General features: G+C 50.5%; 11 protein-coding genes and 1 long non-coding RNA gene across 45 annotated transcripts in view; 6 read left to right on the forward strand and 6 right to left on the reverse strand.

The window, feature by feature from the left end:
• Positions 1 to 4,021, forward strand: part of LOC122363551 — a 16,658-nt gene extending 12,637 nt beyond the window's left edge. For both annotated transcript variants that reach the window (XM_043332974.1, XM_043332973.1), the window contains exons 5-6: positions 2,394 to 2,648; positions 3,019 to 4,021. In XM_043332974.1, the coding sequence (XP_043188909.1) occupies positions 2,394 to 2,648; positions 3,019 to 3,243 (480 nt within the window). In that variant the 3' untranslated portion in view covers positions 3,244 to 4,021. The remainder of the gene's footprint in view (positions 1 to 2,393; positions 2,649 to 3,018) is intronic.
• A 2,739-nt stretch (positions 4,022 to 6,760) lies between these two features.
• LOC122363550 (UDP-glucose 4-epimerase-like) lies at positions 6,761 to 15,209 on the forward strand. Of its 4 annotated transcripts, none has more exons than XM_043332968.1 (8): positions 6,761 to 6,867; positions 12,074 to 12,212; positions 12,477 to 12,589; positions 12,844 to 12,957; positions 13,248 to 13,427; positions 13,735 to 13,915; positions 14,128 to 14,300; positions 14,620 to 15,209. In XM_043332968.1, the coding sequence occupies exons 1-8, from the start codon at positions 6,817 to 6,819 to the stop codon at positions 14,806 to 14,808; spliced, it is 1,140 nt and encodes a 379-aa protein (XP_043188903.1). In that variant the 5' UTR covers positions 6,761 to 6,816; the 3' UTR covers positions 14,809 to 15,209. The 4 variants fall into 4 exon arrangements, with proteins under 4 accessions (XP_043188903.1, XP_043188907.1, XP_043188906.1 ...); XM_043332972.1 differs by lacking the exon at positions 6,761 to 6,867 and adding an exon at positions 10,366 to 10,489; XM_043332971.1 differs by lacking the exon at positions 6,761 to 6,867 and adding an exon at positions 10,916 to 11,073.
• A 1,526-nt stretch (positions 15,210 to 16,735) lies between these two features.
• LOC122363553 (protein FAM210B, mitochondrial-like) lies at positions 16,736 to 19,896 on the reverse strand. 3 transcript variants are annotated; one of them, XM_043332977.1, is made up of 5 exons: positions 19,815 to 19,896; positions 18,860 to 18,962; positions 18,346 to 18,715; positions 17,828 to 18,107; positions 16,736 to 17,359 (listed from the first exon to the last, which is right to left on the reverse strand). In XM_043332977.1, exons 2-4 carry the CDS (start codon positions 18,924 to 18,926, stop codon positions 17,888 to 17,890), a joined length of 657 nt encoding a protein of 218 aa, XP_043188912.1. In that variant the 5' UTR covers positions 18,927 to 18,962; positions 19,815 to 19,896; the 3' UTR covers positions 16,736 to 17,359; positions 17,828 to 17,887. The 3 variants fall into 3 exon arrangements, with proteins under 3 accessions (XP_043188912.1, XP_043188911.1, XP_043188913.1); XM_043332976.1 differs by having other exon boundaries at positions 19,802 to 19,895; XM_043332978.1 differs by lacking the exon at positions 19,815 to 19,896 and adding an exon at positions 19,746 to 19,794.
• A 957-nt stretch (positions 19,897 to 20,853) lies between these two features.
• On the forward strand, positions 20,854 to 22,119 carry LOC122363568 (amyloid-beta-like protein). Its single transcript, XM_043333021.1, has one exon. It carries the CDS (start codon positions 20,854 to 20,856, stop codon positions 22,117 to 22,119), a length of 1,266 nt encoding a protein of 421 aa, XP_043188956.1.
• Positions 22,120 to 22,895: 776 nt separating this feature from the next.
• LOC122363555 (zinc finger CCCH domain-containing protein 3-like) lies at positions 22,896 to 31,866 on the forward strand. The gene is made up of 7 exons (XM_043332982.1): positions 22,896 to 22,908; positions 25,650 to 25,904; positions 26,220 to 26,363; positions 26,705 to 26,863; positions 27,280 to 27,481; positions 30,037 to 30,391; positions 31,010 to 31,866. The coding sequence occupies exons 1-7, from the start codon at positions 22,896 to 22,898 to the stop codon at positions 31,346 to 31,348; spliced, it is 1,467 nt and encodes a 488-aa protein (XP_043188917.1). The 3' UTR covers positions 31,349 to 31,866.
• Positions 31,867 to 40,910: 9,044 nt separating this feature from the next.
• LOC122363559 lies at positions 40,911 to 124,704 on the reverse strand. 3 transcript variants are annotated; one of them, XM_043332986.1, is made up of 15 exons: positions 124,651 to 124,703; positions 122,008 to 122,403; positions 119,560 to 119,688; positions 104,944 to 105,099; positions 93,224 to 93,328; positions 92,754 to 92,915; positions 53,609 to 53,733; positions 53,146 to 53,243; positions 51,467 to 51,606; positions 50,998 to 51,100; positions 50,344 to 50,394; positions 45,167 to 45,369; positions 44,609 to 44,775; positions 44,033 to 44,141; positions 40,911 to 43,737 (listed from the first exon to the last, which is right to left on the reverse strand). In XM_043332986.1, the coding sequence occupies exons 2-15, from the start codon at positions 122,240 to 122,242 to the stop codon at positions 41,432 to 41,434; spliced, it is 4,089 nt and encodes a 1,362-aa protein (XP_043188921.1). In that variant the 5' UTR covers positions 122,243 to 122,403; positions 124,651 to 124,703; the 3' UTR covers positions 40,911 to 41,431. The 3 variants fall into 3 exon arrangements, with proteins under 3 accessions (XP_043188921.1, XP_043188922.1, XP_043188923.1); XM_043332987.1 differs by having other exon boundaries at positions 124,549 to 124,668; XM_043332988.1 differs by lacking the exon at positions 50,344 to 50,394 and having other exon boundaries at positions 124,651 to 124,704.
• On the reverse strand, positions 74,441 to 75,166 carry LOC122363562. Its single transcript, XR_006253388.1, has 2 exons — positions 74,760 to 75,166; positions 74,441 to 74,576 (listed from the first exon to the last, which is right to left on the reverse strand). It is a non-coding gene; the product is annotated as an uncharacterized LOC122363562 (long non-coding RNA).
• LOC122363561 lies at positions 110,713 to 118,542 on the forward strand. Its single transcript, XM_043332989.1, has 3 exons — positions 110,713 to 111,326; positions 115,491 to 115,739; positions 116,389 to 118,542. Exons 1-3 carry the CDS (start codon positions 111,294 to 111,296, stop codon positions 117,013 to 117,015), a joined length of 909 nt encoding a protein of 302 aa, XP_043188924.1. The 5' UTR covers positions 110,713 to 111,293; the 3' UTR covers positions 117,016 to 118,542.
• Positions 124,705 to 129,049: 4,345 nt separating the features above from the next.
• Positions 129,050 to 170,986, reverse strand: LOC122363563 (arf-GAP with coiled-coil, ANK repeat and PH domain-containing protein 2-like). Of its 4 annotated transcripts, none has more exons than XM_043332992.1 (16): positions 170,964 to 170,986; positions 162,593 to 162,697; positions 162,277 to 162,393; positions 161,908 to 162,081; positions 158,014 to 158,122; positions 157,050 to 157,169; positions 155,990 to 156,085; positions 155,368 to 155,599; positions 154,795 to 154,958; positions 154,275 to 154,533; positions 153,594 to 153,774; positions 152,746 to 153,131; positions 147,006 to 147,169; positions 144,980 to 145,079; positions 140,647 to 140,767; positions 129,050 to 131,227 (listed from the first exon to the last, which is right to left on the reverse strand). In XM_043332992.1, exons 2-16 carry the CDS (start codon positions 162,646 to 162,648, stop codon positions 130,969 to 130,971), a joined length of 2,538 nt encoding a protein of 845 aa, XP_043188927.1. In that variant the 5' UTR covers positions 162,649 to 162,697; positions 170,964 to 170,986; the 3' UTR covers positions 129,050 to 130,968. The 4 variants fall into 4 exon arrangements, with proteins under 4 accessions (XP_043188927.1, XP_043188929.1, XP_043188926.1 ...); XM_043332994.1 differs by lacking the exon at positions 170,964 to 170,986 and adding an exon at positions 170,486 to 170,539; XM_043332991.1 differs by lacking the exon at positions 170,964 to 170,986 and adding an exon at positions 170,446 to 170,535.
• A 3,396-nt stretch (positions 170,987 to 174,382) lies between these two features.
• LOC122363564 (beta-1-syntrophin-like) lies at positions 174,383 to 188,408 on the reverse strand. 22 transcript variants are annotated; one of them, XM_043332997.1, is made up of 11 exons: positions 188,355 to 188,408; positions 184,725 to 184,856; positions 184,250 to 184,501; positions 183,748 to 183,886; positions 182,508 to 182,729; positions 181,960 to 182,087; positions 181,380 to 181,472; positions 177,360 to 177,499; positions 176,634 to 176,836; positions 176,002 to 176,192; positions 174,383 to 175,604 (listed from the first exon to the last, which is right to left on the reverse strand). In XM_043332997.1, the coding sequence occupies exons 1-11, from the start codon at positions 188,388 to 188,390 to the stop codon at positions 175,512 to 175,514; spliced, it is 1,629 nt and encodes a 542-aa protein (XP_043188932.1). In that variant the 5' UTR covers positions 188,391 to 188,408; the 3' UTR covers positions 174,383 to 175,511. The 22 variants fall into 22 exon arrangements, with proteins under 22 accessions (XP_043188932.1, XP_043188942.1, XP_043188939.1 ...); XM_043333007.1 differs by having other exon boundaries at positions 182,508 to 182,705; positions 188,355 to 188,386; XM_043333004.1 differs by having other exon boundaries at positions 182,508 to 182,705; positions 188,321 to 188,376.
• A 251-nt stretch (positions 188,409 to 188,659) lies between these two features.
• On the forward strand, positions 188,660 to 206,331 carry LOC122363567. 2 transcript variants are annotated; one of them, XM_043333018.1, is made up of 10 exons: positions 188,660 to 188,805; positions 197,201 to 197,482; positions 197,788 to 197,868; positions 198,669 to 198,795; positions 199,300 to 199,396; positions 199,723 to 199,904; positions 200,449 to 200,600; positions 202,882 to 203,003; positions 203,760 to 203,953; positions 205,308 to 206,331. In XM_043333018.1, the coding sequence occupies exons 2-10, from the start codon at positions 197,246 to 197,248 to the stop codon at positions 205,922 to 205,924; spliced, it is 1,809 nt and encodes a 602-aa protein (XP_043188953.1). In that variant the 5' UTR covers positions 188,660 to 188,805; positions 197,201 to 197,245; the 3' UTR covers positions 205,925 to 206,331. The 2 variants fall into 2 exon arrangements, with proteins under 2 accessions (XP_043188953.1, XP_043188954.1); XM_043333019.1 differs by lacking the exon at positions 188,660 to 188,805 and adding an exon at positions 190,615 to 190,637.
• Positions 206,332 to 209,748: 3,417 nt separating this feature from the next.
• LOC122363556 (transmembrane protease serine 9-like) lies at positions 209,749 to 212,757 on the reverse strand. Its single transcript, XM_043332983.1, has one exon. It carries the CDS (start codon positions 212,755 to 212,757, stop codon positions 209,749 to 209,751), a length of 3,009 nt encoding a protein of 1,002 aa, XP_043188918.1.
• Positions 212,758 to 287,376: the final 74,619 nt, after the last annotated feature.

Raw genomic sequence — 287,376 nt, forward strand, 5'->3', positions numbered from 1 at the left:
GAGGTGCAGACCTAGTAACTCTGACTACATGGGTTTGAAGCTATTATCTATTCTGTTTTTACTGGCCTGGTGAATGGCGACTGATGTTGTCCGTGGATGGCACTGAAACAAATTTTGAGTGTCAACTGCCATGTACAGTGTTTTAATACAATGCTGAGGGCTGAAAGTTGTCTTGTTTAGAGTGGTGAAAGTTCAGGATATGCCAGCTACCATGGTGGGTCAGAGTTAATGTGTTGCAGTCAGTTCGGCTTCGGCAAGCACACGGATGGGCATACGCATCAAGACCTGCTCTGCCATACTTTCAGCCAATTTTACCTAGGCAAGTCTTTTCTTTTTTTCTGCCAAAAGCTATGACATTGTGAATTTCAGTGCTGTGGCCTGTGTGTAGCTTTCAGGAAAGCAATTCTAAATAAAGCTCTGATAAAGTGCATGAAATCAGCAATGCAGCCCTCTATTACATTTTCTACAACATCTTACTTGTTCCTTGCATGGAGAGAAAAATGCAATGTTATGAATTCGTTTATTCACATAATTTGACAAGCATGCAGTTACCTGCTACTATCACTGCACAAAACAGAGCAGAAAACATCAGTTGATCAAACACAAGACACAACAGAAGTTTACAACATAGGCCTGCCGAACCTGCTTCCTCCCACCACAGTTGATGCCATTTCCTAGCCTGGCTTGATGTGAGCACTGAATAGCTGCTTTGTCTAATTACAGCTCACTACCATTCAACTTAAACTACTCTCTTTAAAGTAAGAGTGAGAGCGTTCAGTGTTCATAGCAGCTCGACAGACGACAGACAACAAACATCTTGACAAACCAACCAGTATTTGATTTGGCTAATGATTTATGTGCCTGTTGTATCATGGCCAAACTACTTTAACAGCAATAATCCCTGTTTCATCTTGATCTTGCTTTTAATTCCATTTGAACTCTCAGATCTTGAAACAATCATCTGAAGTGATATCAGATACTGGCTTCTGTTTCTCTTGAAAGCAAGTTAAAACAATGATAAACTAAGGCAGGAGATGTGAGTTGTAGCAGTAGATTTTTGATTCAACATATGTCAACCTTATATTGCTTGAGACCTCTGTGACAGACAAACAAATATTTATAGTTTTTTGATAGTTTGGATTCTTGGCTTGATTTAGCAGATCAGCTGTGAACCTTGACTTTGAAATCACATAAATGTCATGGTACCCGAACGAATCCTCGCATGACATTTCTTCGTCCGCATTTCTTCGTCTACAAATCTTCGTCGGTGCATTTATTTGTCCATCAATGCTTACTCTTGCATATATTTGCGTTGAAGAAGAAATGCGAGCCGATTTTCATATACCCTGATGCGAGACAAAGTAATGCGATACGAATAAATGCCCTGACGAAGATTTGCAGACGAAGAATTGCGATACGAAACAATGCCATAAGAAGAATTGTCCTGGAATCCTTTGTTGGCCATCATATATTGACCTTGATAAGATAAACGCATCATTCGCGCTATATTTGTCGCACTTTGATACCAAATTATTGCTTCCAAATCCCGACGTAAAGAAAACCTTTATGTGACGTCATAGAAACAGCGGAGTTCCCAAAAAGTAAACAAAAATAAAAGTCTTATATCTCGAAAACGGTTGAATATTTTCCGGTAAAATTTGGTAGATGTTCATTTTCGCTCTTTGTGATTCACGCTACATCACTTTTATGCCAATTCATTAACTTTTTTGAAGGTGGGAGGGTCCCTTTAAAGGAAATAGTTCACTTTTAACATGGGGTTTTGAGCTGGAATAGCAGTTTCGTAGCTTGAGCTGAGACTAGCACAAATCAGAAGCTTTTACGGCTCAACGATCACCCTAGACGAAGATATTCCATTTCTCGTTCCGAAAAGAGTGCCTTGTAGAGGAATGCGTGCCTTGCACAGGAATGCAGCCACGTCATCGTCAGCCAATCAGCGTGCTGCTTACAGCCAATGCAGTATGCGTAGGTTTGAGCTACGCAATATGATTGGTCAATGCGTAATAAGCTTCCGCGTCAAACATTATTTTACATAGAATGTAGTTCGTCCTATATTAAAATATAGAAAATAATTGTTTTTACAAAAAGGTTTTATTTTATTTCATGATTATTTTGAGCATAAAAAATCATAAATCAATAGCAAAATACTGATTTCAGGAAAGTGGACTGTTTCCTTTAAGGGACGGAGCTAGATGGGTAAAAGCGATGGGAGGAAAGGGGAGTGTGGATTTTAAGTCTTAAATTGTACCCTGGTTTATAAATTGCTGCCTTTCTGATGTCTACGGCAATATGCCTCTTTGCTGCTTCCTATAACCATGCTCAAAACCTGTCTTTGATCAAACCCTAACCTACCCTAACCTGACCTGTGTTTACAGACGGTTTTTCACATGACTTCACGCGGTGAATCGGGTACTGTCGAAGACGGTCTCACAGCTGACCGTCTACGAAGCCAGGAACAGAACGTAGTCAACACTGCTCGTCCACCGCGCCAGCACCGCGCCACCTGCGTACCAATCGCCGCCGTGCTGCGAGCGCTCAACCGCACGTCAGTGGACTTTTTCAGCCTGGACATCGAGGGCCCCGAGATGGGCGTGCTAGCTCACATTCCCTGGAACGAGCTGGACATCAAGGTGAGGGAGATGAACATGAGCAAATGATCCCGGAAATCGAACAGTGGCGCTCACTTTATTGACACATATTTCTAGTTATTTTGGGGGGCTGTGAGCGACGGAAACTTTGGCACCCGGCTGGTGTATAAAAAAAGTTTTTTATTGGGGTTTTAGGACTACAAACGGCATAGCAGAATAGCTGTCCATTTCTTCTACTTTTCATGACGTTGCCCCGTGTTAAGCTCAGCGGCTCATTGGCATTTATTGGAATAAGATCGTACATATTAGCGCTGTATATATTAGCGCTGAATAAGCCGGCACAGTTCAGCACCGTTTCCGCTGTTCCTGCTAAATGCCTAACTCAACGTGTAACATTTGGTCGTTTTCGCAGATATTACTAGTGGAGAACCTGCTGCTCTTCTCGTACAATCCGCAAATGGACCAGATGCGTGATCTGATGGAGTCGCAGGGCTACATCGCCATGCGACTGGCAATCGACTGGGTCTTCGTAAAGCGCAACAGCGAGTACAGCAAGAATGCTGAGGAGATAATCAGACAAACTCGTCGGGAAATATTGCGTAAAACTGAAAATATTTATTTTCCATTTAACGATTGAAGTATTTTCAGTAAAAGTGCTTTCCAACTTCCCAAGCTGTATGCGTATGCGTATGTGAGAGAGAGAGAGAGAGAGAGAGAGAGAGAGAGAGAGAGAGAGAGAGAGAGAGAGAGAGAGAGAGAGAGAGAGAGAGAGAGAGAGAGAGAGAGAGAGAGAGAGAGAGAGAGAGGAGAGAGAGAAGACAGAGATAAGCAGGGATAAGACAGGAGAGAAGAGAAAGACAGCCAGATACAGACAGAGGCAGCCACTCAGGGAGACGGACGCAAGACCGATGAGGTATCTGGTTGTTGCAATACGCTGTTTTAGAGAGAAATTTATAAGCTTCTTTCTTTCGGAAAATGTCAGTTGTGCTATGCTCAATGGCGATAATCGGTTATGCTTACCTATGCTGACTGTTAAGGTACCTATTAGTTATGATATTGTTTGTTGTTCAGGGACATATTGTGTTTTTTTTTTTAACACACGACTTGTTGGTGTGCGCAGCGATCATCTAAAGTGAATCAAAATACAACTGTCCAGTGCGCATTTTTTTATACAACTGATAGCTTTTATCAATATTACAGTGTGGTCCGTCATCCTCATGATAGATTTCGAACTTAAGGACGGAAGCTGTTATACAGAAGTGATTACTGATAGTCAAATTTTTACGAGCACAATGGGCATTGTTAAATAAAATTAGACAAAATAGCAGCCTGCTAAATATGTGGAATCCATGGTTGGCTGTGCCAAGCTGTATTGTATTGTATTGTATTGACAATTAAAACACTCTCCGATACAATACCGGCTATTCTGAGCGTCGCGTCACTTGTGTTAATAAAAGGGAGAGAACATGTTAAAATCGACGCATGAAACAATCACATCTCAACCACACAAAAACTAATCAAAATCACATAAAACTACCTATCCACCGCATAGATAGATCATGATACCTGTAAAAATGACGCTTTAAAGGGACTATCCCACCTTCTAAAATGTTGTTAAAACCAGTTAAATTGTGCCCGACTTTATAGATTGGATGACCAGGAACACGGTTCTGGCATTTATTTTTCATTAAACATCTTAGGCTTCCCATATTCCAAACACAAACTTTCAAATATGTGACGTCACAGCCCAAAATTATCTCCTTCCCCAGGCCACATTACTGTCATAAAGCTGATTCTTTTTACTCTGTAGGCACCACAACAAAGTTCAGACCAAGTTTTAAGCGATTTTTCAACGAACAAACCCATTTAAATCAGAATGACTAAACGAGGTGACGTCACACTAACGGTCGCTCCATGTTGAAGATAGGGCCTTGTACAAGGCCCATTTTCAAATGAAGGGAACGAATTTCTTCAACACCAAGAGGCCGCGGGGGTTGCAACCTAGATAGATAGTGGTTTCTGAACCTCGCCGCAAACTTGGCTATCTCAACTCAAACCCCATGTTAAAGGTGGGATAGTCCCTTTAAACGTGGCGTTTAAAAGCAGATACAGACATGTCGCGGAGATCAGGTGACAGAGTTGTAGAGGCGGACTACATGAAACAGGAAGCGGCGCTTGCCTGCGTTAGTTCTCATGCGCGGGAGGGCCAGGGCAGCGTCCTGTCGGGTGGATCTAGAGCGGAGCTCATGGTTTGCTGAAAGGTGGGAAGCGATATCCTGAGGTTCTGCGGTATGACGAATATTGTGAAGTATATTGAGACATTGTGATTCATACAGCTGACGGGCCGTGAGCCAGCCTAGTTCCTCTCACACGTCCGATATGTGCTTAAATTTACGCCGACCTGAAACAGCGCGCAGACAAAAATTCAAAACTTTATGGAGGCGCTGCATGTTGGTTTCAGAGCCGTTTCCAAAGACCGCCAGACAGTAACGGACGTGCGAGAGAACCAGGGCGTCGACTATGATGGGGAGAAGTGACGAGGGGATCTGATGGCGCACGTGAGACAGGGCGATGAGGATGCCGTTGCACTTTTTGACGCGGACAGATACATGCGAGTCCCACGTGAGATACTTGTCGAACACGACGCCAAGGTTGCTCACAGTGGGGCTCTCATGCAATATGTCCTCGCGGAACCGAATGGTGATCGGGGGCCGGGGCCATGCCGCGACAATTTTGACGGGAACCACAGACCATGAACTCTGTTTTTCCGGTGTTTACTTTCAGACCATGGGAGAGGAACCAAGCATCCAGAGAAGATAGGGTCTGTTCCATAATAGTAATGAGCTGTGGGAGGGAGTGTTTTTGCCTGAGACCAAAATTTGGGTATCGTCAGCGTACTGTAGGTACCACGTGCGCCTGAGGTGCATGCACGGATAAGTCATTGGAAAAGATCTGGAACAGGAGTGGGCCGAGCGAGGATCCCTGAAAAATGCCGATAGGATTGGGAAGGGATCGGGATAGGTGGTGGTTACCGCGCCCGTCAGCTGTAAGAACAGATTGAGTGTGGCCAAAAAGGTAGGCAGAAAACCAAGTAGGATCAATGGAGTAGGTTTGAAGCTTTGAGAGGAGCTTGACGTGACTGATTACGTCGAAGCACTTAGAAAGGTCCAGGAGACAGAGGAGAGTGATGTCTTGACAGTCGGTAGCGGAAAGGATGTGGTCGGATACGATACGATGAGAAGCGCGGTTTTGGTGGAATGGTTTGAGCGAAAACCGTGCTGGGAAGAGGAAAACAAATGATTGTCGCTCATGTAAGAGCAGAGTTGCCGTTGAACAACTTTCTCTACAAGTTTGGGAACAATTTACTACCCCACCTCACAATTTATTAAACATTTTATAAAATGGCCAACGTCACCGAAATACTGAAAACTATTGGCAATGGACAAAATGCATGAAGCTTGTGTGCATTTGCGCTTTTTCCCTCTTCAATTCTTACTATACCTAACAATTGCAGTTCCTATATAGGTACATGTAAATTGTAGTCAAGCACTGTAGTCAAGCTGGACCATTTCACACATCTCTCGGTATCCTGGGTTCCCCCACGGAACGTTGCGCCATCCCCGTTCGTCCTGCGTCAGTTTCGTCTATTTCCAATGTCGGTGCCACCCTACCCTCCGACTGCGGTCTCTGGGCGACCCCGGAGGTGTTTGTTCCATCTCTTCCATCTCCTTCCCCTCGGCAGGTGATCCGGTTCCACGGGATCTCCGCCTGATCCGCCCCGAGAAGACGAGTCGCTGAGAATAGCCCCGCGTCATGTTCACCCTTCCTGGGAGCGGGCCCGGCGGTACGGGTCAGTGCGGCGGCCCTGGCAGTTCTGTCGAACACCGAGACGAACATCAGGGGGAGGGATCATGACCAGCGTTCCTTCGGCGTGAACAAGATGCCTGCGAGGACCACGAGCTGATGAGTGATGGACATGTTTTCGGTGCCGAGCGGATGAAGTTCACGGTTCTCGACGAGAGGAGCGGCCGCCCCTGCAGGGTAGGGGAGCCACCCAGGGCGGAGCGAGGTGCTCTGAGGTCGCCCCTGGGGAAGGGGAGCCACCCGGGGGGAGGGGTGCTCTGGGAGGCGAGGAGGGAGCCCTCCCGGGGACACTCCGCGGTCAGCTTCCATCGAGGACGGACAGCAGCGGGACGGAGCAGTGGCAGCCATGGTCGCCACTGCAGCCGAGTGCTTCTCCGAGTACCCAGCAGTCCCTCAGGTCAGTCAGCCAAAGGAGCGTCACTGCATCACCAGATCGCTGTTGAATAATTAAATCAACTTATCGGTCTTTATCACAAGTTCTTAATATTCCGTTGCATAACCCTGTCACGAACCTATGTTTCATTTAGCATTAGTGGCTGATGTATGCAGTGCTTGACTAAAATTTACATGTACCCATAGGAACTGCAATTGCTAGGTACCTATAGTGTAAATTGAAGAGGAAAAAAGCGCAAATGCACACAAGCTTCATGCATTTTGTTCATTGCCAATAGTTTTCAGTATTTTGGTAACGTTGGCCTTTTTATAAAATGTTTAGTTAATTGTGGGGTATTTCCTACATATCAAGCTTTCATTGTTCCTCGTATTGCTACTTTTCGTATTAAAAGGTTTTTAAAATAAATTACAGACACAGTATGTATTCAAATAAATCTAATCACATTCCGTGAACCGTTGTTAACTATAGTCAGTACGCAGCGTATCCTGAATTCAAAAATTTTGGTTAATTATTAGACGTAACTTGCATTTAGTAATAATGAAACAAGCACCCTTACAAATCAGTATATATTTTTTTGCCCTGTTTTTTTTTTTTTTATCTACAATCGGACATACCTCAGACATGAATGAGGTAACACATCCATTTTCTCATCCATGCCTCAGATATAGGTACTTGATGGAGTTAGGCATGCTAGAAAAATAAAATGAAGCAATGGCCTTTCATGAAACGTTGGGCTTAACTCGCTATAAGAACGTAAATCGTGAGTCGGTGGTAATTGAAACGTTCCTTGTTTTAAATGGTTAATTCGTCAGCCACTAAATCCTAAGACGTTAAATCGTTAGGTCGTTCAATTTTGCGACATATGGGTGCTTGAGCATAACGATCAAATGACGAACGATTTACGATTAATAAATTAAGAAACGATAAAAGAAGTGTTATTGCTGCATTGACTTTTCTAGCCTTAGATAGATATTCCTTTTAGTTTTTGAGCAGATGGTAAGTTTTCCTCTAACCTACCTAAAGAAAAAACTGATATTCATTAATCAATCTGTTTTTGCTTTTAAATAGCTATTTTTATGCATACCTATAGATAGAGTTGATATACATGCCCTATATTTAACTATTATAATTTTTTTACCTTATTTTTCAACCTTTTCAACGTTAAAAGTTATAATCATCGCTTTTCTGTGGCTTTTTTCTTCTTTTACACATTTTTGCTTATATAGCCAATTTAGGACCTTGGACCTATTGAGATTAGGTCCAAGAACTCGATGGCGACCTCATATCAGTTGTCCGTCCAGTATTCTGGCCTCATTTTGTAGTGCCCATGCTTCTAAAGCGTGAGAACATCGCTCTGCAAACTGAAAACTGTGTCAGACTATCTGTGCCGAAATACCAATGTGATCATTCACTTGACCCACGCGCGGTGCTAAAAGTGATCGACTTTCTGACGAAAAACGTAGATACCCATCGGCCGCCTCTCACCGTCTGGCCTAAAAACTGCCTCTCTGGCCTTCTGTCTCATTACGTCTGTGCCAGGAAAGTCGAGTAGTTGTTCGCACCAACTTTAAAGAACACGAGATATTCTCACAAAACACTAGGAAGACGCATAATGGGATGAAAGCTCGTAACTAAATCGAAGTGGAATCCAACTCGAGGCTAATTTCATGAGCATTGAGCATATCACCGTGAACGTAGCCTTCAACTTGAAATCAATGAGCCATTCACAAAACTTAACCCGCGCCCGACTGGGGTCTGCGCATAACGCGCCCGGCTACTGGGGGGGGGGGGGGGCTATCCCCCCTCTTAACTCCGAAACTACTGGGCCGATCGTCAAAATTCAAACGGCGTCTGATAGCCCCGGAAAAACTGTCGAGCGAGCGAAAATTAATTTCATTGACCTCGAGGTCACCGATGACGTCACAGGTCAGGTTCAGGTAAAAATTATCGATAATTGGCTTGTTCACATTTTGGGCTCTGGCCGCCGTCTTACAAGTCAGATCGGGCTCATTTTTTGTTTACACACTCGTGAATAGATGCTTGAGATACCCTAAGGGTACCAAAATTGTACTTTGATTTTCAGGTCAGGGTCAGGTCATCACAGGTCACGCCTCAAGGAAATCTTATGTCATGCCATGCATCGGTCACGTGACACATGTTTTATGCTCCATTTAGACCATATATTTCGAATTCGATGTCGTTTATGTCATTCAAGGCCATTTTGAGTTGAATTTAGCTTAGGTCGTAGTCACTTTCACGTCAAAAAGGTCAAATTTTAAAGTTGATTTTTTAAACAAAAAAAGTGTCTATCGGATGCAGCTTGAGCTCAGGAACACGATGGCGCTATTTATATTGGTTTATAATGTCAAATACGTACTGAAAAAATGATTTGAAAAAGTTATAGTCGTGAATTTTTTCCTATGATGCGTATAACTTGGCACTTTTTGAAGATGTCCGGTTAAAACTGGATGGAGTAAATTATAAGCATGTGTCCTATCACATATATTCCGTTTTTTTTTTAAAGTCAAAAACGTAAAAAAAGATAAAATATAAATTTTGAATTTCAATATAAATACTTTTCAAAATTTTCAACATTTTCAAAATCCGAGATAGCAGTTTGACAGCGCAGTCTATTCTGACTCCTATCATGCAAAGAAATTGGATCTAGCTTAAAAACTGAGCTCTTGGGAGCGATTGCCGTGGTTCAATGTTAAGCGTCGAAATCGGTCGAACATGACGTCACTCTGGCGTTATTTCCGGCCGACCTATGGAAGCTACTAAGTTCATATTTTGACACAAGGTGTCAAATTGATGCAGCCGAAGGTACTGGAAGTTTGGCGTCGATACGTCAAGCGCTTTAGCAGTTATTGCAGAAAAACGAGATTGGGCTATGAAAAGCCCCCCCCCCCCAGTGGGGCGCGGGTCAACATAAGTGAGCAGTCTTTCCCATTTCAGTGCCATCTCCCTTGCCAAGCCGTCATTGCATCCCGATCCCATCCAAATCTGACACCGGCACCGTCCCAATTCGACACCGGCGTCCAACCCCACTACCCCACTCCCCCATCCCTCCCGTCATGGACCCCCTCTGGGCAGCCTGATCCTCCTCACGTGACCAGCTCTATTGATAGCCAACTGAACCCTTCACCCCTCCCCCCTGACCTCTGGCCAAACTACCACCGTGAGGAGTTACTCGCTTCCCTCCTGTCTCGGTGGAACAGCTGGTTTTCTGTCGGCCAAAACGCTCGCCACGGACCACATCGGATCCCAAGTACACAGTGTCCGACGTGGTGTCCACTATCCACTGCGGTATCCAGTATCGATCCCAGACACGAGTCGCGCTTGCGCCGACGATCGAGAGGGGAGGGGGGAGGGGGAGGAGGCTGCGTCGGCGCGCTGCCGCCCGGTCAGGTGGCTCGGGGAGGAGGAGGGGGAGGAGGTCGCGTCGGCGCCCTAGGTCGGCCGACGATCACAGGACCGGCGGCCAAGTCGTGGGTTTCAGCCAGTGAGGGGGTCGTGTGAGCCCCGCCGTGCAGGGAAGGGGGCGTATCAGCGCAGCCACCGGTGACACAGTGCGAGTTTAGTGTCATCAGACGACTGAGACACACATTCTCGCCCGGTCACTCAGGTCAGTTTGGTATCGGGTCAGCAGAGCCGCAGAGGTTAAGTGTTCATATTTAGATTGGGTAAGAGTTTTCATAGTCCACTGCGGTTGAATAAAATGGTTAACATAATACAAGTAGCAAGGCTGTGAATGGATGCATGACCTTTCCAGACTTGCTTTGCATGATTCAAACATATTTTTTATTATAACCTAAATAGCTCTTTACCTATGCAAAAACAAAGGCCATGCACTCTTTTCCGCACCGTTTTATCAGGTCTGAATTCAGTCAACACCGTAAAACGCAATAGGACACTCCTTCCATGAAGCAGTGTCCGTATCAGCAGATAGCTGACCTGGCCACCCAGTTCACAGCTCAAGTGGTGTTGCGATGACCACTGGTCACCTGACCCCCCCTCCTCCCCCATGGCCCCAATACCCCTGATAGGCGCGGCAATCGGTCGTTCAAAAAGCGTCCGCCCCTTGACAGCGGGCCACTGTGAGAGCAGTTCTAACGACGGTCTCAGTATCTGTGGGGACCCGGTCACCAAACACTAAGCGACCTCGTCGGGGCAGTCAGGCACCCGCTTTTGTCCAAGTACGTTATCATTGTAAGTACATTTTTACCGTTTTCCGCGGCAAATCAACACCATTTTACGCCTTTCGTAGCATATACTCATAAATAATCGGGATTTCGTATTTTACTTAATTCTTTACCAGCGCACATTAATTCAATCGTATATTTGTAATTGGTGAATGAACCAATCAGCTCTGACACCAGGTGTTCAGTCAGTTCAGTAAATGATTGACATACAGAACTGCTGAGCCTCGATAACCGTATACACCTGTCGCGCCCTTCCGAGCGGCGGAAATTGACGTCAGGAGGACCACAGGTGTTTTGTGTCAGCCGAGTCGAGATCGTCGGGCCACCTTGTGGCGCCCGTCATCGTACGACAGCTTGAGCTACCTGTCCCTTAGAGGTCACAGGGTGCACAGTTTGATCGTGATGGCACGACTCAAGTACGACTGTTCAGGGACTAGGGCAATGCCCGGGCAATGTTGCATACATGTATTGACTTCCAATCTGAACGAACGTGAGCAATGACATTAAGGAAGGGCACAGGGAAATATAATGGCCCGTTACTCAATTATCAACAAGTTCTGACGAGTGATGTAATATTAGAATGGATATTGCATGCCCTCACAATTATTTATTTGGTTGTCTGATAACGATTGATTCTGGTGTAAGAAATGTAGATACCTAAATCGGAATCGGACAAGTCCGACTTCGGACGAATACGGCCGTACGAAGTCACATGCTGACCGATCCTCTATCTCTAATTTTGCTGTTGAACATAATCGATTTTGCAAAGTACCACACCACGAATCATTTGCATCATTTTCAGCACGAATCAATCATCCACAACTTATCGCAATTTCATTTGCAAAATAATGCCTTTATTTTAAAACGATTAATCGTCTTCATTCTATCTCTCTCCAACAATCAAAACGGCACTAGGACATAGGAATCACCTCGTCCCTGCCGCCACCTCCCCCGCCTCCGGCGTGACCCTGACCTTTGTGACCTGACCCGAGCCGACCTGGCGGCAGACTGCGGCCATGCCGGCAGTAGCGGGCACCGTCCTGGTGACGGGCGGAGCTGGCTTCATCGGCTCGCACACGGTGCTAGAGCTACTAAACCTGAACCGGGAGGTGGTCGTCGTGGACAACCTGGTCAACGCTGCTCAGGGTGAGGTTTCAGGTTACTCGATGCTCTCCGAATGACCAGCGGAACCCCGCACCTCGTTATTTTCTGGATCCCAAAAACGATGCAACTGTTCGTGCAGCATTGGTATTGCAATGTCTTGTGTTGATAATCGTGGAACTTACTACCTAACGCTTCAATCGCTTGACTATTCGTAGCTGAAAATATAATGCAATTTCTAGAAAATCCAAAAGAACGAAACGTTTCTTCAAGATGTGCACCTATGCATTGTCCGTGATTGTTTGGCAGGCGTAGGCAAGCCGGCTAGTCTGGAGCGAGTGGAGCGTCTGACTGGGAAAACGGTCACCTTCTACTCCCTGGACGTCCTGGACAAGCCGGCCCTCGCCAAGGTCTTCAAACAGGTAATCACGAACACAATGCCGAGAGGATTAATTGATTTGAATTAAAGTATAGACATGCTACTTAGTGGAGTGTTGACTTGATTCGTTCGAACGACACACGAAAGCGCCGAATTAAGAGTGATCACTTCCAAGCCCATATCTATAGGTACCGATCCTATCATTGTATAAACTGATAGTGTGACTGATTGGAGTGTAAACCGATAAGGGTATAGCCGGCAGAAAGGTGACTCATCCCACTTACGACTCTGTTTCAGCACGAAATAGCCACCGTAATCCATTTTGCGGCCCTAAAGGCCGTTGGAGAGTCGGTGGAAAAGCCCTTGGCGTATTACCGAAACAACGTCAACGGGACCATCGCCCTGCTGGACGTAAGTTTCATGGAGAGATCGATAATGATTGAACACGAACCACCTAAAATGATGGAAGTCTTTTCTAAAGCAGTTCTGACAGATGTCAGCTACGTTGTACGTCAACTACGACAGCAAAATGTCGACTGTCGTTTTATATTGTTGCTTGCAAGAAATGTCCGTCTTGCGTATGCAGATCTCATTAGATTATCCGTGTTATTTGTTGGAGCGGAGGCCAAAAACGACTCCACTACCCCGTGCCATCCATGCCGAGGTGCGCAACACGATGACCTGCACCCTCCCCCCCCCAGGTGATGGAGGAGTGCGGCTGCAAGTCCCTCATTTTCTCCTCGTCGGCCACCGTGTACGGGTCACCGCAGTCCCTTCCCGTGGACGAATCGCACCCGACTGGAGTGGCCATCACAAACCCGTACGGACGGACCAAGTTCGTCATCGAAGAGATCCTCAAGGACCTCTGCGTGGCCGACAAGGTCAGGCGGCAGCAGCAGAGGGCGGATATAGGTCGGACACCTGGAAAGCGAAACGAATACAGAGATGTATAATAGGAATCCTAATTGGCTATAACATAAAAATGTCAATCTTGATGGGAGAATTCAAATGAGAACGAACTTTAACATCATGTGTAACACCTTCTTCGCGGACTGCAGTGCACATTTCACTGCCACAATGCCCAGCTTTTCTTTTCAAGATAGATGAAACCAATATTCTAATATCAAACTGTGGATAGATCCAAGTATGACCGATGGACACCCGACCTCCATCCTCTCCGTCCCCCAGGAGTTCAGCGCGGTGCTGCTGCGCTACTTCAACCCTGTCGGCGCGCACGCCTCTGGAGACATCGGGGAGGACCCGAACGGTCCGCCGAACAACCTGATGCCCTACGTGTCGCAGGTGGCCGTGGGCCGGCGACCCAAGCTGCAGGTGTTCGGCGGCGACTACGATACGCCGGACGGCACCGGTAGGTGGGGGAACGGGGTGAGGTGGAGGGCAGAGGTGACAAAGCTGCAATCTCTTACTGGGCCTTCTACCTCACTATTTATCAATCTCTTTAGCTGTACGAACTCAAACCAGAAACCTTGTGCAGATTAGCGAAACTGAGCGTTGGAACCCACGATCACTGTACCTCAAAGGCTGGCCTAGCCTCACTGACCTAACCCCCGCACCCCACAGGCGTGCGGGACTACCTGCACGTGGTGGACCTGGCCAAGGGTCACCTGGCAGCGCTGCCCAAGTCGGCAGAGCCCGGATGCCACATCTACAACCTGGGCACCGGCTCCGGGTTCTCTGTGCTGCAGGTGATAGAGGCCTTCAAAAAGGCCTCCGGACGAGACATCCCCTACGAGGTGAGCAGGCGACTTGGTCTACTATTGATAGGGCATACATACGCTGTGATTTTTCTTTTCTTTTTACATGCACTGTTACTTGCTGTGGTGTTTTAAATTTTTCGGTAAAACTATGCTTGACGTCAGGTGGGTAAAAGCGTAGGCATAAGACCCGCTTCGCTCTGGAGACGAGTCTTGCCAGTTATGGCACTCACCATGTGAAAAGTCTCCCTTTTTAAAAAATCGATGTTGTAAAAGAACCACCAGCCCTCGTCACCTCCGCCGGTCCGCCATCCCCCTGGCCTCCCCACCTCTCTCCAACCCTACTACCCTCCCTCAGGTGGTGGCCCGCCGAGCCGGAGACGTGGCCTCCCTCTACGCCGACAGCTCCAAGGCGGAGCGCGAGCTCGGGTGGCGCGCGGAGCTCACCATAGACGATATGTGCGCCTCCGCCTGGCGGTGGCAGAGCCGGAACAAGTACGGTTTCTCTGCACCGCCGGCGGAGGGCGACACCAATGGTCGGGCCTAATCGCAGCGACATCTGCTGGCGGCAAAAGAACTAGTGTCTCAGGAGGGTGGGAATGTGTATGGGAGGGATGGGGTCTTGTGCTGCTTCTGTATGTGTGTGTGTGTGTTATGCGTGCTGTAAATATGTATGTCGAACCGAGCGAAATGTTACGTCCGGCTTTTGTAAATATTTTGCTTTTGTTAATGTTACTCGTGTTACGCGCTGTAAATTTTAATCACAATGTGTATATATTTTGTGTCAAATTTGTAAATATCGAAACAATATTTAGTTCGTTGAGTGATTCGTGTTGTACTTAATTACGGGTAAAATTAAAGAGCACTGGGATGATCAATTAGTCAAGCGACGAATCGTGATAGCATACGAGTATTTTGTACAAAAATACATATATGTACTTGAGGTGCCGAGGTCTGTGATGCAAGAAACGAGCCGCTGAACGACGGAGTCGAATGCAGGCAGAGGCGTGCCATGCAGAGTCCTGAATAGGAATGGAAACGGAACAACGAACGACACTCGGACTGATCAAGGAGCGACGACTTTTCCAAATCAGCAAATAACGAAAAACACAAGGTGAGAATAATCGGTGCGCACAAACGATAAATCCAACCATGCCGAACTACTTACAGCTTCTCGGCACCGCCAGCGGAGGGCAACACTATTGGCAGAGCCTGACTTTAGGGACATCTGTTGGTGGCAAAAAGAACTAGTGCCTCAGGAGGGTGGAAGTGCGTGAGGGGCAGGGTCATTATTCAACTATGGCCCAACTCTTCAGAGTCCTCGAAGGCCTAACATAAAGAGAACTTCTAACATTATTAGATCGAGGCCAACTACCAGTAAACAGCGGAAAACACAAGATACGAGAGAATAAGCTGTCATGTACAAACGATAAACCTAACCATGGGCGACACCAATGGTAGAGCCTGATCGCAGGGACATCTGTCCGTGACAAAAGACCTACTGCCTCGGGAGGGAGGAAGTGCCTGTGTGAGGGGTGGGGTCATTGTTCCACTATGACTCAACTACTGAGTCTTCATCAGGCCTTGAGATTACCTCTTGCGTAGAGACAATGGAAGGCCTATTCCATACACTGTTCAATGTTTCCATAATGGCCCGACCCTAAAATGCCAGCGAGGAAATCCAACCAGGTGAGTAAACCAGGTGAGCCAGCCGCAAAACGAGATACCATGACACAGAGGTCATTAATCCTATTCCTGGGAACGGAGCGCAGACGGGTTGAACGACCGAAGAAGCTTCGGAGCGCCACAGCCACTAACAGACATAAAGCGCGATTTGAGATGAAGAATCCAAACCAAAATCTGAAATCCAAGCCACGAAACTAAATTCCCTATATGACCGACCTTCCAGTGAGTCTATAACGGAACCTTTGACGGGACCAGACCTATGACCAAAGCTACGAGCGAAACAAACGGGAGGCTGAATGCCAAGACCAACAGCGAACGAAAAACGAACCAAAGTTCTGGCTGACGGGAGTCATAGTGAATAAACGGGAGCGGAGCGAAAAGCGGGCGAACACCGCGAGCGCCCGACGTCAAATGAGCGCGGGCGCCGCGCGGTGACCCACCCTCGCTTCTTGTCCACGTGACACCGGAGAGGTTAAAATCGTACTTTCAAAGGTCACCACCAGATGGCCAGGCGGGACTGCTCCACCCCAAAGTCACCTTCAGCCACGCACGTGTCAGGCAGCGCGCCTGGGCCAGGTCGCTGACGCGCTTTTACAATCCTCAACAAAATGGAAGGGCTTGCATTACGATTGGAGCACAAGAACTAGCGGCGAAACAAACTGGAGGTAACTCAGTCCGACCACCAACAAAGATATCGTATCGGAAGAAAGTGTCGAGGAAATCACCCATACATCGACCAAAGAAAATGTATAGCATTCATTTTTCAGCACTCACCAATAGACCGCCAGTAAGCTTCATTGTAGTATATTACAACGATATCAAAACGATCACAAGCTACACATCCACCACTCGAATCGCCAGTGATAACTCTAGCATATTTAGTCAAGGTGTTCCTCCAAATGCTACTGCAGCCAATACTGCGAATGGCATATCGATAAAAAGCTGAAAATCCAAAACAAACCGAAGTACTAAGGACACTCGAGCACACAAATCACCATAAAGAGCCATATTCATCTTTGGCCATACTTCTGCTCCACTATGTTAAACGGAGATATCGTATCGGAAGAAAGTGTCAAGGAAATCACCCATAAATCGATGTTGATACTATAGGTGGATATGACAACTGAATCAACCAGATATGAATAACAATATAAACCCCACCGCCACCGTCGCCGTCACTTATCGTTCCGATCTTGCAGTTGAACATGTATAAAATAGCTGTGGCACCCCCACAGTACGTCTTCAATCGTGTCTCTCCAGCACCCAACGCAACGAGCCTGGATATGATAGCCAGTCTTACCAGCGCGCAGGCCGTGCAACCATACGGGAGAGTGCCGCATTCACCACCGGTTCCGAGCTCACTAGAGCAGCGAGCTGTGACGGTGATACCGGCTTCTGCGGCCTCAAAGGCTCTGAAACAGCGAACGAGAAAGGTGCGTCATTCTCCAGTTGGTAGAACGAAACATACTGGCCTTCGTTCCTCACCCAAAAACCTCTCACATATCACATGTTAACGGAATCTGCTAATCGAGTCGACCTACGCAGGCAATCTGCCACTCGCTATTGGACTTCCTCTGGCCTCTGCCTTCTGAAATAATGCACGGTACAAGCCGTTCAGGGCGAACACTTATACGATGCCCGTTTATACGTGAGTGACTAACGGGGCAAAGCTATGTACTATGTAGGCATAACAAAATCACCAAAGACATGAGCTCCATCATCCCCAACCAAACCCATATCCACTCACTGCATCATCAGCCTCCGACTGAGGACAGGAGCTGGTGTTTTTTTTTTGGGGGGGGGCACTCTTACTTAATCCACACACCCTCCTTTGAGACATCCCCCACCGACCAGCAACAGAGTAATCTTGTCATCCTCACCGGTAGAGGAGAGCGGCGAGACGACGGGCAGCGGCCAGTCCACTCCACGCTCGCTGTCGCTCAATCGACTCGCGGCGGCGGCGAGCGCAGCAGACCTCTCCGTCGCAGATAGCGCACGATGAACGGCGTGCACCCGAGAGTGGTGGCGATCCGCGCCGGGGCGAACACCTTGTGAACGGCGTAGGCGAGCACGAACGTGCTGCCGCCGGTGACGATCTTGCTCTGGGCGATACTGTCGCCGAGGCCGAGCCAGCGCAGCATGGCCACCACGTCAAGACCGCTGTCGGTGCGGGGGGGGGGGGGGTCAGTGGGGGATGGGAGCATCGGGGCAATGGACATCGACAGTCAATTCGAATATGTGCCACTGAAATTAAATAACAAAGCAACTGTGCCTAATAGCAACATCTATCTACCACATATCTACCGAGTGAATTTAGTGAATTTATCACCATTAAGTAAAAGGCCTCTTTATACTGAGGTCTATACAGGTATCTATGAGGTAACACTTTTCTGCTCACCTTTTCACGGCCACATAGAAGAACCCGAGCGAGGCCAGTGAGATGGTGACGTGAAACACGACCACGGTGGCGCCGTAGTCGCGGACGGCCAGCCGCAGCCGCTGCCGCTGGTTCAGCTGCGCCGGCGGGGGCTCGCGGTCGTCGTCGAGCCGCGCCCGGGAGGCGTGCAGACCGCGGGTCCACACGGTCGGGGGAGGCTGGGAGGAGGGTAGGGGGAGAGTGGCGAGGGTACCACTAAATGCTGCACTGTGGCTGGTCTGGTGGAGCTTGACAAGGGAATTTCTATGGCCATGGGAGGTCCTCAGTGTGGCTAGTGCAGGTGTGAAGGTACACAGATGCCGAGCTGATGATAGCTGCAGAGATTCTGTGCCTGAAACATGGGGAGATGGGCAAAGTTTTGTAAATTGCACATTGCTAACAGAAGTAAGTGAAAATTATTGGTCATTGCAGTCACATAACGGATGATCTCACTTATTTGTAAAAAAATGAAATGGCTCTTGAAATTGGCACCAACCTTGAACAGCAAGTTCCTTTCCAATTCTCCCAAACATCACCATCCTGCATTTTATAATGTTTGTCATCCTGATTGTTATGCTCTTCTTCTGTGTTCCCAGGACCTGAGAAAAAAATTGTGATGAAGCATACTGCAATGAGGTACCTACGTAGTATGCATTAAGCAAAAATTATTAAAGGGACCCTCCCACCTTAACATTAGTTTTGAGTTGAGATAGCCAAGTTTGCGGCCAGGCTCAGAAACCACCATTTATCCTGGTCGCAACCCCCGCAGCTTTATGGTGTTCAAGAAATTTCTTCCCTTTACTTGCAGGGTGGGACCAGCGTGGTCCCTATCTCTTAACCATTACGGGAATCTGATGACGTCATCAGGCTTTCGAACTTCCGTTAACTGTTTGACTAAAACGTTTTGTAGCACGCGGTGGTATATGCTGCTTTGCGCGCAACAAATGCCGCACTTTCAAATAAAGTCGCTAGGAACAGCGGAGATCCCAAAAAGTAAACAAAAGTAAAAGTCTAATATCTTGAAAACCGGTGAATATTTTTCGATGAAATTTGGTAGATATTCGTTTTTGCTCTTTCTGAACCGAGCGACATCACTTTCATGCCAATTCATTAACTTTTTTGAAGGTGGGAGGGTCCCTTTAATGGGCTTGAAGCACATCGACGAGGAGCCCACAGCCCAAATGTGTGGCAAACACCAATAAAAACAATGGCTGCTCAGATAGAAAAATAACCAAATAAATGCAGTCAAATTTCGAATTTTGACCCAAACACCTGAGACAGAGAGAAAACAAAATTCTTCCACTATACCTAACTTTCAAACGTTTTGATCTGTTTCAGTAATTGTTTTGAAACTTATCAATCATTACAAAAGAATAACCAACAAACAATCATGCAATGAATGCAATGAATAAAATATTCGCATCTCACAAGTCACTACCTTTATTTTGTACCTAATTTGTATCCTAAGCGAGTTTTGTTGATTTTTGCGTGCAAAATTGGTCGAAGCATCACTACTAATGATGAAGGCAATAAAGTTTGATGACGTATCTCAATCCATGATTTTGATTCGAGAATCGCTCAAATCCTGATAGCTCAATTTGATGGCTATGGATAGAATTTGAATTGCAAGGGTTTTGTAATTTAGAAATTTTTTTAAATTTTTCATTTATCAATTTACAACAATTACTTTTCAAGTAATACATGAAAAATCTGGGAACGAACTTTGCAGTTTATTACGTCATAGGCTTTAAATCAGCTGCAGAAAGTCATCAATCTCATCTACTTCGGTAACCTTGATTAAAACCAGTTCTCTGGGTGTTTCCGCTTGCAGTGAGAGGCCAGTGGTTTGTGCTAAATTTGTGCACAATGGATTGGAGAAACCTCTCATTTATTGCTATATTGTGTTGTTTGAAGGTTCAGTGCAGTGATGGCTACATTGAAGCGGTTGGTGCAAGCCTAGATGCCACGCAGGTGGGATGGGAAAAACAGGTGGCTATGATGTGTGACAAAAACGGCGCAAAGTATCACAACCAATATATGGATGAATCAGGGCGCTGGGTCACTGATTTAGAGCACAACAAAGGGTGTATGAAAAGCAAGAGTGATATTTTGGATTATTGCAAGATGGTTTATCCAGGATTTGACTTCCTGAACGTGGTTCAGTCAACACATTCCCATCTGATCGAAGACTGGTGCAAGGTTGGTCACAAGAAGTGCCAGGGATCATTTTGGGTGCAGCCATTCCAATGTTTGCAAGGGAATTCTGAAGCTCCATCTCTTTCTGTGCCTGACACATGCCTGTTCGATCAGCTAAAGAATGTATCACTTTGCAAGAACTTCCATAGCTGGAGCAAGGCAGCCAACAAAACTTGCAAGAATCATGGCATGGGACTATACAGCATTCTGACCCAATATCCCTGTGGCTCAGAAGTGTTCAATGGTGCTGAGTTTGTATGCTGCCCAAGGGGTGACAGGAAAACCGTGAAGCCAATGCTGACTGATGCCGACGTGGAGCAGGAGACTCAGAGTGCTACATCAGAACCAGAAATGGAAGAGAGGAGCACGAGAGATCCATATTACACAAAGTTTGACCCTCGCATTGAGCATGATGCATTCAAGGCAGCTGAGAGGAGATTGGAAACGTCATACCACAAGAAAATCACCAAGATTATGAAGGAGTGGACAGAGCTTGAGGAAAGGTACCAGAAGATCAAGTACAAAAACCCACTGAAGGCTGACAAGTTCAAACTGAAGATGACTGAGAGATTCAACAGGATGATGAATGCCCTCAAAGATCAGGGCTATGCTGAGAAGCATCAGCTGGTTAATCTGCACCAGCAAAGGATCATTGCTCACATTAATGAGAGGAAGAAGGATGGCATGAAGTGTTTTGTCAAGTCACTAAATGAGAAACCTCAGTCCACTGCTGCTGTGCGGAAGTGCCTGACCCACCTGATCAGGGCTCTGCACAAAGACCGTCACCACACCATCTCCCACTACAACCATCTGCTGCTGAGCAGCGGGCTCTCTGCTGGAAACCAGAGGGATGCCACCATTGAGCACCTCCAGGACGTTGACCGCATGATCAATGAAAGTCTCCAGATGCTGGACCACTACCCTGACCTGAAGGATGCTCTCCTGGTGGACATGACGCGGCTGTCGGCCGAGCTGAGGAGCATGCTGCCCCTGCCGGAAGAACTGCAGCCCAGAACCACTTCAACCTCCACTTCATCCACATCTTCGGACGAGGCCGATGATGCCGACGATGAGGACTACGATGATGAGGATGACGACGATGACGAAGACTACATCGACGCTGACGACACAGCGTCGCGTGGGGAGACACTGCCGGCCGCCTCAGACCCCATCTGGAACTCGGAGGACGCCAACCGGATCGACATCGACGTGGAGGTAGAGCGGCGACCGGCGGCGCTGCCCGAACACCGCCTGGAGCCCATCGTGGCGCACGTGCGCACCCACGAGCATGTGCAGGGCGAGGCGACGTTCCGCGTGGTGGGCGAGGTGCCCTCGCCGAGCGGCGGCCGCGGCCTCTACCTGACGGTGGCGCTGGCCAGTCTGGCGCTGACCGTGGCACTGGTGGCGGCCGCGTGGGCGGTGCGCCGCCGCCAGCGCGCGCCGCAACGCCAGGGCTTCATCGAAGTCGACCAGACGGTGACGCCCGAAGAACGACACCTGGCGCAGATGCAGGTCAACGGATACGAGAATCCGACGTACCGCTATTTCGAAAGCAAGTAGGCGCCGTGCGTTGGCAGTTCCCTCGTCTAGGGAGGAGGAGGGATGAAGTCGAAGATCCAGGTGATCCGAAGAAGCGGATGGCACAGCAGGAAGGAGCTGTCTCGAGCTACAGATAGCTGCCGCGCGCGCCGTTCTGGGCGCCGCCGGAGTGTGGCTGACGTTACCGAGTTTGTGGCAGCGCCAGCAGCGGCACCACGCGCGGTCCGGCCATCGGTGTTTTGTCCGCAGATTCCATGGTGCGCTTTGTGTCGTCCTTTGTCTAGCAGTCGGTGGCGGAGAGGCGAACCAGCCGCCTACGCCTGTCCGGCGCACTCATTGTTCATATGTGCTTGTTTTGTGTATACGCTTTCGATGTAGGCGACGATGTAGTGAGATAGGTATCTTTAGGCTTTAGCAGTACGAGAAGCAGCTAATTGTGTCGTAGTTTTACGAGTTGAATCTACCATTTTCCATCTCGACTAATCACTTTCACCAATAAGGCGTGCCATATCGCAGTACGCTGATTTATCTTTGTGTCGACTTTGTGATTAGATAATTGAGATTGATGTCGCTGGAGTAGCGATGCTTTAACCCATTCGACCTTATGTATAAACTTTGGTAGCTATTTTGACATTCCTTTTGAGCGTGTCGTCTCCTGCCGAGATCTCTGGTTGTTTGTACCGTCGCGACTCCCAAGCACCACAGAGTGCATGCACACATTTACTTGAGCTCTTTCTCAAATAGTACGAGGCGCGGCGCGGTTTTGTTTCCTGTATTGTCTAGTATGGGGAGCTGCGATGGCCGCCGGCTGTCAGTCACGCCTCCAGCGACGCCCGTCGCTGGGGACCGTGTCCGGCACGTCGGCACGTCGTCCCGCGCCGCACCATGTTTCGAGTCGGTAATAAACGAGACTGGCCCAACGGCGCGTGTTGAGTGGCCGGAGCGGGGACGGGCGGGGCGTTACTGCGGGCCGCGGGGATATCGACCGGGCGGGGTCCGGGGACGGCGCCGCTGCGCTGCAGCCGGCCGGAGCGGCCACCAGGTGCAGGGCAGCGGGCCGCTCCAACCGGGTCGTCGTAATGCGATCAGGACAGCTTACATTACATCAGGCTGGCCGTTCTCAGAATGCTGGCGCTCGGTTGGGATATCACGTGATCCGGATGCATATCGGTCTGGATAACGGGAGATGGCACGGCCCGCAACTGACATCGTAGGGCATTGGACATCAGCGCAATGAGAGGAGTGACAGTTAATCGGCACTCAATGCATGTTTGCTTATAAGGTACCTACTACCTACTACTACCATGATGGAGAAACACTTGTTTTAAAGTTATTAGTTACCTATTCCAGCTCAAAGTTCCAGTTCAGTTCGGCTAGGTCAAGGTCGGTCTTTTGGATACCTGCAAGGTACGAAACAATCGGGAGCTTAGTGATCTGCGTTCCGAATCGGGACGCAGATCTCTGGTGTGGTGACAGTGAATGGCAGGGTATATTGAGTGAAGGTGAATGGTGCGAATAGCGATGAGTTGTGTCAAAGGAATCAAGGAATCAAGACTTCATTGTGTCTAGTCCTGATGTCAAAGCCAATTGTCCTCTTGATTGTCCTTCTTAGTTCTTGGAGCCTCATTCAATTAGGTATGCTCTAGCTAAAACCTATCAAGTAGGTAATTTAGGAATCTTGGATGAAACCGTTGAAACCTCCTCGGAACTGATGTCGCAAAATGCCCGGCACGGTATGTTGCCCGGCGGTGTTCGTGTCGCAACGCAACCCAAGGCCGTGTCGCAATCGACGGTAGTAGGTGGTGACCTTGACCTTGATCAGCGTATACTTGTCCTCAAGTCGTACCTATGTGTTTGCAGAAATGATGAAAAATTGCAGACAAAATTCAAAAATACAATTGGCTCAAATAAATCGCTAGCTCTCAATAATCTGTAACACGCGCCGCTGATTGAGTAATGTCAATATGACGTCATTAGAACAAAGTCTTGAGTCAAACATATTTCTTTGTCATATTCGTAAAACCTTGCTAGATTGTGATTCGTTTCCTTTGTGTCACGCGGCACGCCAGCACGGGGAGATTGGTGGATGTTTTTTGTTGTATTTTTCCATTTGGCTTATGAACGGTTTTACGATGGCTTCAAGCAATGAAAAAGTACTTTTAAAGCAAATAACAGACCTAACACGTAAGTACCTGCTTTTGATTGTAGACTAGTATACCTATCAAATTTAAGGGCAGCTAAATGATGAGGTACCTATGCTGGTTGTCATAATTTATATAGGTACCATATTTGGTGTTACTCATGCTTTGTCATCACTCATCAGTACTGGCTGTGAGTACTGAGATATTCATGTGGTGAGCAGTGTGACACAGATTTTGTTAGTGAATAGTGTTTGCAGAATTTGCATCATGCATGGAATGGTGCAGGCCTTGAGTGGCACCTAGCTAGGTACCTACGTTGCCAAACTTGGAGTGCTGTGCTGGAGGAGTTGTCTAAAAAATATGCACATGATTCACAGTTTGCATTATTGACCTTTAATTGAAATTGTTTTCTCATTAGCTTGGATTTGTAGGTATTTTTAAGCCCAAGTTTTAGGTTTTGTTTGCAGCTCGGTACATTCCAGTGCAGAATTCCAGCCTGGCACCAGGCTAGGTAGTGCCAGTTGTTGTATTGGGAAACTGGAAGGGAAACTTGGTGATAATACTGTGAGTGTGGGCTGCAGAGTTGGAATTATTCAGCTGAAGTGGTCAGTGGATATGCCTTGTGTGTTTATCAGATGTGATGTGTAATTTTCCAGTGAAATATTTGATGGACCCTAGTCTACTTTTTGAGCTGTCATATCATTGCCTTTGTTCACTACTGCCTTAGGTTCAGATATTTTAGTTATTTATGTAATGGTTTTGAGGACCTGACCAATAACTGATTGGACTCTGACTGATTTTCAGGACAAATAGAAAATCAGAAAAGAGGGTTTGACAGATATCAACACAAGTCAAAATCAAAGAACTTCACCAAGCCATGGGCAAAGAAGTCATCAACCACATTCTACTCAAATCATGTGCATGTCAATAAGGCAGCAAGAAGCTGGCAAAAACCAACAGTGTTCAATAAAGTGGCAGACCAGTCAGAGAAATTGAACCACTCAAAATTGGTATTAAAAGTTTCTAAAACAAAACAGCAACATCCATTGGAAGGTTCTTCATCAGTGAGTGGCAATGCTGTGCAAAAGCCTAGCCAGGAGCCTAGCCAGGTTTTTGTCAACCCCAACTTTGTGCCTGCAAAAGTGGGAGTTACAGTCCACATCAACCCCAAGTTTCAGTCACAGACTCCAGCTGTGACTGTGAAGGTGGGGAGCTCGGGGTCACTGGCTGGCCCCTCCTCAGCTGGTCCAGTTTCAGCAGCCATCCACACCCCTCTCCCAGGAGTGGTGCTCTCCTCAGTGCCTGGCGCGGTGCCTCCAATCACTACCTCTTCCGTCCCCTCCGCGGGCCCCTCTGCCCCGTCCCTGGGTCCCTCTGTCCCCTCTGTGGGCCCCTCTGCCCCCTTTGCAGGCCCCTCTGCCGTCCCGGCGCCGGGCGGCCGCACCCGCCGGCGCTCCCTCTCCCGCTACCGGCTGCTCACGGCAAGGAAACTGGTGCGCCGCCGCTCCAGAGAGGCGGCCCCGCACCCCACCGGTCACCGTGCCGCCGTCTCGCCACGGCCGCTGTCCGCCAGGAAACTGGTCAGCACGCGTCACAAGCTGGTGCGTGTGGTCAGTACTCCGCGCACGCAGCAGCTCGTCGGCAGACACACAGCTAATGGAGCAGGTAAGAATACAGTCACTCGCAGCAAGAGTGTCATAAGTGCGGTGACTGCTATGTCTGAAGGCCTTGTGAGCACTGTGTGCTGTTTACTGCCTTACTTACGAAGTTACTTAGGTAGGAAGTGCTCGTCCAGCATTCTTGAAGCATTGATACTTAATTTGTTTTGCTTACGTTGTCACTTGCTTTATTTATTGCATAGCACTAATGGAAACTGCAGGCATTGAACAATCGCGGGAGCAATCACTTATCAGTCGGCCGGAACCATAAACCAAAATTACTTTACTATAACTACCATCAACCCCGTCTTCTTCGCAGCAGGTACTCGCTCGTGGTCGCCCTCTGTGCCGTCCGGCCGTCCGGCCGTCTCCAGCCGATACCGCCTGGTCCGCTCCACACCAGCGGCGGCGGCGGCGATGGCAGTCAGGCCGGTCCTGTCCCAGCACCGCACGTGGAGGAGGAAGAGTATCACTGCAACTCCTACCGCCCGGTTGACGTGAGTATAGGTAGCGAGGACAGGCCGGCTGGGGGACAGGCACATACAGGCATATGTATGTTTTCAAGAGGCGCGTATATAGTCGTGCACGGTCTGGAAATACATGTTGGAAATCCAGAATGGTTGAAGCTTACCAGACTGAAAATTTTTCCTTTGAATACGGTGTCGTGTCGTCTTGCCGTTTGAAGCATATAACGCGCTAGGTATTTAAGTAGGTATTAGGTAAATGGTGACATTCACATAGGTCAACTGTAACGTGGCCGAACAAGTACTCAGCACATGTCACGTTTGTCCCGGTTATCCTAACGAGTACTGAATGTGCCGACCCTACTCTGCAGGAGTGCCGGCAGTCTCCGTCTGGGCTCCACACGGTTCGTTAACATCGGAGGCCTTCTCTACAAAACTACGGCGAGAAAACTGCAGCGTGCCGTGCCGAAGTCGACGCAGAAGAACGGGGCTGCTGCCACAGGTATGCTTTTTGCGGGTGCTTTTATAAATGGGCATTTGGTAGTATTCTGAAGTTCGGTATCCAGTATCCACGTTTGGAGGGGGATTATTGAGAACGGAAGCAATTGAATCGTTTTCCAATTCGTTGCATTAGCATTGTTGAGCCATAATCCGGGTTTCTTGTTTAGTATGTACCTCAGCTATAGCTGAGGTACTCTCAGCATGATATGCATATCAAAATTAAAACATAGATGTTTTAATTTTGATATGCATATCATGCTGAGAGTGAGACAAAAGCTTGTTATGCCGCCGTCCTCAGGGATGAATCAGTGAATCATTGAACCTCCCGACTCCCTCTTCCCCGACGGGGTCGTTCGTGTGTTCTCCGGGCTGTATCAGCGGATCATTGAAGTTTGACCCCCCCCCCCCCCACGGCAGGATCGTCCGCCCGCTCCCCGGGTTGGATCAGTGTCCGCGGCGCCCGGTTCCGTGTCGAGGCCGGCGGCCGCAGCCTCCGCCGCGTGGACCGCGGTACGCCGGCGCCCCCGCGACTGGATATCGGGGGTGTGACCTTCCGACCGGCGGCAGACGGCACACTGACGGCGGACAGTCGCCGCCAGACGAGTCGCACGGTCATCAGGTCAGTGAGGGTGCAGGGATGGCGCTGGGATAATGGAACGAGTGACGCGAATGGTCTGGGAAGGTGCGAGATTGTATTGTTATGTGCAGCAGATGTAACTACTGTGTAGGTTTCAGATACTGTAGTGAATTGGAAACGCTGACAATATTTACCAATATTGACCTGAAATGCCTTAAAGAACAAATGCAGTTCATATATTCATTACTGATCTCGGTAGGCTGTTAACGTTATCATGCTGGCTCGCATCTGTCACCGCTTGGTGTCGTCTATTCGCCTCGTGACTCAGAAGTGGCTGACATCTGGTGGCCGTTTCCTGAACTACTATAGGTAGGATCCGGCGGCCGCTCCGTAGGCAGACCGGCCGGTCTAATCTCACGAGACCTCGGATTTCGAATACTTTTTCTTTCAAAATTGGAATGCAATGCACATAATTCGACGACAAATTCCTCATAGATCACGAATAATGATTCTCATAGCCCATCATACATCCTTTCACAGTCAAAAGGGCCCTGAACAAAGCGTCCCGTGGCACTTCGTAAGCAGTATTGCCTATTGGTGATTACAACAAATGTTAGGGCGGTAAGGGCGGCCGATAAGGATATTGCAATCCGCCGAAAGAGCAAGGTTCCTGGCACATTGTCTGAACCCTCGCCGTAACGGTTTTCTACGTAGGTAGGTACCGCCCGATGCTTTGGAACCGCCCTGAGATCTTAAGAGCATTCATATGCCGGCATAAGACATTCACCTTTTATAGCCCGTCACAGGCCGACGTGGGGCCCTCAGAAATAGGCATGGAGTTCTCGGAAACCTGCATAAAGTCCTCATTGACTACCGTCGGAACTTAAATCTGCGATGGGCCCCAAAACGCCACCGTGGAGCCCTCAAAGACCTGTAGATTGCAGCCTTCAGAAACCAGCGTGGACGCTCGGGTGCCGATGTAGAATGATCAGGGATTGGTGCGGGCCAACGGTGAGTTCAGTGCGGGTTCGCTCAACCTTTCAAATGACCTGTTGACCAGTGGGATGGAATGGAACAGACTTACAAAACCAGCTGCTCGAACGGCGCCCCGGAAGGCGAAGGGACATGTTCATTTCACATTGCTTTTTGCTAATGATATCTGCATGTCAGGGCCAAAAGGCAGTAGCTACTAGCCTGAGCACTGAGCAGGGAATGAGGGAAGTATTCGGTTCAGAAGGGGCTGATTCTGCTCCCAATGATAGGGGGGATAGGGGGATATGTTATCTATGTAATTCAAACTCAGTTCTGAGTTATCACTTCAGATTCATAAGGCTTCAGAGGGTGGAGCCTTATGACCAGTGACACCAAAAATTTGTGACTTCTACATTCTTCCATTCAGTTATCAGTTACATATGTGAAAGATAAATGGCCCTGGCAATGAATATAACTTTAAGGGTACCCCAGGCTTGTTGAAGGGAAGGTATGAATGAACACCCGAGGACATCAGATTGCTTCCCTCTCCCAGGTAGTATTCTCACACCATTGATCATATGATGTTGATATAGTTCAGGAAACAAAAGAGATATATGTGCAAATTCAGGCCAGCTGTGAACGTATATCATTGATTACAATGCCTCTAATGCCACCAATACTGCACCAACTTCTAAAGCACTGAGCAGAGGTTGTAACTAATAAAGCAGACCATTTGTCGATTCAATGCTGAGTAAGGGGGTGACTGAGGTGAGGTGCAATGAGCTAAATATGTTCTGTGCTCTGCTGGACACATGTGCAGAACACATGTAACATATTGTGCTGCACCACACATGCCAGCAACAGACTTAATGGTAGCTCTAATCTCTTCAGCTACCTCCTTGAAACAAACAGCCATCTGCAGCAAGTGGGTTTTGAGGGTTGGCAGCAAGACTCCTCAGTTCCTTCCTTCCAGGGCTGCAGCCTGCTGCTGGAAGCTGCCTCAGAAACCCTAGCATAGTGGAACAGCTGCTGTTAGCAGTGGAATCGGGTTGGCAGCCATCACTTCTGACTTCCGATTTCAGTCAAATGCCACTAGTAGTTGTAGTCTGAGTCCTGTCTTTTGTACTTGTGTGGTCATGTCATTGTCATACCATGCTATTGCTAGAACATGAAAGATTGCATATGCACCTTATTGCCTGAAATATATCCATTCTAATAATGGAAACAAGATCATTTAACGAATTGCCATGCGTCTTTGTAAGCTGCTTCAGACTGAGATTAAAAGTCAAAGGTCATAGCGATTTCTGCAGCCAAATGCTGTATGATATTCACTAGCGATAGCAGGGTAATTTACTCCAAAGGTCAAAAACCCAAAACGTTACATAAAAGAGATCAAAATCGATAATAATCAGCTTCCCCCAACTGCCCCAACCCCAATTTCCACTGAAGCTGATACAGAAATACACGTTTACCGGTATTCGTAACTCGTGCGCCACATTCGCTATCCTATCTATACGGTTCTACGGTGCTGCCACCTAGCGAGGTGTCACGAGGCGAATCGCAATTCGTAACTAGCTGCCCCTTTCCCGCCCCGCTACTAACAACCCCTTCCTCTCCGCCCCCAGCCGCGCCAAGTCGCGCAGTCTGGCGGTGCTGCGCGGCCCGCTGCGCCTCAGTCGCCAGCCGTGCCGCTTCTTCTGCCGCCTGGGCCGGTGTCGGCGTTACGAGCGCGACCAGTGTCCTCACGTGCACGACCCGGCTCTGCGACCCGTGTGCACCCGTCACCTACAGGAGGGCGGCTGCCGGCGGCCCGGCTGCGCCTACAACCACGCGCCGCGGCCGGAGAAGGTGCCGCACTGTCTACACTTCCTGACGTCCGAGTGTCGCAGGGAGAACTGTCCGTATCAGCATGTTAATGTGGATGCTGACGCGCCGCTCTGCACCAAGTTTCTGGCCGGTTTCTGCGCCCGAGGACAGCTGGTGAGTGGGGACGTGGGGCGGAAGGATGGTGGAGAATTACGGGTAGCAGTTTGTTTGTTTGTTTTGTTTGTTTCGTTGAGTTAGGCCCTTTCGGTCGACAAGACCATTGCAGAGCCGGAAGGATGATAGGAATTAGGGGGAGACATTGGTCTGGGCAGGCATCCTAGTGAGTCGCCGGGGCTGAGCCCGTCCAAAAGGACAGGCCACCCAGCCCCAAGGCACTCACTGCACCCGGCTACGGGGTGCGCTCCCTCAGGAGCAGCGGTGCCGCTCCAAGGGAGCAGCCCGCATGAGATAACGTTGCCTGTCCAGCCCGGAGGGGGGTTGCGGCGTGGAGGAGAAGGATTTCAGTATCCTGAGGATAGAAGCACGGATAGGTGACGGGTAGCAGTGGTTGGGCGACTGTGATAAGGCGGTTAGCGCTGGTGTTCGATACACCCCTAGCAACTGTGTCTCATGTGAAAAGTGGGTACGGGTGCAGCGTTTTGTGTGTGTGTGTTTCTTTTTTTTTAATTCCTGATATTCCTCATTGGAGGATGCTATAGTACAGAGTGCGCCAGCCACACAGTACCCTTCTCTCGCTTATCCCTTCTAACCGTCTGCTGTATTCCGTTTCAGTGCACCGACAAGCACCTGTACATCTGCCCCGAGTTCGGTGAGAAGGGCGAGTGTCCGCGCGGCACCTCCTGTCCGCTAGCACACCGCGCGCGTCGTCACCGGCGACGGAGTCAGTCCGCTAGTACCGCACCCGCCCGGCCGCTGCCCGAGACCACGCCGGTGGCGCCGCCACGCGGCCGCGGCCGGTACTACCTGGGCGACCGGCCGCAGCCGTCAGCGGCAGAGAGCGACTCGGAGACAGAGGAGGAAGAGGAGGTAGAGGGAGAGAGGAGGCCTCGGCCGCCCATGGCCGAAATGCCCTCGTTTATCGCCATCGCAGATAGCAGTGACGAGGAGTAGTGAGGGAGTTACTCCCCCGGTGAGGGCGTTACTCCCCAAGTGAGGGGAGTTACTCCCTTATGTCCGTTCCCCAGTGGCAAACTGGTGTCGAAGCTGGACGAATATCACGGAAGATCCCTAGTAGTAACTAAATAGCTTAGCGAACTAGCTAGTACGTGGCATAACATGCCTCTGAAAACCTAGGTAGTCTTGGGTCTTGGACCAACGACATGGACGCAAACTAGAGTAGTTAAGTTTATAGTGAAAGACCCATGAGTCGGGAGCCTTGGAGGTGTGCGCAGACCTCAAGTAGTTTGTGCGATATGTTTAGTACAATGCATGCTAAATCCTTGGTGCTATTGTTTAGAATTTGACCCGGTGCCGATGTGTCCAAGGCTCGAAGTACAACGTGTGACTCTGTGCGGCTGCTTTGGGTGACGTGTGTTTGTGTGTGTGTGTGGGGGGGGGGGCTTCAGATGTGATTTGTGTAGTGTGATCTGTATTATTGTATATCAATACAATTTTCATACGACCGAGAAGTGCCGTGGTGTATGCGCTGCGGTTTGAAAGAGAACAAAAGCGATTGGCTTTATAACTACACGGTGCCGGATTCACCAGATATGCAATTTTAGACACAGTACGTCTTAATATTTCATAATAATGCGTCTCTTATACTCACTAGGTAGAACGGGGACGTTGCGCAGAATCTGCCAGCACGTAACTTTTGTGACCATTCTGTCCAAACGCCGCACGTTTCACTACCAAACTCCAATCCACTCACAGAGACAATACTGCTGACATCCATATGTATGTATTTCATCACCATCAATACCAGTACATTCAACATCGGGTGTACACTGTACCGTACACCATACAATCAACACGACACTAATAAAATAGACCACTCCCTGCCGGCGGTGGGGGGCGTCTACGTCCACTGCAGCACGGCGAGCTCCGTCACCGGACCACAACACTGACAGAACATGGCACACTGACGATATGTGGCGTCATCACCAACGTCACCACACTGATATGACGTCTCAACAGTCACGGAAGTACGTCATTGGCGCAGGGGCGTATCGCGGCACATCAATAAATATGACAGCACACAGTCGCCGGTAACAGGAATTACAGCAATACGCGTTATTTCGGCGGCAGTTGATATTTGACAGTTTCTGTGATGTTGTAAGTCTGAGGATCGACCCCTTTTCTCGCTTGGCTCGGTATCTACTATCTACGGTAATACACGGACTTCCATCGTTGGCAGTTAACATTGTGCGAGAAATTAAAATTGGGCGGTTGATGCATATTGTTTTGATTAAAATGCTAAACGAAAAGCACTGCGTTGTTGTAGTTGCATACGAACGGTCGCGACCGTGAACAATATAAATCAATGCACACAGTCGACATGATTCAAAGCCGAACGCAGGAAAAGGTGGTCTATAGATCTCAACTCAAGGGGACATTGCAGAAGACAAATAAAATACTGCGAGATTCTGCCGCGCCAACACATCACAACTGGCATGGCGCTGGAATATAAAAATAATACTTCAATTAACCACTACTTCAGTCATCCTATGACCCAGCAAACGGGCCAGCGGCCCCGTCGTAGCAAATGGTTGGGTTGGATCACAACACAGAAGTTCATAACCCGTCACACAGCAACATGTTCTGATTAGCCCAATGCAGGTGTGTGTGCCGTGTGCGTTACAGCATACCCAGAAATATCTTCCGAGACGGGCATGAAATGGATAGAATAGACGCGAAAAGTTCCCACTAACTGCTCAGTATAAACCTTTGTGCGAACAACCAGCAAACTCCAATTAAAATAAATATCGATCCCAACGAATAAGTAACATAGTCATGCATCGCACATTTAAATCATAAGTACCATCACAAATTATAAATACAATCACAGTTGATGAAGTAGCGACTGAGACCTTCCCTGCCTAGCCTTCTCCGCGGAGGTGCTCGTGGTAGCGGCCACCCAGTGGTGGCGCGCGGGGGGCGCGCTCGGGAGAGGGGCCAGGGACAGACACACACTCTAAGATGTGACGCTGACGAACGCCACCCACGGCGCCTCTGGAGGCGGAGGGTCGTGGAGAGCGAGGTGTGCTCCGCACGCCTGGACCCCCGCCCACTATCCTTCCCAAGCTCAACACCCAGCAGTAGCGGGGTGGGCACGCCACGAGAGGGCCGCTGCCAGCCTCCAGATGGTGTCAAAACTCCGCCAGTGTAATATCGAAGCATCAATAAAACTGGCGTCGACCGCTCAGTATCAAGAGGGCAAGCTACACAAACGTGAAAACTAAATGGCATAAAAATACAAACACGCAAGACTAAACCAGACATAAGACGATATGCTTTATATAAATCTTCATAGCATTTATAAAGCATACGATATATTTGTTCTAGACTGATCCCTGGATTTAACCCGTCACATCTAGGACGCTTGTATATACGCTGTAGCGCTTACATTTCAAAATTTGATACTCCTATTTTACATCTAGCTGGTGTGTGCTGTCCTACCATGAATTTTACCGATTGTCTCCCTGTGGGGAAACGACAGGGCCCTATCGTCTTTGGCACCGACTGCCGATTTCTACGTCCTTTCCTGTGTCATAACTGCCTCCTCCGCAAGCTCTGCTTTACAGTGGCCTCTTCTCGCCTAACTTCATATCTCCTCCCACACACTTCCTCACCCCTTCTTATCACGTGAGACCACCACCCTACGCTCCCGAACTCCTCAGCACTTCCACTCCCTCCTTCAACCATCCATCTCCTCCTCACCCCTTCCTATCGCGAACTTCTACTGCCAATTCCCTAAACTCCCCACCCCTTCCATTCCTCCTTCTACCGGTCTGCGTCGATGAGTCGATGCCGCTCGGAGCCTCCCGACTGATCTGACGATGTGTCTGAGTAGGGTGGCAGCTGGTCCAGGGCCGTGGTCTCAGCCGCCGCCCGCCGGCCGGCCACCGCGTGGTGCACGCCGTAGCCAAAGTACATGGTCAGCCCTGTGGGACGGAGAGGGACGTCAGATAGATAGGGGGAATGAAATACAGGGCACGATGAAGATTGCTAACGGGGAAAATATGTTAGTACCAAGCATTCAAAGGGGTACGGTAAATTTAGACGCGTTAAAGAATAAACAGAGATAGAGCCATACAAGTTGGTAAATTTGTGCATACCGCTTAACATGAAAATGGGAAGTGAGGACAGTGCCCAACGAAACAGGATTTTCGCTAAAAAGGCGGTGTAGAGAAACGGAAAGAGGAGCTTATTAATTGCGCCACATTAAACAAACATTGACCGAAAAAGCACAACTAACACATGTTCCAAACACGTAGCAAATGACGAAAAGCAGGAACGTTTTGAATGAAGGTTACCAGGGATCATTAATGACAAAGTTCAAGTAGGGCATGACCGAGTCACCGCACGGACATGGGCATGAAAAGAAAGGATGGCCAATTTTACTTCGTTTAAAACGGGAAACAGATAAACCGGATCGATAACTATAGAAGAAATTATATAAACATAATAACGTTTGAATTTTCAAGAATTTCTGAAAGGGCTTCCATGATCTTCTGGTCTAATTTAGCACGATCGGCCAGGCACAAATGTTCCATGGTTAAGGTATCTCGATAAACGAAGGTTACTGAACTGTTATCTGTACAATGTTACGTATTAAAACTGTTACCGCCGTAGGCCAACAATAACAAAAAGAACATCTGAAATGAAAACGCAATATATTTGGATACTGGTTTTAATAGTAACAGAAGTCGCCTAGACGGGTAACAAAAGTCAAATCAATTCAAAAAACGACCATATCTATCGAACAAGTAAAAGCAAATAAAAACATGAAACAAATTTTGAATTATCTGAACTCTCATTCACGTGACCATTTCTCGGTGATATTTCCAGAGTTGAAAACGTTTTGAAAACCGTTCAATGACATATTCAGTTTATGTTCGATCCTTCGTACGAATTCGGTATTTCAATTCGATGGGAAGCTCGATCGTTTCCGTTCGTTTTCTTCGTTTTTCGTTCGGAATTTCCAAAGCTCAGCTTCTCAAACGTTATCCCGTCAATTTTTATTAAGAATATGCAGTGGCAGCATGGCCCGCAATTCCTCTGGGAGACGAGAGATCTACCAAAACAGAACTGCGTTGATAGTTATCTACCAGATGACGACCCAGAGGTGAAAAAGGTCACGACGGCCGCGTGCATGTTACAAAATAATGCTGCAGACAACGTCCATCCTATACGTAGATGCATAAATTATTTTTCGTCGTGGAAACGTCTGACACGAGCGGTCGCCTGGTTACTCCGCATACGCTCTTACCTTAGGAAGAAAACCAGTGATAATCGTCGCCTTGCGCCAGAGGACATTTTAGAAGCTGAGCATGTCATTCTCAAACACGAGCAGCATACAACGTTCCAGCAAGAACTGACTGATTTAAGCTCCGAATTTTTGCGTAGAACAAGCAGCATTTACCGACTGGACCCCTATATCCACGACGGCCTCCTCCACGTAGGAGGCAGGTTGCGGCACTCCTCTTCCCAGCACACCACTAAACACCCTGTTATTCTTCCGGCAAAAGGGAGGGTCGTCGACATGTTGATACAAAAGGTACATGAAGATGTAGGGCATGGAGGTAGAGAGCATGTCCTCTCAGAAATACGAAGGACGTATTGGATTCTAAAAGGAAATAGCGCGGTAAGACGGGTCCTCGGAAACTGTGTCCGGTGTAGAAGAATGAAGCGCAAGCCGGAAACACAAAAGATGGCCGACTTACCTCCTGACCGCATTTGTGCTCTGGAGCCGCCATTTTCAAGTACTGGAACTGACCTCTTCGGTCCGTTTTTCGTAGCCCGGGGGCGAAGTCAAGTGAAAAAATACGGTATCATCTTTTCTTGTTTGAGCACTCGTGCTGTACACATTGAAGTTGCCAGCAGCCTTTCAACCGACTCCTTCATTTGTGCATTTCGCAGGTTCCTTGCGAGGAGAGGACAAATAAGAACCATCAGATCTGATCGTGGTACGAACCTCGTAGGTGCCAAGCGAGAGCTAAGTAGAGAGTTGGACCTTTTGGCTGACAGTGACGCAATCCATTCGGCAATGTTAGAAAAGCAGGTTAAGTGGATTTTCAACCCCCCGCAAGCATCAACTTTTGGTGGCGCTTGGGAGCGCATGATTAGAAGCGTGAAAAAAAATTCTTGATTTTATACTGCATCTGCAAAAGTTGACTGACGAAAGCTTGCAAACGTTTTTATGTGAAGTGGAGTACATACTCAACAGTCGCCCCTTAACAGCGGTGTCTGCGGATCCAAAAGACCCCGATCCCCTGACGCCCAACGATATCTTACTGCTGAGATCTTCTTCGATTCCAGCTGGCCTATTTGATAAAAATGACGCAGTTGGGAAAAAAAATTGTGGCGACAAGCGCAATATATGGCAGACCAGTTTTGGATACGATGGCGAAAAGAATACATCCCTTTGTTACAAGAAAGAACTGCAGATCAGCGCCTTCGATCAAATGTAGCAGTAGGCGATATTGTCGTTGTCGTTGATGCCTCCGTTCCCCGGGGGCAATTGCCGTTTGGTCTGGTGAAGGTGGTGCGAAGGAGCGAAGATGGTCTCGTGCGCTCGGCCACGGTGCTAACTGGGGGTAAGCTGATACAGCGCCCTGTGCGCAAGATAGTGGTTGTGCTTCCACCTAGAGAAGGTAGAGAAGGTTAAAACCTATGAGTAGTTTTAAAGGCGGAAGTGTTAGCGCTGCTAGCACAGCATTACAACTTACAACGTTTGAGAAGCTGAGCTTTGGAAATTCCGAACGAAAAACGAAGAAAACGAACGGAAACGATCGAGCTTCCCATCGAATTGAAATCAGTGCTGCCAGATTTGGAGGATTTCCGCAAATCTGGAGGATTTTGAACTCTATTTGCGGACAAATTTCGCTTTTGGAGGATTTTTGATTCTGGAGGAAAATCTGGAGGATTTGTCGCCCGATGATTATATTCAATTTATGGAAAAATATAACACATTCAAGACTAAAAAGGCATTTTCCTGCCCAGCGTCACCCTACCCGTTAGGATATATCACGTCCTTTATCACCGTGAGACTGCAGAATGTCTCAGTCTGTAGCTATATCTACGAGGGTACCAAACTACTGGCGGATCTAAGGGGGACATTTGGAGCAAATGCCCCCGGTTCCCCTGCAGCGCCCGAAATCGACGAAAATTTTCGTTTCTTTTTGGAGGATAAAACGAAAACTAAACAATTTTTATAAGAAAAAGTATCTTTTAAACTGCACAGCAGTGCGAAAGGATTCGAAATCCGATGGTTTTTAGAATTTGGTGAAACTTTTTGGGGGGTATAGCCCCCCGCAGCGTCCAAGACCGCCTTGCTATATCTACCAATAGGATTTGGAGGAATCTGGAGGATTTTTGTAACTGATCTGGAGGATTACAGCATTCCCCATCTGGCAGCACTGATTGAAATACCGAATTCGTACGAAGGATCGAACATAAACTGAATAGTGAATATGTCATTGAACGGTTTTCAAAACGTTTTCAACTCTGGAAATATCACCGAGAAATGGTCACGTGAATGAGAGTTCAGATAATTCAAAATTTGTTTCATGTTTTTATTTGCTTTTACTTGTTCGATAGATTTGGTCGTTTTTTGAATTGATTTGACTTTGTTTTAGTTCATGTTACCCGTCGAGGCGACTTCTGTTACTATTAAAACCAGTATCCAAATATATTGCGTTTTCATTTCAGATGTTCTTTTTGTTATTGTTGGCCTACGGCGGTAACAAAGCATAATTCCAGGTGCTTAAAACGATGGAACCGAGATGAATTGAATCCAATTTTCGATAAAAATACCACATGATATCAGACTTTCTCAACACTCCCCCATACAACCATAAGATGAGGCGGTAGGACGTAAAAAGAAAACTGAAGGCCAGGGTTACCAACGGGAATTTTTCTAAATCCCAAGATCGCCGCGCGAATTTCCCAAAATCGAGCTCCATATCCCAAGGTCGACAGGATCAAAGCCCAGTGTGCATCCCAAGGCCTATAGAAACCAAATATAGAGCAAATAAAGTGTATTTGACGTATTTTCAAATCTTTGGTTGACTAAATAAATCAATATCGTTAACATAACTTGCATTCGGCACAGTTACACACGCAGGCATAGGTACAGAGACACAGCAAGTTACCTGTCTGGGTTTTACGAGTTGAAGCATGATCCGTCGCAGTGGCGGATCAAAGGGGGGGGGGGCAAAATGGGCATTTGCCCCCCCCCCCCAAACGGCATAATTTTAACATTACGCCTATGGACGATGCATGGAAAGAATCGATAAATTTTATGGTTTGCCCCCCCAGAACTCTGAGCTGGATCCGCCTCCGATCCGTCGGGCGTCACAATTCGCAAACAGGCGGCCAGGCCGGGTGTTAATCGACGCGGAAGCCACTGGGTATTTCGCTAAATGCCTCACTTGAGAGCTGAGACGGGAGAAACAAAGTGAAGACGCGTCAAATAAGGATAACTTATTCGTGCTTCGTTGGTTGCTTGGTAAGGTACAGTGAAACCAAACGAAAGAACGCTCGGTTGTGTTCGTCCAAAAAGGACGGTTTACAAAAAACAAACAATTAAGTTGTGTTAGATGTGTTCCTGATTCCTTTGTTTGGTCTTTATTAATACTTTAAACTTTTCCTTTTTCCAATGATTAAAAAAATGTGCTAAAATTAGCGGGAGTCGTAAGCTCGGGACAAATCCCAAGGTTTGCTGTTGAATCCCAAGGTCCCAAGGTCGGGTTCAATATCCCAAGATCTTGGGACAAATCCCAAGCTTTGGTAACCCTGCTGAAGGCAGGAAATGAGATCCGTCGACACCAAGCCTCAAAGCGGGAGAAATTGGCACCAGTCGTTAGCATGCAGGCTTCAGGCAGCACCAATTAATGCAGAGAAGAGACTTCATAAATACATGAGAAGTACACTGCACAAAACAACAGATGATCGTAGGGGGACATCACATTCTCCGGATTCCGGAAGCTGACAAGGGACGACGGGACGTAAAGATAGCAGACATGGCGGCCACATACAGGGTGTTTCACAATAAATGTTACTTTTGAATAGCTTAAATGAAGATCTTACTTGTTCGTAAGCGCGTAAATTTTATATGCATTTTGCTGCAAATTTGTAGCGGTTTTTAGTCCTTACATTTTTTTTTACAAACCGTCAACGGTTCCATCAGTATGGAGTATGGACGTGCAATGCTAACACCGTCAAAACGGGGCCCTGTTCAAGTGTCTGCGGCCGCCGCGGCTCCCGCGGCCAAAAAGGCGGAGCTTAGCTGGCGGCCAATCAGGCGAGAGCAGCATTCTGGGTAATGCGTAGCTCTTCCTGCGGCTCCCGCGGTCGCTCGGGAGCGACCGCAGGGAAACTTCGACATAAACTGCGCGCGTGAGACAAAACATTGCGGATTTCGCTCTTTGTTTCGGTTGATTTTATCATGTTGTTAAGGAATACTTGCTTCAAAAAGGTAGTAATTGATGTAATAAAGCCATTATAAAGCCATTACACACAAAATTTTGATCAGCATCTCCTTTCAAAACAACCGTGCCATTCTCGTCGCCGGCCGCAGCGGCCGCAGCCGCGAGGGTGTTCAACCTAACCGAAATTAGGCTCCGCCTCCCGGCCGCGGGAGCCGCGGCGGCCGCAGAGCACTTGAACAGGGCTCGGGTCAATTCGCCGTGTACAGATGATGAGGCGGTATGGGTGGTCATGCATTACGGCGCTTTGCGGAGTCTGACCGCAGTGCGACGGAGTTTCGGTAGCCATTTAAAAGGAGGAAGGATATTCCGTCAAAAATGTCTTTCAAACGGGTAGTAGAAAGGTTCCAGAAAACTGGAAACACGAGACCAGCCCCGACTCCTGACCGGACGGCGATCCCAGAGAATCTGGTTGAAAAAGTCAGACGGAAGGGTGGCATAGTGGAGAACCCGTGAAGGGTGCTGAGCTGAAAGTTATATGTTCATCAGTCCTACTGTTCTGCTGTCTCATGGGGTCACTCATGAGCCATATTGTAATACATGTCACTGAAACATCGTCGTTTGAAAAGCAACATTCATTGTGAAGGACCCTGAAGCTTAACAGCGAATTGACCTGTTTTGATTGTGTGGACATTGCACGTACATAAAAAGAATGCAGTTGATGATTCGTCATAGTTTTTGTAAGGATAAAAAACCCGAAAGAATTTGCAACAAAATGAATATGGAATTTATGGGCATACGAATAGCTGAGGTCATTTTAAAAGCTTATCAAAAGTAACGTGTATTGTGAAACACCCTGTAGAGTACATACAGTTTGACACTATGTCAACGGTACCACAGCGCGTGGACAAAGCATGGGACGCGCACGCACCAAAACCAACGGCCAGTACGTACTTCAAGCAGTCGCAGTCGCTGTAATTTCTCCATTAGACGAAACTGCTGCTGCACTGTGACTTAGAGAACAAGGTGCACTTTTCATCCATACATGCAGTACCTACTGACGTTGCCAATCAAAACATCCATACTTTGGGTCAATTTTATTTTCGATTCATATCACGGTTGAATGGAAGACTAGGACACTAGCATTGCATCTACTTCAGTACACAAATCATTGTAAATTCCTGAGATCACATTGTAGGGAATCGATCAATAAATTACCCGTACTATACAATCAAACGGCGTAATAAACAATAAAGTGATCAACAACTGCAGACTACCGTTCAGCACTATTCCTTCGAACAACACAGCAATATCGGATCGAAATAGTTAGTAGCCAGTAGCCACTCAACAGTCGTTTCGCAAACGGAAGACTCCTGTTTCGAAGCGTTATGAAAGCTGAAACTGGTGATCAGCTTTGAATGTTACACGGTATCTTTAGTTTAACATGGGCATCTGCAATAACAAACACATGTCTGAGGGAGCTCCCACCCTATCAGCTCGCTGCTCCACACCACTCTCGTTAACCCGACTGAAAACCACTCCCGAACGGTCATCTAGCTGAATACATCACACATATGGCACCTCTACCTCCTCTATCAACATACTACGTGTTCCTCTTCTCGAACCGGGCCATGAGTTCGTTCATGTCAAACGTAGCCGCTGGCTTGTGTTTCCGACTGCGGATCCGATGCATCCCGTCCCCAATATTCTCCAGAGGCGGCGGCGACTCCGGGCCGGCGCCCTCCTCCTCTCCAGTCGGCGGCACCTCGGAGACGCGTTTGGCCGCCTTCTGAACGGCCTGTTTGATGATCAGGTCCAGCTGTTCCTTCATGTTGGGCTCCGGAGGAGCGGCCACCTGGTTCGGTTTGTCGTGACCGCCGACGCGCGGCCCGTCGTCACCGCTCGTCGATGGGTCGTCGGTCGGCTTTGGCCCGTCGACCGGCGGCGGATCGTCGGTCCGCGCCGCCGCCGCCGTGGTCATCTCGCTAAGTACCGAGTTCATGGCCCGCCGCACCTCTGGGGTCGGCTGGGCGGAGTGCTCGTCACCCGACACGTTCCCCGAGCTGCCGCCCGAGCTGACGGCCACCTCGGCCGGCTCGTCAGAGCTCACTGAGAAGCGGTCCTCCTCGGGAGCGGAGGGAGAATGGGGAGAGGCGGGGGAGGCGGGGGAGGAGGCGGCCAGCACCTCGCCGAGCACCGCGTCCATCGCGCGCCGCACCTCCGCCGGCGGCTCGGTTGCAGGCGGCTTGGACTCCACTGTCGTCTCAGCGGGCTGGTTGGCTCCGAGTGAGCTGCCCTGCTCCACTTCCCTCTCTTTCTCCTTCTTCTTCTGCTCTTCCTCATCCTCTCCCTCGCTCTCGCCCTCCCCCGCGGCGGCTGCGGCGCGTGCCATGGCCGTCTGCACCTCATCTCGAACGGCTCGGATGGCTCGCTGCACCTCTGGTTGCTCTGTGGGCTCATCCTCTCGCTCTGAATCTTCATCACCGCTCACCGGAATAATAACAAACTTGTCGCCGACGCGGCGCGCCAGCGGACTTTGCGGACTCTGCGGCGGGATGTTCTGGAAGCTCGAGTTTGAGATGACACGCTGTAGCGGTCGGTGGCCGGGACCGATTGGCAGAGGGGTGAGCGGCGGTCGAGAGCCTCCCCCGCCCGTGGGAGAGTTGGGAGGGGTGCGTACTGCCGACAGACACTCACTGATGGCCGCGTGCAGTCGCTCCAGGTGTTGTTTCTCCTCCGCTGTGAGAGGATCCACTCTGGAGGTCGGAGGAGGAGCAGGGGTGACGGGAGGCGGTGGAGGGCCCCGCGCCGCCTCGGCAGCTTTCTGTCGGTCGGCCAGCGCCGCCCCGCGTCCCAGGTCCACCCAGCCGCGGTTGAAACAATCACAGATGGACGCATGAAGCGCAGCCAGTGCCGCCGCCGGGTCCGCCTCCTGCTGCAGTGCCGGTTCGGCTGCCATCTGTTCAACCACTGCCTCGTGAGTCCTCTGTACTTCTTCCGTAAATCCTTCGGGCAGAGACGGCGGCGGGTCGCGCGGGGCCTCGGCCGCCTCTGGGGGCGCCGGAGACGGAGTCGCCTCACTGGCCGCAGCCTCGTGTCTCCTCCAGTGCTCAGCCAGGAGCTGATCCTTGCGGCGCGAGTCGGGCTCTCCGCCGGCCAGAAGTGCCGCCACCCGCTCCGTCGTCTCGTGCAGCTCGCTGTCAGGAGGGGCCTCAGAGTGAACCTCAACACTGACCCTGATCGGCACAGGCGCACCGGCCGCCGGAGCCCCCAGACAACGCGCCACGGCCGCGTGTAGAGCCGCCTGCCGCTCAGCAGTGCGCTTCTCCTCCTCCGACTGTTCAGCGATGACGGGCGCGGCGGCCGGCCGGGGCGGCGGCGGCGGCTCATAGCCCTGCTCCAGTCGGTCCGTCTCGATCTGCCGCTGTACGAGCGCCAGCTGCCGGCTGCGGCTGGGGTCGCCACCGTCCGGCCGCAGCGTGGCCTCGATCACGGCGTGGAGGCCCCGCTGGCGCTGCACCGTCTGAGTGAACATCACCAGAGTCCGCTCCTGATCCAGGGAGTCGGCCGCCTCCTTCGCCTCCCCTCCCTCCTTCTTCCCCTCTCCATCACCAGCCTCCTCTTCCTTTTCCTTCTCTCCGGCTCCGACGGCCGTCTCATTAGCCCTCCTCTCCTCCCCATCGTCCGGGGCCGTCTCCACAATCAGCTCTGTGGGCTCGGAGCCAACTGAGCTTCTCCCGGCAGCCAGATGCGGTGAGCTAGCCGCCGACCGCTGCAACGGAGTCGCAGGCTCGATCACAATCGTCGGCGGCACGAGGTTCGTCATCTGCACGTGTTCGCGCTTCCGCTTGCCGCTGCCTGAGGCGGCCGAGCTGTTCCTTATCCCGTAGCCGAAGTACATCGCCAGTCCTAGGGTGGTCAGGGTGGAGAAGTTAGTAAGTGAGAGTGTGGGTTAGGCCAGGTAGAGCATGCAAGATTATCGGCTCAGCTCGGAGATGTTAGTGCAGCAGAGAGCTGGGTAACCAGAGTGCGAGTAAAATAAGCATGAAAGTGAAATCATGCAGATTAGAAAAAAAAAGAAAATGCAAAAGATGCAAAAGGAACCGCAAACTAAAGAAAATAAAACGTGTTAGAAAGTATGCGTGCTAGATACAGTTTATCATGCAGTGCATTCAGTCCGGCCAAACATGGCGACTGCTCTCACCGAGAATCATCCAGATAGCGAACCGGATCCAGGTGGCTGGTCCGAGCTTCATCATCAGGTACACGTTAGCGAACACGCTAAGCATCGGTAGGAACGGCACTAGTGGCACCTGGCGGCCGCGGCGGGAAACACGAGCGGTCAGAGCGGGTACACGGGAAACGAGTGAGCCATGGGGTGAGGAGTCGGGCACCTAGGGGGCCGACGCTCGAATATTGTGAGCTTTAACCATTATTGGAGCGGCTAAAGAAAACTTCAGTGCTCGGAATCGGCGGTGTAAATTGTGAAATGATTTGATAGCATGAACAGCAATTTCAGATCTACAAATAAGTTGAGCAAGAGCGATATAAGGACTGTGATGTCCGAATAAGACAGTCGATAAAGGCTTTCTTTCGTTTGACTTCACAGGAGAATGTTAAGTCGGAATGTACGTAGGCTACCCTGCTGTAAGCCGAAATTTCCATTCCACTGCCACGACAAATTTGTAAAATAAGAAGAGGATCTCGCTTGTCTAGAATAAGAAAACTCTCGCCGAGTTGGACGATCCTCTTCCCATTGGGCCGCCCAAACTCTGCTCACCTTGAAGAAGAGGTGCGCCTTGGACTCGGGCTGCAGCTTGACGATGAGCACACAGAGCAGCATGGCCGTGCCGAGTAGCGCGGCCAGTGCGATGGCCCACGGCTCGGCGTCTGAGAGCTCCTCGGCAGCGAACACCAGTACGGCACAGAACCCCACCGTGATGACGCCTGGGAAACAACACATCACAGCTGTAACGACACTGATATACAGGTGTAACGACACCAGCACGGCACAGAATTCCACCGTGATGACGCCTGGAAAACAACAACGAAACCAATATAAAACAGCAGCGACGGCAGCACGGCCCAGAACCCCACCGTAATGATGCCTGGAAAACGACACATCACAGCTGTAGCGACGCTGATATACAGGTGTAACGACACGGAGAATAGCAGTAGATTGGAAAAAAATATGTCATCAAATATCATATCCCACGTCACACACCACAATTGCAACAGCACCACCATCTCCCTCCGTCAACATACATTATCCCTTTACGCCGACTGACATATACACTGACGTTCTATTGACATCATTGACCGACATCACCTCCCATACCGTAAGCGATGGTGATGTGGTTGACCAGCCGCGCCGACTCATGAGACGGGTTCTGCTGCCGGCCCAGGTTGAACACGCGCGATACCAGGGTGGTGTTCTTGCCGGAGCCGATGAGCAGTTCGGTGCTGGCGGTGGCCGGCAGGGTCGGTCCGTCCGCCAGATCCGCCTCGTGGTCGACCAGGCCCAGAGTCTCGTCCCGGTACCTGAGGGGAGGAGGGACGGAGTGAATACCGACTTTTGCAAATGGCACGTCGGACACGTCGGACAAAGAAGTCATAATCTCAAAAACAAGAAAACGACAAAGATCTTATTTAAAACTTGATTAGGTTAGCTTCAATTTTTTATATTGTTCGAATTTACATAAAAATGACTAACCGGCACGTTGAGCTAACTATGCAGACAACACACAAGTAAGAAACACTTTCTCATTTGAAGCACGCTGTTCCAGCCGGCCAGCGCCAATGTTAGTTACGGGGGTCGGGAGCGAGGAAGGGCAGTACCACGTAACGGCTCAGAGACCCTAAACCGGTACCCTCTACCGCCACCGTACGGCCTCGCCGGCACCAGTGCGACCTAGTGCTCACTTCAGGTTAGTAGGGATCCGTGCTCATCCAGTGTTCTACACAGTGCGAAGCTTCTGCCAACCAGCAATGCCTCTGGGTTACCGTGGAAGCGTGCATCAGCGACGGCCCAAGACGACACAACTAGCGGCCATACGCTGCTAATAGGCCACGAATCTTGGACGAACCGGCAGGAGCCAGAAGCCACTCGATATCAACCCGGTCTGGGCGCCTCAGTAGAAGATAGACGGTAGAAAGACGTCGCCATTCAGCAGTCCAATGCCATTATTTGTGTAGCCGATAGGGTAACTGGGGCTCGGGTACTCTCATTCACCAGGCGGTAGCTGGACAGTCAGTAGTGGTGCCGCTTTGTAGACATTAGCCGCCAGCCAGCAATGTCTGCCAGTACGTTCACATCTGCTGCTATTAGGAACCAGTCAGCTGGTATGTGTGTTTAGTCTTTACCAGAGAGAAGCGGGGACGAAACGTTTGGATATTTCGCCCACCCCTCTCTGGCTGAGGTGGTGTGTTGGTGATACGCCGGAATCTGGAACTGTCTTGTTAGGCGGTCTTGTTAGGCGGTACGGGATCAGGAATCCTTCATTTGTCACTACCTGAATGTCTTTTTTCAGGTACCTTGCGGCTGTTCTGACTGACGGGGGATAGAATCGCATGATGTTGCAAGAAAACCATGTAGCTGATAATACCCTAGACTCCGTGTTACAAGAGATTACAGCCCCTCGATGTGAGAACGTCATCACGAGCGTCTTAGAGGTTCTTCTGCTGCCCGGCCGTCACCCAGCCTGTGACATTCCAAGAGCGACACACAGCTAACGACACAGTGATCATCTCCCAACCGGATCGAGCCACGGTCACCGTTGTTTCTGATCGTGCCACCCCGGCTCCATTGTGCCACCGATGGCTATCGCGATAGGTCGGCACCGCAAAAAGGGTCGTTTTTGTCCCGCTGAGACCAGAATAATCGGAATTCCGGTAAACGAATTATCTGGAAACTAATTTGGAAACTTCATCTGATCAGGCTAGACCCTAAATGGACCAAATCCACACCAGTGTAATAGGAAAACGACTGACAAAGTCCCGATCTGGGGCCGATACTGGACAGGTCTTTCGCTACATCTCATTCTTAGAAGAGGCAGCTGCAAAGTATATTGGTAATTAGTATCCCTATTTGTGGAGCGGGATTTGCGGTCGGATAAGAACATGAGGTACCATCAGTGTGAGCGATGGTCTGCAAGGCTGCAGATGCGGTGGCTTAGGCGATGTAAAAACACAAAAACCCAAAGAATATTAATTGCCAAGTTTATCACAAGTGTCTTCACTAGGTAAACTGAAGCTTATTTTGAAAAATACGAGCCTCCGTATCACTCGCAAATAGGAAATATATCAGATTCAGGTAAAACGCCATTGACACATTCAAAAATACGGTGCGTTGACGCATTGGTTGGTTCTCAATTCTCGTGATTGTCAAACATTATCTGCTGAAAGGAAAAGGCCCAACTGGCAAGTATTTTGGAACCAAAACGCGCAAGCAAAACCCCTTTTGGCTAATACTGACCGCTAAGTCTCAGGCAAACAGCCCCTTCACGGCCCGACTCCAGTCCCAACGCCAATCCTGATCCATGACGCCCCGTCAGAGTAATTGTTCTCAGATTCATTTATGTAGGAAAGTCACTCAAAAGTAACATCAGGGAGTCGACAGAAGCTGTCTCTTCGACTAAACGCATGAGCTAAAAATTTGTGTGGATGAACGTGTGACTACCACAGTTGCTGGTGTGGGAACAAAAGCCAGGCGTAGCCAAGTTCGCCACTTCAAGTCACTGTCTCTTCTGCTTCTTACTTCAGCTTGAAATTATGAAGGACTGATTTCATCTTCATCTTCATCTTCATCTTCGTGTTATCGGGGCAAGAGGCACGATGTCCTGTAGGGCCCGTTCTCGCCGATTTCCATAACTTCACTTAGTACTCAGTCTGTTACAGGAGTGGAGTACCAGATCGACTCCCAGTGTGCATCCAGCCTGTTCTTAAAGACCTTGACTGAGGGCGAATGTACAATTTCTGCTGGAAGCCCGTTCCAATCGTTAATACACCGCACAGAAAATGAATTCAGTCTGGCACGGCAGGTTGCACGAGGCTTCCGTAGTTTAAGTGTGTGACCCCGAGTTCGCCTTTCAGGATTCGTTGCCAGAAGCTCTGAAGGATCAGTATCAACGTGGCCGTGCAGCATCTTGTATGCGTGAATCATATCCATGCGTCTACGCCGATAGTACAGTGACGGGAGCTTCAGTCTCTTCAGCCTTTCAGGATATGGAAGGTGGCGGATGCTCACCACTAACCGGGTGGCTCTTCTTTGAACCCTTTCGACTGCCTTCTGATCAGCTCTATTGAACGGACCCCAAACAAGACTGCTGAACTCCAGGTGAGGCCGCACGAGAGATTTGAACAGAAGAGGCAGGGTAAATTCATCTAAAAAGGCGAAGGACCGGCGGATGACCGCAAGAACTTGAGACGCTTTGAAGACCGCCGTAGACGCTTGCTGTCGAAACTTCAAGATTGAGTCGACCTGCACACCCAGGTCTCTCTCGACTGACGTGTTTGTCAGTCTGTCCGACCCCATTTGAAATGAGTGGTGGTCCTTGGCTGCACCAACATGAAGCACTTTGCACTTATTCTCGTTAAATGGCAGCTGCCAAGTTCTAGACCATTCCACGAGGGCGTTCAGGTCTGCCTGCAATGTCCGCACATCATGTTCAGAAGAGATGCCTGAGAACAGCTTTGTGTCATCTGCGAACATTCGCACATTTGAAGTGACAGCATCTGGCAAGTCATTGACATAGAGCAAGAAGAGCAATGGGCCCAACACTGAGCCTTGGGGCACACCACTGCGCACAGGGACCAAATCTGACAGGTTTCCATATAGGGACACTTGCTGCATTCTGTCTTCCAGGAATGATTCAATCCAAGACAACACTCGGTCACCAATACCATAACAGCGCAGCTTGCCTATCAGTCTCTTGTGTGGGACGGAGTCGAACGCCTTTCGGAAGTCAAGGTAAATCACTTCGACCTCCGTCTTGTCCTCCAACAGGCGGCTCCATGAGTCTATAGAGTCAAGCAGTTGCGTATCACAAGATCGCTTCGGGCGGAAGCCATGTTGGTCCTTGGACAGCAGGTCATTTGACAGCAAATGGTCCATTAAACAATCACGAATGAGCGACTCGAGAATCTTACAGGGAACAGATGTGAGGCTGACAGGTCTATAGTTTCTTGGGTCTTCCTTTTCACCTTTCTTAAAGATGGGTATGACTTTACCGTGCTTCCAGTCTGCAGGAATAGACCCAGTTTCAAGCGATTTTCGGAACAGTAAGGTCAAGGGAAGGGAGAGAGGACCACTCAATTCCCTTAAAACGCGGGGGTGAATGTCATCAGCTCCTGGGGCACTATTGGGGTTCAGTGCTTTAAGCTTTTGCTTCACTGTGAAAAGGTTGACTGGTATATCGATCAGCGGCGGCCCTGTGTAACGGTTTGCTAGTTGTGGCACGACATCCGTTTTTTCAATAGTGAATGCGCCTGAGAAGACGTCATTCAGGAGCGAGGCCTTCTCTTTTTCCTCGCTAACAAGCTGGCCCTGGTCGTTTCTTAGATCACCAATACTTGATTTAACTTTACGGCGGCTGTTCACATATTTCCAAAAAGCCTTCGGGTTTTCTTTCATGTTTGCTGATATCTTAGCTTCAAAATCTTTCCTTAACTGGCGAGTCAATGTCCTAAGCTTATTTCTGCAAATCTTATATCTGCTATAGTCGATGGGGTCTTGCGTTCTCATGTACACTGACCACAGTACCTTCTTCTTCTTCTTGAGGTTTAGTGAACGGCTATTCATGTAAACGTTCTTTTTAGACTTGACGTTTCTTGCTTTGGGTATGCACTCACTCATCAGCGATTCAAGTTTGCTCCTAAACCACTTGTAACCCGCGTCTACACTCATGGTTGACAAACAGCTCCAGTCAACTGCATGTAGTTTTACACGCAAGGCCGTGAAGTCAGCGCGGTGAAAATTCCATTTCAAGCCGGCAGAAGAACATTTTTTGTTGTAACAGGCAATATCGCATTTCAGTAGCACATGATCACTCCTTCCTAATCCAGGACAATATTTGATCTTTGTTATCATATTCTCATCATTTGTAAACACCAAATCCAGTATACTAGGCCTACAACCCTCTCTAAATGAATGAAATATGACTTCATAATGAAGTCATATTTCATATGACTTCATTATGAAGGACTGAGTTAGTGATTAGTATTTAGTGCTGCAAACTACAAGATCCCACACTCCCTCCACCAGAAATCTACCGTTAATAATCGTTCTATGATTACCGTGCCTATAGTTAGTGGCTAGTGCACTAGCGCGCTGGACTTCAAACTCCATGGCCGCGCACTGCGCAGTCTAACTCAATCTCCGCACAAGCTATTTTCACTGCGAGTGCACGCGCGTGTATGCATCACACGTGCATGCGCTGTGCATGCGTGCGTACGTGTGTATGTGTCGCCCTTCACCACCTGTGGCCGCGAGTGGTGTGCGTTGACACGGTGCCTTACACAGCGGCAGACAGTCGCAGTAGCCGTCCCTCGGCTGGTGACGGTTCGTACCTGTAACACTGGCCTCCGTCAGAGGAGGGACGGGACGCCACCCGACGGACCTACAACGACGGACGGATGGACGGACGGGCAGAAAACGGAGAACAAACTTAGCACAACCAAAGCAATAATCGTGCTGGAAACTAGCCCTGATAGAAGACATACACATTAAATAAGGAAATGAAGAGCTCCACGAACTGTACATATAAAAAGAAAACCTTGGAACAAATGGTATAAAAAACAAACAAATAATAGCGGCAAACAAGCAAGACATAAATAAACGAAGGTTGAGATAACAGAAAAAATGGTAAAAACACAAAAACATTGCAAGCATACCATATGAGCACCAAAGAAGCATATTCGTGACAACGATGACTACTTTGGAGAGCAACAAAAACAAAACGCGTATATATTAAAGTGAACCCGATATAACAACATTCACAATTTCGCTCAGCCTCCCTCTCGAAGACCAGAGTGCGTCCCAACATTCCCAAACACCCATTATCCAGAAAACATACCATGAATGAATGAACGACAAGACAGCCAACAGACAAACAACCAGCCAGTCGGCCGTCTAGCCAGCGGTCCCGACATCCATTCATCCCACCAGCTTACCGTAGAACCAGTACGCAGACGGCCACCAGCGAGTAGGCCAGCAGCGTGCCGATCGACATCATGTCCACCAGCTGCTCCAGGTCGAAAAACGACGCCATCGCGGCTGAAGTGAGGTCACAACATGACTTCAGGCACCAGCACCCTGCATCATGCATGACTTATTTAGGCTAGACTTCTGTATTACTGTATAAGGCACGAACTGCTATAAAGTGGTCTATGCTTCAGGTGTTACAGGTGGTTAGGAAAAGACAACAAAGTGCAATGAAACCAAAACCTCTCACACAAGAGTCGCACTGTGCGTCAGCCCCTCATACAGGGGACTTCTAAAGCAATAAATACGTTGCATACGACACCTTATACATTTCTATCATCTCAGCCCACCAGCGACCATGTTGCTCCGTGACTTTCCGTGACCTTCGATGACCTTCGTTGACATCCCGTGATCTCCCATGACCTCCCGTGACCTCACCAGCGAACACGCCGGCCAGCAGGGTGGACCAGAAGGGCGTCTGGAAGCGCGGGTGGATGTCGGCCATCCAGCGGAAGATGAGCCCGTCGTTGGCCATGGCGTACAGGATCCTCGGCAGCGGAAACAGCGCGCCCAGAAGACTGGCGACGACCGGGCGGGTGGGGTTACAACAAGGGTCAGGTGGGGTTACAACAAGGGTCAAATGGGGTCAAACGAGGGTCAGGTAGGGTCAAACGAGGGTCAGGTGGGGTCACAACGGAGCTTTGGTGGAGGAAGGTAGAGTCAAACGACGGGCAAAAGGGGTCAGGTGAACTCAAACAGGAGTCAGTTGAGGTAGGTGGGCCAACCGGTTTTATCCGATCATATAGAGATAACAGGCATTGGAACTCACTACTGTTAACGCCAGACCTCTTGAGACCCTAATTTTTCGCGATCATTTTTGAATGCGTGGATGAATTTCGACCAAGCTCAGAACATGACCGTTTCAAGACCTGCCGAAACTTTTACAATTTAGATATTTTATCGCCATTTCAATATTTCAGGCACTTCTCATTGACTCGTAATGTTAAATTTCGAGCAAAATTTTCACCCGGTGTGTAGAGGCTATCACCAGTCAGTCTGTGATACGTTATGACATCACTGCTAAGCCCCGCCTCTGTGGTCTTGGCCTGCGGCGGTTTCGGGCCGGCGCGCGGTCACTCGCGCTGTGGCGGGGAGCGGGGACGGTCGAGCGGTGCCGAAAGCCGGCGGAGTTGTGCGTAACGTCTTGTCTGACATTGCCCAAAGAGCGACATGATGACTGAGGAGCCATAAATGTTCAATGCGCATTGCTTTTACAATGCTGATATGTTCGCTGATATTTTTTTTTTTGTATAAGCTGTAAATGACGGGCAGATGGCATATATCCGGCATAAGTTTAGGAAATATTCACCTGTATTTAAGCCTATGGCGTTGCAGATAATGCGATAATGGGATGTCAGATGTCATCAAGTAGCTGCTGATTTGTACATCGCTATGCACCCATCGACCAACGCAATAATTAGTTAATTGCCTTCGCTTCACAACATAAGGCTCGCTCGTATTTCACCAAACAGATATCCTCCATCGAAAATCGTATTTGTGTATCGTTAACGTTTGTTCGAAGCATGTGTGAGAAGTATGTCGAGGAATGATGGTCCTCTTGGTCCTGTATATAAGATTCAACAAGAACCTACCATTTACTTGACCGTTTGCTGCAATCGATTCACAGCACGTGAAGCGTCAGCGAAATTCATAGTCCTTTACAGATGGCACGAGTGTCGTTTGTACAGAGGTCGCTGATGGGCACGGGTCAATGCCGCAGTCGTGGGCGGAGCCTAATGTCATATGACGTATGAAAGCCTCTATCCAGGATGGAAAAACAGTTAACATTACGAGTCAATGACAAGTGCCACAAATACTTAAATGACAACAAAATGTATTTGAAGAAAAAGTTTCGGCAGGTCTTGAAACGGCTATTTCCTAAATATGGTTGAAAGTATTCCACGCATTTAAAAATAATCGCGAAAAAATAGGGTCTCAAGGTGTCTGGCGTTAATAGTAGTAAAAAAATATGACTCCCCCTTATTAGAAAGGATTGATGTCTTATAGAGTAGAATATGAACAGGACTCTGACTCACTCTAGCTCGACACTGACTCACCTGGATGAGAGTCCAAATAGAGCTCCGATGGTGACGATCCAGCGGGCAGACTCCCAGCCCAGGTGGTCAAATACGGCCGGAATGGGCGCGTCCTCGTCCTGTGAACAGGTCACAGGCAGAGGTCCATGAATAGAGGTCAGACGACAGCGGGAAGACATATCAGGGGTCAGAGGCCACAGGTCGTAGGACAATGGTCAGTGACTGCTGGTCAGACGACCGAGAAGGTAATTCCGAGATCAGGAGTCACATGTCAGGGGCAGTATCACAGTCTCCGAGCCGGGAGGGTGGTAAGAGGCCACATGGCAGCGGGCCTCGGAAGTAGAGCCTCATCCAGACAAAAGGGATCCCCTCATATGCAGTGCCGCTACACAGTAGAGCCACGGACGGGCGAGGCTCTTGAACATGGGTCCGCCAGTAAAGCCCCAGAAAGAGAGGGCCCGGGGCGACCCCTCGGGGCTCTCACCTGGAGGTAATAGGGCCACATGAGGGTCAGCACCGCAGACACTCCAAAGTAGGAGAGGAAGATGACGGTCAGACCGATGATGATGGCCAGGGGGATGGAGCGCTGCGGGTTCTTCGCCTCCTCGCCTGAAACACAAACACAACACACGTAAGGTGAGAGTAAAATAACGTGTAAATAAGCGCATGACACAATACAGGTGAAACTGGACCAAAGGTGAAAAGGCGATTCCATTTGCATGCCAATGACTACGGGTATCCGCAAACGCTGCACAAGAAACAATGTAGGTCAGCTCAGGTATCGTTGAAACACAGCTCAATCCATGTGTGGGCAGTGGGTATACATATTAGAAGCCTGCGGCAATGATTATGATGATTTTATTGTGTGACATATCGCATATTATGTACACTGTAAATACAGCACATTGCATATGTCTTAGAGTACATAGTAAGTTGGCCAGTTGTCCTTCCACCATCGAATGTCAGTTGTCGCGTCGCGTCTGATGACCGCTTGGTGGTATTGTCTAGAAGGCCCAATACCGGTCCCGAACTCGATTCAACATGCAGTTCTCAGCTGCAGAGCCAATCAAATAAAAAGGCCGGATAACAAGGTGTTGGGGCGGACCGGAGTCGCCTCTAATAATCCCTGCAGCAGCAAGAGAAAAATGTAATAATATACCAAAAATGAACAGGATGCCACAGTGACTGATGAAAGGCCAAAGATCACTAACGTATAATCCCAGCAATAGACATCGGTAAAACGTAAAAATGGAGTCACATCTTCAAGCCAACATAACGGAAATATCCTGTGACATTGCGCTCGGCGAAAGTTTCTCCCGTGTGAGCCGGTCTGGCGATTCCTGCACACCTCAGTTGGTAAGACCGGTCTCAGCCAGCCTGCCGGTATGTTCCGGGTATGTGTTGTAGACTGGATCAAGAGAGGGCACTAGTGAGCGCCTCGGGAGGGAGTAGGGAGCCCAGGTGCCACCAGTGATCTCCAGACTGACGACCGAGAGGCACCAGACACACGGCCGGCTCAGAACGCTGACGGCTCTGCTTGGGATGTGTGGAAGGACGTGGGGAGGACGCCAGTTCCAACAGCCGGCAGAGACCGTCAGCGCAAATTGTCAGGAAGGACTGCCAGCAACAGCACGGAACGTGGCCGAGCCACATGGTGTAGTGATTAGTACCCGATATGTGGAAGAGTCGTCGATTAGTTGTATCGTCTAATTGTTGTCTCGAAGGCTTAAAAACGTTCTAGGATCAAACACCAGCAAGATTATATAGGAACATTTTCATGTGTAGGCATCATAGGCGGCGGAACTGGGAGGGCACCGGGGCACCGCCCCCTTTGATTTTGGCATTTTAACATTAGCCCTAAGGGCGTTGCATGGAAAGAATGGGACCAAAAGTCGGTAGTACCCCCCTCCCCCCTTAATTGAAGGTGTTCCGCCGCTACTGGTAGGCATATGAGACATGTATGAGACAGCTAACGCGGCAAATAACTGACGTCAAGCGCTGATAAGATGTGATATGAAGCTAAATAAAAATAGTTTGTTACGATGAGGCGGTAGCTCGTGGCACTATACCTCACGACTCGGCCACAGACTGGGCTACCGCAACCGCAAAACTGGACCGCAAACGACCGGAGCGTGTGCTAAACCAAAGCCAGCGACGGTATCACAGCAGTTGGAGGATTATAGTCAGGGAACGATAATAATAATCCCATCAAAATAATGTCAAATTGAATGGAGTTAATTCCAAAGAGGATGGACGATATTCCCCGAAATTCATGATGGAAGATAAACTGTCGACATACCACGTACGATGGTTGACAGATACTGCTACCCGCTATCCATGGTCACAAGTCACAACTGAACAAACTGTCGCTGCTGATACCTAACCGATCAGTCATTGACTTATGACTACCGTTCCAGTCCCAGCCTAGTACCTACCTAGGCGCATCGGCTGATTATATGTAGTCGTGTTGGGATATTGTGACCGCGCACCGGCCGTGTGGGGCCGTGGAACAGGGCGGGGTCGGCGGCCCGGCCGTCCGGCCGGCGAGCCGCCTGACCGCCGCGCGGTCATCGCGCATGCGCTCTGTGCCGTGGTTATATACCTAAGGGCGCGACCGTGACCAGACTGGGTCAGTCGGCGGGTCGCCGTGTCCGTGCTTGGTCTTCGGTCGCTGGAAGCACAATACACCGTGTCGTGGTATATGCAGCTTTACTTGGCCCTAACATATTTTGGCGCGGTCGGTAGGACCAATAACGTAAATGGGCTGCATATGAGTTTTTAAGAAAGAAGATTGCGGTGAGAGTTCTGTGACGGCCTACGCAAGCTCACGGTGGAAAAGGTGGACGGAGCCGGTGAGTAGAGACTTTGGGTGGTGAGAGGCTCTCTCCAGTAGAGTTCAGTATAACAAACTATGGATTTATCTACCATTTTCCTTTCAAGAGCTTCGAAATTTAGTGGAGAGTCGGGGGAAGTGTGGCAGAAATGGTTCTGCCGATTCGAAGCTCAGACGGCGAGCATGAAAGCCGGGGACCGGCTGGCGGCTATGGTGGGTCTTTTGGACGGAGTCGCACTGGACACATTCGCGTCACTCACCGAAGAGTCACGGAAGGACTACGGCAGGGTGGTTGAAGCACTGAAAAGTCGATTCGGTCGGCAAATAAGCACGTTGCAGGCTCATGCCGAACTCAACCGAGTTTGCCAATCACCTTCGGAGTCTGTTGAAGACTTCTCAGCCAGGATCAGAGAGCTGAGTGGGCTAGCCCAGCCGGCTCTGCCCAGCGACCACAGCGCTATGGAGGGATTCCAGTGCGGCCGATTCATCTGTGGCCTCCGTGACACGCAATTGCAAGAGAGGTTTATCAGCCAAAACGTATCCACACTGACTGACGCGGTACGCGTTAGTAAAGAATTCGAGGAGACGAGGAAGACGATCAAGGCCGTGCGAAATCATGAGATCGACGTCATCGGGGCGGTCCACCCGGTCGGGGGTGAAGCAACCGCGGGTCAAGCAGAAAAGACTGTGACGGACAACAACCGGCTCACAGCCATCGAAGATCATATTCGCGGGCTACACGAGTCGATATCGGCCATCACAATGGCGCCGAAGACGACAACTGATGCGAGTAAGTCTCGCCGACTTCCCCGGTGCTACCGCTGCGAGCAGCCGGGTCATTTTCAGCGAGACTGCCCCGAGCGTAGCCGTGGTTCACCTAGCGTCAGATGCTTCGGCTGTGGAGAATTGGGTCACCTCAAGCGACACTGCCCCATTTCATTGCCGTCGACAAGGGATGGGCGCGCGCTGCCGCTCTGCTTATGTTGCGGGCAGCAGGGCCACTGGATGGCGGGGTGCCAATACTTCCAGGGTGGCAGCACTGGCGGAGGCCACTTCGAGACAAGAGCTGCTGATCCCCGGCGGGGCGCCGGTGCGCATCAGGAAAACTGAACCGGACTGGAGCCGTGGGACAGGTCCCAGTCCTCTCGAAACCGTCCCCACTCACGGCGTCGGCCGTTCGGGTCGTCATTCACGGCGCTCCGACATGGGCGCTGGTGGACACTGGTGCCGACTTCACCATGATGCGAAGAGGATTTTATGAGGGGAACCCAGCACTCAGAGCAATCCGGCTCAGCCCGAGCGCGCGCAATGCTATCGGAGCGGGAGGTACCTCCCTCCAGGTAGTTGGTGAGTTGGAAAACCTCTCATTATGCATTGATGGAGTCAGCTTCCGATGCCCGGTAGTGACCGTGGCAGATGACCTCGTGTACGACGTGATACTAGGTCGCGACTTCACGTGCATGCATCGCACGGTCATCGACGACGACGCTGGCTCATTCAAGATTGGAACCATGAGCGTTCCCCTGCCGAGCCGGGAGCAGGTTCGACCAAGACGTGCGCGAGTGCGATTACTGTCGAACGTCGTCATTCCAGCACGGTCAGAGAGCGTGGTAGCCGGTAAGCTGGAGAGAGTGGACGGCGTGCAGAGTGATGAAATGGGTGCAGCCGGGATATTCGAGCCATCAACCGTAGCGGAGCGGGAGGGACTCCTGACTCCAAGGGCTCTGGTCGTTGCAGACGACGACGGGTGCGTCTCGATCATTTTGACAAATGTTGGGTCTGAAGAAGTCCGTGTTCTCAGAGGCAGTGACCTAGGGACATTTTATGATGCTACAAACGAGAAGGACTGCGAGTACAAGTTGTGCCTGGCTGCAGACGGAGGCGTTGAGGACAGTGATGATGATGACGTTGATGATGTGAGCTGCAGAACAGAAAGGCGTCAGAATACGACGGTGACAGAAGTACTTGATGTGGACGGATCTGACTTCTCAGCGGAAGGAAAGGAGAAGCTCAGAACCATTCTCAGCGAATATGCAGACATCTTCAGTCAGTATGCGGGTGATATCGGCAAGACAGATTTGCTCGAACACCACATCGACACAGGGGAGGAGGCTCCCGTGAAGCAGAGACCACGGCGGGTACCAGTTAAACTCCGCGAGCAAGTCGAGATGCAGAAGACGCAGATGATGAAAGATGGAATAATTGAAGAGAGTACAAGTCCTTGGTGCTCCCCAGTCGTCCTGGCCAGAAAGAAAGATGGAAGTTTCCGCTTCTGCGTCGATCTCCGCGCGATCAACAGCCGAACTCGCGGATGTGCACATCCTCTGCCGAGGGTCGACGAGGCGTTGGATACCCTAGCGGGGGCGACGTGGTACACGACGCTCGACATGGCGACCGGTTACTGGCAGGTCCCGCTGGCCACAGAGGACCGAGAAAAGACGGCGTTCTCCACGGGCAAAGGACTCCATCAGTTCAGGGTGATGGCCATGGGTCTCAAAAATGCTGGAGCCACATTCCAGCGACTCATGGAACTGGTGCTTGCAGGTCTGGACTCGAAACGCTGTTTAGTCTACCTTGATGACATCATCATATCAAGCAGATCCGAGGACGAGCACATCGCAACGCTCCGTGATGTCTTCAAGCGAGTGAGGTCGGCGAAGCTGAAGCTCAAACCAGAAAAGTGCCGCCTCGCAAAGCGCGAAGTTACGTTCCTCGGTCACCGGGTCGCAAAGGAGGGACTCCTACCGGACCCACATAACATCCAAAAGATACTCGACTGGGCTCCACCGAAGACGGAAGAGGGCATGAAGAGCTTCCTCGGATTGTGCGGATATTACAGCCGTTTTGTCCCACAATACATGGATCTCACGAAGCCGCTGAGGGAAGCCAAGGTGGTGGGTGACCACCTGACGTGGACGCCGGAAGCTGAAGCAGCTTTTGAGAGTCTGAAGCAGGCGCTGACTGCACCTCCAGTGTTAGCCCTCCCTACGTTCCGTGGTACATTCGTCTTGTACACGGATGCATCCGACTCTGCAGTCGGTTCGGTGCTCGCGGAGCGAGTGGGTGACACGGAGAGAGTCATCGCCTACGACAGTAAGGTGCTGACAAAGCAACAGCACAGATGGCCAACATATGATAAAGAACTCTGGGCCATCGTTCACGCCATCCGGCGATTCAACCAGTACACAATTGGAGCAGAATTCGAAGTCGTGACCGATCACAAACCACTCACGGGTGTACCGGAGTCCATCAATGTGGAACGTGACGGGACGGGAAGACGTGGCCGGTGGGCCATCGAGCTGAGCTCTTACCAGTTCCGGGTGGTTGTCCGGCCGGGCCGTGATCACGGCAATGCCGATGCGATGTCCCGGCAGCGACCAGTCAACGGCAATATCTGGACGGGCAAGCGCAGCAAGTCTTATCCCGCCGAAGCCGGTCAAGCACCCGTGCATACCGCAGCTACAAGAGCCCAAGAACCTGCTTCTGGTGGAGAGGAGGAATGTGTGGGGAAGACTCGAGGCGCAGCAGAACTTGACCAAGTCTGCGCACTGCCTACTGCGCCACCTAGTGCGAAGGGTGACCAGGCGGGACGCCTTATCACTGAAGCACCAGGACAATCGGAGTTGCAGACGGCGCAACAAGAGGACGAGGTCCTCAGCGTCATGCGGAACGCCTGTCTGGGCAGTCGGGAACCACCGCCCGATCAACCTCTCGCCGAGTGGGAGCTACTGCGTGGGAGCTGGACGCAGCTCGAAGTGCGGGAGGGCGTCCTCGGCATGAGGACGAAGTGGGGCTTCCGGGCCCTGGTCCCCGATTCGATGCGATCAAGGATCATGACGCTCGCCCATGACCATCCGACGTCCGCACACTTGGGACGGAGTCGAACAACGGAAAGAGTGCGACAGCGCTTCCTCTGGCCCGGCATGTTCGCGGACATCCGTCGGTACTGCAGCACGTGTGACCTTTGCCAACGGCGCCATCGCCCTGCACCGAAGAAACGGGCTCCTCTGGTGACGGAGGTCACGAGTCAGCCGTTCCGCAGAATTGCGATTGACATCACTGAGATGCCGGTGTCGGAGAATGGCAACCGATATGCAGTAGTCATCATGGACTACTTTTCTAAATACGTCCGAGTGTACCCAGTCAGACGGCAGGATGCCGAAACCGTAACCACGGTGCTGTTGGATTGGGTTTACGACATGGGGGTGCCAGACAGGATTCACTCGGACCAAGGAGGCCAATTTGAGTCTGCGTTGTTCCAGTGCATGTGCAAGCGACTGGGCATCCAGAAAACGCGTACAACGCCCTATCACCCCGAGAGTGATGGTATGGTAGAGCGTTTTATGAGAACACTCAAGGACATGGTCGCCAAATACGTTGACCCTCAGGGAACGAACTGGGACGCTGACATCAAGGCGTACTGCATGGCTTACAACACCTCGGTGCACAGCGTCACCGGATATTCCCCGTTCTTTCTGCTGCATGGATTCCACCCGAAAACGCCACTCGATGCGGTCATCAACCCTCCGGATCGGGCGGTAAATATCCGGTGCTACCTTGAAGACCGTCTAAAGGCCATTTCAGAGGCTTATCAGACGACTATCAGGAAAACCCGGGCCAGTGCTACGGAGGCTGCGACCCGATTCAACCAGCGCGCGAGCGGAAAAGGGTTCGAGGCTGGTGACCGGGTATGGATTCGGGATAATAGGGTCTCGGTCGGCGGGAAGCCGAAGCTGGGACTGTACTACAAAGGCCCGGGCACCATCATCGGCCGCCTCGGAGGAGAGAGAGGAGTAACGTACCTCGTCCGTGACGACAAGGGCAAGGAAAAGGCTCTGCACTTCAACCAGCTAAAGCCAGCTGTGGAACGGGAGTCCCACAAACAGGAAACGTCTGGAAGCACCCGGAGGGACGACGCATCGGACACAGCCACAGAAACGCGTCCCAGGAAGCAGACGGGGTCCGAGGAGACTGGACCGGATCCGCTGGCGTTGTACTACCTCTGCCGGCGGGCCCGAGATCAGGTGGGGGATGGGGGTACATCTGTGCGGGGCGCGTATGTGACCAGGTCTGGCAGAGTGTCGCTCCCCCCAGATCGTTTTCAATCCTAGGTCTCGGATGCTCTCGATGTGCATCACCAGTGTCTGAATCAGTTTGTATTTCCGGTCGCGTTCCGGTCGCGTAGTGTGTCGCGTTTCTTTGTTACTTGACCAAGTGGAAACGTTTCTTTTATGGGGGGAGGAGTGTTGGGATATTGTGACCGCGCACCGGCCGTGTGGGGCCGTGGAACAGGGCGGGGTCGGCGGCCCGGCCGTCCGGCCGGCGAGCCGCCTGACCGCCGCGCGGTCATCGCGCATGCGCTCTGTGCCGTGGTTATATACCTAAGGGCGCGACCGTGACCAGACTGGGTCAGTCGGCGGGTCGCCGTGTCCGTGCTTGGTCTTCGGTCGCTGGAAGCACAATACACCGTGTCGTGCTATATGCAGCTACTAGTTATCTCAGATCTCCCAAAATCTCGTAGAATATTGTTTCTCTGCTTTGAAGACTGACAGCCAGCAGTGAAAACATCCGATTTCCTACCTGGCGGACTGTGTGGCAAGCGCCGTCCTGCAGCCGGAAACCAATGACATGTATTTTCATGTAGCAATCGAGCTGTTCAGCGCCCTCGGCTGTGGCTTGACAAGTTGCAAAGGTATGCCATGCGATTTGGCATTTACTGCGGTGAAAAGTTGACGTTCGATACTTCTAAGAACAAGTCCGTCGTAATGATCCCATTGAAACCTTGTAATTGCTGACGGCACCGTTACACCAGTGTTTGCATTATCGAAATATATGAGAATGTCAAGCATTTAAAGACTCTTGATCAGCATCTGCAAAAGCACTGACTTTGACCGAGAGAGCAAATCATGAATGTCATGTAGGTACAAAAGCAAGCTTTGGGTCAGGACACCCGTCCAAGGAAACTTGCGTTGTTTTCTACAGGCACGGAGATAGGACACCCCATCCGACCGCATTTGCATACAAAGGGCTCAACAAGATAGTCCCAAATCCATACGCGAAACGTTGCATTGAGGAAGTGATGCGTCGCAAATGGAAACACGACGGAACTGTCGAGGGCTGGCACTAGCTTCTGGTACACGTAACCAGATAGTTAAAATTAGAAATCCGTATCTACCGGTATTGGTTACAGGACAATAAGCATGCCAGCACTGCCCACCCTTAAGCCATGTAATTCTATTGACAGGACATCATATCCCTGCACCGCGGGAATGTTCATTTCGTAATCGTGATTTGGACCCAATGACCTGGGCGAAACCGGCCATAAAATCATGGACTTTCTGCTTCAAATGGCTCAGGCATAATGAATCATGTCAAAGCTAACGACGAATGTTAATCAAGGCAGCCCCTTATCGGTCTATATGCACCCAGCTATCGTGCAATATAGGTACCTAAATCTAGTAGGAGACAAGAGTTTGACAAGGATTTGTTGGTTTAAGTCATGCGATGTACGTAGGGTGAATGAAAAGTTTTGAGCCTAACATAGTTACAGGAGACGCAGATTAATGAAACTTTGGTCACATATTTTGCCACTATTGATATGGGTGGACACCAAATTGTGAAGTCCTAGCACTTTTTTCCTCACTTTTTTTAGCGCCTTGAATCATGCTATTTTGGGTAAGTGCTCGCGGTGTCAATGACGTCATTATTTTTTGTGAAGCGTCACCCAGTCAGTTTTTTCTTTAGGCTTAGAAAGAAATAGACACCCTAAGGATGTCAATGATGGTTAAGAGATTCAATTTGGGATACATTAGAAGGCTTAGTAATTGATTGTTTACATTGCAACCAGTGAAAAATACCCCGATTTATTGTCCTGGTGAAACACGACCAATTTTGTCAGCATTGCCCTTCTGATCTTCCTGATTTTCTAACATAAGTGCATCAGTGGGTCATCCTAGTAATGCGCAATTACAGTAAGACCCTTTGAAAAAAAGTGCACTTGCAAGACACCTCATTTATTTTCCCAATTACGGAACAGTTTCCTCTTTGTTGTGACTCTGACATTTATTTTTTCAGATTAGAGTAGAGACGTTCTTTCACTGACTCCACTGTTCTTCCCATGCTGGATTGAAGTGAAACACCCACAGTTTATCATCGGTAGCGAAAAGTGACTTTAAATTCTCAGAATCTGCTTCAACTAGCGCCAAATGTCATTACACATCTCTCGCCGTGCTCTGCAGCAAAAAGCCGAGAGGCCCAATGGGCAGAGACCTTTCTCAAGTCATGCCCATTGGTAAGAATGTCGCCAGCTTGCTCCTGGGAGATGTCCATTCGTACCGCTATCTGATGAGCTCACAGTCTTGGATCCAGCATCCACACCCCAAGAGCAGGGTCAATGTTTTCGGATTTTCTCACATTCTACGGCGTTTTTTATATTTGTTCATTTTGGACGCTGTTCCTGCCCTGCTTGAAATTAGCAGCTCAAACCTTAACAGTGTCGTATGATGGGCCACAACCAGTAAGTTTAATTTCAGGTCCTTTTTAATTTCAGATGAAGGCATGGCTTTGAAATCGCAATACTTTATAAAAGCTCGGTTCTCGATTTTCTTCCTTTTCACCGAACGCGTAATCTTCTTCACTTTAACGGGCTCTAAAAACGAAACGGAAAGGACTAGGACTTCAAAACTTGGTGTACACACCTAAAAATAGTGGCAAAATGTGTGACCAAATTTTCATTAACCTGCGTCACCTGTAACTGTGTTAGGCTCAAAACTTTTCATTCACCCCACGTAGTTACACCCGGTGCGATGTAGTTATTTATATACACTGTGGTTACACATATCTCAGATAGGACTTAGGAATAAGCAGTGTGCAAACGAAACCTCCGTCAGAAGCAATAGGTGGGACGCTCGATCACACAACTGCCGGACGATTAGGGCATATTAGGCATGAAAAGGTAATTTTATTGACAGCTGTCGCAACTCGCTGCGCTTAACGAAACTAATCCGTTTTTAGTAAGACTGATTGCATGGAAACCGGCAAGAGCACGGGCGGGACTTCTTGCATTTCCTGTCGCTGGCTGGTTTGGCACGTTCCGGTGACAGCTCGTTAGCCAGGAGATATTGATGAGATTGCGAAAATATTCAAGCCCTAGTCAGCAAGTGTCCTTACATGCTTGGCAATAGCATGCACGACCTGCCTTGCTGGCTTGGGCCAACACACCTCACCTTTGTATTTATATTTTTTTTTGCGAGATATTGCAACACTTATGTACTTTATAGCGACTAGTATGTAAGAGTCTAATTTACCTTTAAATATTTGAAATCAAACCAATTAAACCCATTGAAAACAACCCACACATCCCGAATCGTGATTGCTTTGCTACCGCACTTTTAAATTTCAACATCCCTGACAAGTAAACGACTTCAACAGATAGGGTAGGGTGGGGTAATTTGAACATGTGGGGCAATTTGAACATAGTGTGAAAAACACAAAATTACGGAAAATCCATAAGTGGCATGACAATATGACCAATGAGGGAAATTATCGTAACTAAAAGGGCTATCATATGAACGGGGTTTAAAGGAAGACTGCCACCTTCAAAAAGTTTTCTCAGATCGGCCTATGATTTATTCCCTGGACAAAACAAAATTTTAGAATTCACCTGACAAAGTATCATCACGTGAATCGCGAAAAAATTATCGATTATCATACAATTATCAATCGGTTAATGTCTAGCGACAATGTTTACACATCACTAGACTTCAAGGTCATAATATTATTACATTTTATTTGAAAAAGTAAGGTATTTTATGATTTACTAATATATGATTTCATAAGAAATTGGCCATGTTTAATTTATTTTGCATTTAACTTCGTAAAACATTTAAAAATCATGGCTTTATTTGGAATGGGTCTGGCCCATGTTAAACCCCATTTCCCACACTTTTTTGAAAAAATGAACTACTGAATATATAAGTTCAACTTTTATTTTGACACTCCAAAATTCTTCTCTGATCTCGAAACAATCAAAGTTTTGACATATATTTGCCAAAAGATAAGAAAATTCATGTTTCAAAGTTATCGATAAACAGTAGAGATGTCGGTTTTCTTGGACTAAAAAAATGGCATCAAACTGAACTTTGGTCTCCGATTTCTCGCAAACGGGTTCGAATTTCGGAAAACCGACTTCAGTCTGGGACATAGGTGGCTCAGCTCTAGTGAAAACCGTTTTGTGAAAAAAAGGTGGCAGTCTACCTTTAAGTTTCATGGAATGAAAATGCTGACGCACACTGTAAAAAATCATTTTCGCAAGTAAAAACGCCTAAAAACACGTCATTGCAACTTCATTGCAGCGCAAAATCTTGCATTGCTAGCGCCTAATACGCAACGGCTTTTGTTGTACAATGACCTAATCAGTGCCTTCAATCCAAGAAATTTGCTTTTGAAACCTGTTTTTAAATATGGCAAAATAACTTTTAGCGTGGGGTAATTTGAACATAGTGTGGGAATTTCAATGAAGACAGGGAAGGCTCCGAAAAAACAACGCTCCCAGTTTTTTTTTGCCAATATTTTCGACCCAAAGCAGTAGTGATGCCAGTTTTATAATATTTACGTCTAATATCCGTCTAATGTCCGGCATTTTTGTTGATTTCCGTTCAAAAATGTTAGTCAGCCATTTGTCCAAATATGTCCGAAAATTACGCATTGATTAACACTCAAAACTGTCATTTAAATTGCTTATAATGTACTTTTACCAGCCGAAAAGTGTTCATTATATTGAGAGCTTAACAAGCTTTCCATTCGCCAATCAATGCTATGCACGATTACTTTATAAAAAGCGCTGAAGTGTAGCAAGCCATTGTCCAATGTTGTCCAGTCTGCTACCTTTGTCCTACCAATTCCGAATTGGACATTGGACAAAATCAGAACTCCAAATGTCCAGGTTTCGATTGGCACCACTATAACAGATGCAGTAAGGATGGGAGAGTTTTTATCGAACAAAAATGATAGACGTTCTGTTAATTGAAGACAGGCGAATTCTGTCAACTGACCGGTGTGCAGCGTGCAGATATTGATACTCTGCAACTGCTATTTTTGTTGTGTTGATTTTTCAAGTGAAGGTATGTTTAGAATTGTTCTGCCTATTTGTTTATGGGTTAAACAACATCGGCGTTGGCGAGACTATCGTTTTTATGACAGGTAAATGCAGTATGTTCAAATTACCCCACGGTGGGGCCATTTGAACACACCGTGACTTGGTGTAGAAGTGAGGCTATGCTTTTCAATGCATGCTAGGCTCGTCCAAAAATGAGGCTTGCATGGTGAAAGCAAGTGACACTTGCGCTACTGAAACAGTTTTTCTTCATCCAGGGTTAAGCTGGAATTTGGTACAAAGGAGAAGACGTAAAAATATGTTCAAATTACCCCACACTACCCTACCGAATGCATCAATACCTATCACTGAACAAAATTTATAATTTGTCTATATTTCGAGTTCGTTTGAGTAAAAAAAAAAAAATACTTGACCTAATAAACAATATTTTCCGCTTCCCCTTCGAGCTGCCAGCAAACAGACAATTAGCTATGCTATGCGTAACCAACCTCAGTGCAAACCTCACACCAAGTCCGTCCAGGAAAAACACTGTAGCTGTACAAAAAGGGGCTATTGGTATATTCAGCCCAATGAACACGACACAGACATACTAGCAAGTATACATGTCTCAACCGAGACTGCCCTGCCAACGGGCCGCCACCCCTCCCCCCGCGCGGCGCAATGGTGTCACCACCCAAACTAGAAACCCTGTCGTGTGTGTCCTCCCCCGGAAAAAGTCCTAACTAGAAAAAAACCGGGGGACCTAGCTGGGGAAAAAACCACTTTTTGTGGAAAAACCCATCTTTATTTAAGAGTGTGGTGCGTGTAAAAAAAAGAAAACCCTAAAATGGTGGTGGGTGGGTGGGAAACGCAAAAAAAATTTCAGAGCGAGAACACTGCTGACTTGCGTCAGACCGGGCGGCCTAGAACAGAGTGACCGCGCATATACACTCAAACCCCGCGCCGCCACCGTCACGTGACACGAGTCGCTCCACCAATCAGAGGAGGCCGCCGCCTCAGCGGCCTTGCCGCCCGGGGCGCGGGCGGCCGCCCGCCTGCCGCCGAACGCTGCTCGCCGAGGCCGGCCCGGCTCCGGGGCCGCCCCAGAGAAGACGCTCGTAGTGTCGCGGAAAAACCGGTTATATCTTGTTATATATAACCGGGCGTATTTTCCGCTTCCCCTTCGAGCTGCCAGCAAACAGACAATTAGCTATGCTATGCGTAACCAACCTCAGTGCAAACCTCACACCAAGTCCGTCCAGGAAAAACACTGTAGCTGTACAAAAAGGGGCTATTGGTATATTCAGCCCAATGAACACGACACAGACATACTAGCAAGTATACATGTCTCAACCGAGACTGCCCTGCCAACGGGCCGCCACCCCTCCCCCCGCGCGGCGCAATGGTGTCACCACCCATTCAATACATCCACCCAGACACCAATGCGCCATAACAAAACACCCCTTTCCCGAGACCAGCAGACCGAATGGGGGATACAAATAAACAACAAAAGACCTTAAGTCGCCGCCAGTGTCGAGACCAGTGGCAGAACCCACCCAAATACGTGCTTGGTAGTTGGTTGAAGGTAAGTAATTATTTCCTCAACCTGGCCCGGAGCTTACCAGAAACGCCACGATCCCTAAAACCTGCCAACATGAATGTGAACGACACAGCGGTCACCAATGAAGAACAATATTACATTTATACCAAAGCCCTTACAGCAAGACTAACAAGTAACAACCATTAGCATTAGCCACTACTGCGATGATAGCCTCCACAAACTAAAGACCCTCGATATACCCGACGAAAAACAACCATCCATGAGTTCTGAGGCAGTTAACAAAAGCTGTATTTTCCTTTACCTTGAACCCTATACACATACCTATCAGCGCGACCATGCATTTTCCCAAAACTTTGGAAGGGGTTAGGACAGTATCAACGAAGGTCGTTGACAGCCGCCCAGCAAAAAAGGGGAGCGCTCTCAGCCCACTCCAGGAATCAGCGCTCCAAGCCGCCGTAATGACGCCCGCGCTATACCGGGCGTCCTAGCGGCAGCCACCTACGGGTAGACTAGCGAGCCGCCCCGCGGCCGTTGTAGAAGGTGGAAGAAGGGAGCATCCCGAGCAGCACCAGGGGCCGTGAGAAACGGCTTCCCCGGGCAGACTAGCGAGCTGCTTTTTTATTATTGCTAATGTTAATTATTATTGTTATTATTGTTATTATTGTTATTATTATTGTCATTATTATTGTCATTATTATTATTATTATTGTTATTATTTTAGTGCCGTCCCCCCCCCAAAAAAAAACATGGTAACCCAATGGTTGTTAGGCAACTGACAACAGAGGCCACAGCTACTGTTACGTGTACCTTAATCCCTGTGATATGCGTGGCAATGATAACGACCATGAATGTTACCTAAAGCTTTGCAAAGGTTCAAACAGTGACCACGAAACTATAGGTAATCAGGTCATAGATAGCCGACCAGCAAAAGGGGAGAGCTCACAGCGCCCGCCGGCATCCACATTCAAAGCCGCCGGAATGACGCCTGCGCTACCGGCGTCCTGGCGGCAGCCACCAACGAGCAGACGAGCAAGCCGCCCCGAGGCCGTTGTAGAAAAGCACATCCCCGGCAAACTAGAAAGCTGCCCAGAGGCCGTTGAAGAAGGGGACTACCACGGGCAGACTTGCGACTAGCGAGCTACACCCGAGGCTGTTGTAGGAGGGGACGCCCGCGGGCAGACTAGTGAGCCGCCCCGAGGCTGTTGTAGAAGGGGACACCCCCGGGTAGACTAGCGAGCTGTCCCGGGTTCGTAGAAGGGGACACCCCCGGGCAGACTAACGAGCTGCCCCGAGGCCGTTGTAGGAGAGGATATCCCCGGGCAGACTAGCGAGCTGCCCAGAGGCTGTTGTAGAAGGGGACATCCCGGGAAGACTAGCGAGCTGCCCCGATGCCGTTGTGAAGGACACCCCCAGGCAGACTAGCGAGCTGCCCCGGGGTCGTTGTAGAAGGGGACACCCCCGGGCAGACTAGCGAGCTGCCCAGATGCCTTTGTAGAAGGGACACCCCCGGGCAGACTAGCGAGCTGCCCCGAGGCCGTTGTGAAGGGGACACCCCCGGGCAGACTAGCGAGCTGTCCCGGGTTCGTAGAAGGGGACACCCCCGGGCAGACTAACGAGCTGCCCCGAGGCCGTTGTAGGAGAGGATATCCCCGGGCAGACTAGCGAGCTGCCTCGGGGTCGTTGTAGAAGGGGATACCCCCGGGCAGACTAGCGAGCTTCACCCGGGACTTGTAGAATTGGGCATCCCAAGATTCCCCAAATGTTTAGGGCAATTACAAGACCTGAATACCAAAATACCCGCTGTTGAAATCTGATAGTATCCGCATCCCCCCGCCACGGGCAACAAGCTTGCCTTCCCACTAAGCTCCGGATTGATCAGGGACCAAAAGACCGGCATACAGACAGCCCCTACGCTGTAAACAGGCCAATATGGGTAAAAATTGCCGTAGCTACCTAGCTCGACACGTTTTGAAAGTGTTTACTGCCTCCAAACGCCGAGCTGCCTCAATGTCACCCATAGAAGGTACGGTAACTCACCCACCAACCAATCATAGGCAGGTCCTGAGTGACAAAAGTACACAACCTGAGTACACACAACCAGGTTGCTATCATAAAAATGTTAGAAATTACTCGTAACATCGTATGGTAAAATTAAAATTCCAACCACTCAATGACCCCCGGTGACGCCGACAGCGCGAGCAGCAACCGCGCGCGACCCCTGACAGCGCGCCTCCGAATAAATTAATAAAAAAATATATAACGCTTGGAAAAAGGCCATACATCACAAAAACAGCTCACCTCCCAAGGGGTACGCTCACTACGCCAACCCTTACGCCAGTATCAGTTGTCCTGTATGGGAACCACGTTTCAACCATAGCCAGGCATAACCAACGACAACTCTACAAACTCAACTCCCAACCCTCAACACCAACACCACCGGTTAACACCGGCCCACCTCAGTGGCCACTCAACACCTAAGCCGGCCAGGTCGCGCGCTTGGAGCTGCTACCCCTTGGAAGAATGAGCTGAATCCATTTAAACGGAGTGTAGAATGCCAATGTCCAGCGTTCTAAGCAAAAGCAAAAAGGTATGACGAATTCCATCTAAAGTGATCAAGTACCTACCTACCGGAGCAATACGTAAACCCCCCAGTTACTTGAATATCCTGGGCAACATTTGGTGTTGACCAGTGAAGCGTCATCAATAAATTGTTTTTTATATTGTTTGTTTGTTTTTATTTTTACTTTATAATTCTTTTAGTTTTTTTCATATACCTACATTTTTTATACCTAACCCCCATTTACCCAAATAACCTAAGCGCAATTGGCGTTGATCAGTGAAGCGCCATAAACTACTATCAAAACTCATCGCTCCGACAGCGCCACGCCACTATAGCTGAGCCCGCCATTCACGGGGTGCGCTCACCATGGCAAACCTTATGCCAGTAGCCGTTTACCTGCATGGGAACCAAGGTTCAACCATAGCCAGGCATAACCGGACGACTCTACAAATGCAACCACCGCTCACAACACCATCACCACCTCGTTGGTGAACCGCACTGGCCCACATCAGTGGCCACCCAACACGAAACCCGGCCAGGTTCTGCACTTGGAGCCGCTATCCCGTGAAAAAGTGAGCTGAATTCACCCATACAGAGTGTGGAACGGCTAAGTCCAGCGATCTAAGAGAAGAAAACAATAAGACCCCTAGTTTGTAAATGATGAGTTGTAACCGATGAGGTTTTTTTTAACCTACCCCCCCCCAAAACAAATTAATATTTTAACTGGAAATAAACCATACCCAGCCATAAACCACTCCAAATATCTCCGCAACTAGCCCACTTTCCACCTCTTACTAACCATACACCCGGACCAGTTAGGCATCCCACCAACCCCTCCATTATTAACCAATTGCATACGAACTATATCAGCCATCAAAGTATAAAAAACAATCAACGTCCTTGCAAAAGCAATATTGCATACAGAAAACACAATACACATTAATAATTGAAAAATACTTCTTAGCGAAAGAACCCACAAAAAAAAAACTGAATTTCATACTCCCTTTGCTCTGCGACGGTTGCACTAGATCACCAAAAAACACGCCCAAGGCGGCCACAACCGAGCTGCGACCGTCCGACAGCTCAACACTCAGTTAGTACTGAGTGAGTGACGTCAACCCTGATGCTGGCGAGGGGTACCAGTGCCCAAAAATTTGAATTAGGTGGGAAACGTCACCCAAATGAAAATCACTGTTCACTCGCCTCCAATTTTTAATAGCCCATTTTCCACTCCCATTTTTACCCAGAAAAAGCATTTGCATGGATGGATAGCCATTTTACTTCCCACATTATACCAGCCTTTTATGAAATTTTGCCGCGCATCCTTTTTCACTCTTGTTAGGCCTTATTTGACCATCAATTTTCCACTCTTATCCCTTTTTGGCGAGAAATTTTCATAGACCCGGGAACAGGGGGGGGCAGCGGGGGTGCTTGCCCCCCCCCCCAACTTGAGAGCCGTGGGGGCGTCGCCCCCTCAACATTGAGGCAGCGAGAAAGGACCTTTCCTCCCTTTTCCGGACTTCTTTCCTTCTTGTTTCCTTTATATATCTTATCAGGACACGGCCTTTCCTTGCCATCTGAAGGGTTTCTGCCGATACAGTATCGATTTGATATCTGCTATTGTCATCCCACTTTGGTTTGGGCCTGACCCCGGCCATAGTTTGGCAGGCCAGCTTTTACATACATATACTGGACCATTTTGAGCCAACCTTGAGAAATAGGTACATAACGTACAACGGTGGTAAAATCGTTGCTATAGGTATAACACAGTTTACCCGCCCCGGGTGTGAGGGAGGGGTGTGGGGCAACGAGTGCACTGACGTGGCACCCACGGAAGGCCGGTATGGGATTATGTAAAGCTCAGCGACACCTTGGGCCTGTATGGTGCCCCCGGTTATCGGTAGCATCCTCAGAATCACCGGCGTAGGGCCCTTAGAGCCGCCGGTAAGGGGCCCGTAGAGGCACCGGTGTGGGACTGTCATGCAGGTGCCGGTGCGGGCGCTCAGAGGCACCAGTGTGACTCTGTCAGAGGCGCCGGTGAGGGTCCTATAGGCGTTGCTGTGGGCCCTCATAGACGCTGGTGTGGAGCAGTTACAGACTGGTGTGGGGCCTGAGCTGCTGACGCGAACCCTCTACAAGCCGGCAGGGGGTTCTCAGTGACCGGCAAGAGGCCCCTGTCACCGGTGTGGGGCCCTCAGAAGTCACTAGTGGGTGGTCCCTAGATGCGCACTGCGCAGGTGTTGGGTAGGGATTCGAGTCCTCACTCTCAGAGCCGCCGATATAGGGTTTTAATAGGTACTGGTGTAGGCACTCAGAGTTGGAGGCGTGAAACCCTCAGAGACACCGGTGTGGGTCCTCATAAGCGCCGATGAGGGCCCCCACAGTTGCCGTTATTGGGCCCTCAGAAAAATAATTGTGGGACCATGACTCAGAAGCCGGCGTGGGGCTTTAAGGAGATCTTAGTGTGGCAATTCAGGGCCCATGAGGTGCTCTAACGAGCCTAATGGGGCCCTCCCGAGTCGAAATATGGCCATCGTTAAGCCTCAGGTCAAATGGTGCCGCAGGGTCCCCCGGACCCGAGGGTCCCTGTGAACCCGATTGGGGGGGGGGGGAGTGCGTGTTCCCTTAGACCCCTAGCTACGCCACTGTTTCATATGCATAAAGTCAGGTATTTTAGGCTCGCCTCCCCCCCCCCCCCAACTTGAAAATCGTTCCCGGGCCCCCAGGAATTTTCCTCCGACACCCCAGCCAAAATACAATTTTGGGACACCGAGGGGTACCCCAGCCCTAACAACGTATACTGACTAAATCCTTGTAACTATTATTGATAGCACCTGACCTGTATTGTTCATTTGCTGTTTGCAGGAGAAAGGTCATCCCAAATCCTATAGCGACAAGTAGAAAAAAAGAAACAGACTGCTTTGAATATAGTTATAGACGATTTAACAAGCCTCAGCAGCAGCAGCAAACCAAGGTTGAAAACACGTTGAACTTAGAGTTGACTAGATTTCATTTTTTCTTTTAAATACCTTCAGGCCTCTGAACGATTTTATCAGAATTTTATTACTATCTTACTTTCCACCAGCATTGCCCCTCATGTTCCTATTGGTGGAACCAAATATCCCCACAAAAATGCCGATATCGCCCATGCCCAAGCGTTCACTATCTACCCTATCGGGTCCCCCTAGAACCTTCATTAACAGATATGTACCGCGCCCGGCATACATGGAACAACGTACCTTTCAAAACCCCGGCCACCTTGGCCTATACCTGACGATGTCCCGTAAGACCTGCTAGGCAGCACCACTGAAGCAAGATGAGCTGGGAGGTGTCGGAACTCCCTCAGCTGACGCGGGAGCTGTGAAGAAATCCTCCAGCGGCCAGAGAAGACTCTGGCCCAGCGGGCCGGCCCCGCCGAGTGTGCCGATCCGTCGCCGTTCAGAGTCGGATGCCAACCACCCACCAAGCCATGGAAGAAGAAGAAAAAAACGGATTGTGTCACATAACCATTTTTAGCCGAAAGCTCGTATCAAAGGGGGGTATCAAGAGGGGTTATACATACTGGAGCCATTTATCTGACAATGCGCGCGATGACACATCGGCAGGATATGCATATTGCATACTAACATTACCATGATGATTGATGTCGCTTATGCATGCCTAGGCAATGCTCTGTTTATTGACCACGACAAAAAGGCACCTTACTCTGGCAAAAAAAAAAAAAAACGATTCACAAACGCCACTACCATAAAAAACTGAAAACAGTTAACTCGCACCTCAATGTAGAGTGAGAGCAAAACAATCACGGGCTACCATAAAACTGCATCGTTATAGAAAATGGCATACCTAATGCAGTCTTTAAATATGAGGGTGAAAACTTCCTTTGGGTACTATCCTGTAACTTACTATATTATCGCCAGTGCATCCAAACTACCTAACATAATTTCCCATCTAATCTAAAATATCCTAGTCCCGACTCCCGAGACTTACCCCACAAGTGGTTTCCACTATCACCTCTGCACCTCCGTACCTATATCACCCACTTAACCTTCACTCCAACCTAACCAGGTAACAATACCATTTTAGACCAATACCATTGCATTGGGTATCATTAGCATGAACTCCATTTACCCTCTCAAGTCTCACCTGGTAGTTGGTACCCTTATTATCAACAATCCCTAACCCACTAATGAAAACCCCGCTCGGACACGCTCGGACACGCTCGGACAGAGCCAAACATCACCAGCAGCTCATTCTCCACGGGGTACGCCCACCTGGCACACCTTACGCCAGTAACCGTTCACCTGTATGGGAACCACAGTTCAACCAATACCAGGCACCACCAAACGGCAATTCTACCAACTCTCTGCACAACCACCGGCCAACACCACGTGGCCACCAAACCCTACGCCGGCCAGGCCCACCTGGCCCCCCTGGGCGTACCTCCACGGGGTACGCCCACCTGGCACAACTTACGCCTGTAACCGTGCACGTGTATGGGAACCACAGTTCAACCAACACCAGGCACCACAAAACGGCAATTCTGCCAACTCCAACCACCGGCCAACACCACGTGGCCACCAAAAACCCCACGCCGGCCAGGCCGTGCACTCTGAGCTGCTACACCGAGAAGCATGAGCTGATTTCACTCACACTGAGTGTAGGATGGCAAAGTCCGGCGTTCCGTTCCAGGGAAGATGAAAAAAAAACAGTTTCAGCTATGTTACACACAGCAAGAACCTACACCCAATCTCCCAAAATCTGAAAAATACCACCAAGCAAATTTCTACCAGCAGTCCATGTTTCATTCTTTTATCCAACCTTCAAAGAACCTATAATACAGGCATTTGCCGACCCATTACTCATCGACCCCTTTCTTACCTCGATAGCATAACATAAGCACAAAAATAACCAAACCTCATGCCGAAAATAAAAACAAACAACTAACAAACAACAAACCAGTAAAAATAAACATAAAAAACCGAAAGGAAAAACATCCTCGTCAATCAATATAACATTGATATAAAACCGAACTTATACTCCCCTTGATGTCTTCCAGTTTCCACTGAACACGACCGCAGTAAACGCAAAAACATTTCAGAGCGAGAACACTGCTGACTTGCGTCAGACCGGGCGGCCTAGAACAGAGTGACCGCGCATATACACTCAAACCCCGCGCCGCCACCGTCACGTGACACGAGTCGCTCCACCAATCAGAGGAGGCCGCCGCCTCAGCGGCCTTGCCGCCCGGGGCGCGGGCGGCCGCCCGCCTGCCGCCGAACGCTGCTCGCCGAGGCCGGCCCGGCTCCGGGGCCGCCCCAGAGAAGACGCTCGTAGTGTCGCGGAAAAACCGGTTATATCTTGTTATATATAACCGGGCGTATTTGTCGTTGAAAGTTGTTTCTATCGCACGTTTATCACGGGTAATTCAATTTTATGCATGGCATACCATTAATTTCCCTGTTGACTAGCCGAAAACGAAACGGAGGTCTAAGCCAATCTGGGCTTTTTTATTTTCGGCTCGATCCGTAGTTTTTTTTTCAATTAATCAAGTTTTCGCCTCTTAGGCCCGCACCTGCTCCCCAGTGTTTTCTGGAAAACGAAACATTTCCGAGACTAAAACAGCATGAGATCATTAAACATTCCCGATCCGTGTGAAGATGTTCATGCAACTGTACATACAAGTATTGCAGCTCACGAAATACGCACTACGCAGCCCATGAAATACGATGAAAAGAAAACACAAAATATGTGGTTCTGTTGCAACTTCTACTGGGTGAAAACGAACCACAAATTTTAAGTGAGTGCAAGTGGGTGGTAAGCTTAATGACACTCGCAAATACAAGCGAAACACCAGCGCAGCATAAAAAACATAAACTGCTTTCTGCGTATTGTATAGTATCTATGCCTACCTTCACAAAAACTCAGAATATAGTCAGATGTAATGCAAATCATCCAGCAATAAGAACCACAATCAATCATGAAGCTGAAGTACTTGTGTCATATAATCCGAACCATATAATCCAAAACCAGATCTGAAGCATTCATGACATGTGACTTGGCTTCGCCAAAAATTCCTGACAAGGCAGCACGGCTAAAAGAGGATGCCTGCCAGCGCTCTCGACCTAGTGATGACCATAAGCGCACACCTCAAACCACAAATTTAGGAGAATCCCGATGTCCTATTCGCCACTGACTACGTGTTCTAATTTTCAAATACCACTGTCTACCAGGGTTGTATACGACTCAATCAATAGCAATCAATTCAATCACGACAAATTTGGGAAACCAATCAAATCAATCAAGTCAGAGCAGTTTTCGGGAATTGATTCAATCGACTCAAACGCGACAATGAAAGGAATCAATCAACTCAATCAAACGACTCAAACCAACACATACATTAGGTTTTTTGCCCCACCAACTTGGAAAAGTGTCCATAGCAGTCTGGTGTACCTACCTACCTACCTTCCTACCTACCCACAGAAGAAACATAAAAATATTGTCATTTAAAATTATAAATTGCCATGCCATTCAAAGTTTCTATGTAATAAGGATGGATACCTAGTGATGGACAGGTGGATCATGATATTGAGGTTCAATGGGTAGAATTGGAGCAGAAGTTTCATTTAATGGGTGCAAAATAACCCAGTAGTTGACTCGCCCCTTAACCCAAATCACCACCTTTCACCTAAAGGTTGTCAATTTAATTTTGGCCATATTCCAACATGTCCATTTACACTAAATATCAGATATTCCGGTTGAAAGTTGGCTGCTCGGATTTTGGCATTGTTCATGATTTGGACAATTTACCCTACACCACGTCTATTTTAATGGATAATATGCATCAATAACATATTAACCATAGGGAAATGGAAATAAATATCTTACCTGCATGTGACGGTTTCAGTTGGACAGAGACTAACGGGCAACCTGAAAAATCTTTCCACACAATGTGCATTTGAGGCGTGGGATGTTGTCAGATTGGGAAGGAAGAGATTTGAAGTATTTAGCGGTCCGCGACTCTGGACGTGGCATGTCAATGTTAGGTACCTATGTGAAGAATTCAAAACATTTAATTGCAATACAATTTGAAACTGTTAGGACTGGGGGATAAGGATGAGGATTAAAAATATATTTAAAAGGAAATGGAGATGACAGGGACTCTGGAACCACAGGATAAGATAAGGACAAAGGAAGTAGGAATAAAGAAAATTAAAACGCGAAAACGGCACGGTGCGACTGTGAATAAAAGAAAACGTTTTGCCAATAAGTATGCTAAGCTTTTATAAATCCTTATTCTACGTGTTTTGATTTTTTTGTAAGATGACGTCATTGATTATCATGTTCTATGGTAGATCATCATAAAATAAATCGGTTGTACAACACCAATTTCGTTTTAATTATCATTTCATTTGAAATGAAACCACTTAATAATATTCGGTAGAATATTTAAAGGAAAATGAAATATATTAAATATGTTATGCTTAGGCTCTCAGGAGAAAAGGATCAACAAACGTTCTGCTGCAATTTAAACAATGCAGCAAATTAGCTATTAATTGGTATACGTAAACGTAATTAGCGAGACGAAAACGGCGCTTTTGTTTCAGTTATTTTTGTAGGGGTTTCAGATATTTATAGAGTTCAGTGGGTTGTTTCTGAGGAGATGTGGAGATGTGAATTATTAATTAATCACACTTTATTAGTATATAGGGCCTTGCACTTTATCATCTGGATTAAAAAAAAAAACGTTTCCTGCTGAGTGCAGAAAGGTAGGTAGGTGCATCGCTAGGTTCTATCACCAGGATTGGAGCAGTTATGAGTTATTGCAGTTGAAAGTCAAAGTTGGCCGTTCATGTTTAGGCCCTGTTCTTTATTTGGCCATCTACCTCATATTGCAGTTGTGATGACAATTGACAAGCAGTTTTCAGTGTAGTTTTGTGATCTTTGATGTCATCAGTTGGTGTCATTATTTTTCATCAACTAAAACTTATTTGAACTTTCCATTCAATCGACTCAATCATACGAGTCACTCTAATTTTCGGGAATCAAATCAGTCAGCCAGTCGCTAAAGTCAAACGAGTCAGTCAACCAGTCATCTCGAAAAGTCAATCGACTCAATCCAATCAACTCAAAATACGCGTTGAAACAAATCAATCAATTCAATCGACTTGATTGGTATACAACCCTGCTGTCTACGAGAGGAGTCGTAACGCTGCGTTCGAGCTACATCAGCGCATCAATTAAACAAAGGAAAACTACCAGTTTTGTTTTCGGCTTTCAGTTTGCACAAGTATTAACATAAAAACTGACAAGCTAATATGAGACGATAGCTATGTAAAGAGCTCCCGGAATTCATTTGTAAACGGATGCTATGCGGAAGTCATGCAGCCTAATGACTACCGTGGCTGGTCGGTGCTTCCATCCGAGTCGCTGTGTCATAAACCGGCAAATCCCACTAATGATCATCAGGGAAAGCTATATAACTGGTGAACAACTCTGCGGCGACACGCAAACACTCTCCCGAACAGAATAATGGCTATCACTGAACAATGCATTTCATAAAAGTGTTACCCCTAAAGAAGGCTGGATATGGCATATAGACAATTGGCATACTTCCTAGTTCCTACACACACGGCTCACGCCGGATGAATGCACTGCATGAGCGATGAATGCATGATTGGCAATAGCTTAAAAGTTAGATGAAATTTAGCACATACAGGGTGTCCGGAAATTATTTGCCCGCCCCCTCCCCCCCCCATCAACTCGCCGCCATAACTAATTAACAAAGAGCCCCCGGGGTCATGGTTTCTTTACCGATTTATCCCCTGCCCCGTCCTACGCATTGGCATTCCATAGATCAAGATGTCCAGAGTATCCGCGCTGATCTTCAGTCATTCCTTTCACAGGTTCCTCTAAAGTCTGTTTTGTGTGGGAGCTGGTTCAATCTTGCTGAGCTCCTCCCTCATGATTTCCCATTGGTTTTCGATTGGGATAAGGACAGAGGATTCGATTTGACTTCCCACTTCATTCCAGTCTTCACCATAACTTCAGCGCGATGACGCGTTGTCAAAGAGTTCCTTTCATCCTAGTGGAACTGGACACCACGTTCAAGTGCGAGTTACGCCTGCCTAACACTGGCCCCTGGCACCTCGCAAGTGTCAGAGCCAGGTGACCAGGTTAGGTCATGTGACTAACGGACAGCTGTGGATAGCCTGAGGCACGGTCTAAGCAAATTTTAAACAGTTCTTAAAGCGCACGGTGGGATTATAGCTGAATGAACAAGGGGGACATAATTTCTGGACACCCTTTATGACATAACCATATTCATTCATATTTATTTTGCACCAAACATTGGCAAATTCCCAACAGCTGATAACAAACAATCATCAGAAATCACAAAACCGTCATGTGTCAGCACGGAGCTTAGGTCACAGGGGTCACGGCCCCCGGTGGGACGTAGCATGTCAGCAGTCGAAGTAGGCGACGCGAAGCTTGGCTGTTGTCCCTCATCAAGAAGCGGATGCTATCTGCCAGTCCGTCTGGGGCGCGCGATGGCGTCACCCTGTGACTGCACGACCGTCCGGCAGCTGCCTCGAGCACGGCAGAGAAGTCGTTTCCGCACATGCGGGACAGTTGGAGAAGAAGAGAGTCGCCAAGCAAGTCGGGGCACATGGCCAACTTCGTCAGGCCCGAGAGGAATGCCTGCTGGAGACGGTGCTCGGACCGCAGAGCACCACTTGCAGCCCGGAAGCATGCCGACCGAATCAGCTCATGTGCTGGGGCTATACCGGCAGCAGCGAGGAGCGCTGAGTGGTGGGCGCGGCGAGGCAGCCCCAGCGCCGTCTTGAGGGTCGCTGTCTGAGTGGCGTGCAGCTCTTCGATGTCAGCTGAGTTGAGTGGAGCGGACGAACAGCCGTACGTCAGTGCTGGCTGAACCACAGTCTTCCAGAGAAAACATTTATCTGCTGGACAGAGCCCAGATGCCAGCATGCCGGCAGGCGCAAGGCTGTACAGGCTAGCCCGCGCTCTTGCCGTGCGGTGTCGGACATGCGGTGCGGCCGACAGGCTGCCGTCCAGTAAGACGCCGAGGTGTTCAGACTGTTGGTGGTTTCTCAGCCTCTGACCCGACAGACTCCATCTGGGCTCTTGGGCTAGTAGCTCTTGACCGAAGATAATGCAGTGGCTCTTAGTTTTGGCTGGCTCTGGGTGGACGAACTCTAGTCTCCAGCGCTGAGCAAAGTCGCCAACCAGCTTCAGCATGGTATCAAGGTTTTTAGCATTTGTAGCTAAGAGGAGCAGGTCATCAGCGTAGCATACAGCCGGCGCATGATGACCATATATGTCCGCGCCGAGGTCGCTCGCGTCCAGTGCTGTCACAAGAGGACGCAGGAAAGCGTTCGCGAACATTGGTGACAGGATAGCGCCCTGCCTGGTGCCGCGGCAGACACGGAAGGCTCTGGACGTGGAGCCAGCAAATGTCACGCGGGCTGTGAGTTGACGATACCAAGTCAGCATCAGCAGCCATGAGCTGGGGCTGAGGTACGAGGCTAAGCGCATAAAAAGCCCGTCGTGCCAGATCTTATCGAAACATTTCCTGGCGTCCAGGTTCGCAGCATAGACAGGTAAGCCGTGATGCCGGTTCCATTGGATGGTCTCACTGACAAGAAGTGAGGCCTCGCAGGTGCCGCGCTGCGTGGCGAACCCGAGTTGAAGCCCATGGGGCCTGAAGCTGCCGTCTAGCTCGTCCAGTACCAGCATCTCCAGCAGCTTGGAGGTACACGTCGTCAGGCTGATGGGCCGGTAATTGTCCAAGTTGTTTGGATCGAGCTGCGATTTTTTCAGCAGAGGTATAATGACGCTCTCGGAGAACGCGACCGGAACGTCACATGTAGTAAAACAGGCCGACATAAGGCGAGCCAGGGCGGTCAGCAACGCAGGTGAGCAGCCGTGAATCAGGTGCTCCCCTGTCACTCCATCCGCGCCCGGCGCCTTACCGGGCAGAAGGCGTCGGAGCAGGCCGGCGACTTGGTCGGGAGTGACGGTGGGAGGACGAGCCGCCGACAGGCAAAGCTGTGCTCTTTCTTCAACTGCAGCGGCAATCCGAGACTGATCGGCATCTAGCAGTGTGAAGTCGTCCCTGTGAACCGCCTCAAAATGAGTAGCAAATTCTGAGGCCGTGCGCGTTGTCCCACTGGATACCTCGCCTCGGCGGACTCTCTTGACACGGCGCCAGAATCCGCTGACGTTGCCATCTTTTCGAAGTTGATGAAGCAGCCGGGCCTCTTTCTGAACAGGGGCCAGAGCTGCTGCGCGACGCGCCCTCCGGTATTCCCGCCGTGCAGTCCGATAGCAGCAGTGGACGGTGGAACCGAGCGGCCGTCCAGATGTGGAGCCAAAAACGGACGCGGTTGCGCGCGGCCGCTGTGTCCGGAGTCCACCAGGGCTTGGGTCGGTGCTGTTTCTTGGTGCAACCGGCCGCTCTAGCAGCTGTAAGTATGCAGTGAGTTATTGTCGCATTCAGAGCATCCAGAGACTCGCCGCATACAGAAAGATTCCTATCGAGCAGGTCACCCAGCGTTCGTCTATAAGTTTCTATTCTGTCGGCGCGGTCCCAACAGATAACTTCTGTGTCAAGGGCTGCAGTGCTGCGGGTGGTGTCGGCGGTACCTGATGTCTCCTGTGGTGCTGCAGCGGACACCAAAACACGGCAGACGAGAGGCTGGTGCGGACTGAGATTCTCAGCGTGCAGAGGCAGAATTTGGCAGTCAGTAATGCCCGGGAGCAGATCACACGGCACGGCTATATGATCTATGTGACTCTGGCAGCCAGCACGCGAGTAAGTGAAGTCCATCGGCTGGGGAAATAGAAACTCTGCTACAACAAGCTCGTTATGGTCCAGTAGGTCCTGCATAGCGACGCTGTGTCGAGTGAAGCCCTTGAGCCGATGCCACTGTGATGGGCGTTGCGCTGCTGTCATTCTCGGTAGTGCACAGTTGAAATCTCCAACTAAGACTACGGGGGCAGAGGGGCGCTGCGCAGCAATCAAGGCGTCCAACTTGGCTGTGACAATATCGTACTCATCAGAGTTGCCGCCGGACCCGTCCCAAAACGGCAAGTAGCAGCCGATGACATTCAGCACGGGCTGCCTGTTGAACGGTGCCGTTATGCCACACAGGCGTGGATCGTCGCAATCAAGTGACCTGAAGGTCAGTCCCGGTCGGCGGCGGCAGATAACAATCAGACCGCCGCGTCTTCTGCCTTCTCCCGGCCCGGGCGGGGCTTCCATTGAAAATGATTGGAACACCTGGAGAGCGTCATATCCTGCGGCGACAATAATTCTGTCCGCGTACGCCTCCTCCGCACGCGACAACCAGCTTTCTGATAGGGCCAATATGTCACAAAATGGCAGAAGCTGATCATCAATATACTTGAAGGCGGACAGAAAACCCTCACAATTATAGGTGCCGACGGAGAGCAGACAGTCCTTAGGCGAGTGAAGACTAGCGGCGTGCTGGTGGGGCCGCGTCGTCGTCGTGCCATCGCCAGCCGCTGTCGCTGGTGCCCCAGGGGTCGGAGACGGTGCGGTTGTTCTGCCGATCCCGTCCACGGCGTCGCGCCGTTGTCCACTCGCCGTGCTCGTGGGAGTACCCAGTAGTTGCGCCTGAGCTCCGCTGCGAGTGGGTGGCGGCGCTCGGCTGGGTGGACTGGTGCTGTCTGGTGCCGCTGAACCGGGTGATATTGATTGGGGCGTGTCGCTCCCTTTGTACCGACTGATTTGTGGCCTGAAAGCGCCTCCGTCGGTGACCCTTGTCAGCCTTCGGCCGAACGCTGAGGCCTGTCGGCCAGCGTCCAGGGTCCATGATTACTGCAGAGCGAGCCTCGGCAACCTCAAACATATATGCCCTTCCTGGTGACTGTCCGTTGAAAGGCAGGCGATGGAAGCCGTACAAGTTTCCGGCTACTGACTGTATCAAGTCGTGTACGGCGTGGTGTGGCGCATCTGGGCGGAAACCACTGACAATGAACTTCTTTGTGTCTGGCTGCGGAGCATCTGCAGTAGTCAGTACCAGATCAGAAGCGGCTCCCGACCCAGTCATGGCAGTCCGCTCAGCAGCGAGACTGAAGTTGTCAGGTCGGGTCGTGACCTCCTGACGGGTCGAGCCGGTGCCTTGGTACGAGCGCGGTGGGGACAGAGGTCGCGCCGATGGTACGGGATTCTGTCGATCTGCAGGCACAGGCGCACCGCCACCCTGGTGCTGGACAGGTCGTTGGCCCACTTCGTAGCTGCTCTCCGAGTCTGAGTCGCCGGTTTGCCAATGGATTGCATCCGCAATTGCCTTCCCAAGCGCTCGTAGATCTATCGCGGCGGCGATATCTTTGGCGGAGGTAACCGGGCGGGCTCCGGCAGGCTGCGTCTCATTGTCGCCTCTGCTGGCGGCAGGTAAGCGTGCCTGGTTTAACTGGGCGGCCGTGCCTTCGCCTGCTGGTGACTGGTTCGCAGCCTCACGGCCTAGAGAACTGCGCAGCTGATCCTCAAGCTCGTCGATTCTAGCGTCACGGGCGGCGCAGGCTCGCTGCAGCTCGTACAGCTGCTCCTCAAGACGTTGCAGCCGAGCTCCCTGAGATTCAGCAGCAGCTGCGCGCCGCCGTAGCTCCTCCAGTTCTCTGTCCATCCGCAGCTGCGATTCAATGACGGAGCGCAGGGAGGTCTCCACGGTAGCAGCGCTGACCAAACCGGGGGGTGGTTCGTTTACCGAACTCGACGACGGCGGCGGCGTTCTACCGGCCGGCTTAAGTACGTGGTTGTCGGTGCGGCGGGTAAGCTGGCACTGAGCGGCAGAGTATCCCAGCTCCCAGCAGTCGTCGGCGAGGGCGTTAATGTTCCCTGACTGCCGGCTACGTAGTGGCCGCCCAGCGGTGGCGGGGATCGCTGTCGCTAGGCTGTCGTGCAGCTTCTCACGAAGACGGCGCAAGTCAGTCTCTTCCAAGGTCGCCAGAAGACAACGTACCTCCACCGGACTGCACTGGCCGGAAAACACAGTACCACCGTTCGCGAAAAGTTCTCGCTTCTCAGCGGAGGAGGCGTCAGCCGGAACCAGTTCTTGTAGTCTGACACGTTGGCTTGGGGGAACGGACGGCTGCTCCAATATCTGACTGAGCTCCGACTGTGTCAGTTCTGGCGGTGTGTCCGGTAAGACGGCATCGGTTTCCATGACTAAACCTACTCTTCGTGACGTTGTAGGCACTACTATATATTCCGAGAGAGAAGTGTCAAAAATTAGCACGAGAGTCACAGAGAAAAATCAAGAGCAAAGTCGCTGAGGCGGAAATTCGAAAGTTCGGTAACTGGGTCAAAAATTATCAAACTTTACAAACTTATAATAGGATGTTTGTTCAATTAAATTAGAAGCGGGTGGACCACACTTATTCTACGTTAAATTAGGAACCGTATGGTATTAAGCACATATCACAAGGCGGAATAGGACCGCAAAAAATATGCGAAACCATAGAGCACTTTTAAACACGTCCGACCCGAACCAAAAACGCATTGCTCATTGCTGACCTATATGCCTCTCTATAATTAATTCACTCAGTCTAGTGCATAATTCAAATAATAGAGCCTGATGAATGCAAACATTCAAACATGGACGGTTTGGTTGCAAGGATTTTTTTTTTGAAATTGTGTATTATTTTTGATAAATGAGTACCTACAACTTTTAAGCGCACCATATCTGGCTGTGGTCGCCGAGGTACCGGTAAAGGAAAAAACTATTTCCCAAAAACAAAGACAAGCTCAGGTTGAGATCCGGCAGAGACCACCATATCACAGCACGCCTGCTGAAATATGTCTGTCGCGAATTACTTTGACATTTCCGATGATACGAACGAGTACGTTACGTTAGATCGTTTAAATCGATGTGTTAAAACGAGCGAATCGAAACGTATTTACCGGATCACTTCATAATGTATTCACACTCGCCAAATTCTATCGACCTCATTTTTGAAAACTATCATTTTTACGCACATTCGTTGACCTCGGCACGTGACCTATAACAAATTCTGGTATAGGCTCGTGCGCCCATTTTCGGGGAGCCACAGAGTCGGCGACATCCTCCCCCCTCACTGCGGAAACGGTCGTTAACTACACGCGCGCCGGCTACAAAATACAAAACATAGCACTAATCGCATGAACGCATTCTACTAACACTGCGTTCGAACGTTGAACTTTGGACATCCTATTCCTCATCCGAGGCATCCAATACGCACAGTTTGACTACCGGTCGCACGTATGTGCCGCTCTTAGTCTTCAGCTCCACCGTTCTAACGCGACCGTCGGAACCGGGGAAGACCTTCACCACTCGTGCTAGCGGCCATCTTCCACGCGGCAAGTTGTTGTCGGTGACTAGCACAACGTCGCCCACCTGAACTCGTCGGCTCTCTCGCGACCATTTGGTCCTCTTCATCAGGGTTGGCAGATACTCTTTGTGCCAGCGTTTCCAAAAGTGCTCTGCAAGCTGCTGAGCATGACGCCATCGTCTCCGGAAACTCAGCTGTTCCCCAGAAAACATGCCTGGAGCGAGACTGGGAGAGTCGCGACCGAGAATCAAATGGTTCGGAGTCAAGGCCTCTGGATCATCTGCATCGGTGCTCACATACGTGAGCGGCCGACTGTTCAACATGAACTCGACCTCCATGAGAACAGTGCTGAGAACTTCATCTGTGACGAGCTGGTTGCCCAGGACGACGCGTAGTGCTCTTTTCACTGAAGACACCAGTCTCTCCCAGCATCCACCCATGTGAGGACTGCCAGGCGGGTTGAAGCTCCACTTGATGTTCTTCTGTGCCATCGTGTTGCTTATTTGTTCGTTGTTCCAGTTTCTGAGAGCATCACGAAGCTCCTTATCGGCTCTCTTGAAACTTTTCCAGTTGTCACTGAATATCTGAGCTGGTTTCCCGCGCCGAGCGATAAAACGGCGGAGTGCTAGCAGGAAACTATCAGTGTCGAGAGACGGGGTGGTCTCCAAATGTAGCGCTCTTGACGCCAGACAGGTGATAAGCAAGACGTACCGACGCTCCGTCCTGCGGCCTACACGCACTTGGAGAGGACCGAAAAAATCCAGTCCGACTGAGCTGAAAGCGTGCTGAGAATCAAATCTCGCTTCAGGCAGGTCTCCCATCAGAGGGGCCTGGGGGCGGCTGCGCAGTTTCTTGCATACGGCGCATCCTCGTAGGTATGACTTGATGGTGCTCCTCGCCTTCGGAATCCAATACACCTGCCGAAGCTCATTCAGCGTGTGGTCGACCCCCGAGTGAAGCACTTGACGGTGAACTGAAGTCACTATGAGCCGAGTAACCTCGTGTCGTCTTGGTAGGAGAGCCGGGTGCTTGGCTGAGAATGGAAGTTGACTTGCTTGCAGCCGTCCTCCAGCTCGAATGACTCCGCTTGAATCCAGCAGCGGCGTAAGCTGAAGCAGAGTGCTACTGACAGACACCGACTTCCCACGAGAGAGCAGGTCGATTTCCGACTTGAATGCGTCCTGCTGAGTTGCTTTGAGGATGTGGATTTCAGCGAGTCGCAGCTCCTCTGCAGACAGTGGTCCGTTGTTGCCACAGTCTCGATACTGAGCTGAGTGTCTGGCGATGAAGTTGCAGGCGAAGCGCAATACCCAGGCGGTAACACGCCTATAGCGGGTCCACGACGAGTGGCGAGCCGGGTCGACCAGCAGTGTCGGAACTGACTGTCCAACGGTCACGGAGCCCAGTGTTTTGACTTCAGGATCGCTAGCACTTGGTTGGGCCGTTTTGGGAGCAGAAGGCCATTCAATTTCCGGTCTGTAGAGAAAGTTTGGACCCCGGAACCACCGGCTGTCAGAGTCGATCTCGGAAAGCGGCTGGCCTCTGGAGCATTCGTCTGCTGGGTTCAGGGAACCAGGGACATGCCTCCACTGATATGGTTCCGATCGGCTTCTGATCTCGGCTACTCTGTTTGCGACGAAGGTCTGGAACCGTCGAGCCTCATTGTTGATATAGCCGAGAACTACTTCACTGTCGGTCCAGTAGAACGTCTGGTTCACTTGAATCGTGAGGGCCGACTGTATGCTGTCATGCAGTCGTGTGGCCAAAACCGCGCCCTGCAGCTCTAACCGCACAATGGTCAGCATTTTCAGCGGTGCCACTCTTGTCCGACTCATCACCAGCGAGCAGGCGATTGTGCCGGTCGAGTCGATCTGCCTGAGGTAGCCGACGGCACCGAATGCCGCTTCCGACGCGTCGCTGAAGATATGGAGCTCTCTTCGAACGACTTCACTCTCCGGCGTAGCAAAACAGCGGGGGATCCTCAGTCGGGAGAGCTGCTCAGCTTCCATCTTCCATGCCGTCCATCGATGTGTATCGTTTTCATTCAGCTCAGAGTCCCATGACAGCTGCTGTTTCCAGAGATCTTGCATGAGAAGTTTCGCTCGAAGGGTGAACGGTGCGACCAGGCCGAGTGGGTCAAAGATCGATGCCGTGGTGGCTAGAACTCCGCGTTTGGTAGGCGGGGCAGTGCGTTTTTCTGGTCGATGAACACCGATCATGTCTGTCTCTGGATCCCAGGCTATACCAAGGACACGCTCGGACGGCAGCGGCATGGACATATCTGTTTTGGCATGAGCCCTGTCTTCAGGTGCTACTGATTCCATCACCTCTCGTGAATTGCTGACCCACTTCCGAAGCTTGAATCCACCTTCAGCGACCAGTTTGACGACAGTATGGAGCATCACTTTAGCCGTCTCCACGGAGTTCTCTGATGTAACGAAATCGTCCATATAGAACTGTCTTGCCACTGCAGCGGCCTCATCACGAGAGAGCGTAAGCTCAGAGCCGTTCTTGATGACTAGTTGCAGTGCAAAACTGGCGATTGCTGGTGAGCATTTGGCTCCGAATATCGCTTTGTTCATTTCATACGTGTCAGGAGGTCTGTTCCGCTCCATGTCCCTCCACAAGAAGCTGAGGGCTGGTCGGTCACACTGTAGAATTTGCACCTCGTGGAACATCTGGTCGATGTCTCCAGCGATTGCGACTGGCCGCTCACGAAACCGAATGAGCAGCCCAGGTAGGTCCTGCAGGAGATCGGGTCCAGTCAACAGGTGATCGTTCAGGGACGTGCCACTGAACTTGGCGGCCGCGTCGAATACGACCCGTATTTTGTCCGGCTTGTTTGGATTGCGAACCGCATGATGCGGCAGGTACCAGCGTTTTGAGCTCGGTTTCAACACTTCCGATTCTTCGAGCTTTCGGGCGTGACCGAGTTGCACGTAGCTTTCGATAGTTTCTTGGTATTTCTTTCTTGTCTCTGGACTTCTATGGAGAGATTTCTCGGTTAGCTCGAGTCGACGGAGCGCACCGAGACGGTTATCCGGCAGCGAGACGTCATCGTCTTTCCACAGCAGTGGGGCTTCAAGACGCCCGTCCACCAGCTCGACCGTTTCTTCAAGGATTTTCAGAGCTCTTTGGTCTTCATACGATGTAGGCTTCACCTTGGAGTGTGTTGTTCCAAAAGTCTCCATGTCCCACCACTTCTGAACCAGGTTGGTCAGATCGAGGTCCTGTGCTGGGCTCCGATGAACATGCATCACGTGATGTTCTGACGATGGAACGAGGTTTGTTATCGTTCCGGTCAAAGCCCATCCAAAGTGCGTCTTTATGGCCACAGGCTGGCCAGGCTCTCCGATTCGAACCTCGCGCTGGATGATTCCTTCGATAATGTTTGCTCCAAGAAGGACCTCCACCTGCTCTGGCCTCGGAAGCGCGACGTCAAGCCCCTCCACATGACGCCACTGCGAACGTGCTGAGCTGCTGATGTATGGCACGGGAATATTCAGCCTCGGTACTGTCCACACTTCATTTGCCATGACTTCTGTTTCTTCCGATTCCCGAGCCAGGGGGGTGATTTTCATGGACGTTCTCAGAGCGATTCTCTGTGGCCCGGCTCCTTCGATGCTGTTAAGACGGAGCGACTCCGATTCACCCGTCAGTTTGAGCTTTTTCGCCAGATTTTCCGTGCACAGCGAGGTCTGTGCACCGGAATCGAGAGCGGCGAATGTGTCGATGTAGCTGTGTTCGCCATGTACACGCACAGGTACTATTTGTAGCAGTGTCGTCCCTCCGAGACCTGAGGCTGCTGCCACTGTTCTGTTTGAACGTTCCTCAGTGCCGGCTGCACGAGAGAAGATTCTTTCGCTGCCGTGGAGCAGGTGATGGTGCCTTCCCTGGCACCTGTTCTCTCCGCATTTTTGCGTGGATCGGCACTGTCGAGACCGATGATCGGGCTGAAGACAGAGGAAGCAGCGCCCGCTTTCAGCGACAAACTTAGCGCGGTCATTTGGCGATTTTTGCAGGAAGGACGGACAAACGGCGAGATCGTGTCGCTCCCCACAGCAGCAGGGCTGCTCGTTGTGACTGACTTGCTGTCGACGTGTTGCGCTCTTGTCGCTGACCTCAGGAGTCGTCGTTACAGCAACCGATGTCGAGTGAGTGCGGGGCGCGCGCCTGAAGTCAGAACTGGGGCGTGCCATGTTGCGATCTTGCGGCTGAGCAGGAACGGCCATTGCGATTCGAACTTGCAGTCCCAGCCAGCTATCAAAGTGTGTCATGTTTGGGCGCTCCGGCTCCATTTTGATGACCTCACGTCCCCACTCTCTTTTCAAGTCATTCGGAAGTTTGAAAATGATGCGACGTAGGTTCTCAGTACTGTTAAGGTCTCCGTGGAAACCCATGGCGTTCAGCACTGTGACCGCGGAGTGAACGGCGGCGTGTAGCTTTTCCAGCATGACCGGGTCCACATTTTTCATTGGAGACGTGTTGAAGACGGCACTGAGGCTTGCGCTCACGATATCGTCTTCTCTCCCGAATCGTTTCATCAGAGCTTGTAGAGCGGAAGGATACAGCGCTGCATCGAACATCATTCCTTCAACAGCCTGCTTAGCCAGACCAGTTACGGATGCCTGGAGATGGGCGAGTTTTTCAGCGTCCGATAGGCCTGGCTGGTCGTGGATGAGCGATTTAAAAAGGCCAATCCACTGGGGCCACTCAGTGGCCTTACCGCTAAACTTTGGGAGCTGAATCTGCGGGACACTCCGATAGCCCGAGTGACCATTTCTCGGCGGTTCTGTGTCTTGTGGCCTGTTCGCAGCTTCCAATATCCATGATGTAGCTGTCTGACCCCGAGTCAGCTCCGGCGCCGGCCGATTACCAGTTTCCGTTTGAGACTTATCAGCCACAGGGGTGTCAGCTTCGATTGCAAGTCCTTCTTCTGCTGTTCCAACTCGTTCTTGTTCTTGAGAAGGTCCAGCGAGTTCGTTTTCGCCGTCAAAATTGTGCCGCCGTTCCCACTGAAGTTCATTTTCTGCTGCCTTACGCAGCTCCGCTTCTCTTGCTGCGAGATGTGCAGCATCTCTGGCTTCGGCGATTCGTGCCTCTCGATCTATCTCTCGTCTCTGCCTCTCTAAGTTCTCTTTCAGCTCGTCTCTTTTTCTTTCTTCTTCTATCCGTAGTTCGAGCTGACTGAGCTCCATTCGTTTCAGGGATGCTCCGATTTCGGCTTCCTTTGCGGCCGCAGATCGACTTGACCGACTGGAGACAGCAGACTGTGACTTCGAAGTTGTTTTGCTTGTTCCTGACTCTGACGACGCTAATTCCCCACGGGATCTTAAGTGTTCGCGAATGCGTTCACAAATCTTCTGATGTGCTTCTTCGACGTCTGTCATGTATTCTTCGGTCTGATCCTTTTCACGGTCGTCATCTTTCAGGCTGTCCGTGTAGCTGTCATTCACTTCACTTACAGCGTCTAGAGCCTCATCAAGCTCTTTAAGTAAGCCTTCGATTTGGCTTCGGCTTCCCGATGTGTCGACCAAAGTATCAGCCCGTTTACACAGTCTTGTAAACTGAGCCTTCTTTCGACTTCTCAGTTTTCTTAACGAAGCACTATCCATTGTCGGAAAGACAATTACAAAAACAGACTGTGTAAAAGGCTTACGTTACAGCTCGAGAAGGGCATGCCTCATGCTCATTACGTTAAACGTCAGACATGCAAAATCGAGCGCAAGTACTTCACGATATCGAACGTTAAGCGATCCGGCCCGGAGGACCAAAAAATGTCGCGAATTACTTTGACATTTCCGATGATACGAACGAGTACGTTACGTTAGATCGTTTAAATCGATGTGTTAAAACGAGCGAATCGAAACGTATTTACCGGATCACTTCATAATGTATTCACACTCGCCAAATTCTATCGACCTCATTTTTGAAAACTATCATTTTTACGCACATTCGTTGACCTCGGCACGTGACCTATAACAAATTCTGGCATAGGCTCGTGCGCCCATTTTCGGGGAGCCACAGAGTCGGCGACATATGTCTTCCCAGGGCTAAATAAACACATGGTCCTGCCTGGCCATCAATCCTGTTACTAACGAGGTAAATCCACCGGGTTTCACGCCTTTAGAGAAACGTGTCAGCTGTAATAAATACAGGACGTCAGTTTGTTACCTGATAGCGTGAAAACTTGTTCTTTTGTCCCTAAGACGTTGCTACATCAACTAAGAGACACTAATCACGTCAGTAATTGGTCGGAAATATCAACTGAGCAGGCTGCTGATCTTGCGAGCCCAGAACCTACTCCATGGAACCGACAAGACTATTATATAAATAACACGCACCGATCCTTGTGTATTCCCGTTATAAGGCAGCTGCAAGCTGCGTCGCTGGTCGATATAATCCTGTGGTGAAGCGTGAGACGATACAGACCAAGTACTGCCCACTTTGCCACGTGTTTTTGCTATTCTAGCCTAACCAAATCTGAAGCGACCCATGCACGCATATTTTGCCGATATTTGTGTAATTTCGCTTAGTTTTCTATATTCGTTATGGTATATAATTGGCTCTAGTCCATTACAAAGACACGTCCACAGAGCTAGGTAGGCGGCTCATTGACGCAGCTTCTGAGCAAGACCACCACTTATCCTTCCACCACAGTCACGCAGAAGGCACTCGTCCCCAGCCCCTGCCATCCTGAGCGCCGCCGGTGCACCGTCGCTCCGCCGCGCCCGGCCCGTCCCGTCCCGTTCGGCTGCACAGCCCGCCATTCAGGAATTCAACAATGAACGTAATTGGCTTCTCCAGAAAAGTGAAGCCAATATTAGCATAATTTTAGGAATTCATGCCACGTGGACAATGCCAGTATAGAAAGTTAATCGACGGAATTATTGTGACGTCACCACCATTTGACAGTTGGAGCCGCCTGAGACATTCCTGAATTGTAATCATTTCTTCCTATCAAACCCTCGCATTTTTGTGTGGGCATGGAATGCGTAGAATATAATTGCAAAGTAAATTTCTCCAAAACCGATATATCAGGATGCCAGCGAAATCCTCATCAACCTTCAACCGTGTAGTCACCACACTTGAACATCCTTTCACAAATGCACCGAACAGCGCATCTGTCGAATCCTTCCTATTATCACCCATCCTATTATATATATCCTATCTCTCAAGAAACCTTCGTCATGTTTACCAACCAGCTACCCCTAACACCACTCACCAGTAGTGGCCACGGCGTCGAAGCCGACGAATCCGTAGAAGCAGCGCGCCGCGCCGGCCATGACGCCGCTGATGCCGAACGGCATGAAGCCGCCGCTGCCGTACGTCTCGTAGTCCCAGTTGGGTACCTCCTCCGGGTTGATGCGCCAGTTGGCACCGTCAGCTGATAACAGGAGGGGGAGGGGGTGGCTAGGTAGCTGCCCGACACAAGGACGGTGGCCAATGGCAGGGCTAGAGAGCAGATGGTGGGGTTTATTTTGCTGGTGTAGCGTGGGGATGAACTAATTAGTTGAGAAAATAAGTCCTGACTTCTACTACAGACTAGAAAGCAAATGAAATATTTAAACGTTTGTAGAAAGGCGCAACGCGAAGTTTCGACATGTGCAGTAGCGAGCAAAACAAAACTCCAGCAGACCTTGGGTAAGACAGCTCAGGGGTATTCTCGCGATGAGTGCGCAGGTCGGGACGCACCTTTGAAGCTGCCCGTGATGATGACGTACAGCACGACCACCAGGTTGGCAAAGGTGAAGACATTGTTGAAGCGCGTCGACTCGCGCACTCCAATGGCCAGCAGCACTGGAGCAGAACACAAGATTTTGCAGTCAGAGATGTTGTCAACCGACATTTCCACATTCGACAATGCATACGGATTACGGATGATGTGTGGCGATAAATAAGAGACTACCAACGGCTAAGGCTAAGGCGTGGTAGATAAAAGAAGAGCCGGGGAACATCGTGCTACTGCTAACAGATGCTCATACTTCAACCTACTGACGACTGGACGACTGAGCATCAGAAAGATGAACCGAGCAGAACGACAGAGTGAGGCGCACCCAGTTCCGGGTGGGCGGGAAATGCGCCCCGCGCCGAGCCTCTCCCATCACTACGGCTGCATCTTTGTCCCCAGTCAGCCGGAGTCGGCCCTGACTGTCAGTACGGCCGGCGAACAGTACAGCGGGGCGGTAAATCTGACAGGTCGGCAGCGTCTGCAGACCAACAAAATCTCACAGTGCGAGAGAGTCTGACAGGGCGGCATTATCTGAAAGGCCGGCAGAGTCCGACAGAGCAGCATTATCTGTAAGGCCGGAGAAGTCCGACAGGCCGACAGAGGCTGAAAGGCCGGAGACCTCCGACAGAGCGGCATTATCTGAAAGGCCGGCAGAGTTCGACAGGCAGGCAGAGTTTGAAAGGCCGGCCCTCTTCGCCCAACGAGCCGCCGCCAATGGCTACTCGTCGGGCCCACTTTCACAACGTTGGTACTGACGACCAATAAATCACGTGCACCGGAACGGGGCTCTGACATGACAATCAACTAGCCCGCCTCGTGCTGCATAAGCCAGAGAACGGGGAAAAGTTTTCAGCGGAATAAAAATGGCATGTTCATATGATGCAGATGAAAGATAGCGAATGCAACGGACATAAATCAATCAGGCCGCCGACCAGTTCTGAAAATATTGTCACAAAATATCGAAAATGTAATAAATTAAATAAGGTAGTAAAAATTGGGAACTATGTAAACATGTCCATAAAGTTGTAATGAAGCAACTATCTTTAGTTCAAGAGCGAATACGCCTACACATGAGATAAATTGTACAAGAATTACCATATGCCAATGGGTGGACCTTATCCATGCCTGGCGAAAGTGGCGATCACCTGCAATCGAGCTGATCACCGTCAGCTATCCACAAAAAGTGTGTTAAGCGGGCCCACATCCACACCGCCCAAACGTTTAGCCTCGGAGAGGGACACCGGAAAGCGTGGCCAGAGGCACGCTTCCCGCCGACAACGTGACAGGCGATACGCGACACACACACGTTTACCACATTCCAGCTAGACTCAGTTGCATTCCCACGTCGCGGATGGGTACCGGCGGCAGCACATTTAGCAAGAGAGGGCCCGCCACACGGAGAGGCGTGGTGTTCCGACGGGGAGCGACTTCAGAGAAGGGCGTTCTGATGGGAAGAAACGTGAGAGCGGATCCGCCCAGTGATAAGTGTGATAAGTGGTCCATCCCACTTATCAGTGTCATTCAAATGGAATCTGTGTTATTCAAAGCACATCTCTCAAGCTGTGCAACCACGAGTCATCTGTCGTATGTGCAGTGTGCACACCTGCTTATTAGTAATTGACCTTGGTGCACCACACGCGACTGCACAGCTCTCCCACCGGGGCCACCCACACCGCGCTGGCAAACACGATAGCAGACTTTATCATTGCTGATGATAGAGCGACGTTAACGTGAGAATATTGAGCGCTGCAGATAACGGAGAGCACTCTCTGGTGATCGGCTGCTTGCCACCATTGACCGTGGAAGTGCCCGACACGAGCTATCGGGCTTTTCCATGTATGCCATGTTGATACGTCTGTAAATATTTGCATCAACTGATGACCGATTCCATTTCAGACTAATACGTCATGCCAACAATCCATGCGTGAACCCCCCCCCCCCCCACCGCTCAGCAACTAAGTACCACGCACTTACTAATTTAGACTAACAGTTAACGACTTAATAGAAGCAGCAACGCCATGCATAACAAATCCGTGTCAGTGGCATGTGCAATGTTCAATGTGCGTGCACAGTACACTGTTCACACATTTCAGCATGGCCGAGGCACTCGTTCAATGAAGCAGCATTCGCACTGAAGACCTTGAAGATCTCTCAAACATTTAACGTAACGTCTCAGACATGCTTTCCGAGGAGTGTCACGCCAGAATAAGCTGCTTCAGAGCCTCTTATGGTGATCGTATATTAACAACGATGGTTATGTAACAGTACTCAGACAAAGAAAAAATGACGGCTTAGCGCCGTTGTTGGTTAGTTCCAGAGCAGCTAAGAGCTTTTAGTTATATAATATAAGCGCATTGTCGCTTACTTATCACTGTCTACCGCAAAACTAATATACTACAGCTTTCCAAAGTATGCTATAGAGTTGGTACACTTGTATTATACCACCAGAAAAAAATTGCCACTAGCCTGCACATTGCACTTCTGCACGGGTAGATTTTACACATGTCCGTAGCACAATTGACTAAATGACATATAACTACACGTGTTCATACATATGTAAGCCCTTCACACTGCTACTATGGCCAGCGTTTACATGGCACCCGTAGATGTTCAACATATTTGCCACGATAGCTTACATAAAAAACGCAAAAAAGCTGAATGCACACTACCACATCGATAGAACATGGGTTTGGTCACGATTACGATGCTGATGCTGATCACGATGCTGAATCCCCATTCACGTGTTCTCCCATCCAACCAGATAAAGATCCTCTGCCGGCTCATATCTTTGCACTTGCTGGCCAGGCCGGGCGTGGTTCTTGCCAAAATGATCACAGTGTCTCAGTGAGACTTTAAGAAAGTTAACCCGCGCCCTGGTGGGGTCTGTTTATAACGCGACCTGGTGGGGGGGGGGCTATTTTTTGCCCCCCCCCCCCCCTCGTATCTCCGAAACTACTGGACGGATCCGCAAAATTCAAACGGCGTTCGAAAGGCCTGTCAAATTTGTTGAGGGAAACCAAATTTCATTGACCTCGGGGTCACCGATGACGTCACAGGTCAGGTCAAAGATAAAATGTTTCACCGTTCACGGGTCTTCTAGGGAATGCGCTATAACACCGAGGAAAACGCATTTTGTCGAGAATCAGCGGTAGGGCGTCAGTTGCCTAGTAGATGTGTTGCCATTAGAGGTCACTGGCAATACCAGGTCAGGTCACAGGTCAGGTCACCAAGGGTCACAGGTCAGGTCACATGAGCCCAACTTTACTAAGGTTGTGTGATGCATGTTTTATGGCCAATTTTTCATTTCCAACTCAATGGTGTTGGTTATAAGACTATCAGGTACGGCTTAGGTCACTTTCTGGTAAAGTTCAGGTCAAGGTCAGGTCAAGGTCAGGCCAAAAAAGGTCAAATTTTAAAGTTAATAGTTTTGCATAAAATGGGTATTGATTCGATGCAGCTCGTCACGGGGAGTCTAATGGTGGTCTTTGTTTTGCGATACGGGTTCTAGAATGGCTAAAAATTGAGTTTGAAAATTTGACGTCATCAATTTTGAACAGTTTTTTCGCTATAACTTCGCCAAAAAAAGAGGCATCAATCTCAAATTTGGTATGTGGATGGAAGGCGGTAAGGACTATCACATATATTCCGGTTTTTGCAAAATTCAAAAAACTTTTTGGATTTTTCGATTATTATATCCAAAAAATCTATTTTTTGATTTTTGGGGGTCAAAATCCAAAAAATTCAAAAATCCGAGATAGCAGTTTTGTAGCCCTATCCAATCTACAGCTTTTATGTCTTTATCATTTTTCTGTATTTGCAAAGCTATAGGCCTGACAGCTCTTCCCGCGAAACCCTTTTTTGGGTCGAAAACGGCAGAACATGACGTCACTCTGACGTCATTTCCGGCCAACCTATCCAAGCCTTTGGAAAAATTTTTGGTCACAATGTGTAAAATTGATGTCCGGGAGGGTACTGAAAGTTTGGTGACGATCAGCGCAGTGGTTCTGGAGATATATCGAAAAGTCTGGAGGGGGGGGGGCAAAAAATAGCCCCCCCCCACCAGGTCGCGGGTTAAATGCTATAGTAAAGCATGCGCGACGCCGCTCACGTCAATTAGCACTTTACAATACAATGTTTCGTAAGCGCAGGCGGTGGCGTGAGTTCTCGGCGATCATGATCCAAACATGTCTAGATTAACCAATCCATGCATGACAACTTTCAACTGATCATGGGCTAGTGCCGGAGATGATGGCAATGCTACTACTATTGTGTTTGGTCTATGAGGGCCATTGGCCTACAGTTTCTTGGTGAGGGCCATACGGGCGGGCATACAGTCACTCCTCCTCTCTCAATCACACAATAATTTATTAGTGGAAGGGACGATCACAAAACGCGCGAGCTATGATGATAAAGTAGGTACTTTTACAAATGTGCTTTTTGCGTTTCTCAAGTCAACCTGACAGTGAAAGATACCGCATTGCCTTTATAGAGCTTACCAGCGGTCAGCCGGCATAATATTTCAAAAAATACTAGCCACTCTGGTGACAGTCGCTTGCGAAATCGCCAAGTGGCATTAGTGGTCACTGGTCATCCACGAAGATAATAACCACAGAGCTGTTAGCAAACGCATAAAGTCCCCGCAAGACTACGGATCCGATTTTCTGCGCCGACGCCAGCGAAGCCTCGGATCACTGCGACACCAGCGGCTCAAAACACCCCCTCAGCACCTGTCGAGTGAATTAACACCTGCAGAGACTACTTGACGACTCGCTAGCTTTCAAGGCACCTGTGGAGTGTGGGGGTCGAAGACGCCTCACACACCGACGTCTTAGGGGGGTATGGAGGGAGACAGAGTGGTGCGTCCGTGTCACCGTGTCACAAGCAGAGCAGACATGTCTCGGCGATCTCCAGGAAGCCAAGAAGACGCGATAGAGACAGACCGAGCGGACAGTCGGAACAGTGGTGTGCATTCAGCCTTGCACTGTCCGTCAATCCAGGGTGTCTTTTCCATTAGACGCACGGCCCTGCGGCTGGGAACGACCTCAGCAGCCTGGCAACCACCAGCTTTGTGCGCCGCGACACACCTCTCCGAACTGACCGATACAAAGGGACGACGCAGCAGGCACAGAGACCATGGAGACCCGACAGGAAATCGGTCCCGCTCTTGACACTCGGGAGGTGGCAACTGAGCATAGGGAGGGAGGTAACTGAGGCGAGAGTCTACCGAGAACGTCCGACGGGAAGACGAACTGGGAACGAACGGATGCAGTGATACAGGCGGGTACTGGGGAGGACCAGACACACATTCAGGTCCACAGGTTAAAAAATGGCCGTTCCACGCGGCAGAGACCATGCCAGCACGAGAGCAACGCTGCATTGAGCCGTCTTCTCACACACGCGTCACGGAAAATCACGAGGTTCGTAGTTCGTACGGTCGGTCGGGTCAGGTCACCGGGTCAGCACGCGGTCTCTCTCCAGGACAGGGCGCCGTATGACGCACCACCGGCCGCGCAGCTTTCTCTGCAGCCAGGATAGCCGACTTCCTGCGACAGCCTCTCTCAGAGAGGTCGTCCAGCCGGCTCCGAGCCACCAGCGGCGGATACAGCTCTCCACTCACGTGGAGGGACGTCATTAATAAACGACCACCATACGCCGCGTGGCTGCCAGCCCACAAAACCGGACACTCGGTTACCAAAACAATGGCGAGAGTGGCTGCCTCGAATACCGACAGGCTGAGCACTGCGCTGTCATCAGGACAGGGGGCCCCCGGAGAAGGGTTGAGGCGCGGCACGCAGAGGACCACAATCGCCGATCACTGGACGCTAATACCCCGCAAACAGAAGAGATCGCTTAGTGGCCAAATGAAGACCACATCCAGCTATCGAGAGGATCGGCTTCTCGCCGAGGAAAAAGTCTCCACCGCAAAGCGACTTAACGACAGCGGCTGCAGCTTTGTGCAGTGAAACATACTGTCGGGAGTAGCGCACGTCAGTGAATTCAAGAAATCTACCGTGGCTTCGTCACCTCCATTGAGTTTGTAAATTAACCGTTCAACCTGCAAAAGGATGGTCACGAAGAGCCCACCGCATTGTTGCCATTAGATTGCTTAAAACATTCATCTTCATTTATTTAGCTATTGAAAACGGTGACAGGCAGAAAAATAGCAATGACTAATTGACCCGGCAGTTGTAGGAGAGGCCCCTCAAATCAACACGGAGACAAACAATGCTTGTATGCTCGTGCTCACTGGTCAAACGTTTCGTATGGGTATCTTGGGTCAAACTAAGACCTTATGATAAAATATAAAGAAGTTCAAGTCAATTGCGATGGAGAAGATAGCTTGTCAGCTCCCGATAGCATTACATCGAGGTCAACACGAGACAGCACCGCTCAGGACTGAGATAGCGCCAGCTGTGCTCGGTTGCCAATTGAGCAATGTGGCGCCAGGTGTACTCGATGCACCGCCACACGAGTTCATTGTGGCGCTGTATTTACATAGGCAATCAGGTTGTATCACCTGTGTACTTGATGCTGGCGACCTAGACAATCGGTTTGTCCTTTCAGCACGGGAAACGCAGGATTGCTCTCGGAGTTAATGGACAAACATCCCAATAAACCTTAGTCGCGAAGTGACCTTTCGAACTAAAATACAAATACTTGAAAATCGAGAGTCTGCCCAATACTGTCAATACGATAATGAGATAGCAGCTTCCACATAACGCAGCAATGGAGTCATCAGCAGCGTGACAGCGATGGAGTCATCACCAGCGTGACGAGTCATCACTCATCTGACGTGTCAGGACCCGGGTGCAGCTTGGTTCCGGGGGGACCGGAGCGACCTTGCGGCACCCATGGTCGCCCGCATCAGGACATCGCTACCGACAGCTCTGTGACAGAGGGGACACTGATCCCTGCTGCACCGGAACAGCACAGCGGAAACCGAGCACGCGGCCAGCGTCGGCTCCCCACGCCACCACAGGAAGTATCCATGGAAGCGCAGCGTTGCAACAGTGCAACAGAGTGCAGCCCTGTCGCACATACCGGAAGGCGGGCCTTGACTGAGTGAGGTCTGAGCTTCCACTGGCCCTGTCGGTCTCTTTAAATAGAGCACCTGGCGCTGGCAGTGGTGTCAGTTCACACCGTGCCATCATCAGCTCACACCATGAGCTTACTGTCGGCAGTCCTGCTCTCGGCATTAGCCATTCTACTGCCATCACCGTGTGCCGGTGACGGCGACTCGCTGAGTCTCGCTGGCGTGCCGTGTGGCGAGCGTCACGCTTCTCCCGGTCACCAGACCCGCATCAAGGGCGGTCAGGAGGCGTACCGCGGCCAGTTTCCGTGGTCAGTGTCCGTGCGCCACCAGGGCGCCCACCTCTGCATGGGAGCTCTCCTCTCCGAACGGTACGTGCTCACGGCGGCACACTGCTTCGGCGGCCGACCGGCCAGCCAGTTTTCCGTGCTCGTCGGCGGTCAAGACCTCACCTCCGACGCAGACGCCGAGCCGGGTCGACGCGTTGTTACCGTCGAGAGAAAAATCATCCACGAGGATTACGTGGAGGGTCGTTTTGATGACGACATCGCGCTGCTCAGACTTTCCGAGCCGGTGACCTGGGGCGATTTTGTTCAGCCGGTGTGTGTGCCACCGGCCAGCGCTGACGCCAAGCGGTACACGGGTGCGCGAGGCCTGCTGGCCGGCTGGGGGTACCTGGACGAATGGCGCACCGGAGGAGAACGCTCCGACACACTGCAGTGGACGGCGCTGCCGTTGCTCTCCCGGCAAACCTGCCAACAGTGGTTCACCGATGCCGGCAAGGTGATCAAAGTTCGGCCGGGTAAGGTGTGCGCCGGGTTTCGGGAGGGAGGCACGGACAGCTGCCAGGCGGACAGCGGCGGGTCGCTAACAGTGGCAGACCAGGACGGTGACCAAGAGCGAGCCGTCGTGGTCGGGGTGGTGTCGGCAGGCATCGGCTGCGGCCGGCCAGGACTGCCCGGTATCTACACGGACGTCACACACTACCACAAGTGGATTGTTGATCACGTGGAACCGTGAAACTCGGGAACCAACACCGGAGCGAGATAAACTCCAAGGGCAGTCGGCAGTGATTTGAGAAAAATGTCGACTGGTCCCAGTGGCAAGGTGCAATGGAACTAGTTCTAATCAAGCCCGAACAAGCTGCGACTGTAAAATCGGGCCTTCGAGAAATCCAGCTAGCAAGAGTATCTTAATCTGTACCGTGTACAAGTGCACCTTACGATGACTAGTCATGTTTAAAGACCGTCAGATGGGACTAGAAGCGAAAACTTAACAGTAGCACACGCATCTACTTACAGGATCGTCTGAATGGTCTAATTGTTTTCGCGGACGAAGCCGTCGTCGGTACCAACTATCTAGTAGCTACCGAATGACTTAGTCATTTCCATTGACCATTATCGATCTCCATAATTGATGGAAGGCGATTATTGCGGACAGGTGTCGATTGCTATCTGTAACGTATATGTCTGCTACACGGCCCACATCATGCTGCAGTATTTATAGACTGATAGTTAAAATCGATGCGAGTGAAGCACAATACATAATACGGAATAAGATTTATCTATAATTTCTCATTACATCTCCAGAATTGGCATCCCCATCAGTTTCGGGCGTATCTCACCATGTGGAAGCCTAGAACTCTAAAAATAGCTAACGCACTGCAAACGGTGCGTGAGACAGCAATATCACCCAGAGAAGTTGTCTAATCGGGTCTCAGTCCAACATCTGTCAAATTAACCGGGCCAGATCGGGACGCATCTAGCGAGGTGATGACATTGCTATGACGATACCGAACTATCTGTATATAACTGGGAACACCACTGGCACGGACGGCAGGTGCTCGAAATAGAACACATTAGAGCGGCCAGGACAGGCGAGCAATGCGCACGGCGAGTTAACAGGGTGTAATGTGATTCAGTGAGATGTGATACTAGCCATCTCGGGATAGAAGTGGACCACACGGCACGCTCTGCAAATGATGCCTTTTGATAGATGCGATGACCCCCCCCCCCACCACACACACACAAACACACACAAAAACACCACTAAGGAATGTTACTAAACTGTGCGGGATGTTTCATGGTACTCTCAACAATGCCTTAGTACACAAGCCATCAAAATAAATAAATAAATAAACAACTAAATAAATAAATAAATAAATAAATAAATAAATAAATAAATAAATAAACAAATAAATAAATAAATAAGTCAGAACTAAATGACAGAAAAACAAACAGGGCGTTGGGTTAAAACGGGTCTTGGGTAAGGATAACCTACCGTAACTCAGAAAAAAATTTCAGATCTCTTTAGATTCAGAGGAGCCGTACTGTATCATTTCAAAAGAATGCAGAAAACGAGAATGACCATTCCTGCGTCGGCACTGTAGGTAGTCTGGTGCCGAGGACACGCAGCCAGTTGCGACTACCGCCACCAGACACGCGCGGATCGACAGCCAAAGCGGATTCCGCATGTCCGTCGGGCGCAGATAACGATACTGGGACGCTGTCCGGCGATCGCAATCTGGCGTGGACATCGCCGTAACGTGGAATTACCGCCGTCAGAGTGCATTTCAGTGCCGCGCACCGGCCGGCCGGCGCCGCGTGCCGGGTGCCGGGCCCGGACCGGGCTCTGAACGGAGTCCGATGGGCACGGCCGGACGACGGTGAATTCCACCGCCGCCGCCGGACGGGCCAGCCGCTCACAGAGCCCAAACGAGCTATCAGAACGGAGCGGCTTATGCATAGGTCAGCTGATTAAGTACAACATGAAACATGAAAAATGCTGCGATTATCCGCTCAAATACCGGCGTACACGACTGCTACCCCGCTGATGGGAGATATTTCTGACAACTCGCGACGGTGAGGATGTTCCGAACGAGTCCTTCTCCACTCCCAAAACAGGTTGGTACACGACAATGACTGTTCAGTTCTTCATTTGGCGTGTGTAATAAGAGAATACGGAGGTGAATTGGCGTGGGAAATATTGGCTTGGGAAAGAGCAGGGCTGTATGAGACATCGGTCATCTGCCAGCAATAAGCGGGACGGCCACGAGCCACGGCGGCACCGGTCCTAACACGGCCGACCTCACGTGCGGCGACAAATTGATTTTTTATAGCTTATCGCTGCAGCTTATACCACTGTAGTCTCGATATTACGCATATGGTGGTAGAAATTAGAAACCTTTAAGAGAAAACCCCAGAAGGTCACCAAAACGAGTGTCGTTTTATATAGACCTGGCATAGGGCCCGAGCCCTACCAACAATTGCATCATTTCATCCTTAATCGATATTCAACATTACGCCAATTGTAAGAATGGCTTTGGTATCCAAAAGAAACCATTACACTTTACACCCCGACCATAGACGTCTTGTAGGTACACCGTACATACAGAGGTCTATAGCCCAGCCAATAAATTTCAGACAGTGACACCCGTGGTCGCCAATACGAGGCATAAAGAAAGGCCACAACACCACAACTCATACAAACGGGGTTAGTGAGCGTAACTATACAAGGAAAGGTGCGTTTTGGGCGACGATCGCGGAGATCTTCTCGCGCAATGTTGAAACAAAATTTCAAATAAGTAGTTCTGCCCGTTAGCTAAAATAGGTAACTGCAAACTACATAGATAAGGCCATGGTGTCTGGGGTTAGTTACTAGTTGACTGAAGCAACAGTGAAACTTAAAACCACGCGAGTCGGCATTTCAAATGATGATATTTCTGAAAAGACCATAAAGTCATAATTACCTACCTATTCGCAATTCGCATCCCCAAAACCTGTTTCAGACCATCATGGCCCTCGAGATAAATTCCTCATTCAATAAGAAATTAATTTCATTTCGAATTCACTTCTCTGAACACATTTGTTTCTTGGAGAAGCTAAAAATAGCTCCGTGTACTAAGAGCCCCGGCAGATTATATAAGCAGTGACAGCCAGTACCGATTTCTGATTCCGCCGCACGTGGATCCCGCCGCACGCCACGCAAAATACCTACTCGACTGCGGTTGAATGGCATATGAGACTCCGCTGATGCATTTCGAAACCCAAAGAGCATCTCCGCTATCTGCCTTTCTGCCGGCTGCATCTTTTCAAAAACGCCACCATGGTATCAGGGATTACACGATGGCCACAGCGTTCGTGGCATTGAAGGCCGTCGTCATATGTGTGACGGCTATGATTCGTATTCGAGGGTAAAGCAGTTGCAATACCACGGCAAAACGTCTTGAATAGCTATATCGCACACAAGAGTGCGTCATTTTTCGCGGTGTTCCCCATTCTCCACTCCAAAATATAGACCGCTAAATGCGACACGATGCTGCTGAGCCGTTGATCAGATCATCTCACCCTGGCTGTTCGCAATCCACCGATGGAGTCGAGCGGTTCAAGAGCCAATACTACAATACTACAATGTGCAATACTACAACGCCACAATGCAGTCCTAAATTCACCAGATACTATTTCATTCACCGCTATGCTCGATACTCTATGCGCCTGTCTCCACCTCCCGTCCCCCTACTCGTCAGCCCATCCCTCGCCGCGTTCCCTTGCAATCTTATCTAACTCACATGTCAGCACCATGACCATGAAAAGGGTAAAGAAACGCCCCCCCCCCCCTTCCCCTTCTCCCCCCAGCCCGCGATCTTATACTTACATGTCAGCACCATGACCAGGAAGAGGGCGAAGAAGTCGGGGTAGGCCGACAGGAAGTCGACGTCCATGCCGCAGCACTCGGTGAAGGCCTTCTGCATGGCCTGGTCAAAGATGGAGTCTACGTAGGTGCTGTAGCCTCTCGCCACGCTCGCAGTTCCTGAGACAGAAGGCATAAATGGTTGGTAACTAGGGTTACCCGCGTGCTCCGCAACGCTAAGGGGGGATTTTTTGACCCGTGGGTTGGTCTGTGTCGATTTGGTTGGTAAATATCCATTTCGTTCGATTGCTTTTTGACGGCCAAGCATTTTGTAAGAAAACAAAAAGATACATCGCATCGAGGTGCCCGTGTCGTATTATCATGCGTTCTACTTTAGAATGATTCGAAAACTGGCGTGAAGTCTTTTGAGGGCCATCGATGAATTTCGCTAAAAATGACAATGTAATGGTTTGGAACATTTACATTTTTAAGGATACTGTTGCTAATTATGCAAAAATGAAGAGTGAATATTGGACAGAATTGAATGCTCTATCCAATGGTACCATATTCAATTGCCAAAGGTATCAGGTTATGCAGCAAAACCCGTGTGATTAATAAAGTGGCACAAAATTGACAAACACCATTTTCTCCTGTGATTTGCACCACCTTGATTTGGATCAATCAGCTTTTCATAATTTTTATATGAGAGGCGGTACCTTTCTCTTGCAAATAGGCGTTGATTCAACTCACTCCATTTAACGGTCACCTAAAAATAAAATTAATTCCAAAATCCCTCAAAAACCGCAATTTTTCAAATAAAAGTGCCCTCTCCGGTGCACGTGGCGCGTGCTATCCTCTGCATTGCACACCATTCAATAGCCCGTTCAATTCTGTACACGATGCTGTTTTCCCCGTGCCGGTCGGATCCCTGGTCACCAAGATATTGCACGGGAACTGGACCCGTGTCGGCCAAAATTAGCCATTTTCGCCCGATTTCGCACGCCGATTTATACATGTAAAGTCTATGACGCGAATTTGCACTTTTTGAGCACGCACCACGCGCTCCCTATCGACCCGATCGAGCTGAGACCCCTCAAAGGCACGTCGCGCATCCTTGATCTATGAGTTGTGCAAATTTCACCGGGCTAGGTGCAACGGTCTGGCCTGCAGTCCACGCAAAGCAGCACCAAGTCGGGACCTCGGTAACGGACAGACGCACCCTCCTCAAATAGTAATATAGATGGTTGGTATTGGTTGGTCATCATCTGTCAGCGATGGTGGCCCATTGCCATTACTGACTGGAACTGGCCATTTCTCGCCAGTAACTGCGAGAAGTGGTGATGTGAAGGTCATTTATAGTCAGAAATTGCCAGAATCGTCGTATAATTAGATAGTAGCTACAACAAACAACAAAACACATTTATTAGACATAAAATGGAAATAAGCAAATAGTCCAGGTGGTGGTGCAAAAGCTGATGCTTAAATCGAGGCACCACCACCTGGTAACGTAAACAGAATAAATGAATATGGTACAATCCAGGGCCGCGGAGAGTCAGGTCGGCTGCCGCGACGGTTTGCATTGATAAGCGGTGATAGCGGGCCGGCGCCAGTCCACCGAGACGGGGCTATATCAGTCTCGACTGGGTCCACGCCACGCTCGCTCGCGGTGAACAATACACCTGCACCGGTTCAGAGGCGTCTTCACTTCACAGCTAATACCTAATTAGTCACGTTAACTGATTGGCATCAAAGGAAAAGCATAAACTTATCCTTGTGAGTTACTAGTAAAGGCCGTAACTAAAACCAGTATAACGCCTTTTGGGGCGACTAACGGAGCGAGCGAGAGGGTGGGCCTTGCACGTGCGGAATTTCGAGGGGGTACCTCCAACTGACTTGTGCACGGCACTCTACTAACCGGTCTCTAGCGATGTGCCAAATTTGGACACAATCGGCCCAGCCGTTCTCGAGATCTGGAAGCGGCACCCTGCACGTGCAAAATGGGTCATAACTGACTTGTGCACGGCACCCTACTAACCGGTCCCTAACTGTGTACCAAATTTGAGCGCGATCGGTCGAGCCGTTCTCGAGATCTGGAAACGACCGCTGCACGTGCGCACGTGCAGCAGCACCCCAACTCTGGCACATGGATATGCAGTGCCTAGTGGGTGCCTACCTACATGCCAACTTTGAGCGCAATCGGCCCAGTAGTTACCGAGATATTGCAACAATTGCAAAACTGACACCTCTTCGTTTTGCACGTGGCACGTGCATAAGAGGTCACCCACATGCATCGGGAATAGTCCAATACTTGGTAGAAGGAATGAAGCTACCCTACAAAAATTACCGCGTGTAAATCGGTCAAGTGGTTGCTGAGATATAAGCCTCGCAAAAGCGTCCGCACGGCCGGCCGGCCGGCCGGCCGCTCATACTCAGAAATTTCCGTTAATCTAAGGAAAGACTACGCTCGCTTCGCTCGCTCCGTAATAACTCTGAAAGAAGTAATAAATAATAACTTTGGTTATTTTCGGTCGGTTGGCAAGTATGGACAGTTAGACATGTTTAGTAATCGCCAGTACATATAGGCCAGGTGTGGTCGCTTATAGACAGTAGGTAGGTAAGGTGATTTTTGTCGGTAATGTGAAACGCGTAGTACTCATTCATCCATGCACCCCTAAGTGAATATTGAAGTAATTTGCATATGACAACATCCCGCAAGACTGCGATTTGTTTTCCGGAAGTATTGTGCATTGTCCGAGATAAGACTGTGATTTGATTTCCGGATGCATTGTGCACTGTCTGAAAAAGGTCTGACAGGCGACAACGAGACATAAGGCCGGACGAGGAGAAAATATCAGGGATCATATGAAAACCACAGCGGGATGCAGATAACACAGAAAATGGATAAGACTACCGGATGACCTCAGCTCTACCTTGTTGGTCAGTCCGGTTGGCAAGGATTCAAAGCTACTTTCCAAAGCCTCTTTGTATAATTATCATGCAGATTAAGGCAAAAGAAAGTGCAAACAAACAGCAGAGTCAAATTGGCGAAGTATGGAACACACGTTGTTTACAGCTTACATGAGGTAATAAATCTCTAGAAGCGTGACTTGTACCTGGGGGACGTTTTCCCATTCTTCTTGCATCCAACTATCTTCAACAACCTACCACATCTCTTGGCCTGCTACCCCTCCCCCCCTCCATGACCACAATGAATATCTCATGAGGATTCGCCTAGACCAACATTGACCTATCCAGCTGGGTGACAGATGCTCCACCGTGGGGTATCCACCAGCAGACCTGTCCATGTCTGCGGCCTCAGCACACCTGGCCGTACCGAATGCGGCGAGACATCCGATACCCAAATGCCAGCCAAGGCCGCAACACAGCAGACGACCATGTGTGAAGGTAGCGACAGACAGGTGGTATGTCGCAGCCGTTTTCTACTCTGTACCGACACGATGACATTTAATTGAAGAAGCTGGTCTCGAGAAGGATTAACGCGATTAATGATGTTACTCTGACCAGAACTGAAAGCCGTAACAAAACAATGCCCACAAATAGCAGATCCGGAAATCAAACACCAAACTGGTTTTTGTTTTCTGCTCATAAAAATTGTGCACAACAAAACATCACATAACCGCATGTCTTCCTTTAAATACCTCATAGGTTTGTCCGAGAAAAAACATGCAATGGGCATGGCACATAATAGAGAAAGGGGATAATAACATAATGCAGCCTTTCGGCATTTCGAATGTAATGAATGCTTCAAGAAAGAAGACATTTGGTAAGCTGGTTTTTTTTTGTATCCACAAAAAGAATATCGGTAACTAGGTATATTCAACACAGATTATTTAAAAGAGTTAAACAATTCACTGCAGCTAATCTGTCGCACACCTCTATTACGCACCAGCCTGGATCCCTGACGCTGAAACGGCGTCAGCACCGGATGGACACTGCGTCGCAGCTCAATCCGACTCTGAGTTACGCTAATCCTAATGGCGCGCTGGCAGAACAATATATTACGCGGAGCAGCCGCCTATCTTTATCACCAGCCGCGAAACGCAGCGGCGCCCAAAGACAGCCACACTGATGACAAGGCTGCTATCTCTGAGATCATCTCCGAAACCGGATACCCTCTGGCCTCATTTTTAAAAGAATTTCTTCTCCGACTTTTGGTAGCCAGCGAAGTATATATTCCTGAGATGTGTTATCCCGTAATTCAACGTTTTTAGAAGGAATTTCGTATCTTTGTCTTGGGGACATGCTGTTCCATTATTCAGTTTTTTGAACGGTATATGCTTCACCTCTTGAGCAAACCACGGAGATGCACTTTTGCATTATTCAGTCCCCTTTCGTCCAGCATTTCATCATTGCGGATAGGGCTATAGGGTCTGCAAAACACGCGTGGTAGGAATGAACTCCTTGTAGCGATGAAAGCCGATTAATAAAATGAGACAGGACCAGTCTCATCACTCATCATGCTCTCTACTCTCGCCGTTCGCCGGGCCGACCCAACCACCCATCCGAACCCCGCCGTCACCGCGTACGCGCAGGAATGGTACGAACGCCGGCCACGCGTCTACAACAGGTTCGATTCGGAAGCCACACACGAGCCGGGTCCATTTGGCCGGCGTGATCGGCCGCCGCGCGGTCCAACATGCACAATCGGCAGCACGCGCTGTCTTCGGCTCCCCTGGACGATAATAAATCACTGAGCTGACCGGCGGTAATCCGCGGACAGTGGTCGCCGCGCTGCCCGACCACCGACAGATAAGCGCCGCGGCACGAGCCCGCCGGCGCGAGCGGGCACGCGATGCGGTACCTACAAGGGGTACGCGGTACACGGTACACACACGGGGTACACACATGGGGTACGCGGTGCACACGGGGTTCAGAAGAACAGTGAGAAGAACGCATTGGGTTCAGGCTTCACCTGAACGGCGAGGCCTCGAAGGTGAAGTAGACAAGGTGACACCGAGACGGTCGACACTTTTGGGCTTTGTAGTCGATGTCACAGAAATGCCGAATTTCCGCCGGGTATTCTAAAAATACCAATACCAAACCGGCATCAACTTAGTTTTATCACGGCTCTTCGAAGCTTCGAAATTGACGTCACTAACAACAAGCCTGTGTAGATGCAGATGAGTGCAGATATTCTCAGATTCTTCAGCGCATTAGAACGAAGCCAAAGTTGATTCTGCTAAAAATATCGTTCATTCTGACGAAAGAAAAGGAAAAAAAATGAAGCAAATCTATACACATTGTCATTCATGCTACTTTCACCTTGTTAAACTGTGACGTGGATGTTGCTGAATTAACAAGTAACTGTCGATCTTGCCTTCACGGAGATAATTAACTGGGTTCATAGGGAGATTTTCATTTTCATTCAAAACGGACCCGTCCGAGAGATTCTGGCTATCTGATAGCCCCAGCGCATCGCCGCCGGTCGTTCAGATTGGTAGGTTGGTCCCCCAGCCCTCCATATAGCTCATCCCAAACCACTACCGGACATCATTGAGAGAGACATGCCGCGATCGAGTACGGTCTTCAGCACCGTCCGGTCTGTACCGGGGTCGTGCCGTGGCCGGGCGTCCACCGGACGGTCCAATCTGCCGTTTGGTCGGCCATCCCACTTCTAGCGGAAGGCGGTTCCGAGGGCGGAGTCTTCGGACCGCGGACCGGCCTGGAACCGGCCCGTCTCTCCTCTGCTGCCGCCGGCACCGGGTCAGCGGGACACAGGCGGCGCCGACAGCAGCGGCAGTGACGTCCGGCGGCCCCCGGTGTTCAGAGCGGTACTCACGGCCCACCCGCGGTCACCAGGGGCGCCACTCACTCTCCGCTCGAGCTGCCAGACGCCCGGCTGGTACGGCGAGCAGGGTGTACAGCAAGGGTGGATCTTTTACCCCACGACAATCACACGCCGAGAAGTGCTAGCGAACAGTGTCGAGTCGCGCGAGTGGACAGGCGGAAGGTGTTGAGAAGTTGAAGCCACATACAGGTCACAGAGTTCCACTGAGCAGAGTATAGTGAGCAGCGGTGCCAAGTGACCGATTACTGCCAAGGACTGTCTGAGCTCACGCAATTGCTGAGGGTCATCTGACCAACTAGGAGGCACTGAGGACTGCCTGAGCGACGCGAGCTCGAGTCAACCGTCTGAGAGCCGACCCACGTCCCATTCTACGACGTGGACGGCCTCGTTCAGTGCTGTTCGCTGTGTGTAGGTGCGTGAGCAGCTTGGGAGTACCGACTGCTGGCTGCTAAACCCACGACATAGGCCTTCGGGGTCGGAAAATATCCCACGAGTGACGAAAAACGACAAAAAAACCACAACAAACGACGAACAGCAAACGACAAACGGCAAACGACGAGAGACGATGGACATACGGACTGTGCAACGGTTACTTGTGGTAAGTAGCAATGACAAGTCAAAAGTGATGCATGAACAAAACGGCAATCAACCTTGACGACCATCAACCGAATCTCATGCGGTGAAATGTATGCTTGAACATCAGGACAGAAAACGGGGAGTTTTTTCGGTGGAACACATGAAAGTTCGAGTAATAGGTACTGTGCTGCGAAATAGCATGTGCATATCCAATATCCATTATCCATGTTGATTAAAATAAAGTGAAAACTATTATCAATTATCGCGCATTATAGCATTTCGCATTACTAATCCGTTTAAAACAGTCGTAAAATGAAAGACAAACATAACAGATAACACCGAAAAACAAAACATGGAAGCTGATGCAATCTTAGGCTTAGGCTCATTGTACTGATCCGAGCCGGCTTTCTGGCTCTACACAATCGCTAGCCAGAAATCCGGTAAAGGCAACGTGAACGGACAGACAGTCGGGCAGAAAGACAGGCAGACAGGCGCCACATCAGCCTATCTCGCCTTTAGCGGTCTCCCATTCAGCCCTGCCCGGCGTTTCGAGGCATTCTACACAAAGAGTGCCCCAGTAAAACACAAGGGCACCTCTCGGCGAAGCGAAACTTCACGTGTTTCAGCATCTCTAAACGGAGGTCACGAGAGACACTGCCGACACGATCTGTCGGGTTTATTAACAGTGACACTTGACGAAGAGCAGCGGTGGAACGGGACCGCTATGAGCGGTTTAACGGCCAGCCCGGCACGAGATGGCGTCATCATCAACAGAATAATCACAAAGTGGAGTGCTGTGCTCAGTTCCACCTGCTTGCAGCCACTCCTAAACTCCAGCTACTGCCGGTTTCATAGTACTGCAACTTTCAAAGACAGGCAGCCAGGCGAACCAAAGCTGCTAGGAAGCCGGCACCTTGCTACGCTGAGCAGTGCTTTGAGGTATTTTTCTCACTTTGACCAAAAGTAAGTACCAAGAGAATCTGACGGCATGTGTAAATCCACTCTGGTAGCTCGCAACAAATACCGCTGCAAAAAGGGCATACCTATTTAAGTGCAAATCCATGTCCATGGTACTAAGCTAGAAAAAAGGAATTTACCGGCAAACTAGCATTGACATTATACACGTCCTACACAAATAAAGCAATGTCAGGAGAAGCATGTCCATATTTTATTTAGCTGTTTATGTACCTGAAAGCACACATACGCATGGGTCAGATAAAATTAATCCGATATCCCGCCCCATGGATCTCAAACCTAGATCATATTGGTTGATAGGCCAATACAATATCCATCATAAGATGATTCGTTGATATGTCACACAACAGCACACAGCTGACCTACAACAATTCGTCCCTCGAAACTAAAGGGAACCCCTCTTTTGCCGGCTGCACCCTCACCCACAAAGGAGCCGCAAAAATCGCGACTATAGGTACATTTACCATAAAAATACGGATTATGCGGCATGAACATCTGCCGGGCATTGTCGAACACGTTCCATTGCTGGGGCATTCCACGTCAAATCAAACACCGAAATCCGTCATCCCCTTCGATTTTTCTGAAAATTTGTAGGCAGACTGGGCATGGTTCAAAACTGAGTTACGTATAATATTTTCGAAATTTGATAAAGTATCGCTGAGATATAGGTCATCGAATGTAGCCAAAAATGCCACACATCAATTTTTTAAATGTCTATAACTCTGGTTCCTTTTCTGGTATCAAAATGATATTAACAGGGTCTTGTAGGCAATTGATAAGGCTTTGATTTTTAATTACAAAATTAAATTGAAGTGACCTTAAAATGCATTTGACCTTGAATTAAAACAGAAAAATTTAAATAGCAAAAAATACGTCACCTTCGATTCGGGTAATTTTTACATATTATGTCCGTCACAATGTTCCTAACCATCTGTGAAAAAATTGGAGTGGGCCATTCATAACTCTCGCGGCAAACGCCGTTTTCATGCATCAACATCACGCAACCGCGCGTGACCTTGAAAGACAGTCAAGCCATGCTTGCTTGTGTACACTTTCTGAAATGAATGATTGCTGATTAGTGATATCCCAAACTCTGCGAGAATGGAAATACATAGTCATCGTAGTCAAGCATTCAAGTTCCATAGTACAGGGTGACACAAAAAAAAAACGGTCATCATCAAATTTCGAATAACTTCGGAAGTTTTATTCAGATCATCACCAAACTTCGGCCACTTAAGGTCACACCTATGTAGCATACATCCACCAAGTTTCAAGTCTTCACTACGAATACTTTTAGTACAGTGTGTGTTTTACTGACGCTCCACAATGTGCTCCAGGTGAGCGCCACGGCGCTGCAGGGCGTAGGCACACTTGCATCCGGCGGGCAAAGTTGTCGATAACCCGATGGCTGTGCACTTTACAGAGTGCAATGGCCTCTGGAGACAGTGCTCAGGGGGTGTGCTACCCCTGAAACGTTATTCTTATCGGGTTATCGGCAACTTTGCCCGCCGGATGCAGGTGTGCCTACGCCCTGCAGCGCCGGGGCGCTCACCCGGAGCACATTGTGGAGCGTCAGTAAAACACACACTGTACTTAAAATATTCGTAGTTAAGACTTGAAACTTGGTGGATGTCTGCTACATAGGTGTGACCTAAAGTGGCCGAAGTTTGGTGATGATCTGAAAAAACTTCCGAAGTTATTCGAATTTTGGTGATGACCGCTTTTTTTGTGTCACCCTGTAAAAGTGTCTCAGGCAAACGGTATTTTGCGGTGAATTTTGAGCCGTGTGGAAATGCATCAGGAAGCCCAAAATTCAACGAAAACATTATCACGCAACGATATCTTCACGTCTTTTTATCTTCACTATACGAAAGAATATACATTTTTGAGTATGTATGGGGAATTTCTAGTTAATCCAATAATAAATATGGCAGTTAGAGACCTGCTAAGAGTAACATGTCGCCGTCTGAGGCGGGGTCGGCCGACGCGGGAAACGCAGCAATCACAATTTTGTGTTTACACGTTCATATTTCAATTGTTTACGAACCGATTTTCAAAATTCTCACACCATAATATTGCCTGTACATTTCTTAGTCTTTTCACAGAATTTGACGCGAATCGAACGTAATCAGCGGTAAGGAGCGCGATGTAAAGACGGAACCGTTCCGTTCCGTCCCGGCACAGTCTACAATTCAGGCGGCGGCTAGCGGTCGGCGCCGGCTGCCGAGTCGCCGCGGCGACAGGATGTTCACTTTACACCGCTTACTAGACCAGTTGTGAACCGATTTTCTTCTTGCTTGCACGATGAGATGTGCAATTCAATTTTGGACAGGTAGCTATAATTAATTTCGCATTAATACTATGAGATATTGGCGAAAAACAGGAGGGGTGGGGCGAAATCCACTCTTCCCCCTCCACTGCGCGTGCTAACATACGTTTGCATATGTGCCATTTTCTTCAAAACTTATGAATGGCCCACTCCAATTTTTTCACAGGTTGTTAAGAATATGGTAGGCAATAAAATCTATGAAAATTAGCTAAATCGAAGGTGACGTGTTTTTCGCTATTTCAATTTTTGTGCTTAAGAACAGAGTTAAGCAAATTTCAAGGTCATATATTGAAGTAGGTGTAATTCTAAACAAATGCTTAAGAAATTACCTAAACAGTAAGGTTTATTTCATTCAAATCAAACAGGTACAACCAAAGTTATGGTCGTTCAGAAATATAAAGATGCAACATTTTGTAAAAATTCGATGCCCTATATTTAGAAGACCTGTGGTCAGAATGTGCAAAAAACATGAATGTAATGTTCGGGGCGACACAGGAACTCGCTCACAAATTTATAATGAAATCGCTGATGGTAAGGTGCAAAACAGCCGATTTTTGTTCGATTTGACGTGGAATGCCCCTGCTGTAACATGGTATAAGTGAAAAAACGTTTCATAGGCAAAGCTAGTGGGACTGTCGTGCACCGAACAGAAAGATGGTGACCTTTGTGTTAACTCGTAAATACTTATCGACACAAATATCAGTGTTGAACGATGCCTAGTACCTAGTTCGGCAGACTAGGTCAGTTACACGGCGGTTTATTGATGTCGAAGCTGCAATAATGTCGGCGTCCGATAGGCTAGAGAAGTGCACGCAGCTTATTCTGAGCGCACGTAACTCATTCTAAAGGCACGCAATTTACTCCATTCCCTCCACATTTCAGACGCTTCTTCTACTCCTGGCTGTTCCTCAAACGGCCTACGGACAGCGTACTCTACTGGCGCGATTCTTCAACCGGGTCTACAGCATGTTCTCCAACCTGATCGGCGGCGAGCGGCTGTGTCCGGCCGGCGGCGGGCTCATTGACCTGGCCACACTGATACCGTGCGGGGCCGAGCTGGCGGACTGTCCAGCCAACCTGGCCTGCCAGAGGGTCACAACACTCTGCAGGAACACCCTCATCGAGGTCACGGTCAGTATACCTCGATATCCGCAGTGTATACCACCTCGGCAGGGTGGCAAATCTTGTGACCCTGTATAATCGGCTGGATCATTACGCGTTGACTCATTTATCGCCCGTCGTTGCACCTGACCCAAACTCGGCCACTATCGGCTGAGATAGACGGCCGCTGCTGGGAGATAAAGACGGCCTGTTCCACAGCTCTCTGGTCGCGTTGGCAGAGAAAGATAAGAGATATCGGGTCGGTACCGATATGTCACTTGACAGCGACCGTCCCGAGAAAACGCTTCTGGTGCCAATGGAAACAAAACGTTGATGACGATGAACAATAAAGACTCAAACATGCTGTCGTTAACAAATGAAACTGCTGAACTCTCCCTCGCTGTATCGCATTCCGTATAGCCCTCCCTTACATCAACTCACTCAAGCTTCGTTCTCTTTATGCCGCGTATCTTACGTAATTTCCTATGTGTTGTGCCCCTGACATCCATCCTCCGTGCCATGTCCCCGAGCGCCCTTCCTGTATTGTGCAGTTCAGACTTCAGACATCCTTCCCTTTTTACCAAACAGTGTTTTTGACAATCTTCACATGTGCAGCTCGTCTCTGACCTCCCTCATCACAAACCGTATCTGACCGCCCTTCCTCTCTCGCTGCCCACAGACCTCCGTGTGTATGCCCGTCCGTCGGCGCGGTCTCCGGTGCGACACGCACAGTGAGTGTGCCACCGGCTACTGCCAGCCCGGCACCGGCACCTGTGAGTTCCAGTCCTGCCGGCCTGGCGAGCTCTCCGTGCGGCTCGACAGCAGTTGCTACCGCTTCCAGATGGACACCGGACTGAGCTCGTACGCCGCCGCGCGCCGCCAGTGCCGCTCCAGCGAGCGGGGGCTCGGAAGGCTCGTGAGCATCAACAGCGCCGCCGAACAGGAGGCCGTGCGCTGGCTGCTGGCGCGCGCTCTGGTCACCGGTATAGCCAGCCGGCCCGTGTACCTCGGCCTGTCGGACGCGCGCCGCGAGGGCCGCTTCGAGTGGCAGGACGGCTCGCCGCTGCTCTTCTCGGCCTGGCGAGGAGGAACGCCCGTCACGGCCGGTAACACGGCCGACCGTGACTGTGCCGCCATGGATCCCACAGACGGCACATGGGCGGCCACCGACTGTGCCGCCTCGCGCGCCGCTGTCTGCGTTACACCGCTCGATCGGGTCTCTAGGCTGGCCTCCAGTGACGCATTTAACGCTGCGCTAAACGGCCTCCTGCCCAGTGACTTCCTGGGCAACGGATTCACCCTGTGATCGCCAGCGAAGGACGATGGACAAAGGATTCACTCTGTAACTCTTCGATGTAGAACGATGAACAACGGGTTTACCGTGTGATCGACGACGAAAGGACAACAGATAAAGGGTCCAGTGTCTCGCCGATGTAGAACAATTGACAACGTGTTGCCGCTGTGTCGGGCGGCGGTAGACAGTGGGTGGTATTGTGGCTTGCGTTGTGCAAAGGACATAGACCGACGGTTGAAAGAGGACCGTGGATCTAAGCGGTGGCGCCACCTGCGTCAGGCCACGGCCAAGACGGACAAACGCGCTGGTCATCGTTCGTGCCAGTAATTGGGACCTGATACGGGTCGGTACGGCTGGAGGCCCGCATATAGGGCGAGCTTCGCTGAGTGAGATTATAGAGTAGATCATGGTAAAACCGCATGATAATGTGTCATGACAGAACAGCATTTGCGCGTCGAAAGCTCAAATGAGATTAACTATGCTTAATGACTGCAGCAACTTCCTCTGATCAGCACTCCTCTTATTGGAATTAGTTCACTTAGCTAAGGCATTGTCCGTACCGTACGGCTTTCGTCTTACAGCATGACGTTTTCCACCCCGTAAAATATCCTCGCTCGCCTGGTATAACGTCATACAGCCGGTGCACATGTGTGCTCTCCGGACAGGCATGTGGTGCTATTGTGAGTCGCATGTGACAGTCCGCCCACGTTCCACCCCCGCCCCCTCTTCCCCGCACCACGCCGACGCGAGGCACTAAGGTCACAGGTGGCTCCGAGTTACTGTCTGGTCCCAGGAGGAACTGCTATATCTGTACTTGCAATACGGTGCCATTTGGGAATGCGCTAAAACCCAAATTATGGAAATAAAGGTGGGTGGTAACTGGTAAATGTTCCCACTTGACCGCGATGCGGACTGGTCACGTTCAAGATGCCAACAGACGCTCAAAACTTGTCCGGGGAAAGTTGGTAAACGGGTTATTTCCGAATCGGCCGAGTGAACTTTAGGCGCACGGACTTCGCTGCCAGTGAAGACTGTTGAATGTGTTCAGAGACCCATTAGTCGCTCTTGTTGAACGCCTAGGGTCTGTAATGTATAGGAAGTGTGGTTAAAATGTTTAATTTATTTAAGATATTGTATATGATAAACAGCATGTCAGATATTATCCGTGAGTGTTGTTATACTCCACTTCGCTGCCCCAAGGTAGGCACATCATTCACACCTCCATAAATAACGCGGATTCGCGGAGGCCAACCGCCCCTCACTCACGTGTGCTTTAGATTACCGCCGTGTAGCCTGAAGCGCCGGTATCTGCTGGAGCTGCCATACCGGTAGAGCCTCTCTGAACCGTTCGTGTCCGGTTACAGACACCGCTCACCGAGCCGAGAGTGACAAGCCGGCCGGACAGCCAGCGCTGCGAGCGCCGATTTTACAGAATAATGGTCCGACCTGTCATTGCCGGCGTGTGTGAGCGGTGCAGAGGAGAATCGTTCGTCAGTGAGATATGAACTGCTGTTTCCGAAAATAGAGTCAAGCCGTCGCCGACTTGTCATGTTTCCAGTGGTCTGAACGGAAGAGATGATGGATGATCAGCAGCATGTGAGATGTGTGGGTATGCCATAGGAGGCATTGGGCGGAAAATCAACACCACGCGATTCCCAAAAACAATTTCGCTCAGTTCAATACGAAACAAGCATCTGAGCAAAAATAAATACGCTGCCTCCATCTTCACAGGCATTTTCTCAATCAGTCACTTACAAAAACAAAATCGAACACATTGTCACCGAGTCTTATGGAACATAACAGATGTTAGCGGCTGGACAGGGACGGCAAACATGACACCACTACGACAGACAATATGATTATCCAATATCCAAGGCTGTCTGTCTTCGATAAACACTCTCGAGAAGTCTGGTCGTACTTCGGTACTTGCTCGTCAGTGTGAGAGGCTATTTATCTAACCTGTACTCACAACACAAGCACAAACGCTTGTCTCTAGAACTGACCAAAAGCTTATGGACGTTTTCAGTGGACAGAAGTTAATCGCCAAAAGCGGATGCCCCCTGACCTACCGGACCTGTAATTGACAAAAACATGATGAACGATGGAACTGCGATGCAATGCACATCCGGTCGAGGAATCATAGGTCCGGCTAAAAATGAACGATGGTTGTGAGCTTCTGTGAAAGCTACGACGCAAGCTTGTCAGATAGCACTGATGTAACATTTCCAGCTTGCTTTCAATGTTGCTCACTCAGTTTTCCATGATTTATATGGGAACAGACATGTCTTGGCGCAAAATTTACCACTGAGTTTACGCTGCAGCCAAGTAGCACATCATGCTCGTTAGGCAAATGCACGAGACGCTCAATAATCACGAAAATGTTCGATCAAAACCTTTAGAGCCTGTCAACATCAATTCATCCATTATACCAACCCCAAATGGGCTCACCAGCTGTGCAGCTAAATTGAAACAGCGAGACTGCAGCGACAGCTGGCTATCCCCATCTCCCCAGTCCAGTCCAGCCCAGCCCACAGTGTCCACCATCAGGGTACTCACCGATCACATATTCGAGGATCAGGTTCCAGCCGATCACAAACGCCACGAACTCGCCCACACAGACGTAGCTGTAGACGTAGGCAGAGCCGGCCTTCGGTACGCGAGCGGCAAACTCGGCGTAACACAGCGCTGAAATAGAGTGGAGCGCGTCAGGAGAGGGAGGGGTACCTCAGGGGGAGCGAGGGAGCACGGCACGGAGGATCGGGGAGGTTGGGAGATTAAATACACGACACGGAAGATCGGGACACAATCGGATGGCGGGGTTACACTGGAGGGGATGAGTGCGATCAGTGTATTGGCTATGCGCCCTAAACCAAGAAGAAGAAGAAGAAGAAGAAGCAGTGAATTGGAACTTGTGGCGTCAGTAGGAGGTTACTATAAGTAAAGTAATCTTGGGAGGTTACTACGTTTGGACCAGGTGGCCACGGCGATGGCGGTGGTGTGGCAGTGCTCAAGTTGGCAAACATAAATTTGCATTAACGAATTTATGCTTTGAACCAATCGTTTTCTTTTTTGCGGGCATGTCCATGAGACTACAAACAAACTATCACGTGGAAACAGGTGAGAGGACTACCCGTTTCTGCTTTTACAGACACCATTTCTGTAGCTGGCGGTGCGGTTGTGTAAGTTGGATTGCTGTTTTATGTATAAAAGTGTTTTGAGTTACAAGTCAACACATCCCAGAGGCTCAGTAAGTCATCAAAGCTCAATAGCTTATCCACAGACCCTGCCCCGGTATCACCCTCCTCTCCGCAGCCTGGTCAGCTGATCACTGATAGTGACGTCACAGAGGGGCCTATCGGCCGCCGGGGCCGCCCAGCCACCTGTGGTGAGACAGCGGGGGCCTATCTGAGCCGAGAGAGGGAGCGGCCGTCGCCCACCTCCCGGTCGAGTCACGGGATCTTGCGCGGTACTAAAATCAGCGGCCCTCTGCACTAAGCCGGACAACGTTTATATGTATATATGACCTTAGACACACATAGGCTGAGATCAGGACAGTCCGGCACTAGATAGGTACATGTTAATCTTTACGAGCCCCCGCCGAGTCACGCGACCTTGCAGTGTGCAGTGCACGGCACTAACATCAGCATTTTCTTCTACTGTGAAGCCTGCCTTCCTTCAAAGGTCAACCCTGCCAGCCCTCCGAAGCGAAGCACAGCCCCATCACAAAAGCTATATCACATGTTTGAGAGTGACTGAGGCAGAAGAGGAGGGCGGGGTGGGGGAGTAGATATCATCACGTGCCCGAACGATATCAGACAAACTTACGCACGACCACCCACTCTGCGCGTGTTTTGTTCGGAGTCAACATCGATAGGTTACACGATAACATCGGTTCTTAAAACCTCTCTCGGGGTTCTATCACCAAAAACTTAGAGGTCTAGTATCCCAGGAGGCCCAGTGAATTTTCTCCCCAGCGTTACCACCTGGGTGTGCCACTGACCGCTCACCGGCCACGCAGTGCCCATTCCCACCCAGTAAGTCGGAGCTGATCAAACAGTAAATTGGGGGAGCATCACACGGTTATCAGTCGGGGCTCGACATTCTGGCGACACCCCCGGCTGCTCGATACAGCGAATGTGGTTTGTCGATGTGAACAAGTGTTCACATCGCTATAAATTCCTACAGGTGTTGCGACTGCCGCGCACCGCTGAAGTGAAAATACGAGATATTCGACGTGATTTTCAACGATCAAGAGACACTTCGGCACTTTCGGCAATTATCTTCTTACGGCATTTGGTTACGTAAACGTACATAATTAAACCGGTGCTGGTAAACACGTATCCGAACTGACGAATCCTGGGGAGGTAAATAGACGATAAACCGAAATGCGTAAAAACCATTTCGCGTATAATGACCGTTTCATGTATCTGGACTTCAGCTAGTACTGCCAAATCCTATTTACGCTATTTATAAGGCTGGGTTCAAGACCCAATGCCGCAAATAGGAAAGCAGAGCACCTTCGAAATGCTGCTGGAGTGTGCTGCTCTAAGATCAATCATCCCACTTATCTTTTTCACCCCGTGAGGAGCCATGGAAGTCTCTCCTCCCACTCAGCTTTCGATGGCAATCTTATCGGCCTTTGTCGTAAAACCCTATCCCCCGGCACCTTTGCCAATCGCAGCTCTTCACGCCCGTCCTTGACCAGTCAGCGACTGCGACAGCTGTACGGGGTTGGCAACAACCGACTCATTCCAGTAGGTACCCGTCTTAGAGCTACATCTACATACAGCTGACGCAAGAATCTAACGGTTGAACAGGCTTACATAGAAAAGAAATGGCACAACAACCTAGCACGTACTCGCCTGGCTTCTGATCGTTTCGGGCCAGCCTTTCCTTCCCCGCTGCTCCTTCACATAGCCCTTTACAAACTTACCACGAACAGGGAGGCGTGGCGACCACAGTCAATAAGCTCATATGCCCTCCACCCCCAGCCCCTTCACTTACCGGCGAACAGTGAGGCGATGGCAGCCACGAGGAACGAGATCACCACGGCCGGGCCGGCCTCAGTTTTCGCCACATCGCCGGCCAGCACGTAGATACCCAGTCCGAGCGTGGATCCGACCGCCAGACAGCACAGGTCTACCAGGCCGAGCACGCGCGCCAGCGAGGTATCGGCCATGTGGTCCTCCTCCACGGCCTTGCGACGCATCAGCGTCGACATCAGGCCTCCGGAGGCCATGACGGCAGCCGGGCGGACGAGCGGCGGCGGGCGGCGGACGGAGCGGGGCGGACTGACACCTCAGCGGCACCACGGAGCGACTGCGGCCGCCCGCCGGACCGCCACCGGGCCGCTCATAGATAACCGCCGACAATCAGAGGGCAGAGGCGGGCGACGACCACCTGTCGGGGACGGACGGGCACGGCGCTGGTCACAGAGGGGCGCAGTACGGGACATGGTGTAATCGAGAGCATTGGAGTAATCGTGTCGCTTTGTTTTGACCCTCGCAATAAAATAGAATCTTTTTTAAATATTGAGAAGGCATCGATTGAGCATTCCCTCATTTTCCTTCTAAAGATAAAAAAGATAAAGATATCTAAAGAGTGTCACGCATAACCGGAAAGCCGATAAACTTTCAATGTCCTCCAGGCTATCAATTTACACGTCCTTCCCCGCAAATTCCATGACACTAGATCAAATGACCTTGACCGGCACACCTACTGGGACTGGGGAGGAGGGGGTTATCCGTCTCCTTATCGTAGGTTTTTCGTTTTAGTGGAAAACCGCAGCGCGCATTGCCACAAAATTTGATACGACTTTTCCCTCACCAATTTTGTACTTTGAATGCAAATTATGATCTCGCATATTCAAAAGTCAAGTCACCAGGTCACTTTGGATGACCCAACCTCAACTAACTTTTTTGCAATTTTGTCACTGTGTCAGAGCCACAGTAGACGACCGAGCTCTTTGAAAGTTGCAGGATGTACCCAATAAGGCTATAAGTAGGTATAGGTACCTACAAGTTGTTTATTATATATCTCAGAGTTTTCTATCATTGGCCAAAGCTCAGGTCAATTTATTGACCTCTTCCTTGTAAGTCAATGGGGGGGGGGGGGGAGGGAATCAAATGCCTTATTTTTTAGTCCATTGAAACCAAACCTAGCCTAACCCAACCTTATCAAACCTAACCAAACTTTGGGGAAAATCGCCCCTAGCCCCTGGGCTCCAAATTGAATAAAAACCACACCATGTTGTCACAAACCATATGTCTAGAAAAGTGTCCATACCATCACTTACCTCTAAAAAAGGCAAATTATCAGCAGAAATGCCAAAAGCTAACCAAACCTTATGAAGCCTTATATCAAATATTACCCACCTTCTACCACACTGGTTGAGTACAACTTATAAGTGTTTGCGTATTAGTACATCAATGCATTGTGTCATTTTATCAAGCTAAAAGGATGTGTTCTTTCCTTAGCTTTTATCTTTAGAATTCCTGCAACCTGCAGTTCTGAGAGGGTGCTAAAGGCTTGCAAAGCCCAAACCTAACCAGACCTTCAGTAGTTACAGTGGCCAAGTCATCAAATACCTACATTGTCAAACTACCTTTGCACTAGTTGCCTGTTGCCTTATTAATCAAAAGCTGGTTGCATGTAAACATAAACAAGTTGCATGAAACCCATCCTACAGTAGAACTCTACACATATTTTGTTTTAAAAATACTGTAAGTAGGCTTTCATGTACTTCAACTACAAAGTGTTATTTAACCCAGGCAGCAAATTTGGTCTGAACCATAGCTGGTTTTACTCTGGCTAGCTCCGGCATTCGCTCCAGCCAAAGCACGGGCAAGGTCTGGGGCTCTACTGGAGGCTGGAACTGACATATGATCCTAGTCCAGAGCTTACCCACACCACAGCCGGATTCTGGATTTAAGCCACATCAGCTGTGCCATACCTCAACCATACTTCAGCCACAGTAATCCAGAGCAGCTACGAGGCAGCCAAATCTGACCATAGGGAGCCGGACTTGAGCCGTGGCAGGGAGCCATTGAGCCAGACTTGGCAGTACGAGACCATACCAGATCAGGAGTGCTACAGCAAAGGCTGGCTAACCAGAATAGAGCCATATCAACCCAAACCCCGGCTCTGACGGGGTTCCCTAAACACCGGCCAGTCTAGCATTTCAGAGTTGCCGCGGCAAAACAGACTTGAGCCAAACCAAATCGCTGGCTGGGCATAAAGTCCCTACCCATATAAATAAGGCCTTATTTTACAAGTCAAGCAGAAAAATGGGGTGATTGTAGCACTTTCAGCCCAGTATTCCATCAAAAAGGTCATCTAATTCAAAAGGCTGGGAGCTCGTCAAGTGAGGATCGACCAGGCCAGAGCCTTCCTAATCCTATCGTATCAGGTATCAGGTAAGTAATTGCAAAACAATGGTAAGATCATTTTGGCTTAACATAATGGTGCCTATAACTGGGAGATTGCCCGGTATTTCCGTCCATATGGCAAAAAATAAGAGCCCGCAATGGTGCTCAATGCACTTACCACTGCTAGAGAATCATGGCAGCAAAAACTGCATTGATGCTGATTTAGCACTATTCTATCACATTAATGACTGACCACTCCCCACCAGAAATAATTAATTACCTGAGAAAATAGGAAAACATCCACAACATCCGACGGCGTGGCCCGATGAACATCAAAACATTCTTCAAGGTCAGCCTAACATCAGCACCATTATGTTCGAAATTAAACGACAGACAGCAGTTGCCTAGCGACATGTTTCAAAAGACACTCTTTCTAGCCAATTGCTAGGCAACACACGACTGTTTGCAGCGTGATTAGAAACCTGAACACAGAATTTGGTAAAGCTGTGACGGCATTTACAACGCTTTTGTCATAATCAATTTATGGAAGAAGCTAGCAAATTAGTTACGTTGTCTTTACTTGCTGCAGCATGTGACTTTCTTTGATAGCAACGGCTAAAAACTGGTATGGGTCCTCTGTGACCCGCAATGTTTGTTTTAGCGTTTGCCGTTGTTTATTCTAACTTACTCTTTTTATGAATACTTTCGTTTTTTAGCCGTAAACGTTAAAATAGCCTAACAGACGTTTGCCCTTAAAAACTGCTCATAGATGGCAGCAGCAGTAGGCGCCTGCAGTTATGCTGTACCGCATGGCACAAATACCGTATAGGCCTTGGCAGTTGGCACTTGGCATAATATGCCAAGTGGCATATCCCGTGTTTTTATATGCCTTCGCCCAAATGACGTAACGATCATGCAAGTAGTTAATCTCCCCCTCCCGTTCGTTGGTGCCTGGTGGGAGTCTTGAGTTTTAGTCGCTCCGGCAATCGACAGATGGTAGACTCCCAACAGGGATGGTCTTCGCTGGGTAGGACTTGGGAGCAGCCGCAGGCCGCAGCCTTATCGCAGCCAGTTCATCTCTTTAGATCTCTCTCAAGCACCCTTAGTACGCAGGAATCCTTCTCAAAACTCCAACCGCCTTGTTCCAGGCTGGCCAGTTAGTGATCAGTACCTAATTGCCATGCTAGCCTTGCTCAATCAGTTTACAGTTTCATTTATACCGAACGTACCTATAGTTCGGCTCAGATCGATTTTAAACTGAATCTTATACATCACTCGTCGACTCTACGTGACAATGGACCCACAATTCAGTCCGGAATTTATTTTTGTTATCGTTCCACAACATGAACTATGTCTCTTTTTACTCGTCAGTAAATTTAAAAGGTGAAGATGTTTTGAGTTTTGACCTCCGTCCTCACCCGCCTCGGTTTCGTTCGTCTCATATTTAGAGACGTCATGTACCTACGAGTGTCGCAGCTTGGTTTCCATCAATAATGCCACAATCGCTCACTGCCGTATAAAGTACGTCTTCATAATAGGATACTCGGACCAATAAACTAAGCTATTTTATTACAAATAAACAAGCACGACAGGCTCGTCGGCCAGCATAATACTGAAAACAATGAGCAAAACACAAGGTGACAGCGGAACAACACGATCGATACGCCTCCCTTCAGAGGGATGACATATGCACCGATCACAATAACTTAATCTACACGGATGGTCGGGATGGATGATGATGGTGAACCACGGAACAAAGTATAACTAGCGAGTACTTGTACTGAACGTCCGCCGCAGCGCTGGCGTCGACCCCGGGCGCCGGTCGCGTCCCAAATAAATAGCACCTGCGGGCACCCTGTGACTGACGGCGCCGGCTCTGCGTAGAACGGCCGTCCGCAGTCTGCCGGACGGAGCGGCGCCGGAATGTGAGCCGCCCGACCGCCGCCAGCCCTCCCCAGGAACATGGAGCCACGTCCGCCCGCCGCGCCGCCCGCGCCGCCGCCGAGGTAGGACGGTGAAAGCGCAAAGCTGTAGTGCTCTGCTCAGTTGATAGATGTCGCTGCCGCATGAGTTTCCGAGTGCGGCGCCGCTGGCCGCGATCACTCCTTACACCGGAATTTGCTGACTTGAGTGGCCAGGTTGAAATAGTCCTCCGCACAGTTCCACGGGCAATGACATCTGGAAAGAGCGAGAACGTCGTTAGGCCACATATTCACAGCGTTGAGACTGGAGGGACATCCAAACCACAGAGAAAGCCTCCAGTGCTCGACATATCACTGATCAGCCGATCGACAGAGCCCGTGGCAATCCCTTCTGACTAATGAGTCCCTCGGCTATGGAAACTTGTGACATTCCTACAATGCGATCTAAAACCGATTTATCAGCTCGCAACCTCGTTACAAGTGTAGCATGCTTAGGTACTCTAACTTACATAGGTAAGTGATCAAACACTACATAACGATTCCCAACTTCCCCATTTCTACATTATCTTCACTCCGAGATGTTAAAGTAACCAATCGGCCTCTACTATTTGCATCACTGTGCTCGTCTGTCTTCCTTACGTTTGCACGAAGCTGCTCTCGTCGTCGTAGGCCACGCCGAACACACGGAAGCCGCAGATGCTGCCCAGGTTGCACTTGGGTAGCCGTGACCACCTCAGGTTGCTGACCTCCCGCGGCTGGCGCTGTAACAGGAGAGCGGGTGAGGTCAGGTGGGGGCTGACAGACCTGGATTGATTGGGGTAAGGCTGATGTTTCTGCGGGTCGACTAGGGTATACGGTGTGTTCTGATTGACAGGTCGCTCAGGACAGCTATGAGCCATGCCATCCACATAACAGGGGGGGGGGGATTGTGCAATGCTGGAAAAACATGGTCGATAGGAATTAAGTTTTGATGAATTGACAAAATTAACACCAACAGAAAATAAATAATCGGGTTAACTCTCGTGGTAGAGCTTTTATCAAAAAGTTAATTCCTGCATTTTCACCAGAGCGCTGTTCGTCACTGAACGATGAGCTTTGCACGGATAAACGTTGACCGCATTGACCGGACTACCTCCCGTGAGACGGTCCCACTTCCCGTCAGACCGGAGCGGCCGCCGCGCGGGGCCGCCGGCGGTTAGACTGTGCCGCAATGGCCGGCAGCGCGCGGTACAGCCTACCCACGCAGGGACGAGCGGCCAGACCACAGCGCCGGCACGCGACGGCGTGTAAAAATAGATCGCCGAAACTGGGCCTGTCGCGCGGGAACGCACCCTCGGCCGTCTGCGTGAGTCGACTGTTGCTGAGCGGGAGGGTGTGGAGGGACCGGGGGTGTCATCCCGGGGTGCGCGGCGGCGGGGTCACTGGCCTCGCACGGTCCAGAGACCGGTGTCTTTCCGACCGAAGGCGGGAGTGGATGACGGTTTGTGAGGTACCCAGGCGTCATCCCGCCGGCGGCTGACGACACCGACGGCCGCTGCCAACCCTCCAAGGCCCCTCACGCGCTCTGACGGCTGACGTAACGTCGGACTGGGAGGAGTTGGACCGCAAGGCACGCACACGATAGCGAAAATGTTATCTTCGCCGGCCCGGCTTTGTCAGTGCACGGGTGCCACAGGAAGTCGCAAGGTGGCTCACGGGCAATTAGAGGAACGCTTTTGAGAAACAGTTTACTTCTCGGTCAGCTCAAACCGTCAAATGAAATGGGACCTTTCCACATGTCGTTTTTGACGCTGATGAAAGGAAAATGAGTCCTAAATAAAATTTAAAACTTTTCAAAAAAACTTGAATATCTTGTTACTTTGCATGGAAAATGTTAAATGGAGGTCAGCTCAAGAAATTGCTCGTCAGACCAACATTAGGTCTTTGATAGCTGGGCAGGTCAATAAAGACAGGTAGACAAACGGTGAACATGCCATCTGGCTGACAACCGTTTTACCGCGAACACTGAACACTGCAAAATGCACATGTAGCTAACCTCGGACACCACCGGGCCCTGCACCATCCGGCACCACTCACCGCTAGGACTGCGCTGTCGGCCGAGCTGATCACCAGTGACACCACAGTCACCAGCAGTGCCGCCGCCACCAGATTTCTGCTCGAACTCCGCTGCATCTTGTGTATCTGCTGTTCCTCCGTCTGTCTTCCCGAATGCCTGTCCGTCTGTATGAGCGTGCGCTTACGCCGTCCTGCGTACTGCTCCCTCGCCGCTGCACAGAGACGAGTCTTGCCGTGTCGCCGCCGACTGGCTGTTTATATAGAGCACTGTGAATGGGAGGCGGGGCGCGGAGGCGCACGCTCATTGGCCGATGTGTGGCGCGCCGGCGGTGGCGCGCGCTCTCAATGACGAGGTGCCCCGCACCCGGCGACGAGCGATGACGCACGAGGTGCGCTACTGTCGCGCCCGGAGATGTGGAGCACGGCCGCCCTGCGCCGGCCAGCTGATGAAGCCACAGCTCTGCATGGAGACGGCTCAGGCCTTCTGAAGGACGGACCGGCCCGACCAGGAGGTAGGGTACGACACTGACACGCATGGCTAGGAGGACACCGTCAGAATCAGACAATAGTGATATAAATCACATTACACATGCTGAGCGTGGTTGTGACAGGTCAATATCAAACGACCCATTTTGCATCGCTCTCAATCACTGCAATGATTTACGGAACGTATCAGCAGGATCCCCGTTTCAAACAAGCAAAAGTGGTTACTTGCATATATTATAAGTATCCGTGTTACATGCATATACAGAGCATACATGAGCACCCCGGTCCCTCAGGCGAGACCAGAGCCTGACATACAGGTGGGTCGCCACAACTGGCCCCACCGCCCGCGGCTCTGGCCCCCAACTAAGTACCAATCCGCTACTGAGACAGCCGCATGTCCAGCACATCTGATCGGGCACGCTCACTGAGGTAGGCGGTGCAGTTTCAGAGACAGCTAGATGGGCTGAGATAGCGAGCGCCGGGGGTTCCCAACTGTGTATCACGATGGGGGATCTTAGCTGGCGTCTCTGTGCCGTCGCACCGCCTATATTGGAGCGCCCATCGGTCAGCTATGCCCGATTCTCGGGCGGCCGGGTCACAGCCAGTCCGGCTCGGGTCACCGGTCACTGTCCCAGGGGTCAGGGACGCCGGGGCATATCGTTCAGATCACTGGGCCACGCCGGCCCGCCGGCCGCGACGGGCGGCGCGCCGCCGGTCCTCGGACGCACTGCGTCGGTCATACACTGTCAGACAGTTCACAGAGCGATACATGGACTCATAGATACACCGGCCGAGTACAACACATATGACATAGGCCGCCGGCTGATGGGCAAAACTCCTCACCGACCCACACACGGCGGAAGTTCAAGGAAGTAAGACACGGTGATATAAGACGGGGGCGGTTTTCAGATCCGGGACCTGCGCTTGACAGCCGTCCAAGCCACGCCAAGCCGAGGACGAAGCTGTGGTATAAAATAGGCACAAGCACCGACACCAGCATTCAGTAGTCACCATACCGGCTCACTCATTGGAAGCCCAGCAATGAGCGAGTTTTGAAACAACTTCATCGAACAAACAGAACTTGGAAACTACTACCAAGATAGCAGTTCGTTCCTGCCATTTTGGTGTGAAAAACAGCATTCGACACTGCATAATTGCTGATGCACCCCTTATATGAGCATAATCGTCATGGTATGAAACTTTAAGCCGCATAACAAAATCGGTCACACGATTGGTCGTCAAGAAACCCATTCAGAAAAAATATATCGGTGTCATGAGTAGCATACAAAAGCAGCGAAAACGGTTAACGACCGCAACATTTTGCGAGACCGTGAATAAGCCAAATACAAGGCAGCTAGGGAGCTCAGTACAATGCAATTATGTAACTAAACGACCATGATAAGCAAAAAGAAATAAAACAAAGCACGAGTTGTGGTCCCCAACTCTCCTCAAGGGCTCTACTCACTCAGACTCGAACTTCGAAACTAACTACCTAGAATACTCACAATAATGACGAACGCACAGCATATTTGATAAAGCCTACATCTGGGTCCTGCACCGTCTTGCATATACTCCGTCCTACCCTTTCCTATGCTATCCTCTCCTGCGCCCGGCTTTATAAAATAGGACTGGACGTCGTTCATAACCGATGGCAGCCGGTCCTCACGGGGACCGGGTAGCAATGACCGCTCTTGTCCACTGAGTTGTAGATCGGTCTTGTCCCCACCACCGCCGGCACAGTCATCACAGGTACGCGGGCTCTCATGGACTGACACAGCAGCTTTTGATGACACCCAGCAGAGTACTATTGGAGCTCGGAGACGCCAGCAGTAGACTCAGGTGGCCGCTACAGGTCTTCGTGGAAGCATTGTCAGTCTCCGCTACGACTGAGGTTAGCCGGAGACGGAGACGGAGACGGGCTATACCGTCAGCAGGGAGCTGGTCTGTCCAGCCAGCCGGGGCCTGTGTCTTGCATAGGTTGAGTACACCGACTGTCCCGCGATCCACCAGCCCAGTTCGACCATTATGTCACAAACTCAGCTTAGACGTACCGAGAGCTCAGCTAACTATGGGGGATATCAGGGCACTCTCACCCACCTACCTACCGACCACGTCCTGACTAGGTCCACCGTCACCTACTGTTCCGGAGGCGGCTGCGCCGGGGGCGGCGGCGGCTGCTGTACCGGGGGCGGCGGCGGCGGGCGCGAGGGGATGGACAGCGGCCGCTCGGGCGAGGCCGGGGATACCGCCGGCGGGGGGAAGTCGACCGCCGAGCGCCGGTTGAGCGTCTCCGGCGCGTCTGAGGCCCGGAGGGAGAAGTCGCGCACCACCTGGTTGAACGTGTCGTCGTCGCCGATGTCGGCGTCCGAGTCGCGCAACTGGCTGACCCGCAGCCTGGGGAGGCAGGGGGACGGGGCACGTCAGTTAGTGGGGGGGGGGGGGGGCGAAGAAAAGCTGCATGTTTTACTGCGTTATGTCCATGAATTTCGCGATGGGATGAGAGAGAGAGAGAGAGAGAGAGAGAGAGAGAGAGAGAGAGAGAGAGAGAGAGAGAGAGAGAGAGAGAGAGAGAGAGAGAGAGAGAGGGAGGGAGGGAGGGAGGGAGGGAGAGGGAGAGAGGGAGAGAGAGAGAGAGAGGGGGGGAAGGGAGGAGGGAAGGAGGGATGGAGGGAGAGATCCAGCTGTAAGTGTTCATCCATGTTCTCTGTGTCGAGGTGATTTTGTGGCTCGGTGTTCGAAGGAACGTAAAAACGCTAAGGTTATATAAGGTACTTCATTTATTCTTTAAACACCTTCGCGGAACCCATCGACAAGGCCAAAACAGGGCGCCTTTGATCAGCGGTCTCGGAAGTCCAGGGAGCCCTCCCATTCATCGGGTGTGTTATTGTGTCGACAGAGACCCAGGGGAGGTGGTCGCCGCAAAAACAGCGCACACCGCCAGGCCGCTGAGGGACCCTCCGTCTTCGGCGGGGTTGTCTGACGTCACAGAGGGAACCCGGTTACGTCCGACGAGGTTACCGAGACAGGAAAGCGCACCTCGAGGTACGCTACCAAATACCGACCGACTGATGGCATCACTCTCTGCTCTCAGCATGCTGCGGCAGGGCCGACGAGCCGGGCAGGGTCGGAACTCGGCGGCACACATTCCGCACCGCGTTACACACGAGAAGGACGAGTCTGCTCCTCTGACGTCAAAGAATGACTGTGCCGGCGCCGCGCTGCGTGGTCCGTGCGTAACTGGCGCAGGGTGGCCTGACTGAGATAACCACAGGGGATGACGGACAGGAACCGCACAAGGACAACAGGACCTGCGTAGTGAGAGGGGAGGGAGGGGACCACTGCAGGTCACTACCCGGTGTGTGCCCACCAGTCATCTCAGGGAGGGGAGACGATTGAGTTATCACGTGCAGAGCATTGCCCTCTGCATTGATATCACGCCGGCAGCTGGGCTTTAGCACGTGGAACGGAATGCCTACTCCTTGCGAACGCAGCCTTGGTATTGCATCTATCAAAACTGAGCCACTTCATTTTCAGAATTTCAAAAGAGTATCAACACACAATTTGCCCATAAGTATCCATCGGAAAGGTAGTCAAAATATCCCATAATTGTATAACGTTGACAAAGATCAAAACGGCGACGCGTGACAAAACAATTTTATTCGATTTTCGACCTTTCTCAGCGACATTCCCCGGAGAACGTCCCCGATTGAGGCGATGTTCTCAGAGCATAGGAGTCCGGGCAGACCGTTAGAGCCGACAGCAAGCTGGGTTTCTTCAAACATTGACACCCTGAGTGCTTGGATACGGCGATATGGAACATTCCAGAGGCGATGACTGGCCGATGGCGTCATGTGAGACGGTCCACAGAAACGGAACCGATAGAGATAAGTTATATAACGAATAAGTTATTAGGAAAATAAACACCAGAGTCCCGCAAGACAAGCAATTCATGAGGGAAAATTATGGATTTTTTCATATATCTTCAGAGCAGCACCTGTTCACATGGTTAAAGTGCTCGAATTACATCATAACGCCGTAGACATGAACAGCTGCTCGTTCACCAGCCAATGTCTGTATTTATCGCTCCTCGGCCGTAATGGGTGACGAAAATGGGAGGGAGGGCTCGTCATCGAGTCCAGCCGCACTACCTTCCCGATGCGGTCAGAGGCGCCGGGAACAGGTCCATGTGCGCCGTGTCAGCCGCGTGGTGCGGCTGGCGCCTCCCACTATAAACGACCCGCCGCTGTCTGCGTCACGTGGAACGACCACGCAGAGCACGTGATCGGCCGACGCGCCGCCACAGACAGTCGGCGCTGGCGCACTTCCAAACAAACCGGCCGTCACACGAACGAGGGCATCTTTTTAGACGACGCGACGTAGTAGGTACGCTAGGTCAAAGTCTTGTCTGCGTTCACCTCAAAACATAAATATCGTCTGGTAAAAGGCACGGGATTGTAGGCTGGCAGTTTACAAACGGTTGAAAGTCCAGTTAGAACCAAAACGGTGGGAAAATTCCAGTTAAAAACACTAACAGTTAGCAGGTTCACCTCAAAACACAAGAAACAGTATCGATTCATTGCACTCGACCAGCCTAACAGCATTCTGCAAGGCTTTTGATAAATAGGAGTTAACGGCGTGAAATTAAGCGCTAAGTGGCGAGAAATGAGTTGAGCTGAGCCGGACATTTGGTAAACAGTGCTTTCTTGGTGTTTTAACATATCACAAAAAAATATACAAAATTAATGTACCTACCATCCTTAGTAGCATGTATCTTTCTAATCACCAAACATCTGCCAATACTCAACAATTGCACCCTCGTTACAGCCTGAAGTGTTCACACACCGCGGAATATACGCCTCGCCAGTCGCTTCTCAACGCCGACCGCGTCTGGCCGCCGGACACCGACAAAAAGGCCGGCCGGCCACCGGACAGCGGCGACTGACCAGCCATCGCCACGCCACCGTCGGCTATTACCTGTTTTTCTCGCGCCCTCGCACGCCGATAGCGGCCATAAATGCTGTGTAACTGCCGGTAGCGGCGGCATTAGGGCCGTTTGAGCCACCTGTAATGGCCTGCTGGTCGGACTGACACCTGTTCGTGGGGCACGGTACAGGCGCGCGTGGCGGCCCGGGCGGCCCAGCGCCGCCGGCGACTCGGGAACAGTCAGTATGTTGAACACGCATACCCAGCCAGGCCATGTGGGCACGGCAATGGAAAGAGGATCGAAACACGTGAAACAGTGTGGGAGGTCAGCAGTGGTCAAAGCAAGCGTCAGTCCTACAAAGCCTACAAAGGAAATGCAACCGAAAGATCAAGCCCTTCGATGGTTTGTCTTGTTATCAAAACATGCCCAAGAAGTTCGTGTAGTTCATTCATGTCATCTAGCACCGAGCACGGGTGAAGCAATTCAAGCTCCAGACTGGAAGGATAATCCGTCATCTCCCGTCAAACATCGGCTCGTTTCTCGAGCGATGCAGCTCGTGAGGTGTGCCTCTCCTCCCACGGAGCCCTATCACCGACCCCAGCTGGCAGAGGCCGTCCCTGGCCGCAAACACCGCTTATCGCTGCTGGCGGAGCGCGGCGGGACGGCCAAGAGAGCACAGCATCCGCTGCGGAAAATAGCGGCCCGCGGAGAAGCGTGTATCGGCCGGTCCAGGCAGCTGATGTTAGACTTTGACCGGCAGGTCGACAGGCACGGGGCCGGTGCCGGGATCTAACGGCCATGACCGTCTCAGGGGACCAGCCCGCAGACACAGAAATCTGCGCACCATCACCCCTGGGACCGGTGTGATCCGTAACTGACCGGTGATGACCTCTCGGGGGTGCGCAGCCCCAATGCACCCGCACCTATTCCCAGAGTCAATATTGTGGGTCAATGTCGCCTCTGGCCCTCTGTCGCCACTGACAGGGCGGTTCCTATGAAAATAATCGCCTCTGGAGGGGCGGCAGCGCGGTGCGCCGCGACCACACGCGATCCGAGGGGCGCTCTCGGGGGTCCGGGGCGATGGAAAGTGACGTCAGCGACCAACCGCCCTCCGAGGGGCGGAACCTCGCCACCGGAAACGCGTGGTGAAGCCTGTGACAGAGATGGGTCGACCACCGGCAGCGATCGGACACATACGCGCTCTCACGACCGCTGGTGGGCACTCGTAATGAGACGGCCACCTCAGACCACATGCAATGACGCATACACGTAGCCAAACACGGCCTATCAGTTTTTTTTTTTCAGTATAAGTTCAGTATCTCCTCCACCAGATAGTTACATTTCCTTCCAGTTACCGCTACATTTTCTGGTCCATTTTCTGTTCTTCCAAGTTCAAGACCAATCAGACTTGTAACTATCTTCACATCAAGTCTTTCATCCGAAGAGGGATGCCCCGGTTATGATCTGGTAGTTTTACTGGCCGAACGTTTGAGTTGAGGTTGACATTTTTGTTCAGAGCTATTGAATTACCTGTCAGGAACAGGCGGTGGCAGGGGAAGGGGAGGAGGCATACATATTTCCATTTTCCTTCCACGCCATTTGTTGGATGGTGAAACATGCATGATTGTTTCGGAATAACAACTTTGAATACCCCAGCCCAGATACTTCTGATTACATAACAAGCATTTCAGTATGCTCCGACTAGCCATTTGCAGTCATTTACGGGTACCAATGAGTTTCTGACGAGTTCCATCGGTGATCGGTCTGTTGGGCGAACTCTCAGAAATCCGGCCGTCGTGGCCGGCCTTTTATTCCCACGTGCCACCCCCACCTCCGCTTCCAGTCCTACGAACCGAGCGACGCCTCTTTAGACATCTCAGCGGCACGCCACTGCCTGCCTTCTATTGTATTCTTGGCGCGGCGATCCGCACCGCATTGTCGTCTCTGATACGCTGCCGGATGACTGATACTCATAGCTGAACACGTCCCATTGATGGACCCCTCCGAACAGCGCCCTCAGGATATAACATAATTCTCTGATGGAAATGGTCGACTTATTATTAACGCAGTCCCTACATAGTCGGAATCAACGCACCAGATGGCACCCAGCAATCCGAGATCACTGAGAACACGACACGTTACCAGTGAGACGCATCTGAGTAGCAATGCGCTGCGTGTTAGGAGCGGCGACCGAGATGGTATGTGAGCATTGCTTTTAGAGCCTTCGAGCGACGGGGTCACGGGCTGCACGACAACTCACTCCATCAGTGCAAAGACTTATTACCAGCCTACCTCTGTGTTAGAGCTCACTTCTTGTTTCATGTGTCCCATTCATAAACTCCGACACTCGCATACCTTGAGAGGTTTTCTCAAAGTTGTGCCACCGCAGGCTCGATTCAGGACAGGAGTGAAACCGGCGACCGGCAACTGTTGAACTGAAATAGACCCGGGCCAGGCATCCGCCAGAACTCATCCACCCACGGACACTTCAGCGCAACTCGAACATAATTCGCACGTGCGTCACAGGACCTTCGTAACTTCTGTGATGGTCGGCTCGAAACGTGCATGCTTTTCAGGGTCATTAACAACAGTTCAACGTCCTAAGTATTCGTACATGGGGCCGGGGGCGATAAATCCGGTCATTTCTAATGGGGAGAAACGGTCTTTTTTTGTACCCGAATTTACGATGGTAAAAGCAAGGAGCATTCAAAACCATCTACCCGAGTGAGCCGCAAAGCTAATGCAGATGCTACCACAAATTTGCAAGTAATTCGCGCCAGTTATCGATCAAACTCGTCTTACATAAGACACAATTTGGATACGATAAAATCATCCTGGCAACGACCTGACCTAATAAAAAGAATTTCAAGGCCTTCGTAAAGATATTTTCCACTAGCATCCACGCAGACGGTGCCTGTCTGCAATGGATCGCTGAATAAATATCACCCGGCGCCCAATCCACATACATCGCGGGGCCCTACAGACAGCCGACCGCTGTATTGATAACAGAGTTCGGTTTGACCTGCCATGACCCGCAGTATCCGCCGCGACCTTCTGGGTACCGGCGTGGGCCGCCCCCGATGGGCCCCTCGTCCGTCTGGGCCCCAAGGGACCCTGGGACCGGCCGACCCGCGCCCGGTCGGCCAGACAGACCGTTTACACTGAGTGGCGACACGCTATCGGCACGCAGGAACGGCGACTACGTTTACCGATCAGGGCGAGGGGACTGGAGAGTTACACCGCCGAAACGCTGCGTCTCCATGGTGCGTATTAGCGGTTCCTGGAAACACGCTACGAGTTAGGTAATGAGTGCCAGACCGACTCGATAATTTATGTCTACGTCTGAGTGATGTTGAAACCCGGCACTTCTCTCACAAAATTTGACATGGCCAACGATAATCAAATGATGTAAACCAGTATCTAAGGGCACAGGATGCTTCTAGTACACCACCGCAAATCCGTACAATTCCTCCCGTAAAAGGAATGCGCAGCTGCGTTTCTTCGACTGCTCCTGAACGACCCTCTCCAGACATCTGGGACGAGCATCATAAGATTACACGGAGCGATCTGTCGGGGTACCGGTGGAGTGTGACATGAACAATGCCGCCGCTTTACGCCCTTAAAGTATTAATAAGCCGACAAAAGCCGCACACATTATTGCTCAACCTTATTCCGGTTCTCTGATGGCCATTGGTAAACGAGCCTTTGCCTATCCTAGTCAACAGATTTTTAGACGGAACCATTTATTATCTATTGACTTGGCCATGAACTGACTCCTAAAGAGGCACGCCCATCTCTGTATCTGGTGACCAATCATACCCCACAATATTTGGTCACAACTGGACCTAGCAGCGGTGCCAATGGCCAGCCAAACATTCCACGCCAGCGTCTGGTGATTTTTAACCTGTACACTGTCCTCAGTAACCCACAACAGCCGGCTGGGTTCAGAGGTCCGTACGCTGCACCCCGTACCCGGAAACCCCACGGGCTCTGGTTCCGGATGGAGCCCGTGACCTGGTGTGCCGGTCTGCCTGGGCGACACAGGCGCGAACCACCGCTTCCCACCGTCTGTCGGCTGTATCAGTTGACTTATCATAGTAGGTCCCGTTTATTCATCTAAAACGTCCTCGATAATTCAAGTTTCTAAAAACCTATGCCTCACTTGAGTCTGCCTCATTGCATCAAGTTTTCAACATGGTATTATGCATGCAATCGAAATCATTGTTCTTACGATAGTGTTTCGTCTTGAGGAAAACATCCTTCCCCAGATGTCATGAGCGCCAAATGACAATTTTCGTCAGTAGGACAAATTCACAACATTTGTGAGACATTACAAAACCGCACCATCATGCTACATGGCCCAGCAGGGCCAGTCAGCTACTGATGCCGTGTGCGACCGGGGCCTCCAACAGACATACACACCAAGATTACTTTACTGGGCAGCGGGGTTGAGTTCATATTGCACAAGGTTGGATGGGTCTGGAGTCTGGACACATGTCTGGGCACGTGTCAGCCGGCGTCGAACCAGTGAACCTTCAACCTGGCGCTGTTAAGCCGGACGGCAGCCTGCATGGTGTGTGTATGTATAGTGAGGCGCCTTGTGTATACCCGACTGGGGTAGCATCGGGAAGGTCTCCGAATCGGCCAGTCCTGCCATGCAGTGCATTGTGCAATGAGTGAACATACACTGCAAAGTTTGCCTTCTGTGTTTCTGTGACACAGTTGCCATTTAATTCAACACTCCGAGAAGAACCCACCACATTTTCACCACATTTAAGCGAAATAATAACATCTTCACGGACTCTAAAGGTAAAAACCACGGTCACCTATCAAAAACCAGCTCTTCCAACAAATATCAGCTATCGGGTCCATAGCGCGTACCCATTATCCACCGGCCATCTAATGGCTCGCGTCGTGCGCGGCCGGTCCGCTCCACGGCTCCGCACGTCCAGCGGATATGGACATACCACACACGGGGTGTGCGTGTCTGCGGCACGCACACGCCTCGCACGCACCGGCGGCAGCCCGCCTGGAGACAGCGGAGAGGAGAAGGAGAAGGAGGGGAGGAGAGAGAGGGAGAGAGGAAAGGGGAAATTCCATAGCGTGGCCGGCGGAGGAGCACCGGACGTCGGCGAGTCGGGAGAGGTTCAATAGCTGCACTTCACCCGGTTTGAGAGGAGGGGAGCGGGCACTTATTGAAGGTCATTGAGAACAAGGGTCAGAGGAAAGGTTTTCCCTAGTGGCGCTCACTCGCATCCGGAAGGCGGGATCAGCAAAGCCCGCGTAGGTAGGTATGTAGTGTCGTTACTCTCAGCCGATTAGAGACACACAAACCGACTAATGTTCTTGAGCAAAGGGTGAAGCAGAGCAATGGGTAGCGCAATTATTGCGATACACAAGCCCTACAAGAAGTGTCAATGTGGCGCGGGGTAAAACATGCAGCTGGCTGAAAAATATGTTTCGATACACATACATTACAGGCCCCTAAGTTTAGGGTTATTGAGCTCGAGGGTAAAATTAAGTTAGTAATAACAACATATATTTTTATTCGAGCCATGCAAGCTTCAGTTTGAGAATTGGGTTAGAAAACTCAAATATTCACAGCAAGACGCGGTAGACAATGTAAATATGCGCATTGGGTGCACTACGCTTGAACCGATCAAGTAATCACATTCAATATTCAAATAAAAAGAAACAACCATCGCCCCGCAGTCCGCAGTCCTCGCCATTCGCCACATCTACCGCTCAAGTTTCACCAAAGAAAATATACTCTCTAACGCGCCAGCCACCGGAGATATCATTGAGCCGCAACGACTAACACTCTGCCGTCCCGGGCGCCGCACGGAAGGCTCCGTTCCTGCGAGCCGGCGCGGCGCAGAAGGCTCCGTTTCTGCGAGCTGCCGCACGTCACCAACTCGCCTGTTCCTTCCGCGCCCCGGTCTGCCCGGAGACAGGCGGGTAGTGCGACACCTTGTGCGTCACCAAACGTCCATTAGGGGGCCTGCAACAACACTGCCGAGCGGATGGCCAGGCTTCTGGGAATCGGCGCCCGCCGGCAGGGAGGACGCACAGGGCCCGCAGAGAGACAGTTCTGCCCGCTCACTTCGGACAACAAACACTTAGTCGACCGTCTCACAACGAGCCTCGACTTTTTTATAGCGACGGCTAACAGTTTGAGTTTCTAGAAGTCGGGAGGGTGTTTGTTTTTACGCCTTTTGCGGCCGAGGCCCGCCGGTTTTGCGTGCGACGAAGCACGTCAACTATCAACATTGAACATGCTAAACGTTTTCAGAAGCTAACTGCCCGTAAGGAAACTATTACCAACAGTTAAACACTCACACATGTTTTCAGGAGGATGGTGGGTTACTCATGAACGCTACCAGTACCAAAACAATAACCAATGGAATCTGAATGAGAATCGCGCAGCAAACACCGATTCCTTTTGTATGTTTTTGCAATAATTCACCAAACATTAAATTGTCACATAAGGATGCTGGTGAGATAGTGATGCCAGGATTTTTGGCAGAGTGCTTTAGCACATGCATATTTATTTTCTGTATCAAAGTGTCTATTTCTGAGATAAAATTTGTAATAAAAATTGCACATTAACACATGATCTTTTGCTAATAGATATAGGTACCACAATCTTCCTTACGATTGCGGGAGAACATGATTGCATGAAAATATTCCGTGTTCAGTGTTCAGCGCCTGTGTGTTGTCCTTGCCTTTTGCAGGCGGGCACTTCAGCGCATATTTTTGGGAGTTTGCCAAGTTCCAAGCGCCGTAATTGGTATTTGGTAGTTTTGGCATGCTGAACAGTGGCCACATTGGGTAGGCACTTGGCAGCCGACTGATCTCACGGGCTCGGCCCTGCGGATCGTGTACTCACAGTGTGACGATGTCTGCGTTGGTCTTGTTGACGGCTATCTCCAGCGGGTCTCGGCCAGCGTCGTCCCGAATCCGCTGGTTGGCCTTGTACTTGAGCAGCACGCACACCTGACCCATGTTCTCTGGGGAAGGCATGGCTTGAGCTAGCTTGGGGTCACGGGGTCAGCATCATCCCCCCACAAACCTGGCTCACGCTCTCTCGGGAAGACATGGCTCGGGTCAGCTAGGATCGGGTCAACGCGAGGGACAGCATGAAACGGAACATTGGTGAACTACCTGCAGCATCGCATGGTCCGATGCAATATGAAATATGAAAGCAACAACGAGAAAGAGCTCTAAAACTGGGAAGACATACGCTCAGTGGATGATGGCACATCTGCAACGGAGCAAAATTATTGCCAGAATACGAGCACAACAAATCGCAAAAGAAGTGTTAACGAATTCCAATATAATTCGGTTTATTTCCATCTTTGGAGAGCTCCTTAAGTATCAACGAGCTTGTGACCGAAATCCAGAGAGGTCAGTCAAAACTCCTTCAAGTGGACTATATGGTAGCACCAAACATGCAAAACACCCCATGGTCCCTCCGTCCGTCGTCTCCAGCACGTGTGTCGCTAACACTCTAGGGACTTCGCCGTCATTCTCTCCACCACTAGCTCCCCGTGGCGCGGTCATTCAGCGTTATACCTGTCGAGCGGTACCGCACGCCAAGGCCGTATATAGGCCGCACGCTACCAACTGATGGTCTCAATCACCCACTGTACTAACGGCCGCAATACGACCGACATCGAGCCGCGATGGACTCCCTGTCACGTTCGGCGGACAATACCTGCCCATGACGGGCATTCCACAGACGGACAGTCGGCGGAAATGAGACAGAACTGCGAACCGAGGGCGGACAGAATGGTCAGCCAGACGTGGTCCATCCCCGGTGGCCGTATCGGTGGATTCATCAGCGGTGGATCGGCATCCAAACGAGCGCAGAATACTAGTAGACGAACTAAGGGCCGCTTATAGTTCAGAAATAGCAAACCGGCAGATCAACAGCATTGAATGACCGCGCCTAGAAAATCTCACAAGCTTTAAATAAGTACAAGCGCATGCGCAAAAAGAGCAAGAACGATGACTATCTCAAAAGTCACGTTATTGTGTCCGCTGTCCATCGGTAAGAACACTAAAAGAAGTGTGTTGCGAGGCAGAAAATCACCTTTCGTGTTTTTCACTGTTCAGGCGGCACAATACAGATGTCAATGTCACCGATCGCGCGTTAGATGAGCCAGAGTTTAGTGGATGAGCCAGACAGGTCAGCACCGTTGAATGGGAGATCCCAAGGCAACGAAAAAACGTGCGCGTGGGCGACTCAACGGATAACTATTAACTATATTGGATCTATCTGTAAGAATCTTGATTGGATCAGCAAACTCGGCAGTGTGTCCAAGACTGCGTGGGAGGCAGTGCCGGTTACAGAGCGTAACAACTTACCAAGAGCCCTCGACACTAACCCTAGATCATGGGCGAAGTGATCCACGCCCCTTACAAACGGATCTACCGCCAATGTTCCAGCAATAATGTAAGGCACCTTTTCTTGCTGAATGTTCATGTGTCTACGGTAAATGTAGGAGCTCACGATGCTTACTGCTTCGTGAGACACACCAACAAGCACTTCCTGAGCCACTGTTGGTGCAGGAATACAATCGCACATGACGCAAGCGAACACTCTACCCGGCCCATTGCCCATCAGTGTACTCCACACGCACTGAGCTCGACCGGTGTTAACAGCGGACAAAAATCTGCTCCTTCCGTTTCTCTCAGGTGCCCCCCCCCCCCCCCCCCCCGGTGTGCCATCGCCAGTCTCACGACCTTGTCATTTCCGACAATGACGCGGGGCTGGTCATAAACAGGCTGCACCGTTTGTCTGTTTACTCCACGGTGTATTATCCTCAACGACTCCTCGGTACAACCTACGAACCCACCACTCTGTGTACTGAGGCCTCCCATCGTCGTACGGCGACCTCAGATGACATCACAGACACAACAAACGGCCGTCGACCACCTCCGTACGACACAAATCATTCCCTATCGCCCCCGTTCCGGGCCCCAGACTCTGCCGACAGACAGAGTCCGGCCTCCAGGGATCGCTCGACCGAGAGCTCCCTGCGAGAGGCCGGAGGTGTCGGAAAATAAACTGAATCCGGGCGGCCGGAGCACGGAGTGGTGCTGGCATCACTCGCCCTGTCAGCCGGCCGCACGTCTGGCCGACAGGTCAGGGGCCCCCTCAGGGGCGCCGCAGGGACGCAGCGGGCCCCACGGTGGTACCGGAGCCAGAGTATGAGCGGAGGTGTTGAGGGCGAGGGAAGGGAAGAAGAAGATGTTGTTATGAAAGAAGAAAGGGAAGGAAGCATCAAAAGAGCAGTCACGAACGATAACAACTTTCTGAGTAGAACAATGTTGGAAAACTGTGATATCGATAACATCAGATCAGTGATATCCCAATCGAGGAAAAAAAGACAATGTCGCATGCTGATCTAACGTCCATGGACAGCTGCGACCATTATATAACTAGCCAGCCGCAGTCAGAGACCAGGAATTGTTCTAACATGGTGAATTCCCGTTCATCCCCGGCGGTTCGACGGGACAGTCAGTGGATAATGAGCCTCGGTTAACCTCCAGCGGCTGATCGTGGCATGATGTGATCTATCAAACAAGCGGTCACCAGAGCCACTAAACAGTCAGAGCGGCCCCTTGCAAGCCGTTGTCAACAGCCCGGGAACGCAGGTCGGCAATGGAACAAACAATCATAGATTATCGTGCTCTTCGGAGCGATTGTTGCTGTAAAACGCTACATTAGGTGCTTTGTCGGTTATTTGGCCGTCGTTGTCATTCAAAGATGATTATCCGTATGAAATTGCGGAGGTTCGGCCAAACAATTGTGATGAAACGATTCCGAATGCGCCAACAGTCGGTAGAATATCCACTGACGCATTAAACTGAGCCTGGCCTACACATTAAATCCTCATAATCCCTCCCCCGTCTCCAGTAAGAAAAGGAATAAAACAGAACGATGAAAACATTGCAACAGAGAAATGAGTCAAGGGCGCCTACGTGCGTCATGTTTTGTATATTTACACTCTGGGTTTCTGTTTTCATCAGGGAGGTCCGGTGACGTGAACTACTGCAATTCTGACTACACTGTGTGTGTATGGTGTGTACTGACGTTATCCCTACCCCGGCCGCACCAGCCAATACCGGGCGCCATGATGTGATTTCCGAGACAGGCACGGGTGGAGACGCCCATAACCCGTGACTCGTGACGTCACTACATCCCATGACTAGTGACGTCATCGGTCATAGCCGACATCGTTACACAATCCCCAGCTGGCGTACACTCGACCAAGGCCTCCTCTGACCGCACTATTGACATACACCACCCGTCAATCCGCCCTCTCCATCCGCAACTCCAGACACCCAGACCCATTCGTGGCCAATGACTAACCCCCGTTTGCCAGACAAGGTCCATTTCGCCAGTCTGAAGGCCTTTAAGAGCGTCACAGAGCCATGAGTTCATCCCACCGTACACACGCCACTCATCTGTGGCCTGATGACCTCCGACGCTACCTACTTCCGAGTCACGTCTGGTTTGCGACGGTGTGAGACATAACACGGACGAATCAGCCGAGACCCAGACTGGTCGAAGTTTACACCGATCAGCAGCATGTCCAGGGTATGCACCGGTATGTTTACATTTAATCAGCCGACAAAGGCTTGGATATCCACAAAGGAATGCCTCTCAAGAGTTTGAATGACGGGGTTTGTGCAGAAGCTGGCTGTTGAAGTTGGGTTGTGAAGTTGGGAGTGCCGGAGGCGCATTTGACGCAAGCACTCAGCTATTGGATGATTGTTGATTGGTAAAATGATTGGTGGCAAAGTAATGCAGCGACGCCACGCTCTACCGACTGTGCGACTCGGAACATGGGAATCCGCAATCCGAGTGGGAGTCCATTTCACAATGAAATCTTGGCGCTAGGGTAAAATATGACATCGACCCCATCCAATACCATTCCAAGTGTCACATGAGTCAGTTAAGGACTCGAGTAGCTACAGATCCTATCACATTATTCACACCCGTTTACATAGCCAGTCGCTTCTTCTGAACTTCTGATCGAGCGCCGTCCCAAGGCGTCGTCCACAGAGCAAGAAGCTCTTCACTACTTTCAAGCCTCACTTTAAATACACACGTGTCTTGTCTCATTCGTGCACTAACTTTCACCATCACCCACTCTCTCATACGAGACTATCCTCATTCCTCAACTATAAACAGAGTCGCTGAAGCTCACCGTTTGAGACGGCTAGGTGCAGTGGCGTCTGTCCGGCCGAGTCTTGCACATCCGGCTTACTGCCGTTCAGCAGCAGGTGCAGGCACGCCATTACAGAGCCCTGAGAAAACAACGATCTGACGTCAGGTCACAGGGGTGGAGGTCATGTCGTGTTAGAGGTCAGAGCACGTGGCTAGAAGTCAGATCGTTCGGCCAGGGCAGGTCAAGTCTCGCAAAAGACAGTGTACACAAAGAGGTCAGGTCATGTCAGACTAGGAAAGAGTCCCGAAGGTCAAATCATTCGGCCAACGACCGATTTCATAGTCGAGGCAACAAAGGAACGCAAATAACCATAGTAGGTATGTTGGCATGGAGACACACAGGCAGATACGATGCGGATAACAATCCGATAATAAGCCAGGTAACCTAAAACTACAGAAAACTAACAGAAACAATCCGTTATTAGACGATAATGCTGAGAACAGGCGCCAGTGTAATGCATTAAAGACAGAAGGGGCGCAGGAAATGCAATTCTTTTGACACTGACGGTGGTAGTATGTACACAATCACGGGCAGAAACGACCCAGCAAACACCACCTTGACGACAGCTTATCCGATCCAACAAAATAGCCGTCAATAATACCAAACCTGACCTGAGCAGAGCCCCCTTATGTAAGAGGGCATAAATATATACATTCCTATGCCCCACTCAGAAACCCGCAAAATCTTTCAAGACGACATAATCCTCTCATACAAATCGGCCGCGTTACAATAATACTATCAGGCGCTCTGAGCCTCCTCAGTCAACCTCCTGGTGGGAAATAACCCCACAAACACTAACATACCAACTGCAGAACACAAGTGGTTGGAGGAAAGGATCTCTTCGGCAGTGACTGCTTTGTTAACACTGCATTACTGGCCCTTATGCCACCACTTATTGACTCAACAGACGATTACAGCACGTCGAGCAGCGCGCTCCATGACCCAAGTGGCCCACTCGACAGCCAGAAGGAGCAGTACCAACTGTCACCCCCTCATAGACCGACGGTGTTACCAACCACGACCGCAGCAGCCAGAAATGTTACCAAGTGGCATGGATAGGATTTAGCGACATCACCTGAGATTTGGCTGCAGTAAACAACAATGAATCTGTTACGAGAATTTGTACGCATTTTCACCTGATAACGCATCTGCGATCATCCAACCACTCAAGGTTATTGAGCGTTTAACCAATAGAGTAAACAATTACTGACAGTACCTTTGACGGTTCGGACACGCCGTAATCATTGAAGTCCAGCACGATTCGAAAAAAACGTCCAGCTGCGGTACCCGGCGACACTGGACCTTGATAAACCGAATACGATCGGAGCCGCGGTAGCCCACTACGCTGCCGTCCAAAACACGCAGCGCCCCAGCTGATGCGAAAACACGACAACAGCAGAGAAACGCTCGCAGCCCAAATTGCACTGCCGTGCTCCCATCTGCAAAGTGGCTTTCCTCCCACACTGGGTGAGCTCGCAAACAAGGCGTGCGCGTTGGCTCGTGTTCCGATCAGCACCAGCTGACTGAGCAGGGAAGGGGATTCACTGAGGGATTGAGGGGACGAGTTAATACAGAGGGTAGAGAGACTTCTTCGGGAAAGAAAGATGGGCGGATATGCGTGATACAGATCTGCAGGCAGTCATTACCTTATACCGTAGATAATACCCGCGGTATAAGGCGCCAAGCCATCAAAACCTAGATCCTGGTTCGGTATTAGATGGGGATAAAATAAGCAGCATGTAATACAGCTCTTTTACGAGAGAAATGAAGGTTGCATTGCACAAGTAGCAGAGGAAATGCTGAATAGACTGAAAAGACGAAGGTGCAGGACATTGGTCCCTGGTAAGCCGAAAACAACCGGAGCGGTCGCCACTGCGCAGCTCCCATCCAAAATACGCAGCGACAGCATATACAGGTCACCCGTCACAGGACCAACAGCACAGGACGGTGGAGGTGTGCGTAGGGTCCAATCAGCCCCCCCCCCCACACACACACACACACTCACGCTGGTGACGGCCGCGTGTAGCGGTGTGCCGCCGTTCCTAGCCGTGTTCTGCCAGTTAGGTTCAGCCCGGAGCGCCAGGGCGGCGCACATCACCGGCAGGTTGTGTGCCTCGGCCGCCTTGTACAGCAGACTGTTGGGGTGGAGGGAGCTGATCACCTCCGGGTCTGTGGGCGGAGGACACTATGGGTCAGTCGTCAGGTCACAACGGGTCAGTCATCAGGTCACAACGGGCCAGTCGTCAGGTCACAACGGGTCAGTCATCAGGTCACAACGGGCCAGTCGTTAGGTCATAACGGGTCAGTCGTCAGGTCATAACGGGTCAGTCGTCAGGTCATAACGGGTTAGTCTACAGGTCACAGCGGTCAGTCGTCAGGTCACAGCGGTTCAGCTGTTAGGTCATAGCGGGTCAGTCGTTAGGTCACGGCGGTTCAGCCGTGAAGTTAGACCACAGCAGGTCAGATCACAGCGGGTCAACTAAGGTCATTGCGGGTCAGGACAGCTGGTCAAGTCAAAGCAAAGACGTGCCCAACACGGTGCATTCGGTAAGTCAGACACTTTTGATGAGCTCAATTACTATAGCCGTCTCAAAGAAGACAAACCCGTACTTGGCAATTGAAAAAACATTTCTGAACCGTTGTCCATAACAGCGTAACCCAAAGTCAAACGGCGACATTACGTATGATAATTCACATAGATGACAACGTGAGGTACTCCCACAACGTGAGGACGGAAAAAGCTTATGATCGACTATACATATATCTGTATTGCATGCGTCAGCGTAGAATCACGGTGGACGGCCGCAAAACAACTGCTGTGCGGTAACTACTTTATCAGCTGCTTTCAACGCATTCCCATCGGGTCACACCAATTAAGATCTCTTAAGTCTCAGCAATTCTCAACCAAATATCAAGCCATAAATAAAGATGCCTCCATCCTACCCACATAGCGTATTTTAAAGTATCCACCAATACGCCTACCAACACCTCTATGCGCCCGTCACCAGCAATTAGATACCGTCGGAATCTGTCCACGCTTACCACCTGCCCACGTCAGTCATCTGCTAACCGGGGGACCCTGAGTGAGAGAACTGGCACCACCCCACCGCACCATCGCCCTCCCAGGCGAACCTCCACTCCGTTCTCGGAACCTGCTCAAACTGTTTGCGGCAGAGGAGTTTTTGTCAGCCCTGCGGCGCAGTTTTGTGTCCGTTTTTGTCGCACTGGGTTCGGGGAAAGGGGCGACTGGTGACATGGAGCAGCATCCGGGCCACCACTAAAGCGGCGACACTTTGCGCCGACCGGGGGGAGGGGGGAGGGGCTTGTTTGGGTGGGGCCCATTAGTGGGGAGTGTCGGGAACATTCCCCGATCATAAGGTGAATCTGATAGAAATTGTGATGTTTTTTAGCTGAATTTAACTAAATTTTCATATTTAACCCGCGCGGGGCTGGGGTCTCCAGCCGAACGCGCGGGGCTGGGGGGGGGGGGTAAATTTTACCCCCCCCCCTGTTATCTCCCGAACTAATGGTCCGATTTTGAAAATTCAAACGCCAATCGAAAGATCTCATCACGAACAACTAAAAACATGTACTTAATTTTAAGTTTGAGGTCAAGGTCAAGGTCAGGTCAAGGCCCAAGGGTACAAATTGCAAGTTCCTACAGTATCGGCCTTGCACCGTAGTTGCCGAAGAATGGAGTCATGGACTGAGACTGATCGCCCAAAACGTGTTCTTAGGCTACCAAGACAATATTCGTTGCATACAATATCATTCAGAGGTCAAGGCCAAGGTCAGGTCAGGTCAGGTCAGGTCACCAAAAACAAAATATAGAAAAGGGCATGTGCGACACATGTTTTATGGGTCACTTTATTCATAGAATTCAATAGGCACACTCAATAAGTGATATGGACCACCTCTGGATGAATTTCAGGTCGAGGTCAGGTCAAGGTCAGGTCAAGTGAGGTCAAATTTTGAAGTTGGTTATTAAGGCCTAAAAAGGTGTCTATCTGATGCAGTTTTTCACGGCGAATCGAATGGTGCTATTTTTGTTTCCGTACGAGGTCTAGAACTGCCAAAAAAAGTCATTTTTCAAAAAAATTGTGTGTCGTGACGTCATACAATTTTGAATAACTCCCACATTTTTGAACCGATTCTTCTAAAACTTGGTATGTAGGTGCACATAGACCACTTCTCTGACATATATTCCGGTTTTTTCGATATACTCAAAAATTTTGATTTTATAGCTATTTTCCCAAAAAAGTCAGTTCTTTGAAAAAATTTGGGCCAAAATCCAAAATTTTCAAAAAACCGCGATAGCCATTTGATAGACAAAGTAAAATTACGTATATCCTTTTTTGTTACGTCTTGATTCCTTTAAAAATGAAGATGTTAGCGGCGTTTGAACTTTTGCCGTTTTTGAGGCGAAAATGGCGAACATGACGTCACTAAAACGTCAATTTCTCAAAAAATTTCCGACGGATTTCGCTCAAATTTTCAGGGAACGTGTCAAATTGATGTAAGAAAAGGTACTGAAAGTTTGGCGGCGCTGCGCGCCGCCGTTTTTGAGATATTGCAAAAATTCGCGAGGGGGGGGGGGGGTAAAATTTACCCCCCAGCCCCGCGCGGGTTAACTCATTTCATATGAACTTAATAAGAGGTCTGTAATGTTTATCGTAGCAGAATACGAGGTCTCTCGTAGCAGAAACACTGACAGCGGTTCTAAGTGACCTCGGTCAACACTCGACCGGCGGCAGTCGGGGGTAGGACAGAACGTTCCCAGAAACCCGACAGCCACCCCAACGACGAAACCCTTCCCGTATGCTTGTCAGCGATAAGCTGCCGGTGGTTGTGTGTACCAGTAAGCGACATTTGACGTCAACCTGGGACCAGCGGGAATACGGTGGGAGCTAACGGCTGTTTCTTTCTCGCAATGTAAGCACACTCTCTCCGTTGGCGTCAGTCGACTGGAGTTGCCAGGCAGGCTCAAAGCTGCTCACGTAGTACTGATAGTTCCATTCAATCCTAAAACGTTGAAAATGGTATAAATAGCCGTCAGAATCCGACATCGTGATAGAATATGCGAAAAAGGGCAACCAAACACATGCGAATGTATAAAAAGAATTAAGCGCTTAAGAACGCAGTACAGAAAGGGCGTGTTTATAAAGCAAGAATCAAACATTTCTAGTCGGTTGACGATCTCAAGTGCGTATTAAGTATGATCTGCGCAGCATACATGCAACTATAAATGATACTTTGATGCAATCAATTCAGCCTACGACTGAATGTGTGAGGACTGTGTATATTTTGGTCCTATTGACCCAGCATATTATAGAGGCTCAAATCACTGGCCACCAGCCGCCAAACTTCAACGGTTCCGTCTTGCCCACCCGTGTGTGAAATAAAACTTTATCTTTATGTAGCTGCAGTGCCAACGGGCCCAGGTAAGTAACGTATACCATACCATACTGCACCAAAATCATCCAAAAAAGTCCTTGCAAAAATGTTAGCTACTGCCGCACGTGCAGATCTATATTTCGGGAAGAGGAAGATTTTTCATTTTATGTACGTTTATTTTTTGTTTGATCTTACCCCTCATAATTAGAGCGAATGATATCATTGTTTGAATAACGGCATGACCCAGCTACGTGGTACCTATCAGTTAAAATGAGTTTATATAACTATCGGTCCCGATGCATAGCAGTTCATATACGCCTATACATCACACTATGCATGCGGGTGAGTAATATACACAAACTCTGACTAAAGGCTGCCCCACACTGGACCTCGCATGCGGGTTGCGAGTTTTTGGGTTTTCGGGTTTCTTCAAAATCAAATGATACAATATAAGCTGAGTGACCCACATTACCATCTATCAAGCGAGCCTGCATGTTTTTAGCTTGCGAGCCACCTTGCATCACATTCCAAAAGTTTTTTTTTTATAATCAACTTTTGATTGCCTCGCCGCTGCGAGGTGTGCGAGTTCTGCCAGGTTTGCGGGTTTTTCGTTGGAGTCGAATTTTGGTTCGTTGCTCTGTTATTGCGACTATACATATGTAATTTTCTGAAGGTGTACCGGCTTCATTGCATCCATGAAGTTACCATAAGGGAACGGTGTAATCACTCTACATATGGATTGGTATTATGCCCGCAAACTCAAAACCCGCAAACTCGCAACCCGCATGCGAGGTCCAGTGTGGGGCGGCCTTCACACCTTCAGAAAATTACATATAGTCGCAATACCAGCGCAACGAACCAAAATTCGAGTCCAACCAAAAACACGCAAACCTAGCAGAAATCGCAGACCTCGCAGCGAGGAAAATTGAATGTTGACTCAAAATCAACCTTTGAAATGCGATGCAAGGTGGCTCACAAGCTAAAAACATGCAGACTCGCTTGTTACATGGTGTTGTGAGTCACTCAGCTTAGATTGTATTATTTAATTTTGAAGAGACCCGAAAACCCAAAAACTCGCAACCCGCATGCGAGGTCCAGTGTGGGGCGGCCTTTAGCAACGCAAAGAACCAAAATTGACGAAGGCGACCATAAAAATTATAAGAAGTAAGGCTAACTAGAGAACCAAAGGAGATTAAATGATAACTAACGATATTAAAGAAAGAAAGTGGTATTTGATCAATGTAAAAAAAAAAACACGCAAAGCCTTTGGTAGGCAAAATAAAGTTATAAAAAAGAAATAGAGTCGAAGAGGATAATGTCAGTCAAATTGATATGGTTGAAGTGACAGTATGAAGACGTTCAGAGACAGCGTCTACAATTACACCTTAAATGTCAATGAGCCTCTACGTTAAATAAAACCCACAGTTAATGAATGATCTCACCACCGGATGCCCTCTATGGAACGTCTGTGTTTGATCAATAGCGTAAACTAAGCCCAGTTATACACACTCACGGAGCACGTTTTAGGCGGCGTGACAGCCACTTATCTGACAACACTGAGGCACCAGAGCTCACTTAGGATAGGTATGTGTCATCAGCTGTATGGGTTGTAAGATTGTAAATCAACCCAGACCCATCAATGATTGAGGTTGGAGCTGGGCTCCCAATGCCTGACGCATATTCGAATAATGTCAACAGAGGAAAATGGATCCTAGAATTACATGGCCATGTTTGCCCGAGGTGGAATATATTATGTGGATTCAAAATGAAAAAACTACACATGAAAACATATTTCATAGCCATTATCGAAAGATATAGCACATTCGGTTCACACCAGCCGATTTATCTGGGGGTAGTTGAGTGTAAAACACTCAAGACAATCTTAAAGAACTCGTAAAGATAGCGTACCGGATTGCAATGCAGATCACGGCGCCATTCCAAAATGACACAATTTTCAATGGTATGGACTATGGATGTTTCGTTACTAGAAAATGCTTGGTAACTTGCAAAGGTTTTGCTGGCACTACATCCAGAGATAAGTGTGCTCAAAATAAATAGGCACTTTTTGAAACACGCTTCTAAAACATGTCTTCAGTTGTTTATGACCAAACAAAGTTTATAGCATACTGTTTTCTATCATAACGTAACTTTCTACGATTTTCTCTAATTTGTGAGCTCCGATGACGATTTCGCGCGGTTAGGGTGCCTGTACTGCTGTGGTCATCGGCGCGAGCTTGGCTACGCTGTCTAGCGGTGTATCATCATCCTCCATCCCCCTCCTCCGGTACACCCCTTCAATCCTTCATCACTAAAACCCCCCAAGGCCGACGAGCCTCCACAGAGCCACTGACCGGGGTGGGAGTCATCCTCGCCCTCAGTCGAGCCGCTGCTGTCCTCCAGGGGGTCTCCGGCGGCCGGCGGCGGCGGCGGGGGCGGCGGCGGCTCGCCCGCCAGCTGCTCCCCGAACACCAGCAGTCGGTCGGCCGCCGACGGCGCCGCGCCGCCGCCGCCGTCGATGATGACGGCGCTGAAGCTGGCGGGCGGCGCGTCCCCGGCGGCCGGGGCCGGGGCGGCGGCGGCCGTGCGCCGGCGGTGCGGCCGCTCGGCGCTGCGCGGCCGTCGCCGCAGACGGCGCACGCTCCAGCGGCGGGCCACCGGCGGCGCTGCCGAGCCCGGCAGCCGGCGCACGAAGCGCACCTCAGCGTACTTGGCCCGGATCCACGCCTCGCGCACACTCCTGAGGACATGGACGGACGGAGAGCCGGTCAGAGAGAAGGCAGCTGCGGAGACTGAATAGACTGAAACGTCAATATCAGCTTTGTGACTAGCGATGATCATAGCAGCATAGGCGAGGTTAGACCACGGCAAGTACAACTTTCAAGTTTGGAAAAAAAACAGGCCGATGGCCAAACGGCTAGAATGCCAGCAGATGGCGTTCAATAACCTTGTGGCGCCGTTCAGTCATCAGACTTTCACTGCCGTCTACCATCATCATGCCTACGCCCATCTGCCCTTATGAGCTGTTCGATGTTCCGAAGTATCTCCCAATCTCCCATCCATCACCAGTTATCACTCTATTCCATGTCTGACACCTCACCCGTCAAGTCCCTCATCTCATCGTCCCACCAATTATACTCATACGTTCCACCGGCCACCTCCCCTTTCGTCATCTGTCCCGTCTACCACCCGTCCTCCTCACCTCTCGGAGTCGGGCGCCGGCCGCTGGAAGCCCTCCTGCACACACTCCTCGTACACTCTGTTCACCACCGTGTTGCCCAGCTCGGCAAACACTCGCAGAATCTCCGGCTCGAAGTCGTCCAGCGTCAGAGAGCGGATCTTGCTCACGTGCACGCCAAGACTGCGGTGGATGCCCGAGCACTCTGTCGATAAGGCGACACGGTTCAGGGAGAGTCAGCTTACGGTGGGACAATGATAACCACTGAAATCGGCATTAACTTCAGATGACTTTCAAGCAATAAGAAATTGAAAAACGTCGTCAAAGCGGTGTCACCAAGGACCATTTCATCGTTGTATCGTAGTATCATCACAACGTAGCATCGCAACATCATCACCATCATCAACATCGCAACATCGTAGTATCAAAGTTAAGCAAACTGCAGGCAGATGGCAGCATCTGTCCGGTACGGCGTGGCCACTTGCCGGTTGCCAATTGACTTGCTATAGCCACAACCGCAAGCCAAATTGTATGCTGCTCTTCATCCTCAAGGCCTCTGGGTTCCACCCCTAAAAGTTAATAAGCTCCAAATATTATCATAGACGGGCCACAAGAATGACGAATTTGGCTTCACTCCCCAACTGACCTCCCTCCCATCCGCACGCCAAGACTCTCTGGCCAATCGTGATTCCCCATTTCTCTCACCGATACAAAGCGTGATCCCCAGGTTGATGCTGGACCAGGTGGGGTCGGGCGCGCCACAGTCGCAGCATCGCTCGTTGCCGGGGATCCGGCGCACCTGCTCCAGCACATTGGAGCGTTTCTGGGTGCGCAGGGCGGGCGGCGGGCGCTCTTCACCCGCGCCGCCGTCGCCGCCGCCGCTACCGCCGCCTGCGTGAGACTGGCGATTGTCGGAGGCAGCAGCACGACTGGAGGGCCGGTCGAACGCCGCACCGATCCCCGCCTGCCAAGGGCAGGGGAAGAGGTCAACGAAGATGGTAGGTGCGGTCGCTACTAGTGCAATCGAAGGCAGAGACTCAGAGAAGGGGAGAGAGAGGAAGATCGTCTTGATCTTGTACATAAAAAATGGACACGAGCAAGACTCGGTCACGATTTATCCTATCCATCACCCTATCTAGCCCGATGATTTTCCACCTGCAGTGCCTACACCCAGAGTCGATAACTGGGTTCACTGTCAGCCCTAAACCTCCCTAGTTCTACCCACCTGCAGCGCCTCCACCCAGAGTCGGTAGCTGGGCTCGCTGTCAGCCTGCATGACGTGGCTCTTCTGCGGCGAGACCACCTCGAAGCAGTGCCGCCGGTCGATGTCCGGCGCCGGCTTCACCGTGCAAAGTCGCAAGTCCTCCTCCATCATCGTGAGATCCTCACCTGGGGGCCAATGGTCAGGTCAGGTCCTCACTCGGGTCATCGGTCAGGCCAGGCCTCCACTTGGGACACCGGTCAGGTGACCCCAAGCGAAGTAAGGGCAGGTCAAGTCAGCGCTTCGCCTCAGGGTCACAGGCTAGTAATTGTCAAACCATATGATCTAACACCATGAAGGACACGACGTCAATGATTCTTTCAATTAATCAAGCTAAAACAGTTCTTAGATTTTTACTTTTCACCCTCCCCTACATAAATAATTCCACACCTACGATGGCGCAGCCCGGAACCCAACCAGAATGCGAAAAAAAACTGCAATAAAGACACATCTCCCACAGCATCTCTGTCGGAAATGTAACACACCACCCCTTCCCATCTTCACGAACCGCTGTAACCAGCCCCTCCCCTCGCTCACCGCTTCGTTTGCGGTATTTGAGCTGATGATTCTCCAGAGTAAACCAGCGCCGGTTCCACGTTTTGAAGGCGTTGGTGGTTCGTTTGAAGAGGTACCCTTCCATGAAGACGCCTCCGTCTGGGGCCGGTACCGGTCGGTGCTGAGAGGCCAGCGCGTCCTCGTGGGTGACGGCGGAGTGCCGCGTCTCCAGCTGCTGCTCCAGGCTTTTGGTGCGAGCGCGCAGCTCTTCAATCTGACGGTGCCGGGGGGGGGGGAGGGGGTCAGAGAGAAGAACATACATACAGTGCTCCGCCCAGAATGTCACCACAACGGAGTTCACCAGAGGAGCACCATGTTTGTCATATCCACTGACGGGTGATCTATAACGACAATCGTGGGAATCAACTGCATTCGAGCGAAGGACCAACTGAGCCAGCCGCACTGGTTATACACAAACTAGGTGTCGTTAGTGTGCGACCCATGAGCCGGAATGAACATTGAAAATATTGTGCGACATAGCCATTTTATCAAACACAGCATTAGCGACTGCCGGCGGGGGTGATAACGGCTCATCCTCCCACCACCGATTCCCACCGGTAACACTACACCATACTACACATATCCGTGTGACGGCTAGTCTCACCTGGGCGCCAATAGCTTTCAACTGGGGATCTAGATCCTTGCAGAGGTCGTCACCCTGGTGGAAGAAGGTGACCTGCGACTGCAAATAACTCCGCACCTAGAAATAAACACCGGAACAGCGGCAGTCAGCGGTCGGGCTCACTAGCTAGGAAATGACTGGATTTCGCGCCTGGGAATAGCCAAGGAAATATATGACGTCAGTGACTTGGAATGCCAGCTGAACACTGGCTCTAGCCTACGATGATTAACCCGGCAGGCGGTGGGCCTCCCGGCCACTTTCCGCGCGGGGGGGGGGGCATTTTTGGTCAAATTTTTAGTCACAATGTGCAAAAGCTATTCACGGGAGGGTACTGAAAGTTTAATGACGATCGGCGCAGCGGTTCTGGAGATATATCGAAAAAACTAAAGGGGGGGACAACAAATGTCCCCCCCCCACTGCCTGGAAGGTTTAAGGGCATAAGGCATAAAAAGATGATGCTGGCATAGGCGTAGTTTAGGCATAGATGAGCTGCGAGCTGGACGTGGCTGTATCACAATTCGTAGGTCAGTAGCACTTGACAGCAGGTGAAATTGACAGTGTCCCAGTGATTCCAGAACCCCTTTCACCTCTGAGATAACCGAACAGACAATTCCGTGCAGGCGAGCAGCGCTAGAGGAAAACTGTCAGTGAGCCGATTCAATGTGAACTAATGCTCTATCATTTGGAACGAGAACAGGAAAATAGCGAGACAGAGAACACAAGGGTGCAGCTCTCACCGGCTGTGCTGCAGCCGCAACGGCAAAACACATTCAAAAGTACAAACTTTAACTCCAAGATAATCTAATTTCATTCCAACGTAAAACAAAACATACCATGAGGCACGCCACCAAGCTGCGAAACTTATGGATTTACCTACATTTCCAAAAACGTATAACAATTACTAATGCGATATTGGCCCACCCGAGCACAATGCGCTCGGCCATATTCCCTCCCCTCCTCATCCAACAGCACGCCCGGACCGGATCCAACCTCCGAAGTAACTCTTAAAAATTATATCCCCTCCACCTCCACCTCAACTTACCGTGTCGAGCACATCGTGTTGTTTTCGTGACTGCATCAGTGACAGAGCCCGCAGGTAGTCCAGGGCTGTGTGCCGGGAACAGGTGCGGGTGGCCCGCACCAGGTTAGACGTCTCCTCCAGCTGCCGGGCGGGGTCACAGGTCAGAGGTCGCCGCTCATAGGGCGACACCCACACACAGGTGGGCGGGTCACGAACGTAGAAACGAAGAACAAAGGCAGCGCGCACGCAAACACGGGCACGGATATCGCGGTGGTGGATAGCAGCCGTACGACGCGGAAAAGGAAAGGCAACAGCCGCAGCGATCAGTCAGCACACGTAGAGAAGGTGACGCAGCCACTGCTGACTGGAACGCCGTCGATACTGCCAGTGCCTCCACCCGCGCCCAATTTGGCGCCAATTCTCCACCCTACCCGGCGTCCCGATAATAGTGGCAGCGCGCCGATAACGCTACCGTGACTGTTTGAACGGCCAGTGACGGGACGCGGGTGAAATGAACCGACCACAGCGGAACCACGGGCGAGCGCAAACACTTCCGGACGGAGTGTGTGCACGGGCATAGAGCTGGTTCGTTTGCACAGCTTTTGACTGATACAGCGTTCAACACTGCTGACAGGTATGAGTTTACTCAGCCCCATGAGGCCTTTGACCTATGGATCAATACTTGAATATTTGAATATATCGGCGCGTGCGAGATAGGTGACCTATCAAAACGGGTGTCCATTGGAGTGATGAAACTTTATAGACTTAATTCATAGCACAGTTGTCACGTTTTGACTATGGACGCACGTTGTCATGCGATCTTTTAGCAAACTCCATTACCATACCTTGAAAAATAACCGGCCTATTCGGCTCCTGAGTCCTGATCCACATGCTACCTCCCTGCCTCATGTACAGAAAAAATCGACAGATGACAGTTGACATCCAGCCCTATCAGGCCGGCAGTCAGACTGACGGTCAGACTTACCTCCACAGGCCGTGACTTGGAAGCAGTCGCGTACCGGTTCAGCGCCGTGTCCAGCTCTCCGGAGATTCGCTCGAAACACTGGCGGTTCTCCTTCACATCACGGATCTCGCTGTAGGCAGACGACACCCGACGTCAGTGACGAACACTGCGTCAGTGACATAACACTGCGTCACAATGAGGGTAACGTCACAATACACCAGACGTCAGTTATGCCACACATCACTCACTGATTACACAAAGTCGACGTCACCCACGGTATACGACGTCACTTGTAACGTCACACAAATCACTTGAACGTCCAGTCACACTGTAATGTTCTGTAGAGCACGCTCAGCTAATATGACAGCCACAGTAACCATCCCGCCATGGAGTACGACGCTACAGCGTATCACTCTAACTAGTAACTTCAATATCGCCTCAACACAAAAACACGCAAACGCACACGAAACAAATCCACTTTACTACCGCCCTAAACCACGTCACACAAACCACGAGCCCCGTGCTGATACTGAGCGGTCCAACCAGCCGGTCGCTGCTCTCCCTCTCCCTCCCTCTCTCTTCGCCACCACACCGCGCGCCGGTCCGTCCCACACGACAGCCACCGGACCAAAGCCGGCCGCGCGGGCGGCGGTGGGCGGGACCGTAACGGTGTTTGCACGAGCGTCACGCGCGCACCGATCGTGACGGGACGTGAGGTATCTCGTGACGGAGCGAGGGGGGGGGGTGACAGACGGTGGACGGTTTAACTCCGCTAGAGAGGTCCTTGATGGAAGTAGCCGAGTCCATTCTCTGGTGAAGGGGGAGAGGGGGAGGGATAAGAAGAGCTAAAAAGCGGTAGGAATATGGGTCAGGAGGGTACCCTTTTCATAAGAGTGATGGGGATGATCCCTGTGGCCCTCCTTTGTTGATGATGATGATGATGATTGGGTTTGATGGCGTGCCCAACCTCTGAGGGTTATATGACGCCAGTAACTTATCTTTTTGCGTGAAGTGCGGGGCAAGAACTGAACAGCGAGTTAACAACAGTCTTAAAGCGCAGGTAAGCGTGCTAAACAATGGTGAGCAATGTGCAGTTTTCTCTTAAAGCACGAGTAAAATGATGTAAAAAACGGGACAACAGTCCCTCAAGAAGCGTTGCTCGGGCTAACGTCCAATATACTAGGTCTGGGTTTAGAAGCTATCGTGCTCGAAGATAAAAGCCAACCCTCGCAGGACAGCGAGGCAAGAGTTCCGGTAAAGAGAGAGTTTTACGAAACTTGGTGAGAGTAGACTACTCGGAGTCCGGAGGTTCTGACGAGCGCAAAGAGGGCTTCCCTGTCTAGGAGGTGCGAGTCGTTACCTAGCAGGTTTTGGATGGTCAGCTGATGCGTAGCCCCGAAGTGCGCTTCCCTTTCACGATTAAGCTGAGGACAGTCCAGTAGAACATGCCTCACCGATAGGGGGACAGTGCATCTAGGACACGTAGGTCTGTCTCCTCCACAGACGAGAAAGCCGTGGGTGCCGTACGTGTGCCCAGTCCTCAGCCTGCACAGGACTACCTCGTCCCGCCTGTTTTTGCGCATTGAGGAGGCCCACGGTGCTAGTGTGGGCTTGAGGGATAGAAGCTTGTTGCCCAAGCAGCCATCCCACCTGCTTTGCCACTTGCTGTGCAAGAAGGCTTTGATCGTAGGGAAAAAGTCCCTAGCTGGGAGTGGGAATCGGTGGAGATGAGGCCTCTCCGAGGCCCTCCTCCAAGTCGGCAGTCTCGTTACCTTGGATGCCTACGTGGCTCGGGATCCAGCACAGCCGCACACGTTTTCCCTCTCGGGCAAGACCGGTAAGCTTCTGTAAAATGTCCTGTACAATGGGGCCAGTAGGGTTAAAGGAGCGGAGAGCCATCAGGGAACTCAGTGAGTCAGACATTATCAGATAGGAGTTCTCGCTGTCTACTTCGATGTAGCATAGGAGCTTCTGGATGGCAACGAGCTCCGAAGTGAAGACTGATGTCTGTCGAGGAAGTGTAAACGATCGGACCGACCCATCGCAAACAAAAGCACACCCTACACCTACGTCCGTCTTGGAGCCATCCGTGTAGCACGCCACGCAGGCCCTCCTTTGTTGGATGAAAGGCGTGTTCTCAATAATTGGACGAAAATAAATCACCGTGAAATTGTAATTTCACCGATGGGAGAAATCCATTGGGAAAGACCAATTATCCGTCCGACAATACAGCAGCACCGTTACATCACCGGGGCTCATGACATTATGGCCTATTATGTCACGACATTACAGAATGAGAAGCTGTGGAGGCATATAAAACTGAGAAAAAATAATAAAACGTAACAAAATGAAGACCACGATGACTTGACAGGTTGGCTAAGAACCTTCCTGAATCAGCTCCACACGTGAAAACATATCGCCGGAGCCGAATAGCTCCATCGCCAAGGCACTCCACTCACACAAGACTCCCTCAGGGGCGCCGCATTTCACCACGACTCCCTCTGCCGTGGACATTCCGTTTCCATAATTTCCACCGCCATCAGCTCTCAGTTTCCCTAGGCCCCCTCACACGTAGATATACCGTTTCCCTTGGGAACACAGGCACGCATAGCGCGGTGTTATCCACGCTCCCCGCACGTCTACAAAGGTGTCACCCAAAACTGGCGTCAGGAGCGCTGAATAGCAGCACCTTCAATTATCCACTACCAATCGACATAAAGACCGAGAAAAAGTTTGTGTCCCAATGTATTTCTCTACATATTAATAACAAATAAGCTTAACAGTTCAAATCTTAATGAAGTGACATTTTTCAATGGGCGATGTTCCGAGGCCAAAAATATTTCGTGGGACGTGGTATGAAGGGCTAGTCGCGCATGTCCTGACATCTACTGCGCGAACAGTAAATTAAGTACAGGTAAGGCAAAATTTTAAAGTCGGGTGTAAACCAACCCTAATAACCCGCTGGCCGGCATGCCCGCCCACTGACCGCATCAGCTGACTTGTTAGAAAAAAGCGAGTGCACAAAGCTAGGGGATCATGGAATGCTGGAGCAAAATATGTAAAAAAATAAAAATTGCTAAACCTAAAAAGTTGTTCGTTTACGAATGGCGCAAGCTACAAGTTATTTTTTATAAACAACGGACGGACAGTGTAACCGTTGCCACCCAACTGTTCTGTTACCGTATGCATGATTAAGGTCAGCTGAGGAGAAAACACCGATGTCTTGCTAAATGGCACTCAATTTTACGTTCATGCTCTGAATGAACCGCTGCTGAGTCAAAGCTGAAACATTCTGTTATCGACTGAAGCGCATTTGCGCACCGTCTTCAGCATAATACATAACTAGCCAGTGGATCATCACAAAGGATGGATAAAATATTGACATTTCAACCGCACCAAAATTTCGTCGCTACCTGCAAAAGCTGATAGCATAGGTACCTGGATTTATGGACCTAATTTATGGACTGCCTGGCCCGGCGACGAGCATTTATCGTGCGCCGGCCCGATATTTCCGGAAAGACAGCGGATGCGTGCGTAATGCGTATGGGTAATGGGATATCGGCAGTCGGCACTCCAGTGAAGACGAACAGCTGGGCTGCCACATAGCGGTAGTTCCCCGCATGAGTCGATCCGACCGCAGACCGGAACGGGAAGCGTCGGCGGGTGTGGGTCAACGAGACTACGCCAGAAAATTCAGCGAAATAACTAGACGAAGCAAGAACTCACAGCGCCAAAGAGAAATATGCATGCAGTTTCAGAAAAAAACCTAGCTAGATTCTGAATGAACAGACTAGGCGGAGCTATAGCACCACCCCAGTAGAGGGAAGTGGGATGAACAGCAGTTCAAAAAGTTACAGAGGATATTAGGCCCATTGACGAAAGCGGCCCGTAACTATAAAGCAATATATCACTCACGTTTTCAGGATGGATGAGAACTTCATGCCGATGGTGCGCGCTGCCTGATCGACCGCGTGGCCCTGGAACTTGTTGAACTCTGTGAGCGCGTGCAGGAGTCGGTTGAAGGAGGCGGCCACGGTCGGCTGGCCGCTGAAGTGTTCGGCCACCTCCCACAGTGACACCACCAGCTGCCTGGAAACACGGTGATTAGAGAGAGGTGAAAGTTACAAGACATATTAATGTTAGTAATTGTGAAGCATCAAGCAGCAAGTGGAAAATATGCATGTCTTTCATGGCAGAACTTGACTGTTGATATGCATGTTGGCATGTATCCAAGTATGTTTACAATTGTCACAACTAAATTGTTCCCAAGATGTGGGTACTCACTTTTGACTGGCTGCAAAGAGTCGACCATTTTCCACCATGACTCCACAGCTCTTGATAGCCTTCTCAAGGCGAGACTCCAGATTTTCAATATTCTTCTCATTTTCATGCAGAACTTGTCTGAAAGAACAACATTTTGAAGAAAATGAGGTCACGCATGTGCATATTCTATCATATGTATGTCAAATATTTCCATATAGCAAACACAAACAAGCTCATGGGTGGGAGCACAGGGATCTGAGACTTCACCAAGTCATGTTCAGAGTAGGCAGCAGCATATGATGACAACTTGATACACTGCAAGCTGCAACAATCTCACCTGAATTTCGGAGAATCCCTGAGGCATTCATTTATGTCCACAAGCAACTCTGCCATTTCAGCAAAAAGTGTGCTACAAAACAACTACAAAGTATCACTGGCAGACCTGCAAAAAACAGGACATAATTCAAATCAGTCATAATGGTCAGGCAGCCAGGCCTAGGTGAGCAAAGGAGCCAAGCCAACACAGAGAAGTCTAGACTGGTGACTTCATAAGAGTTGAGAAGCATCAGAAACAGACCCAGGGCAAGGGCAATCTTCTCCCTCAGCAAGCTGATGACTTTGTGACTGCTAGGTGCCTAGGTCTATACCTCCTCCCTTTTAGGTAAACACTAAATATGTGACCTATGCCACTGCTATGGCATGGATTAGGTATTCCTGGATCGGACACTCCGCCGATTTTCCGACCACCCGGCGGCGGCGGCGGATTTCCCGACGGCGAGGGCGCTGGCGTCATTTTAGCATTGCGGGCTATGGGCGGAGCGTGTCTTTTTGTATACTTTTGTCGTTTATTACTTACCTATAACCGATTTTGATGAAAATTTTTGTGAACCAGGTAGAACAGGATTTGAGGAATGTCATGGAAATATTCTTTTCCCAGTTTTGATTTCAGAAGTTGCTTAAATTCTGCTGACAAGTGAGGGTTCGTGATTACAGCCGAAGAGCCAATGTTGGAATAAAGTTAAGTTTTATGCGATAACATGAAAATAAGTTGATATTTGTATTAAATCATCAATAGGAACTTGTTTGACTGCCGAGGAACGATGATATTTGATGATAAATTGCATCGGCAAGTCAAGAATACCGGCTCAGTTTATGGGCAGGGGTGTAACTTTTGCTTTTGAGATGGGGGTGCACTTGGTGATGGGGGCGACCTTCAATGAGGATAGGGGTGCTTCCAAGCAGGGCTGCGGAATCGATGGATTTACGGCGACTCCGACTCCGACTCCGACTCCGGCTTTCAAAAACCAACTCCGACTCCGACTCCGACTCCGGGCAGAAATGTCGACTCCGATCGACTCCAACTCCCGACACCGACTCCGCAGACCTAGCAGGGCTGCGGAGTCGACAGATTTTCGGTGACTCCGACTCCGACTCCGGCTGGGGTTTCCAATATCGACTCCGACTCCGACTCCGACTCCGGTCTCAACTGTCGACTCCGACCGACTCCGACTCCGACTCCGTAGCCGTGCTTCCAAGGAGCATAGATGGTGCATATCTCTCAACTGGCCCGCACACAGGATTTTTGAACGGGGGGGGGGGGGCACGACCTGCAAATAGGGGCCCTCCACCGAAGGGCCCCAGACCCCAGCCGATAAAGTTCCCCAACGCGATTATATTTCGGTTGACTTGAAACTTAGCTTCTGTCTATACATGATAAAACAATTACTTCAAAACCCGTTCAATTTTCAAAGCATTTAACGTTCCATTTTTGTTTACGCAGCATGTTTCATTCAAATACGATTCAGTGAGTAGTTATTACCATCTTAACCTTCGCCCCAGTGGGGGGGGGGGGGCATATGTTACCACCCTGTCGCGTTTTTTGCGTGTGAATAAAAAACCGCGGCGCGTAGCGCCGCGCCGCTTGGGGTAGCTTTTGGTACATCAATTTTGGACAATGTGTGAAATTTTTGACCCCAGGTCATGTCAGGTCACCAGGTCAAGTTAACTGACCAAGCCTAAATAAAGTTTGCAATCATGTCCAGCCTGCAGTGTTTGTCAGAAAGGTTTGAAACTTGGTGGATTGCATGCTGTTATGGGCGCCTGCAATTTGTATATCTCGGATTTTTTATATCCGTGACCTAAGGTCAGGTCAGTGGCGTGACCTTTCCATTACAAGTCAATGGAGAAAAATGAAAATGCCTCTAGATCCGTGTGTACGCATCGGAACAGTCCAAATATTTCAGAATCACAATGATTTAGTCCACTCGTGATGACCAAGGTGTCATTTTTGCTGATAACCTCTAGACAGGTCATCCGAGGTCACTTGAGGCTACAAACAGTTTTTTTGCCAATAACTCGCGATTGGAAAGAGATAGAACGCTGGGGATGGTCTCATTGTGTTTGTCTTGTTGAGACGCATCGACTGATATGCAACATGACCTTTTCCGGTAAGGTCATGACCTTGACCTGAGGTCAAATTTTTAAGTTGACCTTTCAAGGTCAAATTATAGTTCATTCGACGCGTCTCGGCGAGGGGAACACGATTCTGGCAATAGAAATGTCGTGGCTTTTTGTAGTCGAAAGTTATTGTAGAAAAACACTTTCCGTAAAAACAGCTATTTTTGGAGTTTTTGCCCTCTAGAGGCTAAACCGTTGACCTGAGGTCAATATTGATAATGACCTTTTCAAAAGAAGAGTTCAAAAGCTATCGATTACTCTTCAATGCGTTTTTGTAGCTAGCATAGTTCCTGAGATAGCGGCATGTTTTCCGAAAAATATAATGACAATTGGCAAATTTTGACCTTTGATGACCTCTGGTGACCCCAATATTGCTCTAAGGTGAAAAATGACCGAAATACTTTCAAACGTACGCATTGAGAGCTATCGACTGCTTTTTACCGCGTCTTTCTAGCCCTCTTAGTTTTTGAGTTAGAGGTGGGTGGTAACATATGCCCCCCCCCCCCCCCCCACTAGGGCGAAGTTGGCTGAGACCGCCACTGGGGCGCGGGTTAACAATCACGTAAAATATTCGATTGATAAGCGTGGATGCAAGGCCCTCAGAACTCAGCGCGGGTAGCGCCTTAAACTGCCGGCCGGCCGACCGACCCCGGCTAGCTAGAAGCGGTGGCTAGTCACGGGTTGGCCCGGATGTGTATGAGCGGGGCAGCACCCCCTTTGTCAATTCGCGTATTTATTTAGGCACATCGGCATGAAAAGTCATTACAATGATTCGTAGCGAGATCACAAACCAGAGATTTAACCCGCGCCCTGCTGGGGGGGGGGGTGTTTGAACACCCCCCCCTTGTGGTTTTTCGCGAATATCTCAAAAACGGCGGCGCGGAGCGCCGCCGTTTTTGGTACACCTTATCATACTTCAATTCTACACATGTTGTGAAAATTTCAGACCAAGGTCATTCAAGGTCAGGTCACCAGGTCACTTGAAGTGACCTCACCTCATAAAAAGTTTCAATGTCTGTCATAGCTACACCGAGTGACCGATCGCTTTGAAACTTTCAGCGATTGCTAAGAGCAATAGCATGTACAAAATGTATATCTCAGAATTTTGATATCGATGACCTAAGGTCAGGTCAATTTTGCGACCTCCCCATTATAAGTCAATGGGAGAAAATTGAAATGCGCCTCTTTTGGACGAAAGACATTATAAACACTCCCAAACACCGAATTACAAGTGGTTTAGACACACAGAACATGAAAATGGTGTCCGTGACCCTTGTTTATGCCCTGAGGTCATCTTAGGTCACGAATGGTATCTAACAGTTTTTCGCAAATAGCTTTTGATAGAGGCATGCTAGAGCGATGAAAACACCTTAGATGTGTTCAGCTCGACGATACGGATCGACTGATATGCAACATGATGCAACCACCCTTGTGGCGCAGTTGGCAAGTGCGTCCACGTTTGGTGTGGGAGGTCCTTGGATCAAAGCTGACCTCTGGCAGCGTTTTCCTCGGCCGGCTCCTACCCAGGAGATGGCAGTAACTGGGGAGTGTTCGCTCGGTCGTGGGGATTACCGCTGTGCCAGCCAGCGCCCCCGGCCGCAGGTACACGGGCCTGATCCGCCTTAAAACAGATCCTTCGGTCCGGTGACATGTCCCGAGGGCACGGCCTCGCTTCATGTCCCGGAGCAGCCCTCTGACCTGCCGGGCCCGAGAAATCGGGATAGCCCCAGCGTGCGCACCAGTGCGGTGCCACCTGGGGTGCGTGACAGGAAGCGTGCGGTCAAGGCTGTCCCGCGTAGCGGGTGCCGAAAACGCTTCGTACCACTGCCGTGTATATAGTGTACTAACCCAGTATGAATGTGTGCTACTAACGACAAAAGCCCGGGTCGGGCAACAAAAATATTTAAAAAAAAAGATATGCAACATGACCCTTTCCGGTCAGGTCATGACCTTGACCTGAGGTCAAATTTTCAAGTTGACCTTTCAAGGTCAAGTTATAGTTCATTCGATGCGTCTTGACGAGAGGAACGCGATGCCGGTAAAAGTAAGCTCGTACAAGGCTTGGGTCAAAAGTTATTGCAGAAAAACTGTTTCCGAAAAAATCGGCTATTTTTGCAGTTTTTGCCCCCTGCAGGCAAAACCGTTGACGTTAGATCAAATCTGAGAGAATTACTCAGAAAGGGCGTTAATAGGGCTATCGAATGCGTTTTTCCGCGGCGCTGTAGCTCTATTGGTTCCCGAGTTATGCGTTGGCTTCTTGGAAATTTTCGACATTCGACCTGGAAATCGGCGAAATTTTGCCTTCAATGACCTCTGGTGACCTGACCTTCGACCTGACCAAAAAATTGACCGAAGTGATTTCGTCCTTATTTTTGACGCTCTTTCGAACGCCGCCTTCCGCGTATCGCTACGTGGCCCAGGAGCCGAGTTACAAGGGGGGGTGTTCAAACACCCCCCCCCCCCAGCAGGGCGTGGAAATCCAGGACCCCCAGCCGGGCGCGGGTTAACTTTTTTCTCACTTTTATACCACATACTACAAAGACACAATTTTCAGGCGGCATGCCCACTTTCCTAATAGTACCAGTCGTAACAGATATTCAGGAAGCCCGTACCTATACGGCGGCCCCGATCACCCACCTCTCGCTGTTCGGTGGCGTGCGAGGGACCCACGGCGACCGCGCACCTCACCGACAAAGCAGCACTGTCACAACGAAGAAGCCCTCAAAGGGCCCGAAGATCCAAAGGCCCTTTGAGGCCTTCTGAGGGCCGTTTGACGTCAGCTGAGGGCACTTTGGACCTAGCCGATGGCCCTTTGAGGCCTTCTTAGCGCCATTTGACGCCAGCTGAGGGCCATTTGATGTCAGCTGAAGACCCTTTGAGGCCTTCGGAGGCGTTTGACGCCGGTGCAGGGCCCATTGGCGCCTTTTAAGGCCTTCTGAGGGCCCTTTGAAGCAAGTTGAAGGCCCTTTGGGGCCTTTTGAAAGTGGTTGAAATTTGACATCTATCACCTTCCCCTTGACTGCGCTGGACATTGTATGACCTCATTTGGGCCTGCTGGGGTCCGAGATGGGCCCTCCTAGTCTTTTTAATCGACATTTCAGCTCATTTTAGACAGTCTTCGGCGGTTTTAAGATTAGGGGCCATTTGAGAACCATTTGAGATGGCCCCGTTTCGAATGGGGGGGGGGGGCATGGGCCCGTGTGCCCTCCCCCTTGTGTGCGCCTTTGTCTCTCAATTTCGGTAACATGCTTTGTTGGTAACCGCAGGTTGTTTAAAATAGACAAACACTATTCGTTAGATATATTTCGAAATTCAGACTTAAGAGTGATCACCATTTTGTGTTCCTCCGATTTAGTTTGAGTCTGATGTTGCAAATGGGATTGCAGTTCATTTATATTAACCCAAGGCCCTCTAACCGGCGCACCGATAATCGGATGTCGAGGCTTCTACTTATAGGTAAAATAACTTTTGAAATAAAATGAATATTTTTTTCATGTATACAATTTTAATTGTATGAACACTAAACACCCCAATGTTAGAGTCCAATGGTACAAAGTTGGGTATTACGAAATGACATTAAATTCGTTTGCACGAATATCAATCAATCAATTGAAATTATAACGAAATTGCATTTTACTTTTTATTCCAACCTGTTATAGAATCGGGGTGCCCTTTTTATTCTCGGCGACTGGCGACACCCACTTTTGCTGCAATCACCTTTTTTATTGGGCGCCTTTCTACTGCTGGGGTCGCCTCTCTCTCTCTCTTGCTGAGGTCACCCCTCTTCTGCTCGGTGGGACTTACTTCTGATGGGCGCTCCTCCTCTGCTGGGGTCTCACTTTTCTGCTGGAGTCTGACATTGCCCTTCCCGGGTATGCCCTATTTTTGCTAGAGGCGTCCCTTTTCTGCTGGGCGAGCCCAACTTCTGCTTAAGTCGCTCGACCTTTTCTACTAAGGGCGCCCTTCTTGTGCTCGGCGAGCCCAACTGCCGCTTGAGGTGTCCCATTTTTATTGGATGCGCCCCCTTCTGCGGGCGGCGCCCCCCTTTTGCGGGGCTGTCCCTCTTCTGCTGGAGGCGCCCATCTTCTGGTGGAACCGCCCCTCTTCTGGGGGTGCGAACTCTTCTGCTAGAGCGCGCCTCTTCTGCTCGGTCAGCTCAACTTCTGCTGAAGGTGCTCGGCTATGCCTGTTGGGGACATTGCGCTTTTGCTGGGGAGACCCTGTTCTGCTGGGGATGCCCCACTTCCGTCGGGGCCGCTGGGGACGCCCCACCTTTGCTAGGGGCGCCCCCGGCCCCACTGCTGCTAGACAAACCCAACTTTTGCTCCAGGTGCCCCTTTTGTATTGGGGCGCCTCTCTTCTTTAGGCATCCCTCTCCTGGTAGGGCACCTCTTTCTGCTGGGGCGGCCCTATGCTGGGGGTACTCCTCTTCTGCTGGGGGCGCCCCACTAATGCTGGACGAGCCCAACTTTTGCTTGAGGTGCCCCATTTATATTGGAGTGTCTCTCTTCTGCTGGAAGCATCCCTCTTCTGGTGGGGCGCCCCCTTTATGCTGGGGTGCCCTTCTTCTGGTGAGGTGCCCCTTTCTGCTGGGGTCGCCCGTGTTCTACTGAGGGCGCTCTTCTACTGGGCGAACCCAAGTTCTGCTTGAGGTGCCTCATTCCTACTGGGGGCGCCTCTCCTCCGTTGGGGCGCCAGTCTTATGCTTGACGATCCCAACCTACGTTGGAGGTGCCCCACTTCTGCCTCGGGCGCTCCACTTTTGCTGAGAAAGTCCCATTCTTGCCGGGGTGCCCCTTTCACCCATTTTTGGGGAACGATGCGACTGGACGCTTCCCATGCCCGCAAGAGCACGACGCCGGTCACGAGACGGAATGTAGCCAGGAAATCACCCTCGCCATCTGCTCAAGAGCTTATCGGTGTCGGGTGGCGTCTGGGGCGCCGCTTAGCCTATGGGGGTGCACTTTGACGTGATGGGGGTGCACTTTCAGGGAATGGGGGTGCACCTGCACCCCCATACATATAGAAAGTTACACCGCTGTTTATGGGCATCAGGTAATGATTCCGTATGTGATAGTGACTAAATGGAGCCATAATAATTATAAGAAAGGACTAAAAATTATGTTTAAAGTGTCTGAAATTGTGTTTTATGAGCTAAAGTTCGCTAATTTCGCCCTCCATTACCGCGCTTTTAGCACGCAAGCCGGTGCGGCGGTCGCCGGCACACTCGCCGCCGATGTTTCGGAGCTCCGCCACCAGGGCGGCCGCTTGGTCGCCGGCGCTAGTGCTGGGGAATAGGGAGTGTCCTATCCAGGAATACTTCATCCATGGCTATGGGTCAGTTCATCAGACACCTCAAACTGAGATCCCTTCAAAACTCATCTGAGCTCTTCTGCACATTTAGATAATATACCCTGCATATTTTAGATATGGCTCTCAACCTCCTCCTACACCAACACTCCTATACCAGGAAGTTTGTATTGAAATTTGTTGAACACAGAAAACAAATGAAACAAAAACTTTAGAATGTGGCATCTGAGTGGCTCATGTTCAACCCTTTGGAACCAACCACTGATTCAGGTCAGCTCAGGTCATTTGCCCTATCACTTCATAAGTGAACCTGCTGTTACAGTAGGTACAGTAGTACTGTACTGCTAGTCCAAAATTTTGGGAAACTTTTGACTAAAGCACATATGCATTTGCTCCACAAATTAAATGTCACATTTCTGGCACCTTTGGCAAAGCCAGCTCAATTTAAAGCACATTTTGTGACATTAATTTTGGGACACCCTGTAAATCAAGTGTCTGAGCCAGGGCCCTGTATCAGTTATCACGACACTGCACTGCAGACTGCTGCGCGTAGCAGTATATTGGGTTTCCATGGAAACACCAACAAACTTGGATGCTCGCAACACTGGAGCATCAAGCTGAATTTATCTCAAACGCCGCACCAATAAAGCAGCACTGACTGAGCGCAGGGTAGCACATGCAGCGAAGCTGTGAAACAGGACCCAGATGTTAACACTACTAAGGGCAAAATAGAAAGAGGCAGAAAAACAAACAATAAAACATGAAATGCAAAAGAACAAGGTTTGGGTTCCAATTCAGATTTCATGAGAAACTTGAACTTGGTGCCTAAGTAATCTTCGAATAACCACGGTGTATTCACGGTAAAGATCATTCCAATTCAAAATCTATATCGATGCATGCCGATGTTAAAATAAAAGTAATTAAAAAAATAAAATCCGCACCGCGCATCAACACAGACACACACTTGCGATGCAAATACTTTTGGAGATGAAGTTCGGCAAAGCGCATCTATTTTTTTAGCAGACGTAATAGTGGATAAAACGCGAAGATTAGAGACATCTATCGGCAAATTCCCTATAACAGGAAAACAAGGCACCACTTTAGGGAAATAAAGCAAAACATCCCAAGAAACGGTTCACTGCAATCGGTCATCAAGACGTTCCAGGAAATACCTTATCCTCTGGTACGTCTCAGCCATCATCAGGAGGTTACTCCAAAACCTCTGTTTCGGTCTGAATGGTCAGTGGTCAACATCGGCACCGACGGCAGGAGCTTTCGCCTTTCGCTGGGGTCACGGGGTGGCCAAATGGCGCGGATGTCCTATCAATAAAATGTACGATGGTCGATGGGATGTCCTGTTCATTGGGTTGGAACGCGTTTATGCGTAGTGACGCATCATAGTCGCCTCCCAGCTCCCACTGCGCCGGATGCCCCCCCCCCCCCCCCCCCATAGGCGGCGGAACGATTTGAGACAAGGGGGGGCACCATGGCTCAAGGAGCCAAACCTAGGGTACCCCCAAATCCTGTTTTCTCATCGGATTTAGGCCACTTATTTTCCGTCACAGCCCTGACACGATGATTTTTTTTATTTATTTTTTTACTAAACGAAAATGGCAGTTCAGTATGCAGGGGTGTACCTAATTTTATATCTCTTTGTGGGGGCATATGCACCCACTATCCTGAATTATGCCCCCACAATGATGAAAAAGCACCCACAAGTCTTTTACAAGGCTGCAAGCGTCCTTTCGAGAGCACGGTGCCCTTCGCATGCTCTAACGGCGTCCTCCTGACCGTCTCGCGTTCATGGATAGCGTTTTTAATCACTCGGCGCCCTTCTGGGAGAATGGCGCACTTTTGACAGCACCGCGCCATTCTCATGGTCTAACGGCGCCCTCCTGACCGTCTCGCGTCCTTAGGTCTCTGTTCACCGTGCATCCCTCGACTATTCGGCGCCCTTCTGGCCTCTCAGCGCCCCTGAACCACATATAGCGTTTTCAATCACTCGGCACCCTTTTACGAGAATGGCGCCCTTTTCATGATCTCAAGGCGCCCTCGTAACCATCTGGCGCCCCCACGTCCCCACCAACGTAGCACTACTGACTGTGCGGCGCCCTTCTGGCCTCTTAGCGCCCCTGGACCACATAGCGTTTTCAATCACTCGGCGCCCTCCTAAGAGAATGGCGCCCTTTTCATCGTCTCACGGCGCCCTCGTAAGTCGTAACCGTCTGGCGCCTCCACATTTGGTGCCCCTCCTACTGGATGGCGCCTCTCTACATATTTTTTACGTCCTTCCGGTCAGTTTCCACTTTTAAGCGTGTATTTGCTTAGTCAGACACGTCACTTGAAGCGCCATTCGGCTAGCAATGTTATCAAATTCGGTGTTAATTTAGGCTCCCACATAAAGAATATCTATCGCGCCCCAAAACGGCCTGGCGCCGGGCGCCCCTACAGCTGGGCACCCACAATCATTTTAGGAAAATTACACCCCTGCCCGTATGTGTGGTTAACTTTAAGCTGATCCTCAAGTAGGTACCTATGTGTTTGTCTCTTCCTTATTGTCGTTTGATAAATTCCATTTATCCTACATGTATAATTCCCAAGAAGCCATCGCAGTACTAATCAGTGGCGAATCCCAGGGTGGAGGTCACATGTGTCATGACTTAGGGCCTGGGGTCACCACATGCCTGCCCAGCGGCGGATCCAGAAAATCTCCAAGGGAGGGGCCATTAGAAACCAGGAGGCCCCCCATAATCCCACCTGTTGGAGGCCCCATCTTCCCACTTGTTGGGTCCCCCCCCCCCAAAAAAACTGCGTCTATTGAGCTTATCTAGCTGTTCAGGCAACATCTCAACATCTGTGCAGGCTTGGAGGCCCTCTGTGCAGGTTAGGAGGCCCTGTAAAAGTGATCATCTCTGTGAGTATAAGAGACCTCCAAGTTATGAAAAGCTTTACCAATCTTCTAACAAAGAAGTCTTCTCAGCTAGTCTTCTAAGAAATAACTAAGTGGGTAGGTTAAAAAAAAACTCATCGGATTTCGGCCACTTTATTTTCAGGAGGCCCCCTTTTCAGCTTTTTAACTTTTTAACTTTTTATTTTATTTTTGAAAAAAAATCGGCCAAGGGGGGGGGGGCATGGCCCCCATGGCCCCCCCCCCTTGTATCCGCGCCTGTGCCTGCCAGGAGCACCACAGGCCTGACAGCCGACAGGGGCACCACAGGCCCGCCAGGGGTGCCAAAGGCCTAGCAGGGGCACCACGGGCTTGTCAGTGGCACCACAGGCCTGTCAGGAGCACCATCGGCCTAGCAAAAGCACTACAGGTCTTCCAGGGGCACCACAGACCTGCCAGGGGCACCAGAGGCCTGTCAGGGACACTATCGGCTTCGCAGGGGAACCACCGGCTTCGCAAGGGCACCATGGGCCTGTCAAGGGCACCACAAGCCTGTCGTTGGCAATTTAGGATTGTCAGAGGCACCACAAACCTGTCAAGGGCACCTACGTTCTAACAGGGGCACCACAAACCTGCCAAGGCCCAGGGACACCACAGGCCTAGCAAGGACACCACAGGCCTGTCAGGGGCACCACGGGCCTGTCAGGGCCCATGGGCACCTAAGTCATGTCAGGGCCCACCGTAGGCTTGTCAGGGGGCAGGGTAGGTAGGTACCACAGTCTTTCCAGGGGCACCAGCGGCTTAGCAGGGGCACCAGTCATCACATGACTAACCAAAAATAAAGAAAAAAAACTGAAAATAGGGCACCACCAAAATTAAGTGGCCGAAATCCGTTGAGGTTTTAATTCTGGGCATAGGTAGGGGCACCACTTCGATTCATGAACCTCCCCTTAGAGTTTTCCCGAATCCGCCCCTGGTACTAATACATCAAATTTAAGGGGGGGCACCTTGCTATTGGTGCCCCCCTTGCAGAATTCAAGGGGGGGCACGGTGCCCCGGTGCCCCCCCCCCCCGTTCCGCCGCCTATGCCGGGCCCCCCCCCCCCACACACACACCCTCCTTATCCCCACCATCCCACGGTCGTCGAAAGGGCCCGAACAAATGAGACATTTCATTAGTTCAGCCGCTGTGAGTCACAGTTCTGAGTCATAAGGAATGACTCACTTCTAGTCTAGTCATCGCATTTGGGCGTGGTCGCTGCTGGCTTTATGGAAAAATAATCAAACCGGAATTGCCTACATGTTTTCATTTACTACAGTTCCGGCCTTCCGGGATTATCGGGAAGGGGCCGATTGCGGAGTATGGGTGCACTCAGTGGGCACACTTGGTAGTAAATCGGCGCGGCCGCTTAGATCTGGTTTGGATGACGGCCGTTCATCGTACCCAACAGAGACATGAAAGAAAAAAGTAAAATAATGCCTATGATTAATGTAAATATATATTAAACGTCCAATAACTTGCCCAGATGCAATTTGGCACCGAACATGACCAGGCAAAAGTTATGAAATACATGCATACATTTACAATAAAACTTCATAATTCATAATACTTGATTCAGCGGCATCACCAGGCAGAGTGAGAGCTGACAGTACAGAATCACACATGCGTAGCATATTACAAAGATGCAACAGCACGGGACAGAGGCCAGCAGAGCCTAAAACGACAGCTCAGAAAACGCCGCAAATACACTCACAATATATAACTATGTAAATGCAGGACCAACAGGAAAGCGCGCCTGTTTCATATTGCGAGCCCCGCGCATAAAAAGAAAGGAAGAACGATCGGCCGCCGGGCCGTGTGCGCTACACCGGCCCCGCGGGCTCCAATTTGTACAGTTTTCACAACCGGCGGCGCCGCCCAACAGCCCACCACGCACTGATATGGTTCAGTTCATACCCGAGAGCGTGGAATAGCCCGCGACAGCCGCACCTAGCGGCCTGAGCGACAAGAGCAGGCCTGCCGAATGGTGGTTAGCTGATAGAACACCTCCAATGTCACTGGATTGGCGGACACAGCGCCGTCGAAAACGCCTATTGGTCGACGGACCGTCGTCGCAACGCTCATTGGCGGAAGGGTCAGGTCTAGTCGCTGATTTGCTTTGAGCAAGAGACGGCGACCGGCGCGTCGGCGCGCAGTGGCAGCGTTATTGCTAGCACACCACAGGACCGGAGCCAGCGGGCACCGCGGCTGAGCGGACGGCCGCCGACACAGCGCGAGCAACACCAGCGGGACACAAAGAACGCGCACCAACAGCAACCGTACACACAGAGCCCGGCGCGAGCCGCCCCAACAGCTGCCGAAAAACGAGCGAGCGCGCCGCCCGCCGCGCTGTAGAACACACATCGTAACATCGTTCGGCCCACCCACCGGCGGCGGCGGTCGTGATATAGCGGGGAAGACGAGGTGGCGCCGGACCGGGTCCGTCCGCGCCCACGGACTGATATGTGGCCGGCAGGACGCGATAGACCGCGCCGCGCCGTGCTGTGGTCACCGCACGCCCAGAGGGGGGGGGGGCAAACTTCGGGGAGGGTAGACCGGCTGCTCACGTCAGGCCCAAGCGCTCCACCTTGGCCGATAAAAATGTGTGCAGAGCGAAGACGAACGGCTTCGGAGACGATCCGAGGAAGTCCAACTCCTGTGGGGTCACATGGGGTCAGGGTCACTGAAGCCATAGACTATACGGCTGATAACACTACGTCCTTAGCGTAAGAGCACCGTACAATCAGGATGAGCCATCACTAAATTGACAATAAAATAGCATTACGCAAAAAAGGTGATGATACACCGACAGATATCGCTAAAACGGCGGAACAGTACCCGAGTGGTGACAGCAGCGGCAAAAAAAAACAACAACAACAACAGGTCAGTAGAACCTTACTTTGAAAAAAAGACAAATGGTATGCTCGCTAGGGTCGCGAATGAAGCAAATCAATGTAAATGAACACACATGAACGCTAAAGGAGGTGATGGATGAGTTACGATGCGTAAAAAAAAAAAACGAAGGATCAGTTCGGGCGCCCCATCGGACTGACCTGCATCTCGCCCTTGCCGAAGTTGAGGTGGACCACGCTGCGGTTATCGTCGCCAGAGTCCAGCAGTTTGTCGAAGCTGTAGTGCCAGAGCGCCTCGGGCAGCTGCGCGGCCGGGTCGGTGGCCGGCCGGAGCGTCAGGCCGTTCTCGAAGTGCATGGTCAGCCGCGCGTCCTGGCCCTTCCAGCGGCAGTCTATGAAGGAGAAAGATTCAGTGACAGTGCACGGGTGGTACCGGATAGGCTTACGTACTGGAACGGCCAAAGGCAGGCGAACGACACCAGCAAATGAAACTCAAGACGAATGAAACGACCGTGGCTGGCGTGGCTGACATGTTTGGTTTTTATACATCGGTCACAGGGCTGACTGAAGTTAAGAACTCATCAATCTTCAAGCAAAACAGGCAATGACCGTGCAAAATGTAACGGGTCTATTCTAACCCACACACATTCGCAATGTATCTGAAGTAATGTTTACATCTTTGCCATGGCCAGACCAGCCACTAGCGTTTAACCCAATATCATCACTCATCCTACCGAACTTGAGCTATCACACTACGTGACTCCACGCCATCCTATGTCCAGCGCCATATTCTGTCTACGCCAGCAAACACCCATCACTTTTCCATTACTCACCAAACACCAGCTGCTGCAGATCAGCCACTGCCGAGTGCGTGGCCTGCACCACGGCCCTGCTCCAGGTGGCCAGGTCCCGGGGCGTCTCCACGCGCCACTGTACTGCGGTGACGCCGCGCCGCGTGCCCGTCCGCGTGGTTAGGGTGATGGGCTCCGAGGGGGACGGCGGTCCGTCGGTGGGCGTCAGACGGTACCGCACCAGACTGTCGCGGGGGGGGGAGGTCAAAGGCGGGTCACAGACAGGTCAGGGAGAGTCAGTGTGTGTGTGAGGGGGGGGGTAGGTCAAACGGGGACAAGGTGTGTCAGAAAATGCTCTGAGAGGGGTTGGTGGGCCAGTATGTGCATGTGGGGGCGGAATCAGGTGGGCTCAACCGACGGAGACGGACAGTAAATAGCACATCAAGTAGGTCAAAGAGGTCGAATAGGCAGGTCAGAAGTTGGTATGCCAAGTAGGTTAGGACCATAGCACATGGAAGTTATATACATTGCACCTAACACAACGCTTCGGTCCTGAACCATTACGAAATACGGATAAGATAGGGACACTTTTTTCGCGAAAATAGCATTCCACTCCCCTGGACCAATTCAGAAACTTTAAGCCTCACAGCAATGAACAGACAAAAACCACAACAATCAAACCCTCATTGGCACCGCCTCACATCGACCACCTGCGCCCCCTCCCCTCCCTCCACAACTGTGTCGCCCCCACACACACAGGTGACCCACCGTGTCATGAAGAGGGGCAGGGCGACGGCCGGCGCTGCCCACGCCTCCAGCGTCCAGGGCACCTTGTTAAACAGCAGCAGCTCCCGCTCAGTCACCGCCGCGAACCGCTGCTCCCACGGACGGTTGTCCAGCGACTGGTCCTGTGGAGACCGGATGGCAAGATTAAACATTACCGCCACGAAACGCTGCCTCTCATGGACGGTTGTCCAGCGACTGGTCCTGTGGGGAGACCGGATGGCAAGATTAAACATTACCGCCACGAAACGCTGCTCCCACGGACGGTTGTCCAGCGACTGGTCCTGTGGGGAGACCGGATGGCAAGATTAAACATTACCGCCACGAAACGTTGCCTCTCACGGACGGTTATCCAGCGACTGGTCCTATAGGGAGACGGGTTAGACATCAGCAGGGTTAGATATCAGGCAGGGTTGGATATCAGCGAACCGCTGCTCCCACGGACGGTTGTCCAGCGACTGGTCCTGTGGGGAGACCGGATGGCAAGATTAAACATTACCGCCACGAACCGCTGCTCCCACGGACGGTTATCCAGCGACTGGTCCTGTGGGGAGACCGGATGGCAAGATTAAACATTACCGCCACGAACCGCTGCTCCCACGGACGGTTATCCAGCGACTGGTCCTATAGGGAGACGGGTTAGACATCAGCAGGGTTAGATATCAGGCAGGGTTGGATATCAGCGAACCGCTGCTCCCACGGACGGTTGTCCAGCGACTGGTCCTGTGGGGAGACCGGATGGCAAGATTAAACATTACCGCCACGAAACGCTGCTCCCACGGACGGTTGTCCAGCGACTGGTCCTGTGGGGAGACCGGATGGCAAGATTAAACATTACCGCCACGAAACGCTGCTCCCACGGACGGTTGTCCAGCGACTGGTCCTGTGGGGAGACCGGATGGCAAGATTAAACATTACCGCCACGAAACGCTGCTCCCACGGACGGTTGTCCAGCGACTGGTCCTGTGGGGAGACCGGATGGCAAGATTAAACATTACCGCCACGAACCGCTGCTCCCACGGACGGTTATCCAGCGACTGGTCCTATAGGGAGACGGGTTAGACATCAGCAGGGTTAGATATCAGGCAGGGTTGGATATCAGCGAACCGCTGCTCCCACGGACGGTTGTCCAGCGACTGGTCCTGTGGGGAGACCGGATGGCAAGATTAAACATTACCGCCACGAAACGCTGCTCCCACGGACGGTTGTCCAGCGACTGGTCCTGTGGGGAGACCGGATGGCAAGATTAAACATTACCGCCACGAAACGCTGCTCCCACGGACGGTTGTCCAGCGACTGGTCCTGTGGGGAGACCGGATGGCAAGATTAAACATTACCGCCACGAAACGCTGCTCCCACGGACGGTTGTCCAGCGACTGGTCCTGTGGGGAGACCGGATGGCAAGATTAAACATTACCGCCACGAAACGCTGCCTCTCATGGACGGTTGTCCAGAGACTGGTCCTATAGGGAGACAGGTTAGACATCAGCAGGGTTAGATATCAGGCAGGGTTAGATATCAGCGAACCGCTGCTCCCACGGACGGTTGTCCAGAGACTGGTCCTGTGGGGAGACCGGATGGCAAGATTAAACATTACCGCCACGAACCGCTGCTCCCACGGGCGGTTGTCCAGAGACTGATCCTGTGGGGAGACCGGATGGCAAGATTAAACATTACCGCCACGAACCGCTGCTCCCACGGACGGTTGTCCAGCGACTGGTCCTGTGGGGAGACCGGATGGCAAGATTAAACATTACCGCCACGAAACGCTGCCTCTCATGGACGGTTGTCCAGAGACTGGTCCTATAGGGAGACAGGTTAGACATCAGCAGGGTTAGATATCAGGCAGGGTTAGATATCAGCGAACCGCTGCTCCCACGGACGGTTGTCCAGAGACTGGTCCTGTGGGGAGACGGGTTACATATCAGCAGGGTTAGATATCAGGCAGGGTTAGATATCAATAGGGTTAGATATCAGCGAACCGCTGCTCCCACGGACGGTTGTCCAGAGACTGGTCCTGTGGGGAGACCGGATGGCAAGATTAAACATTACCGCCACGAACCGCTGCTCCCACGGACGGTTGTCCAGAGACTGGTCCTGTGGGGAGACGGGTTAGATATCAGCCGGGTTAGAGATCAGTAGGGTTAGATATATGGCAGGGTTAGATATTACCGAACCGCTACTCTTAAGGCCTGGCTACACTATGCGTTTTCTGCGTGCGTTTTTGCAGGTTTGCGTGTTTTGCGTAATATCGTTCTAGGAAAAAAGTTATAAACAATATAATTTTTACTTTGGTTATATACAAAAGCTAATATAATTCTTATATAACTAAAATTTAAGGTGAAAAACATCACAAAAACGTAATATCGTTCTTTTTTTCTAGAACGATATCACGCAAAACACGCAAACACGCAAAAAACGCACGAAGAAAACGCATAGTGTAGCCAGGCCTTTAGGGACGGTTGTCCAGCGACTGGTCGTGTGGGGAGACGGGTTAGACGTCAGCAGGGTTAGACATCAGCAGGGTTGGATATTAGCGAACCGCTGCTCCCAAGAACGGTTGTCCAGCGACTGGTCCTGTGGGAAGAGGCGGAGTGTTAGAGTTGGATACCACCGCCGCGAAACGTTACCACGACTGGTGAAAGTTGTCCTGAGATTAGTCCTATATGGGAGGGCAGAATGTAGGTATCAATGTCAGTGTCAGTCCTGAAGGCAGTGTCAGTGTCTGTGTCAGCAGCTGTTCCCAATCAAGGCTAGCACGACTGTTCCAATGGGAGGGACGCCCAGACGGGACACATTCAGTGTCGGGGGATCACCTCGGAACCTGTCAGAGCAGACCACAGCTGGCGGCACAAATCACAGCACAGACGGCTGTGACGGCGGCGCACCGCACAGCACAGACGGTTGGACCGGCGGCACAAATCACAGCACAGCCAGTTGGGACGGCGGCGCACAGCACAGCTGAGACGGCTGAGACGGCGGCGCACATCTGACCATACAGGTGTGGGACAGGTGGTGGTGGGGTGAGTGACTTAAATGGCTCAAGTGCAGTGTCCCAAAATTGAGTTTTGTATGGGGTGTCAGAGGGGAAAATTACCCACCAAAAAGAGGGGAGAGAGTGGAAAACTGCTGATTCGATTAGATCAAAAAAAGAGTGAAAAACGCCATAAAGCATGGATTTTATTCTAGGGTGTAGAATGATTGATGCTAAACCGGGCATCCACACAACCGCTCTTTCTAGAGGTAAAAAATCTAGGTTTTCTTGGTTGGGAGTGGAAAATTGTTCTTAAAAATTGGTGGTGAGAGTGGAAAATGGATTTCCTTTGGATGTCATTTCCCACCCAAATCGACAAATTTTGGGACATTGCTCAAGTGACAAGCATCGTGGCTGCAGCCCAAAAGTACAGGCACGATAGTACGAGCAGATTAAAATAACGATAAGATTCTACTTCAAATTCATAACCATGCCATCACCGGCAATGATCTGGAACGACACTGGAGAGCAGAGCAATTACCGACGCCCAAAGCCAGCTCCGGCAACAAAAACACCGACGTACCGTCAGGCGTCACCATCATCAGCATCATAGTCATCATGACATCACCATAACACCAAATTCCGTAAGGTGGGGCTATTTGAAACAGTATTTAAAATTGTTATAAAATAAAAAACCGTTTGAAATTTATGCTTAAATTTTGCTCAGGCGATTTACTGCTCGATTCCACGCCTTCCTGAGCAAAAATATCACATAAAAATCAAACGCTCTTCATTTTATAGCGATTTTAAATACTGTCTCAAATAGCCCCACTGTCTCAAATAGCCCCACTTTACGGTACCAACAAGACTAGCATCCTTATCACCATCTTTCCACCATTATCTACAGGAGCACGGGACACCCTCTGATGTTCGGTGAATCGCACATGAACCCAGCCCAAATCACCCTCAGTCCTACCTAGTAACTAAGACAGTGATCTGCAGTTACAGCAGTCACCCATGCTCAGGCTCACCTGTTCTGTGGATCGTACACGGACCCAGCCCATGTGCAGCACACTACTGCCGTCCAGAAGGTCACGTACGCGCTCATTGGTGACCTCGATCGCCTGGGGGCAGGGGCGCGTGGGTCAGAACGGCGACCTCGACCCCAGGCAGCATGGGTGAGATCACACGGGACCACACAGTGAGCATAGTGGTTCGAGATGGCATTGCACCTGGACGGGAACGATGCTAGAAGGAATCATTCACAATAGCCCTGAGTTTGGAAACGAAAACAACTGCAATAGCCCTGAGTTTGGAAACGAAAACAACTAACTAGTTACCAAGACCGTAATTGCCCTAACGCATTGATCATGTTTCAAAACCCCCAACTGAATAGGTATCAAATTAGAATGACTCACAAAGAACTACTCGAATATCGACCTGGAAAATGGTGACTGAGACGGTGGCGGTAATTCAACAAGATGATGGAGACTAAAACGTGATGGCAGGTAAACGAAAGACAACATAAAATGCCATCCAGTGAAGGGTTAATAATGTAAAGGCTTGATCGAAGTCAAGGGATCACGAGTTCACGAGGCGGGAGCGGCTGACCTGCTGCGTCAGGGCGCTCAGTGACGAGTGCAGCGTGTTGAACCAGCAGTTGACCTGGTTGACGTCGGAGGATCGCAGCACACAGCAGTGCAGCAGGTCCTGAGAGTGAATCTCGAAACTGTTGGCATCTGCCGGGCGATCGGCCGCAGGCTGTTAGTGGGGAGATAGCGAGCCGGCTCAGGCTCCCGCTGCTTTGGAAACAGGGTCACAGGATAGGCACATAATACGACTGGTTATACACATAATTAGCTATATTAACAAACAATGCTCGAAATACCGACGGGGCCACGCTTGTCAAACTCAGAAAGCGCCGTTCAGTCTGGTTTCATCATCACAGCATGAGCAAGCAATTCAGAATCACCCATTGTGTCATCTACGGGACAACTACATGACCAGATACACATCACCAGACTCTGAACACATCCTGGAGCAAACTCCACTAATGGCCTACCGGACACCACCCTGCACACCTGACAATACCGGGCGGCTCCCCACGAGTCCTCTCCCCCCCCCCCCCCCCGTGCACTTGGGGGCTGCTCAGTTCTCACCCTGGCACCGGATGTTCCTGGCCAGATGACAGAGCTGTAGACGGATCAGTTTCGTGTCCGGGGAGCGCTCCGGCGGTCGTTCGGAAGGCGAGCTGGCCAGCCGGCCGGGCGTCAGGTACTCGCGCTCCACGTCCCAGCCCAGCTGGCCCGTCAGCGTCGCCTTGCGGAAGTAGCGCTTCACCTCGCGTAGGTACTTGACTGAAACGTAGAACGACGGGACGACTGGGGGGAGAGAGCGGACAGAGAGCGGCCGGGCGGGAGCGGGACCGGGCGGGGGCGGGAACGGGGGGACGGCGAGCTCAGCCGTGCGGCGGCGGCGGGCGGGCGGGGCGGGGGCGGCGCGCCCCGGCTGGGCGGGACACCGCGGCGGCCGGGGCGGCACCGCCAGCATGCTGGCTAACCACTGCGGTACACACACACGGCACACAACTCCACACTTCAGCCGACAGTCTGAGGCAGCCGTGCGGACAGTCTGGGACCGTCAGGGGCCAGAGCTGCCACAGCTGACTGAGGGCGGTTACAGCTGCCCCAGCTCTCCCGCTGCGTCCACTACAGCTGTATCAGCCCGCCCGCGAACGGCGGCCCAGCAAAGCCATTCGATCATCCCCCGAAAGTGCCGAGTCCACCGACATAAGGGCGCACAGTGGAACCCGGCGGCGCGCGCGGAAGCCAAACGGCAAGCACTGATAGAGCGGAGAGATCAGGCCTCAGTAAGGTGAGCCACCATCAAACGGGCAATTAACTAAGCAGTCCATAGAGCAAATCAAATCGCAAACTAGAGGGCAGCCGCGTAATAAACAAACGTTAGGTGTGAGGGCAGTACAAAATGCTCAAGATTAATATGAGAAATGAAATCAAAAGCATGTCAAAATACAACATCCAAGCTTACCGATGGTTTGACGAAACAGCGGACGGTTCCTTTTATGAACACATCATAGTAAAGGTAAAACAAATAACAAATACAGTGATTGTTTTAGCATCCGCCTTAGCTCGTTTTGGGATTGGCTGATAATTTCGAAGTGCTGACGTTGCGTGAATCGTTATAAATATCGTATAACTTACCAAGTCCACCTAACTCCTCTTCCCCTGGCACACAGATAAGTAACGTCACACAGTAGGCGTATCTCAAGCCATAGCCTCGAAACTCCCGCCTCCATCTCTCTTTCCTTGTGACAAATGGCAGAACCTCCGACCCTCCCCCCCCCCCCCCGACGGCCAGCAGCCCGCGTGGCGCACTGACCTTCCAAGATGACCTGTTTGCCGGCACGTTTCAGCGTCTGCACGGCGGCATCATGTGTAGCGTCGCGGAGATCCTCATTGTTGACGAACAGGATGGCGTCACCGACGTAAAGCTGCTCGGTCTGATCGGCCGCCATGCCCTGTGGGCCAGAGGTCAGGTCAGGTCGGGTCAGTAGTTTAGCGGTCATGGAACAATTAGATTTCACAGCGGGTCACACCGAGGCACGCCGGTCACACCGAGGTCCAGCATAACACGATACCGTATAAAAAGGTGAAGGCTGAAAAAATACCGACACACACAGCCAGCATGGGTATCGCTGACAACTGACAGCTGGGCTGTTCCCGATGATCACCGAGCAACGCCTGTCTCCGGTTCTAGATGACATGACAAAAAGGTATGCAGCTTGTACCTTTCACAAGAGTTTCACCATTATTTCTAACAAGCTCGTCGACGTGATTGTCATCGATAGATGGAGTCAACATATCCAAGCAATTTACTGTACCTTGAAAATCTTTGAGATGAGTATGGGCATCTTGTTCTCCTTTCCGCCCTTGATTGAGATGCCGAGGCCGCTGCTCTCGGGTTTGTTGATGACCACGGTCCGCTTGTGGTTGGCGACGGCGTCGGGCACGTCGTCGGTCGGCGAGCTGTCGTTGTTGTTGACCATGTTGTCGGTGACGTCGTCCAGCGTGACGCTGAGGTAGTCGCCCTCCATGCCGACCGTGGCGCTGTACCATTGGTCCTGGATGCATACCTGCGCAACAAAGAGGGAAACACTGCCTCACTCATTGCTTAAGTCGATCATGATGAAAATAGGCATATAATGGAGCCATTTAGCAGCATACTTTGGCATAAGTATTTGATGCTCAACACTGAAAGTTGAAATAACCTTTTGATCACAGCACTACTGATATCAGGGTTTATTTTCAAATATGTTACTATGACATGTAGGTATCCTATGAAAGAGCAACACTCACCTCCAATGGACTGTATGGCTGGTAGGAGATTTTTGAGCTCAGAGTGTCACTCCTGTTCATTGATGATATTGTGTCTGACTTATAGCCAGACTCAACTTTTTGTTGGTGACCATTTGGCTCCATGTGTTGTGCCTGGAACATATGCATGTCTTAACAGCTTTCAGACTTTTGGGCACTAAGTACTAACAGACAATAGAAAATCCAGGAGAGAAGGCATTTATGGTCATTACTGATTTATAAAGCTTTTTAGTGAAAGATACTGGTGAAAGTATATAAATGGAATACCACAAAAGACACATTAAAAAAAGGCTATATAAAATAGATAGGTACATAATTTACAGTAATCTCCAAGTTTTTAACCCCTGGGGCATTCCACGATAGATCGACCAAAGCCGTACACCCTCATATTTTATTTTTTGCTTAAAATTGGTCTAATGGGTTGTGATGGGCGGGGAAGCCAGCTGTGCCGAGGATTTTTTTCTTCGAACAACGGTTTCCGAGATATAGCCTCAGGCAATTCCTGGAGGTCACGCTGCAACCCTATGTTTGGCGGCTTATAACTCAGAAACTATTGGTTTTCTATAGTAAAAACTTTATATGGTTCAACTCGCAATCAACCAACAAACGTTTTGGCTATCTTGGATTTTCGATTTTTGAAAATTTTGATCACGTGACATCTTGACCTTTTATTCGAAGAGTGACCTTGATATTTTCCCAACTGAAAGTCGCAATTATGTCTGATGACGATTAAAGCCTTATCAATTGTCATTCATATGCGCAAATAAAAAAAGTGGCTATCGCCCTGCGTTGACCTCAGGTCAGGTCATTTTTATGACCTGTCCATTATTACGAGCGGGAGCGACGCGAGATCTCGAGAATATAGCAAGATAGCGACAAGCGGTAAACGGTACAGGATTCACACGGATAAGATCTACAATTTTTACGGAGGTCATTTTCAGGTCAGGTCAAAGATGACGTCACAGGGGTAAAAAGGAAGTCAAAATAGTTTTGGGTGTACCTTTTGATCTAATAAAGAAAGAGATGTGGAACAGGCACCATTGTGTTCTTTCGCCTAGCGCCAGTTCGTTTTGAATTTCAATACCGATGACCTAAGATCAGGTCAATTGCTTGACCACCCCATTATAAGTCAATTGGGGAAAAATCAGCTCCCTTATTTTTACACTAAAACGCGTCGGAATTGCCTAATATACCATGAGTGACTTCATATACGACTAACTTTGACTACCTTGAGACCTTTTTTGCTCTTGGTCAACTGTGACGTTGCTCTTGGGTCATGTGACGTCATGAAAGGTCACCAAATGTTTTTTGCATATAATTCCTTACAGGTTTGAGATACAGCCGCGCGGATAGGCTCATTGTGTTCAGCTCGTCAAGGCCCATCGAATGATATATGATGACCTTAAGGTCACGTGACCTAAGGTCAACTTTTGACCTTGACCTTTTGAGGTCAACATACAGATGTTTCGATGCGGATCGACGAGAGGATCACGATGGTGCTATTAGTTTGTTCCTAGCTGGGATACTTTGAAAGTTATTCGAGAAAAACTTCATATATATGTAGTGCCGCCATTTAGACTTTCTTTTTACCCCTGTGACGTCATCTTTGACCTGACCTGAAAATAACCTGAGTAAAAATTGTAGACCTTATCCATGTGTACTTTGTGCCGTTTACCACTTGTCGCTATCTTGCTTTGTTCTCGAGATCTCGCTGTCGCTCCCGCTCGTAATAATGGGAAGGTCATAAAAATGACCTGACCTGAGGTCAACGCAGGCCGAAAGCCACTTTTTTTATTTGCGCATATGAATGACAATTGATAAGGCTTTAATCGTCATCAGACATAATTGCGACTTTCAGTTGGGAAAATATCAAGGTCACTCTTCGAAAAAAAGGTCAAGATGTCACGTGATCAAAATTTTCAAAAATCGAAAATCCGAGATAGCCAAAACGTTTGTTGGTTGATTGCGAGTTGAACCATATAAAGTTTTTACCATAGAAAACCAATAGTTTCTGAGTTATAAGCCACCAAACATAGGGTTGCAGTGTGACCTCCAGGAACTGCCCGAGGCTATATCTCGGAAACCGTTGTTCGAAGAAAAAAATCCTTGCCACAGCTGGGTTCCCCGCCCATCACAACCCATTAGACCAATTTTAAGCAAAAAATTAAATACGAGGGTGTAAATTTTATTTATTTTTGGTCGATCTATCGTGGAATGCCCCCCCCCCCCCCCTACTAGCAGGGGCAGAGCCATTCAGTTTGTATTAGGGGACAACAAATTATTGTTGACTAAACCCAGCAGGAACATCTACTGCTCTCTTCACTATTTAGTATTTTCAAACCACTGCATAAGATATTAAGATTTAAGGCAGCAGCATGAGGATACAAAGCCCAATGGCCAACATTCAATTTAACAGAAAAAGACACTTAAGTCTGAATCTTGGCTTTATCTTCAATCTTGGCTTTATAATGTTATGGTACCTGGACCACTTAATAAAAAACAAGCCTCCACCATGTAGAGGGAGCTTGTTGATACAATCAAGGCCCTGAATCCTGTTTCACTGCATGATGCTGCAGCATGCTATGGCTATGTGAAGCGGTATATTGGGTTTCCATGCAAACATCAACAAACTCAGATGCTCGCAAAACCTAGGCAAATGTCTCAAACACCACACCAATACAGCAGTGTAGTTCAGCGTGCTGCAGCATCGTACCTTGAGAAAGGGCCCAGTTACGGTTTGAAAAACTGATCCCCAGCCTTTTACGGTCAAGATTCATATTGAGCAGCAAAACTGAATTAAGGTTAATTTGGCATTGCCCCACAAAAAAAGCATTACCCCGCATTCGATGTAACTCGGACGACGAAGATTCTAGGTCGTTCGGCCAATCACGTTCAAGGTTAGCGGGGGCTTGGCTGTGGATATGGAACGTTATTGGCCGGACGGCGTAGAATCTTCGTCGTCCGAGACATCAAACGCGGGGTTAGACTAGTTATGATATCATCTTGGTTCCTGTTTAAGCTTAACACTGGCAGTTATTGCAGAAAATGATTAATTAAATCCATATACAGACAGTTTTCGGTAAATGTCAAGTTTAAGTCCTAAGAAGATTTCATTGATAAATTCTTCATATTTTTACATTATTTGACATCCTGAATCCAAAAATGATACTCATATGTCTCGCAAATAAAAGAAAAAAACATAATCAAACCTGACCTAACCTTACCTACTTACCTATAACCTACCAACCTACAACCTACAAACCTACCCTAACCTACAAACCTACCTACCTACAACCTAAAACCTACAAACCTACAACCTAACCTAACCTAAAACCTAAAATTTTTGCTGTTTCATATTCGTATCAAAAGCGCCACAGTTGTAGTTAGGACCTAAACTTGACATATACCCAGTTTTCAACCAGCCTGAACCAAACGCCCACTTTGACTTTATTCAAGCAACTGGTAAATATGTAGATTGTAGGTATCCTTCTTGATGACTAGAAAAGTGCGCTGGTATGAGGCTAGGGGGTAGTATAGTAACCTATAATTATTATCACGCCCCGTTCTCGGTCACAAACCGGTATAATTATACAGAACCAATACAGAACAAACAAATTTCAGAAAGATCGGAAGGAAGATCAAGATCATTCGTGTTCTTTTATCGGCATCAGCGCTGAACGCAAACAAGTATGCAGCATGCACATGTGTGCTTGATTGTCTTGACGCGTGAATTAATTTTAAAAGATAGCCAAATAAAATGATTTTTCAGTTAATATAAATATAAATAAAGGTTTTTCCCAACTTTAAAATCAAGCACCATGAAAAGAAAAGAGCCATTCGAACTCCAATATATTTCAGAAACAGCAGCTACGAAAACAGAATCATCAAGCACATCCCGATGCTAAACAGGTCAAGGATTGTCTCTATAGCGCCACGGTCTATCAAGACGTGATGAAGGCCCTAAATCAAATTTGAAATCGAAATTGAAATCGTGTTGAAATCATTGAATTGGCTAGGTTGGAAAGGAATTGGGATCTTGAATGGGGTACACTGGACTCTGGAGGTAGGTCTTATTGTAATGTGGCCATCAAGCCCCTAAGTCACCGTGCCTATATTGATATCAATAGGGGAGAGTGGGGAAAGACGCCCAGGGTTTTACTATGTCATATATTATTCGAAAATGACGATCGGAAAGCAAAAACTTGGAGTTTCAACGGAAGTCGACATCATTTTTCTCCAAAAATATCACACTTTCGTGCCTGAAATATGATAATTTTTTTTTGCTATTAAGCATTTTCCTGAAGAAGTCAAAGGGGGCATCTTACCTCACAGGGTGGGAAAGACGCCCCCTGGCGTTGGGGAAGATGCCCCCTGCACTATAAGTGACATAAATGGGCACGTGAATCGCCTGAACGAATCAGTAGTCCCTTCGAGCCTGCAGTAGACACCAAACGTCATCGTAAGGGCCCTCAAAAGTGGTCGTGAGGTGCTTCAGAGGTCATCGTTAGGGTCATCATAGTCCAGCGCGGCCAAACAAGCTTCCGTGGTGGCGTTCGGAGACCACTGTGGGGCCCTTATAGGTCTTCATGATGCTTGAGGGCCCTCGAGCCCATCGTGGGGACCTCAGATGCCAGCGCGGCCCGTGGAGCCAACGTGGGAGCCCTCAAAGGATATCGTGAGGGGCCCTGGAGCCAATAATGGGGCCCACCGAGGCCGTCGTGAGGGCTCTCAGAGTCGGATGCCGCCCAAAAAGTCGCTGTGTGGGCCGAGAGACCGGCATGGGGAGCACCCGACCGTATTGAACTCTGAATAGTCCCAGATCGGCTTTTGTCTCTCATCACAAGCATGTAATAAATGATTTGACGGGCTGCTTGAAGGACAGCCTACGGATTTAGGGGGGCGTCTTTCCCCATCAGGGCAGGGGGCATCTTACCCCAAGGTGCCGAAGTAACATTAAATCAGTACAATATGTTAGCCATAAAACTACACCCTGAAACAAACTGTTTGGGACACAGTACACGCATGTTAATGTATCACGACTATACGAGGGCAGCGCTTTTCGAGGAGCGCTGTGGCCCGAAGGTTTGGACTTTGAATTGTGAAAAACGCCCGCCCGCCGCAAAACGCAAACACCGCAAAACGCACGCCCGAAACGCCAACGCAAAAGTCGCAAAAAAATAAACGCCCGCAAATAAAAAAACGCAAAAACGCCGCAAAACAAATAAAACCGCCCGCATTGCACGCCCGCTAACCGCCAAACGAAAACGCCTAAAAATCGCCCGCCCGCCGCCAAAAGCAAGCACCGCAAAAAAAAAACAAAAAAGCGGCCGCCAACCGCAAACAAAATTAACACCGCAAACGACGCAAAAAAAAGAAAACCGCCCGCATCAACCGCCCGCCCGCCCGCCGCAAAAGACAAACACCACAAAAAAAAAACACAAAACGCCCGCCCGCCGCAAAACGTAAACACCGCAAAATGTGCAAAACGCACGCCCGAAACGCCAACGCAAACGGCGAAAAAAAAAATCGCCCGACCGCCGCAAACCACACAAAAAACGCCGAAACGCCGAAAAAATAAAACCGCCCGCACCGCACCGACGCTAACTGCTAACCGAAAACGATTAAAAGTCGCCCGCCAGCCGCCAAACGCAAACACCGCAAATAAGCGCCCGGCCGCAGCAAGATATAATTTATCAACGACTGGCATACCGTTAGGTTGGTCATTTTCGCAAATCAAAAAGATATCTGCAAAAATATCCTAGATGAAAGCGCCCGAGTAAAAAACGGATGGCACGTGCGTGTTCCTCGCCCCCAACTTCCTTCAGGTCAATCGTCATTTGGGTCACCTAACGCATTGACGACCGGCTGGGTGGAATGAACATTGCGCCAAAAAACGTAAGTAAATTGTCAAAAAGAATCCCCAGAATGGTGGATCCCAAAAGTTTGAAACTACCACTTTGACCCACTGGACGACACCTTAAACAGTTGCCGACCGGATGACACCCATTGTTTGGTCACCCACGCCATAGGAGGTATGCATCATGGGTGCGCCGAAATGACCAGAAGTCCCAATTTTCGGTGTGCAGGGTCATTTTCAACGGCACGTGGCACGTGGTTCTGGACTTTTCCGGCCACTTTGCGACATACCCATGGGTAGTGCACCGCATGGTGGTTGATCCGCATGGAAGAAAATGGGGGGGGGGGGGGGTCGTTTGGATCGTTTTCGAGCAATCTGCCGTGGAACGCATTTTTCATTTTGCCCATTGGCTTAACACGGGAATTTTCAAAGTCACGTGGCACGTGCACCAGATGGTCCGCGGAGGGGAGACCCATACCAGAACGTAGATCACCTGGCCCACTAGAAATCCTGAAAAAATCAGATTTTTTGGAACAGCCGTTTTCAAGAGCATCAAGTTGTACTGATCTCAGGCAGCTTTTGCCAAATTGTCAGGGAACTCAGATTTGTTTTTCAATAGAAAAACACAATTCTAAAGAATAGTGTTTTAACTATTGACAACAAACCTTCGGTTATCAAGGGACGCAAAAATTATCTACCTTCTTTGATATTTACAATGTTTTAACACCAAAATATTTTTCGAAAGCAGCAAATAAAAAACATGCATTCACCAGCCAGCCGTTGCCCAACTGAGCTTCGCAAATTTTTGTGCAGTTAACAAGGCAGGCTTCCGCTTTACGCTAAGAACATTAATTTCCGGGTTCAATTCTTTGTTTCGCCGCTAGAGGGGGTGGGGCGTCTTTCCCACCCTGGGCATCTTACCCCGCTCTCCCCTATAACTAATGTATTGCTGGCTGCATTGGTATGATGATTACCGACTGGGATTACCTAGGCACCTATTTTAAATCTCAGCAGGGGGCCTAGGGCCAGGGGGTCATGGGGGGGGGGAGAGGCAGTAGCCAAGGGCTCATGCCCCCCTGAAGGCAAAAAATAAAATAGAATTAAATAAAAAATTGAATGATTGAAGCTAAAACCATCATGGGAGACCGGATGCCGATGCCGGTGCTCCTGGAGTCTCGCGACGAGGCGGTCAACGTCCACCAGCTGCGGGCGGGACACTGGAGCCGCTCGCAGAACTACCTGCACAGAATTGGATGCCGCCCCGAGCGTGACTGCCCACAGTGCAGTGGCCTGGCCTGCCCGGCGGCGCGCTGCCTGGTGTGTCGCGAGGGCCCGGACACGCTAGAGCACGTGCTGCTGAGTTGCCCGTGCTTGGCTGGCGCTTGGCTCCGGCTACTCGGCAATATCAGACCGGACCCTACGCAGCTTCGGGACGGCGGGGCTGTGGCGGCCTTGAGCCGCGGCTACCTCAGTCACCAAGAGCCGTTGGGCTACGGTCGGCCGTGAGCCGACCCGGGGAGAACAACAACTATAACCACTAAAACGCAGCTATTAACTTTCGTCGAAAGAATCCGAGTTTGTTGCATTCTGCACTCTAAAGCATTCATAAACGAGATGCTCTCGGCTCATGTGAGCTGCATGTGAGGGTTTGGCGTTTGTCGTTCGGTGGTACGGCGAGATGTGCAATGTGCATACTGCATTGCTGATGGCAGGCGTTGAGGACCGCCACTTAGCCGCGGTAAAGTGCAAAATAATCAAATCCGCCGCGAATGACTTGCCTATCAGATTTGTTGTTTGATACCTACAGCTGTGGCCTGTTGAGAGATGCGGAAAATGCATGCAGGTGATGGGCCCACATTGTGCCATTCATATTGTTATTTTTTTAACTGAAGCCTTCACAGATTGTCAAGCCATTTAGCTAAATGGCAGTGTCGACACCATTGAGGTAATCATGGAAGGCAGACACATCACACAATTATCACCCTGGATGAATCGTAAGAGGCAGGTACCTATTGAATGTGGTTCTTCTATTGGATGGCCTTGGACGTGACAAGCTTTTTGTTTGAGTAGTGTGGTGCGTATTTCTCATTTCGTTTCCATACCACTGGGCACTGAGTGGGCGGGCTTGCGGCTCGTATCAATTCAATAACATAACTGAACTGAAGTCAGGGCGGCTTCAACTGGTCACTTTGGGGTTCGGTGGGGATTTTTTGTAATTTCGGCCGGCTTCGGTGCAGATTTTCCGGCTCTGTTTGAAGGGTTGGTACGGATTTTGAACTGGGGCCGGTGCGCCTCGTCGACCCACGGGCCATACTTTGCAGTATGGGTGGGTGGAGACTCGTACTCATTGTCAGAACATAGTCAGACTTAGACAAATGATGATTGCCAAAGGTGGTACCGACTTGAGCTAGTGGTGCAATTTAAACTGCAGTCGTAACTCGTACTTATTTTCAGAACTCGTACTTATTGTCAGAACATCTTGCAGCACCCGTAGGAAGAGCAGAGAGTACTTACCTATGTGACCATCTCAAGAGGCCAACACTGGCTAAAATCCTCATGTAGAACTTGACTATTGAGTCATTGACTGAGCTAAACTGTAAACAGGAACATTTATTGACAGCTCTTGATGAGTGACCTATTGGTAGGTACTTCACTATTTAACCCTCGCCCATGTAGGGGGGGTTGGTGCAACCCCCCCCCCTCCCCTGAGGCTTTTCGGAAATAGTGCAAAAACGGCGGCGCGCAGCGCCGCCAAATTATGGGTACCTTATGGGGCAAACCTTGCGCATCTTTTGATAAAAAAAAATTGACCGGGTCATGTCAGGTCACGGAGTTATGACGTCACAAAGGGAACAGCCTCCGGCCGGATTTTCACAAACTGAGTGCCAACGCCCGAGGTTTCCTGCCGGTGGTACGGACATCGGTTGATGGATCGTGATGAAACTTCCCATGCATGTTGATTGTTGGGGCAAGTATTGGCTATCATATGGTATAAGAAACTTGACCGGGTCAGGTCAGGTCACGGAGCTATGACGTCACAAGAGGAACAGCGTCCGGTACTATTTTTGAAAAGCGCCCGAACCACTATTTTGCTAATTCTTGTCACCTCAATGGGAATATGCAGCAATATTAGCTTCTATAGGGAGCAAATGGACCTCCCAAATCCAAAAATTCAATCAGATTTCAAAAATTTAAATTTTGATTTTTCGAATTTCTGCCGCCGACTGTGACCTTGCCGATTTCCGGCGCTCCCAACGCGCCATTTTTAGAGCTAGGGAAACGAAATACATACCAAACGATAGAGAATTGATCAAGGAACACGATAGTGAAGGTTTCAAGTCGATATCTCCCACCGTTTTGCCGCAATCGCCGCGGAAAGTTAAAAAAGTCTATTTTTCCGAAAATTTGACCTTTGACCGGTCAAAAGTAGGTCAAATGTTGACCTAGGACCAAAAAATATACCACCAATCGCGAATCGCGAGATCTCGGCGAGAGCAATCCGTTGGTCTTTTCCGCTAAGCTCTACGACGCTCCGTTTTCAAACGCCAAGGGGGGGTCGCACCAACCCCCCCCCCCCGCATGGGCGAAGGTGGCAGATCGCCGTTTACGGGCGAGGGTTAAAAGCCGATATGATTGCAGGTTGTGGGATCCTATGGCTCCCTCATCCCTTTTGCGGGGTCTCCCCCAATGGGGTAGACCGTTGTGTGCCGACTACCAGGCTATTCGAGATGGGGCGAGCCTGGAGCAGTTTGTGACGCTGCTGTGCTGGGTCAGTGCTCCTGCACTTGGGCCGTTTTATGGGTATCTTGCTTGGAAGGCTCTCCCGCTGCGCGACTTATGAGGTCAGTCGCCCTCTTTCTGCCGAGCCGCCTCGCAGAGCGGTCGTTATTTGCTGCTTCACCGCTGGGTCCTTTGTTCTCTGCTCACACTACTCTGATAGCTGGTAGAGCACATTCTTGGCCATTCCACGTTGACTAGGTGCGTTATGTCTTTTGACCCATTTTCCTTTAAGATGCCATCTAATACTGCCCTGGGGCGCAAAATGAACTTTGGAGTTCGTAGTCGACACGACCTCAAGCACCAATGAACAAACCAATCCTGCCTTGGTCGGTCGAGCTGCTGGACAATGAAGGGTCCCAACTGTCATCCGCTTTGCTGGGCACGAAGATGAGCATAACTCACGCCTAGCACACTTTAGTATTAATGTTTTGAATGCCTCACACTGGTCAAAGTGCGATAGGAATCAACTGTATTTCAAAGTGTTCCATTTAAAAGAAACGTTGAATGGGCTGTCGATTTCGAGTTTGCATCCGGCATCGGCATACCATCACATGCTGATATTTGGTTGAATTTTATTTCGACATTGCTTGCGTCTTGCGGGATATGCAGTTATTTGCCTAGGGTGTACAGATGTCGCCGAGCATACATATTGTAACCGGAATACATGTCAGGTAACTTTATTCTGAAAGTGAAGTGCCGGACATTTTTTTCAGCTGATCGCTGAAAATTGACTACCTACAGAGAGGATACCTTGTACCTATACATCTAGATTCTAGGGGCTATATGATGTATCACTCAGGCGCAAGCGCCCGTCGTTTTCCGAGACTGCCGTGCGCTCTGCTCCGCCGCAGTTTACTTGTCACCGCTGTGCGTCACGTTGGCGGCAACGGCATCGACGGGCGTCTCGGACACCAGAAACTGTGCCATCACGATGACATAGGTGAGCACGGTGGAGATGAGGCTGAGCAGCGTGGAGCGGCGCAGCCGGAACAGGCCCAGCTGGCCGACCGTCTCCAGCTGGCGGCCGGCCTCCTCGCGCTGCAGACCGGCCTCAGCGGCCAGCGCCGGGTGGCGGCGCTCCAGACTCAGCAGCAGCGCCCAGCGCCGGCCGGCGGCCGACACCAGCTGCTGGCTGGCCTCGCACGGACCGGCCAGAGTCACCCAGGCGCTGCAGATGTACGGCAGCACCAGCGACACCAAGTCTTCCGCGTCTTTGGCTGTGACGCGCATGATGAGTACGACCAGCGCCGAGACGCCGTACAGCATGGTGGGCACCAGTTCAGCGGCCATGCCGTCCGTTAGGCGAGTCAGACAGGCCGAGATGCGGCACTGCGCCCGGCCGAGCAACTCCAGCCGAGCGGCGGCGTCCGGCGGGCGACTGTTGACCAGAGACTCCAGCGCGACGTTCACCGCGTCCGAGCGAGACCGCAGCCGGCGGGCGGCCCACATAAACTTGGCCGGTACCAGCAAGAACGGCAGCATGAGGAATAGGTCACGCTGGACTGTGACCACAATGGATAGCAAACACATAGGGACGAACGGATGGCATTGCCGAACAATGGCGACCGCGCTTCCACACAAAGTGGTGAATGGCGGAATGATGACGAGCAGCCAGATGTCCAGGTGGGAGAGCCGGTTCCTCCACCGCGCCGCCGCTGTCGTTTTGGGTAGTTCGGGAGGGATGTCTGGCATCTTGTCGAGCTGCGTCAGTACTCTCTCGTAGCGACGGCGACCACAGAAGAAGGTAACCGTCAGCGAGGTCCAAGCGATCAGCGGCATCATGCCGAAGAAGTACGTGTGCGTCATGGTCGTCATATATCCGGCGCCGGCCTTCCGCAGTCGCAGACCCTGTTTGAAGAGGCTGACGGTGACCTTGAGCGCTGCCGTGGTGGTCAAACAGTAGACCAGCGTGGCGTACAGGCTGGAGCGCCAGCCGGACCGACTGGTGGACGCCGTCGCCCTCAATAGCACCACCAGCAGCCGGCGCTGCACGGGCGGCCGACCGGCCGGCGTGACCTGACAGGACCTCGTCGCAGGTCGGCCCGTTTTGATACGCACCAGTGTCATGTTGGCGGTAGAAGACCGCTGGATGTCGGGACTCTGGCCGACAAAGTCACGCCTATTCACGGCTAGGTAGTCCCTGGCCGACTGCCCCGATGGACAAACCGCTGGTCTCTCCGGTCACTAACAGCCTACCCGCTACCAGTGGACCCGTTCGCAAATGTCCAGCTTACAATCGGGGGACCGCTGCGCCATATATTGGATCCAGGGGGCACTCTTCGGCCGCCGGTCTAGTGTATGGGTCCGCCATCCGCTGTTTGCTGATCGAACGGGAGCATGGTGCATGACACCGACGGGCTTTCAGTGTGGGTCCGGAGGCGCTGCCACAGTTTACCAGCCGCCCGAGCGCCGTTGTTCCGCAGCACACACGACACACAAGTGTGGTCCTCGTTCCATTAGTGAATTGGGACTCTGTTTGCCCCAGGCTGAACGGGCTTTTCTTGGGACGTTTGCGACGTGACCTTTGTTTGTCGTTTGCAATTGATGGGTGACTCGGGACTCGGTGTTGCCACAACTTTGGAAACGCTCCACTATGTGGGCTCATTTTGACAGTATACAAGCTCGTGCTAACAAATGGTTGAATGAAGGCACGGAACCTATAAAAGAAGTGTCGACAAGGAGTGTTAAATTATTCTTATTTTACCCTACCTGTTTGTAATCTATGTCGCACTTCTTAACGCCTTTCCATGTAACCCTTCCCAACCTCCTCCCTCCTAGTTTGCATATGTAGTGCTTTAACAGATTATTCTCTTTTTTTCAGCGCTCGAAACACCTAAGTAGTACTTAGGTGTTTGGTGAAGTGGAAATGGTGAAGAAATTACTGGTAAAGCCACATCATAATGTCATTCAAGATAACGACCCTGAGGCCTTGCAAGATGTTATGGGAACCAGTAATTATGAAATAGCTAATTCTAACCATTCCTATGATCAGTGTGTCAGAGATGCGGCTATCAGTGGGCGAGAAACCCGTATAGAAGACCTGGATGACGTTCAAAATGTTGAGACACTGCCGGAGGACGTGTTCACTCCAGATGTTGTCTTGGTAAGAAATATACTTCATAATGGGACCTCCTCTCATTTGCTGTAATTAGGAATAAGAAAGTGTAAGGAAAGTGTAATCCATGCGTTTATTCCAAGTGTAAGTTCGCTTCCATATAGCCTGAACACAAAAGCAAGTCATTGTTAGAGATTCGCAGGTATCTGTTTCATCCTACCCGTAACTTCTAAACTGCCCCTGCCCCCAACCCTGCCCGTGACCTCTGACCTTGTCTCCGACCCCTGATCGGTGCCCCAATGGCCCTGACGTTCGACCCAGCCACCTGACCCCTGACCCCTGCTGGCCTACAGACCGAGCAAGAGGTGGAGGTCGCCGCTTATGCCACGCTGGGCGCAGACAGTCGCTCGCGCACCGTGCCTGCTGTGGTGCTGGTAGGTGGTCTACTCACTCACTCACTAACTCACTCACTCACTCACTCACTCACTCACTCACTCAAGCGAGCCACGCACGCACAAAAACTCACTGCGTCACTCGCTCACTCACTCAATCACTCACTCACCCACTCACTCTCTTAATCACTCGCTTACTCCCTTACTCATTTGCTCGCTCACTCACTCACTCACTCATTCCTTCCTTCTTTCATTAATTCATTCATTCATTCACTCTCACTCACTCACTCACTCACTCACTCACTCATTTACTCACTCACTCACTCTTTACCCTCGCACTCATGCATTCACGAACTCACTCGCTCATTCATTTACACATGATTTACCGATTCGAGCTGATGGTTTTCTCAGGGTGGTTTTCTGGCTCAATAATTCACAATCACTCACTCTATCAGTCGAATATCCTCCCTTATTTGTAGTATACGCTGACACGTGTTTTCAGTCACATTATTAGAACAGCCTATTGTGTCTGACTTGCGCTCCAAGTGTTCTTGTCACGTTTTGCTTAATGTTTTACGATGTATGAAAAACTGTTAATGCTCTTTTCCATTATTTGTTACTAAGCTATTTATTTGTTTATTCATTTTCCTGGAAGGTCGCACATCGGAAATTTCCTTGGTGGAAATCCACAGGCACCACTTTTAACGACACATACTGGGAAAAGTGGCACCATTCTTGTCACCAGAATAATGCAATATTGACCACTCGCCTTCGCCGAGTCAATCGTGATTCACTGTGTATGATATTGTGTCGCCACGACTGACACGTTTGTCCGTTGCCAGGAAGCCAACATGTGTCCGGTGGGCTGCGGCGCATCGATCAAATCCGAGAATCATCTCCGGGAACATCTGGAGAAGGTGCACTCGACGCCAATCGGAAAACAGCTCAAACTTTTCCCCAATATGGGAAGTAAGTGGCCCGTGGTGCACAGTTTTGGAGGTGCATGAATGTCAGTCATGCATTACCCTGGCCCTCCCTGTTGGTAAAAAGGAGCACGGTTTTATGCATGTAGATTCTAATCTCATAACATCACAATGTTATAGCATCGTCATTGCTAACCACATTCGCCATTCCCTTGAGAACCATGCAACTTGCCGATTGCAAATGAGTGCTGTTTATCCATTAGTTACCGATATCGGGCCAGTTTGAGTGTGTATCTCAATAACTTCTTGCATACCTGTAAAATGCATTTATTTTTATTGCATAATTGCGAGAACCACCGCAGCTCTAACTCGCCTTTGTGCGTTTAAGTATCGTACTGAGCCGATAATATTCAGCATTTGCGGACACCCACATTTTTTACTATGTCACCATTGTTCTACCGAACAGTTCATTGTAACGGTACGATAACACTTGGTAACGGCTCGGTAACGGTACGGTAACGGTATGACAGTTGTGTCCGGTGTCCGACAGAGTTCCTGGCGTGGAAGGAGGCCCGCGAGCGAGAGTCGTCTCGCCGTTACGTCGTGCGAGAGAAGAGACAGGGCTGGCGCCGGTTCGCCTGCTCCAGGTTAGACAGAGGCAGAGCTCTCGCACCCTTTATTTTCTACTACGGAATCACCTTGTCTGATAACTGTGTGTTCCGTTAGTATGCTGCATAAACAAGGAGGCAGCGTTATGAGTGTTTAGTTTGATAGCATCTTCAAAGTTAAAATCATGAATTACAGCAAAAGGCCTCGACGTTAATGTGTTCTTGTTACCGGAAGGCACCCTTATCATGAACGTAGAGAACGCTATATTCGTACCCTCGCAGCCTCCTACATATGTGATTCACGACTTTCATCTCGAACACTTCCAAAGTGGACTTTGACCCTACCTGCGTCTCTGTGACCCCAGGTCGGGTCAGCCGTCGGGCACGGACCGGCCGCAGCGCTGGAAGAGGACGGGCAACTTTTGTCCGGCGTTCATCCGCAGTTCGACGCGCCGCGACGGCTCCGTGAAGGTGCGCTTCTGGCTGTTCCACACGTGCAAACAGCCGGACAACACCCCGCTGCCCTCTGAACGGGAGCTGGCCAAAGGTACGGGCAGGGGAGGTCCCATTGGGGAGGCAACTAGAGCCGTGATTAGATGATGGGACCGCTGAATATAGTTGATGGAGATTGGATGAGAAGCGCAAGGTATTTCAGTTGATGAGGGAGGCATCTATAGCCAGTGGTGCGGACAGAGTGGGAATCCTATCGGTGGGGGTCGGGAGCTAACCGTAGGTGCGGATGGATGGGAGAAGGGTGCCAGGGTTCTCGGAGAGTATCTGTTTGGCAATCAGGTTACAGTGACTCATAGGCCGGGCCGCTGACTGCTGGGAGATTTTCTGCGCTGCTGGGCCAGGTGGATGGGACTCTTGACTCTTGGATGAGGTTGAATAGTATTGATGGTGTGCTGTGAACTTTGTGAACCGTATCACCTGACGAAGTATCGTCCCTTCAGGCGATATTGTCGCATGGGCCATTTACGAATCCATCTGCGACATGCTGTGTGATAACGATATCTTGTCCCTACACGACATCCCCGATGCCTTGCTGTGCCATTCTCTCCGTGACGTCACCGTCCTTTATGTTCCCTCAGCCAATGAGCAGCTAGAGCTGCTGGAGCGGGCCATTGTCGGCATTCCAACCCGGCGGCGGGGGCGGAAACCAGCGAACGGGGACGCGAGGCTCGGCTCTGTGCACGAACCACCGGGGCAGGAGGCGGAGACGGCGGAGGCGGCAAGGGAGGAGGTATGTGGCAATATGATCCGTGTATGTTTGCTTGCATGTGCGTGTTGATGCCTGAGGGGGTCTTACTTGTAAGGGGCTAGTTTCCACTTTGATCGTTTTCATTGATGTCTAGTCTCAAAACTAGTCTATTTTCCCAGATTTATGGTCCAGTGCCGGTTTAACCAAGTGGGTAAACTCTTGAATAGTTTGGGGTAAAGATGGTGCTAAAATGTTTGTGGTGCCTAAGACATAGCTACTTGCTGTGTAAAAGAATCGTTCTGAATTTTACTAAAAGACAGCGTAAGCGCACGGTCGTCAAGTTAGATGTAAGTGAATCCTAATCTATAATCTAAGATTCGGAATCAGGTGAGCCCCTACGATTTGGACCAAAATTGGTCAGTGGATAGTACGTAACGTCCTGATTACGATGCACCCAAAATCTAAGCTCGGCCCGCCATATTTACGAAGTTACGGATGTTTGAATTTCAAGGTCATTCGGGAGAGCCCCTACGATTTCCGTCAAAATTTGTGTACGGACACTCTAGATGCTCCTCATTACGAATATCACAAAATTTAAGCTCGGCCCGCCATATTTACGAAGTTACGGAGGTTTGAATTTCAAGGTCATTTGGGTGAGCCCCTACGATTTCCGTCAAAATTTGTGTGCGGACACTCCAGACGCTCCTCATTACGAATATCGCAAAATTTAAGCTCGGCCCGCCATATTTACGAAGTTACGGAGTCACAAAGTTACGGAATTTCAAGGTCATTCGGAGAGCCCCTCCGATTTTCGTCAAAATTTGTATGCGGACACATTACATGCTCCTCATTACGAATATCGTAAAAGCTAAGCTCGGCCCGCACTATTTCAAAAGTTAGAGATGTTTGAATTTCAGTGAGTTTCAAACGTCAGTAACTTTTGAAATAGTGCGGGCCGAGCTTAGCTTTTATGATATTCGTAATGAGGAGCATGTAATGTGTCCGCATACAAATTTTGACGAAAATCGGAGGGGCTCTCCGAATGACCTTGAAATTCCGTAACTTTGTGACTCCGTAACTTCGTAAATATGGCGGGCCGAGCTTAAATTTTGCGATATTCGTAATGAGGAGCGTCTGGAGTGTCCGTACACAAATTTTGACGGAAATCGTAGGGGCTCACCCAAATGACCTTGAAATTCAAACCTCCGTAACTTCGTAAATATGGCGGGCCGAGCTTAAATTTTGTGATATTCGTAATGAGGAGCATCTAGAGTGTCCGTACACAAATTTTGACGGAAATCGTAGGGGCTCTCCCGAATGACCTTGAAATTCAAACATCCGTAACTTCGTAAATATGGCGGGCCGAGCTTAGATTTTGGGTGCATCGTAATCAGGACGTTACGTACTATCCACTGACCAAGTTTGGTCCAAATCGTAGGGGCTCACCTGATTCCGAATCTTAGATTATAGATTAGGATTCACTTACATCTAACTTGACGACCGTCGTAAGCGCGACATCCGCCGTATTTCTTCCATATTTTGATGTTCTATTCCGTTTCAACATCTGTTGACACGCGTTTTGTGTTCGGTCAATTGCAATGCAGTGGATTAATATGAGCATGTATTACATGGCGAAATATTTCCGTATATATGCATTATACCTCGTTTTTACTCGAAGCACTAGCCGGTTGAGGCTCCAGCTTGTTTTTCATTCTCATGTTTTAGTCACTAGGGCATGCCATTGTTCTCTTCTAGATATGCAGAGTGAACAACTGTAGGAAGCATTCTAAAATTTGTACAAGTTTAAACATTTGCAGGGAAATGGACAAGTCTGGCCACCTGGATTACTGTTCTTTCATGGAGTTCTTGTGGATTTGTTTATTGTTATGCATATCCTGGCCCCTGGGTCGTTATTAGTCTTGCCACAGGACATCGAGGTTTTGTAGCAGGTCAATGAGCGCTTAAAGATATAAAAAACGCAACTTAGACGGTCCACACAGTTTCATTGTAATGCTCTATGAAGTTTGTTATTATTTTGATATTATGCTGTCATGTGTATTTACTATGCGGTGTCCATTTCTGTTACCCGGACACACCCAGTACGGCATGGACATGGCCAGCTGTTACGGCGCCATTTTTTCACAGTGCTTTTCATTATAGCTTCTTCAACATCTCATGCGTGGTCTGTTTCGTTGTCGATTTTGCAGTCATTTCCGTCTGGTATGTAGTGCCGCCGTTAACTGTGGTCCTTGCTCTCTACTGCTCTGTGCATGTTTCTCACACCGATTCTTTAGTGACCGTGTCGGCTCCGCCCCTCCCTCAGGACGATCCACGGACCGCTCCTGCTGCGGCCGCACCCTCCAGCGCACTACCAACCGGCCCACAGCGTCGGCCGGTGGACGAACCGCAGCGTACCGGTACCTCCCCGAGCCAACAAAAAGCCAGGCGAGTGACCGCCCCACGGTGGGCCCTCATACACCTCCGCTGACTCACCAGCCGAACCTCTAATTAGTCCCCACCGGAACATCTCGGGCGCTGCGGCCCCACGATTTTAATTGACTCGACATCGCTGAATGTTCCTGGTTGGGTTTTTATCGGGCGACAATGAATGACCAATGCAGGCGCGTTTTCCTGACATTTGGATCCATTGTCGGTAGTGGTGGCCGGTTGCGTGTCGTGAACCATTGTGCCGGTGGGCCTCCTTACCTTTGTGGGGCTCTTCACGTGTGCGAGTGACGGGTGACGATTTGGCCCACCCGGGTCCGGAATGGTCCTGGGTACCAGACTAATGCCTGAGCTTGGTCTTTGATGATGATCGGGGCTTAGGGGCTCCACAACCGTGAAGTTATATAATGTACAACTGGTTCCTCATGGGGTTTATCTGGGAGGGAGACGGGGGGAGTGTTGAGACGGCCTGCCTGTGCCCCGTAGGTGGTGGAACTGACTGAGGCCGACATTGATATAATTGATCCGTGGTCTTTCAGGCCTAAAGTTTTTGCAATATTTGAAACATAACAAAACAGCAACGCGGTTACCAAAAGAAAAATGGTCGCATTTATCGTATAGCTAGGAAGGTAGTGATGTCATCAAGTGGAGCGCAACAAAGAAGTGTAAAACAAACCCCATGAGCACCTCCGAGTATTCAGTGGACGACAGGTCTCTTCAGTCGGCCATATGTAACCTGCCCTCTCCCTCCGCCAGCGGGCTGTCCACTGCACCACGGGCCGGCGCCGGGGACGCTCCCGACCCCTCTGTAAAGCACCGTGTGCGCACCAACCTGCTGAGACTGCACTCGAAGCTAGAGCGGGCCTCGGCGGAGGAGGCGCGGCAGATGCTGGCGGACACGGAGGAGCTACTGGAGCGGTATACCAGGCTGAGGCAGCGCGGCACCAAAGGTCAGTACGGTCAGATCAGTACAGACCTATTCTCACCTGACTTGGGGCGTTACACGAGGCTCAGACAGAGGGGTACCAAAGGTATCTGCGGAGTACGGACATAGCCTGACCTGACTTGGCGTGCGATGACTTTAGACGGAGACAGCGGAACACCAAAGGAATATCATCCACGAACCTGACTTGACCCGAACCTGCAGATCTGACTTCGCTTGATTTTCGCTGGATGTAATTGCCATATGTGAACTGACTTGATCCGTACCGGCCTCACCTTTACTTACCTGAACTGTTCTCCTGTTGACCTCACGTGACCTGCTCTTACCTAATCGGTACTGACATTGAGTCCATTTTGAGCGTATCGATCCTCTGAGCTGGCCTTCCGATAATATTTTTATTTCTACTTTGTAACAGTCACACTCTGAACGTATGGTGAGGGTGATGCCTGCCTCCAAGGTAGGCAGTCTCCTCACCGGTGGCCCCCATCAAGTCTTCCCACCCGGGCCGCTATCCCGCCCCCACTGCCCAGCACTCACATCAGCAGCTTGCCCAGACCATGACTTGGCAGCAGGTTCCATGTGTGCTCAGGCCGTACACCGTTATGTTCTCTGTGTGCTCAATGCTCGACGATGACTTTTGAATTCTATCTTTACTATAGAGACGTTGTCTTACCCAGTACGAATGCTAAACCTCCGTGGCCGTGCTATCCGGACCGCGGACGTAGCTATGCGCAGTTGACACATTTCTGGCCGGTCTGGAAATGCGGAACTGTCAATGTCGCCCGACACAGTTCTTTGTTCAAGTGTGGGGTGCATGCTGCCCGAGTGTTTAGGACCGAGCCAAACATGGCAGTGGCGTCGTCACAGCTCCATAGGTGGCTCGCTCCGACCGTTTGACCCGCGTGTCGTACGTGTCTGTTGGCGGATGGGGAAAATTGGCCGTCAGATGGGGAAAATTGGGCGCGTATTTAGTGCATGGACCTCGGCCGCCAGCACGTATCTTCAGACACGCAGTCATGGTCCTGCTTATGACACGGGAATGTACCGCTGATTGATAGCCTATGGGGGTGAGCTGACGCCACGAATGTTCCAAACGCCCGCGTTGTGATTCTGTCACGTACAAAGCCTTTGTGTGGTAGAGGGCAAGCTCAACGAGTGACCTGTATGACTAACCAAACGTCCAAAGTGCAACAACTCGGCTGTGGAAGTAGAGATCCAATGTACCCTGAGTCACCTACCTACCTTTCTGACCTCAACTAAGAGACAAATGTGCCTTGTGTGACGTGATACGGAATGTAATCTAAGTGGACTATATCATGTGTGACCTGCGTGACCTGACGACACTCCACCTGTGTCGGCAGGGAGACCGCTCGGTCGGCGGGTGCCGGCAGGCGCTGAGGATCCACCAGACTCCAGCCGCCCCGCTCCCGGCACCGCTGCCACCGGTACACGCGGTGCCCGGACCGGACGAGGTCGAGGGAGAGGTCGAGGTCGAGGTCGAGTCACGGTGGCCCGGAGAGCCGGTCAGTGGGTCGGTGACGGGGACGGGACGTTGGGCCTGGTCGAACACGGGGAGAGTGGTGGGAGTAGCGGGTTGGAGGGAGCAGAGGGCTTGGAGGGTAGAGTGGAAGGAACAGAGGGAGAAGCGGCTGTGACAGAGGAAGGGCAGATGGATACCGGAGGAGAAGTGGTTGGGATGGAAGAGGAACTAGTGGGGACCGAGGAACTGACGGACCAAGAGCCGATGGAAGGAGAGATAATCCAACTGGACGAGGAAGACGTGCTCAGGTTTAGGTTAGGTGATGACGGTGTTCTGAGGATTGGCGAGGACGGCGTACTGAGTTTAGGAGAGGACAGTATTCTAAGGATAGATGACGATGGTGTGCTGAGGATAGGTAGTAAGGACGGCACCCTCTCAGGAGAAGCGCTCCAGTTGGGCGCGCAGGAGGTGCTTCAGGTGGACTACTCTGACAACTAGCCCCTCAGGAGAGTCGAATCCAGCGACCGGTAATAGTGCCACTAACGACTGTGTGTGTGCTTTGTTCTGTGTACGCGGGCTAACTGAATCAGGAGCACCGCTGTTGATCCGCGCTACATTCAGCAGGATGTATTTGGCCTTAGTGACAGCGGCGGCGTAGTATTCGGTGGTCAGTGGTCAGTGGAAGGCGAACTTTTTGTGACGTTGTTTTCTTATCTACCCAGGCGTATTTTTGTAAATGTTGTTCCTAGCATCATGGATTGTTAGTGCCAGGTTTTTGTTTGCAGGTATTATTTATTTTCGACGACCATTATTGTCACACAATCATTCAACTTTGTTATATAACCGATCAACGTATCAGGAACTCACAGTCTGCAAACGTTAACCGCAATACACATGAACTGTGAGCAATGAGTTTACCTGGCATTTCGTTGATTGTTACCACTCCACGTTTGATGATGCCCGCCCTGTCTAAAATTGTATCGGCCGAACCGTTTGAGTGACCCGTAGAATCAATGAGCATTTGTGTTTGTACGTCTATCCGTGCCGGATTAATGTCACAGACTCTAAGGGCATTGGTAGTGCACCTAACCGTTGTTTCGGTGTACTTAACCCTCGCATGTGTAGGGGGGGGGGGGTCGGATGGACCCCCCCATGGTTTTTCGCGAATAACTCGCGTAAAAAGCGGCCGATCGCGACGAAACTTTCAGTACCCTCGCATTGATCAATTTGACACCTACCCTGAAAATTTCATGACCCTGACCCAAATGACCTTTGACCTGTGACCTCTTTTCCGAGATCATGTTTGGCCGGAATCGCGATTCGGCGTATGTCGGCTCGCATTAGCCGCGCGTTTGCAAGCTTTTCGTGGTTTCAAACGTTCAAACATGTGATTTGATGTTGCTTCCATGCATTAGGGTGGGTGTCAAGGTCACCTGAAGGTCAGGTCAGGTCATTGACCTTTGGTGACCTCGGGTGACCTCGGTTCACTTTTTCGAGCTGTACATGTTTCTAGGCTAGTTTTTGGAGCTGAATTCGAATTTAGCAACCATTTGAACATTTACGAAGTAGTTTTGGTGCCTTCGTAACATGTTACGAAGCTGTCAGAGGCGGTTGACACGTACTACGAATACCCGTCACGACGCCTACTGGTTGACCTGACCTGACCTGACCCGACCTGGTGTAAATGCTTAAAGACATCATCTCTGATCAAAACTAACACGATATTCGTGATCAGCACCCCGAAAAACCCCTTAGCAGCCACACTTTACGACTTTCTAATAGGTCCCGATTTTCCCGACTTTGGGTCATTGACCTGACCTGGAAGGTCAACCAATGACCTAGGACCTTAAAATGGGGTATCATCGGCTTCCTCTCGTCACGGGCAACACGCTCGTTTTTTCCGCGAAGCTCTAGCTCGATCAGGGGCCAAACGGCAAGGGGGGGTCCAACCGACCCCCCCCCCCCTACACATTAGAAGCTGGAAAACGCCGCACACATGCGAGGGTTAAAACGACTTTTTATTATTATTGATCCACATGATTTTAACCGCAGCAATGTTTAATGGCCTCATGTTGGGAACAGTATTGAGTGCTGACCATATTAGGGAGCGTGACGGACTTCAGCACTGATCAATCACCTGCGGCTTCGAAATTTTTCTCGGTCTCCAAACTGGTCAAGCCTGTTAGCGAATCCTGAAGTTAATTAATGGATCGGTGCATCTGTTTTCTTCGAGGATATTGATGCTTACACGGAAAATTGATGAATATCGAAGCGATTTCCCTATGTTCTTTTTTCCTCCATCCCAGATGTGTTCGATCGCACAAACGGGGAAACAGACCTGAAGGTCACCATCACACGTTTATAAACATTCGCTTTTAAATCTACCCGAGTTCGTTTACTGCGTGTGCGTCCTTTTACCTTCCTTGAAAAACCGATTCTATCGTTTAATGGTAATAAATGCTAAAGCCTAAAAATTGCGATGGTGAATGGAAAGAAAGCTCTCACTACCCTTTCGTTTATGTATTACCATGAAACTTTTTCATTACACTGATGTATGCAGTACAAATTATGAACACGTGTGACCTGGTGTGGCTTCATCTGACACTCGTGACGTTTCTTACGCCCCTTTATCTAGAATAGTGTGCTTGAAATGTACCCAATTTTCCGTTCTGCGTGTTTGTGGGCCTCTTATGCGTCACACGTGCAAAGCGGACAGCTTTTCAAAATGAGTGAGCTTCGCGGATGTCCTTTTTGTATGAGGGAGGATATGATATTTGGAAGTTTCAAAACAAACTAGCTCTGATCTTTTATGGGAGTGGTTGTAATATCTCGGTTCTTTATAGCATGCCTAACCGATAGGCCGCATTCAAGGCTGGCTGAAGGTCATTTAGAAGCAGATGTTTACATGGTCACGGTACGTCTTTCGCCGCAGAATTCTGGCGATTCCGTGGAACGCCCCAAACGAACTATGTTCAATTATGACTCATGCTTGAAGCACATCCGTGAAGTCCGCGGCATACCAGCAAAGGCGTCACGGTGTATCCGCTGGTTCAAATCGTAAACCCCCATCTTTTCAGCCGTCCTTATGAATGCTTGAGAAAGATATGGTGCGGGCAGCATCGCTTGAACGGTAATTGTGATACGATCGCTTGAACTGTTAATATTTTTTACAAGATTCAGGTGTGCTTCAGGTTCTTCAATGCCTGCTAAAAGCGACGGTTATTTCCGTCCACACTGTTTTCCTTTTAAACAGACCAGCGCTTCGGAAGGTCACAATACTGTGAGTTGTCATTAAATGGCCGGAAAATGGACGCATTTGTTGAATTTTGTCTCGGCCAGCTTCCAGATATCATCAGCTTTGCCTTTGGGTTGGGGTGTAGTAGTACTTTGAGGTCAGATTTATCGTGCGCCAATATTTGACGCACAACATTTTCAGCGACGTGTCAAACGGGTTTATTGCAATAAAGGATTATGTTTGAGTACTGAGTAGTACTATAGTTATTGTTGTCACCCACTGACAATTCCTGCTTGTTTGACTCATGCGTGCAAGTCCGGCAAGTCCGACCATTCACACGTTGAGGGTATCCAGTGGCGACTGACGAAGAGCTGTGCTGTTACCGATAACAATTCACGGTGTGGGCACTGGGCACTCAGGGCAGGGTCTAATGGAGTGCAATCCACTCAGCAACCTATATGTGGCTTTGCATATCAGTGGAGTGCGTTTAAGTGGCTTGTTTTCAACGTTCGCGCTGATTCGATGACTCCAATCTCGGCTTCACTCGGTTCGTTTACACCAACCGAGTGCTCTGATGGTCACGCAAATGGTCGTCTGGTAAACGTTTTACGATCCAGCCTTACAATATTTCACACACGGCTTCGCTGTTGCAGCGTAAACATTATACATTTTACAAATATTCGAGATGCGTCTTTTGATCCAAGAGCTGATATTTGAAATAGTGGAAGGTATTCTGTATGTTTTATTGAGACATACGCGTGTGACACGACACTGCAGGAATTATTCATCAGACATAAGATAAAAAGAAATTAATAAATATATAACCATTCATAGTTTATTCTTCGTGCAAAAGCCAAGTGCCTCGCTTATGTACAACCATGTATAGGACTCATCAATAACAATCACAACTATAGCTTTATTCTCTGGAAGCGCACCGGCCTACGAAGTACGAACCATACCTAACTACCCGACAGTTGGGATAGTTGGGACACTGCAGTTGACAGCTTGCATAACATTACCACAACTGATTGCGACTTCGCCATTACGCGCCTGTGGAGATCTCTGCACCAGACTCTATCGCTCCACTCTACAGACCGGTCACGTTCCGAATCCAGTCAGCAGACGGGGCCACGGCCACGTTGATGTCAGGGAATTGTCCACTGCTGCATCCTATCCCTCCGACGGCCAGACCAACCGCCTGCCACCGGACCACGCCTCCGCGCGTGCTGCGGTGCATGAACAGCGAGCCCTGGTCGCCCTGGTTGATGGCGCACGTGAACTCAGCGGTCGGCTGCGGGAACGAGCTGCAGAACGAGTTGGATCCCAGGTACATCTCAGAGTAGTCCACCTGGCTGTACTTAAGCTCGCACTCGTTCAGGCCCACCACGTCCATGCGCGCCCACTTGAGCGCCACCGGGGAAGCTTCGTCGCCCAGTTTGGGGGCGCCCCAGCCGGCGAGGATGAGCTGTCCGGCGGGCACGATGGCTCGCTCGGGCAGGTCATCCGGCTCCGGCAGGCAGATGGCGCTGACGGCAGAGCTCAGGGGGATCGGCGTGGCCGTACGTAGCAGCGCCATGTCCTCGGAGAGGCCGAGCGGCGGCTTGAACGCCGGGTGTCTTACAATCTCCGCGATAGGGACAGAGAGCAGCGGCGCAGAGAGCGGCTTGCCACCCTGACGCGTGACATCCAGCGTGCCAAGCTCGACCTGTAGCTGGGCGTCCGTCTCGGCGCAGCTGGCGCCCGTCAGGATCCATCGCTCGGAGAGCACGGCACCGGCGCAGAGGGGCCTGCTCTGCACACCCTGTCGGTTATACACCGCCGCCATCCAGGGCAGCTCTCCCAGGTTCCTCACACGGTCGGCGCCCATCCGTGCCGACGGGTTGAAGGCGCTGACACCGCAGTGGGCCAGCCGCAGCGGCACCGGTAGTATCGGGGACGTCACCAGCCTCGCACTGGCAGCTGTGGAGATGGCCGGCAAAGCGGGTGGCGCCGGCGGCGAGGGCGGCGGTGCCAGCATGTCTGCGGGACAACACACCAGGTTGACGGTGCCGTCTCGACCGCAGATGTACTGCTGTGCGGAGATGAGGCCGATCTCCCGCAGTGTCAGCGCCAGCGCCGGGCAGTGCTGCAGCTTCAGACACCGGCCCGCCTTCAGATCGGGTGTGACGCAGGTCAGGGTGGGCGTGCTGGGCGGCACGGGGGCCGGAGGGGACGGCTCGGGCGGGGTGAGCACCTCGCGCACCCAGGCGGCCGCCGGCGCCATGGACACCCCCACGTCCGGTCGCGCCTCGCTGTTACAGTCCAGCTCGTCGACACTGAGACCTGCCACAGACCACACCTCGGCTCCGCCGATGTTGTCGACACTCATCCAGATGCCGCCGCGGTCCTTACTGCTGAACCGACACGGCTCGGGAGGCACGAAGGCTGCCGAGTCGCCTGGCCTCGCCGCCGACTGACGCAGACACTTGGTGAAGCGTCTCTGGTCAGCACTCCACCACTGGTTGTTCTGGTCGAGCGTCGGCTCTTCGCAGCTGGTACACAACGCGTCGGTCTTCAGCTCTGGCGGACGCAGGCCAGGCACTGTGTGTCTCGCCTCGCAATCTTTCTTTCCTACGACTCGCATACGAGCCCACTCGAGTGCGAACGGACGCGTCTGACCCGGCCCTCGCTCGGCCACCTGACCGGCGAAGATGACGCGCGCGTCGTCCACCAGTGGTGTCTCGCGCACACAGATCGGGGACACCCGCGCCGAGAAGGTGATATCCTGTCGCGTGCGCAGCAGAGCCAGGTTCTGCGGGTGGTTGTGCCCATCCGGGTTTGCTCGATGCTCGATGCGCTCGATCTCAATACGCGGTATGGGTATCTGCGCGGTCGGATTCGCGCGGAAGAAGTACTCGCTGGCCGGGTACACCTCGAGCGTGGTCAAGGCGGGCGCACACTCGGCCGCCGTGAGGATCCAGCGCGCCGAGACGATGACACCCGTGCAGGGTCGCCGCGGCGGCCGGTCAGACGCCACCACCACGATCCAGGGCAGGTCGCCGTCGCGCACGGCCCCGCGCGTGCTGCGCAGCTCGGGACGAAATGTTGTCCGACCGCAGGCGGGCGCTTGCATTCCGCACAGCGGAGGCCGTGGGCCGGTGCCGCCCTCCTGATCGAACTTGACATGGCACATGATCCAGTCTACAAACCCGGAGAGTTTGGCGTAGATGCCGGCCCGCCGTCCGCAGCCCTGTTTATCGGCGGTTGAAAGCAGACCGTAGGCGATCACCCGGCCGGCCGGCTGGTCCAGACAGGTGAGCCCGGCGCCGGCGTCTCCGCGACACGAGTGCAGCTGGCCATGGCGATTGGGGCCCGAGCACACAGTCCGGTTACGCACGAAACGATCGGCAAACACCTCTGGGGCCGTACAGAACTCATCCGAGGCCAGCGGCACGGCGTCGCTGCGCAGCTCGTTCGGCAGAGTATCCGAACTGTTTGCGCGACCCCATCCGGCAATCTCACACTGCAGGAAGATGGCGTGTCCTGCGCCGGGCACTGGCAGACAGGCCGGCTGCACGTGCGAGCTGAACACGAGGGGCGCCGCCAATCGTAGCAGGGCCACATTATCAGCCAGCTTGGCGCCGTCGCGCGCGTGGTGCACGTGGATGTCAGTGACGGCGTAGTCGTGCTCACCCTCGTCGATAACGCTGATGCGCACGTCGGCCACACGTACAAACACCTGTGAGGGCAGCGTGTTCCAGACGCAGTCAGCGGCTGTCAGCACGTGCCACTGGCTGACGATGAGACCCGAGCAGCGGTGCTCCTGGTGGCCGCTCGGCTCGCGCGCCACGAGTCGCACGTGCCACGGGAACTGGCCCGTGTAGGCGGGGTTCTCCACTGGATGTCCGGCGAGCTGCGGCTGGTGTCCGGCCGGCGGCGGCACGGGCCGACGGCCGCAGTCGGCCGGCAGAAGGTCCGGGTGCAGTCCGTTGGCCGTCGGCAGCGGCGGCAGCACCACCGGCGGCGGCGCCGTGGCCAGCATCGGCCGCTTGGCAGCCGTCGGCGCCGACACCAGCAGCGCCAGCACGAGCGCGGTCACCGGCGGAGGCGGGCGCATGGCGACGGCGGCGGGCACGCTGCACGGGGCTCACCGTCAGACTGAGCGGCGGCCCGGCGGACGGACCGGCCGGGCGCCCCTCCTCCGCCCACCGCCGCGCCGCACAAACCCGTCCGGCCTTGGAAATCCCACAGTCCAGTTGGAACCGGGAAGGCCCGCGTCGAACCCACATACAACAAACTGCAGATCGTGACCGGAGGGCACTGAACGCACAGCGGCCGTGACCGTGACGGCACGTCTCCCTGTCAGATATTTACGGTGTAAAGCGAGCCGACCGACAGCTATACGTGTTCAGCTCCGACATCAGCTGATGTTTATGTCAGGCCGTGTTGAGCGGAACGGTTGCTCTTTTAGTTTGTTTGGAAAATTTTCAGCAGCGCTACGGAGTCGCACGGTGTCTTCCATTACGTAATCGTGCTCGATCTCTCCACGGTAACCAGTCGGCGATGTGGTGTGACATCCCTACCTATGTACGCATTCCTATCTCTCAGGAGCACGGACTCATTGTCATGGTTCGTATCCGATATATTTATCTGACCCTCTGACTGACTTAAAATTGGCAGCCAAACCGTATGAATGAATGAATGAACGAACGAATGAATGCATGAATGTCAACTTCCACGCTCGTTTCCATAACGTCGGAAAAGGGAATGTTAGGAAAAGGAAAGCAAACCGTTATGAAAATGGAGACCCCCAACACACACAGTTACACAATTCCTTTACTTACGTACTCAGGCTCGTTACCATGCAGTAGAAAGCTCGTGAGAAAGGACGGAGTACGGACCCCTTGCCCAAATTCATTTCCCTTCGGTGCTTTGCGCTGCAAATATATTTCGTACGTATTCTTTCAGATAACGTAAAATTATTGTGAAGAGAATAATCACGATTCACGCATTGGAAACTTCTGAAGACGGCGGGGAAAGCCGGAGGCGTACCTATCAGTCGCAAACCGCGTAGCGACGCATTGCGCTTAGCGACTGACGGTATCTAGGTATACACCGTTAAGTCACCGTCGGCAGTACCGATATGCTGGTATCCGGTGACGTAAAGCCCATGTTGGCGGCCGATTCCAATTCATTCTTCTGCATATTCTTACGAGCTGCTTTGAACTACCGCGGGTATCCCCTCTCCATCACCCATGAAGACTGAGAATGAAACACGGCTCTTGACGTCACTTTCAGCCTGGAAACCCAGGACGACCCTGGAGACCTGGAAACGCCCCCCGTATTCCAGAAACCCGGTGCTTATCTGCTTGGCCGGCGGCCTTGTCACCGGGACAACGGCTTACAAGTTACATGTAAATCGGCGCGGACTTCCAAGATCTCAGGATTATACTCGAATGCACGAATGTTCGAGGTGTTTTAGCGGTTCGTTTGCGGTTGTTGTTGTGAGTGGCCGATGCGTTCACCATGAGATGCATCGGTAGGATGATGTAATTTTTTATGAACTGCGTTGTTGCTTTCGCTGAGAAGTTAAAACGACGGCTTTAACTTGCACCGGACCCATCGGTTTTCTGCATAAATTCCTACGCCCTCCGAAAATGGGGCGGTGTGTGCGACCGTTCTCCTCGCCTTTTCGGCCATTGCGGTTAGTGGAGTTCATACAGCTTCACGAAGAAAAGAAAGTGCGCCGTTACCAGGCGCGGTGACTGGGATCCAATCTTTAGGTATCAGGTCAGTCGATGAGGTAAGAAGGTCTTATGAGGTCGGGGTCATGTTTGCCAACGTCCAAAAATGGTCCCAGAGCTGGTAACGTTGCACCATTGCGTTTGTAATGTCAAGCTGCGTCGAATGATCTGATTTTTGTTTGGGGAGGTCAATTTGGGGTTTGGGTATCGCCGAGGTCAAGATAATGTCAAGGCAGGTTAGGTCAGAAAGTTGGGCAAAGGAAGGCGTGGCCCATTATACGATTTGGGTCTTTTGGGAGCTCATTTTGAGGCCCGACTGCCGCTATACTCTGAAGCTAGCCGTTAGCATGTGAAGTCCAGGAGCTGAGTGAGAGAAGGGTATAGGTAAAACGTCCTCGCATCACGCCATTGACCCTCCTTTACTCACCAGGCATATAACATATGCTAATAGAATAGTGTATAACATAATCAATGTGCATCCTTATAAGTGATCGCTTATGTGCTGTTTGTTTGTTTGTTTTGTTGGGTTAGGCCCTTTCGGTCGACAAGACCATTGCAGAGCCGGAAGGATGATAGGAATTAGGGGGAGACATTGGTCTGGGCGGGCACCCTAGTGAGTCGCCGGGGCTGAGCCCGTCCAGAGGACAGGTCACCCAGCCCCAAGGCACTCACTGCACCCGGCTACGGGGTGCGCTCCCTCAGGAGCAGCGGTGTCGCTCCAAGGGAGCAGCCCGCATGAGATAAAGTTACCTGTCCAGCCCGGAGGGTGGTTGCGGCGTGGAGGAGAAGGATTTCTGTATCCTGAGGATAGAAGCATGGAAAGGTGCTTATGTGCAGGCCATCACGATCACCTAGGGTGTTGGGTTGGACATTCCCTCCCGTCAGACGGTCGCAACTTCGCTGTCGGGGCGACATCTCTTGGCGAAGCAGAGGTAACTGAAGGTGCCAAGGTTGGCCGCGTATGCTCGCTCGCCACCCCGGTACGTGCTCAATGAGGGTATATACCTAGATGAGCACTGCTCAGCTAGGTAAGGGATAGCGAATGTGAGTATTCCGATGTTGAGCCTCTTTTTAAGCGAAAATGTCATTTGCTTCCGCTATAGCGGCGAACCTGCTTAAAAAAACTAAACCACTGTATTACCAACACACATAGGTATTGTGTGTTGGTACCTATTGGTATTGCTATTGGTATTGGCTATCGGCATAAAGAGAACCGTTTATACATACTTCATATTTCATAGCTCATAGCTTAGGTACTCATTTAATCTTTGTTTTAAAGTTTAGCCATTCGAGATGTTGTTGATCAAGTTATGGTTGATAATAACAACTTTGACTATAAGACCACTATTGATTGGAATCATCACCCTGACCCGTCCTTGCCTTTCTCAGGATAAGCCCACCCGCATCCCTCACCCTTCCCTCTCCGGGCCGGTGCCCCCCCCCCCTTCTCTCCCCCCCCCATCAGGCAACCGGTGCAGCGGTGAGGGCAGGCTCAATATACACTGAGGGCAGGTCCTCGATGGACTTCACCCTCTCCATGGCTGGGTGACCGTTTGAGCGGCAGGGGGGGGGGGCTGTCCCGAAGGACATTTCCGTGACTCCGTCCCACTAGGATGGTCTCTGCCGCTTCGGGGCACCGTCGGTGGTCCACACAATGCAATGCCTACACGCTTTCCTATCATCTCACAGATCATCAATGGCCCTTGCAGGCAGAAAGAGCTTACTCCCAATTAACACCCTCGCCCGCACATGGGGGGGGGGGGGGTGCCACCCCCAGGCAGTCTTTCTGCTCTGCACTCAACATTTTTTAGCTAGAAGCCTGATTTTTGGTATAGCTGCTCCTCTATCCTTTCTTGATGTCCACTGAAAATTTCAAGTTTCTGTGGTTTTTTCAGGTCATGTCATGACCCAAATGACCAATTCTCAACATCTTGCGTTGGCTATGGGCCTTGGGAGCTTTTGACACCTTGATGTCGGCCTTTTTTGCCAGTCTTACCTCCCACCTATTATGGAACATGTTATTCGACGATGTGCAGAGGTCAAGGTCAGGGTCAAGGTCAACCTAGGTCATCTAAAATAATTGCGTTTCAGGCAAGCTGAATTTACTTTTCGTGAAGTTTTTTGACTGCATTTTTGGTAAAAGCTTCTCAGATCATGATTTCATGTAATACGGACACATAAACACTCGGTGCACACATCAGCATACACACAGACACACACAGACATACAAACACATATCATTGACCTTGACCTAACTTGACCTGAAATGACCTCAGCAGCAAAAATCTGGTCGGGTAGTGTGACAAAGAGGTTCTAGCTGGCTTGGCACCAGAAAACGGCATCGTCATCGGTAGGTAGGTATAGATAAGCAGCGCTTTTGATATCCAACGGTGACCCAAAACAGCAACATTTTTTTGTTTGACCTGACCTGGAAGGTCAATGACTGACCTTAGAAGGTAGATATGGGTATCATTGAATTTGTCTCTTCCCAAAGAATCTTTTTGGTCCTTACCGCGAAGCTCTATCTCCAACAGGAACGAAATGGCGCGGGGGTGGCAACCCCCCCCCCCCCATGTGCGTTCTAGGATGGGAAAATGGCATGTGCGGGCGAGGGTTAAACAAAGCAAAAAAAAAAACACTGTTAAGAAGTCAAGTGGCTTTGTTAATTGGTCGTTAATGGTTAAAGCTGTAGTGGAGTTTGAAGATAGCTTTTTACTTTTAAGTTCCTATCCCTTTGCAATTTATAATCTAATGTAGGCATACGAAACTTCTCTTAACGTGAATTTAATTGTTGTTCTTTTCGATTTTTATTTTTTTGAACGCGGAAAGATGTGAGCTGAAACTGCTTTGAGCTTAAATGTTTGCCCATTCGATATGGGTGGAGGAGTCGCTATGAAAAAAATCCGCGACCTTTTTTCGAATGCGATATAAAAGCTGCCTCAACACCCGGGCTGCCATCGCCTGCATATCAGTTATTCATATCACCCCATCAGAAATGCCGTCTTATCTTCTGCCGTCGGTTTGCGTCGCCTTTGAACGTAGCAACTCTTCAGTCTGTGATAATCAGCGCCGGAATCCCGAATCATTGCGAATATCTGCGAACCACATGAAAGGCTCTGACACAACAAAGGAATCTGCCGGGCGGTCTAATCCATTGGGCGTCGCCGAGGCACGTCGGACGGGCGCCGACTCCCCCCCCCCCCCCTCCCGCTCAAGTTTGGTGGGCCGATGTTCCGAGCCATTGGACGCCGTCAGCGGCGCAGCGCACCGGATTGGATTGATCCAAGTCGGCCGCGTCGGAAACGTCGATCTGCGTCGAAGCCGACGATCTCAGCCGTCGGCCGTCTCCGGTCTCGATCTGGCGAACAGTCCGCCGATGTAAATGGATCCGATCCGGCCTCATTTTTCAGCTCAAGAAATTCCAATAACCTTCCTGTAATAGCTTTTCTGCAATCTCAGCCTTTCGCTGAAAGCTGTTGATTTTAAAATGAAACAGCCATTTCTGCGCCGGGCGTGCGCCGTCGACGGTGGTGAGCGGCCGTCTCGACTGCTGCCGCTGCTCCCCGAGGGCCGCCTGATAGCACCGCTGCCGGGGGCGGTTAGCGAGAGAACGAGCCTCTTCCCGCGCTCCGGGGCCGGGGAAATAGGAGAGGGAAGCTCTGGCACACCCGTCGGCTAGCCGGGCCCACGCAGCGCACCGTGACTACAGGCCGCCGTCAGGTGTAAAACACTGGATATTCATAATATCTTTGGCATTGTCAAGACAAGTTCGGAAGAGCTTTTTCAACCCTATCAACTTTCATCAGGCATCGGAACATCCAGCGAACAGCACACCCGTCCCCAGCGACTTCCCTAGGTCATTCTAGCCAGCGGCGGCGTCGGTCCAGGCTCTAATTAAGCTCCCACCAGCTGCCCATACGACACGGTCGCCGCCGGTGACGTCAGTTTCATTTGGACGTCGGTGGGCGGCGCCGGCGTGCGCTCGTCACTAATGAGAGCGTCGTAATCGGCGGCGGGCCCGAGCTGCGCTCGTCGTCGGCGCGACTGGCAGAGAGCTGCGTTAATCTGCATAGTTTCGCCGAGGAGGAGCCGCCGGCAGGAGGGTGCTAATGAGTGCCGCCGCCGACGCCGGCGACGACGGCCCGACGGCGCCACCGGCAGTGGGGGCGGCGGTGCGGTGCCGGTGCAGCTCGGCGTTTGTGGTGGTGTTGGTCGCCGGAAGCAGATCTGGTCAGCGGTGAGTGTGGTCAGCAGGACGGTCCGGGGCTCGTTAGATCACCCTGCGTTCGGTCCCGGTTCGTGTGGCTCGGAGAGCTGCGTCGGTCAGCCGCCGCGCGCGCTGCCGGGCGCGGCTCGACCGGCGGCCGGGACCGGGGCCGGGATTGCCGCGCCGCTCCGGCCTCCGTCGGGTCATTTGTTTTAGCTGTCAAAGTTGGGCGCCGGCGCAAAAGTAATGGTGCAAGTTTAACAGGCTAGATAATACCGCAACGCAGGAAGATAAATGCTCCCACTTTTGATTGCAGCGGAAAGAAGGAAACGGCTGCGGTATATTTGAGGCCACCGGCAGCCACGGCAAAATTGCAATTTGTATTCGGCTCAGCAAAACTGCACTGTTTGCTATTTCACCGGCAGCTGCAGTGGCGACAGAATCCCAAAGGGACGGCTCAGCACTGTTTATTTCTTTTACAGACGACACTTGTCGACTGTTTTCAGAAAGATAAGGCTGAATCTCAGCTTTACGATCTGAGCGAATGCATCTGATTGGTTTATTTGGAGATAATATTTCATGGGTGCTGGTGGGTTCGGCTGATTCATAAATGTCGATTAATGGACGCATTCACTGTGAATGATGAATGGCGCTGCGTCATCGCAGTCAGACTTAGTAGGCACATTTGCATAGGTTCAATATCGAACGCTTTTTTTTTTTACTGAATGTGCTTGTCTGATTTGATTTCAGTCACATATGTACAGCCAGCGCTTCAGCTATATAGTTCCGTGGCAGTTACCTACTTCAAGCGCTGGCTATACATTGTGCTAGGTATACGGTTGGACGTGGCATAAGTACTCCAATATGCTGTGGTTATTTTAAACATGATAGAAATAACAAAGCACCGTGCGGCCCGCGTTACTCGCATTTCCTCAGATAGGTTGCAATGAATGCGCAATGAATAGTAGGCATGACGACAGCCATAGTTTGGATTTTTCCCATCAAAATAGCTTTGCATGCATTATTCAGTTTTTGACTAAGTTAACTCATGTTTAGAAGATCTTAGAACTAGGTATGCATAAGAATGCCTGGAACTGCTTGATTCGTCTATGTCCATGTTTTGAATGATTTAGACAGAAGTCAGAAATGGAACAAATCGGTATGAGCAGGACGCAGCTGCAGTAGGTATTCAGTCAGGCATTGTGACCACCCATCAGTGACCACATGGGAAGTCGCGCAGAAGTAACTTACTAGGCCTACTTGGTCTTCTTTGCTTTAATCTTGTATAATTCATTCAACTTTCTAGGTTACTTTGCTGTGGAAGTACGTTTCTTTTACTCCAATTGCTGTTAACTTCATCCAGGTCTTTCGGTTGATGTTTGACATTTTGGACCTTGGAGTGTCAGAGATAGGTGCGCTTGGAATTAGCAGTCATTTGTTTCTGAAAATAAAGCTTTGTCCATGCTAGCTCAGTGAGTGGTGTGAAACTCCTAGCCCTCTGTAAGACCCAGTTTACACCAGTCCTCTAGTGGCAGCGTCAGATGACAGCTGACTGGCCAGTATCTGTCACATGATGGGACAGACTACTGACTTGACTGCTGAACAACTGACGACCGACGAGTTACGGGAACAGATACACCAATTTATTTGGGATTACAATGCTCATTGCTCATGTACGGCAGACGAATTCCGAGGACATATTTACAGAGGCGGTCTGAGACAGTCATAGACGCACTGGCAGGAATAGATATACGAAGTCAAGTCATAGACAGACTGACAGGAATGCGAAGCTGTAAACAGACTGACATAAATGAACACAAATAAACGGTCATACCAACATGTAAACAAACGGGCAGTGATAGAAGCACACGGACAGGCACATGGTATAAATGGACCTGCATGTAGCAAATAGACTAGCAGACTATAAGGAAACAGACTACTATGCATTTCAGACCCTCTGGAACAGTCCTTTTTGGCTCTTTCTCGTTACTTATACGCTTGATTTCAACCAAACTTTGACACAATGAGTTTCAAGGCCCTACCTAATTTTTACTAATATGGTCTTTTAACAAAATGTCAAAATGAAAGGCATTTGTCATTGACTTGTAATGGTAAAGATTGATCGGAAAACTCTGCGCCGTGGTAGAGGCTAGCATGGCGTAGCAGCGTCAGCTGTTGCGCCGCAGCTAAGCTCCGCCCATTGCGCCGCGACACCGAGACCGGTCATTCGCCGCTCGGGGTCAGAGCAGTGCGGAGCTCTGACGGATTGGAACAAGACACACGCTAACGCAGGTATCCTTGCGTGAATTTATGCCGTATCTCGGGCGGAGAGAATAAGGATGAAGAATGCTATGCATATCGGTGTGTGTATAAAACGATAAGCACTGCTTCCAGCGACAGATTAAGCTCCAGAATGTTATTCCCTACAAAATTAAAATGTTATTTTCAATAATTTATTGCGAGCTTCTCCGCTGCCCTGTTTTCCTACAGGCTATGGTGCTTTTAAGGAGTAACGAGGCATAATCTACCGGATTGTCTTTAGGTACGCATGTGACATTCAGCGGCCTTATTTAATTGAGGATATCCACATACCTATGTAGGCTTGTGTTTAGTTTTTTTTTGAAAGATTTTTTTTTGGGGGGGGGGTAAAAATAGTCAATCTTTCCATAATATTTCCACAATGCTTTAAGCATATTGTTGATAGATCTTAGGGCGGAAAAACAATAAAACAGGGAAAGATAGGATGACTCAATCTGAAAATACAGATATGCAATATCGAGAGTTAATGATCTTGATCTCCCATCCTTCAGTCCCCCTTGTCAGTCTCTCGACTCTCTAATCTCTATCTCCGTCACTTGTCTCTGGTCTACCATCATTGTCTGTCTTTCGTCTATACAGTCTTTGTCTCCTGTCTCTGCTCATAGCGTTAATGTATATTGTTTGCTGTCCACTAGCCACCGTCTACCGCTCGTCTCATTGTCACTTTGTCTCCTCTTCCTTTTTCTTACTTGCTCCGTCCTTATTTGTTGTAGTAAAAGTTCATGACATGCAAACAAGTGCTCCACTCCGCTGCGCTGCGCGCGCGGCCCGCACGCCGGCCGGCCAGACGGCGACTGCCGCCGACATGACCCGAGGCTGGACCGCAAGTGGGCGGAGCCAAGCCGCAGTGCGCTAGCACGTCACGACCAATCAGAGGGGAGACAGCGCCGGCCGGTGCCAGCCTCTAAGCAGGGCTCTGATGACCTTAACATTATCAATCAATGACAAGTGCCTTTATTTTTCATTTTTTGTTAATAGACCATATTGATAAAAATTAGGTAGGGATCTCAAACTACCATTACCAAAGTTTGGTTAAAATCAAACGCACATACAACGAGAAAAAGCGGAAAAGGACTGTTCCACAGGGTCTGAAATGCATAATAGCATGTTTGACGGCCTATATAAGAGGACGGACAAGCATGGGTAATGTAAATAATTTGCATACATGATAATTAAGTGGCCAAGTATTGACACAGATTAACAGACATGGGTAAAAACCGAAAGACACATAGGTACCGAAGTATGCGTAAATGAACGGTCAGACATGTATTCAGTCGGACGGAAAGACGCCGGACACACATAAGGCTATGTGTCCTAAGGTCGTCACGGTACACGAATCCCCCCGTGTGTGGTCTGAATCTCGGCTCGTGACTGTCGTCATTGATCCATGGTTGCAGGCTGCAGGCTGCAGGAGCCCCGGACCTGGCGCTGGGCTCGGGGGTGAGAGAGAGACAGAGAGAGAGAGAGAGAGAGAGAGAGAGAGAGAGAGAGAGAGAGAGAGAGAGAAAGAGAGAGAGAGAGAGAGAGAGAGAGAGAGAGAGAGAGAGAGAGAGAGAGAGAGAGAGAGAGAGAGAGAGAGAGAGAGAGAGAGAGAGAGAGAGAGAGAGAGAGAGAGAGAGAGAGAGAGAGAGAGAGAGAGAGAGAGAGAGAGGACACAGGCACAGCTGAGAAGAAATATGCGGATATCGTGTCGCTGTACGCAGCGTTTCGGCACTTACAAACCTCAGCGAAGTTCTTTCGTAGGTATGTAGGTGTCACGAAGAAGGCATGCATAAATTGAAATTTACCGAAGACAGTGCTACTGCTTAGCGAAACACACCCACGGAACATAGACAGATAAATGCCAGCTGGGCACGATTGAAGCAAAGCTGGACGCATACAGCTCATCCATCCTGCCTTCACGCCGAAACACAAAGCGCTGCAGGTCCTATACCTATTTATAAGCCCTGCTGTGACTTTAGACGTACATTTATAGGTTGATGTCAAAACGAATGGATGCCGATGCTGACATTCGGACATCTGGTCTACGGATATCAGATGCCAGCTTACTAGCGAACCGTTTGCATCGTTGCCCAACGGAGAGATGGGAGATGGAGAGAGTAAAGGAGTGAAGGACCGTGCTGCCGCCGCTCTCACCGGAACCAGACGCTCAGACAAACCCGCCACCGCCGAACCGTCGCCCGGAACAGGTTTTTATTCAAATGTGCGCCCGGTGGCCCGGGGGCCGGTTTTTTTTCGGCTAACCCTTCCGCGCTCTGTCATTGTCGGGGCGGCGGCCGTGGAGGCTGATTATGCATTCAGCGGGCGGGCCGTGAATGACCGGCCGGCAGCCGGCGCCGTCTGCATGGGACCGGACCGGGAGGACCAGGACCAGGACCAGGGACCGGGACCGGACGGGGAGCCGGCGGCACACCTCCGCGACTCCAGTCGTGATCACAGTTTGGCCCGGCCCGCCCGCGCCTGAGGTGTATGCACGGTGTGTATTGTGCACTCGACCCCAGGAGAACGACCGGTGAGAAATATGCAAATGGGCAGTGTGGAAAGTGAGGGAGGCGCCGGAGTGCCGTGAGGAGGGGAGAACCGTGACGGAAGGAGGAAAAGGAAGGAGGAAAAGGAAGGAAACGAGCGAAGAAGCAGAGGTGAGGGCGACGATTGGCCTTATGGGCCACAAACTTTCGGATGAAAGTGTCATGAACTTTGTGAACTTTGTGACAGTGGTTCAATATTCTTAATTGGTTTTGTGGTATGTTCTACCTTTGTGCACGCATTACGACGCGGTACTCCGCATCAAAGCCCAAAAGCATGCCTAGGATGGCGTACTACCTTTACGCATACTAGTCCATATACGTTTTTGTGCTTCTCAGATTTGAGTGATATCCGTGCTGCTGCTTTGTTAGTGTTGATGCTCGAACTTTTCTATTAACGGTTAGTTAAATGTATCGTGTTCGTGTTATCGTGTCGTGAAACGGATCAGTTTCTCATCAATTTTAAACGTATGGGATGCATTGAATTTACGTTCTTGGTTTTGTCTTTCATGTCGAAAGGTAACCGTTAAACGTTCGTTATGTGAAGTGCTCTTTCAGGAAAAGAGACATTTTGCTAGTGTTTTTATGACCTATTCTAGCTACATTTGTGAGGACTAGTCAAAGGTATCTCCATACTTTTTTTATTTGTCGTTACATCATACATCTGTCCATTAGGTATTAACACGCCTTCTTTTATGCTCCTTAGTCTCCATGCTTATCATGGCTGAAATAAAGGAAGAGGTCGAATCGTATTTTTGATTATAAGCACTCATGTAGTAAGTGAAACACCGCATTTGGCATCACTCTACGAATTCGCTCACTATTCAGGTAATTTGGAAGATAAGTGGATAATAGCCGTTTTCACGAGGGTCATCTGGTACACATTTGGTGCAGATTAGGTGCAGATTTGGTCAAATTAGGTTCAGTGTGTCTCTTAGTAGCTATGAGCTAGGGTTGCACTAATTGCTTATATGCCTGTGTAGGCTTGGCGGGTCTTGATTAAAAGATCCTTTAAGTGTTTTCATCAGCAATTTAATCTAATTTCATCTATCAAAGAAGGACATTGTTTGCTAGACTGCTGTGCGTGTGACAATATAGGCAACTGTTTTCTCAGCCACGACTGTTTTTCACATCAACAGCGACTGTACAGATGACAGCGTATGATACCACTCAGCATGATTTATATGGTGGCACTCCAATTGAGGCGTCGTTTTTACAGATACCATCGGCTTTCAAACAATTGCTGCCTAGGTTTAGGAATGGATCCGTTTGAAATGAAAGCTTTCACAGGAGAAACGCTTTCAGCTATGTAGGTCAGGATAAAAAGAAGTTGTCCTTGCGATGTTTTCAAATCTTGTATATCTTTTGATATGACAGTGATAAGCAGTCAGTGATCATTGCAGGTGTACACGTATGTGTCAGAGCTTGCCATGCTCCTTCTCGCTGTCGCCCTCTTTTTGTTATCCCATTTTTTTTTTTCACTGCAGGCATGTGAGCGTCAGCATATAAGTTCATAACACGAACACCTACCTGCCTTTTGATTGTTTTCCGTGGTATTTGCTTTCTTGTTTTATAGCATGCGATATCGAATAACTTTTCCTGCATTAGGCACCAAATGAGGCATGCATGTTGCCACAAAAACTACCGCTTTTAGGCACACGAATTTGCCCATTCCATATCGTTTGCAGTACACCCACTTGTCTGTGTCTCACAATATGGCGTAACATGACAGATGTATCGTTTGCATAGCGTTTACAGTCGTACATCTGAAGCTATGCTTTTAAGAATATTCGTTAGCCTATGGTATGCGTCGTCTAGCCGGCAGATATAAAACTATTCCTTAGATACATTAAAACACTGCAAACAGTATACTCTTGTGAAATTTCATTATTTAGAAGACGTTTCAGTGCCAGTTCAGTGCGATTTTCGTCTCTCTATGCTCGCTGCGAGCTCTCGGCGGCCGCGCCGTGGCCGCCCGGTTTTCCCGACGCCCGTCGCCGCCGACGAAAAACATGGCGTCGTCGCCACCGTCGGCGTTGGGGCCGTGGAAAATGGCGCCCGTCCGCACGGCTCCGACGGCGGAGAATCGCAGCCGGGGCCGGCGCAAAGAGGCAGACCTTATACGAGATAATTTACAAATACATATATTTTTCCTTGGTGAAATTGCGAAATGCGAAATACACAAAATGACAGAAGTGGCGTCCGCGTGGAACAAAAGCGAAGGAGCTGTATCACCAAAATCATGTTCAAAAGCCGTGGTTAAGTTTAGAATGGACACAGGAGCCTGGTATTTCTACAACAATGGCTAGAAAATGTGACTAAATTTAAAACTTTTCTTCTGAATGCTTGCTGTTGCAGTGGTGGCGGAACACCTTCAATTAAGGGGGCACTGCCGACTTTTGGTCCCATTCTTTCCATGCAACGCCCATACTATACATACTATACAATACATACTATACATACTATACTAATACAACGCCCATACTATACATAGGGGTAATGTTAAAATGTCAAAATCAAAGGGGGCACAGTGCCCCGGTGCCCTCTCCGTTCCGCCGCCTATGTGCTGTTGGAATGTTTGGAGCAATGTTTGCATAAAAGCCATACGCGAAGGACTATAAGCAAGGGGCATCGGGCAAAATGAGTCACATTCTTTTAGCGTAACTGTAATTTGTAAAATGCATGGAAACTTATAACGTATGCCGCATGGTCACGAAATGTATTCGTGTTGTATAAAACATGAATTTTGCCCCGTAATTAATGTTGAGTTTCATATCAAGAAGTTAGGCGAGTGGCAACGTTATTTAGGGGAGTGTACTACCTACTGTTCTTCCCTTGCAATATTATTATCCATAAAACTGTCACTAAAAAAAAAATCAAGATGCGTTTAAATTGACATGTATTGGTGTGAGGGCGTTTCTGTTTTTTTTTTTCTCCCAACATACGGTCATGGAAATGGTAGTCCAATCCATTCATCTATAGTTGTGCATATGAGTACAATGTCATCATTCCTAAGCCCAATATTTCTCATCTACGGAATACTGAGAAGAATTTGTTCACCTTGAGCTTCCAAACCTGTGGTTCAAATTAATTCCTCAAGTATTACCTACCGTCTGTGAACAACAATGAGCGTTACAACGGCAACGACATGTTAAGAGCTACTTCACACAAGACGCTCCTTTAACGCACCACAAAATAAAGTTGCCCTCTGGACCACTTCCGACCATTTTCCGGATGAGGCGGCGATGAGGCAATTAGCATATATGCAAAGTGAGCTCACAAGAACTAGCGCAAACACCACCGCGAGTTGGTAGCACATTAACCTTGTTACAGAGCCGCGAGCGAGTGATAATGCAAATACGGTGACACTATTTACCGAGCGCTCCAAGTGCACGCAGAGAAATTAACAGGCTTTTACAGTTGCGAGGAGTGTCATGATGACCATGCGGCAAATGGCCTGTAACTTGAAAAGATTTTTTTTTACCTCAGGCTATATGATTCTTTCAAGCAGAGTACCTACTTACAATCCCAGTCTCCGACCCCGAAAGAATCGCTCCAGATCTGATCAACTCCCACTTCGCCCGTGGTCAGATCCCGCCCAATTCCTGTTCCTTCCATCCAATCTCTTCCCATCCTATCCCGTCCCACCCCATCCCATCACCGGCTGTCTATACTCCGGCCGGCGTTCAGCGCCGTTCCCGGCTCCGGTTCATCATTAGCCTCACCGGACCAACGGCTCTCCCAGACCGGCGGTATCCCAGCCGGCACAGATAATGCAAATGCGCTCGCCCCATCCTTGCCCCTCTGTCGGCCGGGGAGAGACGGCGAGGGACGCCGGGCCGGCGGAGCGCACCCCTTTCGCGGGACGCCGGTCGCGGATCGGGCGCCCGCAGTTTACACAGAGCCGTATTCAAATGAGCGGGTGCATTTTTTGCATGCAGTCGGGCCGCCGCGACGCCTGATAAGCCATGGAGGGTCGCTGGCGGCTCGGACGGGGTCGGAGGCGGGGCGTTCGACGATGACGTCACGACGGCTCACGCCGACGCTGGCGCGCGGCCGGCGCGGCCCGGCGAATTTTTTAGAAAACGCGCCAAGAGAGCGGCTGGCCGCGCTGCGGCGGTGACCGCCGCAGAAGCAACACTTCTCGACGCTCGGCGGGGTCGACGCGACGGTGGCGACGGGGCCCGTCGACGGCTCAGAGGCGTTCCAGCGGCGGCGGCGGCGGCGGCGGCGGCGGCGGCGGCGGCGGCTCAGCTCAAGGTAGGTCCACCGGGCCGGCTACAGGCGGCAGCAGAGAGATCGGGTGGGTCCGTGCGTTTGTGTGTGGAGGATGGTGACTGTTGGTCGCGTCGATATTTATACATCCGAACGACACCATTGCCCCTTACCGCTGCACTGAATCGTTGTCTTTCCTGAACACTTCTCATGATCCAGCTATTGTAGAGGCATTTGGTTAGACGTCTTTCGCGCCAAAAATTACAGACATGTGCTCTCAATTTTCCAATAAAATGCTTAAGTTTGCCTCAACAAAATCATTTTCACTAACAATTCGAATTGCTTTTCGTTGCGAGGCTATCTACACAAGTTAGAACCTAAATAACTTCAAACAGCAAACATTGTCCAGCTGGCGTCCGAACTCCGAAGTTCCGCTATTCGGCCCGTGATGAGTTCATCCCGTCGATAATTGCTTTTCTTGCCGTGAAATCCCTCTAACGGACCAAACTTCCCTCACTCGCCACCGCCTCGCCGTGTTGTGAATGAACGTAGCAGCAGCGTCATAATCACGTCATACTTCCGGCTCTTTAATTAGGAAACTGCTCGGCGACAGAAAATGTGACGTCACCTGTTGCCGCTCGTAATTACACTGCTCTGCGAGTGTGACGTCATCGTCTGAGTGGTGGCGTTACGTCACTCGTTAGCGATCCAATTACGTCGGAGGGTGGCGCGTGACGTCACAAGTAATTACGTGGAGAGGAGCTCATCTATCGATCGCACAGTTAAGGCCGCCAGTTCTGAGGTCGACGCCACTCGGTGGAATTAGGCTAACAAGTGGTTGACCCCAAATCCACAGTGAACGATTAAAAGTTACCTGTTGACTGTTGGTGACAATTTTGGGAAAAGTGATACGAATCTTATAAAATGAGTTGATGTTGATGCTTACTTATTAACTCATCATACCTTACGTATTTGGTGAAATGAATGCAGGTAAATTACTTGAAAATATTTATAATTTCAACATACCTACATGTTGCCTGTGAAACGGAAGGATATAAAAACGAACAATTGCTATCAATGCAGCGATTATGATTAACTGTTTACCTCAGCCGCTGGCTTTCTCTTTATTAATGCAATATACGTGTATATGAAAGTTTTAATAACTTAAGCTATCCGAACATGGGAAACATTGTTGACTTTTTAAAACACATCTTAGGGTTGAAATTCCGTTACAATTAAACTCGAGGTAGCCGTTTTATGTATGTTCTCCCTTCCCAAACGGCAAACAATGCTCTTTAAGTTGTGACTTAGGCCGAGTGGGGGAAAGGGGCGTTTATCTCATATCCGACACTTATTTCTCATTTTAAGGTAATCTCTCCACTGTGCCGCTATCTTATTCAGAATTATTTAGCTAAGTAACGTACAGCGCATGTTTAGTAGAAAGGAACTCATTTTTCTGCTCGACTTTTTTTCTGTTGAGCTTTACGTATACCTATATGCTTTTCTTATGCCTATGTAGAGAGTAGAGACCTGACTGAAAACATAAACGTACACGATTATGAAAATGCTAGGTCATAGTTCCGGCACTTGATGTTTTTTTTTTTTAAAGTTAGCATTAGGTTGTTAGCTAGAAAAGTCTGACAGGATACATAGCTCTCATCATATTCATGAGATCTATGTAGTACTTATGTATTATATCAGGTGAAATAAATTTTTATTATCGTGCTTATGTATAATGGAAGACTTGGTAGAAAGGTACTAAGAAATCTCTCTTTTCCATCGTTTTTAGTGCAAGCTTGCAAATTAGGTGTTTTTAGAAAGGGACACATTTTTTGTTTGAATGTTTAGTATTCACCTAAAGCCGAGGTTACATTTTAACAGTAAAGCATATTCATCTGTCCCATAGGTAGACGAAATAGACTAGACGTTGTCTTATGGTAAAATAAAAAATCCATTCATTTTGACTTTTTGCTTATTTTTGTCTTAAAACATGCGTTTCCTATAGGAGACGTATGCTTCTTTTGCCTGATGTATTAAACAATGGTATTATGTGGACATATTTCCCCACAGTTGGTTGAATTCAGCCATGCTGTGAAAGCACCAGCTACACACTGGGTTGCATCCCTGTGTGTGACGTCACCGTCCCGGGTTTCCGATCCATCTCTGACCGGTGGCGCGCCATTAATCGCTGCGGGCGCGCCATTACCGCCGCGCCTCACAGCCCAGAGCCGCAGATTTGCGAGCACCGTGATTGACGATCGCAGAGAGACGCCGATTCGACGTGCTCAGGCGCCGAGAAAAACGAGCCCGCGTGATAAATGTTGCCTGGCTCCGTCGCAGACGACGCAGCCAGCTCGATCTGCCTTATAAGCGCGTTGAGCTACATCGATTTTCGATTACTGAAGTGACTTTTTCAGTGATTATTACCTACCTACTCTTCCTTCAAATGGTGGCACTGCGTGTAATGCATTTCTCATTATATCTTAATCTTATACCAATGGTTGAAAGATACAAAAGATGGATGAATTACCAACGAGAATCTCCGTCACCCAGCGAGCATAGCATGATGATGTACCTACCTATTCTTTTCTTCTTAGTCCTCTTCTACGGCTGAAGCTGCAACGCTTGGACCTTTATGTGAACATCATACCTTTTATGACCCTTTGCTGTGCTTATAATGCACCATTCTTTATTAGGCATATTAATATAAACATTAAACACAATAAAATCGAAGCCGCCGCTCAGTGCTCCCTGTGGCTGGAGACGGCCACAAGGGGAGCGCTGCGGTACAGCCTACCTTTCAGGCTGCGGTGCGTGGCGGCGCAGTATCTTACGCAGTGAAACGAAACTCGAGAATCCAAAAGACGGAGGAAACGTGCTCTGTTGACGCGCGCCTAGAAGGCGTCTTCACACTGCCGATAGCATGAACAGAAATACAGCATTTTGGAGCCAAAGAGATTTGATTTGGTTAAAGAAAATTGCATTGCCTCATCACTTATCACTCGGAATATTGCATTTCACACTCATTGGTGTTATACCTATCGATTATCACGTTGTTCGTTATTCAGAATGTCTGTATATTCCATATCCCTACGCATCAGAGTACACTTTTGCATTATTATTCTTCCTATCACCCATCGTGCTCTTTATCATGCAACGTATCGAAGCCATGATTAATACCTTCTTTATTGATAAAACCGATTCACAGGAAATGTGAGGTAATTTAACAGTGCACTCCATTCGCTCATAAATTTCTAGCTCAGTCTCACCGCAGCTTTGAGTTACTTTCCACTTTCAGCGCATCCGTCGGCTTCATAACCCCAATCCATTACTCACACTATTCTTGGAGTCTTTCCAAGCCGCTCCAGTATCTTTTCCATGCACCTGCTGCAGCCACTCGGCTGCACTGTTCTCAGTAGCGATCCATCGGGGCCGACCACCGCTCTCGTGGCGGCCATATTTCACGGACCGCGCGCCCGACCGTACTCCGCTTCTCACCCCATTCGCAGGGAGGCGGTCTTTTACTCAGCCAAATGTGGCCATCCATCTTCTGGCCGGCCGGAGACGATTTGAAGAGCCAATTTAACTTCAAAAATACAATCTGGGGAAATATCTAAACTATGCAAATACGCCGGATAAAGTATGGGCTCGGCGGCCCGATATGAGGCAGAGGTTTCGGAGATTTCGGAGGGAGCGAGTCGAGGACTGCCGGAGTGGCGGTAGGTGACACGAGGCACCCCAGGGGGGACCGGGGGACTCTCCGAGAGAGATGGAGTGTCCCGCACGGTCGGCATGGGGACGGAAGGACGCAGGCTGGTATACGACTAAAGAAGGAAGTGTTGAAAATGCTGAGGTGCATGACAGAATGCGGCCTACTTGCAATATAGATGGATGAGTGGGTCATGAAAAATTAAACTGCTTTCTTTTAGTAACTCTTGGGCGAACGGGTAAATAATAATTTTGCCAGCACATATTCATGTGCTGATATGGCTTCTTTTAAAAGTGTTCACCTCTGTGGTCCCAGTTATCTACAGCCAAGGCCTAAAGCCATTACTTCATGCATAACTAGACAATGCATACAGTTCAAAGCGTTAGTTTATTCATTTCCATTTAGCCACAGGGCGGATTCTCATTGCTAAGTTTCGTATGTGCATGGATGAGAAAGCACCATCTCATCCATGGTCTGTGGTTTATTTACGTAAGTTAAGTAACCTGTAGGTACAGGTCCTCTATTATGATTGGTTGAATTTCGTTTCATACTCACTATACACTGAAAACAATTTAACCCAAGGCCGGCGAGTAATCCGGTGTTTCGCGGGTCCCCTATCCGCAACCATTTTTAACCACCCTCCCAGGAGTCAATTTAGGGCATTACACTTCGCAATTCACTCTGGAAAGTAATAACCCTCCACGACTTTTCGCGCACCAGTGGCTCGCGACCCCTGCATCGAAAGGTATTCATTGACGCCTACCTGGCAGACGCGCCCCACAAACCCCTAAGAGAAAACCCCTACCCTCCACGCCTACCCTTCGCCGACCAAGTCACGAGGGCCCAAAAAATCCCACGCTTGGCCATTTTTAAGAAAAGATATCTATAAAATGACAATCTCACACCCATAAAACATCGGTGAGAAAGTTTCACATCGGTGGAAAAGGTCAAATCGAACTCTCGTAGAAAATTCAACATGACACTATCACCAGCAGTCATGCAGACCGCCCGAAAACATGAAGATGTGTCGCCACTCCTTTCGTGACCTATATAAGTATTGAAATGGTTTCACTTGATAGTTTCGGAAGAAAAAGCGCTGCCAATCGTCTCGTGATGGATATTGCAGAGGTTTTAAAGATGCACCCTAACAATTGTACTTTCGCCCCCACTTGAACACCGCCAAACAATGTGCCAATATATCATTGTGCAAAAAAAGTTAAAAATTGCTGTAATTCAATACTGTATGAGAAAGCGTTATCTAGTTGTGGTGGTTGAGCCTTCACAATTTACCATTAGATCTAACTCCTTCTGGAAAGGTTATGTTAAGGTTCGCCATCCACGGATACGCGTATACGATAGCTCGAGTAGTTCCAACTCTTTCAGTGAGGGCTATGCCAATGACTCGACACTCGCGGGGACAATATCCGGTTCTGGGTAGCTACCTTATCTTCGGACTGCAGGTACGGTGCATATTTTTTAGTAATAACGCGGGGTAGTCTGCTTACCCTCTTACCCTCTATCTGGGCATGGCGAGTTAATACGATTATACCACCCGCAGTGCAAGGCTGAATTCGCCAGCTCCGGGTAAAATTGTTTTCAGTGTATGGATGGAGAGGACCATAAAGAACTGAGAAAGTTCTTTATGGTCAGGAAAACGTTTCAGTGGGTTTTCATTAATTGCAGCCTTAACCCGCGCATGACTTGGGGGGGGGGGGGTCTCTACAGAGACCCCCCCGTTTAAAGATATTCCGTTTTTCGGCAATATCTTTAAACCGTTTCACGGATCGACACGAATCTTGCAGTATCTTCAGCGGCATCAATTTAGCACCTTGTGTTAAAATTTCAACTTTCTAGCTACCGCAGTCTCGCCAGAAATGACGTCAGAGTGACGTCATGTCGGCTGATTTTGATGCAAAATATTGAATTACGGTAAACGCTCTTAAGAGCTTAGTTTTAAAGCTAGATCCAATTTCTTTGTATCATTGTACTACCAATAGAAGTAGCTACCAAACTGCTATCTCGAATTTTCGAAATTTTGAAAATTATAAAAAATATGTTTTAACAATTACAAAAAAAAATATTTTTTTATTAAAAAAATGATTTTCCGCAAAAACCGGAATATATGTGATAGAACACACACTGATAAACTACTCTGGTAAGTTTTAGCCCAATTTCTTAAAAAATAGCCAAGTTATTTGCATTATTGTCAAAATTTTACACTTATATATTTTTCAAAACCATTTTCAGTACGTTTTTGACATCGTACAGCAATATTAATGGCACCATCGTGTTTGTTCCTGAGCTCAAACTGCATCCGATAGGCACATTTTTTGTTGAATAATTTATTTTCAAAATTTGACCATTTCTGACATGAAATTGACCTGACCTACGGTAAATTCAGCTGAAAATGACCTCAAATGACATAGACAACATTATTTTCGAAATTTACGTGTAAAATGGACCATAAAACATGCGCCACGTGACCGATACATGATATACAATTTTCGTGACCTAGAATGACCTGGTCTTGACCTGAAAAATTCGAAGTAAAAGTTCGGTACCCTCAGGGTATCTAAGGCATATATCAAGGAGTGCGTAAACCAGAAATGAGCCTGATCCGACTTGTCAGTCGGCGACCAGACCCTTAATTGTAAACAAGCAAAAATGCCGATAATTTTTACTTTGACCTGACCTGTGACGTCATCGGTGACCTCGAGGTCAATGAAAATAGGATTCGCGCGGCAGTTTTCCAGGGCTATCAGACGCCGTTTGAATTTTGACGATCGGCCCAGTAGTTTCGGAGCTAGGAGGGGGGGGGGGGGGTTCTGGAGAGCCCCCCTCAGTCACTCGCGTTATGGAAAATGCCCCAGTAATGCGCGGGTTAAAAGGTTTCAAACAGCATATCAATTTGTACAATTTGAAAATAACATTTCGCAATGCGTATATGCTCGGAAACGCTGCACGCCTCGAGCTTTCAGCCTTAGGCCAGTCAATACTGGCTTGGCTTCAAAGCGTCACAGCACCGTGAAGCTGAATGTCGCATTTCTGCTGCAAAATAGAGCCGCCTCGTCATCGACGCACGTGCCAGCGACATATGCAAAATTGGATTTTCTGGCCTCGCCGCGGTGGCGGCGGCGACGGTGCGCCGAATCAGCCTCCCCACGGCAGAGCGCGCCTAATCTTAGATTTCAATCAATCCGCCTTCTTGCCGATGAATAGAAAATGAAACATGAAAATCGGCGGGATTGAGTCGGCGGTATATTCATATGAAAAGAAGCGTAGGTGGACAGAGTAGAGGAGGGCTTCGAGATAAAAAGGAGAGGGAGAGAGAGGAAAGGAGGGGTGATGAAATGAGACAGGAAAATGGAGACAGTCGCTGAACTGGGAAAATATGCACAACAGAGAAAGGCGAAGAAATGGATGAGTGGTTATTTGGGTTGAATTTCAGCCCGCTGAAAGCACTTGAAAGCTATGGCGAAGTCTCCAATTACCTTGGCTTCCATCTTTCATACAATGTCTAGAGAACTTTTTTGCCTTTCTGATCTCCTAAAATCTTGTTTGTTAGTTGCAGTGCAAAGTTCGCACAAACTTTGCTACTGCAGGAAAAGATGCAGTTATAGTAAAGGCGAGTGAGGAATGGAAATGGGAATTATGCCAATCTAACTTAAAGTTACTTGTATTTAGCGTTCCTACCTGGTCCCTATCTAGCCAGTAGCCTACCCAAGGCCAGTAGCGTACCTACTACCTGACTTCGAAACATACCTGACGGCATAGGTAAGTGCAATGTGCGGTGATGGGTGAACGTCTACCGACTCTATCTTACGGCATTACGGAAAAATGCCTGCTCCTAATTAGGGACTTATTCTTAGATCAGTGCTGCTCATCTATCCACCTACCTAGCTTCCTGGATATTCTGATTAAGTGCGCAAAGCACATGCCAATGACATTCTTATCAGACATACAAAGTCGAGCTTCATGACAATGATTATAGGTTAATGAAATATCTGAGATTTTGTTCTTTTTTTCAAAACATTTATTTCACACAGACATGAAACCTTCATAAAGAGGCAAGGCACGCAACTCAGGTCAAAACAAAAAAGCAGCTAGTCCCCGTGCTCTTACAATCCCTCCTCTCCCATCCCTTCTGCGAAAGAAAAAAAACACAGACAAACATCGCCGTCCGGCCCGATGCCATGCCACACTCAACATTTGGATGTTTGGCACCGTCCAGATCACATGGTCAGCGGCTGCAGCGGCTACCCACACAGATGGTCAGCGGCTGCACACATAAATGGTCGCGCGACTAGTGTCTTAACAATCGGGGTATGCTATTAAGTGTCAGCTGAACATAGATACCGATGCCGCCAACGACGCGCGCGGCGAAGCCGGCCCCAGGCACTAAGACGGCAACGCGGCCGGCGCGACGGCAGCGTCGGCAACGGCGACGTTATCAAGACCTTAATACGGTCTCTTCAAATATATACAGACCACCAGCCACCGACGCCACCCCAAGCGCCGACGGAGCTCGCTGCGTTCCACGGGGAAAAAGATGTTTGACCATCCATTGGGGTAATGTTTGTTTGGTGAGCGAATGAACATGTGATAGTGTAAATGAATGTTTTCATCTGCATGTTATTTGCTATGTCTAATGTAAAAATTCAAACTGATCTTCAGTATGTTGTTTAACGTATACTTACTTCGCCTGAGTCAGCGCATTTTGCTGTACAGTTACTTTTTCGTACTGTGCGTACTTACTTTATAATGAAGTTATATCTTGTGTGATTATTGTTATTGTATTGTATTTATTTATTATTGTATTACTGTATTGTATTTTGCTATTTTTATGAATATATACATATATATTCATGTATATACTGAGATTTTGTTCTGGTAAGTTTGACAATAGATATACGGTCATTACTAAATCATGAGCATTTACCTACTTGCTGTTCTGTTAATTCAGTCATAATTGCACTTCATTTTCACCTTATGTTCACCTAGCATTCACAAATGATGAAGTGTCGCGACATTTACCGACATATCACCTCGACAAAAAGGCCCGGCCGCTATATCACCGGCGCTACCGAGCGGTGTCTAGTTTCGCTGCGGCGGTCGTCCATTTTCCGGTCGTTTCTCCGGGGACGCCGATTTTATGGCTGCCTCAAATCGCGCGCGGCACCACTAAATCATAAATGCAAACACATAAAGGATACGGGAATCCATTACGGCTGCTTATGGTGCCATCAGCGGCGGCTCGCTGGAGGAGCTCCTCCGACGGCCCCGGGCGGCTCCGGGCGGCTCCGGGGGGCTCTGGGAGCTCCGTCGGAGCCGTCGATACCGACAGTGGCTGTCCAATCAGCCGGTCGGCCGCAGCGCTCTGTCGCTGACGGCGCCCTCCCCGCACCCCTCCCCGTCTCCCCTCGGGCGACGACATCGACCATCGCGGAGCTCTGCGCCGCCCGGATCGCCGCTCCAGTCATGATTCGTCGAAAGCGACGCGACGGGGCGACGCGGGGTAAATAGGACGGCGATGTCGTCTAATGGGGCGAGTGGCGGCGGCGGCAGCGGCTGTCAATATTGGCAGCCGCTGTGCGGATCGGCCGTCTCTTTTCTGGCGGTGGAGATGCCAGGGGAGCTCCTCCGACTCAGCGGGGAGACGGTGCCGTCGTCAGTTCGATGGTGCGCAGACAGACAGACAGACAGACAGACAGACAGACAGACAGACAGGCAGACAGACAGACAGACAGACAGACAGACAGACAGACAGACAGACAGACAGACAGCCAGGCAGACAGACAGGCAGACAGACAGACAGACAGACAGACAGACAGACAGACGGGCAGACAGACAGACAGACAGACAGACAGACAGACAGACAGACAGACAGACAGACAGACAGACAGACAGACAGACAGACAGACAGACAGACAGACAGGCAGGCAGGCAGACAGACAGACAGACAGACAGACAGGCAGACAGATAGACAAACAGACAGACAGACAAACAGACAGGCAGACAGATAGACAGACAGACAGACAGCCAGACAGATAGACAGTCCGACAGACAGGCAGACAGTCAGAAAATCAGACAGTCATACAGACAGACAGATAAACACGATCAGGCAGGCTGTCAGGAAGTGTCTGATCCGACGGATAAACTATGTAGACGAACAGACAAAGAATGGTCGTGCTCTTCACTCTGTTTCTGGTCTAGCAGTGAAAAATGTATTCAGGAAAAATCTCCGGTGCTGAGTGCTAGCTTGTTGATGATTTTATTATTATTTACATATATAAAAATCAAAACGTCTGTACGTATGTATGTATGTATGTAACGCGTCAGTCACGCTTGGCGGGCTATTGCTCCGGAACGGTGCGGGCTACGGGGGTGAAATTTTGGACTTAAGTCGGACGCGTGCATCTGTTTGTCGTATTAAATTTTGGTGGGGGTGGGTTCGGTGGTTTGCACGTGGCGGGCGCATCTTTGCGGCATTTTGGGCCGCGGCCGGCGCCGAGCAGACGGCACGCGCCGTAGGCTCAGTTTCTTCGCTTTCAAAACTGGCGAAATCAGAGCCGGCAGGTCACTGACCTTTGGCAATGAATACCGGAACAGAGCACCGCCGGCCAGGAGGAGACGCCAAATTTATTCTGGCAATATCTCGGCCGCTACTGGGCCGATTTTAATGAAAATTGATTCATTACAAGGGCGGCGCCACCGTGGGGGCAGTGGGGGCAGACTGCCCCCACTGGCAGGAGGCCGTGGGGGCAAGACTATGTTTTTGCCCCCACAAAATTTGGCTGATGTATGGGAACAGAAGACCCGTGCAACATTCATTATAGCTGGTTATAATAGTACGCCTGTTTTTGACGGTCCTCGTATCAAGTGCGTCAGCAGAACGTTCGTTCTCGGACCGTCTGTCGCATATCTCCTACTCCCACTCATTCTCCTACTCATTTTCATTCACCAAAAGGCTGCCCTCGAGCTTGATCTCGAGGAGGTTGAGAAGCAGTTTATCAAAAGTCGGCCAGTGAAGAGATCACCCTCTTTTGGGAACCCTTAGACTGAGACTGAGCTCAGAGAGGTATGACAAAATGTGATAGATATGTATATCCCGGGTTATCTGGAATTGTATGTGGGTCGCCCTAATGGAGCTTATTCTCGTACCTTTATCAATCGTATGTGAGAGAATCGCACATATATACACGCGCACTACGGGGAAAAGGAGAAATAGGTACTGACTATAGTTTTGAGGAACACACCATTTTACATCTCAACGAACAACAAACGTTTTCACAGGTTTGTGTCTCGCAATCTAGTTTTATAGTTTTATTTCGGCCGGGCCCGGGGGTAATCCTTACCACCGCAGCCCGGGGTAGCCCTCCCCCCCTGTTTAACTCCGTTAATAAGGCAGCTGCGGAAACAAAAATGGTACCAAACGAAAAGTATATATGTGAAGATTTTAAAGCACCTAAACTTTTTGACCTAAGGTCAGTTTTCAAGGTCAGAATTCAAGGTCAAAGGCAAAAACCGGCATTTATGTAGTGGTCTCAAAGTACGTGTTCCAGAGGACGGCATGGTGCATAAAATCGGCTAAAAGGGGTGTTGAACAAAAGAAGAGAATCCGTGGATTCCGATGATGTGCATAACATTCAAATTCAAGGTCACGATCATGCTCAAAATTGACCACAAACTTTGCACTTTTTCTTATATCTTGTATACTAAATTGCGAGATGTTTTGATATGTTTTCAAGCTTAGCGGACCCCTATTTGTGCTTTAGCTTACGATACAAGGCTGCTACAAGGTCGAAGTCACAAGAGAGTATCCTTGCTAGAGGCTATTTCACTATTCAAGTCAGGCATAATAATTAAGAGATGTTTTGCCATACTGATGCTCTAAATGAATGCTTACAGCAAAATGGATGCCAGAGGTACAGAATCGTGATCAGCCGCTACGAAATCATCACAAATGACCTTCCATGTGTCTAAAAAATCAACCAAATGTCATTCGAGGTCACATGAGGTCAACATAAAACTTGACCTTTTCCAAACAATATATATGTCATTCGACGCGTCTCGAACAAGACTAATGCGAAGGTAGGTACATACCACTGCCGTAGCTCCAGGACCATTTTTGTTGAAGTTATGTGAAGTTATTTGCGAAAAAAGAAACTAAAGCCCCAGCTCGGGGTCGTTGCCCTGACCTCCGACCTCAGGTCACCAAAGTCACTTAAGTTTTTTTTCTAAGTCAAATGCTACACAACCGTGCTCGTAATTTGTCTTTATCTCTAAAACTCAATTTTTGGCAGCTGGTTGAAGTTCACGTCTGTGACGCCGAAGTTTGCCGTGCAGGAGTCTAGAAAAATCGGCCCTGAGACATTATCAAGGAGGTTAGGTCCAATTTTTTTGCTTTAAAAGATGTCAAATTAATGGGGGATAAGGTACAGCAAGTTTCGTCTTTCTATCCCTAAGCGTTCGTGAGGTATCGCAAATATTCGCCAGGGGGAGGCGAAAAACGCCCCCCTTCCGGGCCCGCGAGGGTTAATGGTTAAACTCAATACGCCTATGCATGAAACCTGAAACCAAAATAATTTTGAATGACAACATCTAGGGACAAGGTGCTAATGGATTTTGCAGATCGGCGTTATCAGACAACAGTCGGGTCAGTCTCAAGCTTGCCCCCACTGGCGAAAATTCGTGGCGCCGCCACTGATTCATTACGCTGCGCGTAATGCTGTCCCTCTTTACGCTGCGCGTAATGCTGTCCCTCTTTACGCTGCGCGTAATGCTGTCCCTCTAGTTACATATATAAAAATCAAAACGTCTGTACGTATGTATGTATGTATGTATGTAACGCGTCAGTCACGCTTGGCGGGCTATTGCTCCGGAACGGTGCGGGCTACGGGGTTGGAATTTTGGGCGCAAGTCGGACGCGTGCATCTGTTTGTCGTATTAAATTTTGGTGGGGGTGGGTTCGGTGGTTTGCACGTGGCGGGTGCATCTTTACCGCATTTTGGGCCGCGGCCGACTTCGAGCAGACGGCACGCGCCTTAGGCTCAGTTTCTTCGCTTTCAAAACTGAGCGAAATCAGAGCCGGAAGGTCACTGACCTTTGGCAATGAATACCGGAACAGAGCACCGCCGGCCAGGAGGAGACGCCAAATTTATTCTGGCAATAACTCGGCCGCTACTGGGCCGATTTTAATGAAAATTGATTCATTACGCTGCGCGTAATGCTGTCCCTCTAGTTGACATATATAAAAATCAAAATGTCTGTATGTATGAAACGCGTCAGTCACGCTTGGCGGGTTATTGCTGTGGAACGGTGCGGGCTACGGGGGTGAAATTTTCGCGCCGAGTCGGACGCGTGCATCTGTTTGTCGTGTTAAATTTTCGAGGGGGTGGGTTCGGCGGTGAGCACGTGGCGGGCGCATCTTTGCGGAATGTTGGCCGCGGCCGGCGCCGATCAGAGAGCACGCGCATAAGGCTCAGTTTCTTCGCTTGCCAAACTGAGCGAAATCAGAGCCGGCAGGTCACTGACCTTTGCCAATGAATACCGGAACAGGGCACCGCCGGCCAGGAGGAGACGCCAAATTTATTCTGGCAATAACTCGGCCGCTACTGGGCCGATTTTAATGAAAATTGATTTATTACGCTGCGCGTAATGCTGTCCCTCTAGTTACATATATAAAAATCAAAACGTCTGTACGTATGTATGTATGTATGTAACGCGTCAGTCACGCTTGGCGGGCTATTGCTCCGGAACGGTGTGGGCTACGGGGGTGAAATTTTGGGCGCAAGTCGGACGCGTGCATCTGTTTGTCGTATTAAATTTTGGTGGGGGTGCGCTCGCCGGTTTGCACGTGGCGGGCGCATCTTTGCGGAATTTTGGGCCGCGGCCGGCGCCGATCAGAGAGCACGCGCATTATTCTCAGTTTCTTCGCTTTCAAAACTGAGTGAAATCAGAGCCGGAAGGTCACTGACCTTTGGCAATTAATACCGGAACAGAGCACCGCCGGCCAGGAGGAGACGCCAAATTTACTCTGGCCATAACTCGGCCGCTACTTGGCCGATTTTAATGAAAATTGATTCATTACACTGCGCGTAATGCTGTCCCTCTAGTTACGCTATAATTTGGCTAATACGATCTCTTCGGTGCTGCTTGTCATTTGTCTGACCTTCGTTGGTTGCAAGTTGGGGAGCAGAGACCGATTTTCCATAACCAACTGTTATGACTAATGACATAACATTTAACTTACTTTCCTTGTTAATGCTGCACTATACCCGATGGAAATTGGGACAGCGCCACTTCTCCGTCCGGTCTGCCCTACGGTGTCATTATTTTTGTTTACATTTACCCACTCAAACGGCCATCCATCGGTGATTGCTGAATTATGTAGACACTCTCATGCCTAGATGAGGTTCGTGACAAAGCCCGGCCGTAACCTCTTCTTACCTTCACATTTGTCTTCATCTTCCGCTGTTGTTGGTGCTTGGTTTGTTCCGGCACGCCCCCAATCTGGCCCCGCTCTGGCTCCCTTATTCGGCGCTCGTTAAATGCAGAGCTGGCAGACGTCAGAGCTGCAGCAGCTCGGCTCACAGCCGGCGCCGCGGCTCTCCTGCACCCACATGTGTGAGGTGATGTGTGAAACTGTGGGTGATGTGAGATTTAATACCGACGGGAAAATGCTTTACTGCTGTTAGAAAGGAGGTACGAGCGACCACCATATTACCTGCAATGACCAGACATACTAAAATTTGGACTTGCATGGTATAAAAGAAACATGCAATGCCATCTTTTAAAGCAATACAATACTTGTAAATGCCAGACTAGGTGTAGTTTTTGTTGGAAGTCAGTCAAGTGGGTGTATTTACAAGTTTGTTTCCTACATACAGTCGTGAACCTTCCCACTCCGTTCGCTGACAGCTTTAGGTTGAATTACTTCATAGTTGTGACGCAAATGCGCTGGTTACATGCAAATGCAGACTTCAAATCACTAACGTCAGACAAGTTAGGTGGCAAGTTGCTCTACAGAATACAGATACATTACCGCAGGTGTGGGCGTCGCCGACGGGGGGGGGGGGGGGGGTCGGGGGGGTCGTGACCCCCACTCTTGAAAACTGGGGGTGTCGACCCCCCACTTTTTGCGATGCTGAGTATGCTTTTTTAGCTTTTATGTCAGTGAAGCAGGCGTCAGCAACACCAACAAATACATCAGATTCAGAATCGCTTCAAGAGCTCCCTAAAGCCAATTAGCCAATTACCTGAAGTTCAATTAGCTATGGGCGGGGAACACCAGCAAAACAATATTTTTAAGTAGCCACCATTCTAGTACCTTTTTATCCCTCATAAGATTGGACGCGCCAAAACTGCCCCGAGCGTTCGTCTGATCGTTAAAAAAAAGTGGTCGCAGTCGATTCGTCGGATCAGTACCTAACTACAAAACTACAAACTAGCCTCAGCCCCATGGCTACCGTCACAACTAGCTGTACAGTGCACATGTAGGGGAAAGGGAGTCAGATGAAACCGTCTCGGGCTTTCGCAAAGAAGTCGCGCAAAAAGGAGCCGATTGCAACGAAACTTCCGGTGCGCTCGAGTTAATCACCTACTAAAAAATAAATCGATATCCCTGATTCAAATAAAGATGACCTTGGTTCACTTTTTCATAACATGCTTTTAATTTAGGTATAGGAAAGTTTTTGGAGCTGATTTTGAACTTAGCGCCCATCTGAACATTTAAGAAGTAGTTGTGCTGCTTATACATATGTATAACATGTTAGGAAGCAATCGGTGGTGGTCATCCACTATTAGGTACTGGTCGATCTGACCTGACCTGATCTACCCCAAATGCATGGAGTCATCGTCTTCGTTCAAAACTAAGATAACATTCGTAATCAGAACCTCGAAAAACCATCACAACTGACATTCGCAAAGTTCTAGCAGGTCCCGAGTTTCCCTACTTATTGGCGATGACCTGAGTCCTGAGATGACCCGAAACCTTGTAAATGGGTATCATCGGCTTTCTCTCGTCACGGGCAGCATGCTCTTTTTCCGCAAACCTCTAGATCGATCAGGGGTCGAAAGCATACCTCAGCGGTACTTTAGTATACGTTATACGTTAGCGACTGGGAACCCACCAATAGAAGGGCTACAGTGAAGCAGAAAACATATTCGATAGCTCCTTCAACGCTCTTTCGCTAGCTTCGCGTCAGATTTCATCTCAGGTCTATGTTTTGCCCATAGAAGGCAAACAGCTATCTGGACAGATTCTGCCGAAACATTTGCTTTGCAATAACTTTAGATTCCGTGAATTTGTTTGGTATTTACATATGTTGTCTTGTCACCACCGTGTTTATTTCTTTGAGACGCGTCACATGAGTTAAAATTTGACCATTCAGAATTAACGTTAAAACGACCTCAGGTCAACGTTATGTCCTGATCGAAAAAGGACCTCCTGCTGCATATGAATGGATCCGTGTTGTTGAGCTGAACAGTGAACACCTTCCAGGTGCTATCATCGCTCTACCGCGTCTTTGTCAAAAGTTGTAGAAAAAAATGCTGGTGGCCATCGATGGACATTTCCACTAATGACCTTTCGAGTCATCACTCACCATAAGTTGCACCCTGTCCCTGGCAATGATGAGCTGATTTGTCATGGCTCCAAAGATATTTTGCGTTTCTGACGAACTTTTTCAAAGCAGGAGACATTCGTGCTTTTTCTAATTTCTCATTATTTTCTAATGATGAGGTCACGTATTTGACCTGCCTCCAGATCATAGATGCAAATCCTCAGAATAATGAATTGCTGATACGTATAACCCCATACATTAGGTATACAGTGTACCAAATTTCGAAGTTATGGGAGAAAAGCTACAAGAATGACGAGAGGAGAAAGTTTGATAGAGGTATACCGTATAACTGAACTTGACATGGCGACCTGACCTTAACCCTCGCCCGTAAACGGCGATCTGCCACCTTCGCCCATGCAGGGGGGGTTGGTGCGACCCCCCCCCCTTGGCGTTTGAAAACGGAGCGTCGTAGAGCTTAGCGGAAAAGACCACCGGATTGCTCTCGCCGAGATCTCGCGATTGGTGGTATATTTTTTGGTCCTAGGTCAACATTTGACCTACTTTTGACCGGTCAAAGGTCAAATTTTCGGAAAAATAGACTTTTTTCAACTTTCCGCGGCGATTGCGGCAAAACGGTGGGAGATATCGACTTGAAACCTTCACTATCGTGTTCCTTGGTCAATTCTCTATCGTTTGGTATAAATTTCGTTTCCCTAGCTCTAAAAATGGCGCGTTGGGAGCGCCGGAAGTCGGCAAGGTCACAGTCGGCGGCAGAAATTCGAAAAATCAAAATTTAAATTTTTGAAATCTGATTGTATTTTTGGATTTGGGAGGTCCATTTGCTCCCTATAGAAGCTAATATTGCTGCATATTCCCATTGAGGTGACAAGAATTAGCAAAATAGTGGTTCGGGCGCTTTTCAAAAATAGTACCGGACGCTGTTCCTCTTGTGACGTCATAGCTCCGTGACCTGACCTGACCCGGTCAAGTTTCTTATACCATATGATAGCCAATACTTGCCCCAACATGCATGGGAAGTTTCATCACGATCCATCAACCGATGTCCGTAGCAACGGCAGGAAACCTCGGGCGTTGGCACTCAGTTTGTGAAAATCCGGCCGGAGGCTGTTCCCTTTGTGACGTCATAACTCCGTGACCTGACATAACCCGGTCAATTTTTTTTTTTATCAAAAGATGCGCAAGGTTTGCCCCATAAGGTACCCAAAATTTGGCGGCGCTGCGCGCCGCCGTTTTTGCACTATTTCCGAAAAGCCTCAGGGGGGGGGGGGGGGTTGCACCAACCCCCCCTACATGGGCGAGGGTGACCAGTGATAATTTTTACGCAAGTGAGGTAGGTAGGTATACCTACCTAATAGGTTATACCAAATTTCGCGGCGCTGCGCGCCGATTTGTTACACGCGCGCACACACACATACGCACGCACAAAACTGGGAAGTGTGGCAAAAAAAAAACACCCCTACCCATCGGGTGAAGACTAGAAACCACCCCCCCACTCAAAAATCCGTGGCGACGCCCCTGTCAGTTTTGGCGTGTAATTCAAAACAAAACTTTGCCGTGAACCAGGAATTGGAAGAGGTAATAACGCCCCCGAAGCGTTAAAATATTAAATAAACGCTACATACCTTCAGGTCTTTACAAAAGGCAGCAGTTCATATAACTCATTCATGCATCCGCTGCACTTCATTTGCATTGCATTACACTGATTCAATGCACTGAAATGCTCAGCCATGTTAAATTAATGAAGTTTTTGCTCGATCATCAATTTTTTTCTCGAAAGTTTTATTGGTTTCAGCTTAAGGGCATTTCCAGCCTTCACAAGCCTTGTATCGGGACTTTCCACTTGTATGAGGCATTTATTTTTAATATTACCTATACCTATAGCCTATAGCGTAGCTATCAGCGCTTGAATTCTGGAGGAAAAACAACATCCAAGCCAACCGCATCAACATGTTTACGACAAGCACTCTTACATAGTAATTGTATCGTCCACGCACACCTGTGTACTTTCATCATTTCCTTACTACAGCTACCAGAACTGTTGGCTCGTGTGCGCTACATTTCCCCATTTCCCCCGTTTTTCACCGTTTCCCCCGTTTTTCTCCGTGCGCAGTCTCAGCGGTGTGCCGGAATCCCATCCGGTTAACTAAGAGGCGTTGCAGTTAACTCGCTCCGCGTGTTCGATCAATACAATAATCGATTATGCAAATATGGTCGTCCGTCGTCGGGCTGCCAATTTGCATGTGCGCCCCGAACTGAGCTGGTTCGGTTCGGTTGGACCCAGACGTCGCTGTGGAGCGGGGAACGCACCAACGCAGCTGGCGCTTCCAGGTGCATCTGGAACGGGAGGACGGGAGGGTGGGAGGATGGGAGAGGAGGAGAGGATTGGAGAATGGAAGGATGGAAGATGGGTAGATGAATGGAGAACGCAGAAATTGAGGGAAGGGCTGTGAGACAAGGGTTAGAAGTTTTGAGGAAGTAGGTTGACAAGAGGTGCAGAAGCATCGGAGAACTGATGCCAGGTTGGAGGGTGAGAAGTGGAAGAGGAGAGAACGGAAGGATGGGAGAACAGCACGGGCCGGATGGCAAATCAGGTGACGAAGGACTGGAGAAAATGTGGGGTACAAGATTGGAAGTAGCAACGGGCGAGAGAAAGGGAAAATGATGAAAATGAAAACGTAAAAATGAGAATTTGTACAGAATATATCAAACGCAGGAATTTTTTGCCAGAGCTTTACTATATATCATATCAGAGCGGACAAATAAGCATTTATAATTCTGGATAGTAATGTGGGTGCCGGGTGGTTCCGGTGCCAGGCTGGTTCTTACCAGTGAAACGCACCGGTGGAACACAAAATGGCACAAACGTAGGTAACAAAGATGCTTCATTTTAGGTTATGTCAGTATGCGGAATCACATCGTGGAAACCAAGAGCAACGCAAAAAAAGAACAGGAAACAGCCAGAGCCAATGACTGCCCCTGTCTAGCCTCCCAGCCTTTCAGCCCTGTGATTACTGCCATATTGTATGCCAGCCGTAAACCGAGTCCATGCACGGTGCACACACATAAATCGTGACAATGCGCAGCGTCACTTCCTGTCCGGCCGGCGGAGGTATGGCGCCGGGACGTCCGCCATTTTCTACAGTACCGATGGTCCTCCCACGATCATTAGGTGACCGTTCGGCCAGCGTCGGAGGGATCGGGATCGGGGGGGGGGGGCGCCCCGCCGAGCCGGCCGCCGGTCTCCCTCGAGCGCTCACGGCACGAGCGAGGGGTGAAGCTCAGCTGATCGGTAGGCATCCAGCCAATGAAAGTTCAGCTGGGAGGGCGCAGGAGACGCAGAGTGACCACTGAGAGTGGACAATGGACGCGCTGGACAGGGATGGAGGATTGTGGACAGTCTCGAAAATGACGGTGTGCCAATACCCGGGGCGCAAGTCCTGGTTGTGTTTAGAAGCTGTTACTGTTGTCTGTTCTAACGAGGCATTAGCAAATAAAACATGGTCATTTCACTTATTGTAACCACGCTTGGTGAGGAATGGCATTTCCGACAAATGCTAATCCTTACCATAAGAAACTCACTTTTATGTTCTCACTTATGCCAATGTGGCTATCTAAAGATAACTACCTAGGGGAAGTTGGGGCAATGCCGGAGTTGGGGCAAAGCCGAAATTCGAGATATTTCGAAAACCGTAAGACATGGATGCCACCTGTCAGTGATGCTCTGAAGCTTAAGTGACTACAATTATCGCATGTTTGTTACGAGTCGTCATTCGGAATACTTCGGCTGTGAGGGCGCCAAGAGCGTTTTCAAGGTACGCGTTCCTTGTACTACATGCGCCTTTGAAGCTGCATTTCTTACTCATTATGCTACCGTTTGTCTGGCCAATTCGGTCAAGTAATCTTCAGCATGTCTTTGCATAAGTGTGCTGCCTATTTGAAATTTATACGGCACGTTGAAAAGTTATGGGCCTGCAAATGAAAGTATGGCTGGCTGGGGTAATGCCGAAAACGTGCAATATTACGCACGTTAAAGCATGCTACGTGGACTTTACTGCTGTAGAATAGCAACGCGAATTTTTAGTCACACAAATTACACTTTCAACCGACACAACGGCCTGTTACCTATAAGGAATTATTTACCTGGCATTTTCTTGTTATATCACACAATTATAACTTCCAGTGTGCACCAAGCGTCCTCAAGCTCTTAACCCTATTCCTGGCGGGGGGGGGGCCTCAGGAGCCCCCCCTGAGGTTTTTTGGTTATATCTCCCAAACGCGTTGAGCTAGGAAGCTCAAATTTTCTGACTTTTCCTAAAAGGCTTCTACGCAACATGTCTGAAAATTTTGAGTTGATCTGACCTCAGGTCAGGTCACCAGAGGCGGTTTGGTGACGCTACCTCAGAAAAGTTTGCAATCACGCCAGAGCTAGAGTTTTTGACCGATCAATTTCTTCTCTTCAGGGTTAAGTTAGGGTACCAGTATGTGCAATTTGTATATCTCGGAATTTTGATATCGGTGACCTAAGGTCAGGTCAATTTCGCGACCTCCCCATTATAAGTCAATGGGGGAAAAATCAACTCCCTGTTTTTACCACTAAAACGGGTCGGAATGGCCCCATATACCATACATGACTTCATATACGATCAACCTTCACTACCTTGAGGTCTGTTTTGCTGTTGGGCAGCTGTGAGGTCATGTGACGTCATCAAAGGTCACCAAAGGTTTTTGGCCAATAACTCCGTACAGGAACAAGATACAGACGCGTGGATGGTCTCATTGTGTTCAGCTCGTCAAGACGCATCGAATGATATACATGATGACCTCGAGGTCACGTGACCTAAGGTCAACCTTTGACCTTGACCTTTCGAGGTCAACATATATATCATTCGATGCGGATTGACGAGAGGATCACGATGATGCCCTTAGTTTGTTCCTATCTTGACTAATTCGAAAGTTATTCGAGAAAAACTCTCTCCATATCTAGTGCCGCCATTTTGACTTTTTCGACCCCTGTGACGTCATCTTTGACCTGACCTGAAAATGACCTTAGTAAAAATTGTAGATCTTGGCCGTGCGTATCCGATGCCGTTTACCGCTTGTCGCTATCTTGCTTCGTTCTCGAGATCTCAGGGGGGGGGGGCCGAATCGGCCCCCCCCGCCAGTTTCTTGTCCCGGCGGAGCCCGCCAGGAATAGGGTTAAAACGCGTGTCAGCTTTGATAAATGCTGGATAAAGTTTGAGATAAAGTGGCAAAACATCAATGTCGGCATTCCCCGTAGATCATTTCTCCCATTTTCGGCTTTCCCCGCAGTCTGGGGCAACGCCGAAAAAGTCACTTCTTTGATATTTTTAGTTTGTGCGCTTAACGGTATGCGAATTCATCAAATGCGCCTGGTATGTTTGAAAGGCAAAAGACTGGCCTCTCGAATGACGCCAACAAGAATAGCTTATGTTGTCTACCTTGCGTGCTACGGGCGTCAGAAAAAAAGTATTCGGCGTTCTCCCAACTTCCCCTATGTCTTTCAATACTGAAATGCTACGATTATTCCTAAATTATCTTGCATCTATGCTCTATTTATTTGATCTCTGGCACCTCAATATAGCATCACACGAGCTACGAACCCGCTTTAAAACCATTCAAACACCTTGCACCTGCTCGCCGCATTTCACCTGTATTTCTCCGCTCCTCATACCACCAAAATCCCAGTCAGTCTCTCCCACTGCGGAGCCCTCTGAGACGGTACAGCCGCCGTACCTCTCGCCCTGCCGTCCCCGCCGGGCTCCGCAGCGTCTCCCGGGTCGCCTTCTAACACGGTTACCCCAGGCAGGAGTGCGGCACGCGCCGGACAAATTGGCGTGCTGAGTGGCTTTCTCGACTGGCGGCTGAAAGCAGGGCGCTGCGCCGGTGCCGTGCTGCCACTGATTCAATAGCGGAGACGGATAACTGGATTCCGGGCCCGGGAGCTGCGACGGAGCCCGGAAAATGGGGGGGGGGGGCGGGGGTCGGTGAGATACCGGGGTGAGGTCGGGACGGAATGGGGGAGAGGCTGATGTAAGACGGTGAGACCATGGGTAAGATGCCGAAAAGTTAGATTGTGACGTGTTGAAGACCTGAGAAGAAAGGAACCAGAGCTGCTAAAGTGGACGTAAAGTAGTAAGAGAGTATGGATGGGAAATATTTTACCCACCTACAGTGGGTACTGTGAAATTTCGTCGAGTAGACCTATCCATGTATTGCTCGATTGTAAACGACTGAAAAAGAAAGAGAAAGAGCGGGAAAGAGAGTATGAGAGAGAAAGAGGGAGGGAGAAAGAGAGATAGAGAGAGGGAGAGAGAGAGAGATAGAGATAGAGAGAGAGAGATAGAGAGAGAGAGAGAGAGAGAGAGAGAGAGAGAGAGAGAGAGAGAGAGGAGAGAGAGAGAGAGAGAGAGAGAGAGAGAGAGAGAGAGAGAGAGAGAGGAGAGAGGAGGAGAGAGAGAGAGAGGAGAGAGAGAGAGAGAGAGAGAGAGAGAGAGAGAGAGAGAGAGAGGAGAGAGAGAGAGAGAGAGAGAGAGAGAGAGAGAGAGAGAGAGAGAGAGAGAGAGAGAGAGATAGGGAGGGAGAGAGAGAGAGAGAGAGAGGGAGAGAGAGAAACTAGAGAGAAAGGGGAAGAGAAGAGCTATTTATGATGCGATGCGTGTAAACGTTAAACGTAGGAATACATCGCTACCTCCCTCTGCTCACCATCCCTTCCTAGCAGCCTTAGTTCACTCTCAAGGAACGGGCCTGTTTTCATCCTCTCAGCTGATTTGAAATTAGTATTTTCTCGGTCATCAGCCTTGTCAGAGAGTAAACTTAGCCGAGTTAAGCTTCGCCATCGATTTCTTCCTCAACTACTCGAGAGGGTGAATTACAGCCGGCGCTAATTCAGAAATCTTACGCCGGGGACGGGCAAGGAGTGGTGAAGGAGAGAGGAGGGGAGGACAGGGGAGAGGAGGGAGAGGAGGGGAGAGGATGGAGAGGAGGGGAGAGGAGTTTCATTAGGTGCGCCCCGCGGGCTGACGGGAACACTGCGGTAACGTGAGCTTCCGCCAGCACTCCCGAACACAAATGAAGTCCGTAGAAATCTGTCAGCCAGCTCATATGGGGAGGCTTACCCACCGTGTCTCGGATAGACGTTCCAAAAATGGGTATGCAATGAGGCATTCACAAATGTACACACATACGTTGCATGGAAATGTACAGACGCAACATAGTACAGACATACTTTTCAGCTTCACTGAAGAAGGTTTATGTAACCATCAGTTACTAAGCCTTTCGGCTGTCTGAACCAGGAAGGTATCAGCTCAAGACGGACGTGAGCTAGGGGCGGAGAGGGATGGAGTTCGTCTCCTACGGCCTGATTGGCTACGCCACACCGTCCCGGGACTCGGGAAACGAGCCGTCCCACGCTATACAAACGAGTCCCGCTGATCTCAACAGGACTGACGATGGCGACGACAGACCTGCCGACTGGGAGAGACCCTGGCTTGTTAGCGGGTGGGGAGATGCCCGACCGTTCTCATTACAGCTGTCTTTGAGCTTGACTGACACGAATCCAGATTACAGGGCAGCGATAGATGAGATGACAAGGCTCAGGGGAACTAAAAGATATATAATGACTACGTCATGCAAATCAGCGACTCGTCGAAATAGCGATCTTTGATGGTTCAAAATCATTTGAAGCATATACTTTAGGCATATATTGTACGGAGCGGAGGTTTATGATGAGCTTACTTGATTAATTGAGTTGTTCCATTGGGAGTCCCTAAATCATTTTCATCAAAAGAGTTACTAAATGAAATCGAAGATTGACAGACATCTCAGTATAAACAGTGTTTAAAAGCAAGATCTTGGTGCCTACAGTTACTACTGCCTCGTTCAGTTCCAGCACTCTCCTCAGTGAGACGATGCTTCTCATCCCGTAGCGACCTCCTACCAAAGTGGTTCCCAGGTCTGCCACGGAGTCTGATAAGAGGCAAGACCGCAGCAGTCTGTAGTCTGTCGGGTCCTTTCCCCTCCCCTGCAAGGCCCCAGCTGCAGCCAGTAGTCTGATCCAGGCGAGACATTGGACGGCTCGGGGCTCGTTTCGCCGAAGTGCTTCATTATGGTCGGATTGGGTGGGCTTTATGTGGCGCGATGCTTTCAGTCGCACAATCTTCCGCCACGAGTCGACCCACAAGGTTCACGTCCCGCTAGCTCAGCCAAGAAATATGACCCTAATGAGCGCCGCTGGATGGGAGTTTCAACTTTGAGGCTTCTGCTTTAATCTTTGGAGTTGAAGTTTCTGAGGAAGGAAGAGTTTGATGAGGATCCGGCGCCTTATTGGAATGTTTCGTTTGAACACGTAAACATAATAATATTTATCATCACCTCCTGGAACTCGCCTGAACTAATTCGAGTAGTGGAAATTTTGCGCACAATGCTATCTTTGCAATACAATGGGCATTGGGCATTGCATACCTATTGCATAGGTCCAAAGATGGTTTCAAATTTCCTTTGCCTTCACCTTGTGCATTATCTATGGGTGGGTTACGATGATTACGGTGACTTTTTTGTTTCTTCGGCCCCAATATTTACGTACATAAAAAAAAACTCATCCATTCTATTTTGCAAGAGAAGATTCTATTAGATTTTTAGGTCTCGATTCGAGGTAACACGGTTTTGCGGAGACCCAATCTCCGACGCCAGCATGGGGTGTTATTGGCTCGATAAGCGGATTTCAGTTGTGCATTTGGCACCGGTCTCTCTGTCGGAATTGGTCGTCGAGTGGCTGTCTGGCTCACTGTCTCAAGAGGAAAGAGATTTTGGAAGTTGAGGCTTATAGAACTGAAGACAGGAAAACCAACGAATTGCCAGACCGCTAGATAGACAAACAGACAGAGAAACAGCTAGACAGCCCGAGGGACAGACATAATGGTTGTTGGTCCTATTTGGACTAGTGATTTCTGCACTATGATGAAGGAGCTAGCTGAACATGTATGGTATGCCGTATGAATTATGGCACCGGTATCGCCTTTTTGATTGTCTTTTTAGGCCAAACCGAGACTGCAAGGCAGACTGCTGGAATCCACACCCTCCTCTTCTCCTAAGTTAAAGGGACCCTCCTACCTTCAAAAAAGTTTATGAATTGGCATGAAAGTGATGTCGCTCGGTTCAGAAAGAGCGAAAATGAGTATCTACCAAATTTCACCGAAAAATATTCACCGGTTTTCAAGATATAAGACATTTACTTTTGTTTAATTTTTTGGGATCTCCGCTGTTTCTAGCGACTTTATTTTAGAAGCGCGGCGTTTGCGGCAGACGTTGCGCGCAAATAGCATATACCACCGCGTGCTACAAAACGTTTTAGTCAAACACTTAAAAATCGTTAGATATCTGCGCTGACGTCACACATTCTAAGGGGGCATACCAATGCACTAGCCCCTTAGAATCCGAAAACTGCAAGTTTGAAATTCCATATCTCCGAATTAAAGCATTTGTCGATGTTGTGAGTGCCCAAACCGGTATTTGCAGGCCATGGCCACCAATTTGGCTATCTCAACTCAAAACTAATGTTAAGGTGGGAGGGTCCCTTTAACCCGCGCCCGGCTGGGGGTCCTGGATTTCCACGCCCTGCTGGGGGGGGGGTGGTGTTTGAACACCCCCCCCCCCCCTTCTAACTCGGCTCCTGGGCCACGTAGCGATACGCGGAAGGCGGCGTTCGAAAGAGCGTAAAAAATAATGAGGAAATCACTTCGGTCAATTTTTTGGTCAGGTCAAAGGTCAGGTCACCAGAGGTCATTGAAGGCAAAATTTCGCCGATTTCCAGGTCGAATGTCGAAAATTTCCAAGAAGCCAACGCATAACTCGGGAACCAATAGAGCTACAGCGCCGCGGAAAAGCGCATTCGATAGCCCTATTAACGCCCTTTCTGAGTAATTCTCTCAGATTTGACCTAACGTGAACGGTTTTGCCTGCAGGGGGCAAAAACTGCAAAAATAGCCGATTTTTTCGGAAACAGTTTTCCTGCAATAACTTTTGACCCAAGCCTTGTACGAGCTTACTTTTACCGGCATCGTGTTCCTCTCGTCAAGACGCATCGAATGAAATATAACTTGACCTTGAAAGGTCAACTTGAAAATTTGACCTCAGGTCAAGGTCATGACCTGACCGGAAAGGGTCATGTTGCATATCAGTCGATCCGTATCGTCGAGCTGAACACATCTAAGGCGTTTTCATCGCTCTAGCATGCCTCTATCAAAAGTTATTCGCGAAAAACTGTTAGATACCATTCGTGACCTAAGATGACCTCAGGGCATAAACAGGGGTCACGGACACCATTTTCATGTTCAGTGTGTCTAAACCACTTGTAGTTCAGTGTTTGGGAGTGTTTTTAATGTCTTTCGTCCAAAACAGGCGCATTTCAATTTTCTCCCACTGACTTATAATGGGGAGGTCGCAAAATTGACCTGACCTTAGGTCATCGATATCAAAATTCTGAGATATACATTTTGTACATGCTATTGCTCTTAGCAATCGCTGAAAGTTTCAAAGCGATCGGTCACTCGGTGTAGCTATGACAGACATTGAAAGTTTTTATGAGGTGAGGTCACTTCAAGTGACCTGGTGACCTGACCTTGAATGACCTTGGTCTGAAATTTTCACAACATGTGTAGAATTGATGTATGATAAGGTGTACCAAAAATGGCGGCGCTCCGCGCCGCCGTTTTTGAGATATTCGCGAAAAACCACAAGGGGGGTGTTCAAACACCCCCCCCCCCAGCAGGGCGCGGGTTAACATGCATTGGGGCAGCACTGTTAGCAACTCATCTGACGGAACAGCGCAACTTTTGTGTTGCAATTTTTGTTTCTTTACCGGCCCCAGGCAACTTCTCTGGCTCTGCTCAAACAATAACGCAACTTTTATGTTTCATTTTTTAATGCACTAGCTCTTTTTCACACTCTCTCCCTCTCTCTCTCCCCCTCTCTCTCTCTCCCTCTCCCCCTCTCTCTCTCTCTCTCCCTCTCTCTCTCTCTCTCTCTCTCTCTCTCTCTCTCTCTCTCTCTCTCTCTCTCTCCGTGCTCATGGGGTAATTTATCATGGAGTGATCTGTCCCTCTCGGCTGTGACCGGATGTGAACTGTTTCCGCTCCCTCCCTCCCTCTCTCTTTCGCTCTGCACCGCTCCGGTACCTGGCGTCTGCGCTCGCAGCTCGTTCGCCTCCCATTGGCTGCAGTCGGCTGACGGCAGCAGCGCCGACCAATCAGAGCGCGCCGCGGCTGCGATCGATCCCAGCTGCGGACGTCACCTGCAGGAGCGCAGCTCTCCCGGCGTTCCAACCGGCCGGCCGAGACAGGATCAATCCTCCAATCCCAACCCCCGGCCCTCGACCGGTCACTGCCGACCCGGCCAGCAGTCCTTCCAATCCGGCCCTCTGACAGGCCACAGCTGACCATAGCGCTGGGAACAATCCTTCAATCCTTACCTCCAGCCCTTCAACAGATCACTATCAGCCCAGGGGCCAACCATCCAATCCTTCCCTCTGATCGGCCGGCTACTGTCGACCAAGCGCCGGGATCAATCCTCCAATCCTACCCTCCGACCGGCCAATGCTGGGATCAGTCCTCCAATCATACTCTTCGACCGGCCAATACTGGGATCAATCCTCCAATCCTACCCTCCGACCGGCCAATGCTGGGATCAGTCCTCCAATCCTACTCTTCGACCGGCCAATGCTGGGATCCATGTCTGGGACCAATCCTCCAATGTCCTCTGACCGGTCCATGCCGACTGACTGACGGGCAATCAGGGTTCGACGGGGAACCGATACTGAATCGAGAACCCGACGAATGACAACCCACAAGAGGGAATCGGCACATCGGACTTGAAAATGTACAGATGCTGGTTCCTATAGGCTTCGTATAACCACCGTAACATTATGTCTAGTGCAGGTTAAAACAAATATATTTCCAAAGTTTTGAGGATGATATATGAGGTCTTTTTTCCAAACTTGCTCGTATAACATATGTCTTGCCCATCTGTCGAGCCATACAGAAGTGTATCATGTATGTATATGGTCGAGTCCTTCGACCAATTGTCGTAACACTGGCAATGGGCGGCGCCTTATCCGTCCGTTTGTTCATCGCTCAATTGGCGTGGTTATCAACAGCTAATTATGCCTGTTCTGGGACTGTGCATTTCGTGTAACCGTGTTCTTCGCGCAAGCTCGGTCAGTCAGTGTGCAATGGATGAGTCAAAAACCGGCTCAGGGTCCGAAAGAAAAAGCTGCAGCTACATAGACAGACCAGGACCATAGTCCATAACCAGACCGGGACAGGATGGGTGCCAAGCGGAGGCGGGTGGCTATATCTTCTAATTTCTAGGCAAGTAACGGCACACGATTGCTACGACATTGCTTCAGTCATTAAGAAAGTAATGATCACCATACATGCCAAATTAATGTCGAAGGGTATAAGGAATTTACAGCACATTCTTATAGGAGCATTTACCTTTTACCTTCATTCGGCTTCCAACATGCAATCAGTATTGCACGTATACCTATTACTAAAACTGTTGAGTTTAGCATTTAGGCTGAACTGCGCTGTCCACTATCTTTCACTATCACTATGTCCATTGTCCACTATGTCCACTATCACCACTATCTTTACCAGCTTGCGGTTAATACCGGTCAGGCGCTCGTAGCGCAAATTTGTGATGTCTAAACTCGCCATTCTTCGGTTGTGGGTAAAAGACATGGATGCGGTAATGGAAACAAAGTACGAACTGTCGAGTGTCGAATCCGGGTCACTCGCAACAATGTGCGCCTCCTTCCTCCTCTCCGCCCTCTGGCCCTCCCTCCCTTTCTTTCCCTCCCTCTTTCCTGCTTCCCCGTTGTACCCCATCCATCCCGGTCCAGCTAATGCCACCTCCGTCCGTCAAGTATAATCCCTATCAGCTGGCCGCTATGCAACAGCTAATTATCGTCAAATAACTACGGCGATTGCACTGCATCCAGCGGTAGTTAATCATTTGCAGTGCAAAAACAATTATTTTAGGCTCAAGTTATCATGGCTGGTGAATGGATTATGCTCGCAATTTACCGTCTCGGTTATCGGCCATAAATGCCCAATTATGACTCTGCGTGAAACATGTGCTGCAGCAAATTTCATTAATAGTTAATGATGTGTTCAGGTAATTATTTGGTGTCGTAGAAGACAGCGCATTTTTCCGGCTGTAGATTGAAATGCTGAATCATAATTCGGACCATTCAACCGTCATTGAGCGCTGCAGCAGCTGCAATGTACGGTTCTGGCGTTTATAATCAGGGCACGATAGGCCACTAGCGAAATGAATGTAAGCAAATTAAAGGACGAATAGGTGTAAAATTTGTCCTTCGAATGATGTGCTGCTTCTATTATAGCCTTCATCGACAGCCCAACAGATGAGCGAACTGTTGAAGTTATATAGCCTGTCTGTTTCTTTAATTAAATGCAGTGGGTACCTATATTGATATCTATTGTCGCTGTTTCTTTTTTGCTAGGTTTTCATTTCTTTCCAGTCCAGCGAGGCCATTTCAGAGTCGGAACACCGACCACTGGTAGAAATTAGGAAGAGACATTGTTCTAAGCGACCATCCTGATGTCACACACGTCACCATGGTGTGTGGCCGAGGCTGAGCCCGTCTCATGACAGACCACCTCATCGCCTCGCAAACGGTCACCCTAATTGCCGTCTTAGAGCATGCCCGATGTGAGCCACGTGAATCGGAAAGTGATGAATCTTCAGGTCGGAAAAATGGGTTTGGAGTGTGCAGGAGAAGGACTCGTGCGCCCTGAGCAAAGATCATAGGAATGAGAGCTGCCGTCCCGGACCGGGCCTTTCGTTGAAATCCAGCTACAGCTAGCGACATCTACAGCCGAAGCTGCATAGCCCCAGTTCAGTACCTTGCTGCTAGAGGCGCTGCGGTACGAGCCTTTCTGAGCTGTCGGACCGGTAACCGGACCTCACCGCCTGTGCTAGGTGGCGCTAGTGGAGGTGGCGCTGTCGACAGAGGGATCATAAGAAGCACCGCAAGGTCGGCGCTACATTAGTCTCCGCTAACGAATTTACCTGAGAGGAGGGGGAGGGCGGAAGGACAAGCAAGAGGGGCTCTAAAATCTTCGTTATACTTCTTGCCCTCGTCGGCAAATGGAAAAAATTCATACGAGTGTTGGCTCGACGGCGAAAGATAGGTAGGTACTCAACAAAAGGTAGCTTTTTGGGCTAGAGGCTCGTAGGTTGGTATACTGACGCAATATAGGGTGCCTTTTTTAAGACCCACATAAAACTTAATTTCATCATCACCTCGCTATCACTCAGCCCAATCTCATCCCTACCTGACCTCCACTCTCGTCTCGTCACGCTTCGGAATGTCTATGCTGATTCCTTGTCCGCCCACCACTTTCCTCAGCTCCCGGGGCTCCCTCGGCTACACGCGGCTCCTGTGGCTCCTGTGGCTCCCGCGCTCCCGTACAAAGCGTGCCGACAGCGAACAAAAACTCGGGCTCAGCCGACCAGGTGTTGAGAGGCGGCCCGACCGTCCTCAGTGTCTGTCTCGCCGAACTGATACAAAGGCACGGGCCTCAACAAAAACTTGGCTGTGATGAGGTGTCTGTTCTCATGGTGAGCCGCCACTGGGAGGGCAGAGAGGTGGCACGTGCCGGCAGCCACGTGCCACGTGTCACGGAGACGTGAGTCACCACGGGACGACCATGCACCGGTCATCGGAGCGACGGGAACTGGAAGAAGAATATACGTGTGGCGGGACCCACCTAATAGATGTTCCAGATAATGAACAAGTAACGCATTTACTTTGAAGAATGCATTGGACGAAAAGGGGCTTTTCCTCCCATGCATTCTTGTTGGGTACGCTATAGCTCTACTCCACAAAAGGCTGCGTCTTGCACTTATTTCCCGTTGTTCTCACCTTCTCTCTTGAGCTGCAAATTGAAACAAACTGCGCTCACCTTTGACGCCCGCGGAGCCCCTGCGCTCACAACTGTAGCTAAATAGCTTAGTGCTATGCTGTTGCATGTATGTATTTACGGTGGAGTGGTGCCGCTGAATCGATAGCACCCTTCAGCTCTCCCCCTCCCCCCTGACGGTAGGCGGGTCGTTACTGCACCTCAACCGGAAAGATGACCGATTGCTGGGGAGGGGAGAGGCCAGCGAGGGTGGTTCCAAAAATAGCACCGTCAGTGATTCCACTATCAGATACCGACACCGAGGGCATCACTCGGTATCAGCCGATGCCACGAATGGGTACCTGAGAATGACTGTCTCCAGTCCGATGAGCTGCAACATGAGCTGCCAAACGACCTAACAGTAAGTGCTGCATTGAGCGTTCATATTGTGCGTATGCCTATCATCTTTGCTGATTATCTTATGCGGTGAAAATGATAATGCAAAATTTACTTATTTTGTCGATTACATTGTCGAAGTGTTGAGTAGCTAGGAATTCTTGAAAATACCTAGGCGAAATTTAGGAACAAAAATATAAATAAATAAAATTCAAATAAACAAATACGTTAGAGACGCTTACAAAATTGTAGGGCCTTCCAAAGGCATCTAGATTATCAAATCAAATAAACATTAAAACTTTTATAGCATAGGAATATGCCAACGATCGCATTAGGACAAGTTTGGTTAGGTATTGTCATCGGTACCTAAAGCAAAAAGGTTCTCTAGCAGCATGTTGGCTGGAGAGCCGCACGAAACCAGGCATAAATGCTTTGAGCTCATTTATCAGTTATTAGCACATTCCTTCCCCAGCGTCACGCAGGGAATCGTTCGGATTACATTTATGTCTATCATTAGAAGCCAGGTAAATTCAGGGAGCTGCCCTAAAACTCGAAACCATGTAACGGCCCACGTCCAGCCATCCAGCCAGCCCATTTACCGATGAATAATGCATGCTTAACGGCGCATTTCCAAAATGTGAATAGACGGAGCACTATTAATTAGGCCAGTGAAGAGTCTGTGACATTCATGACATCGATAAGCCCGCTGTCAGACGGCGGCTCGTTGCCGGTAAGTACAAATGGTGCACTCCAATTACGGGCCGCCTTAAGTGTCTGCAATTAAATACTCCACAGGAGTCGGCAGCGGGCCGGGAGAATGTCGGACCCCCGCTGGGGGTGGGCGCCACGCATGCATATTTTAACACCCGAACGGAGCGTGCAAGGCAGCCGAATGACGTCATCAAATTAAACATTCAAACGATGGTATCTTGGCGGCAATTATTTTCGTGAGCGTTATCAGATTCGCGGCAAAAAATGAACAGCTCCATTTGTTTGCTGGTCGCTTAAGAATGTCCGGTAGACTGACATTGACTCTGGTACTGACATTGACACTGCATCTGACAATGTCACTTACGACACTGACACTAACACTGACACCACCACTTGGCGCAGGCACCCTGGCGAGAGCCGTCCGCTGCGTAACACCTGACTGCCTATTTACGGGCTGCGTTAATTGTCTGCCACACGGGTCGAATAGCGTCCAGATGGTGAAACGCAACCACCAGAGGAAGTATAAATACGGTTTTAGAGCGGCGTTAGTGCCGGCAGGGACAGACGGCGGGCGTATAATGTTCTGAGTGCGATACTGGGTTTGTCTGAGGGGTACCACAAGGCAACTCTGTGTGACCACGCTTATATCCCTACTGCGGATCGGCAGTAGGGATATCCCTACTGCGGACAGAGAAGCGTCAGCAGACTTTCTGGTGTTGCTTCATACGGTTCAAACTTTTAACATGCAGTGTGGAACACAGCCGCATTTTTAGTGTTTGAAGGTGGATCAAATATTGCATGTCTTTAGTAGTGCAAATAAAATGTTCCTTGTCATTTATTATGCTTTCTAATACAAATAACGGCTGCTGGCAATCAAGTTACTTCCAACAATGATAAAATTCCAACATATCATTGCCCGTAAAACCCTGTCCTAATATAGACCATCCCACTTGTTAGGACAAGGTAACCGTACAAACTTCAAGTGAGCAGTATGTCGGCTGGACTCGAAGTCCCCATACCGGACTGCGTCGGTCCGTGGGTATAGCTGCCGACCGGATATGCCATCACCGGTCTGATTCGCCTGGACAGCTCGCGCCCAACGACCTCCTGATAGGCACGTTGGCTGTCCCGCACCTGAGCGCCAGCCAGCCGTGCTCTTGTGGCTCTCAGACATCATCTATCACGGCCTTCATTGGCGAATCAGCCGGTGCTACTCACATTGACAGCCAATTTGTGATCATATTTCACCGGTTAATAAGCTGATCTGTGCTCCGTCAGTGAGACGGGACCCACAATGAGGTCGCGTCCCGCCCCCGTCCCCGGTGGAGAGGGTGTAGGACCCAGCCGGTCGCCGGGTGGATCGTCCCCCAAGGCCGTGATTTATAGCAGGCCCTTCATTATCAGCTGCTCCTGTCGAGTTTTTGCGGCGCGCTGTTTTAATTCAATAACCTGGCGGTCTCAGATGGTCCTGTGCAGTAATTTCCAGCGATTTACTGAATGGCCGGGAGGTTTCCGAGTGCGGTTAGTGGGCGTGCTTAGGAGGACGATATAAGGACTGGTCCTCCGCAAATGACCCCCGCTGGCCCGAGGACCATTTCCTCACATCAGTCCTCCGCCGGATGTGTCTTTCATGCTGGATGGCTGGAAATGTCTCACTCAGTGAGGAAAGAAGCATGTCACCGGCAGCGAATAGCTAACCGCGGACCCTTGTATTTGAGTTTTTATTGGTACATACTGATGAGGAAACGAGAGAGAAAACATCGATGTCTTCGTTGAATATCCTTGAGACTCATTGGCCAAACTAGCGATTTCTGACCGTGTCAGCATTCTGAACAAGCTACAAACTAAAGCGAAATTTTCTTGGTCTTATCCGGTCTGCCACCATCAGCCAATGCCTTCAGTGTGAGATGCTGAATTTCTCTGTGCAGCATTGCCAGCAAAGAAGCCGACCGCGCTTTCTCGTGACATCATTTGTCCCATCTGCAGAGCTGACGACACCCTGGGCCACCGGCAATGGACAGCCCTGTCGGCTCCGACATCGTCTGTACCCGCCACGACAGAGTGCCCCCCGGTCTGCGACGGTCGCTGCCGGCGGCGGCTGTAAAGTGACCCCCCAGACTGCGACCGACGCTGCCACGCCGGCGGTAAAGTGACCCCCCAGACCACGACGGGCACTGCTGGCGGCGGGCGCGGCGGCGGTCCGTCTAATGTCACCCATTGACTAATGGACTATCTGATGTCGGCTGATGTGTTTACCGGTGCGCCGCCCGCAAATGATGCACGGGTAATTGAAGTAAATAGCAGCGTCGGGCTGGGAACTGTCAGGCCACCCGCCGCCGCCGCCGGTAGCTGCAGGGACCATCAGCCGACCCGAGGCGGAGCCACTCCCTGGGGACTGATGTCATCACGCTATGGCCAACGATACCGTGGCTGATGATGATCCTACTTGGCAGCTCATGTGCCGAGTCATGCTGCAACCGGACCTTTACGATGGTTGTAACACCACGCCATTTTTGTTTCTTTTAATTCAAGTAAAGCATATAAGCACAAACGTTCACCTAATATGCTATTACAAAGTTTTTGTAAGTGTTAGAAATAGCTTTGGGACAGCTCAAATTGAGGTATTACTTATTTCTAACCACCGATAAGAAATCGGTTCAGTGGACGACATGTGATCCATGATCATTGACGACTGACAATTGTCCATAGACCTGTAGCGTGACGCAAGGATGAATGTGAGCCGTATAAGTGTGAGTCAGCTTCAGCGTCGAGCTGTGAACCGGTGACCCAGCGTTGGTCATAGCCGCCGGCATCTGATGCCGGCAGGGCCGAGTTACACCCTGCAAGTAGCTGGGCCGGGCATGACGTATGGGAGCATGATTGGCTGGTTATGATGTGAGATATATGACGTATGACAGCGCGATTGGTTGGTGATGATGTGAGATGTGTGTCTGCGAGCTGTGGATGTGCCAGGAGGGGGATTGTGAGTTTAGTTGGCTGGAAGGTGTAGAGGAGAGCAGAATAGATCTTCTTCTTGTGCTGGACGGTGACTTTTAAGTCAGTACGACAAGCTATTTCGGCCTTCTCGACTAAGTGTTGTGATTATGTCTGACGTAGAAGAGGGCAGTGGTGCACCGGTAGCTGGTACCAATACCATGGAACCAGAGTTTCCTGCGCCTGCATTCGATCTGCGGGCAATACCGGAGTTCGACGGCAGCGGTGACGTCGTCAGATGGCTGGAGCAGGCGACACAGCTGTGTGCCCTGCGTCGTGTGTCACTGGCCGCTGTCATACCCACACGCCTGAGGGACCAGGCGTACGAGGTGTGGGCCACCCTCTCCTCCACCGAGCAGCGGGATGCTGCAATCGTCCGCCAAAAACTGCATCGTGCATTTGCATTGGGACCCGACGCGGCTATGTATGAGCTGTATCACCGACGTCTACAACCAGGCGAGTCTGTGGATGCCTACCTGGGATCAGTCAAGCGGCTGATATCCCTCATAGGTTCAGTGTCCAACGAAGTGATGACGACGCACTTCCTGCAAGGTCTGCCGCCGGAGGTGCGGCTAACAGTACGTAACAGTGCTGGAGATGAAACTCTCTCCTTGGAGCGAGCCGTCGCCGTCGCTAGGTCAACGTTGGCGATGGCGGCCAGGGAGAGAGCGACTGCATCGGTGGCTGTCGTCCAGCCGCCGCCATCATATGTACAGCAGCAGCGGGGAGCCAGAGGGACGGGTCGCCGTCCACCACTGCGGTGTTGGACCTGTAACCAGGTAGGCCACATCGCCCGGCTCTGCCCAAACGGGCACGGCGACGGCGCTACATCAGCGCCACGGGCTCCGCCGTCGCCAGCTGCCGCAGTGACCCAAGAGCCCCCATCATCGACATCAATGTAAATGGGCGCAAGTGCCGAGCACTCGTCGACACAGGGTGCAGCGAGACAGTGGTGTGGAAGGGCATGGTGTCCTGCTGGGAGCGGAGTGACGCCAGCTTGGTCGCTGTCAACGACAGCCCGGTGCTGTGCTGTGGGCGGGCTGTGGTCAGCCTTGGAGTGCGCGGGGCGACAGTGAGTGTGCGGGCGGTCGTCGTACCGGCCCGGTTGCTGGGCGTAGACGTGTTGCTGGGCATGACCGGCATTGACGCCCTGCAGGGCGTGAGTGTAAGTGGAGGATCCGTTCGATTCGGGAGCGACAACCCAGTTGCGAGCGTCGACACGGCTGCTGTGGTGCAGCGTGAGGCCCCGCCGGAGCGGGAGGTGTGTCGAGCGGTCGACACGGCTGCTGTGGTGCAGCGTGAGGCCCCGCCGGAGCGGGAGGTGTGTCGAGCGGTTGACACGGCTGCTGTGGTGCAGCGTGAGGTCCCGCCGGAGCGGGAGGTGTGTCGTGCGGTCGACACGGCTGCTGTGGTGCAGCGTGAGGTCCCGCCGGAGCGGGAGGTGTGTCGAGCGGTCGACACGGAGCCGGAGCTAAGGATTGACGAGACTGACTTCACGGCTGTGTTCGATGATGTGTGGACAGTCCGTTGGAAATGGGCCGGTGGCGTGGCTCCGCCCCCGCTTGGAAACTCGATAGCTCAGTACGGTGTGCCGAGTTGTGCGCGTGAAAAATTCGATGCAGAGCTGGCGCTGTGGATTAGTGAGGGCTGGCTGCGCGAATACGATGAGACGATGTACGGTCCCGCACAGGGATTGATCCCGTTGATGGTGGTTACTCAGGCAGCGAAGGACAAGGTGCGGCCGGTGTTAGATTATCGGGAACTCAATCAACACCTGACACGTCACACAGCCGACGCTGACGTCTGCGTGGAAGAGCTGCGAAGGTGGCGACGTCACGGACGCCGGGTCGCTGTCCTGGATCTGAAGAAAGCTTTTCTTCAGCTTCGTGTGGACCCGGCCCTGTGGCCGTACCAGACAGTCATCGTGCAAGGGCGGCGGTACTGCCTGACCAGGGTCGGCTTTGGGCTCAGTATCGCGCCTCTGATCATGAAGGCTGTGGTCAGGAAGGTGCTCGCACAGAGCCCCGGGTTGGCAGAGGCAGTGCTGCCTTACGCCGATGATCTGCTGGTCAACGAAGCGGTGGTCTCGGCTGATGAGGTTGCCGAGCACTTCGCTCGATTCGGGCTCACATGCAAGCCGCCGGAGCGGGTCGCGACCGGTGCACGTATGCTGGGCCTTCGTGTCGCCGAGAGCGACGGGCCGGCACTCCAGTGGAGTAGGGACGGGGAGTCACCAACGCAGGCTCCACCCGTGCTAACGCGGCGATCTGTCTTCGCGTGGGCCGGCCAGCTGACATCTCATGTGCCGGTCGCAGGCTGGCTGCGGCCGGCCGCTGCATGGATGAAGCGGACTGCCAACCGCCTCAGCCCGGACTGGGACACTCCGATCGTCAGCGAGGAACTACAACGTGAGGTGGATGAGGTGTCACGGCGGTTTCGAGCATGTGACCCGGCACGCGGCCAGTGGTGTGTGACAGGGACGAGCGTCGTGGTGTGGACCGACGCCAGCTCCATCGCCCGCGGTGTCGTGCTCACTGACCCTGACACGGGCGCCATCATCGAGGACGCGTCCTGGCTGCGTGCCGAATCGGAGAGGGACGTGCACATCAATATCTCAGAACTGGATGCCGCTCTCAACGGTGTCAACCTGGCGGTAGCATGGGGCTTCCGTCGCCTGACGCTCCGGACAGACTCGGTGACGGTGCACCGCTGGCTGAGTGACGCGCTGTCGGGTAAGGCAAGGCTGCGAACCAAGGCGCAGTCCGAAATGCTTATCCGACGGCGCGTGGCTGTTTTCCGTCAGCTCATCATCGAGTACGAACTGGAGGTCACTATCGAGCTGGTCGCGTCAGCGGTCAACCGTGCTGATGAGGTGACGCGGGTGCCCAACGCCTGGCTGCAGACTGCCGACCAGCCAACCACTGATTCGTCCAAAGCACAACCGGTGGCTGTCGCTGCCATCACAAGTGCCTCAGCGAGTGACATCCGCACCATCCACGAAAACATCGGTCACCAAGGAGTGAGGAGAACGTTGTGGTACGCCCGACGTGAGCTGGGGGTGAGGCGGGTGTCAAAACCAGCTGTGCGAGACGTGGTCAGACGATGCCAGACGTGTGCCTCGATTGACCCGGCGCCGGAGCGCTGGCCCGGTGGGTCACTCGGAACAGAACGCACGTGGGATCGCCTGGCCATGGATGTCACCCACGTGCACGGCCACCCATACCTGACGCTGGTGGACTGCGGGCCGTCGAGGTACGCCATATGGCGACGGCTTCGCCGGGCAGGAGCTCTGGAGATTGTGAGTGAGCTGGAGAACGTGTTTCTAGAGCGTGGAGCCCCGGCGGAAATACTCACGGACAATGCGACAGAGTTCCGTGGCCGGGTCATGTTAGCGTTCGCGGCTCGCTGGGACGTATCCATCCGGTTCCGCGCTGCCTACGAGCCCGGCGGGAACGGCATCGTCGAGCGCCATCATCGTACCATCAAAGTGATGGTGGCCCGGCAGTCCTGCTCCGTTGCTGAAGCAGTCCATCGATACAACGTGACACCGAAGGATGGCAGTGACCCGGCCACAGCTCCAATCAACGGGGTGCTTCGACACCCTGGCCGAGACGTTGACGTGACGCCCCGCAGAACCTCAGACGAGCCTGGTGACGCCCTGCCGCTGAAGAAACCCGGTGTATACCAGGTAGGGGACAAGGTGTGGGTTCGGCGGCGGGGCGACCGATGTTTTGTAAAGTCAGACGAGGGTATTGTGACAGGCGTCGTTTCGGCCCAGACAATCGAAGTCGATAATGTCCCACGACATGTGCGAAACCTCCGACATCGGTTGACCGTCCCTGAATGTCCGAGGCCAGGGGCTCTGCGAGCGCCAACGGTGGAGTGGTCTGATGACAGCGAGTGTGATGGCGTGTGTGTGTCGCCAGCTCCGAGTGATGTGACGGAGTCGGACACGCGGCCGCCCAGCGTCGCTCAGTCCCCGGACCCCGATCCACCGACCGGGTCCGATGTGTCCGCAGACGAGAGTGAAACGTTCGTGCCTGCGACGCTGCGCCGTGGTACGCGTGTTCGAAGAGAGCCGGAAAGATATGGCGATGGTGTGCCAGAGGATGTAGTTGATGCGTTGATTGAATGACATGTAACATGTAGAGTAATGTGGTTCTTCAGAACCAGGGGGTGATGTAGCGTGACGCAAGGATGAATGTGAGCCGTATAAGTGTGAGTCAGCTTCAGCGTCGAGCTGTGAACCGGTGACCCAGCGTTGGTCATAGCCGCCGGCATCTGATGCCGGCAGGGCCGAGTTACACCCTGCAAGTAGCTGGGCCGGGCATGACGTATGGGAGCATGATTGGCTGGTTATGATGTGAGATATATGACGTATGACAGCGCGATTGGTTGGTGATGATGTGAGATGTGTGTCTGCGAGCTGTGGATGTGCCAGGAGGGGGATTGTGAGTTTAGTTGGCTGGAAGGTGTAGAGGAGAGCAGAATAGATCTTCTTCTTGTGCTGGACGGTGACTTTTAAGTCAGTACGACAAGACCATTGACTATCCTGTTCACACAGACCTGTTGCTCAGTCCTCACGGGCGAGTCGACCACGGTTGACGGTACGACCATCTACATTGTGGAAGGCACGATGCGTGCTAATTATTCAACGCTAGGCTAGTCGCGTTGTAGGAAGAAGGGGAGGTGTTTGTACATTTTACATACCCAACAGGCTCTCTGAAGCAATTAGCTCTGCAACGTGCATTATCCCGCGAGTTGCTGGGGGGGGGGGGCGTTAAACGCCCCCACTTTTTTCGCCGGGCCATAGCATAAAAACGGCGCGCCGCAGGCGCGCCAAATTTTAGGTACCTGTAGGGAATTGATTGAAGTTTATTATGGCAAAGTTTTAAAAAAATCGGTCGGAAATTTTTGAGATATCGAGGTTTTAGTGACGTCATGATTTCTGAGTTTTCGACCAAAAACGGCATATGTTCAAAAAATCATATAAAATCACAGAATAGACATACAGACATGCCGTAAACGCCATTAGACTGCCAATAATATGATCAATTAAATGGCTATCTTCGATTATTGATTACCGTTCTGCATTTTCCATAATCTTGAACTGAATCTTGGCAATTTCTCGTGACTACTTCACGACCATGATACATGCATTTCTTAAATTGAGCTTTTTGAGCCAAACTCGTACACATATGATAAAATGAATGTCACCATCGTGTTCTACGCCCCAAATTACCCATAAAACATGTGTCACAGGCTGCGAATATCAGTTTTGATTTTCGGGGATATGTGCCTACCCGGTTGACCTGACCTTGACCCTGACCTATGCTTGACTGACCCCTACATGGAGCTGACACTCTTGTAGGCCTTATATGATGGATTGTGCACCGTTTTGACAGAGTTTATGACAAGAGGCGCCCATTGCGAAGTCCTGAAGTCCATGCTACTGAAAGCCCGATTTTAGGTGTTTGACCTGACCTTGACCCGACCTGTGACCTCAAAATTCAACTTTAAAGTACTCATCTGAAGCGTCTCGTCGCGTTCTTTCGTTTGCCGCCTCGTGCGTTTCGCTGCGCCTATTGGTTCTCGAGTTATCGGCTGGGGGCGTTTAACGCCCCCCCCCCCCCAGCAAACGGTGGGTGGCGAAATACCCCAGCAACTGCCGGGTTATGCACCGTGTTCCTTGTTGGGTGTAGTGTGCAATGTTTGCATTGCAGCATCGTGCTTCATTATGTAATTGAATATTAAAAAGGCTCAACATGTGTGATGCATGGCCGCACCTGCCATCTGTCAAATGATGGTGATGCAAACCATCAAATCACGATATCTAACTAGCCAGGAGCAGTATGTGCAATTGCATTACATAGATCGATGTTGTGTAGGCTCTGCGTTTGCTCCGAGCGTATTGCTATTGGGCGATAGGCGGGCTCAAACGTGAAAAGCTAGAGAGAAGAATCAAGTGAAAACCCTATGGAGTGCTTAATGGGAACTAACCTATCAGATATCTTCACTTGCCAATAGCGTAGTTTAATCTCGAGAAGCCATAGCGCAGGTTTCCTCTGTCCGGCCCGGCATTTTTATTACATTCCAAGCCCGCGTCCCGTGACAGCCTCAGCCGCCGTGACACTGTGCATTCTCACGATAGCACGACGTGTCTGGGTCAGGATTCAGACATCTCTGATCGCGCCCTGGAGTCTCCGCTATGACGTCTCGATGGCGTCTCGGTGGAACCGGAACTGGCTCGTTTCCGGCCGCGCTGTCCGCCGTGTGTGGCGCCCCCGTCCGCGCCCGTCGACTGCCCGCAATTACCGCGTCACTGGAAAGGAAGGCGGCGAAATTTCGGTGTCAGCCGCCGCGCCACCGCGCTGTTGGGAAACGGAGCCAAGCGGTACAGTTGTAGGGTCCAAAGCCCAAGGAAAGGAAGGGATGCCATCCAAAGACCTCGCTAACAGCAGGGATCACTTAAAGGTAGTGTGCCACCTTCCAATGATTTCCCATTTTATTTTTCCTAGGATAAGAAGCTTCTGTTTTTACCTAATATCGCAAAAAATCAAAAATGGGACTGGAATAGTGCCTTTTTCGCCTAAAAGTTTATCGGTTTTTCGATAAGTATAACAACTGTAGTGGGCTGACCTGCAAACAGGCGTCGGCAACAATCGCGAATGCGGCGCACATGTGACAATAAGCAAAGGTCATTATAGAGTTACGACGTACGGGAATGAGTTATCAGCTGTCTAATCGTAGACAACACAATGTCGAACTTTAAACTGTAAGCCATTATTGGTATTGTTTCATTTATTTGGCTGTCGAACATTATTTATGGTTTGAAATATGATTTTATGTAAAATAATTAATATGAAAAAGCCGTCTCTTAAGTTATGACCCCATTTCACCACACGCAAGTGGCAGAAATGACAATGATCAGCTGACGCATTTTTCTTGGCCGAAGTCAGAGCGCGCGGCCCGACGCACCACCACCGCACCACAAAGTATGAGCAGAAGCCGCGCCCAAAGCCAGGGCCCGGTAACGTGAGGTAGCCGAGTCGGGGCAGCGTGCGCTGACCCAAGCCGGGGCCGCGGCTTTGGGCGCGGTCTACCGCATCCCCGCGGGCAGCCCCGGGCTATCACATGACACCGGGAGGACGCGCGGCCCCGGCTTGGGTCAGCGCACGCTGCCCCGACTCGACTACCTCACGTTACCGGGGCCCTGGCTTTGGGCGCGGTCTACCGCACCACCTAACAGGCGTGTTCGAAACCGCAGGAGATGATGATGAACGGGTTTATCGAAACTTGATTGGATGAGCCTATCGGTAAAAGCGATTTCAGTGTGTGCATTTATTGTTCATAGTGGTGTGAAATGTGGTTGGGGTACGACCGACAACCCGTCGGGGCGAATTTCGCACTGGGGTACTCAAAATTTGAAGAATTTAAGACGTTTCCATGAGTTTTGAAGGTATGGATAAGTTCTAAAAATCCGGTTCTCCTTATCTGGGCCATTAACTCCATAGGGGCATTCCACGTCAAATCAAACACCGAAATCCGTCATCCCCTTCGATTTTTCTGAAAATTTGTAGGCAGACTGGGCATGGTTCAAAACTGAGTTACGTATAATATTTTCGAAATTTGATTACGTATCGCCGAGATATAGGTCATCGAATATAGCCAGAAATGCCACACATCATTTTTTCAAATGCTTATAACTCTGGTTCCTTTTCTGGTATCAAAATGATATTAACAGGGTCTTGTAGGCAATTGAATAAGGCTTTGATTTTTAATTATAAAATTAAATTGAAGTGACCTTGAAATGCATTTGACCTTGAATTAAAACAGAAAAATTTAAATAGCAAAAAACACGCCACCTTCGATTTGAGTAATTTTTACATATTATGTCCGTCACAATGTTCCTAACCATCTGTGAAAAAAATTGGAGTGGGCCATTCATAACTTTCGCGGCAAACGCCGTTTTCATGCATCAACATCACGCAACCGCGCGTGACCTTGAAAGACAGAATCAAGACATGCTTGCTTGTGTACACTTTCTGAAATGAATGATTGCTGATTAGTGATATCCCAAACTCTGCGAGAATGGAAATGCATAGTCATCGTAGTCAAGCATTCACGTTCCATTGTAAAAGTGTCTCAGGCAAACGGTATTTTGCGGTGAATTTTGAGCCGTGTGGAAATGCATCATGAAATAAATTCAACGAAAACATTATCACGCAACGATATCTTCACGTCTTTTGATCTTCACTATACGAAAGAACATACATTTTTGAGTATGTATGGGGAATTTCTAGTTAATCCGATAATAAATATGGCAGTTAGAGTCCTGCTAAGAGTAACATGTCGCCGGCTGAGGCGGGATCGGCCGACGCGGGAAACGCAGCAGTCACAATTTTGTGTTTACACGTTCATATTTCAATTGTTTACCAACCTATTTTCAGAATTCTTTCACCATAAGATTGCCTGTACATTTCTTAGTCTTCTCACAAAATTTGACGCGAATCGAACGTAATCAGCGGCAAGGAGCGCGATGTAAAGACGGAACCGTTCCGTTCCGTCCCGGCACAGTCTACAATTCAGGCGGCGCGTAGTGGTCGGCGCCGGCTGCCGAGTCGCCGCGTCGCCGCGGCGACAGGATGTTCACTTTACACCGCTATTACTAGAACAGTTGTGAACCGATTTTCTTATTGCTTGCACGATGAGATGTGCAATTAAATTCTGGACAGGTATCCATAAGTAATTTCGCATAAATATTTGAGATATTGGCGAAAAACAGGAGGGGTGGGGCGAAATTCACTCTTCCCACTCCACTGCGCGTGCTAACATACGTTTGCATACGTGCCATTTTCTTCAAAACTTATGAATGGCCCACTCTAATTTTTTCACAGGTTGTTAAGAATATGGTAGGCAATAAAATATATGAAAATGAGCCAAATCGAAGGTGGCGTGTTTTTTGCTATTTCAATTTTTGTGCTTAAGAACAGAGTTAAGCAAATTTCAAGGTCATATATTTAAGTCGATGCAATTCTAAACAAATGCTTAAGAAATTACCTAAACAGTAAGGTTTATTTCATTCAAATCAAACAAGTAAAACCAAAGTTATGGTTGTTCAAAAATATAAAGATGCAACATTTTGTAAAAATTTGATGCCCTATATTTAGAAGACCTGTGGTCAGAATGTGCAAAAAAACATCAATGTAATGTCCGGGGCGACACAGGAACTCGCTCACAAATTTATAATGAAATCGCTGATGGTAAGGTGCAAAACAGCCGATTTTTGTTCGATTTGACGTGGAATGCCCCCATACGGTCCAGGAAAGCTGGCACACTACCTTTAAGCATTAGCTAATGCCGAAATGCTGTCCTCGCAGTCAGGAGCAGCAGTACTTATCAGAGCCTTCAGTACAAATATACCTATTCACAAGTAAAAGTGCCCAAGGAATTCATTACCGAGCCACCGCTGAAGGGTTTGTGGTACCAGACATTTCCGTTTCCGATGATTCAATGTCGTGCTTCACGTGTCCAGTTTTGTCTTCCGGTTCATACAGTTCGCTGCATGTTGCTGATCGTTTCATGGTCGGAAAGGGAACGGCATGAAAGCATCTGAAAAGAACTGCCGCATGAAGCAGGATGAATCACAATGGAATGGGTTTATGCACGAAAATCATATGCTGCACATCTGCAGTGTCGGGCCTGCAATACCATCCGTGATAAAATTGACTTAACCCTCGCCGGACCTATTGGTTTTCTACATACGCGCCGGCCGAGGGGGGGGGGCGGGTACGACCCCCCTCGCCGTTTCGCCCCTGGTGGAGCTAGTGCGTTGCGGAAAAAACGAGCGTGTGCGCCGTTACGAGACGCAGAGATTGGTACCCGATTTTAAGGTCCTAGGTCAACCGGTGACCTCTGAGGTCAGGTCAAGTGCCCCAGAGTACGGTTCAGTTTTTGGTGAATAACTTCGCAAAAAACGGCCGCAGAGCCGCGATTTTGGCAGCATCGTGTTCGCCTCGATAAGGCGCATAAGGCGAATGATATACTTTTTGTTCGGGTCAGGTCAACTTAGGGTGTTGACCTCAGGTCAAGGTCAGGTCAGCACCCCCAGGTCACGAAGCTGGTTGAAAGAGGTCATGTCGCATATCATTCGATTCGGCATGTCTTCCTGAGTCCATTGGTGGCTTGACCTTGATGACGTCATAAATGACGTCACGCAAGGTCAACATTGCAAAAGTGACGCATCTAACCTTGCAAGGAGTGCATCAAATCACGATTCCGTGTGCTTGAGATAGTTGGAGATCGTTTCCGGCGCCAGAATAGCAGTTTTCATTTTCCCCATGTTGACTTATAATGGTGAGGTCACGAAAATGACTGTTGTGTTATGGTCCAACCCCCGCACGGCTGCTGGCCGCGCCTGCGCGCGCCCCTGCCGCCGCCACCGCTGGCCGCCCCGGCTCCGTGCCTGTGAGCGCCTCTGCCGCCGCCAGCTGACGGTGCGCGCCGAGCGGCGAGAGTGGCGCGGGCGACTAGGCGCGGCGCTCGCCATACTTGTTATCTTTTGGACACTCTTTCGGGCTAAACGTATCGCAGTAAATAAATCGCGTTTTTCATTGATTGTGTGCTCTTTCACTCAAACGAACCAAAACATAACATGGCGCGGTCGGTAGGACGCTGAGGGATCCGTTGGACCAGCTGCCGCCGCCCGCCGGACTGTCTGCCTGCCGGCGTCGGCGACTCCGGCCCCGCACCTGAAGTCGGCCTCGACGTGCAAAGCCCGTGTCGAGTGCAGTGTACGCGACAGTGAGACAGGAGCGGTGAGCAGGCTGGAGGACTCTGAGTCGACGCTCAGACACGCCGTGACAGTGGGGGAAACGTGGAGTGCCCATGTCACGTGCCAAGACCTCCGCGGCACCAAGGGACATTTCGTGGCCCACCTGTCGGCCTACAAGAGGGACCGCAGTCGGCCGAGTGTCGCCCATGCCGCCGCCGCCACCAATCGTCAGTTTCTTGACCGTTGCCCTACCTGTGGCCGTCGCCAGCACGCCGGCGGAGACACGTGTCGCGCCGCTGGCGCCATCTGTCGTGCGTGTGGCGAACCAGGACATTTTGAGGTGGTGTGCCACCAGAGGGCCAACCCCACGGCAGATCGTCCAGTGGCGACATCTGCAGTGACGAGAGTACGAGACTCTCCGGGGGTGGCGCTAGTAGCGGTAGCCGCCGGCACCGCCGTGTCACCGCCGCCGGCGGACACGGGCCGAATCGGGTGTGCTGCGGCGCAGCCCACAGAGCCGGACGGAGCTACGGACGCCTACGGAGCCTCGCCGCCGCCGGCGGGAGGCATCCCAACTTGGAGCACGGACCGAGGGTACGGCGCCTCGCCGCCGCCGGCGGGAGGCCAATCGGTTGCCACCGGCGCCGCCGTGTCGGTGCCGCCGGCAGACACGGGCCGAGGAGCCGGCCGTACCGCGGCGCAGCCCACCGAGCTGGCTGGCGCGCGCGGAGCCTGCCCGCCGCCGGCGGGAGGCTGGCCAGCACAGACCATGGAGGCAGCCCCCGGCGTGTCACCGCCGCAGGCGGACACGGACCGAGCTGGATGTACCGCGGCGCAGCCCACCGAGCCGGCTGGCGCCCACGGAGCTTCGCCGTCGCCGACGGGAAGCCTTTCAACGCGGACCAGCCATGGAAACGAAGTCGCTGGTGACGCCGTGTTGCCGCCGCCGGCGGACACGGGCCAGCTCGGGGTCACTGCAGTGCAGCCTACAGAGCCGAATGGAGCTGCTGTAGCTTACGGAGCCTCGCCGCCGCTGGCGGGAGGCCTACAAACGCTGAGCACGGGCCGAGGTGCAGCTGCCGGCCCCGCCGTGTCACCGCCGCCGGCGGACACTGGCCAGATTGGGTGCACCGCGGCGCAGCCTACCAGGCCGGCTGACGCCTACGGAGCCTCGCCGCCGCCGGCGGGAGGCTTGCCAATGCGGACCAGGGACGGAGGTACGGCCGCCGGCTACGCCGTGTCGCCGCTGGGGGACACCAGCCAAGCCGACTGTTGTGCGGCACAGCCCACCGAGCTGAGTGAGACTACTGACGTCTACGGAGCCTCGCCGCCGCCGGCGGGAGGCATGCCAACTCGAAGCACGGATGGAGGCCCAGCCGCCAGCACCGCCGAGTCGCCGCCGCCGGCGGGCACCGGCCAAGCCGGCTGTAGTCATGCGGCGCAGCCTACCGAGCTGGCTGACGCCTACGGAGCCTCGCCGCCGCTGGCGGGAGGCCTGCCAGTACGGAGTGGGGACGGAGACCCGCCCGAACAAATGGTCGCGGCTCACGCCGCCGCGCTCCTCCGTACGCCGCAGGGATGCGTGTCCGCCGGTGACAAGTCCGACCGGCGCGGTGACACGAACCTCGGTGACAGACACCACCCTCCACTCGGTCGAGGTGGTGGATGACGTGCTCGGTCCGACCGTCGATGACGAGGTGTGGGAGGACGCTGAGGACCCGCTTCACGCAGCTGCCGTCGCAGCTATGCTCGCTGAGCGGGATACGGAGTGCGACGCGCGTCTGCCGCCGCTCGTGGACCCGAGTCTAGGGGTGACCAGAGCCGCCGCTGACCGTGACCCGTGGCCGCCACCGACACCGGAGCGACGCCTGCCGCGGACTTCCCCGTGCGACGGCGGGCGGGTCCGCTGCAAGAAGCGCCCGAGACGCCACGGAAGAGAGCGCAGGCGCCGCCGTCTGCACCGCGCTGCGGTGGCCTTGTGCGCCCGGACCCCGGAGGGCCTACTGTGGCGCCTTGGGGTGAAGACGATGTGATCGTCTTGGGGGGGAGGTGTTGTGTTATGGTCCAACCCCCGCACGGCTGCTGGCCGCGCCTGCGCGCGCCCCTGCCGCCGCCACCGCTGGCCGCCCCGGCTCCGTGCCTGTGAGCGCCTCTGCCGCCGCCAGCTGACGGTGCGCGCCGAGCGGCGAGAGTGGCGCGGGCGACTAGGCGCGGCGCTCGCCATACTTGTTATCTTTTGGACACTCTTTCGGGCTAAACGTATCGCAGTAAATAAATCGCGTTTTTCATTGATTGTGTGCTCTTTCACTCAAACGAACCAAAACATAACAATGACCTGACCTCATATGACCTTTAGGAAAAATCCGAGATATACAAGTTGAGAGACTCATAATGGATACTAGATCCTGCAAGTTTCATTTCCCTGTGACATCTCCTCTGGCAGTGAGGGCGTTGCGAAGTTGCGTCATCTGAAGACCGTGCAGAGGTTCACTTATGACGTCATAGGTCAGTGACCTGACCTGACCCAAAAATGCGGTTGGTGTCAAAAGATCCGACTTGAATTAAAGGTCAGGTATGCCAGGTTTCAGCTTCCTATCGCCGGCGTGTTCGGAGCTATCGCGAAAAAAACCTATGGGGGGGGGGGGGCTGCACCCGCCCCCCCTCGGCCGGCGAGGGTTAAAACAACATCGCTAGCTAGTGGCCGTTGGCGAAATCAAGTCTTTCGGTGAATTTTGAAATAAGTTTTGGCCTTCCTTGCATAGCACACAGGGGTAACGTTAAGTCCGCGTGATGAGGTTACTATAATTGTCTTATATCTATACCATATTGTTAAAGTTAGCTAATCAAATTAATGTTAATGGCTCTAATGCTCACACCATTACTGATAGTTACTGATAATTACTATCAGTACTGATATTACTGATAATAGTTCACACCATTCAATCTTAATGGCTCTACTATCATCTCGCTGCTGTGCAAACTTTGAGCCCCAGCTGTGGCTCACTTTCACACGTTAAAACACCCAGAATAAAATCATAAAAATGGTTGTGCCCAGTTACATCGAATAACCTGCAGCAATTCTGCTGAAGCTCACGTCAGTGTGGAACTTTTCTCCACACTCCACTGCTCCGTACACAGCTACTTCGGCAGTTGCTCACCTGACTCTGGACCGGACTCAGCCGGTCTCCACTGGTTGGCCACACCAACGATAGGCTGTAGTGGACTGACACACCGCGGTCACGAGGCGCTATTGGTCTGTCACGCCGTAGTACTTACGCAGCATGATGGGTTTCCACGAGGTCTGATCTGTAATAGCCGTTTTCACGACGGCCATCTGGTACACATTTGGTGCACATTTGGTGCAGATTAGATACAGATTTGGTCAAATTAGGTGCACTCGCCAGATAGCCCGTCGTGAAAACGGCTTATATCTGTATATGAACTAGCAACACCGCTCGCGCTGTGCCGATCTGCCACCTCATGTAGCTCTCACCACCTATCCGTGCTTCTATCCTCAGGATGCTGAAATCCTTGTCCTCCACGCCGCAACCCCCCTCCGGGCTGGACAGGCAACTTTATCTCATGCGGGCTGCTCCCTTGGAGCGGCACCGCTGCTCCCGAGGGAGTGCACCTCGTAGCCGGGTGCAGTGAGTGCCTTGGGGCTGGATGGCCTGTCCTCTGGACGGGCTCAGCCCCGGCGACTCACTAGGGTGCCTGCCCAGACCAATGTCTCCCCCTAATTCCTATCATCCTTCCGGCTCTGCAATGGTCTTGTCGACCGAAAGGGCCTAACCCAACAAAACAAACAAACAAAGCTCTCACCGCTCGCGGACGCAGAGCTCACTAGCGCCTATCGCTTCTTCTCGCTGCTACCCGTTTCTCACCACTGCTTAGGTACAGTCGCTCTGACCACTGCTCACCGGAGCTCACCGGCGCTCACCACCGCTCACCGTTTCTTACCTTCCTTTCTCACTCTTCATCACTGCTCACCGTCGCTCACCGTCGCTCACCGGGTGAGGTCGGTGGCCAGCAGTGATGACCGGTGTTCAGTCCTGATGAGCGCTGTTTTCTGGTGGGACCAATCTGTCCGAGGGCGGCCCTGCCCGCACAAATGATATGTTTTCCACTGTCGGCCGCCACCTCGCCTTCCGGAGGGACGGCGAATGGCCGGTTGAGGGACCGATGGGACAGGCCCGCGGGACGGACTGGAGGGACAGGGAAACAGAGGGAGGGAATGGGGAGGGGTGGAGACACAGTAACGTGGGCTGGAGGGGATGGGGAATAGAGAGTTATACTGGGTAGGTGTGCAATTTGCATCTGTGACAGTGGGAAATTTCGAAGGAAATGGGAAGAGAAATGGTATCCCAATGGTGAGAACCTCATTTACGCGTGCCCGGGGAAGAGAAGAACACTCGGGGGCACTTGGGTGAGCAGAAGATGAAAGTGAAACATCAATACGCTTATGAGTATTTTCTTTTTCCTTTTTCTCCTTCCCTGTTCCCACTTTCACCCCTTCCCTACCTAGTCCCAAAAGTCGTTCCTGCTTTCATTCCATTCCTTTCCAGCATGCCGGTTCCTTATGATCGCTCACAATCTCCCGATCGCATAAAATAAACTGTCATATCGGGACCAATCTAGACCGGGGCGCTGGCCAGCCCCCAGACGCGACCACTGAGGTAACTGCAGCTCGACAGCTGGATACCCATTCGCCCACTGCACAGTCACATTAGCTGCTACTGAGACAGATGACTGACATCCGGAGTGCCGGCAGCGTCTCAGCAATGGCTCCTCACTTCGCACCACAATAAAGGAAAATGCAGCCATAAACACTTATCGTTAAGTGCATTTATTCCAGGTATCAAAACAAAGACCAGTGGTAAAAAGTTGTTACTGAAGCTGTAAAAAGGGTCCAGCTATAAAAACGTCTTATTAGCTGGTGGAAGCCGGATGCGGGGGGCGGTATACATAAAAGATGTGACACTGGTGGTACGGCTTTATTAGCCAGTAGTACTGAACGATTGTCTCTGGGCCCGCTTCTCACCTGCTTTTCGCACATTTGAATATGATTTACTGGATAGGCTTTTCATTATATGATTGTTCACAAAGAAACTCAAGCGCCCAGAAATAGCTTTTAGCGTTTGATAGCCACTTTGTAATATTACGGCGCTAAAATTTGTCGGTGATGTGTCATTCGCGTTGGATGTGTGCCGGCTTCATGAGGCGGGTTTACGAGCGGCAATTTCATTCCACTTGTTCACAGCGTGGATCCCTATCCAGACCAAGTGCAGGGCTATACCTGCCAACAATGCTCGGTTCATTACGGCAACCGCCACTGAAAATGCGACAGTCACTCAAACACACGGTATTGAATAGGAAATAAGCACGGGTGCTTATATAACCGTATCATGGAGGCTTCACGCTTTGCTCCAGTTCTCATTGCTACTGCTTGCATGATCGATGGGTGCCTCTGAATATGTCTACCTATATATTCCTAAATATTCCGATAACGGCAATCCGATCAGTTTGTTCATAAGCAGAGACGGAGCGTTTTAAATAGAAGGCGCTTACTCAGAGAGTCCCTTACCACTACCAGTTCACTTTTACGAGTAGAAACTCTAAACTGTATCCGAGGCACGGAAATCATCACGGAAACGGAAGTCACGAAATAGCAACGGAATTAGCCAGGAATAGTCGCGTGACGACCACGAAAAAGTTATGGAACAATGAGGAACCTCAACAAACAGCAAGGCTTCTCTGCGGTTCAGTTGATAATGCGTGTTTCTGAATGATGTTCGTCAACATCAACACAAATTGTCGGAAAGTGATAGCAAGAATCGCAAGAATAATAGATTAGATACAGTTAGATACAGGTCACCAGTGCCAATAATACTCCCTCCATCCGTGATTCGTGCGCCGGTGTAGGTTATACCGGCTGCGCCCTCACGGTAGCCGTCAGTTGTGTGCGGTCCCGTGCGTCACCCGTCATTGGCCCCTGTAATGCGCGCCTGATGGTCCTATGATTGGCGGAGGGAGGTCCATAGACCACACCGGCTCACCGGGGCTGCCGCGCTTCACGGGAACCACCTGTCCGCTGAGTGTCGCCCGGTGCCAGCGATAGTCGCCCGACTCGTCAGCTAGTTCACACTTGCGGATGAAATTGAGAACGAAAAGGTTGGCTTGATGTTGGTATAGTTTCCCGAAAGACCTGCCCCTAGCAAAGCGAGCTCCAATTTTGGTAAGGGTCGGTAATGGCGATAGAGTAATGTATCCCCACACCTCTCCGAACCCTCTGGTCGGAGCGTCCCTCCATAAATCACAGTCGCGGTAGCCGGTCGGACGGCCCGGTCTCTGGCCCTAATACCGGGGAGGGGAGGGCCCGGGACATCTGATCAGCCGCTCCTGGAACCACCGACCCTTGATGGTCTAATCAGGGCGATAATGACCCTCGAAACGAGCGAGCCCGATCGTCGAACGAGCCCTCTCGACACGCCGCATACCCGCTGACCCACCCCGGGCGGGTCGGGCTCATACAACTGGAGCGGACAAACTACGACAGAGGCCCACTGACTCACCCCGCACCCGCGGGGAGGGTCTGGCTCATACAACTGGAGTCAATTAACTACGGCAGACTCGCCGACCCACCCGTGACGTCTCTACACCAAATTAGCATGTCCTATACGCATCAAACCATATTCATAGCTGAGACACTACTCACAGCTGACACATTCCATAATCCATGATTGAATGAGAAGGGTGTCTGACAGTTCCCGTCTCTCGGCCTGACCACGATATGACACGACTCTCCATGACGGCCTACAGTCGAGTTTTCTGATGAACCTACCTACAGTCTACCCTCTGACGAACCCCGACGCCTCGTTCCAACCGAGTGACACCTACATTGTGTCGGTGACGGACAGTCATCATCGCCTGCCCTCCAAAGCGACACCTCTCACCATTACTGTCACAATGAGGGCCAATCATGACCCGCCGGCAGTCTCTGTGCTGATTGCCATTGAGAGTGCGGCCATCCGCCCGGCGTAATGTGACGCGGTGACGCCCGGTGAACATTGTCTGAGTGGAACACATCCTGCGTCGTTTTTACGACTCGGGTGTGTTTTTGCACTGACGCCATTCTGACTAGGCCTGTGATTGTTTCAGTGTGATGAACTCAGCGGCACCGGGGCGCGAAATGGGTGAGGCCGAAGCTGGAAATCAAAACGACAGTGACTCTAAGCAGTCTGCACTCCAGTCTAGAGGTAAGTCGGAGCATCGCGCATTGATGTTGTTCCTCTGTCCATGTCTCAGCCATACTTAGGTCAGATAGCGCATCGGGCTTGTCCCATTCGTCGCAGGGACGGGAAAGGATTTATACCTCAGGAGCGGGAGAGTATACTCTCCCCGGGAATATACCTATTCCCGGGATGGCTGGCCCTTACACTTCACCTTCCGGGCCTCAGCCTGCCAGCTTATGTCGTGCGGCACATCCATCTCTTCTCAGAACGTCAGCGCAATGACACCTGGCAGGCGGCTCCGTGTCACACCTGCCGACTGAGTGACACTGACAGCTCCACACCTGGGCCAGGGCGCCGGCCGGCCCAGTGACCTCGCTCGGCCACCTCCGGCGTCTCAGACCGAGCGCATTAATATTGTAATGAAACGGAACAGGCGGGTGGCGAGCGTCCTAATTTAATTGGCGGGCCCATGGTGCCAGCGCGCCCACTGACGAATGTTCGTCTTCCTGTCCGAGGCAGGCGGCCGGCCGGGTGGAGAGCGGAGGCCAACTGACGGTGAGCTGATCTGTCAGTGTCGCGCCGACGTCCTCACCGCCGTTCCTCGCCGCCCTGCGCCGTTCCTCGCCGCCGTGCGCTGATCTTCGCCGCTGCATGTGAGGAGAGGACCGAGGAGACCGCGACCGTTACCAAAGCGATCTGATTCCGAGGCTCCGCGGGAGTCCACTCCCAAGGCGGAACCAATTACAACTACACATCCGCCGATTACGACCTCTGCTTTGTCCATCGAGACGAGTTATTTTGCGCCTCACTGCATAGAACGGGTATAAATGAGGGGCCATACAACATGCTGGTTTGGTTGTCGCCAATTAGTGCGACGGAAGTCAGCCATAAAGAGTGGGGATTGTTCGCCGGTCATCTGCCTCCGGATCAATACAAACAAAACAAAGGAAGTCAGCGGGGAGCGGACATGGGAGGGCACTGGAGGGGCACGGTCCCCTGACCCCTCCCCCACAGGGGTAGACCATACCACCCGGTCTGCTTTCCAACGGACCACACCTGAGCACATAACCATACCTGTCCGCCTATCCTTTGCCAGCCAGATTAGCTCAGCGGATCTATTTGAGTTTCTGCAAGCTAGATGTTTAAACTTGAACCTTACTTAGATTCATGTCTAGTTTAGCTGGATTTAATCATTTACTAGCCATCAGTCAGCAGACCCATGCAAGTGCAGACACGATACCTACCCCAGTCGGTGTTTTACAAAAAAAAAGTATAAAAAGTACCGTCTTCTGGAGGAAATCTTTTTGGTCACTTGGCCTTCAGCTACTTTCCGAAAGGTTCCTGACTGTACGTTCATGATCTCTTGAGCTCCCTAGACTCCCTGATGATCAACTGATGAACCCCTGTTTGTCCCGTCTGACGGTCCTCTGATGATGTCCTGATGGTCCCTCGATGGTCCATCGATTGCCCTTCGATAACTCTCAGAAAGACTGTCTTCTTTATGATCCTTCTCTGCACACAGACCTTCCCCTGATGATCCCTCATTGCTCCATTTATAGGACGCCGTTATAGCCCCTGACGGCGCCCTAACGTCCCTCTACTGATCCCCTACTGGTCCCACACCGGCGCCCTGCTGACGCCGCGAGCGGCGCCCTGCCGGCGCCCCGAGCGGCGCCCATCTGCGGAGGGCGCCGCGGGCGCCGCCCGGTCGCTCGGCGGCGCCCCGGGCCTGGCCTGGGTGGAGGCGGTACATCACATGGCCTGCGGACAGCTGCCCCGCTCGCCGGCCTATCGTATCATTATCGTCACCAGTGTTCCGGTGCTCACCGCGATGGGCCCCGTCGCGGAGGATGGAGGAAGGAGGAAGGTAAAGGAGGAAGGAGGAAGTATACGGAAAAATGAAGGGGGGTAGAGGACAGACGATACCTTAACTATGATGAGGAGTGAGGACGAAGGATAGAGGAAGACAGAGGAGGACGGGAAGACTGAGAAAAGAGGGAATTGCACATGATGAAGGACGGGAGAGGATCAACAGGAAAAGAAAATTATACGGCCGCTATTTCCCAAGGAGGAGAAGGAAGGGAGGAAATATAAACACGTTTGAGAATAGAGGACGAAGAAGGACATTGGAGGGAGGATGACGGAAGAGAAACAGCCATAACTAATTGAGATAGCAGGACACCAGATAATTTTTCGCTGACTGGTGGCTTGGCAACATCGAGAGAAGCAATTATTAAATGAAATTTGAGCCAATCGCCTAGCGATTACACCCGTCGATTTGTGGTGACCGTTTTGCTCTGCGCGGTCCGCCAATTGAGACGGAGTGGGCTGGTTTGCGGTCGATCCGGTGAGTGAGGGGAGGGGCGGCTCGAGTAAAGGGCCGGGTCGGGTGGCCGTAGGAGATCACACTCGTCTCTTGCGATAGGGAGACTTGTGCTTATAGCCATGTACTTCTGCCGGTCACCGCTAGGCCCATGTACTTCTGCCGGTCGCCGCTAGATGCTGCGAACCGCGAGTTACAGTTTTGTTAATAGGTGTCGCTTTTACCAGTCTCTAAATTGCTAAAGCCTTTGATTAAGTTGTGCGCCCCCCTTTTAACGTTCCGTTTGCTTAAACTGCTGTATTGTTTGGACAACTGCATTGGCTATGTGTATATTAAAAACCATATGTATTCGTTTATTACATTCGATGTTCTCGCCAACATGTGTGCAATACTAGATAACTAAGTTCGTATGTAAAACTATATATGTCTCGATTTTGTGGCGAAATACAAGAGATATCTGTATCTTACAGTGTTTCTACTGGCTACACCAGCCAGATTGGTGACCCCGCGTTCTGCGCACTAAGGGATCGCTATCCCCTCGTGTTCCCTGGCACACCGACACTGGCCTGCACCCTGAGCTATCTCCTCCAGCTCTCTTTGTGTAGGAAGGAAGTGGCGGATGGTGTGTCTCCACGAGGATCCTTATTTTGTGCTGTGTGGAACTGAATAACGCCGACTGCTACTGCTGCACTACGATCCAGCTACTTCATCGGCTCACCTTACCGTCCGGCTACCTCTGCAGCTGCACCGCAGCACCTGCCGATCGCCGTGTCGCCGTCGCCGCCACCGATCTTCCCGACCATTGCTCTCGGCAGCCATGGACCAGAAGACCCAGCCTGCCGGCGCCGGTGCAGCCGCCGGAGCCGGTGCAGCCGCCGGCGCCGGTGCAGCCGCCGCCGCCGCCTCGCATGCCGCTGCTGCTGCTGCTGCCGCTGCCGCCCAACCGGACTACCTCCGCGTGGCGACCGCGCCACGCAGCCACGTCGCGCCGCCGCGCTTCTTCGAGGAGGACCCCGTGATCTGGCTCGTCCAGCTCGACCTCTTCTTCTCTCAGGCAGCTGTGGACGATGAGCTCAGCCGCTTCCGGATCGCCGCTACTCTCCTTCCTGGCCACCTCCTGCGCGACTTCACCGACATCCTCCGCAACCCTCCTCAAGACCGACCTTACACCATCCTTTCCGACGCCATCCGTCAGCGGTTCGGCAAATCAGTCGAACAGCGTCTTCGCTGCCTGCTCTCTGGCCAACAACTCGGCGACAGGCGTCCTTCCCAATTCCTTCGGCATCTCCTGGACCTTGCTGAAGCTGAAGGCTCACAAGATTCTCCGCTCATCCGCCAGATCTTCCTCAATGCTCTTCCGCCTCGGACTCAGCCCTTCCTCCAGTGCCTGCCGCTTGGGACGGACCTTGCGACCATCGCTAGCACTGCCGACCGACTCCTGGAGCTTCCGCAGCAGTCGGACGTCGCTGCACCTACCTCAGGCCTTCTCGCCGCGGTATCGACTTCTGCGCCTGCTGCAGCCTCACCTGCTGCTCCTGCAGGACCCTTCCACCTCCAAGACCTGATGAGCCAGCTGCTGACTGGTATCACGGCCCTCACAACATCAGTCGCCACACTGGTGGACGAGACACGCCGCCGAGAGAGGTCTGCATCCCGTGCCCCCGGCCGCGCTCGCCACCGTCCATCACGCGACCTGTCTGCTGCTGCCCGGTCACCCAGCCCTGCAACCAACACGCCTACCGGCGCTGGTGCTTCCTACTGCTGGTACCACCACAAGTTCGGTACCAACGCGCGCTCATGTCAGTCACCGTGCTCGTGGTCTACAACCGCAACTCAGACCTCGGGAAACCAGCAGTAGGACAGGTGACACAGACGTCTGCACCTGCCCTGCTCAACCCTGACGTCCCTCCAGCCAGCGGCCTTCTGAGACTCAAGGACAACAACACTGGTATCACCTTCCTCATCGACACTGGAGCTGAGTACAGTGTTCTTCCAGCGACACCCACCGATCGTGCTCGCGGAACCAACGGACTGGATCTGCAAGCAGCCAACAACAGCAGCATCCAGACCTATGGTCAGCGCATGCTCACGCTTTCTCTCGGCCTCAGAAGAGATTTCAACTGGATCTTCATCATCGCGGACGTCTCCCATCCTCTCCTAGGAGCCGACTTCCTCTCCTCGTATGATCTCCTCGTCGACACCAAGAGAGGCCGTCTCATCGACCACCTAACTGAGTTGTCTTCACCTGCTTCCCACTCTTCAGTGACATCCACCGGACTGACAGCCGTCGTCGGAACCGACAACCCAGCTTTCCTTAACCTCCTTCGAGAATTCCCCAGCCTCACCCAGCCGTCACATCATCCGGAGCCACAGCACTCAGTCCGACATCACATCGAGACTACCGGCCCTCCGGTCTTCTGCCGCCCACGCCGTCTGGATCCAGCTCGACTCGCCACTGCCAAGGCAGAGTTCCAGCGCCTCCTCAGTCTCGGAGTCATCCGACCCAGCAGCAGTCGGTATGCATCACCGCTGCACATGGTGCCCAAGTCGTCTGGAGATTGGAGACCCTGTGGTGATTACCGTGCACTGAACCGCATCACAGTGCCTGACCGGTACCCACTACCACATCTCCACGACTTCACTGCCTGCCTCGCTGGGACATCGATCTACTCTCGGCTCGACCTCGTCAGGGCCTTCAACCAGATACCGATGGCCCCAGAAGACATCGCCAAGACAGCGATCACAACGCCCTTCGGCGCCTTCGAGTTCCTCCGTATGCCGTACGGTCTCCGGAACTGCGCTCAGACCTTCCAAAGGTTCATGGATCACATCCTCCGTGGCCTAGACTTCGCCTTCGTCTATGTGGACGACATCCTCATTGCCAGCAGCAGCATCTCGGAACACCTGTCACACCTTCGAGAGGTCTTCAGCCGTCTTTCCCGCAACGGTGTGCTCCTCAACCCATCGAAGTGCGCCTTCGGCATGGAAAGCATCTCCTACCTCGGCCACCAGATCTCCAGCGGGGGCATCACTCCTCTCGACGATCGAGTCAGCGCGATCAAGAACTTCGACCGTCCAGAGTCAAAGAAGAGCCTCAAGAAGTTCCTGGGGATGATCAACTTCTATCACCGCTTCATCCCACACGCTGCTGCTCTTCTGGCACCTCTCCACGGCCTGACTGCCGCAGACGACCGAGCTGCTTCAGTCACGTGGACCCCAGAGGCAGACGCCGCCTTCTCTGCAGCCAAAGCCGCCCTCGCTGACGTCACCCAGCTCGCTCATCCCGTCAAAGATGCAGCTCTGAGCCTCAGCACTGACGCCAGCAGCACGGCAGCCGGCGCCGTGCTCCACCAGCGAGTTGGTGGTTCTCTTCAGCCTCTCGCCTTCTTCTCGCGCAAGTTCACGCCCACCCAACGCCGCTACAGCACCTTTGGACGGGAATTGCTCGCCATGTACCTCGCCGTGCGACATTTCCTGCCCTATCTGGAAGGACGCGACTTCGAGATCCTCACGGACCACAAGCCGCTCGTCTTTGCTCTCAAGGCCAACGGCAACGCCAACCATTCTCTCCGTGAACAACGTCACATGGACCTGATTCTGCAGCACACCAGCAAGATCGGACATGTTCCTGGACATCTCAACCCGGTAGCTGACGCCATCTCACGGATCAGCTCAGTGTCTGCGCCGGCTTCTGCCGCAGCTACACCCTCACCCGGCCTTCTGAGCTTGGCCGACATCGCCCTACACCAAGCCAACGATCCTGACCTGCCGAAGCTGCAACAATCCTCATCTCTGGTCATCCGTGACTTCCCAGTCCCTGATCATCCGCATCTACGTCTCTGGTGCGACACCTCAACGGCCACACCTAGACCTGTAGTCCCAGCCAGACTCCGCCCTTCCATCATCAAGAGCTTCCACGACTTGTCTCATCCTGGCATCAACGCTACGCGTCATCTCATCTCATCGAGGTTCATCTGGCCCCACATCAACGCGGACATCCGTGCCTTCGTCCGGAGCTGTCAGCACTGTCAGCGTGCCAAGATCCAGCGCCACACGAAGCC

This window comes from Amphibalanus amphitrite, unplaced genomic scaffold (genome assembly GCF_019059575.1).
Source record: "Amphibalanus amphitrite isolate SeventyFive unplaced genomic scaffold, NRLGWU_Aamphi_draft 000627F_arrow, whole genome shotgun sequence".
NCBI classification, from domain to species: domain Eukaryota; kingdom Metazoa; phylum Arthropoda; class Thecostraca; order Balanomorpha; family Balanidae; genus Amphibalanus; species Amphibalanus amphitrite.

Bases quoted from the DNA above. Each gene is read 5' to 3' on its own strand.
- LOC122363550 (XM_043332968.1), top strand. From the start codon at position 6,817: ATGGTCGCCACTGCAGCCGAGTGCTTCTCCGAGTACCCAGCAGTCCCT. The intron at 12,958-13,247 runs GTAAGTTTCATG...TCCCCCCCCCAG, and splicing joins GGACCATCGCCCTGCTGGAC to GTGATGGAGGAGTGCGGCTG. The intron at 13,916-14,127 runs GTAGGTGGGGGA...CGCACCCCACAG, and splicing joins CGATACGCCGGACGGCACCG to GCGTGCGGGACTACCTGCAC.
- LOC122363553 (XM_043332977.1), bottom strand. From the start codon at position 18,926: ATGACAAACATTATAAAATGCAGGATGGTGATGTTTGGGAGAATTGGA. The intron at 18,716-18,859 runs GTTGGTGCCAAT...CCCATGTTTCAG, and splicing joins AAAGGAACTTGCTGTTCAAG to GCACAGAATCTCTGCAGCTA. The intron at 18,108-18,345 runs GTGAGCAGAAAA...CCGCACCGACAG, and splicing joins TTCTATGTGGCCGTGAAAAG to CGGTCTTGACGTGGTGGCCA.
- LOC122363568 (XM_043333021.1), top strand. From the start codon at position 20,854: ATGCTGACTGATGCCGACGTGGAGCAGGAGACTCAGAGTGCTACATCA.
- LOC122363555 (XM_043332982.1), top strand. The intron at 25,905-26,219 runs GTAAGAATACAG...TCTTCGCAGCAG, and splicing joins ACACACAGCTAATGGAGCAG to GTACTCGCTCGTGGTCGCCC. The intron at 26,364-26,704 runs GTATCACTGCAA...TATCCTAACGAG, and splicing joins CCGCACGTGGAGGAGGAAGA to TACTGAATGTGCCGACCCTA.
- LOC122363561 (XM_043332989.1), top strand. From the start codon at position 111,294: ATGGACATACGGACTGTGCAACGGTTACTTGTG. The intron at 111,327-115,490 runs GTAAGTAGCAAT...TCCACATTTCAG, and splicing joins CTGTGCAACGGTTACTTGTG to ACGCTTCTTCTACTCCTGGC. The intron at 115,740-116,388 runs GTCAGTATACCT...CGCTGCCCACAG, and splicing joins ACACCCTCATCGAGGTCACG to ACCTCCGTGTGTATGCCCGT.
- LOC122363559 (XM_043332986.1), bottom strand. From the start codon at position 122,242: ATGGCCTCCGGAGGCCTGATGTCGACGCTGATGCGTCGCAAGGCCGTG. The intron at 45,370-50,343 runs GTAAGGCACCGT...TCCTCCCCTCAG, and splicing joins CTGCGACTGTCTGCCGCTGT to GTACCGGGACGAGACTCTGG. The intron at 44,776-45,166 runs GTATGGGAGGTG...GTTGTTTCCCAG, and splicing joins CCACATCACCATCGCTTACG to GCGTCATCACGGTGGGGTTC.
- LOC122363563 (XM_043332992.1), bottom strand. From the start codon at position 162,648: ATGGCAGAGTTGCTTGTGGACATAAATGAATGCCTCAGGGATTCTCCG. The intron at 162,082-162,276 runs GTGAGTACCCAC...CCGTGTTTCCAG, and splicing joins CTCTTTGCAGCCAGTCAAAA to GCAGCTGGTGGTGTCACTGT. The intron at 158,123-161,907 runs GTGAGTGATATA...GTCTGCCTACAG, and splicing joins TTCTCATCCATCCTGAAAAC to CGAGATCCGTGATGTGAAGG.
- LOC122363564 (XM_043332997.1), bottom strand. From the start codon at position 188,390: ATGATCTTGATCTTCCTTCCGATCTTTCTGAAATTT. The intron at 184,857-188,354 runs GTTTGTTCTGTA...CATATGTTCCAG, and splicing joins TTCCGATCTTTCTGAAATTT to GCACAACACATGGAGCCAAA. The intron at 182,730-183,747 runs GTCAGTGCGCCA...CTCTCCCCCCAG, and splicing joins CAAACAGGTCATCTTGGAAG to TCGTCCCGTCGTTCTACGTT.
- LOC122363567 (XM_043333018.1), top strand. From the start codon at position 197,246: ATGGTGAAGAAATTACTGGTAAAGCCACATCATAATGTCATTCAAGAT. The intron at 198,796-199,299 runs GTAAGTGGCCCG...GGTGTCCGACAG, and splicing joins ACTTTTCCCCAATATGGGAA to AGTTCCTGGCGTGGAAGGAG. The intron at 199,397-199,722 runs GTTAGACAGAGG...CTGTGACCCCAG, and splicing joins CGCCGGTTCGCCTGCTCCAG to GTCGGGTCAGCCGTCGGGCA.
- LOC122363556 (XM_043332983.1), bottom strand. From the start codon at position 212,757: ATGCGCCCGCCTCCGCCGGTGACCGCGCTCGTGCTGGCGCTGCTGGTG.